The sequence below is a fragment of the Leucopleurus acutus genome (assembly GCF_964270905.1).
Source record: "Leucopleurus acutus genome assembly, chromosome: 5".
In the NCBI taxonomy this organism is placed as follows: Eukaryota; Metazoa; Chordata; class Mammalia; order Artiodactyla; family Delphinidae; genus Leucopleurus; species Leucopleurus acutus.
This window is the reverse complement of record NC_139147.1, coordinates 13498228-13786585: the sequence shown is the minus strand read 5'-3', so window position 1 is coordinate 13786585 and position 288358 is coordinate 13498228. Positions and strand designations below refer to the sequence as shown.

At 41.6% G+C, this 288358-nt stretch overlaps 1 protein-coding gene across 5 annotated transcripts; it reads right to left on the bottom strand.

Annotated features, from left to right (window-relative positions):
• Window positions 1-95881: 95881 nt before the first annotated feature.
• Window positions 95882-229259, bottom strand: TIAM1 (TIAM Rac1 associated GEF 1; the record flags this gene model as incomplete). 5 transcript variants are annotated; one of them, XM_082839544.1, is made up of 25 exons in its annotated part: window positions 95882-96351; window positions 100241-100413; window positions 102382-102469; window positions 104920-105022; window positions 105941-105999; window positions 109986-110094; window positions 116760-116878; window positions 116975-117154; window positions 120623-120731; window positions 126142-126267; window positions 126580-126648; window positions 127957-128136; window positions 137665-137768; window positions 151788-152012; window positions 160181-160267; window positions 165833-165914; window positions 171402-171506; window positions 177566-177736; window positions 180209-180283; window positions 182770-182916; window positions 188661-188846; window positions 190737-190961; window positions 205937-206109; window positions 211963-212410; window positions 228294-229259. In XM_082839544.1, the coding sequence occupies 25 exons, from the start codon at window positions 229257-229259 to the stop codon at window positions 95882-95884; spliced, it is 4779 nt and encodes a 1592-aa protein (XP_082695670.1). The 5 variants fall into 5 exon arrangements, with proteins under 5 accessions (XP_082695670.1, XP_082695671.1, XP_082695672.1 ...); XM_082839545.1 differs by having other exon boundaries at window positions 127957-128061; XM_082839546.1 differs by lacking the exon at window positions 180209-180283.
• Window positions 229260-288358: the final 59099 nt, after the last annotated feature.

Below are 288358 nucleotides of genomic sequence, written 5' to 3'. Positions count from 1 at the left end.
TTAGTGGCTAACTGCACATTCCATACAAATGCTGATGGTACAAACTTCCTCTAAATTCTTCTTGAGGTAGGCTCTGCTAATTTCTTTTGTAGATAACACTGCTGCAATCGCCTGTGAATTCATGTTGTGATGAGAGAAATTCTATAAATATTCTTGGCTTGAGGAGGGAAAATAATAACTTCTAGGAGAGAGTTATCCAAAGAATATCTTCACCATTATCTAGGAGATGTATTCTTTGATTTGTCTTGTCCCCAAATGTTTACACAGATGCAATAGTTAAAAACCATTTGTGTTGTTTCCCTACAAATTTGCTGTTTGCTTCATGCATATTTACAAATGGATTATATTTCCTTGTCATTTGGGGGAACTATTTTCATAGTGCTAACTTCACATGACAGATTTCTCACTTAGTGAATGGATATTATCTTGGTCTATGTGACCCAAATTTCTGAATTGGTCTTTAGGAACAGGTAGCGTGTCTGTTGTATTTCATTTATGTATGTTGAATTCTTTATGTACTGCATAGTGATGTGTGCATGCAAATGCTTATTTAAATTAATATTACCATATTAAAATGTATCAAAATATCCAGAATTATGTTATGAATTAACATACATATGCAGCATGAAATGAAAAAGTAAACTTTCTGAATAAGTAAAACATTTATTCAATCACTACTTATGATGGCATCTTACAAGGTACAAGGCCCTGTGAGGAGAGCAGAGGCTGATGTGGATTCTGCCCTTGAGGGATTATCTATTTAATGAAGGAAAGTCACAGTTTCACTGGGAAGTTTATACTCTAACGGCAACTGTGTGTTGGTAGTCAGCCACAAGTATGAACTCCTTCTTTGTTTACGTGTTCCTGACAAATCTTTGGAAGTAAGCATTTGGAGATGGAAAGTTCACATCCTTTAAAGGCTTCAGTCTCTAGTACAGAAGTCCCCGATATCTCTAAACTAATATTCTAAGGCCAACTTCTATTTTCGTAGTTATTCTCAATAGGATAAGAGTAAGATTTTGAAACTCTGAGGCCTGAAAGAGAATAAAAATAGAGAGGAGATCAGAGCAGTTTAGACCTGGAATGAAGCACAGATTAGCTAGTTCAATCCCTTTGGTTTACCAGGAGTCTAAAGAAGTTCAACTTTTAGATCATTTGTATGTGAGAAATGACTAAGGCAACTCCCTTGATCTTTTTTTTCCTTCTTCCATCTCCTCTCCCCAACTTATTTTATGCTTCTGGAGTACCAAAGAGACCTCCTGGGAGTGTTTTCATGTTGAGTAGAAGACAGAGATGCCAGTACTAATTTGGAGACATCTACCATGGTTTTAGGAAATGAATGGGAACACAGACTACCCCTTTGTACTGATGCAGCTTCCTTGTCCATGATCTTATTAATGATTAAAGAGCAGTGTTGACAAATTTTCTCTGCAAAGCGTCAGAATAAATGTTCTAGGCTTTGTGCACCCTTTGGTCTCTGTCCAGCTACTCTGCTCTGCCACTGTAGTGTGAAAGCAGCTATAGACAATACAAATGAGGGTGGCGTGTTTCCATTCAACTATGTTTATAGAAACTGAAAATTGAATTTCATGTAATTTTCACCTGTCATGAAATATTTTTCTTTTAATTCTTTTCAATCATTTGAAAACAAAAATCATGCTTAGCTCACAGGTTGTATCCATTCAAAAACAGGCAGCAGTCAGATTTGGCTGGTGGCCCACAATTTGCCTATCCCTGTTGTAGGAAATCATTATGGAATGTTCCTTATATGCATCCTGATGAATCTAATCTAGTTAGATTTGGTGCTCAAAGAAAATCAGCATAAGGTGGACGTAATTGCCTCAACCCTAGTTAGGATCCCAGAATCTTAGGAATTATTTTCCTTATCTCTCTATATTTCAAAATGATCAGGTGGTGGCCCAGAGAGATAAAATAACTACCCAGTGTGACCTGGGCAACCTCTCAATGTCAATTGTCAACCTCTCTCTTCTATGCTTATTCAGATATCCAGTTCTGCAGGACTGTGCCCCATATATATTTCTTTATTTTTAAAAAATTCTTTATTTTCCTTTCTCCTCATCTTTGGGATTCTCGTTGGGTGATGTCTGGCAGCACTTAGGGAAGGCAGATGCCTGTTTGTCTACTGACCTACTCAATCATCAAAGAAGCTTCCCAGGGGAGAGTTGTGGATGAAGCTCCATATAGTTGTTGGGAGGGCTTCAAACTGCTGAGTCATTGCTGTGTCATGATTTACAAGTTGCCATTTCTGTTACAAGGTGTGTGAATTTACATACAATTTATAACATCAAATTCAGGGATACATTTGCCAATAGCTTTATACAGGTGGATCAAAGTAAAGGACAGAAGCCTAGAGACTGAGAAGAAAAATGAGATTAAGATTTCATCACGGCCCCAGATTTTAGCCATACATCAAAGATATTTGTTCTGTTGGCTTGTTTTAAGAACATGCTTAAATGAGTTACTGTATATACTTTATTTCTCAGAGTAAGGATTTTCAATGTTGATAAACTAGAGACATTATGAGAAAACCAATTTTTTTTTTTGTATTCATCCTGAGATAAAAAATTCACAGGTAAATTTAAATGTGTAGGACAAATAGTTTCTCTTTTACTAGGACTCTTTGCTGTCTCATTTTTGATTGAGATTCCCAGGTAATAAGTCTCAACTATTCCCACATTCCAAAGTGAGAAACTGGGCCTCCTAATCAGGACTTGCAAAGGAGGTAGTCAAAATCCTGTTTTGTGACTCTTAGCTGGCTGCCTACCCCAGGCTATGAAAGAGATCATGGCATATGGGAGAAGAGCCTGCCTGGAGCTTGGAGAGAGGATTTATTTAGGAAAAGTTGGGACTTTGAGTTTCACGTTTCACCCAAGTTTCATATTTCTCTCCTTGATCTCTCACCTCCCAACATTAAAGGTATTCTTCTTTCTCAAGTCAAGAGACAGGGCTTCAAGGTGGTCATGTGCAGAGCCTGAGCTGTAAATCCTATAGTTTGTAACATATGCCTACAAAAAAGTCTCCAAGAGTGAGAGGCTGGCTGACCTAGCGTGTGGCAGCAGAAGACGGGGCTGTGTTTGGGAGGCGATGTGCTGTCTCTGATCGTGAGTCAGAAGTTCCTGTCGCCTGGGGCCAGTTGAAGGCCACCTGTGAAAGCACCAGCTTAGAGTTGTTTTAGATCCCGCCCCAAGGGCTTCTAGGGGAAGCAAGAAAGTTTCAACAAGAAGGGGTTGGAGATGCCACTAGATGCCAAGGCTGACAGAGGCATCCTAAGCTATTAGCAAGAGGGTAAACTGACCGTCATCAAGGCAACTACAGGTGAGAGATTCCCAACATGGACATGTTGTCTAAAGAACACACAAAGCATTCTACAACAGAATCAGCTTTAAACACCAGCTAGAACCAAAGCTAGATTACAGCGGTGCCAATTAAGTGGTTTCTTTCCTCTTCTCCTTCCTTGGCTCCTGTCCTGGAGGGGTTAGAAGCCATAGCTGAGAGGGTGAGGTATTCAAGGCTGAGACCCTTTCTCCCTTCACTTTTTTTTTAATTGAAGTATAGTTGATTTACAGTGTTGTGCCAGTTTCAGGTGTACAGCAAAGTGATTCAGTTATACATACAGTTGTATATATACAGTATATATATGTAATATATATTATATATATATTCTTTTTCCATTACAGGTTATTACAAGGTATTAAATACAGTCCCCAGTGCTATACAGTAAGTCCTTGTTGTTTATCTATTTTATGTATAGTAGTGTGTATCTCTCTTCCCTTTCAAATGAGCTTAAGTCCTAGCTCTTGACTATCCACAACACACCCAGAGCTGTTGTTGCACAAACTTGTAAGAAAAACTTTCTAGGAAAAAAAATAAACCCATTAGAATAATGCAAGAAGAAAACACTTAAAATAAGCAAGTAAAAACTACTGACGTGAATGCAACTTCTGATTTTATTGTTCTACTTTGCCTCACCAAAGTGTAAGAAAGATTTTCTGGGTGGTGAGGAACATTGAAGATAGTGCTAGGAAGGGTTTGGGTGAGAAGAATCATGATGGGAAAATTCTAAATGTGAATATTTTAGTAATAAGGAGTGAAAAAAATTACTTAGAAGACTAAGTATGGGATTATGGCCATTGAAGAAAGAAAACAAATTCTACTCAGGGGAATGAGAAGGACCCTGGAGACAAATGAGGGAGTAGGTAAGCTAGGTAAACTTATCTCATGGTTAATTTTTTAAATTTTATTTATTTAAATTATTTATTTTTGACTGCATTGGGTCTTTTTTGCTGTGCGCAGAGTTTCTCTAGTTGCAACAAGCGGGGGCTACTCTTCATTGTGGTGTGCAGGCTTCTCATTGCAGTGGCTTTCTTGTTGTGGAGCACGGGCTCTAGGCACGCGGGCTCAGTAGTTGTGGCTCGTGGGCTCTAGAGCGCAGGCTCAGTAGTTGTGGCGCACGGGCTTAGTTGCTCCACGGCATGTGGGATCTTCCCAGACCAGGGCTTGAAACTGGATTGGCAGGAGGATTCTTAACCACTGTGCCACCAGGGAAGCCCTCATTGTTAATTTTTAATTATTTGAATTCAAAATTTGACTTTTAAAAGGAGGAATAATATGCAATGTGTTAAAAATGAGGGGAAAAAAGCTTTAAAGTTCGCGGTGCAGGAGATTGAAATGGAGTTTCTATACATTTTTAGTAATTTTTAGAATAAAAAACTGGGCATCTATAATGTGACCTCAGATAATGTTTGATTATAATGAATAAGCAAATCCCACCCAATATAAAAAATTTAGTTTATAATTAAAATTTAGCCATAATTTCAATGGTCTTCTTTGCTATATGTTTCCTTGAACTCCTCAGAAGGAATAACACTAAGCAGTTGAATATTATCTCTTGATTTTCCTGAATATGAATTGTTTCTTTCAAGACCTATTTGCACCTCCCTCAGTTCACTGGATTATTCTGAATTTTATAGAGCACACATCAATTACCTGTAATGTGGGTTGGCAAACTTCTTCTATAAGGGCCAGATAGTATGTGTTTTGGCTTTGTGGGTCATTGGGTCTCTGTTGCAACTATTGAATTCTGCCTTGTACCCCAAAAGCAGCCACAGACACTATGTAAATGAATGAGCATTGCTGGGTACCATTTATACTTTATTTAAGCACACTAAACATACATTTCATGTAATTTTCATGTGACATGAAATAGTTTCTTCTTTTGATATTTTTTCAACCATTTAAAAAGGTAAAAGCCGTTCTTAGTTTGCTGGTTGTACAAAAACAGGTAGCGGGCTGGATTTGGCCCATGTGCTGTAGTTTGCAGAGCTCCGACTTGGAAACAAAAAGGAAAAAAAAATGAGTGAGTTTTTGCCATGAAACTGCTTTAAAAATTATTTTTTTGTCCCTGAAGGTTCAAGAGGGAGAATTTTTTTACATGGCTATGATAGTAGTAATAACAGCTAATACTTCTATAGCAGTTTCTATGTGCCTGATGCTTTTTGAAGTACTTACCTCTATTTACTCACTTCATATTTAACTCATTACCTTATTATGAGAACTATTAAATAATTTGCCCCCATTCTCAGTGTTAGTGAAAATTGTAAGGTCAAGATGCAAACCCAAATGGTCTCATTCCAGCATGGGTGCACTTAACTACAAGGCTAGTTTCTCACTTATGAGAGTCACATGCCCAGTGAAGCCTGCCATGTTGTTTACGTGCCTGAGTGTTCTTCACCAGGTCTAGACAATTTAGCAGGGTGCTCTCATTTAGAACCTGTCTTCGAGGTGGTCTCTGAAGTCAGAGGGATGGAAAAATGCTGAGCAGTCTTTTATTTCAAGTCAATACATTTTTTTAAAAAAATATTGAATAACATAATTTCAACAGGCAAACTGATCATCACAGGAAGGCTTCCAAAAAAATTGTTTAATGAGAGTGAAGAAAGAAAGCTTTATTGATTGATTAGTTGATTGATATTAAAGATAGGGCAGGCTTCAAGGTTTTGTATGTGTATTATTTGAATTAACAATAAAAAATGCTGTTGAAGTGGGTTCACTGGGGACTTAGTGGGTCTGACTGTCCTTGGGGACAATCTAATTTGCAAGTCACTAAGTAATCAAAACAGGGACTATAGACCATAAGGAGAAATTGGTCATCAAAGACCCCAAGTCTGTGAAAATCTTCTCAAATATGTGGCCGATTGTAATCAGTCTCTGAAACAAGTTACATCTTATGTATATGTGTGGGTGTTTGTTGGGGGAGGACCATACTTCATTTGTGCGGGGAGAACAAGATGTACCCTACAAAAGGCTGTGTTCTGCTGAATTCTAGCTGTACCACTTTTGCATTGATTAACATTTGGGAAATTCCTTTCCCTCTCTAGCATCCAATTACTTCTCTGAAAAAAAAATAAGGATGATAATATTACTAAATTAAGAGGTTTTTTGGAAAGAGTAAATGCAATAATGTATGTGCATTGCAAACTATAAAAGAACCATACATATATTCATCTTTTTTAATAAAGGCAATGGAAAAAGACAAATTCAAGCTGTACATTTTGGTTTAAATGTAAAGGAACTCTATTGCTGCCTGCATCAGCAAATTAAGATAAGACATTTGCTTTTTTTTTTTTCAACAAGAGCTATTCTATTGCAGGCAGTTTCTGAGATATGTGAAAATACAGAGTTGGTGTCACTTTATAAATATCTTAGGGGATAGATTTTTGAAAATATTTGTTTTACATTCCTTTTAATGAGAAACATTTTCCCAGTTTTGGTCTGAACGTTTTATGTTTTAAAAGAAACTCAACTAAAGTTTCTAACTCTAACTAAACAACTCTAACTAAATACAACTCTAAATAAAGTTAGAAATGTGTGTGGTGACCTCTTAAGGAAGGAGGCATGCTATTTGATAAAAATCTCAACACTTTTGGTTGTTCGTAGCTAGGGTTAGCATTCAAGAATAAGTTGACGTTTCATCCTTCTGTTTTGTGTCATTTAAAACTGCCAATGTTATTCTTTCCAAGGTTAACCTTTATTGTTTTTAGCTCACTCTGCTATCATCCAAAATTAAATTACTGGCTTTCTTCAAAATTATCTTATCTTTAATCAGATAAAATTTGCCTTCTTTGTGGTTTCAAGATGAATAGGATGTACGATGGGAATCGGGCTTTGTGTTGATTGGAAGCGTAGCTCTTTGGCGGTAAGGATCTTGCTGGGTGATTTCTGTTACATGTAAACACATGCAGAACAGGAAGAGAAACATGTTACACAACCGTATGTCTTAGCTAAGACTACCATAACAAAATACCAGAGGCTGGATGGTTTAAACAACAGACAGATTTCTCATACTCCTGGAGGCTGTGAAATCTAAGATCAAGGTGCCAGCCAATTTGATTCCTGGTTAGGGCTCTCCTGATGGCTTGTAGATAGGTGCCTTCTCATTGTGTCTTCATGTGGGGGAAGGAGGGAGAGAGGTGGGGGAGATAGAGTGGGGGTCAGAGGAGGGAGAGAGAGAAGGGAGAAAGGGGGGAGAGGGGGAGAGAATGAGAGAGACAGAGAGGGAGAGGGGGGAGAGAGGGAAAGAGGGAGGGAGAGAGAGAGAGGGAGGAGAGAGAATGAGAGGGGTAGGGAGGGAGAGAGGGAAAGAGAATGAGAGGGAGAGAGAAGGAGGGAGATGGAGAGAGAGACACTAATCCCATCATGGGTCCTCCACCGTCATGATCTAATTACTTCCAAAGTCCCAACCTCTTAATACCATCACATTGGGGGTTAGGCCTTCAACATATGAATTTTAGGGGGAGCATGAATCAGTCCATAGCACTGTAGAGACCACTTCTCTGCAGCAAATCCTCAAATGGGGTTGTTCTTGCATGCTTTGGAGACAAAACATAATTGATTATTCCAAAGCTAGCCAAACAGCCACTACAAATTGAACTGTTGTGGAGGAACTAAATAGAAATTCATCCATGACTTTTGAAAACAAGCAAAGTGGTCATAGGACTCCCCCTGGTACAAGGATGATTCGAGGAAGGAATTGCTTGTGAATGCTTGTAAAATCTCATTTCGATACATTTGAGAGAAATGGAAGTAGCTCTGTTACATTCCAATTATATTTAAATGGAATGTATTAGAGCACAGTGGTGGTGTTATTTACTTGATTTTGTTTATCTAAATAAAACAGGCATTCTGTTTCTATGTCCTCGTTTTGCTATTTCTTCCTTTTTTTCAATAACACGTCTTTTTCATCTCCTTTCCTCTGTACCATATTGAGGTACCTGCCTTGGAGATATTCTATCCCTGACCCCTAGTTCTGGCAATTTCCTCACTCTCATTCCTTTTCAACCTTCTTTACTCCTCTGGGTCTCTAATATAACAATACTGTAACAGTAGAAAGCACTAATTCTGAACCATAACAGTGTTTTCATTAAACGGATCAACTGCTAGGTGGACAGGGACTTGTGAACACATCTGTTCTACAGGATTTTTCATTTAATATAATTTTCTGAAACCACATCAGCAAAGTACTACTATGATAAACTGTCCCTGAAGACATGGATGTAGTTTTGCTAATCACAACTCTAAATCAAAATGCTATATAATCCTGAGATTCTACTTGTATTTATTTGCTGCCTTCTGTATATGAAGGTAAACTCGGAGCTGGTGTTATTTAGTTGTGGATTTCATGTTTTTCCTTGCCTAGTCCTGGAGCTGGGCCTTTGTGGAGTTGCCTGGATCCCTTGGATCATTTGGCACACAGTGGTAAGGCTGTTGGCCTTGGTTAGGAGGAGCATTTGTGGAAGAACGTGCTTCTTTATGCCAAATTAACTATTAACTGCTTCTTCAAAAATTGTACCCACTTTAACCTCATTTGATAAAGTTATGATGGAGTTTATAAGATCCAATAGCATGAATAATATTGCTCTACTAGTTTGCCATTGGTTGGCTTGATGGAAGAGGTTAACATTATTCCTTGAATAATACTCCTTATTTCTTTTCCAAAGTCTTATAAAGTGCATCTGAGACCAAAGACACAATACAACTGTCTCTCTGACCCTGAATTTCAGATCAGTGAGACCCAAAAGGGATTGTGAGTATGGCAGCCCATACTGTGGACTATAATGCAGCTACCAAGGAGTGAGTTAGAGCTATGTGTCTTAATCTGTAGAGCTGTTAATGATGTATTAAGTGGATAAAAGCAAGTTATAAGTGATAATAATTATGATTATAGCCAGTCTTTATTGATAAGTTACTCTTGTTCAGTCATTGTGCTAAACGCTTTAATTACATCATCCCACTAAATTCTTCCAACAATATGGGGTAAACATTATTATTAATCCAACCTTTATTTAAATGACATGAGGCATGGAGAAATTAGGTGAAGTTGCCTAAAATCACACAGATGGTAAGGCCTCCAGAGTTCACCTGCATTATCACCTCATACATATGCATGAAAACAATGATATGATACTAAAGATTTTATAAAAAGCAATGGTCTCACCTCTACCCCTTTCTAATCAGCAGTTCTACTCCCCAAAGAAAAGCCCTTGTAATCATTTTTGTTTTACTTCTGTTTAACTTCACAACTCCAGATAATTATTTGATATAAAAAAATTAGGTGCCACTTATTGATTTATTTATTTCATGATGATAAAGGATTAGCTCACTCATACCATGTGATTCCCCCCTTCCCTTCCTCTCATTGTTCTTTTTATGTTATTATCATTCTACTTCTGTGGGTCATCGTTGCAACTTTATTTTCTTTTTTTAATGCTAAAGTTCATCTTTTTTTTTTTTTTTTTTTTTGACTGCATTGTGCCTTCGTTGCCCCATGCGGGCTTTGTCTAGCTGCAGCGAGCAGGGGCTACTCTTCGTTGCGGTGCACTCATTGCATTGGCTTCTGTTGTTGTGGATCACAGGCTCTATGCACGTGGGCTTCAGTAGTTGTGGCGCATGGGCTCAGTAGTTGTGGCACATGGGCTTAGTTCCTCTGCAGTATGTGGGATCTTCCCAGACCAGGGCTTGAAACTGTGTCCCCTGCAGACAGACTCTATTGGCAGGCAGATTCTTAACCACTGCGCCACCAGGGAAGTCCCGTTGCAACTTTAAATAACGGTGTAGTGCTTTGTTTTTTGCATTTTCTAAATTTTATCACAACTCCCTCCCTCTATATTCTCTATATTAACACCCCTGACTTTCCCCTTCTTGTTCCCTCCTCTCCTCTCTCACCATTGCCAGGATCTTTAACATTCATGTGGTTCTGCAAATATCATCAAGAGTTCTGCGGTTGTCTTGCAGTTGATGTGGAAAGTTGAAAACCGCTAGCTGGAGTTTACATAGCTGTGAGGGTGGGTTATTCTTGGACCATGTAGGAACTAGACTGAATTTCCTTCTCTTCAGGTGCAGTATCTCCAGCCTTGAGTGGAGGTAGGTGGGTGATCAAGGTACAGGGCCCAATGAATGCTGTTATTCTGAGTAAAGACCATTCGTGAATCCCCTATTTTCAGCCCATTTCTCACCCTTGTTCCCTCTGAGCCCTGATCTGCAGTCTCCTATATTCCAAAGAGCTGATCTTCTCCAATTTTCTATGCAGTCCTTCACGGACTTAGTGCTATTAAAAACTCTGCTGAAATCTGTAAATATTTTATCTGCTTCTACTAATATTTTATTTGTTCATATTTTAATTACTTGAATGGATAAAATAGTGTGGTTAAGACAACCTAGATCATAGCCTCTCACAGGGAAGTCCGGATGTCTTTTTTCCCTATGATTTATGAGCCTAGCACGGCCTCTTTTAACACTTTGGAGAGTAAGTTCCTTGGGATCCTTTGGATCTTTGAAGAAGCCTCCTAGGAGAGTTGACAACCACACTTCTAAAATTGCTGATCTTGGCAACCATTAAATTAAAAGCTAGAGTATTCCCTTAAGATAGCGACGCGTCTCTTCAGAGCACTGCCAGGTGAAGGGAATCTGGCTCTGTATAGGAAGTCTGTGAAGTGAGAGCTTGGGAGTCACTAAGCATCAGTTCTGACCTTGGACCAGACTCCATTTAACCCATGTCATGCACTGGGGAGTGGGAGGATGTCACACCAGGAAGAGACTCCTCGGGTCTTTTACCAGTTTAACTCTCAAAAATAGACAGGGTGTCTGAAACATTTCTCCAGGGCTCTGGGGAAGGAGGCTTGAGAGCTCAGCTGTCCTAAAGTGGACGGTTGTAGTCATGGGAAGGGATTTAATCTGGCCAGGGAGATGTTTCTGTCCCTGTTCCTCTACTCCTACTTGCAAATAATGTTCTATAATGATTCAGGGATGTTCTGTCATAATTTTCCTGATATCAGCTAGCCTTGAATAAACCTGATTGAATGAATTTACTTTCTATTTAGAAAGATTTTCCAAAAGTTTCCTAATATATAGGAACTCTTTCTTCCCTGCAGGGGAGAAACTGACAATGATTCTCTCCAAACAGACCTTTAGGATATAATGGTGGTTTACCTACCAGTTTATTTATCTAGACAACATATAGAAACCTGTCACAGACAAACAAAACCAAACAAAGAAACACACAAACAACAGAGAGACTTGAAGACAGCACACGTGACATGCTGTGACCATGCAGAGCTCTGGTCTCCTGTGAGGAGTCTCAGCCCTGGGAGCAGCAGGGGAGGAACTCTTGCTGAGCTCATGGAGGAGGGCCAGCTGCCACCTTGGGGAGCTGGGAACCCTCCAGAAAGACAAATATGCCAGGGCCGGGTCCTCATTAGAAACCTCAGCTAAGGAGAGTTTATTACACCTCACAATCTGACCCTGTGCTCAGTTATTGCTTGAAATACACACCTGGAACATCCTTCCATCCATGGAACTTTCCAGAAGCAGCATTCATGCACCAACATATCTTCTCGTTTTCCCTCCCCATTTTCTCTCTTCTTAGGTCACAGTCCTTCAGGGGTGTTTTGGGACATACTCTCCAGTCACTAAAAATCTAGTGACAGGAGGAAGGGAAAAAAAGCAAAAATCTCTTATCTTTTAATCTTAGGTTTTAACGTCATCTAATTAAAAGACCCCTGGCTTTTAAAAACCATTTCTCCCATGTTCAAGGTCTAAGGTCCTTTTCTTAGGCTCCTAGGAAAGGAACTATGATAGAGCCTCAGAGTAGGTAGCTGCCCTAATCTCAGTGAACACTCAAAGGAGAGCTTATGAGCTTTAACTCAAATTCAGTCCTCCTGATTCCACTTCTTAATAAGACCAGCCTGGCATGTCCCAAAGCAATAATATTCTGACCTGGCTGCATATCAAAATGACTTGTGGTATTAAAAAAAAAAAAACAGAATATAACCAAAACCCAGACCTACTGTATCAGAATCTCCAGCCTATGGGGCCCAGGAATCTGCATACTCTCAAACTCCCCAAATGATTCTGAAGTAGTTTTCCTAGGGAGGTGTGTGCAGGTCACTGTCTTAATATATATAAATCCCTGGTAGCAATCTGCTTATAAGCCTTCCAAAACCTGGATACAGTTTGATGAGTTTTTGAATTTTATTTACTCTAAGCATGAGGACTGGCTTCATAACTTGCAGCACCTAGTAGAAAATGAACATATGGGGCTGCTTGTTTAAAAAATTATTATGACTTTCAAGATGGAGACAGCAGAGCACTAAACAAGTACAGGGCCTGGTGCTACTATGCAGGTGGTAAGCCTATGAACCCAGCTTTTCTCAGCATCTATCAGCTGGTGGTGATTATAGGGGACAGGAAGGCTGGGATTAACAAGATTTGATCAGTAGGGAATTTGGAAGGTAAAGATGATTTATCCATGGGTCCTTTCTCAGAAAATAGCTCCCTGCGTGAGACAGGAAAGTGGTTGGCCAAATCAGGCTGCCATGTAGAGCTGGGTAGGTCTGCTCTGCATAGGTTGAGAGAGCTTTATTTAGTCTGTGTGATGTCACCCCCTTGTGTACGCAGTGCACCACCTGCACAACTACATGCAGTGAACCTGAGTAAAGATAAATGCCAATCAGAAACTCGTGGAACATGGCTGGGAAAAAATGCATGCACATCTCTGGTCAAGGTCTAGATTTATTGATTATTTAAACGAGTCCTTATTTATTTTTCACTGTACTAGATAATTAACTTAAGACTTCATTGAAAATGATTACTTCCCCTTTGAACTTGCTATTTTAAAATCTGACTAGATGTCTAACAGAAGCCTGGAAATTATGGGAATAGAGACATTAAGATGGAGACAAGATCTCCAATTTCTTTAGGAAATTTTTGGAACATAAGGAAGAGTCAGCCTAATGCTCAAGGTGTTTTGGAAAAGGTTTCTCTGTGAATAATAACAATTAACCTTCACAGGATACTTTCAGAATGTTTTTCTCAGACACCAGTTTATTTAATTTTATCTGTATACCACTTTGTCATTATTTCCTTTTGGTAGATGAACAAATCGAGGCTCAAAGAGGTCAGAGTTTTTGTTTTTTTAATTTTATTGAAGTATAGTTGATTTACAATATTGTGTAATTTCTGCTGTACAGCAAAGTGACTCCGTTATACACATATTTTTTTTCATATCCTTTTCCAATATGGTTTATCAGAGGATATTGAATATAGTTCCCTGTGCTATACAGTAGGACCTTGTTGTTTATCCATCCTTTGTGTAATAGTTTGCATCTGCTAATCCTAAACTCCCAGTACTTCCCTCTTCTACCCCTTCTCCCCCTTGGCAACCACAAGACTATTCTCTGTGAGTCTGTTTCTGTTTCATATATATGTTCACTTGTGTCACAGTTTAGATTTCACATATAGGGGATACCACATGGTATTTGTCTTTCTCTTTCTGACTTCCTTTGCTTAGTATGAGAATCTCTAGGTCCATCCATGTTGCTGAAAATGTCATTATTTCATTCATCTTAATGGCTGAGTAATATTCCATTGTATATACCATATCTTTTTTTATCCAGTCATCTGTTGATGGACATTTAGGTCATTTCCATGTCTTGCCTATTGTAAGTAGTGCTGCTGTGAACATAGGGGTGGGTGTATCTTTTCAAATTATAGTTTTGTCTGGATATATGCCCAGTAGTAAAGAGGTCAGAGTTTAAGCAGAGTTGGGATAGGACCTGAGACCCTCTGATACCAGATCCCACATTTCTTCTCTTCAGAGATTCTAGGTTTCTCCTCAGCAGGGGCAGTTATCCAGTTCACCTTAAAATATCAGATGAATCATAAGGAAATAGGACAGGACCTCAGGAGAAAATTTCTTGCCATAAAAAGAGTTTATTTAGATCCTATCCAGAATGGTAGATCTCAATTTTTGCCAACTAATTTATCCTTATTTATGAGCTTCCTGGCATAATTCTCTCAGACTATATACAATTGAATCAGGGTCTTAGTCCATGTAGGCTGCTATAACAAAATACCATAGACCATGTGACTTAAACAGCAGACACTTATTTCTAACAGTTCTGAAGGCTAGAAGTCCAAGATCAAGGTGCTGGCAGATGTGGTGTCTAGTGAGAGCTATTTTCCTGGTCTGCAGATGACCATTTTCTCATTGTGTGCTCACATGGCCTTTGCTCAGCATATGTGTTCGAAGAGAGAGATTTCTCTGTCCTCTTCTGCTTATAAGGGCATTAATCCCATCATGAAGGCCCCACCCTCATGACCTCATCTAAACCTAGTTACCTCCCAATGACCCCACTTTCAAATACATCATATCAAGAGCTAGGGCTTCAACATATGAATTTTGGGGGGATACAAAACATTCAGCCCATAACACTCAATTCATTCCTCTAATTCCAAATTTGCCTTATCTGCATCATTTTTGCTTACATTTACCAAGTCTAACTCTATACCAGATGTTTTTCTTAAGTACTCCGTACACACAAGTCATTTACTCTCCATGACGATGCTATGAAGTACTTACCATTATTATCCCTTTTGTATGGATGAGAGCACTGAAGCAAACAGATTAAGTGACTTGCCCAAAGTCATACAGCTTGTAAAGGGTTGAACCAAAATTGATACAGAGGCAGCTAAGTTTTAAAAACATATATATTAAGGAAAGGAATCTAAAAAAGAGTGGATCTATGTATAACTGATTCGCTTTGCTGTACACCTGAAACTAACACAACATTGTAAAGCAACTATACTCCAATAAAATGTTTTTTAATTTAAAAAATAAGAAAAAATAAATAAAAGCATATATATTAATACTATTTCTGGAATCATAGCTGATGAAGACAGTCTTTCAGCAGTTCAGATTTTAATTTTAAAGGACAGAAAGTGGTGATTTTCAACATCGGCTGCTCAGAATTATCTTGGTAGTTAAAAAAAATGCCTATGCTTGGGTCTTACCTCAGATTAAATCAGAATCTCTGGTGTCTTAACCCTCATTTTTTAAAGTATGAAATTTAAATAATTAGAATAGTTATTGGATTAATTGGATGTCTGCACACCTGACATTTCATGTCACACCTCATCCCCTTTAATTGTCCTTGACCTGGTCATACAGTCATACGTGAGAAGAATATAAAAATCATCTGGAGGTACGTGCACTTCATTTCCTGGATCCTTCTAAGCTAATGCATCTCTAACCTGAATATATATACATATATATACAGATCACCCGGGTATTTCATTAAAATTCAGATTCTGATTAAGGAGATGTGGGATGGGATCTGGGATTCTACATTTCCTAGATGATTCTAATACTGTTGGAATCCACAGCAAACTTCTAACCAATTTTTGCTTTTCTACTCCTAGTTCTTGATTTCTGTGTTTCATCAATTCTCCTTTTTCCCCCTTAGTTCGAATCCACACATTAACTTCCATTCTCCATCTATTCAGTTTTTTTTTGAATATGTTTAGATTTGCTATCCACACAATATTTTCATAGCACATACATTATAGTATAATCCTCTGTTTCTAGCACCTCACCAGGCATATTAGTTACCTCACCATATGGGCATCTTAAACACTGTTTAACTCCCAGCCTAGCCTGCTTTCAATCAAACCTCTCTAGTATGGGAGAAGGATGGCCCAGCCATAGCAAATGAACATACAGATGTACTTCTTCAGGCTGGTGATAAGATTTTTGTATCTTAATCTTCATCAATGTTATCAACCCTGGCCGCACATTTGAAAATCAACTGAGGAGCTTTTAAAAGTGACTGATGCCCAAGAACCACCACTAGAGATTCTGAAACAACTGGTCTGAGGTGGGGGCCCGGGTATTGGTTATTTTTAACAAGCTGTCCAGGCAATTCTACTGTACACTTAGGGTTGATAATCAGTGACCTATGCAGAGGCTTAAGAAATTACTGAATGTTTTGGCTTATTGACAATGTATCAGTCGACTATTGCTGTGTAACAGACAACCACAAAAATCCCTCAATAATAAGCCTTGTCTATTCATGCATCTCTGAGGGAGACTGGGCAGCCCTGATGATTCCAACGTGATTGGCTGGGCATGGCTTCAGACCATGGATTTGGCTTATCTTGGGTTCATGTGACTCTCATTCTTTTGGGACCAGCAGGCTACCTGGGGCATGTTCTTTTCATGGCAATGATAGAAGGAAAGTGAGTGGAAACATGGGATGTCTCCTAAGGCCTAGGCTTGGCACATCACACTTTCACTTCTTCCCATGTTCCACAAGCCAAGTAAGTCACAGGGCCAAGCCCAACATCAACAGGTCTACAATTTAATGGTACTTTTAGGCTGCTTTCCTTGGCCATGGCTCTCACTGGGGATATTTTGAACAGAGGTACAACTGAGAATTAAAAGACTCCAGGAAGGTAATTATTATTTCCTCCATCTAGTGACCCTTGTAATTTAAAAATAATCTCCCACATCACCATCTTTCTACAGCCATGTATTCACCCTCCTTTTTTAAAGGAACATTTATGTTAACTCTCTGTTAGTGTTGTGCAAAGCCATTGTGAATCCTGAAGCAAAAGGAAAAAACAGTAACACTAATCCTGTTTTTATTTAACTTATGATATTTCGTCTATCATGAACTTTTTGTATTAATTTTCATTTTTTAAAGTATTGCATTAAAATGTTATTTATTTTGATTCTGGAGTTTTGAGCTCCCTCTTAGTTCTGGTCCTGCTGTTCCTAAATATATGTCTAGATGAATTGTGACCTCCAGGGATCTGGCCTTGATCCCTCCTCCAAAGGATGTCACTGGGTGTACCCAAGAGCTTTCTTTCTATCCCAGATCTTTCCGTAAACTGATTTTTTAGAACAAAACTCTGAGGTCTTTTCATTTGCCGAGTCAATATGCCCATGTCAATATGCCTCTATATCTGTGTTGAAATTAGACAGAATACCCTCCCTCATTCACTGCCAGGCTGACCTGCAGAAGTTCTGGTGTGAGCCTGCCCCTGTCCCCCCGCAGTGTTTGAACTCCGGGATCTAGAGAACTCAGCAGTCAGCTGACAGGCTTCTTCATATGTTCCCTCCACAGGGCACTGGGGCGTGTGGTAAGTACAAATTAACCACAGTAGCAACCTGGATATCTAATTATTCCCTGAGGCAAATATGTAAATCAAGTGTGCTGATAACGTGTTAAATACTTCAACACATTACTATTAATTTTAGGAAATATACATGGAGAAAAAGGCATCATTTTAGTAACCCTTAGAAAGGTGACTCTGGGATCAATAAAGCCATGTGGTATAATGACACATCGTGGATTTTGGAGTCAGAAAGTCAAGAGTTTGTATCTTGAATCAATCAGATAGCAGATGTGTGACTTTGGGAACATTTCTTAACCTCTCTGAATCTCAATTTAGTAAGGATAACGGTCTTCCTCTTTGAGGTAGAGGGATATATATATAGCTCATGGCATATAACAGAGCTTAAGAAATGACAGGTAAGAGGTACCTGAGTTTCTGACCTAGAAAAAATGTCGTTGATTTAAGCATCAGAGCTTTTAAAAAGTGTTACCCTTGGGCTTCCCTGGTGGCGCAGTGGTTGAGAGTCCGCCTGCCGACGCAGGGGACGCGGGTTTGTGCCCCGGTCCCGGCGGGTCCCACGTGCCGCGGAGCGGCTGGGCCAGTGAGCCATGGTCGCTGAGCCTGCGCGCCCGGAGCCTGTGCTCCGCAACGGGAGAGGCCACAACAGTGAGAGGCCCGCGTACCGCAAAAAAAAAAAAAAAAAAGTATAACCCTTTATATAGAAATTCTTAAAAATTTACTGCACATTCACTTTCCTTCTTACCTAGAATAGACTGAGTTGACTTTATCTCAATGCACCAAGGCCAGTAATAAGCGCAGCTGTTCCTGGGCTCTGATGAAAGAAATGCAGAAGTGCCTCAGGACCTACTGATTCATGAAGGCCAGTTTGTCCTTGGGTACATCATTAAAGGTGTCAGTGTGCTTATCTGCTTTTTTTTACGCTCTTTGGTTTTTTTCCATTGCTGTCACAAGTTTGCTGTCACTTGTCCTTGCTACCCTGCTTGCCTCTTTTTATTTGTGAGTTCTGACTTGTGGTAGGTTTATAAACCAGATGGCTAGCTTAATAAACATTGTGGGCACATAAAAAGTATTTCTAGTCTATGAGTAAGCACGAAGGGAATCCCATGTGTGTAGTGAATGCACTTTGTGGCATCTATTTTACAATGAGTTTGCTTCTTGGCTAAGTCCTCAACAGACAAAGTTGTCAGGTATCTGGATTTTGGAGGAGTGAGGTGGATAACATTTTGTATTTTTTTGAATGAAATGAAGGGCTTAAATATTTTCTCAGTGAGGAGAATGTTTGCTTCATGAGAGCTAGGACTCTGTTTTGTGTGACTTGATGTCTTTCACAACACTCAGCATATTCAGTATTCATAATAGTTGCTAAGTAAATAGTTGCTGCATTTAACTGGATTCCATATAATATCCTTGGTTAGAAAAAAGTAAATGCCCCCAAATCACATTAACAGAGAGTTAATAAAAAAACCCATAAATGTTTGAAGGGGACTTGCTTCTCCTTCTGAAAAATTTAAAAATGGTTTAAGAGAAGCTCTGTTTATGAAATGGCATTTAAGGATGCAGAGATGCCATCTCTTAACCAAGGGGCTCAGTTTGCCACTGACTGTATTATTGATGTGGAAATGCCCCAGGCCCAGGAAATTTTAAGAGACAGCATCAGGTAGATCAAATATCCTGGCATTAAATTACCTCCTATCTGTATAGGTAAGGGTGAGTAAAAGTGACGGGAGCTGTTGAGTTACCTTGGAGTTCAGGTGAAGTTCTATGACTACGTATACGTCTAGTATACTCTTACTCCTAGAAAAGATACATGGCTATGAATGTTCCCACATGGAGACTACTTAAATGTCCACCAGTGGTGGAATGAATAATCATGCTATATTCATGCAATGGTATGCTATTTAGTTATGAATGTTGTCTATGACATGACTGACTTTCACAGTAAAATACTGAAGAATCGCAGTAGTGGATATTCATCATGCTTACATTTATAACAGACAGGCATATGGAACCCATTATATGCTCTAACCTAGAAGTTACTCAAGGCACATAGTAGTACTAAAGAGTTACATGCTTTCTGGAAGTCATTTTCAAGCTTTCTGGTCAACCTCCTACCTCCCTACATTAAAGAGTAATTTAGAGTTGACCATGCAGCTATCATAAAACACTGCCTACATTTTTTAATTGTATTTTTTTAAATAAATTTATTTATTTATTTTTGGCTGCATTGGGTCTTCATTGCTGCATGCAGGTTTTCTGTAGTTGTGGCGAGGGGGCCCTACTCTTCGTTGTGGTGCACAGGCTTCCTATTGCGGTGGCTTCTCTTGTTACAGAGCACGGGCTCTAGGTGTGCGGGCTTCAGTAGTTGTGGCATGTGGGCTCAGTGGTTGTGGCTCGCGGGCTCTAGAGCACAGGCTAGTAGTTGTGGCAGACAGGCCCAGTTGCTCTGCGGCACGTGGGATCTTCCCAGACCATGGCTCGAACCCATGTCCCCTGCATTGCAGGAGGATTCCTAACCACTGCACCACCAGGGAAGCCTTTTATACAAATAAAAATTGTATAAAAAATACAAATAAAAATTGTATTTTATCTTTGATATCTACTCAGAAGATATGGAAAATGCCCTTTAAATTAATTTTTCCAGCCTGTGGGTCATGAGCAATGTGATTACATTGCAATCATTTTCTACTCATTGTCATTAATTATTTTTCCTTTTTTGATAGCTGTCATGGCTCTGTTGCTCTTTTTCCTCTCCAGGCAGTGGGAGTTGTACTGAAATATATTTATTAGTTGTCACACATATATCTTGTAGGTTGCTTAATCCTGTTTCCACTTCCATCCTGATTAAATTCAACATGAACTTCGGCCTTGGGTATAAAGAGAAGAAAATTTAGCAGTGTTCCTTGAATTTATGAGACTGAGACATAATTTATTGTGATTAGAGATAGGACACCACGCTGGAGAGCAAGACTGATGAAGGAAGACCTTTGCCTCTGATGTTGGCAATCACATGGGATTCACAGCCAGGAGTTGGCCTGGCTTCCTCTAAAGAGGCTGCATAATGTTCCTTAGACTCTGGAGGTTCTACTAACGTATCATCTGTTCTTGGAGCTTTGAGACAAGAAGAAGAGAATCTACATTGCTTATCATCTATCACCAGTCTAGTCACCAAACTAACTGCTGAACAGTTTACCTCATTCAAACTGAACACAGTGAACAGCTTTTATTAAACCTGTTTTAGAGATAAGGAAGCAGAAGCTCAGGGAAGCTAAATAGCATGGCCAGGACCACACAGCTGTAAGTAAAAAAGAACAGTGGGGTTTGGAACCCACAACTGTGATTTCAAAACACGGGCTATTTCTCTGCCTATACCAAGAAGCCTAAAGAAGAGAAATGTGTTAATGAATTCGAGTTTGGAGAAAGGACAGCTGGCAAAGATGTATCAGCAGTGAGGGGGATCTCACAGCCAACCAGCAAGGTTATGAGATTTTCTTCAGTGTATCTCAGAAAGTACAGTCAAGATGGAGAAAGCAGATGATCCAATTGCTCAAGATGTGGGGTCTGCATCATAGGTGTGGCTGAAGTTTGCAAGGTGAGAAATCTGAGACAGAAATGAGGACATGATGTGTGCACACTGAGTCCCAAGCTGTGTGCAGAAGGGAGCAGGGACAGACTGGGACAGTGGGGAGACAGGGAAAAGAATATCAGAAATACTCAAGGGAAAAAATAGAGGATGTTGTTAAAGAGGCCAGCTTCAGAGTTGGATATGGTTCACACAGGGCCCAAAACAAATATTATTCCCCAACCAACTGCTCCACTCCTGAGGATAGGTCTAATGAGGTAAGCTGCCACGGTTATCTGTACTTAAACAGGAGCCTCTTTCCAGACAAAGCAAAGGTATTTGAAAGATAAATGATGCTTTAGTGATAGAATGGCAGGCTCTCTAAATAGATGCTAAGGATTGTGAAAGCTAGACTTCTGGTTTAGGACAGCCCTCAGTACTTCCTTCAAATCTTACTACACGAGCAAGGCCTGATCTGCACCAGCTCTGCCAGAAGCTCATCCCTTGAATGGGTTTCATAAAAGGGTAATTGTCCCCAATTTGGGATACTCTTACACAGCCAACAGTTTCTGAACACTCTTTCCTGCTTTTCTCTCCAACCTCACTCTGTGCTACCAACCTGGGCTCAGTCGGTCCCTAGAACATTTCTTTCTTGCTGAAAGACCTCGCACTTGCCAAGAAGTTTCCTCTGTCTGGAAACCTCTTCCATCAACTTTTCAGGAGGCAGCTCCTTTTCATGGTTCAGGTCTCTGCCTAAACATCACCACCTTAAGAAACCATACCCGACCACCGACCTCAAACACACCCTGCACCAGCCCAGCTACAGTGCTTATGCCAGTGTGTAATTATTGTGTTTGTTACCTTCTGTTTCCTCTACAGGAAGGGAAGCCCCATGCAAACAGGAGTAATGCTGGTGCATCCTCAACATCTAGCATGCTGCCTCAGTACAGAATCGGGACCAGGTAAATGATGTTTGAATAAACGAATAACTGATCAATAAGTAAGCATCTCAGAGGGGCAGCAGAGGGATGGAGGAGAAGAGGAAGTGGTTTCATCAGCTGCCATTTATTTCTTTCACAATGTACCTTTCAACTCTTCCCCGTTTGTCAATTCTAATCTAATTTTCCACTCTGCAAAGCTTGTATGGAAATAGAGGAAACTATGATTTTCTTTGGGGTCCTCTGCACCCCAAGGATGGTCCTTGGTCCTACACAGCCCAACTCTGGCAGTATGAATATGGTTATATGCTGAATTGTAGCCCCCCCCAAATTCATAAGTTGAAGCCCTAACACACAGTATCTCAGAATGGGACTATATTTGGAGACTGGGCCTTAAAAGAAGTATTCAAAAATGATGTTCACTGCAGCTGTTAAGGTGGGCCTAATCCAGTCTGCCTAGCGCCCTTATAAGAGCAAATTTGGACACACAGAGAGACATCAGGGATGTCCGCACACAGAGGAAAGACCACACGAGGACACAGTGAGAGGAGGGCCCGCTGCAAACCAAAGAGAGAACTCAGAAGAAGCCAAATCTGCCGACACCTTGATCTTGGGCTTCCAGCTTCTAGAACAGTGCAAGAACAAATTTTTGCCATTTAAGCCACTCAGTCTGTGGAGTTTTGTTATGGCAGCCTGAGAAGACTAATACAAACATAAATATAATCGTCTTATCACACAATGAATAACTTTAATAGACTACAGCAAGTTGCACTGAGCTGACCTCATGGTACAGGGAAACACTGTGCTGGGTGGAAAATACACAGACTGTGCTGGGTGGAAAATACACAGGCTGTGCAATCACATCCCAACTGCACCACTTGCCACCTCAGGACATTTGCCTAACTTCTCTCTGAGTCCATATCCTCTTCTATAAAATGGCACTAGTGGAAGGATTACATGGGTTAAGGTTTATGAAATTACTTGTCATAGATCTTTTTTTTTTTAATTGAGGGGGTGACATGCAATTTTTTTTATTTATTTTTATTTTATATTGGAGTATAGTTGATTTACAACATTGTGTTAGTTTCAGGTGTACAGCAAAGTGATTCAGTTACACATATACATATATCCATTTCTCATATTCTTTTGCTATATAGGTTATTACAGAGTATTGCATAGGGTTCCCTGTGCTATACAGTAGGTCCTTGTTGGTTATCTATTCTATATGTGATAGTGTGTGAATGTTAATCCTAAGCTCCTATTTTATCCTTCCGCCCAACTTTTCCCCATTGGTAACTAAAAGTTTGCTTTTTTTTTCTTTGGCTGCGTTGGGTCTTCATTGCTGTGTGCAGGCTTTCTCTAGTCGTGGCGAGTGGGAGCTACTCTTCGTTGCAGTGCGTGGGCTTCTCCTTGCAGTGGCTTCCCTTGCTGTGGAGCATGGGCTCTAGGCACGTGGGCTTCAGTAGTTGTGGCACACAGGCTCAGTAGTTGTGGCTCACGGGCTCTAGAGCACAGGCTCAGTACTTGTGGCACACGGCTTAGTTGCTCTGCAGCATGTGGGATCTTCCCAGACCAGGGATCGAACCTGTGTCCCCTGTATTGACAGGCAGATTCTTATCCACTGTGCCACTGGGGAAAGTCCCATGAGTCTGTTTCTGTTTTGTAAATAAGTTCATTTGTATCATTATTTTAGATTCCACATGTAAGTGATATCATATGATATTTGTCATTCTGTCTGACTTAGGTCACTTAGTATGATAATCTCTTAGCCTATCCATCTTGCTGAAAATGGCATTATTTTATTCTTTTTATGGCTGAGTAATATTCCATTGTGTATATATATACCACATTCTCTTTATCCATTCATCAGTTGATGGACTTTCAAGTTGCTTCCATGTCTTGGCTATTGTAAATAGTGCTCCAATGAACATTTGGGGTGCATGTATCTTTTCAAATTATGGTTTTCTCTGGATATATGCCCAAGAATGAGATTGCTAGATCATATGGTAGTTCTATTTTTAGTTTTATAAGGAACCTCCATACTGTTCTCCATAGTGGCTGTATCAATTTACATTCCCACCAACAGTGCAAGAGGGTTCCCTTTTCCCCACACCCTCTCCAGCATTTGTTGTTTGTAGACTTTTTGATGAGGTCCATTCTAACCAGTGTGAGGGGATACTTCATTGTAGTTTTGATTTGCATTTCTCTAATAATTAGTGACATTGAGAATTTTTCATGTGCTTTTTGGCCTCCTGTATGTCTTCTTTGGAGAAATGTCTATTTAGATCTTCTGCCCATTTTTTGATTGGATTGTTTGTTTTTCTGATATTGAGCTGCATGAGCTGTTTGCATATTTTGGAGAGTAATCCCTTGTCAGTGGCTTCTATTGCAAATATTTTCTCACATTCTGTAGGTTGTCTTTTTGTTTTTTTTTTATGGTTTCCTTTGCTGTGCAAAAGCTTTTAAGCTTAACTAGGTCCCATTTGTATATTTTTGTTTTTATTATTATTACCCTAGGAGGTGGATCCAAAAAGATATTGCAGCAGTTTATGTCAAAGAGTGTTCTGCCTATGTTTTCCTCTAAGATTTTATAGCATCTGGTTTTACATTTAGGTCTTTAATCCATTTTGAGTTTATTTTTGTGTATGGTTTTAGAGAATGTTCTAATTACATTCTTTTACACGTGGCTGTCCAGTTTTTCCAGCATCACTTATTGAAGACACTGTTTTTCTCCATTGTATATTATTGCCTTCTTTGCTGTAGATTAATTGACCATGGGTGTGTGGGTTTATTTCTGGGCTTTCTATCCTGTTCCATTAAGCTATATTTGTTTTTGTGCCAATAGCATACTGGTTTTTTTTGTGTATGTGTGTTGTTTGTTTGTTTGTTTTGGCCACACCACACAGCTTGCAGGATCTTAATTCCCCAACCAGGGATTGAACCCAGTCCCTGTCAGTGACAGCGCCAAGTCCTAATAGCTGGACCACCAGGGAATTACCATTACCATACTGTTTTGATGACTCTAGCTTTGTAGTATAGTCTTCAGTCAGGGAGCCTAATTCCTCCAGCAACCTTTTTCTTTCTCATGATTGCTTTGGCTATTTGGGGGTCTTTTGTGTTTCCATACAAATTGTTCCTGATCTTAGAGGAAATGCTTTCAGCTTTTCACCCTTGAGTATGATGTCAGCTGTGGGTTTGTCATATATTGACTTTATTATGTTGAGGTAGGTTCCCTCTATGCCCACTTTCTGGAGAGTTTTTATCATAAATGGGTGTTGAATTTTTGACAAAAGCATTTTCTGCATCAATTGAGATCATCATATGGTTTTTATTCTTCAATTTGGTTTTTTGTTTGTTTGTTTTGGGGTGTTTTTTTGTGGTACATGGGCCTCTCACTGTTGTGGCCTCTCCTGTTGCGGAGCACAGGCTCCGGACATGCAGGCTCAGCGGCCATGGCTCACAGGCCCAGCCGCTCCACGGCACGTGGGATCTTCCCAGACCAGGGCACAAACCCGTGTCCTGTGCATTGGCAGGCGGACTCTCAACCACTGCGCCACCAGGGAAGCCTTATTCTTCAATTTGTTAATGTTGTGTATCACACTGATTGATTTGCAGATATTGAAAAATACTTGCATCCTGGGATAAATCCCACTTGACCATGGTGTGTGATCTTTTAATGTATTGTTGGATTCAGTTTGCTAGTATTTTGTTGAGGGTTTTTGCATCTATGTTCATCAGTGATATTGGCCTATAATTTTCTTTTTTTATGATATCTTTGTCTGGTTTTGGTATCAGGGTGTTGGTGGCTTCATAGTGTTGTGGTCAGAAAAGATGCTTGATATGATTTCAATTTCCTTAAAGTTACCGAGGCTTGCTCTGTGGCCAAGCATGTAGTCTATCCTGGAGAATGTTCCTTGTGCACTTGAGAAGAATGTGTATTCTGCTTCTTTTGGAATGTTCTATAAATATCAATTAAATTCATCTGGTCTAATATGTCATTTAAGGCCTGTGTTTCCTTATTGATTTTCTGTCTGGATGATCTGTCCATTGATGTAAATGGGGTGTTAAAGTCCCCCACTATTATTCTGTTACTGTCAATTTCTCCTTTTATGGCTGTTAGTGTTTACCTTATATATTGAGGTGTTCCTATGCTGGGTGCCTATATATTTACAATGTTATAATATCTTATTTGGATTGATACCTTGATCATTATGTAATGTCCTTCTTTGTCTCTTGTAACAGTCTTTATTTTAAAATCTATTTTGTCTGACATTAGTATTGCTACACCAGCTTTCTTTGATTTCCATTTGCATGGAATACCTTTTTCCATACCCTCACTTTCACTCTCTATGTGTCCCTAGATCTGAAGTGGGTCTTTTGTAGCCAGCATATATATGGGTCTTGTTTTTGCATCCATTTGGCCAGTCTATGATTTTGGGTTGGAGCATTTAATTCATTTACATATAAGGTCATTATCAATATGTATGTTCCTATTGCCATTTTGTTAATTGTTTTGGATTTCTTTTTGTAGTTCTTTTTTCTTCCCTTCCTCTTTTGTTCTCTTGTGATTTGATGACTGTCTTTAGTGTTGTGTTTGGATTGCTTTTTTCTTTTGTGTGTGTGTATTTATTATAGATTTTCAGTTCACAGTTACCATGAGGTTTTGATATATGTACAATATTAAGTCTGTATATGTACAATATTAAGTTGCTGGTCTCTTAATTTCTAATGTATTTCCAATATCCTGCATTTGTGCTCTCTTCTCATGATTGCTAATTTTGATATCATACTTTTTTTGTGGATGATTTCCTACCTTTACTGTATGTTTGCCTTTACTGATGAACTTTCCCATTCATAATTTTCTTGTTTAGTTGTGGTCTTTTCTCTTCCACCTAGAGAAGTTCCTTTAGGATTTATTGTAAAGCTGGTCTGGTGGTGCTAAATTCTCTCGGCTTTTGCTTGTCTGTAAAGCTTTTGATTTCTCTGTCAAATCTGAATGAGAGCCTTGCTGGGTAGAGTACTCTTGGTTGTAGATTTTTCCCTTTCATCACTTTAAACATATAGTGACACTCCCTTCTGGCCTGCAGGGTTTCTGCTCAAAAATCAGCTGATAACCTTATAGGAATTCCCTTTTACGTTATTTGTTGCTTTCCCCTTGTTGCTTTCAATATTTTCTTTTTGCCTTTAATTTTTGTCAATTTGATTAATATATGTCTCAGCATATTCCTCCTTGGGTTTATCCTGTATGGGACTCTGCACTTCCTTGAGTGAGTGTTTCCTTTCTCATGTTAGGGAATTTTTCAGCTATTATCTCTTCAAATATTTTCTCAGGGCCTTTCTCTCTCTTCTCCTTCTGGGACCCCTATAATGTGAATGTTCATGCATTTAACATGGCCCCAGAAGTCTCTTAAATTGTCCTCATTTCCTTTCATTCTTCTTTGTTCCATGGCATGATTTCCACCAATTTGTCATTCATTCTTCTGTCTCATTTATTCTATTAATTCCTTCTAGTGTATTTTTTCATTTCAGTTATTGTATTGTTCATATCTGTTTGTTTGTTCTTTAAATCTAGCTCTTTGTTAAACATATCTTGTATCTTCTCAGTCTGTGCCCCCATTCTTTTTCCTCCATTCTTTTTCCAAGATCTATCATTACTCTGGATTCTTTTTCAGGCAGATTGCCTATCTCTACTTTATTTAGCTGTGCTTCTGGAGTTTGAAACATATTTGTCTTCCATCTCATTTTGTCTTTCTGTGTTTGTTTGTGGTGTCCATTCTGCAGGCTGCAGGATCATATTTCCACTTGTTTCTGGTGCCTGCCTCCTGGTGAGTGAGGTTGGTCCTGGGGCTTGTGCAGGTTTCCTGGGGGGAGGGACTGATGCCTGCCCACTGGTGGGTGGAGATGGGTCTTGTCCCTCTGGTGGGCAGGGCCATGTCAAGGGTGTGTTTGGAGGCATCTGTGGGCTCAGGATGACTTTAGGCAGCCTGTCTGCTGATAGGTGGTGCTGTGTTCTCACCCCGTTGGCTGTTTGGCCTGAGGTGTCCCAGCACCGGAGCCTATGGGCTGTTGGGTGGGGCCCGATCTTGGTACCAAAACTGTGACTTCCAGGAGAGCTCACACCAATGAATAGTCCCTGGGGCCTCTGCCACCAGTATCCTTGCCCCAACAGTGAGCCACATCTGACCCCCACATCCCCAGGAGACCCTCCAAGACCCTCAGGTAGGTCTGGCCCAGGCTCTTATGGAGTCACTGCTTTGCCCTGGGTCCCAGTGCAGCTGAAACTTTGTGTGTTCTGCAGTTAGTTGTTACTTTAGTGTTTTCGTGAGAGGAGGTGAACTCAAGTCCTTATACTCCTCTATCTTGTCTCCTCCCCACTTGTCATAGATCTTGAAGCTTGCTGCTCAATGAAAAAGTAAATTCTCTCCCCTCCTCTTCCTGTCCAACTCAGTTACACTGGAGCAGTAAGGCCTCTGTTCCAAGATACTGAAAACACAAAACAGGTCAGTAAACACTGTTGAGTGAAGTAAATTCATGTAAGTCTCAGTGTGTGCATAAATGCATCAGTGAGGGTCCCTAAGGATGGCACAGCAAGGCTGTTCTTTGGGCTGAGCCTACTCTTATGATTGGCACCCATTCGGATGACCAGGTTTCTGCTATAATAAATAGTAGTTTGATTGTCTGAGTAACACTCCAGGCCATGGGTGACCATGGTGGCAGGAGTATTTGGCCAAGAAAGCCAGAATTTGATGGGGTGTGTTCATCAGTTTCCCAGCTGCTGAATAGAACCAAAATCAGATTATTGGCCATGTGAGGGGTCTACCTGAACTCTTGAGGAGAAGGGTCATTTGGGGCTCCCTGGTTTTCACCAGGTCTGTAAGAGACCTCCATCTAAAGATATTCATGTTTTCTGTGCAGATGTCTCCTAAATGGTTACTTCTAGGGAAATGTGAAATTCTGAATAAGAGACCTCATGAAGCCCCTTGGATTGTGTCAAGCTGCCAGTTGTCAAGGTGGTCAGTTAAGACAACGAACCAAATTAACAACCAGATCCTTATTCACTTACTGCATAAGTAAAGCTAAGAGACAAAGGAAAAGAGCGGTGCTGGTTTCTCTTTGTTCCATTTTGCCCCTCAGGGGAGGGAAGAGGCTAAGTGCTAGGAGTTGAAAAGTAGAGTCAGAGTGTGAAGTGGAGAAGATCCTTTTAGTCAAGGCCCCCCCAGAGAGGAAAATCTTGGTGGAGGTGCCAGAAAAATGTCTCTGTTAAGTCTCCAGAAAAGGAGACCCCCAACTGGATGTGTTTGGGCTGGGAATGTAGATAAATACAGATATATGAATGCGCCTGGACGGTGGGATGGAGATGGAGGAATCAGAGAGACCTGAGTCCTTGACTGCAGCTCCCTTCAGGGACCTCAGTACACCAACTGTGCACTGAGGCTGGCATGGACACAGCAGCCTCTCCTGTAGAACCTGCCAGGAAAAGCTTTGCAATTGCCTGTGGTCAGACTTGAAGGATCACAGGTAGGATTTTGGCCAGCATATACTGAGGAAAGAGGCAATAGGCATCCATACTAAAAACCACCCTCTCACCAAAAAAGTATTAAACCATGCAGGCTACAAAGAGACACTCCTATATAAAAATAGCCCTCCAAGACTACAGTAGATAATTGTTTCTCCTGAACACATAGAGGAAGAGAAATATAAGTAAAATGAAGAAGCAGAAAAAACACTCCCAATTAAAATATCAAGAGAATTCCCCTGAAAGAACAATGAAACAGACTTCTTCAGTCTAACAGACACAGAGTTCAAAAAATAGATAATAAAATTACTGAAGGAATTAAAAGCTATCAACAAAAATGCAGATAGCTATACAAAGGAACTAGAAACTATAAGAAGGATTCAAGAAAAATGAGAAAACTCATTTGCAGAGATGAAAGCTGGACTAAATGCTATGAATAGCAGATGAATAATGCAGAAGAATGAATAAGTGATCTGGAAGATAGAATAATGGAAATCACCCAATTAGAACAACAGACAGACGGAAATTTAAAAAAGAAAGAAAGAAATATAAGAGAGCTATGGGATAATACAAAGCATGCCAATCTATGCATAATAGAGTCCCAGAAGGAGAAGAAAGAGAAAAGGGGATTGAAAACGTATTTGAAGAAATTGTGGCTGAAAACTTCCCAAATCTAAAGAAGGAAACAGATATCTAGGTACAGGAAGCACAGAGGATCCCAAACAAGATAAACCCAAACCTACACTAAGACATTATAATTAAAATGGCAAAAGTTAAAGTGAGGACTCTAAAGGAATAAGAGAAAAACAAAGAGTTAATTACAAGGGAACCCCATAAGGCTACCAGCTGATTTCTCCAAAGAAACACTGCAGGCCAGAAGGGAGTGGCAAGGTATATTCAAAGTCCTGAAAGGGAAGAATCTGCAACCTAGGATACTCTACACAGCAAGATTATCATTTATCATTTAACAGAAAGAGATAAAGAATTTCTCAGACAAGCAAAAACTAAAAGAATACAGCAATACTAAACCTATCCTAAAGGAATTATTGAAAGGTCTTTTCTAAATAGAAAAGAAGTAAGAAGTTATAGGAAAGAGAAAATCACAATTGGAAAGTAAATCAGTTAAATAAGCCAGTACACAGATTTAAAAATAATAATAAATTCTGTGAAAGTGATGATAGTAACAATGAACAGCAAAATCATGAACATGAAGATGTAAAAGAGGACATCAAAATCATAAGATGTGGGGAAGGAGAGTAAGAAAATGTACACTTTTTTTTCTAGAATGTGTTTGAACCTATATGACTACCAATCTAAAGCAAGTAGATACAGAAAGAGATTAACATAGTTGAAAAACAGAGCAACCACAAATCAAAAACATACAGTAGATTCACAAAAAGAAGAGAATGTAAGCATAATACAAAAGAAAATCATCAAACCACAAAAGGAAAAAGAAAAAGGGACAAAGAAGAAATACAAAATCAATGGGAAAACAAAGTTTAAAATGGCAATAAATATATATCTATCAATGGACTAAATGCTGCAATCAAAAGATACAGATTGAAAGTGAGGGGATGAAAACATGACAAGAAAGCAGGGTTTGCAATACTCATACTGGACAAAATAGACTTTAAAACAAATGCTATAGAAAGATAAAGAAGAACACTATATAATGGTAAAAAGATCAATACAAAGAGAGGATTTTACACTCATCAATATATATGCACCCAATATAAGAGCACCCAAATACATAAAACGAACACTAACAGACCTAAAGGGAGAAATTGACAAGAATACAATAATAATAGATGACTTTAACACCCCACTCGCATCACAACACATAGATCTTTGAGACAGAAAATCAATAAGGCAATGGAGATCCCAAATGATACAATAGAACAGTTAGATTTCATTGATATTTTCAGGACATTACATCCAAAAAAACCCCCAGAATACACATTCTTTTCAAGTGCACATGGAACATTCCCTGGGATTGACCACATACTAGGGCATAAAACAAACCTCAACAAATTTAAGAATATACAAATTATTTCAAGCAACTCTTCTGACCACAGCAGCATGAAACTAGAAATCAACCACAGAAAAAGAAAGAAGAAAACAATTACACAGAGACTAAACAACATGCTACTAAAAAAACAATGGTGGGCTTCCCTGGTGGCACAGTGGTTGAGAGTCCGCCTGCCAATGCAGTGGACACAGGTTTGTGCCCCGGTCCGGGAAGATCCCACATACTGCAGAGCAGCTGCGCCCATGAGCCATGGCCGCTGAGCCTGCACGTCCGGAGCCTGTGCTTCACAACGGGAGAGGCCACAACAGTGAGAGGCCCGCGTACCACAAAAAAAAAAAAAACCCAGTGGGTCAAGGAGGAAATCAAAGAAGAAATATACAAATTCCTTGAGGCAAATGACAATGAAAACCATACAAAAATCTATGGGATGCAGCAAAAGCACTTACTAGAAGTTCATAGCAATACAGAACTTCTATATGAAACAAGAAAAATCTCAAACAACCTAATCCATTACCTAAAAGAGTTAGTAAAAGAAGAACAAAACCAAAAGTCAACAGAAGGAAGGAGATAATAAAGATTAGAGAGGAAATAGAGATTTTAAAAAACAAAACAATAGAAAAATCAATAAAACCAAGAGCTGATTGAAAGGCTAAACAAAATTGACAAATCTCTGGCCAGGCTCACCAAGAAGAAAAGAGAGAAGACCCAAATAAATGAAGTAAGAAATGAAAAAGGAGAAATCACAACTGATACCACAGAAATACAAAAAACCATAAGAGAAAACTATGAACAATTTTATGCCAACAAATTTGACAACCTAGAAGAAAAGGACAACTTTCTGGAAACATACAGCCAACAAAAACTGAATCAAGAAGAAATAGATAACTTGAACAGGTTGATCACTAGAAGTGAAATAGAATATGTAATAAAAAAAATTTTTTTTAACTCCATACAAACAAAAGTCCAGGACCAGATGGCATCAAACATGGATTCTACCAAACATAGAAAGAAGAACTTATACCAATCCTTCTCAAACTCATTCAAAAGATTGAAGAAGAAGGAACACTCCCAAAGACATTCTATGAAGTCACCATCACCCTGATAACAAAACCAGACAAAGACACTATCAAAAAAGAAAATTAAAGGGCACTACCTTTGATAAATATAGATGTAAAAATTCTCAACAAAATATTAGCAAACCTAATCCAACAACACATAAAAAAAGGTCATATACAACAGGAGGACCTTCAAGATGGTGGAGAAGTAAGATGCAGAGATCACCTTCCTCCCCACATATACAACAAAAATACCTCTACATGTGGAAAAACTCCTACAGAACACCTACTGGCTTCCCAAAAGGTAATAAATGCCCCACATAACTGGGTAGGGCAAAAGAAAAAAGAAGAAACAGAGACAAAAGAATAGGGATGGGACCTGAAAGTCTGGGAAGGAGCTGTGAAGGAGGAAAAGTTTGGACACACTAGGAAGCCCATTCACTGGCAGAGACGGGGGGGGAGGGAGTGGGGGGGGGAGCTTTGGAGCCAGAGAGGAGAGCACAGCAACAAGGGTGCAGAGGACAAAGTGGAGAGATTTCCACACAGAGGATTGGTGCAGACCGCCACTCATCAGCCTGAGAAACTTGTCTGCTCACCCGCCGGGGCAGGGGGGTGCTGGGAGCTGAGGCTCGGGCTTCGGTCGGAGCACAGGGAGAGGACTGGTGGCGTGAACACAGACTGCAGGGGGTTAGTGCACCACGGCTAGCCCGGGAGGGAGTCCGGGAAAAAGTCTGGACCAGCCTAAGAGTCAAGAGACCATTTTTTCGGGGTGCACGAGGAGAGGGGATTCAGAGCACTGCCTAAATGAGCTTCAGAGACAGGAGCGAGCCGCGACTATCAGTGCAGACACCAGAGATGGGCATGAGATGCTAAGGCTGCTACTGCAGCCACCAAGAAGCCTGTGTGCGAGCACAGGTAACTATCCACACCTCCCCTCCCAAGAGCCTGTTCAGCCCGCCACTGCCAGGGTCCTGTGATCCAGGGGCAATTTCCCCAGGAGAACACACGGCATGCCTCAGGGTGTTGCAACGTCATGCCGGTCTCTGCCACTGCAGGCTCGGCCCACATTCCGTACCCCTCCCTCCCCCCAGCCTGAGTGAGCCAGAGCCCCCGAATCAGCGGCTCCTTTAACCACCTCCTGTCTGAGTGAAGAACAGACACCAGACGGTGACCTATATGCAGAGGCAGGGCCAAATTCAAACCTGAACCCCAGGAGCTGTGCAAACAAAGAAGAGAAAGGGAAATTTCTCCATGCAGCCTCAGGAGCAGCAGATTAAATCTCCACAATCAACTTGATGTACCCTGCCTCTGTGAAATACCTGAATAGACAATGAATCATCCCAAAATGGAGGCAGTGGACACTGGAAGTAACTGTAGACTTGGGGAATGCTGTATGTGACTGACTAGTTTCTGATTTTTATGTTTATCCTAGTATAGTTTTTAGTGCTTGTTATCATTGGTGGGTTTGTTTACTGGTTTGGTTGCTGTCTTCCTTTCTTTTTTTATTACTATTTTGTATTTTTATATTAATAGTTAAATTTTTTTATTTTAATAACTTTATTGTATTTTTTTTCTCCCTTTTCTTCTGAGACATGTGGCTGACAGTGTCTTGGTGCTCCGGCCAGGTGTCAGATCAGAGCCTCTGAGGTGGGAGACCCGAGTTGAGGACATGGACCACCAGAGACCTTCCAGCTCCACGTAATATCAATCAGCAAGAGTTCTCCCAGAGATCTCCATCTCAATGCTATGACCCAGCTCCACTCAATGACCAGCAAGTGCCAGGGCTGGACACCCCATACCAAACAACTAGCAAGACAGGAACAAAACCCCACCCATTAGCAGAGAGGCTGCCTAAAATCATAGTAAGTTCACAGACACCCCAAAACACATCACCAGACATGGTCCTGCCCACCAGAAAGACAAGATCCAGCCTCACCCACCAGAACACAGGCACTAGTCCCCTCCACCGGAAGCCTACACAATCCACTGAACCAACCTTAGCCACTGGTGGCAGACACCAAAAACACTGGAAACTACGAACCTGCAGCCTGCAAAAAGGAGACCCCAAACACAGTAAGATAAGCAAAATGAGAAGACACAAAAACACACAGCAGATGAAGGAGCAAGATGAAAACCCACCAGACCTAACAAATGAAGAAGAAATAGGCAGTCTACCTGAAAAAGAATTCAGAGTAATGATAGTAAAGATGATACAAAATCTTGGAAATAAAATGGAGAAAATACAAGAAACATTTAACAAGGACCTAGAAGAACTAAAGAGAAAATAAACAATGACAAACAACACAATAAATAAAATTAAAAATTCTCTAGAAGGAATCAATAGCAGAATAACTCAGTCAGAAGAACGGATGCATGACCTGGAAGATAAAATAGTGGAAATAACTACTGCAGAGAAGAATAGGGAAAAAAGAAAGAAAAGAATTAAGGACAGTCTCAGGACCTCTGGGACAACATTAAATGCAACAACATTCGACTTATAAGAGTCCAAGAGGAAGAGAAAAAGAAAGGTACTGAGAAAATATTTGAAGAGATTATAGTTGAAAACTTCCCTAATATGGGAAAGGAAATAGTCAATCAAGTCCAAGAAGCACAGAGAGTCCCATACTGGATAAATCCAAGGAGAAACACACCAAGATACATATTAATCAAACTCAAAAATTAAATACAAAGAAAACTGTAGAGAGAGGGGGAAGATGGTGGAAGAGTAAGACATGGAGATCATCTTCCTCCCCACAGATACATCAGAAATAGATCTACACGTGGAACAACTCCTAGAGAACACCTACTGAACGCTGGTAGAAGACCTCAGACCTCGCAAAAGGCAAGAAACTCCCCACAAACCTGGTTAGGGCAAAAGAAAAAAGAATAAACAGAGACAAAAGAATAGGGAAAGGACCTGCACCAGTGGGAGGGAGCTGTGAAGGAGGAAACATTTCCACACACTAGAATCCCCTTAATGAGCGGAGACTGTGGGTGGTGGAGGGGGGAAGCTTTGGAGCAGTGGAGGAGAGCACAGCAACAGGGGTGCAGAGGGCAAAGTGGAGAGATTCCCGCACAGAGGAAAGATGCTGACCAGCACTCACCAGCCTGAGAGGCTTGTCTGCTCACCCACCAGGGTGGGCGGGGCTGGGAGCTGAGGCTCGGGCTTCCATCAGAGCACAGGGAGAGGACTGGGGTAGGCAGCATGAACACACCCTGGAGGGGGTTAGTGCATCACGGCTAGCCAGGAGGCAGTCTGGGAAAAAGTCTGGACCTCCCAAAGAGGCAAGAGACTTTTCCTTCCCTCTTTGTTTCCTGATGCGTGAGGAGAGGGGATTAAGAGCATTGCTTAAAGGAGCTCCAGAGATGGGCATGAGCCATGGCTAACAGCATGGACCCCAGAGATAGGCATGAGACGCTAAGGCTGCTGCTGCTGCCACCAAGAAGCCTGTGTGTGAGCATAGGTCACTCTCCACACCTCCCTTCCGGGGAGCCTGTGCAGCCTGCCACTGCCAGGGTCCCAGGATCCAGGGAAAACTTCCCTGGGAGAGCACACGGCATGCCTCAGGCTGGTGCAAAGTCCCGCCGGCCTCTGCTGCCTCAGGCTCGCCCTACATTGTGCCCCTCACTCCCCCCGGCCTGAGTGACCCAGAGCCCCCGAATCAGCTGCTCTTTTAACCCCGTCCTGTCAGAGCAAAGAACAGACACCCTCCAGCGACCTACATGCAGAGGCGGGGCCAAATCCAAAGCTGAACCCTGGGAGGTGTGCAAACAAAGAAGAGAAAGGGAAATCTCTCCCAGAAACCTCAGGAGCAGCGTATTAAATCTCCATAATCAACGATGTACCCTGCATCTGTGGAATACCTGAATAGACAACAAATCATCCCAAATTGAGGAGGTGGGCTTTGAGAGCAAGATTTATTATTTTTTCCCCTTTTCCTCTTTTTGTGAGTGTGTATGTGTATGCTGCTGTGTGAGATTTTGTTTGTATAGCTTTGCTTTCACCATTTATACTGGGGTTCTATCTGTCCTTTTTTTTTAATTTTTTTTCTTAATTATTTTTTATTCTAATAACTTTATTTTATCTTTATTTTATTTTGTTTTATCCTCTTTCTTTCTTTCTTTCTACTTTTTCTCCCTTTTATTCTGAGCCATGTGGATGAAAGGCTCTTGGTGCTGCAGCCAGCTGTGCTCTGTGCTGTGCCTCTGAGGTGGGAGAGCCAACATCAGGACACTGGTCCACAAGAGACCTCCCAGCTCCACATAATAATAAACGGCGAAAATCTCCCAGAGATCTCCATCTCAACACCAACACCAGGCTTCACTCAATGACCAGCAAGTTACAGTGTTGGACACCCTATGCCAAACAACTAGCAAGACAGGAACACAACCCCACCGATTAGCAGAGAAGCTGCCTAAAATCATAAGTCCACAGACACCCCAAAACACACCACCAGACATGGACCTGCCCACCAGAAAGACAAGATCCAGCCTCATCCACTAGAACACAGGCACTAGTCCCCTCCACTAGGAAGCCTACAAAACCCACTGAACCAACTTTAGCCACAGGGGACAGACACCAAAAACAAAGGGAAGTATGAACCTCCAGCCTGCAAAAAGGAGACCTGAAACACAGTAAGATAAGCAAAATGAGAAGACAGAAAAACACACAGCAGATGAAGGAGCAAGATAAAAACCCACCAGACCTAAGAAATGAAGAGGAAATAGGCAGTCTACCTGAAAAAGAATTCAGAATAATGATAGTAAAGATATCCAAAATCTTGGAAACAGAATAGACAAAATGCAAGAAACATTTAACAAGGACCTAGAAGAAGTAAAGAGGACACAAGCAATGATGAAGAGCACAATAAATGAAATTAAAAATACTCTAGAGGGGATCAATAGCAGAATAACTGAGACAGAAGAATGGATAAGTGACCTGGAAGATACTACTGCAGAGCAGAATAAAGAAAAAAGAATGAAAAGAACTGAGGACACTCTCAAAGACCTCTGGGACAACATTAAACGCACCAACATTCGAATTATAGGTGTTCTAGAAGAAGAAGTGAAAAAGAAAGGGACTGAGAAAATATTTGAAGAGTTTTTAGTTGAAAACTTCCCTAATATGGGAAAGGAAATAGTTAATCAAGTCCAGGAAGCACAGAGAGTCCCAAACAGGATAAATCCAAGGAGAAACATGCCAAGACACATATTAATCAAACTGTCAAAAATTAAATACAAAGAAAACATATTAAAAACAGCAAGGGAAAAACAACAAATAACACACAAGGGAATCCCCATAAGGTTAACAGCTGATCTTTCAGCAGAAACTCTGCAAGCCAGAAGGGACTTGCAGGACGTATTTAAACTGGTGAAGGAGAAAAACCTACAACCAAGATTACCCAGCAAGTCCTCATTCAGATTCAATGGAGAAATTAAAACCTTTAAAAACAAGCAAAAGCTAAGAGAATTCAGCACAACAAACCAGATTTACAACAAATGCTAAAGGAACTTCTTTAGGCAGGAAGCACAAGAGAAAGAAAAGACCTACAATAACAAACCCAAAACAATTAAGAGAATGGGAACAGGAACATACATATAGATAATTACCTTAAATGTAAATGGATTAAATACTCCCACCAAAAGACACAGAGTGGCTGAATGGATACAAAAACAAGAGCCATATATATGCTGTCTACAAGAGACCCACTTCAGACCTAGGGGCACATACAGACTGAAAGTGAAGCGATAGAAAAAGATATTCCATGCAAACGGATACCAAAAGAAAGATGGAGTACCAATTCTCATATCAAACAAAATAGACTTTAAAATAAAAACTATCACAAGAGACAAAAATGGACGCTACATAATGATCAAGAGATCAATCCAAGAAGAAGATATAACAATTGTAAATATTTATGCACCCAACATAGGAGCACCTCAATACGTAAGCCAAATGCTAACAACCATAAAAGGGGAAATTGACCGTAACACAACCATAGTAGGGGACTTTAACACCCCACTTTCACCAATGGACAGATCATCCAAAATGAGAAAAATAAGAAAACACAAGCTTTAAACGGCACATTAAACACGATGGACTTATTAGACATTTATAGGACATTCCATCCAAAAACAACAGAATACACTTTCTTCTCAAGTGCTCATGAAATATTCTCCAGGATAGATCATATCTTGGGTCACAAATCAAGCCTTGGTAAATTTAAGAAAATTGAAATTGTATCAAGTATCTTTTCCAACCACAATGCTATGAAACTAGGTATCAATTACAGGACAAGATCTGTAAAATATACAAACACATTGAGGCTAAACAATGCACTACTTAATAATGAAGTGATCACTGAAGAAATCAAAGAGGAAATCAAAAAATATCTAGAAACAAATGACAATGGAGACACGAAGACCCAAAACCTATGGGATGCAGCAAAAGCAGTTCTAAGAGGGAAGTTTATAGCAATACAATCCTACCTTAAGAAACAGGAAACATCTCGAATAAACAACCTAACCTTGCACCTAAAGCAATTAGAGAAAGAAGAACAAAAAACCCCAAAGTTAGCAAAAGGAAAGATATCATAAAGACCAGATCAGAAATAAATGAAAAAGAAATGAAGAAAACAATAGCAAAGATCAATAAAACGAAAAGCTGGTTCTTTGAGAAGATAAACAAAATTGATAAACCATTAGCCAGACTCATCAAGAAAAACAGGGAGAAGACTCAAATCAATAGATTTAGAAATGAAAAAGGAGAAGTAACAACTGACACTACAGAAATACAAAAGATCATGAGAGATTACTACAAGCAACTCTATGCCAATAAAATGGACAACCTGGAAGAAATGGACAAATTCTTAGAAATGCACAAACTGCCAAGACTGAATCAGGAAGAAATTGAAAATATGAACAGACCAATCACAAGCACTTAAATGGAAACTGTGATTAAAAATCTTCCAACAAACAATAGCCCAGGACCAGATGGCTTCACAGGCGAATTCTATCAACCATTTAGAGAAGAGCTAACACCTATCCTTCTCAAACTCTTCGAAAATATAGCGGAGGGAGGAACACTCCCAAACTCATTCTACAAGGCCACCATCACCCTGATACCAAAACCAGACAAGGATGTCACAAAGAAAGAAAACTACAGGCCAATATCACTAATGAACATAGATGTAAAAATCCTCAAAATACTAGGAAACAGAATCCAACAGCACATTAAAAGGATCATACACCATGATCAAGTGGGGTTTATTCCAGGAATTCAAGGATTCTTCAATATATGCAACTCAATCAATGTGATACACCATATTAACAAATTGAAGGAGAAAAACCATATGATCATCTCAATAGATGCAGAGAAAGCTTTCAACAAAATTCAACACCTATTTATCATAAAAAAACCCTCCAGAAAGTAGGCATAGAGGGAACTTTCCTCACCATAATAAAGGCCATATATGACAAACCGACAGCCAACATCATCCTCAATGGTGAAAAACTGAAAGCATTTCCACTAAGATCAAGAAGAAGACAAGGTTGTCCACTCTCACCACTCTCAATCAACATATTTTTGGAAGTTTTGTCCACAGAAATCAGAGAAAAAAGGGAAATAAAAGGAATCCAAATCAGAGAAGAAATAAAGTTGTCACTGTTTGCAGATGACATGACACTGTACATAGAGAATCCTAAAGATGCTACCAGCAAACTACTAGAGCTAATCAATGAATTTGGTAAAGTAGCAGGATATAAAATTAATGTACAGAAATCTCAGGCATTCCTATACACTAATGATGGAAAATCTGAAAGTGAAATCAAGAAAACACTCCCATTTACCATTGCAACAAAAATAATAAAATATCTAGAAATAAACCTACCTAAGGAGAAAAAAGACCTGTATGCAGAAAATTTTAAGACACTGATGAAAGAAATTAAGGATGATACAAATAGATGGAGAGGTGTACCACGTTCTTGGTTTGGAAGAATCAACATTGTGAAAATGACTCTACTACCCAAAGCAATCTACAGATTCAATGTAATCCCTATCAAACTACCACTGGCATTTTTCACAGAACTAGAACAAAAAATTTCACAATTTGTATGGAAACACAAAAGATCCCGAATAGCCAAAGCATACTTGAGAACGAAAAACGGAGCTGAAGGAATCAGGCTCCCTGACTTCAGACTATACTACAAAGCTACAGTAATCAAGACAGCATGGTACTGGCACAAAAACAGAAATATAGATCAATGGAACAGGATAGATAGCCCAGAGATAAACCCTCGCACATATGGTCACTTTTTCTTTGATAAAGCAGGCAGGAATGTACAATGGAGAAAAGACAGCCTCTTCAATAAGTGGTGCTGGGAAAACTGGACAGGTACAAGTAAAAGTTTGAGATTAGAACACTCCCTAACACCATACACAAAAATAAGCTCAAAATGGATTAAAGACCTAATTGTATGGCCAGAAATTATCAACTCTTAGAGGAAAACATAGGCAGAACACTCTATGACATACATCACAGCAAGATCCTTTTTGACCCACCTCCTAGAGAAATGGAAATAAAAACAAAAATAAACAAATGGGACCTAATGAAACTTCAAAGCTTTTGAACAGCAAAGGAAACCATAAACAAGACCAAAAGACAGGCCTCAGAATGGAAGAAAATATTTGCAAATGAAGCAACTGACAAAGGATTAATCTCCAAACTTTACAAGCAGCTCATGCAGCTCAATAACAAAAAAACAAACAACCCAATCCAAAAATGTGCAGAAGACCTAACTAGACATTTCTCCAAAGAAGATATACATATTGCCAACAAACACATGAAAGAATGATCAACATCATTAATCATTAGAGAAATGCAAATCAAAACTACAATGAGATATCATCTCACACCAGTCAGAATGGCCATCATAAAAAAATCTAGAAACAATAAATGCTGGAGAGGGTGTGGAGAAAGGGGAACACTCTTGCACTGCTGGTGGGAATGTGAATTGGTACAGCCACTATGGAGAACAGTATGGAGGTTCCTTCAAAACCTACAAATAGAACTATCATATGACCCAGCAATCCCTCTACTGGGCATATACCCTGAGAAAACCATAATTCAAAAAGAGTCATGTACCAAAATGTTCATTGCCGCTCTATTTATAATAGCCAGGAGGTGGAAACAACCTAAGTGCCCATCTTCTGATGAATGGATAAAGAAGATGTGGCTCATATATACAATGGAATATTACTCAGCCATAAAACGAAATGAAATTGACTTATTTGTAGTGAGGTGGATGGACCTAGAGTCTGTCATACAGAATGAAGTAAGTCAGAAAGAGAAAGACAAATACCATATTCTAACACATATATATGGAATCTAAGGAAAAAAGAAATGTCATGAAGAACCTAGGGGTAAGACAGGAATAAAGACACAGACCTACTAGAGAATGGACTTGAGGATATGGGTAGGGGGAACGGTAAGCTGTGACATAGTGAGAGAGTGCCATGGACATATATACACTACCAATGTAAAATAGATAGCTAGTGGGAAGCAGCCGCACAGCACAGGGAGATCAGCTCGGTGCTTTGTGACCACCTAGAGGAGTGGGATAGGAAGGGTGGGAGGGAGGGAGACGCAAGAGGGAAGAGATATGGGAACATACATATATGTATAACTGATTCACTTTGTTATAAAATACAAACTAATACACCATTGTAAAGCAATTATACTTTAATAAAGACATAAAAAAAGAAACTGTAAAAAATACAAACACATAGAGGCTAAACAATACACTTCTAAATAACGAAGAGATGACTGAAGAAATCAAAGGGGAAATTAAAAAGTACCTAGAAGCAAATGACAATGTAATACAATGACCCAAATCCTATGGGATGCAGCAAAAAGCAGTTTTAAGAGGGACGTTTGTAGCAATACAATCCTACCTCAAGAAACAAGACAAGTCTCAAATAAACAACATAACCCAACACCTAAAGCAATTAGAGAAAGAACACAAAAAACCCAAAGTTGGCAGAAGGAAAGAAATCATAAAAATCAGATCCGAAATAAATGAAAAAGAAATGAAGGAAACAATCACAGAGATCAACAGAACTAAAAGCTGCTTCTCTGAGAAGATAAACAAAATTGACAAACCATTAGCCAGACTCACTCATCAAAATCAAAAAAGGGAAAAGGCTCAAATCAATAGAAATATAGATGAAAAAGGAGAAGTAACAACTGACACTGCAGAAATACAAAGGGTCATGAGAGAATACTACAAGCAATTATATGCCAATAAAATTAACAACCTGGAAGAAATGGACAAATTCTTAGAAAAGCACAACCTTCTGAGACTGAACCAGGAAGAAATAGAACATATAAACAGACCAATTGCAAGCACTGAAATTGAAACTGTGATTTAAAATCTTCCAACAAACAAAAGCTCAGGACCAGATGGCTTCACAAATGAATTCTATCAAGCATTTACAGAAGAGCTAACACCTATCCTTCTCAAACTCTTCCAAAATATAGCAGAGGGAGGAACACTCCCAAACTCATTCTACGAGGCCACCATCACCCTGATACCAAAACCAGACGTCACAAAAAAAACTACAGGCCAATATTACTGATGAACATAGATGCAAATATCCTCAGCAAAATACTAGCAAACGGAATCCAACAGCACATTAAAAGGATCATACACCATGATCAAGTGGGGTTTATCCCATGAATGCAAGGGTTCTTCAATATATGCAAATCAATCAATGTGATACACCACATTAACAAATTGAAGGAGAAAAACCATATGATAATCTCAATAGATGCAGAAAAATCTTTTGACAAAATTCAACACCGATTTATGATAAAAACCCTGCAGAAAGTAGGCATAGAGGGAACTTACCTCAACAAATAAAGACCATATATGACAAACCCACAGCCAACATTGTTCCTAATGGTGAAAAACTGAAACCATTTCTACTAAGATCAGGAAGAAGACATGGCTGGCCACTCTCACAACTATTATTCAACAGAGTTTTGGAAGTTTTGGGCATAGCAATCAGAGAAGAAAAAGAAATAAAAGGAATCAAAATTGGAAAAGAAGAAGTAAAGCTGTCACTGTTTGCAGATGACATGATCCTATACATAGAGAATCCTAAAGATGCTACCAGAAAACTACTAGAGCTAATCAATGAATTTGGTGAAGTAGCAGGATACAAAATTAATGCACAGAAATCTCTTGCATTCCTATACACTAATGATGAAAAATCTGAAAGCAAAATTAAGGAAATACTCCCATTTACCATTGCAACCAAAAGAATAAAATACCTAGGAATAAACTTACCTAGGGAGACAAAAGACCTGTATGCAGAAAACTATAAGACACTGATGGAAGAAATTTAAGAGATGGAGAGATATACCATATTCTTGGATTGGAAGAAGCAACATTGTGAAAATGACTATACTATCCAAAGCAATCTACAGATTCAGTGCAATCCCTATAAAACTACTAACGGCATTTTTCACAGAAGTAGAATAAAATATTTCACAATTTGTATGGAAACACAAAAGACCCTGAATAGCCAAAGCAATCTTAAGAAAAATGGAGGTGGTGGAATCAGGCTCCTGGACTTCAGACTATACTACAAAGCTACAGTAATTAAGACAGTATGGTACTGGCACAAATACAGAAATGTAGATCAATGGAACAGGATAGAAAGCCCAGAGATAAACCCATGCACATATGGTCACCTTATCTCTGATAAAGGACGCAAGAGTATACAATGGAGAAAAGACAGCCTCTTTAATAAGTGGTGCTGGGAAAACTGGACAGGTACATGTAAAAGAATGAAATTAGAACACTCCCTAACAGCATACACAAAAATAAACTCAAAATGGATTAAAGACCTAAAGGTAAGGCCAGACACTATAAATCTCTTAGAGGAAAACATAGGGAGAACACTCTATGACATAAATCACAGCAAGATCCTTTTTGACCCACCTCCTAGAGTAATGGAAATAAAAATAAACAAATGGGATTTAATTAAACTTCAAAGCTTTTGCACAGCAAAGGAAACCATAAACAAGACGAAAAGACAACCCTCAGAATGGGAGAAAATATTTGCAAACAAAGCAAGTGACAAAGGATTAATCTCCCAAATATACAAGCAGCTCATGCAGCTCAATATCAAAACAACAAGCAACACAATCGAAAAATGGGCAGAAGATCTAAATAGACATTTCTCCAAAGAATATACACCGATTGGCAAGAAACACATGAAAGGATGCTCAACATCACCTATTATTAATGAGGTATCACCTCACACCAGTCAGAATGGCCATAATCAAAAAATCTACAAACAGTAACTGCTGGAGAGGGTGTGGAGAGCAGGGAACCTTCTTGCACTGTTGGTGGGAATGTAAATTGATACAGCCACTATGAGAACAGTATGAAAGTTCCTTATGAAACTAAAAATAGAACTACCAGCAGTCCCACTACTGGGCATATACCCTGAGAAAACCATAATTCGAAAAGAGTCAGTACCACAATTTTCATTGTAGCACTATTTACAATAGCCAGGATGTGGAAGCAACTTAAGTGTCCATCAACAGATGAATGGATAAAGAAGAGGGGGCACATATATACAATGGAATATTACTCAGCCATAAAAAGAAATGAAATTCAGTTATTTGTAGTGAGGTGGAGACCTAGAGTCTGTCATTCAGAGTGAGGTAAGTTAGAAAGAGAAAAACAAATACTGTATGCTAACAAATATATATGGAACCTAAAAAAAATTAAAAATGGTTCTGAAGTACCTAGGAGCAGGACAGGAATAAAGACGCATACATAGAGAATGGACTTGAGGACACAGGGAGGGGTAAGCATAAGCTAGGATGAAGTGAGAGAGTGGCATTGACATATATACTACCAAATGTAAAATAGATAACTGTGGGAAGCAGCCGTATAGTACAGGAAGGTCAGCTCCCTGCTTTGTGACCACCTAGAGGTGAGGGATAGTGATGGTGGGAGGGAGACATAAGAGGGAGGGGATATGATGATATATGTATACATATAGCTGATTCACTGTTATACAACAAAAATTAACACACCATTGTAAAGCAATTATACTCCAATAAAGAAAACCAAAAAAAAAAAGATCATATAACCTCACCAAGTTGAATTCATCCCAGGGTCTCAAAGATTGTTTACCATACACAAAATCAATTTGATACACCACATGAACAAAAGAAAAGACAATCACATGATCATCTCAATGATGCAGAAAAAACATTTGATAAAATCACATCAATTTTATCAATCTGATAAAATTCAACATCCATTCATGATAAAAACCCTGTAAGTGTGTAGAGAGGGAACATCTCAACATAATAAAAGCTATTTATAGAACCCATATCCAATATAATATTCTACTGTGAAAAGCTGAAAGCCTTCCTGCTAAAAACTGGAACAAGGATGCCCACTCTCACCACTTCTCTTCAACATAGTATTGGCAGTCCTAGCTACAGCAATCAGACAAGAAAAAGAAATAAAATGTATTGAAATTGGCAGGGAAGAGGTAAAATTGTCATTATATGCAGATGACATGATATTATATGTAGAAAACCCTAAAGATTCCATAAAAACTACTAGAACTGATAAACAAATTCAGCAAGGTAGCAGGATACAAGATTAACATACAGAAATGGGTTGTGTTTCTTTACATTAACAATGAAATATCAAAAAGGGAATATAAGCCAAAAATCCCTTTTAAAAATTGCATCCAAAAAAAATAAAATACTTAGGAATAGAGCTCACCAAGGAGGTGAAAGACTTATATGCTGAGAACTACAAAACATTAATAAAGGAAACTGAAGACAATTCAAAGAAATGGAAAGATATCCCATTGTCTTAGATTAGAAGAAATAATATTGTTAAAATGGCCATACTACCCAAAGCAATTTATAGATTTAATGCAATCCCTATCAAATTACCCATGACATTTTGCATAGAACTAGAACAAATAATCCTAAAATTATATGGACCCATAAAAGACCCAGAATTGCCAAAGCAATCCTGAGGAAAAAGAACAAAGCAGGAGGCATAACCCTCTCAGACTTCGGACAATACTACCAAGATACAGTAATCAAAACAGCATAGTATTGGCACAAAAACAAACACATGGATCAATGGAACAGAATAGAGAGCCCAGAAATAAACCCACACACCTATGGACAACTAAACTTCAACAAACAAGGGAAGAATATAAATGGGGAAAAGACAGTCTCTTCAGCAAGTGGTGTTGGGAAAGTTAGATAGCCATATGTAAATCAATGAAGTTAGAACACACCCTCACACCATACACAAAAATAAACTCAAAATGGCTTAAAAACTTAAATATAAAACACCATAAAACTCCTAGAAGAGAACATAGGCAAAATATTCTCTGACATAAATTGTACCAATGTTTTCTTAGGTCTGTCTCCTCAGGCAACAGAAATAAACAAATGGGACCTAATCAAACTTACAAGCTTTTGCACAGCAAAGGAAACCATAAAGAAAACGAAAAAACAACTTATGGAGTGGGAGAAAATATTTGCAAATGATGCAACTGACATGGGCTTAATTTCCAAAATATACAAACAACTCATATAATTCAATAATAAAGAAACAAACAACCCAATCAAAAAATGAGCAGAAGACCTAAATATTTAGATATTTCTCCAAAGACAAACAGGTGGCCAATAGGCACATGATAAAATGCTCACCATCACTAATTATTAGAGAAATGGAAATGAAAACTACAGCGAGGTACCATGTCACATCAGTCAGAATGGCCATCATTAAAAAGTCTACAAATAATAAATGCTGGAGAGGGTATGGAGAAATCAGAACCCTCTTACACTGTTGGTGGGAATGTAAATTGATGGACCCACTATGGAAACCGGTATGGAGTTTCCTCAAAAAACTAAAAATAGAATTGCCATATGATCTAGCAATCCCACTCCTGGCATATACCCCAAAAATCTATAATTCAAAAATGTACATGCGGGACTTCCCTGGGGAACAGTGGTTAAGAATCTGCCTGCCAATGCACAGGACATGGGTCTGAGCTTTCGTCTGGGAAGATCCCACATGCCATGGAGCAGCTAAGCCCATGTGCCACAACTACTGAACCTGTGCTCTAGAGCCTGTGTGCCTAGAGCCTGTGCTCTGCAACAAGAGAAGCCACCACAATGAGAAGCCCATGCACCACAACAAAGTAGCCCCCGCTCGCCACAATTAGAGACAGCCTGCGCGCAGCAATGAAGACCTAATGCAGCCAAAAATTATAAATAAATGTATAATAATAAAAAAAGTTAAATGCACTCTTATGTTTGTAGCAGCACTATTTACAATAGCCAAGACATGGAGACAACCTAAATGTCCATCAACAGATGAATGGATAAAGAAGTTGTGGTGTATATATATATATATATATATATATATATATATATATATATATATATACACACACACACACACACACAGTGGAATATTACACAGCCTTTAAAAAGAATGAAATAATGCCATCTGCAGAAACATGGATGGACCTAGAGATTATCATACTAAGTGAAGTAAGTTAGAAAGAGAAAGACAGATACCATGTAATATCACTTATATGTGGAATCTAAAATACGACACAAATGAACATGTCTATGAAACAGAAACAGACTCACAGACATAGAGAACAGACTTGTGGTTGCTAAGCGGGATGGGGGGGTGGGGGAGGAATGGATTGGGAGTTTGGGGTTAGCAGATGCAAACTATTATATATAGGATGGATAAACAACAAGGTACTACTGTATAGCACAGGGAACAATATTCAATATCCTCTGATAAACCATAATGAAAAAAGTATATATATATATATATATATATATATATATAACTGGGTTACTTTGCTGTACAGCAGAAATTAACACATTTGTAAATCAACTGTACTTCAATAAAATTTTTTTTAAAAGAAAAATCTTGGTCTAGAGGGAAATAGGTTGCTTTCCTGGGGACTTGTAGTGTATATAGACCTGTGTGGTTCCACTGTGAGGTGTAACAAGAGGATGAAGCCAGGTAAGGTGGCCAGTGACTGTAAAACCCATTGATGTCACCCAGATCCTCCTTTCACCTGGGATGTGGCTTTACCACTATGCCCACTTCTAAAGGTTATTACTGGTATCATCTGTGTGTGTGTGTGTGTGTGTGTGTGTGTGTGTGTGTGTGTGTGTGTGTGTTTGTGTGTGATTGCAAAACATCTGATTAAATAAATTTAACAAGGGAGCAAGCATACATAGTTTGTGGGACTCAACAAATGTTAAAGTTGGTCCTCAGTAATGATATTTGTCTGCTCAGGCTGCCATAATAAAATATCATAGACTGGGTGGTTTAAACAACAGAAATTCATTTCTCACAGTTTTGGAGGTTGGGAAGTCCAAGATCAAGGTGCTGGCAAGGTAGGTTTCATTTGGAGGCCCTCTTCTCTTGGCTTGTAGATGGTTGTCTTTTTGCTGTGTTCTCGCATGGCACAGAGAAAAACAGACAGAGCTATGGTCTCTCTTCCTTTCTTATAAGGACACTAATCCTATCAAATTAGGATCCCATCCTTATAACACACTTAACCTTAATTACCTCCTAAAGACCCTATCTCCAAATACAGTTACATTGGGGGTTAGGGCTTCAACCATATCAATGTGGCAGGGGACACAACTTAGTCCATACAATAATATTTATATCAGCTCCTCTTTCTCAAATCTCAAAATGATTTTTCATGTTTAACTTGAGCACTGCTAACACTAAAATCTCCCTGCTCAGCTGGAGTTCAGCCAACCAAGAAACAATGGCAAGCTACTTTCAGAAATACCCTCACATCCTTGGGGTGATTATGTTGAACCTTAGCCCCTGAAGACTTAGATCTTACCTACTCTAAAAAATGCTTCTTTTTGCAAAGGAAGAATAAAATCTTTCCAGAGTTTTTAAGGATTTTCTGGTGGGCTATATAACCACAAACCTACCCCTCACAGTGAGATTAAATTCTCACTCTACTTCATCAAGGATGCAAACCTTATTGAAAGTACAGTGACCATGCAGGGCTGGAACAAATGCCACATATTTCAACAAGTTCTCCCTTCACCCTGAAAGTAACTAATGCAGGGCTTTTAGCCACCATTGACCTTTTTTGCTCAAGGTAATGTCTTGGTGAATCTGGAAAACTGCCAGGCCACTGCCCTTCTGAACTCAGGGCTTATGTCATCATTCCAAAAGCATTTACATTAAAATATCTGAGCGCTTCCATTTAATGAAATATTTACAAACATCATGTTCTCCTGGTTCTTGAACCCAGCTCAATGCAGCAAAGCTTTATCTTCCTTGTGAGTTAGAACAGAGTCACTGCCTAGGTGTTCCTTGACCATACAGCTTTGTCTACTTTCTGGAAAAGTTATGTGCTTCTAGTGCTTAAAATGCTATAGTTTACTGCATTTTTCCTGAAAGGTGACTTAAACATCCATAAGGAACTGTCAGGAGAGAGTAAACTAGTCCCTTTTAGAAAAATAATAATGGATTTTGTAGGAGAAACTCAGGAATGAATGAATTAGCCTGAAAATAAACAATAAAAATAGAAGACCCCTGGGCTGCCCTGGTGGTGCAGTGGTTGAGAGTCCACCTGCCGATGCAGGGGACACGGGTTCATGTCCCGGTCCGGGAAGATCCCACATGCCGCAGAGCGGCTGGGCCCGTGAGCCATGGCCGCTGAGCCTGCGCGTCCGGAGCCTGTGCTCCGCAGCAGGAGAGGCCACAGCAGTGAGAAGCCCGCGTACCGCAAAAAAAAAAAAAAAAAAAAAAAAAAAATAGAAGACCCTACTTTAGCTCAGTGGGTAAAATTTCTCTACTTGTATGTCATTAACAAGTATGTCATTAACTATCATACTATGAATAATTTTACCTGTTAAATGTAGATCACCTAGCTGGGGCTTTACTATACCCCACATAAAGAGGTGGTTTTTTCATAAGTGAGGACTTTGGTGTTGGAAATTCTTTAAATATTACCTAATGAAATTGTTCATTGATGCAAATAACTGAAATTATCAGAAAAATCAAATAAAATATGTTCAAGTCCATAAAAACTTATAAAAGGTTGCTAACAAAGTAATTTTTAAATTTCTGTCAGTGTTTTTTCCAGATGCCATTCATCCTGAAATTAATGGAAAAAATCATCTTTCAGTCTACAAGTACAGGAATTACTTTCCACAGGTAATTTCATATTTCTAAATATCACTTCATATTAATCTTTGGAAACCTATAAATTTGATGTCTGGAGTTCTTCCCTGATACTTCAATTGAGCCCACATTACCACTGGTAGATGATATAGGACTTACTTTTACATTTATAGCCTTAAGTTGTTGAAGATTATTTGGCCGATGGAAAGAGAGAGAAAGAGTCTTTTAAATAACCCTGAGGGACTTCCCTGGTGGCACAGTGGATAAGACTCCACGCTCCCAATGCAGGGGGCCTGGGTTCAATCCCCAGTCAGGGAACTAGAGCCCACATGCATGCTGCAACTAAGAGTTCACATGCCACAACAAAGGAGCCCACATGCCACAACTAAGGAGCCTGCCTGCTGCAACTAAGACCTGGTGCAACCAAATTAATTAATTAATTAATTAAATATTTTTAAAATCCCTGGGAAAAACTTAAATAACTAAGGTCACCTTAAATCTTCAAGTTTACAAAATTTGAAAATCCATAAGATATTAAAAAAAACACAAAAAAATGAATAAAATAAAATTAAATAAATAAGTAACCCTGAGCATCTACAGTGGACCAGGTATGAGCAGTCTTTACCCAAGTGTAATGAGTAAACCACTCAGATAAACAGAAACATGATTTCATTCATTTCTCTTTAACTGAATCATCTAGGCTCCTGAGAGCTCATTTCTCTTTGGCAGTTGAAACACCTAATCTTGCCACTCAAGGTAAACTCCATCACTGCCATTTTTAAATGTAGCAATTTAAGATTTAAAGTCTGTCATCACAAGCCTTTTCCCCAGCCCCTTTCTCCCTGGCAGTGGTTTCGAATAGTGGGTTGTTTACATTGTGCCTGTGTCAGTTGGAAGAGGCAACTATAGACAGCATCCACAGCTGACTTCCTCCGACCCAACTCCAAGTCTCTAGGTCCATTAGTTCTGTCCTAGAATGCCCCAGCCCACCTTGGATAGAGCCAGGGGGAAGACGCAAAAAGGCATTAGGCAGCTCTCAGTGGCTTTTTCCTGCTCCACACACAGGGAGCTCTAGCCTCTGGGTCTCTCTCAGCTCATCCCCTGGGCACCATAGCTGGCTAGCTCAGATGCCACGTTGGACATTCTTGGGATATGAGAAAGAAAATACAGTGAATAAGGCTGGAGAGAGGCATCTCCAACACCTACCAGCATCCAAATCATATATACTTTCTCTCTGAATCTCCACTTCACACCAGCTGGGTGAACTTTTATCTACTCCTTTTATTGAAATATAATTTACATATAGTACAACATAGAGTGTGTACAGTTTGATTAGTTTTAACAAATGCATACACCTGTGTAACGTGTACACTTGTCAACATATAGAATATTCCATCACCCAGAAATTCTTCTTATGCCCTTCCCAGTCAATCCCCACCCCCAGGCAGGCACTCGTGATTTCTATCATCAAAGATTAGTTTTGTGTGTCTGGAATTTCATGTAACTGAAATCATGCAGTACATACTCTTTGGAGTCTGGCTTCATTTACTCAGCATCATGTTTTTGAGATTCATTCATGTTGTCTTGTGTGTCAGTAGTTTGTTCCATTTTATTGTATTTTATGAATAGTGTGCCATTTGTTAATCCAGCTACCGAATGAACATTTGGGTTATTTTTCAAGGTGGGTTTTTTTGTTGTTGTTGTTGTTATGAATAAAGCTGCTATGAACTTTCACATACAAGTCTTTTTTGGACATATATTTTCATTTCTCCTGGGAAAATATCCACCTGTAAAATTGCTGGATCATGGGGTAGATGTATGCTTCACTTAATTAGAAACTGACAAATTAACTCAAAATGGATTAAAAATTAACCCGAAACGGATTAAATACTTAAATGTAAGACCTGAAGTCATAAAACTCTTAGAGAAAAAGCTTCTTGACATCAGTCTTGGCAATGATTTTTATGGTTATGAGATTCAGAGCACAAGCCACAAAAGCAAAAATAAGCAAGTAGGACTACATCAAACTAAAAAGCTTCTACATAGCAAAAGAAACAATCAAAAACAATGAAAAGTCAACCTACAGAATGGGAGAAAATACACAAGCCACATATTTGATGAGATGTTAATATCCAAAATATGTAAGAAATACATACAACTCAATAGACAAAAAATAAATAATCCAATTAGAAAATGGGCAAAGGACTTGGACAGACATTTTTCCAAAGAAAATATTCAAATGGCCAACAGGTATATGAAATGGTACTCAGCAACACTAATCAGGGAAATCAAAACCAGAATGAGATATCACCTCATACCTATTAGAATTGTTATTATCAAAAATATAAGAAATAACAAGTGCTGGGGAGGGTGTGGAGAAAAGAGAACCCTTGTGCACTGTTGGTGGGACTGTATACTGGTATGGACCACTACAGAAAACAGTACAGAAGGTCCTCAAAACACTGAAAAATAGAAAAAAAATTTTAAAGAAACACCATATGATCCATCATTTCCACTTCTGGGTATATACCCAAAGGATGTGAAATCACTATCTCAGAGAGATAAATGCACCCTCACTTTATTGCAGCATTATTTACAATAGCCAATTGAAACAGCCTAAGTGTCCATCAATGGATGAATGAATGAAGAAAATTTGATATACATATACAATGGAATATTACTCAGCCAGAATAAAAGAAGGAAGTCTTGCCATTTGTGACACTATGGATGAACTTCAAGGGTATTATGCTAAGTGAAATAAGTCAGACAGAGGAAGACAAATAATGTATGATTTCACTCTTATGTGGAATCTAGAAAAACCGAACTCATAGAAACAGAAGAGACTGGTGGTTGCTGGGGGTGGGGGGTGGAAATGAGTGAAGGTGGTGGAAGATAAATTCTAGGTTTGTAAAGTTCAGCATGGTGACTATAGTTAACAACACAGCACTGTATATTTGAAAGTTGCTAAGAGAGTAGATTTAAAAGATCTTATCACACACAAAAAAAATTGTAACTATGTGAGGTGATAGATGTGTTAACACTATTATGGTAATCATTTTGCAATATAGACATATCAAATCATTACACTGTACATCTTAAACTTATACAAAGGTACATGTCAATTATATCTCAGTGATGCTAGGAAGGGAAAGCAACTGCTTATGCTTTTTGGAGGGAATACTGCTCTTGGTCATCTCACATCTCCCCCTTTTATATTGTTTATGATATAAACTCTATGTTCTCTGTCCTCCAGGCAATGGCTACTTTAAAGCCTCACATACTTTTCTCTATTAAGATGTCTGGGCATTACAAACCTATAATGCTGTGGCTTTCAGACTATGGACTCTACCAAGAATTTTTAAAGCCTGTGTTACAACTAAAAGCCAAGAATTTGAGTGTTTGTTCACATTGTGTTCTTTTGGGTCCTTCCTTTCCTGACAGCCTACAGTTTGTGGATTAGTTTAAATGATAAAAGAACTTCATTGTCAAAAGGAGTAAAAAGAAGAAAAAACACACGGGATCATATTTTTAAATGTTATCTAGTAATTTGGGGCATTGCCCCAAATTTGAGGCAATGCCCAATAAACCTGCCAAACTAGTTTATTCTAATGGTTTGATAACAGCCAATGACCAGCAGAGGAGAAATAAGTTGACTTTGGCTATGGACATTTTATTTACCACTCCTGTGGTAGCCAAACAAGGACATAAGAGAATGAATTCATCTTTTACTCGAGAGCTATCAATATCAGTGTATTCCTATAGCCTGATGTTAGGAGAAGCCCTGAATATTGTTTATATATATGTATGTTGTTTTATATATATATATATATATATATATATATATATATATATATATATATATCCTCTGTCTATAAATTATAAGTTACATAGCTATTAGGGTTTTATTTTATTAGTGTTTTATATGAACAACAAAATATTATTTTAAAACATTTTGGTGGTATATATACTAGTCAGATACAGAAGTTCCCAAAGATGTATGCCTTCCAATATTCATGCCCTTGTGCAGTGCCTGCCCCTTGAATCTATGCTGGGCCCAACTTGCTTAATAAGCACTAGAATACAGTGGTGGCAACACTATGCCAGTTCTGGGTCTAAGCTTTAAGAAGGCCTAGAACCTCTGCTTTTTTGCTATTAGAAGCCCTGAGAATTCATGTAAGACATACAGCTGTCCTACTGGTAGATGATCCAGAGATGACACAAAGAGAGAGGGAGGCCATGGAGAAGAGCCCAGAAGTCTAGTTGACAGTGAGAACTGAGGCCCCAGATATATGACAAGCGTCAAGCCAGCCAAGCTGAACCACCAGACCAGCGAGTGAAGAAGCCATATGGAATGGCCCAGCTCCAGCAGACATCACATGGAGAGAGATGAGCTGTCCCCACAGTGTCCTTTCTAAATTCCTGACTCTCAGAACAGCAAGCAAATAAAATGGTTGTTATTTGAAGCCACCAGGCTCAGCAAGAGGTTAGCTATGTAGTGATAGATATGGTCTCATGGGGAGTTCCTAATAATCAGTTGATTGAGGAAGAAAACGTTTAGACCTGATTTATAGATGGTTCTGCAGGATATTCTGGCATTACCCCCAAAATAGACAACTGCAGCACCACAGCCCCACTCTGGAGTGGTCCTAAAGGGCAACAGTGAAGTAAAATCCTCCCAGTAGACAGAATTTCAAGCAAGGGCAGATGGCCAGACATAGAGATCTACACTGACTCACGGGCAGTAAGCTTATGGACAAAGACTTAGGAGGAACACATGATTAGAGAAAAAAAGTCATGATAAAATAGGTCTTGGGAAGAGGTATATGGACTGAGCTCTCTGAATGGGCCCAGTGTGAGGATGTTTGGATTTTATGTGAATGGTCATTAAAGAGGCACCTGAACAGAGGAGGATAATCAGGGATTCAAGATGACCTATTCTGTAGATGTCTACGTGGCTCTTTTCCAAGACACCCCAGCCCTTGCCCCAAAGCCTCTTTAACCAAATGGCCATGGTGACAGGGACGGAGATTATACACGGGATAACACTGGTCTGACCCAGCCACTGCTGACTGTTCAATCTGCCAGCAGCAGAGCCCAACACTGAATCTCTGATACAGAATCGTTCCCTGGGAGAACCATCCAGTCATCCACAGGCATCATGGAAGGGGCAGTGCTCTGTTCTCACTGAAAGAGATACTTGCTCTACGTAGGAATTTGCCTTTCCTGCCCACAATGCTTCTGCCAAAAATCAATAGTTAAGGACCCAGAGAATGCCTCGTTATTTATCATAGTATTCCACAGAGCCTCGTGATCAACTTGGGAATTATATCACATCCAACAAAGTGTGACAACGAGCTCATGTATATGGAAGTCACTAGTCACTCCCGATCCATCACTGGTCTGACAGAACAACTGAATGGCCTTTTGATAACTCAGTTATGGTACCAGCTGGGGGGAAAAAACTTTATGAGCATGAAGTTATAACTGGCTGTCTCATTGTTAAATAACTGTAACAACGAAAGCAAGTTTGGGACATCCTGCCAGGCAAAAACCAGGACCAGCCAGAATGGGCAGAGGAAGAAGGAAATTAAAAACCAGGTAGGTCCACCTGAGTAGTTATAGCAACAAGAACTGCAGTAATTTTGAGCATTGTTCTTCTTACTTTGGTATGAATATTTGTGCATATATTAACCAATTATTTTTCTTTTCTTCCCCTTCTCCCATCACCCTAATATCTATCATCAGACATTTCAATAGTTGGTTAGTCTTTTATCTCAGTATTTAAGTTATAAGATATCAAAGGAAGAGCATGATGCAGCTCGAAAAGGAATAACATCACCTGGAGATGGATTAAGTGACCGCCGAGACTTTGTATCTTTTGGGGGAAATAGGGGTAGCATGTTTTAGGTTGTTTGAGGGATCGTTGCATCATGTTAGAAAGTTAAATATGGGTTAAGAGGGTGTGTATGGATGCCAAGTTGATAGGGAGTGGAATGTGCTGCCTTTATACTATGTCAACTTGTCTACCAGCTTTAAGAGTCCCTGAATCCCCTCCCAGGAAATGCAAGATTTGGAAGAGAAAGTGAACAGTATCCATTATTCTTTGAAGATCACCAGTTAGATGCAATAAAGGATAGAGGCAGAAGTGCTGGTAGGTTCCAGCTTCTATCCTTGCTCTTCCCTCCTCTGTATCCAACTCTTCTTAACTGCCAGCCCTGATGACTGTGATGGTGAATGTTACGTGTCACCCCAGAGGGTGTTTTTTTTGGATGTGATTAACATTTAAATCAGTGAACATTGGGTAAAGCAGATTGCCTTCTAGAATGTGGGTGGGCCTCATCCAAACAGTTGAAGGCCTGAACAAAACAAAAAGACTGGCCTTCTGCAGCAAGAGGCAGTTCTCCAGCAGATTGTCTTAGGACCAGGACTGCACTGTCAGCTCTCCTGAGTCACAAGCCTGCTGGCACACACTGCAGATTTTTTTTTTTTTTTTTTTTTGCGGTACGCGGGCCTCTCACTGTTGTGGCCTCTCCCGTTGCGGAGCACAGGCTCCGGACGCACAGGTTCAGCGGCCATGGCTCACGGGCCCAGCCGCTCCACGGCATGTGGGATCTTCCCGGACCAGGGCACGAACCCGTGTCCCCTGCATTGGCAGGCGGACTCTCAACCACTGCACCACCAGGGAAGCCCCACACACTGCAGATTTTTGACTTCCCAGTCTCCATAATCATGTGAGCCAATTCCTTATAATAAACCTTTCTATATATACACATACACATATATATGTATACATACATGTACATATGTAAATATTGTATATATTATATATGTATATATAATAAATCTATATATAAATAAATACATATATATATATATATGTATTTACTCCTGCATTGGTTCTGTTTCTTTGGCGAACCCTGACTAATACACTGACCCACTGACCAACAGCCAGGTGCAGAGGTGACAGCCTTCCTTAGACACCTCCACCAGGCCCCCTTCCCAGGCAATGTCCCTGCCTTCTCATATTCTTTGTGAGCCCTGAACTGGTCCACTTGTGCTAGTGCTTCAGAAAGCCTGGTTAATGATGTTACTCTGATCCCTCAACTCCTCTTTTCAAACCCTTACCTCTCCAGCTTCTTCCATAATTGTGTAAGGCCTTACTCCTATAATAAATCTTATTCTATAAAACACATAATGACTCTACTTTCCTTATTTTACCATGAATGATACAATATAATGCAAAAGAAAACGTGCTAACACTCTCAGCAGAGACAGTAAAGCATTAATACTGTTAAACAGTTCTCATTTCTTGTCTCATTTGCTCATTCATTCGTTCCTTCATTCATTTAGGAAATCTTCAATACAGGCCAGGTGCTGTTCTATGAGAGCAGACTTGAAGTACACAGAGGGCTGTGATGTGGAGCTTCTCAGGATCTAGAACTCTGGCTATCGAGGGAAAATCGCCAAGAGAAGCTTTCTGTTCAATACAGAGAACTTCCTGACAATTAAAGCTGCCTATAAATGGAACTGCCTCTCCATTCTAAGGTAGTGAGGGTCTAGGTATCACAGAAACTAACTAGCAATTTACTTAGCCAGGGATGCTTCAGAAGATATTAGCACATCAATCAGCAGTGTTTAAACTACATTTTCACCAGATGTACATTCAAATTTTATATTCTATGATTCTGTTATATTATATACCATTTGTAAGATTCTATATGCTATCCATATTCTGAGGTGACTATGAGATATAATAGGATTATGATAGGCTCAGAATAATACCATGGGGGAAAAGAACTAGTGTTTATTGCATACTCTATATACTCAGGCAATTTTCATTGGTTATTTCATAATCCTCCCAAAACTCCAAGAGATAAGTTTTTATCCCCACTGTGTGGATAAATACACTGAGATTCAGCAAGCTATAGTGACTTGCCAAACCTCTCAGTTCCCAAGCAGAAGAGAATGAAATCTGTCTGCCCCCAGAGTCCATGTTTTTTCTTTCATGCTGTACAAGGTTCAGCATTAGTATGTGAAAATTAATAAGATTATCAATTATAAACAAAGGCATCATTTTCAGGTATATTCTTAATGAATGAAAATTTTTATATCTCAGAACACATATTATTCAATGTATTAAGCTAGTAACACAGCATCATTTATCGAATGTTTTGTATGTTCCGATCACTCCAAAGTCCTTTACCTTCTTATTTAATCCTCACAATAACCCTGCAGATGCAGTTATTATTTAGCCTCATTTGACAGATGAGAACAATGAAAATCATAGAGTCTGAGAAACGTGTCCAAAGTCAATCAGCTACCAGGAAGAGGCAAGGCTGGATTTCAAATTCTATTCTGATGTTGAAGGCCATTCTCCATGTTCTGGGTTCCCTGGGTTAATTTCTCCCATGGCTTGGGGCCAATGGGTAAATTTTGTTTACTGTATTTTCCAAGATGACTTGTTCCTCCTTGTACATGTTCCAAAGTTATTTCCTTCACCCCCTAGATGCCTCCCTAAACAGCTTCTTGTTTATTTCTATGCCAATTTCTACTTTCAGCCTCATTTAAATATTTGGAAGACTCACCCCATCAAGGCATTTCAATATGAGGAACTGGTTGAACAAATAAAAAGAAATCTTTTAGAATACTTAAATTGCAGTGAATGACACAACTACAATTCAGTGCAATTTAGGTGTTTTAATATATTTCTTTTACTTTGCCCAACCAAGCACTCATAACTACATGATTTTGCTTCTAGGTATGATTCAAATCCACAGAGGATTTCATTTTGCCTTTCAACTATAGCTGACGATTGCTCCCTGAGATGTTTAAGACAACCAGGTATATAAATAGCTTCATCTATAGTTAAGGGGAAAATGATTGTATCTTTGTAATACGGACCTTGGGATAGACACAGTCTAGTCTGCTATTTGCACCACTTACCAACACCAGCTCCAAAGCAGAAAAATAAAATGGAAGAAAATTGCTTTGCAGCTCATTACAGGGAAAGGAAAACTACATTAGTACATATGATTCATATAAAAAGAGAAACATACACACAAACACACAGAGAAGGAAGCTAACATTTATTAAGGGCTTGATATATACTAAGAGCTTCACACATCTTACAAAAATCCCTATGAAATATTATTTCCTATTCCTAATTTCCTAATTTCCTAATTTCATATTATAAAGGAAAGAAGTCACACCCCGCCAAAAAAACACAAATAAACAAACTCAACCTGATAAATCCTTCCACCTCAGAAGTCCAGGCTTTTCTCAATAATACATTAACTCTGTGTACAAACTTCTCTTAGAAACTCGGAACTTGTTGTACAAGATGTCATTTACCTTTTTGTGCTTCAGGATGAAAATAAAGTCATGAGTCAGAGTCATCTCAACCTCTTCCGATCGTCCCTCTGCTCTAGTGTTTATTACCCAGTTTATAAGCACCCTCATGTTTAAGCCTTGACAAATTTGTTCAGAAATCCTAAAGTCTACGATGAAAGTGAATAGACAAAACTGTCCTCCCATTTGAAACATTAGAGAACTTCTAGCTGTCTCGAGATGATAGCTGTCATTGCTGGCAACCCAAACCTCATCTCACGGATTTGGGAAACAATTCCTTGCCTTTCCTCCTCCCTCGGGATAGAGATCATCTAGGGCTGATGGTTTTGACAAAGCCGTTTATCATTCAAGGTGCCCTTCCCTCCTCTGACCAACGGGAGATAAACCAAGGCCAGGTTTTCCCCATTCCTCCCCAAGATCCAGATTTTGTGCAGAGAGATTCAAAGAGAGAAAACAACTGGAAAACAATTAGATTCATCGGAAAGATGGCCCACAGACACTACCCATCATTTCTCCAACTCTGTCCAGGTTCTTGTCCTGCGTATGGCTTATTTATTCATACTTTCCTTCAGTTCTATGGGTATCTCATATCCTTTCGATACATTTCTCTATTTTCCCTTCATTAGGTACAATGAGTTTCTGTCGCCAGCAACCTGAGTCCCTGGAATGATAAACCTTGACAAGCCTTGACAAGCCTAAATATGTCCAAGCCTTGACATATTATGTGGAGGCAGAGTCACACATTCTCATGTCACTTCTAACATTGGGCTGCACGGGTCCTTCTCTCTTGGATGCCTGTGACTCCTTTCACATGTGTTTGCAGGATGTGCTCTTCCCTTATCAATTTCCCATCATCAGCTAATCCCAACTAAAATGGTCATGACTCACAATGGCTCAAATTGTATCATCTACTAGAAGAGATTTTAATTTAGTAGGAAACCCAAGAAAACTAGAAAATGTTGCAGACACAGAAAAGTGAGATTCTAATAGTGGGACCACATGTACACTAAGTAAAGTAAAATATCTACAGTAGATTGTTCTATACAATTCTGTTCTAGCACAATCTATAACAACTACTGGGACTTCCCTGGTGGTCCAGTGGTAAAGAATCCACCTACCAAAACTAACACACCATGGTAAAGCATTTATACTTCAATAAAGATGTTAAAAAATAATAATAAATAACTAAAAAAGAATCCACCTACCAATGCAGGGGACACAGGTTCCATCCCTGCTCGGGGAACTAAGATCCCACATGCCACGGGGCAACTAAGTCCGTGCGCCACAACTACTGAGCTCACGCACCTCAGTGAGAGAGCCCGGGTGTCACAAACTACAGAGCCCATGCACCCTGGAACCTGTGTGCCACAGCTAGAGAGAAGCCCATGCCGCAATGAAGAGCCCATGCACCACAATGAAAAATCCCACATGCCTCAATGAGGATCTCACATACTGCAATTAACACCTGACCCAACCAAATTAATTAATTAATTAATTAAAAAATAGTCTGAAAAAAAATTACTGTTCTGTCATCTGAACAGTGTCATCCAGGACCTCTGCTCCAGAATATCTCCATGGTTTATGAAATCTCACACTTAGAGAATCTCTCTGTATAGATTCTTAATTAACCAGTTACTGAATATTGTACCTAAGACCATGACAATTTATACTCAGTCACTTCCACACTCAGATTTATTGGGGTTTATTTCAAATTTTTCAAAAGAAAAATCTAGGGCTTCCCTGGTGGCGCAGTAGTTGAGAGTCTGCCTGCAATGCAGGGGACACGGGTTTGAGCCCTGGTCTGAGAAGATCCCACATGCCGCAGAGCAACTGGACCCGTGAGCCACAACTACTGAGCCTGCGCTCTATAGCCCGCGAGCCACAACTACTGAGCCTGCGCGTCTGGAGCCTGTGCTCCGCAGCAAGAGAGGCCGAGACAGTGAGAGGCCCACGCACCGCGATGAAGAGTGGCCCCCGCTCGCCACAACTAGAGAAAGCCCACACACAGAAACGAAGACCCAACACAGCCAAAAATAAATAAATATATTTTAAAAAGAAAATCTAATATTAAAAATATATACATCATGTACCCTCTCAGCACGAGGAGCAGGTGTTACTGCAGACTATTTATTCAGAGTAGATTCCTGAGATCTGAGTCCACCTGCATTACCTCCTGCTGCTGGTTTTTGTCTTTGCTCGCGAATAGTGAGACCACAGTAAACTACTGCAATCCTCACCACCTTGCAGATGTTTCATTATTCAATTAACATCGGTCCATTTAATCTGCAGGTGAATAAAGGGCCAGAGACAGCTGTATTTCTTCAGGGTCTTCCAATTCAAAAGGATTAAGAGCATATCCATGTCCTAAGCTTCCCCGATTTCTCAGCATAATCATTTTTTTTTACTCCATCTTAAGTATTTCAGCTATAGAACTATCCTATAAATAGTCATATTTTCAGAAAGACTCAAATCAGACAAGAAGACTTGCATTTGCAGAGTCAGGTCAAAATAGTTTAGGATCAGGACCCTAAACACTACAGATTCTCGCTTTTCTGCCTGTGAACACACACATCCTCCTCTCTGTTCAGTTATACTTTTTCATCCTTTGAGCACAGGTCATTCCCTTCCTCTGTGAAAGGTTCTGTGACCCACCGACCTCCTGATACATCCCCCTGCTGGGGTCCATTTATCTTCTGAAATTTCAGGAGTCTCTCGAGGCACCTAGCAGAGCTGGCCACACACACCCTGACCTCTACGGGGAGTCCAAGTCTCCTCTCCTCCCATTTAGACCTTGGTAAGGTCCAAGGCTGTAAGACCCTTAACATCTTACAGAAAACCCAAACGAACCTTTTGGCCAACTCATAATAAAGCACTGAGGCACATTTGGGTCACAGAGCTGATTAGGGCACAGGAGGGAGATGTTTTGCTGGAGGAATAACAATGAGGTGAATGGACTGCTTTTAAAAGCATTTCCTTCCCGTGTTTGCGGTGGGAGCTCGCAAGCGTTCTGTGCAATCTTGACCTGCCTCTAGGTTTTGTCCACATTTACAAGACACAGGGAGCTCTTGGGCATGTTCATTCCAGAGGCTCAGGGGGAAATCCTGTTTCCTTGTCTTTCCCAGCTCCTAGAAAGGTGGCCTTCATTTGTTGACTCATGGGCCCTTCTTCCATCTTCAAAGCCAGCAGAATAGCATCATCAAATCTCTCAGACTCTGATATTCCTGCTTCCCTCTCATGAGGACATTTGTGATTGCATTCAGGGGCCACCTGAGTAATCGGAGATAATCTTCCCATCACAGAGCCCTCAACGTCATCCCGTCTACAAAGCCCCTCATGCCATGTAAGGTTACCTAGTCACAGGTTTCAGGGATTCAGAGGTAGATATTTCAGGAGACCATTATTCTACTTACCAGCCCCACCCCCTCGCACACACATACATACACACACACACACACACACACACACACACACACACACACACACACACGAGTGGCTACGTAGCCATGTCAGACATTTGTGAAGGACCCCAGTGCTGAGATGGAAGGTTTTCAGACAGAGTATTTAGCATTTCTCCCACTATAGAGGCAATGAGAGAGCAAAGGAAAGCCAGCACTACCCCCAACTTTCAGGGAAGAATAGGAAGAGTGGATCTGTCTTCACTTCAGAGCAGCAGCTTTCAGCAATGGCCAGCCTCCTCATGGCCTCTTACACAAGGATTACAACTGCAAAGTTCATTGCCAGCTGAAAGTGATGAATCAAATCATTATCTATGTGTGATAGAAGTTTATGTGAACTCCTTTGTAAAGAAAATAATGACTCTCCTATTTAATCTTTTGGGCAAATATGAAAATGAATGAATGTACATACAAGGGATTACTTAAAATTGAGTGCACCCACGTTTATTTCATTAAGATCAGCATCCTGAATCCTGCTCAGAAAGCTACCGCCCCCATGATTCCTTAGGGCATTAGCCCCAAAGATGAAGAAGCATTGGGACTCCTCCCCCGAAAAACTACTCTCTATGATCTTATTTGAAACAAAATTAAAGGGACAGAGGAGAACAAAGGAGGCAAGAAGAACAGAGGAGAGGAGAGGCTAGGAGAGAAGAAAACAGAGTAACGTTTTCTTGGCAGGGTGCCCTAGGAAACAAACGGGCAACATCTGCAGCCGGTTTACTTGGGGAGTGCAATGCGTTGGAAGCCAGAGTGAGGGGGAAAGGATAGCAGAGTAGAAAATACAGCAAATAGAAGGTGGACCCTTACCCATAAAGTACATTCTGCCCACTCGCATGGACTGTCTCCAGATGCTGCCTGGAAACTGGGACCCAAGAACCAAATGGGGGAGGGAAGGAGAACAATTTATCTGCAGGCTCATTCCTGTCTCCTGCCTCTTGTTGGTCCAAGTTCACCCAAGTTGTGTGACCTGGCCCCTCTGAGCAGCCACTAGGGAGCCAGTTCTAACACCCTAGTTATGGCCCTTCATCTCAGTTCTGACGTGGTAGACTCAGAACAGAGCAGTGCCCTATGAGCCTGGTCTTGGCCAGCTCCAAAGCCAACACAACTGACCCTCTGTCTCTAGAGCCACCTTTTCAGGACAGACTTGGGTAGGGGCTCGGAACCTCAAACCTTCCTGGCCTAACTCTTTAGTGACTGCATTCAGGGCCTCAGCAAACTATTTCAGACAACTCTTCCCCAGGAAAACTAGGCTGTACCTCCACCTTGTCCCTTCTTGGCCACAGGCCGTCTCTGCAACCCTTGAGCCCTGGACCTGCCCTGGCTCTCGCTTCCATGAGCACAATGGCAGTCACAATAGCCATGGTGCATAGCCGTGGCCGAGGTGAGCCAGGGGCTTCGAGGCCAGCTGGCAGCTACCCAGAGAGCCCTTACCACAGAGGAAGTTGTCGTCTGAGACATATTGAAAAGAAAAATAAAGATATAACACAAGGGAATCTGAAGCTTAGCAAATCAGAAAGACATGTAAAACTGGACTTGATACAAACTCTAAATACATGATAATTTTTCCATGATACCAAATTATGATGTGGAGACAGCACTTTGGGATTTCAGTGGAAGGAAAAATCCCTCAAGACCAAGGACTGGGAACGGCATCGGAAAAGAAACAGTTCTCAGGCTGAGCCAGGAAGGAGAGATTATAATAATAACAACCAGCATTCTGATATCCCATGAATGTGCCAGGCACCATCCTAGCCTCTTTCTATAAAATATTCCATTTAATCTACCACTGTGTCCAGGGGAGATAATCATCGTTACCTTATTACACAAGTAAGGAAGCTGACACACAGTTAGTGAAGGTCATTCAAAGTAGCAGGAAGCCGATCATATGGGAGAGACGAGAAAAAGAGCTTTGTAAGAGGTAGGTGACTCCCAGACCTAGGAGGGTGTTCAGAGCCAGGCTACAGAGTTGCGCTGTTATTTGGTAGCTTTGAGGCAAGCAGGGAGAGAGTTAGCCGCTGAGGAATGACATATGTACACGTTTCCAGAAGATAATCCTGCGACGGTAATGAGAAGGGAGGCGGAGACAACAGAGAGACAGATTATGAGACTTCTGTAGTCCACGTGGAAGGGGCACTGGCGGGTTTGATGACTTTCACTTAGGCGACAAGGTGGTGGGAAGAGTGAACCACGGCCCTGAGTTTCTTCTGGGAGCACAGCACAGATGATGCCACCGAAGGGAAACTAATTCCGCATTCACCCATCTGAGCTGACTGTGCATACACAGAACCATGCAAAGCTCTCACCATGGGACCTCACTCACCCAAATGCTGCAGACAGGTGTGAAGCTTTCCATCCACTGTGACGAAGGGGCTGGTTTCCAGTGATGGAGGGTGCACGAGAGACCTGCATCAGCCCCGCCTTGTTATCCACCATCCTTTCTAGTCGCAGAGTAACATCACGTGGCACTTCAATTTTTAAGGAACGCCTAGAGCTTTCCAGGTGCTCTAGCTAATTACCGCAGGACCCCTGGGAGCTGGGAGAAGCAGCGAGAGTGATGATGCTAAAGTCAGTGCAGGTGGGCCAAGCACTAAATAAAATGCACGTGACCTGCTCCCCAGCAATGTGGGCTGACATGCCCTGGTGTAAACACGTGAGCTGTGAATTACCTTTCATTCGGTGAAATGAGCAGTTCTCAGGAAAGGGTGACCAGCCAGAGATGGGAGAAAATTAAATTTACTATAAATGAAACGTGCAACTCTACATGCAACAGATTTATGAGCTTTGCGTCCTTACGGGGACCTAAGTTTCCCTGGAGACACTGATGAGGTTATCATCCATGGTTTCTCATTGTCTGCCTGTAAGGGATAGTATAAGGCAATTGTCTGTCTTTCAATGCAATGGGTGATTGGATGGGGATCCTGAGAGCCATCGTGGGACCACAGGGGAACATGGGGCTGAGATCAGCCAGCACAGAAAAGAGATGAGCTGGGATGAGAGAAAACTAGGTCAAGCCCTGAGACAACCTTGCAGCCCCTGAATCCAGCTTATCTACCCTTGAGCTTTCCAGTGAAGTGACGTAAACATGTCCTTTTTTCCTTAGTTTGAGTTGATTAACTTTCTTTCACTTACAACTAACAAATTCTGGGCTCAAAACACCCTGGACCCCAAGAACATAAATGATAACTGATAAGTTTTCATGAGAACACTCTGAAAGCCAATATTCATTTGACTAATAATGCCTATCATTTTGTGGCTTTAAAATTAGACCAAGAAAAAGTGAAAGGACAAATCAAAACCTTCATTTAATTGTGGTACAGTTTTCTATGACTTCACCCCAGTTCTGACTACTAAGGCACTGAGTTATCCCATCTTTCTGGCTCGAAGTCAGTGATTACATTTGACTCCTATCAGCATCTCTAAACCCTTCTTCTGGCCTTCAGGGAAATGCTGTACAAAATAGTCGATTTGTTGACATGAAAGAGAGCAGAATGTACTGAACATGAGGTTAACTAGGTAAGGACATTGCCTCACGTCCTGCTGGAAGCAGTGGCCAATTCACATTCCTCTTCCCTGGAGGCAACATCTGTAAAGGCTGCAGGCACGGGTACTAATGACGTTTGAGGTTTACATAGCACTTTCTTGTTTACAAATGCTTTTTCATCTACTTTCTCATTCCATATCCCCAGTAGTAGGCTGGGACAGAATGGACACCCTGCCTTGTGACAGAGGAGGAAACTGAGGCTCAGAAAAGTCAAAAGACCAAACAGCTCTTGTTCCAAAACAGGACTCAGTCCATTAAAACACAACTGGTGAATCTGACAATTGCCTTTTTGGCCTCAATAGGAGAACAGTGAAGCTTTGCCTCTACTCAGCTAGCTCCCAAGTGGATTGAAAAAGGCCTGGGTAGCCTTCCCCTTTTGTGATGCGGTTGACTACAGGCGTGGATGACAAAGGAAACAGGCTAGGGTATGATTCCGGAACTGGGACAGCCCTCTGTCCCCGACTCCCACCATCCCAGAAACTGGATCAAGAGAGCTTTTGATTTCATAATTAGAGATTAACTTTTGTAAAAACTGGATAACTGGGTAACACCAGGCAGTAACTTATGATGACCATGAAAGACCCTCACAGTCTCCTTCCCCCCACCTCCACACAGACTCCCCTGCAGCCCCCTGCCTCAGTCTTCCATTACCCCCTCCCACCTGCCCCCAGTTAAAACCTTCCTACGAGCAGATTTGCATGAGTAAGGAAGGAAATATCAACTGCAGGACCCCGGGGATTTGAAGTGTCTGAGTTATGGGTGAGGGTTGGCGAAAAGAAGGAATGAGTCGGGTATCCCGTACTGCACGGGCCGCCATCTAGCCACCATCTTATTTAATGCTGACTCAGCTTCTTAATGGAAGGCACCCCTCCCTTACTTTGTAATTGAGGGAATCAAAGCCCTTAGATAAGGTAAAATAAATTACCCAAAGCCACACAACGAGGTTCAAAACCAGGTCTAACTTCAGAGCCCATGTTCAATCTGCCAGACCATGGTGCCCCAAACACACACCCAGCTCTCTCACCTTACCCCAGGAACTGGGGAAAGGGTCAAGAGAGTTCCCAAATATAAATGTCCCTTCTTCAGATTTGCTTCCTCCAGTCAGAAACTCAGGGATCGATTTGTATCCACTTCCAATCGCCCCAAAGCCAGAATCTCTAAATTATGATCCGTCAAGAAATGAACTCCAGTCAGTCCTTTCTGTTGGGCTGGGAGCACTGTTAAATCTAACCCAATTCAAAGGAAAGGACAGAATACATTAAATGTTACGCCAGAAAGCAGCATGAAAAGGGTCATCTCTGGAAGAAATCAGTGTGTTTCAGCAACATCTCAGAGCTCTTGCATGTGCCTTGTCAGAGGTACTTGCCTTTTTCATTGAAGCACCTGTGTTCAGTCGCTTCCTCCAAAGCCTCAGGCTTTCAAGTGGAGTCATAAATCTTACATGGGCAGCATCCATCAGATGGAGGTCAGCCCACGGGCACTGCAGAGCCTCCTAGTTAAGATGCCAAGAAAGAACACCATTTGCTTTCGAGGCAGGTTTGTGAAGCCCGGCTGAGGACGAGAGGTTGACACTTTCAAGTTAATGAAGAATGTTGTGATAACCAATGTTCTGGAGCCGTCTATAATGATGTCCCAAGTTCAAGTACAGCGCCATTGGATAACAGGGATCTCTGAGTGGGACAGGTGGGCACAGAAGCACACTTAGAGATTGAAGAGCCGCAAAATGGCATTTCAGCCTCATCCTAGGGGTGAAACTGGCAAAGGGAAAGAGGCTCTGAGCTGAGGGGCAGGTGGGAGTAAGGGTGGAAGGGGAAGGATCTTTCCTGAAGGGCACTGGTGAAAAGCAAGGAAGAACTCAGCATTGCAGAAGCCACTTGCCCAGAGACCATTGAAAACTGATCTGCAGCTCGTAACCTTGTTTAAGTAGACTTTTTAAATGTGCACTGTAAAACACTTCCATCACACGGAATAGAAAGAATGGCACACTGAGTATCTGGGGACCAGTCACCGGGTTGATCAAATCCTAACCATCTTCCATGCTTGTTCCTCATCTTTTTTTAAGAGACAAGTCATCAGGCTGAAGTCCCCCTTACCCTCTCCCTCCTTTCTCTCCTTCCCCAGAAATAACCAATATTCTGAACGGTGATGGTCATTCCCATGCATGCTTTCAACTGTTATTACATGTAAATATAGTATTGCTTTGTTTTCAAACTCTATTTACAGCATTGCCATTGCTATTTCCCTAAACTTTAGGTGTCTGAGATTTATCCACTTTTCACTGCTGTATTCTATTGGATAATAGACACATGTGTATTTATTCACTCATTTCTGGACAGTTAGATTGCTTTATTACTTTTTTTTTTACAAATGATGTTGCAGTAAACATTCTTATACACTTATCTTTCCATGTATCCACTGTGTACAGTTTCTAGGGAATATTCCCAGAAGCAGGGCGGATATTCAGCATGTTTTTAGCAAGAAACATACACCCACTGGGTACAGGAAGCCTCCATTCTGACTGGAGAAGGTGCAAATCCTTATTGGTGGGTGCCTTGCCCTCTGGGATGTTAAGTACGTCAAATATCATCCATGCTTAGAAGTGGAATGGCTGAGTTGAGGACTACAGAATCTTTAAATTTGCTAAATAGTGACAAATTTCCCTCTCAAGTTACTAGTGACAAAATCCTACCAATCATGACTGATAACTCCCATCTCTCCAGATCCTTATCCACACGTGGTATTATCTGTCTTTATTTTTTGCTCAACTGATGGTGCAAAATATTATCTCACTGTGGAATTCATTTGTGTATCCCTCATTCCTAGTGAGGTCGAACATCTTTTCATGTTGACTAGACATTTAGCTTTCACATTTAGTGAATCACCAATTTGAAATGTCCATTTTTTGTTTTGAGCTTTTCCTCTTATTGATTTGTAAATCACACATAATAATCCTTCATCAGATACATATAATATATATTATATAGTATAATATATGTATTATAATTATATACAATATACTCTACATGTATAATCACCTTTTCCATCTTGTTGCATGGTCTTCAGCCTATAACACCCAGTGCATCGGTTCACCCCAGCTCTTGTTCATCCCGGCCATGACTGTCCTTCCTCTCTGAAGGGGTATCAGCAAAACAGCCACCATGGGAGACCCAAAAGTGTGACCTGTGACCTCTGAAACACATTCCCGCAGCAGCCTCCTCTTGGACTATTTGTCTAGAATTTACTAATACGTTGAGCTTACCTTTCAACTTGATAGTGAATACTGTGAGGGCAGGAACTGGGGCCCAGGACAGTGTTTTTCACAGAAAAGAATACCCCTCACTCTTGTTGATGGGTCATAAGTAGGAAGGAAGAAGCTGATCTCCTAAAAAGCATAGTTAAAAGTTGGCCAGAATAATCATTATTGTGGTGATAGCTGTCACTTATTAAACACAAACATACAAATTTAAATAATTTACTCTTCTCAACAATCCCACAAGGCAGGTGTTCTTTTTATCCGATTTTCTGAGATGAGAAAATGATGACAAAAAGAATTTTTAAAGCTTGCCCACCTAGATCGTAAATGGAAGAATTGGCACTGAAATCCAGGAAGTTGGGCTCCAAAGGTCTGCTCTTGTTCATTCATTTTATTGGTTCACCTTCCTTTTTCCCACTCCTGTCCAAATAAAGTCTTAGAGTACAGGCAAAAGGGTTTCCAGAACTAAGAGAAAAATAAACACAGATATTGTAATTACTGCTGGCCTGGGACCTATAACTTCTCACTCCAGCTTTGCTTCTTTATGGTTTTCTCCAAAGTCCCTGTTTCTGGCAGGGCAGAAAGCCTGGGGAAGCTGTAGGTTCTAGGCATTGCTGGCCTGGTGCTGTTATCCCTTGGGATTATATATATATATATATATATATATATATATATATATATATATATATGTATGTATAAAATTCCCATTAGTTCCATTTCTCTGAAGAACCCTGACTAATACAATTGGGATAGTAAATCAGAGTCAGATCATGTTGCCTCAGAGATTAAGACAGTAGGAATCCTAAAACTGCATTTGGAAAATCTAGCAGATAACATAATTCCACATGTACATTTGTGACTGGGACAGCTGAAACCTGGCAGAGTAATAAGAGACTGGCTCAAGGTCACACAAGCAAAGGAAAATTTGGTTGCGACCCATCTGGTGGGCAGGCTCCCCTTGCTGGTTTGAAGGAAAAGCAGGGATAATATTGACTACAACAGAGGAAGATTGTCTCCCTCCTAACCCCTCGTCCCCAGGACATTTCAGGTCCTTAAAAACTATGGAGTCCAAGACACAAGGACCAAGTCCATTGAAGGTCTCACCAACCAAGTTGGGGATGCAGCACCTCTGCAGACAGGCAACATCTCTTTGGAGCTCTAGGTCACCTCACACTTAAAGTAAATGATTAATTTTCCTCACGTCAAGGTAATTTAAAATAGAGGACATTTGTATTTGCGACACACCTTTCCCACCTCCCAACATACACACACACACACACTGGCCCCCTTATTTCTTGCACTCCAAAGTTCTTTTTAATATTTAATCAAATTTTTCTAATTGATAAAATCTGATTTTTGATTGTTAAAACTCCCAACTGAAACCTTAAGTGGATACCTCTCTTGAATAACACAGGTGGAGATATGGAAGAGAAAAGAAGCTAAAGACTGGGGTGAAAAAAATAAAAAAGAAATATTTTTTCTAAAATAATTTATTCGTAATCAGTTAAAAAAAAAAACACCTAAATTTCCTGTGAATTCCTTAACAAAAGAACTTCTGGAAAGCTAAACTCCAGGCAGAAAATGAGTTTTACCTATCAAATGTCAGAATCTCAGGCTTCCCAATTTGACAATGGATTTTTCTAAACAACTCCCACCGTTGCCCTCTCTGGGGCCAGGACAGTGAAAAAAAGGAACACTGAACCTCAGCTACATGGATGTTCAACTGTTTACACACAAAAATGAAAGCTAGTAAAGGGGAAGGTTAAATGTCCTTGCCATTTGGTCCATGTACTCGGGGAGTTTGCCATTAGGCGGTACTGTACTCAGTAGGAAAGAGGTTCAGGGAATGTGACGAGCAGAAACATCACTCTCCTGCTATCACATCTGATGCTGATTAAAATAATGGGAGAGGGATTAAAAAAGGGTGGATGGAGGAAGGGAAGGAGGAACAAAGAGACAAAAGAGAGAGAGAGAGAGAGAAAGAGAGTAAAAGGATAATTTTTGGTCAGAGCAATATTCCTGAATTTGCCTTGGACCATAAAAATATTCATAGTGAAAAGGCGACCTCTTCTGGTCACATGAAGGAAATTCAAGAACTTCTCTCTCAGCGAAGTTCAAACTTCAAAGATGGGTGAATTACTATTGATACATTGAAAAAGAACTGCATTCACAGTTTAATAAATCTGCCATTGTGCACTGAAATAAACCCCATAAACTAGAAAACTCAACTCAGAGTCAGTGCCGGAGGATGATGTTTCAACAAACCCAGTGAGAAAGCAGACGTAGATATGACCTTGCTCACAATCTACCCTTCTTCAGAGAGATCTTCTCCCCCTGTTAAATTATGGAAAGCCAAGTCAAATTTATCCTCTTATGATAAAGGAACTTTTCCGAAATATAATTCAGGAGTAAAGACTACACTTACTGCTCCAAAGTAACAGAAGTGGCAGAACATCTGAGCTCTCCATGAGGTCACGATGGCTCACTTGGGCTCCATTTGGAGCCAGTTAGACTTGGATTTGAAAGCTGGGTTTATATAAATAGGTAACTTTGAGCCAAGGCTTAACAGTCTGTTTTCCCAACTGTAAAATGGGCAGAGTAACACCTGTTCAGGGTTTGTTCTGACGACTCCAGGAGAGAGTTTGTGAAGCACTAGGCAAGGTAGGAGAGGCTTGGTAAGGCTGGACCCCTTTCTGGGTGGGTATCACTGAGTACAATACAGCTATAATTAATTAAATTGTGCAGCCAAGATTTGTGTATTAGCTCTTCTGTTTTTACATTTAGTCTTTTAAAACACTGAAGAGAAACATTTCTTTGATTGTGGTAAAGTGTGGGTAACACAAATCATTTTAACGACTTTGAAGTAGCATTAATTACATTCCCAATTTTGTGTGACCACCACCGCTATCTATTCCCAAAACTTTTTCATCACCCTAAACAGAAACTGTGTACCCAACAAACAGTCACTCCCCATGTCCCTCACAGCTTCCCGCTCTGGCACCCCTGGTAACCTCCAATCTACTTTCTGTCTCCGTGAAGTTGTCTATTCTAGATTTTTCGTGTAAGTGGACTCATACAATATTTGACCTTTTGTGTCCGGCTTATTTCCCTTAGCATACTGTTTTCAAGGTTCACCCATTGTCATAGCATGTATTAAAACTGTTTTCCTGTACATGGGTGAATTATATTCCAGCCATAAATAATATTCTAGTAGGTACAGTCTGTTTATCCATTCATCTGTTGATGGACCCTTGGGCTTTTTCCACCTTTTGGCTATTGTGAATAATGGTGCAATGAAGAATGATGTACAAGTATCTGTCTGAGTCCCTGTTTTCAATTATTTCAATTATTGTTTCAATTATTCAATACCTAAGGAGAAGAATTGCTGGGTCATGTGGTAATTCTATATTTAACTTTTTGAGAAACTGCTAAACTATTTTTCACAGCATCTGCACCATTTTACATTCTCACCCACAACATACAACTGTTTCAATCTACCCACATCCTTGCTTGTTATTTTCTGCTTTTTGATTATCACCATCGTAGCAGGTGTGAAGTAGAATCTCGTCACGATTCTGACTTGCATTTCCCAAATAACTAAAGATGCTTAGCATCTTTTCACGCACTAATTGGCCATTTGTATATCTTTTTTGGAAAAATGTCTATTCAAGTCCTTTGTCCATTTTTTAATTGGGTTGTTTGTCTTTTTGTTGTGAAGTTGTAGGTGTTTTTATATTCTGGATAATAAACACTTATCGTATGTATGATTTGCAAATATTTTCTCCCATTCTGTAGGTTGTCTTTTCACTTTCTTAACTTGCAAAAACAGTTGCTTTGTTGTAGATCAAGCAAAGACTCCAAGTAGAACTGATGAGCTGGGAAGACCGGCACAGGAGTTTGGGAGCATAGGTGCTGCTGACCTGTACAGATTCTGGGTGGAAACAGAGCCCCATATGGAAGACAAGGAAGCCAATGTAGGAAATGGGAACTAAATGAGTAAACTGGTTATTTTTTCAAAATTCAAGAGACGGACTCAGTAATGGATTGGACGACAGAGACGTGATTAGCTGTCCAGCTTGATCAGTCCAATAGCAGGTGATGCCATCTACTGAGAAGAAACATAATAGAGGAAGACAAAGTGAGGCTGGATATAATCGATTCAGTTTGAGGAATGGCCTGAGGGACTTGTAAGTCTATAGCTCAAAAAGTTTCCAGATTGTCAGGCTCAGTGAGTGCCACCAACCGTCACCTGGGGTCCTTGTGTGCGGCCCCCAGGAGCTGTTCTAACTCAACATCCCCAGCTGATTCTCATCTCCAAGCCTTGTACCTCAGAAGCCTGAGTCGCTGTCTCCCATCCATGAACAGTGTACCCCAGCTAAATCCCACTTAACCCAGTTACCGTGTTGTGTGAGCCTGGGAAATCCACGTCACCACTGGGGGCCTCAGTTCCTCGCCTGTAAAATGAGAGAAGTTAGAAAAGATGACCTCCAAGGGTCCTTCTTAGCCCACTCAGCTCTGGTTCCAAAGAGGAATACACGGCGCTTCATTGATCTATCACCAGGGGGCACCAGATGTTACCAAGTCCAAGCTGGTACTGCTTGCCACACAACAGGCCAATAAATCGAGAGAGATGAGTTGCTGGGGCAAGGAATAGAGACTTAATTCCGAAAGCCAGCTAACCGAGAAGATGGTGGACTAGTGCCCCAAAGAACCATCTTTTCCGAGTTAGAATTCAGACTCTATTATGCTAAAAGGGGAGAAGGTAAAGTCCTGGTTCTGATCGGCCTCCAGAGAGCATGTGTTAATTTATTTCCTGCAGACATTCACAGGTGGATCTGGTCAGGATGTTTGCTGTGAGCTAAACAAAGGTATTTTAGCTTAATGCTCATTACCTGGGAGGCAGGGTGCCCAGAGATGGGTCATTATGTATAATTAAAGCTTATAGGCAACATCCCTTTCCTGATTAACTTGTAGCAAAAGCAAGCGAATGCAAAGGTTAAAGTTAAAGGAACAGACCTAAAATGGAGTTAGATTCGTTCTTCCCCATCACACGGAGAGCTGCCCTCATGCAGGGCTGCAGTGGAAGGGCCCTCATCCAGCCAGAGGACCCACAGGATGCTGAGGTAAATGAGATTTGGAACACAATCCTTCCACACCCTGATGACTCAGTCAAAGCCATAGGTCTGAAAAAACTTGCTCAATAAACAGCACGGGCAGCCAACTTTCTATTATCTTTATACTCTTTATGACTTTATTAAGGTGAAAAGCATTGTCTAGCTCTTCACTGCCGGAGTTTGAGTCAGTCAGACATATGAATTTTCAAGGTAAATTAGATTCAATAATTTTCAGTCCAATTATGTAACAGACAAGGAAAAAGGGACTAGGTTTCTTGTCTGTGGTTGACGTAGACCTGTAGCTCAAGGCTCTGCTGATACATCAGAATCACCAGGATGCTTTTAAATTTACTGATGAGCAGATCCCAACCCAGAGCAGCAGCAACCCCTTGCGAGGCCACAGCTCTCCCTTCAGCTGAAAGACGAACTTGAGACAGATTCCAGCTCCTTTGCTCTCCTCCCCCCACCTCACTCCCTCGAACTCACAGTCTCGTTACTAAATCAAGTTCAGCTCCTCCCTGCGTCTACGGTGCAGAAGAAAAACTTGAGGCCATCTGGAAGGTCTCCAGCAGGGGGCAGTGGTGTACACATGGGACTTTCAAAGCTGCTTTGGTAAAGAGCTTTTAACGTGGCGGTTAATGCGGATTTAGTCCTATTATCATCCTTATTAACCAGATAAACCCATAAAGGAAATACCGTTGGAGGCTTTTAGAGGCCAGAACGTTCCGTCTGTTCTTTTTCAAAGAAGCAAAAACAGCGTCCTGATACCTATAATTCTAGAATTGTTATTACCGCCAATCAATGAATTTCTGGCTGGAATGGCGTGGATTTGCCAGTCTGTCCCTCTTAGTGGGGGTCTAATCCTGGTCATTAACACTTAACAGAAAGGCTGCTATGGTGCAAGTCACAATTTCTTTGAGACGTCTTTTCTCACCTCTAATTTAGCAACAAAGATGTCTGCCCAATCCATCTCACAGGATTTTGTGAGGGTCACACCGAATAACATATAACAAGGTGCTTTGAAATCTATAAAAGGGATGCAAATGCCAGATGAAACTACTTTAGAGGTGAGGGTCACTTCACAATGTTTCATTTACAATTAGCCAAAAACATAAATAATCCAAACATCCAAAATTATCAAATTTGAGACCCTCAATTTTGCAGCAAGTATTTGAGGGTGCATATGGTGTATCCACTCAAAAGAAATCTTTATAACCACTAAAAGGGATTGATATATACACACTACTATATATAAAATAGATAACTAATAAGGACCTACTGTATAGTACAGGGAAATCTATTCAATACTCTGTAATGATCTATATGGGAATAGGATCTAAAAAAGGGTGGATATATGTATATGTATAATGGACTCACTTTGCTGTACAGCAGAAACTAACACAACATTGTAAATCAACTATACTCCAGTTTTAAAAAAGCATATTAGATGGGCTTCCCTGGTGGCGCAGTGGTTAAGTCTGCCTGCCGATGCAGAGGACACGGGTTCGTGCCCCGGTCCGGGAAGATCCCACATGCCGCGGAGCGGCTGGGCCCGTGAGCCATGGCCCCTGAGCCTGCGCGTCCGGAGCCTGTGCTCCGCAATGGGAGAGGCCACAACAGTGAGAGGTCCGCGTACCGCAAAAAAAAAAAAAAAAAGTATATTAGAAGGAAGCTTAGTGACACTATTAATGATGCACGGTAAGTGAAAAAAAAAGTCAGACCACAGTATAATAAGGTACAATATGACTCCCTTTAAATACGCATGTATTTATATCTGTATATTAGCTAGATATATACATATACATATAAAAATGGCAGCGGGGAGATGGAAGATGATACCCAAAATGGTAGCAATGGTTATGTCTGGGCAACTAGATCCATTGCATGTGCCTTCTTGTGTCACTTTACAGACTAAAGAATAAGAAGTAGGATAATGGGACAACTAAGTGAGTTTCCCCCCATTTAAATTTATTATTAATTTATAGTAGTATAAATAAACTGCATAAATTTGAACTTACATTCATTTACTTTTAAACATAAACACAAAAAAGAATGATTCAAGTGACTGTACTTCAATAAGTGCAAGGGGTTTTATATTTCACACCCTTGAAAATCATCATGTTGCATTTTGCTTCCCCATTCCTACTTCAGATATCGATCTCCTTTGCAGGAAGTGCTGGGGAAGGAAGAGAAAACGGCCTTCCGTGAATGAAGCGTCATATGGACATGCATGTATCGGGGCATTTATTTCATGCGTTCATTTTGCCAGATTGTGAGCTCCTTGGGGCAGGAATTATGCTTATCCATATTATGTCCCCAATCTCTTGTATATAATAGGTGCTCAATAAATGCTAGTTAGATGTATGGTTTTTCAAATTACCAAGGTAAATTAAATCCAATAATTTTCAATCCAATTACAAGATAACAAGAAAAGGATCAGGTTTCTTGCCTGTGGTTGATACAGACCTGTAGTTCAGGGCTCTACTGATGCATTAGAATCACCTGGGTGCTTCTAAATACACCAAAGTCAGTGCATGTAGCTCTACTCTATTCTTGTTAACTGCTGGTAAAATTCTTTAGCATGAATCGTTCATTTAACTTCTGTCTCTCTCTCTCTTTCTCTGTCTCTCTCTCTGTGCCATCTATCTATTTGCTGCTACTATAAATCCTATAATACTTATACATGCCTCTTTGCTTAAGTGATAATATTAAACATTTATTTTCTAAAGTAAAAGTTAATGTAAAGAAACAAATTAGAAATAGGTTAGGGTCAATTAACTTACGACAAAACAGCCAAGAATATACAATGGGGAAAGGACAGTCTCTCCAATTAATGATGTTAGGAAAACTGGACAGCCACATGCAAGAGAGTAACACTGGACCACTATATTGTACCGTACACAAAAGTTAACTCAAGTTCAATTAAAGACTTGACTGTTAGGCCTGAAACCATAAAAATCCTAGAAGGAAACACAGGAGACAATGACTTTTTTTGATTTGACACCAAAAGCAAAGGCTACAAAAGCAAAAATAAACAAGTAGGACCATATCAAAGTGAAAAGCTTCTGCACAGCAAAGGGTAACCATCAATAAAATGAAAAGACAGCCTATGGGATGGCAGAAAATATTTGCAAATTATATATCTGATAAACAGTTAATATCCACAATATGTAAAGAACTCATACAACTCAATAGCAAAAAAAAAAAAATCTGATTAAAAAATGGGCAGAGGATCTGAATAGATATTTTTCCGAGAAAGACATACACACAGATGGCCAACAGGTACATGAAAAGGTGCTCAACATCACTAATCATCAGGGAAATGCAAATCAAAACCACAATGATAGATCACCTCACACCTGTTAGAATAGCTATTATCAGAAAGACAAGAAAAAACAAGTGTTGCCAACGATGAGGATAAAAGGGAAACCTTGTGCACTCTCGGTAGTAATGTAAATTAGTACAACCACTATAGAAAACAAAAACAATATAGAGGTTCCTCAAGAAATTAAAAACAGAGTTACCATGTGATCCAGCAATCCCCCTTCCGGGTATTTATCTGAAGGATAAATTTTTTTGGATTTGACACCAAAAGCAAAGGATACAAAAGCAAAAATAAACAAGTGGGACCACATCAAAGTGAAAAGCTAACTCAAAAACACATATGTACCCCCCCATATTCATTGTAGCATTATTTACAATAGCTAAGATATGGAAGCAACCTAAGTGTCCAACAATAGATGAATGGATAAAGAAGATGTGGTATATACATATACAATGAAATATTACTCAACTTTATAAAAAAGAATGAATTTTGCCATTTGCGCCAACATGGATGGACTTGGAGGGAATTATGCTAAGTCAGAAAGAGAAAGACAAATAGTGTATGACTTCACTTATATGTGGAATCTAAAAAGCAAACAAACAAACTCATGGATCCCAGAAAACAGATTGGTGGTTACCAGAGGAAGAGTGGCGAATTGAACGAAATGGGTGAAGGGGTTAAAAGTACAAACTCCCATCTATAAAACAAATGTCTTGGGGATGTCATGTACAGCATGGGGACTATAGTTAATAATAGTGTATTATACATTTGACAGCTGCTAAGAGAATAAATCTTAAAAGTTTTCATCTCACACACACACACACAGATTGTAACTATGTGCAGTGGATGTTAACTGGAGTTACTGTGGTGAGCATTTTACGGTATATACAAATTTGGAATCACTATGTTTTATATCTGAAACTAATATAATGCAGCATGTCAATTATATCTAATATTTAAGAGGTCCAAAAGTACTGTATCTTGGAACCAAAGGAATTGAGTTGCTATCAACACAAATGGAAAAAATGTTTTTGTTGTTGTTGATACCAGCATTTATTAAATGTTTATGAGCCAAGCTCTTGCAAAAGAAAGAGACAGAGAGAAAGAGAGGGGAAGGAAGGAAGGGAGGGAGGGAAGGAGGGAGGAAGAGAGGGAGGGAAGGAGGGAGGAAGAGAGGGAGGGAAGGAGGGACAGAGAGACAGAGGAAAGAAAGGAAGGAAGGAAGAAAGAAGGAAAGAAAGGGAGGAGGAAGAAAGAGAGAGGGAGAGAGAAAGAAAGAAAAAAAGGAGAGAAAGAAAGAGGTTAGATATTATTACCTCTAGAATTAGTCCATAATAGGTATATGATAGTTAATGTTGGGCTCACTCTTTTATTTTTGCAACTGGATGTGAAATTTAATCTTGGGGTAGTAGGAGTCCAGTGAGTGATACTTTTCAATTCTCTTTGCCTAAATGTAACCTACCTGGGTTCAACATTTTTTGATCTGGCTTTGAGGGTCTTCCAATTCCTCTGTTCTTTGGCTTTTAGGAAGTTCTCCCTGGGGCTACAAGTGGGTCGTCCTTCTTTTTTTTTATATAGTAAACACAGAAACAGAATCCCAAAAGTCAGATTCTGTGCTTCTTCATTTACTAATCTATCCCACCTTGCTATGGAGTTTAAATGACCGAACTGCATGGCTCCAGACTTTTCTATCACCAATGCCCTCCCTCCTGGTGTATTTTTCCTAACTGTGGTCACCTCAGAATTTAAAGGATTTCCTTTTGGCCACCAAATCGCACTTACTAATCATGCATTTAATTTTATGAGTGTCACAGATAGGGAAATATATCCATCATTCCTATCAGCATGAGTGTACAAGGGTGATTGCACTGAGTTACTATGAGTCCAGTTCAAAGTGAAGAAATGTAATATTTGAGTTCATCTCAGATCCTTTTTGAAGGTTGATGTATCATTTCATTAAGCTTTTCCAAAGACTGAAAAAAGCTCTGGGACTCTCTACTACTCATATAAAATGAATAAAAGTAGGGATTTTACATAGCCTAGCATTTAAAAAAAACACACTGTTGCACTGATCCCAACCCAGAGATTGTGATTCTCCTGGTCTGAGGTGAGTCCTGGCATTAGTGGTTTTTTTTTTTTTTTTTGGCTATTTTTTTTTTGAATTTTTGAATTTTACTTTATTTTTTTATACAGCAGGTTCTTATTAGTTATCCATTTTATACATATTAGTGTATATATGTCAATCCCAGTCTCCCAGTATATTTTCAAAGCTGCCTGGGGTTGAGTACCACAGATGGGTAAGATTTCCTGATTACATTTCTCCTGTTGCCACCAGAAGATGTCCGGTGTGCACATTGAGCTATCATGTGCTTCCTCTCTGGAGGAAGGGCTGGCTTCTTCCAGGACTACAAGAAGCCCAGAGACACGGAGCAGCAGTGGGAGGCAGCTGGGAGGATGGGGGTGGGGCCTTCCACTTGCCTGGTCCCTTCACTGTCTGTGCATCACTCACTGCTACTCCTCCGGAAAGAGCCAGGGATTCTCCACGTGTCTGTCCTCTTCAGAGCTGCCACATCCCAAGTTCAGTTACCAGATATTAGCAGTGAGGATGCGGAGTCAGTATCGATGGAATGATTCCCCACTTTATTGCTGTCCCCAAAAAATAAACCAGCATTTTTTTTTAATTTCAGTTGAAATTTCATTGAAGAAACAGGAAATAAAAATAACAAATATGGCAAGTTAAAAATCATGTATCACCTATAGGTGGAATTTTAAAAAATGATACAAATGAGCTTATTTACAAAGCAGAAATAGACTCAAAGACATAGAAGACAAATTTATGGTTACCAAAGGTGATGGGCAGGGAGATAAATTAGGATTATGGGATTAACATATACACACTACTATATATAAAACAGGTAAACAACAAGGACCTACTGTAGAGCACAGAGAACTCTACTCAGTATCTTGAAATAACCTATAATGGAAAAGAATCTGAAAAAGAATATATATATATATGTGTATATATATATATATATATATATATATATATATATATGACTGAATCACTTTGCTGTCCACCTGAAACTAACACAACATTGTAAATTAACTATACTTCAATTTTAAAAATTGGGAAATGGAAAAAAAATCATGAAACTTCTATTTTAAACCCCTGTCAAGGTTCTGTTTTGACATTTTCATAGACCCTAATCTTTCCCTTAGCCCATCTGTGACTCCATCTGAAACAATCCTGGGGAATTTCCTCTAGTTCTTGTTCTGGGGAGCTAAACTTAACTGCACTTTATATATATATATTTTTTTCAAATTGTGTACCATGGTTCATTATATCAATTTTTAAAAACTTTTTATTAGAGTATAGTTGATTTACAATGTTGTGTTAGTTTCAGGTGTTGACTGCACTTTAAACAGGTCAAACTCTCCACACTTTATGCACCTGCCAGGATTGATGGAAACTCCAGGTCCTTTAGAACTGGGTTCCTAATGTGTAGTCTCCATCTAAGAAAGGATGGTGAAGAAGGTTCTTCAAAATCGGTTCCCTGTGTGGCTTTAGGATGACCTCTCTTGACCTTGGGGAGGTCACTCTCACCTTTCTCCAAAGTCCCCACAGCACTGATCCCTGAAAGTGTCAGCCTTTTTCTGGAGCTTGAAACCCTCTCCCAAGTTCTCCATTTGGTTGCTAGGATTGGCCGGGCACACATACAGCTCAGCATCCGTACCCATCCCTTCCCACTACAGTGTCAGCTCCATGAGGTTAAGGATTTGGTTGTGTGCTTCCTTGACTCCTCCAGCACACAGAACAGTGCCTGGGCCTTCACACACAGAGCAGGTGCTCACGAGTGATCCAGCAACCCCACTCCTGGGCACATATCTGGAAAAGACAAAAACTCTAATTCAAAAAGACACATGCACCCCAGTGTTCATAGCAGCATTATTTACAATAGCCAAGACATGGAAACAACCTAAATGTCCATCAACAGAGGAATGGATAAAGAATATGTGAGATATATATATGGCTGAGTAATATTCTATATATATATATATATATATATATATATATATATATATATATATATATATAATGGAATATTACTCAGCCATAAAAAAGAATGGAATATTGCCATTTGCAGCAACATGGATGGATCTAGAGATTATCATACTAAGTGAAGTAAGTCAGGTAGAGAAAGACAAATGTTATATGATATCACTTATTTGTGGAATCTAAAAAATAATACAAATGTATCTTTACAAAAGAGAAACAGACTCACAGACCTAGAAAACAAACTACGGTTGCCAAAGGGGAAAGGGAGGAGGGAGGGATAAATTAGGAGTTTGGGATTAGCAGATACATACTCCTATAGATAAAACAGATAAACAACAAGGACCTACTATATAGCACAGGGAATTATATTCAATATCTTATAATAACTATAATGGAAAATAATCTGAAAAAAAAATATATATATATGTGAAACAAAATCACTTTGCTGTACTCCTGAAACTAACACAATATTTTAAATCCACTATACTTCAATTTCAAAAAAATCAATACATATTTGTTGAATAAATGAATTACTTGTCTGAGGCAAGCAGTGGAGTCTGGTCCCATGAGTCACTTTGTAGCCTTGATGGTGGGTGTCATCCCTTCACTTGGGCAGCCTAAGACCCATCAACCAATGGATAGACAAACTTGGAGTTATTCATGCAATAAAATCTAGCAACAAATGTACAGAATGTACTACTAGGACACACAGACGTATCTTACCAATTTCAGTTGAGTGAAGGAAGCCAGCCATAAGAGAGTGCACGCTATCTGCTCCCATTTATGTGAAGTTCAAAAGCAAGCAGAACTAATCAAGTATGATGATCTCAGTAGTTAGTGTTTCTATAACAAAAAACCAGAGATTGGGTGGCTTAAACAATAGAAACTTATTTCTCACAGTTCTGGAGGCTAAGCCCAAGATCAAGGTGCCAGCAGATTCAGTGTCTGGTGAAGGCCCCCTTCCCTGTTTGCAGAATGCTGCATTCTTGCTATGTCTTTACGTGGTGGAAATGATCTCTTCCATGTCATTTATAAGGGCACTAATCCCATTCATGAGGGCTCTGCCCTCATGACCTGATCATCTCCAGAGGTCCCACCTCCTAATACCATCCCAATGGGGACTGGGACTTCAACATATGATTGGGGCTGGGGGGCAGGGGGACACAAACATTTAGTCCCCAGCAATGACGGAAGTTGTAATAGTGGTGACCCAAGGAAGGGGGTGGGTTTTGACTGGAAGAGATACAGGGAACTTTATGGGGTGCAGGAAATGTTCTATATCTTGCTCTGAGTAGTGGTAACATGGGGTAAACATACAAAAATCAAAGGTAGGGCTTCCCTGGTGGCGCAGTGGTTGAGAGTCCGCCTGCCGATGCAGGGTACACGGGTTCGTGTCCCGGTCCGGGAAGATCCCACATGCCGCGGAGTGGCTGGGACCGTGAGCCATGGCCGCTGGGTCTGCACGTCCGGAGCCTGTGCTCCGCAATGGGAGAGGGTACAACAGTGAGAGGCCCGCGTACCACAAAAAAAACAAAAACAAAAAAAATCAAAGGTATTCATTTATGTTGTGCACTTTGTATATCTGTTCTACCCCAATTTTTTAAAAATTATTTATTTATTTACTTTTGGCTGCATTGGGTCTTCGTTGGGTTGTGCGGGCTTCTCATTGCAGTGGCTTCTCTTGTTGCGGAGCACGGGCTCTAGGCTCGAGGGCTTTAGTAGTTGTGGCTCTCGGGCTCTAGAGCACAGGCTCAGTTGTAGCACACGGGCTTAGTTGCTCCCCAGCACGTGGGATCTTCCCGGACCAGGACTCGAACCCGCGTCCCCCACATTGTCAGGTGGATTCTTAACCACTGTGCCACCAGGGAAGCCCTACCTCAATTTTAAAATTCACTTTTAAAAACATCCCTCTCCCACTCAGAAACGCCCTGTAAGTCTGTGTCTCTTATCTAGTTCTCAGTTAATAAAGCAGAACTGTTTGTCATTCTGAAGCCTAACAAAGGACCTGGCCTTTTCCAGTCTGACACACCAGCTTCCTTTCTACCTCCCTAAGGGAATTTTATTTTTATAATGTCAAGATTTCTTACACATAATGTCCACTCAGGTACAGTAGGAACATTTCCTTGAAGAAAGTCATTACCATTTATTTACTTATGAAAACAAGATCCAGGGCAGAGGGCTCCCCCTCTTCAGCCCCACCACACAGTAGTGGCAGCCATGTGGTCCACTCCCAGGATTAGAGATATTGCTGGAGGGTGTAGGTCTTCAGAAGACAGCTCTCCATAAATAAAAACCAAACCAACTTCTTCAGGTTATTAAGAAAAATGAGCAGAAGAGAATAAGTCAATTGTAATTTAAAAAAATATATCAACTAAAAAATAATAATTTCAAGAACCATCAACTGAAGAGTTTGAAAAAAAAAATGATGGGGAAAGGAAGTATCAGTAAAACTATGGTAGGATTCCCAAATGTGTTCCTTATAAAAATTGAGTCAATGATGTGATTTTAACTGAGAGAAATTGCATGTGCCCTGGATAAGATTTAGTAAGAAAAAGAAGGGAAAAAAAATGAAAAATAGTTGTGGAATTCTATGCATATTTGTGTTTTAGATTTCTTTACATATTTAGAGTCATCTGAGTAACATAAAAATCAAGCAGAAAAAAAGATTTTAGTAAATTTTTCCTATCCTAGCTAAGATAGATTGTGCAATGGGTTTTCATTCTTTTCTGATGTTAAAATCGGGGTGCATCAGACTCAGCCATCCAACTATGAATTATTGGGTACTATGGTAAGTGACATAGGACACATCCACTAATTGCTATTTTGATCAAAGCTTCCAAGTTTGTTTTAAAAATCATGTACATAAGTTAAATGCACTTGCAAGGCAGTTTTTCCATTTCTTTTAAGTTCTATATAAAAACTTTCTTATTCTAATCATTTATATCACTCTTCAGTCTAGATTTACTTTTGCATATTTAATGGGGTGATGAATAACTTTACAAGTGAATACAAATCCCTAATAAGAATATTTTCCAGGGCTTCCCTGGTGGCGCAGTGGTTGGGAATCCGCCTGCCGATGCAGGGGACGTGGGTTCGTGCCCCAGTCCGGGAGGATCCCACATGCCGCAGAGCGGCTGGGCCTGTGAGCCATGGCCGCTGAGCCTGCGTGTCCAGAATCTGTGCTCCACAGCAGGAGAGGCCATAGCAGTGAGAGGCCCGCGTACCGTAAAAAAAAAAAAAAAAAAAGAATATTTTCCAGATGTTTACCAACAAAGACCATCTTTCACTTGAAGGTTCCAAAGCAAACTTGGTACCAGGTTATTATCTCATTGATAAATTGAGATGTCCATGAGGTTGACTGAGGTCCTGGGTACGGGGTGGGAGGAAGTAGAAAGTGACCATTAATTGAGTCACATGATAAAGTAGGTATTGTTAACCCACATCTGAGGAGAGGAAACAGACTCAGAAGGGTTTGGTGCCTTGCCCAGGATCACACAGCTGGTAGACAAAATGTCAGGGTTCAGCACACAGGCATCCCGTGCCAAAGCCCATCACTTTCCATCCATTCAGCTTCCCTGATGCCCAATGGAGAGTGGAAAGTGAGAAAGCGTGGACTGCCCTCTAAAATAATCCCAATTTCTCAGGCAATAGTTTTCAATTTTTTCTCAGAATCTCCCCCAAATACTTTTTTAAAACTATGTACCCTCTCTCGTTAACATCTAAATGTTTTCCATTATTAACTTAAATCATTTCAAAGGATGTCATTTCTGGCTGTGGTAGATTGTTGCAGTAATGGTCCCTAATGAGTCACACCTCCCTGGATCCATGCCTTTAGGCAGTTCTTTCCCAACCTGCCTCTGGGTTTGGTGACATGACTTGTTTTAGCCAATGGGATATAAGCAAACTTGAGTTAGGGAGAGGCTTGAAAATGGCATGTGCACTGGGGCTTGGTCCCCATGCTCTTCGGAACCCTGAGGCCACCACGTGTTACAGATTGAATGTTTGTGTTCCCTCCAGAATTTGTATGTTGAAGTCCTAACAACCAATGTGATGGTATTAGGAGGTGGGCCCTTTGAGAGGAGATAGGGTTTAGATTACTTCATGAGGGTGGGACACTTATGAGGGGATTAGTGCCCTTAATAGAAGAGAGATAGATCTCTCTCTACACATGCTTGGAGGAAAGGCCATGTGAGGACACAGAGAGAAGGTAGCTGTCTACAAGCCAGGGCACGGGCTGTCATCAGGAATTCAATCTGCTGGGAACTTGATGTTGTATTTCCAGACTCCATAACTGTGAGAAATGAATGTCTGTTGTTTAAGCCACCCAGTCTACGATGTTTGTTACAGCAGCCCTAGCTGAATAAGATACTATGTAAAGAAGCCTATGCTAGCCACTGGTGGAAGAGAGGCCACATAGAACAGAAAGAAGCTATCTCATCTGAGGATACCTAGACCCAGCAAGCTTCCAACTGACAGACATGAATGAGGCCATAGGATGTGAGACCATCCAGTCCCAGCTGAGCTGAGCCACCAGCTGACCTCAGAGTTCGACCAACCCAGTCAAGACCAGAACTGCCTGCTGACCCACAGAATCATGAACATCAGAAATATTTGTTGTATGAAGTCACTAAACTTTAGGGTGGTTTGTTACATAGCAACTGATTCACTCATGTACTGTAAAATTTGATGTTTTAAAACAAAACTATTATGTCACTTTTAATGTATGTAACATAATCTAAATACTGTGACAATTTATGCCCATCATCCATTTAAAATATATATTTAAAAACTGAAAAATTTCATATCATTTCTTTTTCCTTTGAATTCAGTTTTTGAATCCCCTATTACCCTAACACACTACTTTATGATAAAAATATCTACATAAGTTTATTTGTTAAAAGTTTTGGCATTTTCCATGACCATAAACCTCCAACTATTAAAAAATCACTTTTGGATTGAGTTATGATTATAATTATTATCGGTACATAATTGATCAATATGAAAATATAAATTAAAAATTATTAAATGTAAATGGTAAAATTTCACTGAAGATGATATCTTCATGGCACAGAAATGTTCGGGTTTTTTCTCCAATTAGTTCATGTATCCATGAATGGCTCTTACTTTTAGCTATAGATACAGATAGAATTTGGCATCGACTGCGTTTCTACTTTTCATTTTTACAGATACAAGCACAGAGAAACCTTGTTGGGGAGTGAAAAGAGTTATATTACGGTGGTGCCACTCGATTCCTCGACCTCTTGAATTATATAACAAAAATAAGAGATATCATCAACAATTATTTTTACTGATTTCTCACCTGACAACTTAAGTCCTCTTTCAAAGTGACTGAAAGCAAATTTGAGACCACCTGATTTATAAAGGGATTAGCGTCCTGGTTAGTAGTCATTGACTTTCTCAACATGCTATTTTTCTGTGTCAATTTGTTTGATGTCCCAGAGGTTTTCTCCCCCTACGTGTGATGTGGGAAAGATGAGAAGTCTCTTTCTTTTATAAAGTGGTAGAAATAAGACTGTGAAAGAGGAGGGAGGGAAGTTACACGTCCATCACAGGCACATTCGTAGGTGGATGAATTTTAGGAGAGAATATTTGGGTGTGTATTCTCCTTAAACTATTGGCTCCCTTGAACCCCCTGGAAAGTCACATTTTGGTTCAAGGAAATCACTGCTCTGTTGCATCTATTCATCTTTCTCTCTCTCGTGGTGAGAAACTCCCCGAGACTTGAATGGCTTATCGAAAATCTACCATTGTCCCTTTCCCTGTTCTACAAAAAGCTTTCTTTTCCCATAATGGCTGTTAATAAGACACCATGATTTGTTGCAAGTGAACAAAAATTTCATCCAATCACCCATGCCTACCTTGATTTTCCATTCATTCCCCACACTAAGTAATCCTATTCTTGGTGTTGTAACCACTTTCCCATCTGCTAGATTTTATTAATGAGTTGTTAAATTGTGGTCCACTTGAGCCAGAGCTTGATCCTGTGGCATCTCTGTTTCAACAATTAAGTCTTATTTAAATCTAAAAAAAAAAAAAAAAAGTCTATAAATACTTATTTCTTTGAAAATGTCATTTCCGGGCTTCCCTGGTGGCACAGTGGTTGAGAGTCCGCCGGCCGATGCAGGGGACACAGGTTCATGCCCCGGTCCGGTAAGATCCCACATGCTGCGGAGCGGCTGGGCCCGTGAGCCATGGCCGCTGGGCCTGCGCGTCCGGAGCCTGTGCTCCGCAACGGGAGAGGCCACAACAGTGAGAGGCCTGCGTACCGCAAAAATAAAAACAAAAACAAACAAACAAACAAAAAGAAAATGTCATTTCCTTTATTAGTATATGCTGGGAAGAACGGATTGCCCAAGCATGTCTGTGATATAAAATTGATTTTATCTCTACTATAAAAGCTCAACTTTCATTTAAATCTGGAGGCAAAACAAGAAGCAGCGTGAATGAGGTGAAGGATATTTAAAATCCCTGGAGTTCTGAAAGGGAGAATGCTTTGATGTTCAACTCGAATCACCATAAATACCCTATAGACCAACAGCTGAACATTCCAGTAAAACTGAATATGGACTGGAGGAAGGAGGATGGAACAGAGAGGAGGCCCAGCTCACCAAGCATCTCCAGCCCAAGAATCTAAATACAAGCTCAGGTGAAAAAGCTAGTTTCCCTCAGCAAAGCCACAGGCATTTCTGTGACAAAGTAGAGACACTAGATAGGAAATAGGATCTTGACCACTCACCAGAAGCCAAACAGGAGTACGGCAGCCTACAATTTAGAAATGTACATCAAAATCTTTAAAACGCATGTAAATGCACCCAAAGCTATTTCTATGACTGTACTCTGAGGACATAATTGGACCCCTGCAAAAAGAGTATGCTACATGGATGTTCACAGTATTTTTTTTTTTTTTCGAAGTAAGCGGGCCTCTCACTGTTGTGGCCTCTCCCGTTGCGGAGCACAGGCTCCGGATGCGCAGGCTCAGCGGCCATGGCTCACAGGCCCAGCCGCTCCGCGGCACGTGGGATCCTCCCGGACCGGGGCACAAACCCGTGTCCCCTGCATCGGCAGGCGGACTCTCAACCACTGCGCCACCAGGGAAGCCCCATGGTATTTTTTTTATAATGATAAAAACTAGAATTCTTACTGTCCATCAGCAGGGAATTGGATATATAAATTATGGTAAACCAGTCCATTCATTAACATGGATTTCTATGGAGTTACGACTTAGAGTGATATAGGCCTATGTATAATGTCATAGGAAAATGTCCACAATTTGTATCATAAAAGCTAAAAATCAGGTTAATAAAATAGTATGAACCCATTGTGTGTGTGTGTTTGCACACATGCATGTATTCAAGAAACCAGTCGGGAGGACACAAGCCAAAATGTTAACATCTTGATTGAAAGCCAAGGTGTAATAATTAACCAACCATTATTGTCTAAAGCTCAAGGTAATGATACCAGGCAGAAAACACCAGCACAGAGCAGAGCACAACAGAATACAGGACGTTCTAAGAGGAAGACACCAAAATCAGAAATGAAGTAGCTCTTGGGAACAGCCCAGGAATCCTCAAGTGGCTCTCAGAACAAGAGATTAAGCCCTGAAGCCAAAGAGGATAGAGCTGGGGCTCAGAAAGATGACAGCAACTCAGTTAGGGTCCCACTGGCTAAAAAACCCAACTTTGGTTTGGTCTGGGTGTGGAGCATATTGAAACAATAAGGAAGATAGGGGTTATGTTCTATAGTGGTTCCTGATTTTTTAAATATTAAGGATCCTGCATTTAGGTTTAAAAAAAAAAAAGTGTCATGCCTCCCCTATCTGAGAGTAATTGACTATACAGATAATGCTATGTGAATATGTGGATTATAATCTGAAATCACTGGACAACAGCAGAGGACCTCGAACCCACCAGTTAGAAAGCACCAGCCCACAGTTAAGAGTCTGCTGTTAAAAGCAGTGATGTGAGGACTTGTCTATCCATCACTTTACACTGAGCACATGGTGGAGGTAGTGGCCATGGTTGATGGTGACATTGCCTTACTTCAACAGGGTAATTTATAGGCTAAAAGTTGTTTCATACTGCAGAAACGGTGGAACAGACCAGAATAAACCATTACAGATGAGTGATATTTAGTATATAAGGCATTCTATTGATATTAGCAGCAGAGGGTTTTAACAGGGAGGACAGTATAAACAAAGTGATCCAGGGTTTTGTTTTGGGAGGGTTTCTACCTCTGCTTCAGTCAATCGAAGCTGGTAACTTACCAACAGCATCTGTACTCATGTGGGGTTTATAGAACTCTACACATTCATGATTTGTGTTTTGAATATTCTTTGTTCTTCCTTCAAACATTGGCATCTTTTAGAGAAGGCTGTGGAGAATGTGACACTGCAATTCTGATCTCATATGCTTTATAAATAAGTGGCCGAATATTTTGAGTATTTTTTTTTTATTTTTCTCCCTGTATTTTCATTTCTCCCTCTTCCCTACCTGCCCGATACTTACCTCTAAGAAGGGACTGTCACAGGGATTCCCTACTCCGGGATAGGCTTGTAGCAAGATGAAAAGCAGAAATTGCCTGTAAGACTCGGTTAAAAATTGGATATCAACAAAAAGTCTGAGGAAAAAGTAAGGGCTAGTCTACACTGCACCCCACACTCTCATCCAACCCACCCACACACAGAAAGGCACATCCACTGCCTGGGGATGCAGGCAGGAGAGGGAGGCCTGAGGGGTGGAAGGGGCAAGATTAGGAAAGGCATCCTGGCAACATACCAGCGGGGGACACAGCATGCAACGGACCTGGTTGCAAAGGTGGGAAACCTGAGCTGGGCAAAAGGAAACATGGAGAGCACACCAGCCAACTTGACAGAGCCTGTGGACATTGACCAGGACAATGGTCGTGGCTAGAGCTACCTCGGTGGATGAATGGACCCCAAGACTGGAGGGAGGACTCCACCCTTATTACCTCCAAATCTTGACAACCAGGGAGAGAAAGGTGAAATGAGGGCAGGTTCTGCCAGCCTGGTGGGATGCGAGCCCAAAAAAGAAATTAAGTTCAGGTAAAAAGGAATGGTTATTTCTGTATACTTGACTTCAAGCCCTCAATTTTTCGACACTGACAGATTAAGAAACTGGAAGGCAGCCCAAACTGCCTAATTCTCACTTATACCGAGTGCAACGTGTTGGAATAGTTGCATCAGGTGTCCTTCAGTTATCTCCCCAAAGAAATACAACGGGTACAGGAAGAAATCTTTTTGTATCTTAAAATGTATATATTGGTACAGCAGAGCCTGGATATACTTAAAAAGGTATGTGCTCCAGATCACTGCTCAACATCAAAACGTTTAGAGACTGCCAAACCAACACTTCTCAAACTTGAACATGCATTTGTATCACCTGGGTATCCTGTTAAAATGCAGGTCCCGCTTTAGTAGGTCTGGGTGCATTCCTAACAAGCTCCTAGGATCTGACGTTGATGCTGTTCATCCAGGAACCGCTCACCTGTGGCTGTGAGAGGAACTCTTTTATTTTAGGGAAGGCAGGCAGAGAAAACCTATTCACCTGGAGGGGAGGGGTGGGTGAGGTCAACTTTGACGGGGAAGGTTCTTAAGGGATTGGGGAGGAGTGAGATCTGGGGCTCTGAAAGGGAAAGGTGAGGCAGCCCAAAACCGCATTTACCTTTTCTGTAAGCCTGTGGAAGACTCAGGCAGCAAGACCCCCAGGGACAAAAGGTAGAGGCAGATCTTGTGTTCAAGAGCTCACCCGCCCAGGTCAGTCTAAGCTCTGCACTTCACCCCAATTCTTCCCCAGGCACCCCTCTCCCTGCTCGCACCAGGAGGGCGCAGGATACTGGAAAAGAGTGCTCAGCGTGGGTACAGATCCGTATCTGTGCTATTTCCTATTCTCCACTATCAGTAGACCAAGATGTCGAGGAACTGTAATGTCTTTTTGTCGTTGTTGTTAAAACTTCAAGCTCTACGGACAAATACATCACTCATATGTGGAATCTAATTTTTAAAAAATGATATAAATGAACTTACTTACAAAACAAAGACAGACACAGATTCTGAAAACAAACTTATGGTTACCAAAGGGGAAACGTGGGGGGAGGAATAAATTAGGAGCTTGGGATTAACATACACACGCTACTATGTATAAAATAGATAACCAACCAGGACCTGCTGTATGGTACAGGGAACTCTACTCAGTAGTCTGTAATAACCTAGATGGGAAAAGAATCTGAAAAAGAATGAATATAGTATATGTATAACTGAATCACTTTGCTGTACACCTGAAACTGACACAACACTGTAAATCAACTATGCTCCAATAAAATTTAAAACAAAAAAAGCTTCAAGCTCTACCGACAGCAAACGATAAACACCATTATCATCTCATTTATATGTGGAATCTAAAAAACAAACAAAAAAACACAAATAAACCAAGCTCATGGATATAGAGAACAGAGGTGGTTGCCTGAGGTGGGGTGGGGGGATGGGCAAAAAAGGTGAAGGACATCAAAAGGTACAAACTTCCTGTTACGCAATAAGCCGTGGGGATGTAATATACAGCATGGGGGCTGTAGCTCATAACACTGTATTGCATATTCGAAAGTAGCTTAGGAGAGTGTGTCTTGAAGGTTTTCATCACAGAAAAATATTTTTTATAACTGTGGATGATGATGGATGTTAACTAGGCTTTTTGTGGTGGTCGTTTTGCAACATATACATTATGTTTAGTATCTGAAACTATCGATGTTATATATCAATTATACCTCAATTAAAAAGATAAAAAAAACTTCAAGCTCCACCAAATCAGCTTTCCCTTGATGGTCACGATATTTATTTATCCAAAAAAAAAGGCATCCTTAGGTATCTTCTCCCACATATTCTACAGTTCATATCCATCCTCCCACCCAAAAAGGCACAGGACTGGACAGACACTTTTCAATATTTTTTATTGTTTGACAGGCATTTACAACGTTCCATTCATAGACCTAAAAACATAAAAATAGACCTTCTTTCAGCTTATAAAAGAAATATATAAGAACTTTTGACATAGACACATCATGACCTTATGTACAAGAGACAATGGCACCCTCTCCAAGCACCAGACTTTCCAGCATTTTCAGACAAACCCGTTGCACTGGGACTGGTAAATGGGACTATTAGAAGCCTCTGCTTCAGTTTTCCACCCAGACACAATCGAACTGGAGATGAAATGGAACAATGCAGTGATACGAAGGGTATAGAAATCATCCTAAAGCTCTTTAAGAAAATCAGAAGATATAGCAAAAATTTAATAGAATAAAACTCTCAAAAGATCAAGCTCAAAGCCCTGGAAACCCGAAAGGGGAGGGATACAGGGTGGGAAAGCAGGTAAAGCAAGCAGGGGCACAAGAGCATGATGGTCTGAACTCTCTATTGTCTGGAAATATAAAGTCATAACTGATTTTTATAAAATATAATTCCTAAAGCTACTATAAAATTCAGGTCTTTAAAGTACCTACTGATGTGTCAAACATCAAATAGATATTTTCCCCAAAAAGAAAGTTTTCATATTATTTAAACCTTTCTTAGGAAGTGGACATTGTGAAATGGGAAAAAAAAAAAAAAAAGCTATAAACCTTTTTTTTAAAAAAAGAAAATATTGAAAGTGCTTTAACTTGTTTTTGTTCTTCCTATTTGGAAATCTGTTTAGAACATTCGTTTTTTTAGCATGTTTACCCTGTTTTGTTGGCATGAAGAAGGTGTTAAACCCAAGACATGTTTTTGAAGAGGTGGTTTTGTTAAACGGTTTGGTTATGGACTGTCAGGGAAGGAGTAGGTAATCTATGGATGAAGATGCAACTATGATGGGAAAACCAATGATCACCATGGCAACCCCACGAGGAGGAGTCTCCCCTCCCCCACCATGTGCAACAGACACACACATTGCCCATCCCGGTGTCATGTTTAATCCAACCAAGCTCCCATCTCAAATAGAGATTCAAACATTTAAATTAAAAAAAAAAGAAAACAAAAACAAAGCTGCTTCTTGGGAAAAGTTTCTCCTAAGCATCTTGTTGGTCTTTCATATATAAATATAAAATCACCACGTCTCACTCTCTCTGTAAAAGGTAAAATGCTCATTTTTTTAAACTCAGAGTTACACTAACACTGTGTAAAAGTCTCATCTGTTTGTGCCCCCTGCATCTCAGGTAAAATACAAAAAATAGTGTTTTTTTTTCAAGTGATAAATTTGGATCTCTTTCCAAGGAGTTTGGCATCTTTATAATTCTATGCAAAACTAGAACTTCCGAACACCGACATCGAGTAAGACCAGCCATAGACCTAAACAGAAGAGGAAAAAAAAAAAAAAAAAGAAAAAGGCTCATGGAAACGTAAATCTCCACCTTCTCCTCACACATTCTTAAAATACACAGATATTCTCAGACATTTAAGAGGGAAAGGAGTAAGAACACTGCAAGCTGTACAGTTGCTTTGTTTCCCCAACTAGGAGATGGCTCCTGGACTGATTTCAGATAGAATCTTTTATTTTTTCGTGTGCTACCCTTTAAACTAATCTGTAGTACATACTTCAACTCCTGGGGTAATTTGCTTTCCAGTGCTATAGAATTTTTTGTTTTTTTGTTTTTAATTCTTTAGGCCCTGATTGAGAATAAATAAAAGCCCTTGGTAATATAGAGAGATAGGACTCAAGCTGATTTGGGATTCTTGAACGATTCTTTCCGATGTTGTTAGAAACGATAAAGTTGGGCGGCTACATGGCTTCAGAACAAAGTCAGCTGCCGAAACCGTGTGTGCAAGAGTGCGACTCAAAGGGAACATTCTCCCCCTCGCGAATCCGGGAGGGGCGTGGAGTAGGGGCGGGGCGGGAGACGTATCTACAAGGACTGTCTCTACCGGGGCACGTGGCCGTCAGATCTCAGTGTTCAGCTTCCTGGAGGGGGCAAAGTCTTCACGCCTAACCCAAATGACCTCGTCGCTCGTGCTCTCCGGGCCTCCGTTGACACCCGAAAGGGCGGCTTGCTTCTTGAGCTGCGTCATGCGGGAGGCATGACTATCCAGGGCCTTCTGGCATCTCTCCCGCTGACTGATGGAGGCGGCCTGAAGCCGCTCCTGCAGGTCTCGGTCCGCCGCGGCGCCCTTCACGGACTCACAGAACTCATCATCGTCACTGAGGATGTCTGTCTCCTTGACGTCATCGTGCTCCTCGTACTGAGTAAGGTCAAACTGTTCCTCTACCCAGCGGTCAGTGTCCCCGCCCCCGGGGTGCTGCTGGGACTCTTTCTCCGGGCTGCTGGCGGAGATGGCATCAGAATCAATGGTAAACCTGTTTCGGGCCAGTCGCCGCCTCCTCCTCCCAAGAGACTTGCTTGGGGCGGACACTGCGCACACACACAAAAATATAAAAATAAAACGCCCACATGCTTTACGTGCGATGCAAATCCAGAAAGCAAATACAAGAAGAGGAAAGGAAAGACTACATGATATGCAGAGGACCTGGATGTCGTTTGGGGACCTGGATGTCGTTTGGGGCTTAAAGTCCGGATTTCACCAGTCTGTCTTGGGGTCTTTTTTTTTTTTTTTTTTTTTTTGTCTTGGGGTCTTTACCTTGCACAGGTGTCTGGACGTGGAGGATGTTACAGCTATCGATGGAAGGGCAAGGACGGGGGGCAGCTGGGGGCGGCATATGGGTGGGTTGTAGGTTACGAGGGAAAGGGGATTCAACTCCCTCTGAAATAATTTCTCTACCCTGTGCACCTGGGAGACAGGGAGTGCAGATTCTTGCTGCTGTCAAGTGCACCACTGATGTTGGGATTAATCAGTGCCCTCAGTTCCGACCATGGCCCATGTCACAGTGCTCTGGGAATCTCCCAGGGCTGTCCAAGACTCATTTAGCTGGAATACATCTTTAGTAAGGATGGGGGAGGCCTCCAGAGTTTCATTGTCTTTGTAGAAATCACCATGCTATATCAAGGAGGGAAAAACACTGGTCCAAGTTATATTGCTTTCTGGAAAACTGAATGTAACATTTCTCGAGGATCTGCAGGTACCTTAAAGGGCACAGCACTGTTTTTGGAGAAGCTACAGAAAGAGTGGGTCTCAGAGATATTAAGTCCTCTTTCTGACAAAGACCCATGTGAACTTGAGGCTAAAGCAAATGTGAGCCTTCGTCCCTCCTGTCTCTGTTCTGTGTATCCCCAATTTCTCTTCTACAAAGCAATTAAACTACCAGTGCCGGAGTGGAAGGAGAAATAAATAACACAACACCCAAGCAGCTGATTAACAAAGTGCTAGATAAAGTGACTAAGAGTTAAGAAAAACAGTTCATTCTTTCACCCTACTGCCCTCTAGGAAGCCAGTATTGTTAAAAACAAACAAAAGACACCACCCAATCAAGCAAACAATCACACACACACACACACACACACACACACACACACACACACACACACACACAAAGACACATGGAAACGCTGCCACTTCTCCCTCGATATTGAAATGTACCATGGGCTTTCCAGTGGGAGGCAGGAGCCTAGATACCACTTAGGAGCTACTTTCCTGAAATCTAAGCCTGAAAAACCATTAAACTGCTTCAGTGCTGCTAGAAGTAAGGTGACTATTCACAAGTACCGCCAAATGCAGCCTTGACTTCAAATACAGCAGGTAGAAGGTCAGTGAGCTGGACAGTGGTCTAAACTGGCACCCGCTCTGACCATCCTCTGTCTCAGATCCCTGTGCTTCCATCATCATTCCTGAGTGTTCTATCATCTTAAAGCATGGAGTAAACAGACACCACTCTCACTCAAGGAGGGGAATGAAAATCATTTCCAGGAAAAATGGAAAAAAGAAAGAATTAAAAAAAACACAAAACTACTACCACTGCTACTATTACTCCACTGGAAAGATGCAGAAATTACTGTTCAGTTTTATCTCAGTACCACCAGAGTGGAGCCTGGCTCTCTCCAATCACTCTATTAGAATTACCTCAATTCCAAATTGGGATATTGGAAATATTTGTCAATGATGTGCAGGTTTAAGTATTTAGGAGTAAAGTATGCTAATGTCTATCCTAGAAATGTGTCAAAAGTAAGATGAGTTGATGGATGACAGATGAATAAATATGTGACAATGAAAATATAAAAAATATTACAGACAGTAGGTATGAATGTATACAATTCTTTCATTTGTTCTATATACCTGAAAATTTTCATAAGAAAATGTTGGAAAAACAAAAAACGTGTAGTTAGGTTACTGGCAGACATAAAGTGCTTTTAGACTAAGGGAGACTGGCTATTTGCCTTTACTGAGCAAAAAGAGAAATAAACTAGCTGGGTATTCATGACAATGCATAATGAAGCGTAAGAATAACCCAGCCAGTCTTCCCTGGTGGCGCAGTGGTTGAGAGTCCGCCTGCCGATGCAGGGGACACGGGTTCGTGCCCTGGTCCGGGAATATCCCACGTGCCGCAGAGTGGCTGGGCCCGTGAGCCATGGCCGCTGAGCCTGCGCATCCGGAGCCTGTGCTCCACAACAGGAGAGACCACAACAGTGAGTCCCGGGTACCGAAAAAAAAAAAAAAAAACCCAGCCAGACTTACGGGGTTCCAGGAGACAATCTTTGCTTTGAGTATTTCCACTGTTCACTATTAAGACTGACTAGCTAGTGCTGTGCCGACCCACTCCAACACCATTTTTAAATCATCTAATTGGAAGATCCTGACAATAGTGAGGTGCTTCAAAAGCAGAGTGATAAAGACTTTCTTCAGCCAAAAATGAGCCACCAGGCAGCAAATCTTCCCATCAGCCGAAGCCAACAGGCTCTGACATCAAGGCTCCTCCAGGCTCTGACATCAAGGCTCTCTCCCTTGATGTTCAAGATGATGCGGCAGGTTGTAGCAACTCTGTTCTCTTCCCAGAGGGATCTCAGCAGGAAAACTTCTGAGTGTCCTACAGACTAAAAATGCTTAGTTTCAAAGTAAATGCAGCTCTGACTTTAGGTTCCTCGATTAACAACAGAAACCTGACCAAAGACAGGTGGGGTTTCCTGAGGTTGGCACGCATATTCCCAATCCTAATTAAATATATGTGGCAAGTAAAAGGAACAAAGGAGACAATTCCAAGGTGAAGTTCTCTGCTGTGAGCTCTAAAGGGATGAGAAAGCTTTTTACATGAGGACTCCATGAGAAATTGTGGATAGGGAAGTATGCAAGACACTGGTGAGCCCAGAAGAGTACTAGGGGTTCACCATACCAGGTTTTCAGTAAACACTTATCAACTGATTGGAGAATAGATATAAGATAACTAGCCCCTTAACATTAGATAAACTAAAGTACTTAAAGAGTATAATATACTCTGTCAGGGTTATGTCTATGAAAACCTTCAACCATTCACAGTACCATACCTGCCTCTTCAACACAATTGAGAACAGGCGGAAAATTCTTTAGAACAGAGATCAGAAGCCTTTCTGTCAAATGCAAAGGAAGCCTCTTTTATTGGAATCTTCCCTGCAAAATTCTGGACTGCCTCTTAAGAAAGGAGTGATTAAAAAATGTTAATGTCTTGATGTCATTAATACCTAAGTGTTATGAAAATATCTTTCTTCCTAGATAGACTTTAATGCCATTTACAGGTAGTAGTATTGATGTTTACTGCTTCAAGGTGGTAGAATAAGTCCTAAAAGAATATTTACCCTGGGACTACTTGAACTCCAGATTCCTCTTTTCTAATAGCAGCTCAAGGCTTCCCTAAGTGAACATGGAAGCTAAAGATAAAGTTGCAGGTTCAAGGTGAGGGTAAAAATCTGATGGGTCATCTGGTCTACCAAACATGGCCTCCTTACTGAGAATAGGCATGGCTGTTGTTTCTCGAGGACAAAGCCACCACGTTCTCAGAACGGTGGGCTCTGACTATGCTGAGACATCACACACTGCTTTTTGCTGGACAAAGCTGGCTGTCATGCAAAGCAGCAACTCTCATTCGGCAAGCGGGCTAAGACAGCTCCTCTAGAAAGAGAATGTGCTCACTTCCCAGCTTGGCAAATGAGAGGGGAGCTCACCAGCCAGAAGGAGGAGGGCAGCGAAGGGAAAGCTTGAGGGAGGGCAAGAGGCTTAAACCAAGGGAGGGAGGCAAGGGCCGGGAACCTCACACCAGGGCAGAATGTACTCCAGCGTTAGCCCCCACAAGGACACGTCTAAGTCTTGCTCAGTGAGGACGTCAGTTCTACAGTGGAGTGGGGATGACAGGGATCTTGAACGTCTGAATCCCCACAGTACCTGCCCTGCTCATGGCTGGCCTGGCCCCTTTCAGCGCACACAATCGTTTTCCTCCAAAAGGGACATATTGCTGGGACGAGGGAAGGCTTTCGGTCTTCAGGAGCTGTCTTCTGTGCTTATCACGCAGGATGGAATGCACAGCCTTCAAGAACTCCTTTCTGCTCTCTGGGGAGCTATGAAAAGAAGATTTACACCTATTAGGGAAACAGCACTGAACACACGATGGAACTTCTGATGTTATCAGGTGCGGCCAAACAAATATCCCTGAGGACCAAAGGTTAAAGACTGAGGCCACGACTCCAATTTCACTGCCGACCAGCAGTGTTTTCACCGCTGGAGATAAAGAACACGTATTCCTTTCCCTTTATGCTTTGTGATTCATCTCCCGCAGCCAATTTGGGACCAAGCAGCCCATAAATGAATAGATTGATGGAGAGATGGATTTTGCACCACAAAGTTGCCAGATTCTGCTCTTGGTACTTAAGGCAGAGCCTTTCAGTCTAAAATGTTTTACAGACAAAGGAACCACAAGATTCTTGCTGCTCTGCAGCGCACTTGGAAACTGATGTCCCAACATCCTTCGTTTCCTCTGAGTTGTATATCAATGCCTGTTAAATATCAACACCTTCCATGACACACGTCAGCATGTAAATATTATTATTTAATAATATTTAAATAATATTAAAGTTACATTGGTAAGAACTGGAAAATCTTCCCAACTTCCAATTTGCACGATAAAAAAAGTGCTTCTTAGGTTAGTTATTTTTCTTGTTAAGTTCTTAATAGTTTTACCCAGGCCAGTTTTAGCTGGCATTCCTTATTAACAATGAATATGGCATCTCTACGGGCGGGCTCATTGGACCCTGTGGATTTATCAACAAAGTCGCAAGCAGATTAGCCTAAATAGACTGTAAAGATGGTGCTAAACCACATGTAGATTATCTGAAAAAAAATTTCAATTCTAGTTCCAACAGTTTCCTGGGATCTGGATTTGTTGATCCCTGTCACCCAACATCCAACAAAGAGGCAAGGAAGAAACACAAAACATGGGCTTTGAAGTCAAACCCACTGAGTTTGAACTCAGTATTCATTTGCTATAAGGCTTTAGCCAAGTACCCTCTGTGAGCCTTGGCGCCCCATTTGTAAAATGGAATAACAGTAGCTCAGTCTGACTAAGTGAAATAATGCATGTAATCCCTCTTGTGTCTCCCTAAACGTGCCTTCTTACTGTATCAGCAGCAGCCACGTTATAAAATATTACTAACAACCATAAAATATTGATTCCGTTGAGTTTCTATTGTGTGTGTGGGCAACCCATAGTATACTACCCATGGTGTGGGGTAAGTACTGAATAAATTACTAAGCACCTATGATAAAATTAAAGCATCATGGAGTACAGATCATATTTAAAGCCAAATGTATCAGAATGCTGGCTGTTGGTACCATCCAGTCTGGTGTCTTTAGGCCAAAAATAAGAGAGAGAACTGGCTGCACTTGAGAAAAGTACAATTCTCAAATTCTTAACGACAGAGCCCAAAAAGGAGGAAGATGAGGAAGACGAGGGGATGGTGAGAGGAGGGAAAGAAGAAGAAGAAGGAAGTGGAAGCCCACATCGTAAGTTCAGCTTCCACTCCAGATCCGTAGGTGAATCTGAGTCACTTGAGCCAGCCTCCCCAGGTCGAAGTTTCCCCTACACGACGAGGAATCCCAGCAACACTGCACACACCCTCACCTCCTCCCAGGTGACTCCCATCTGCTGTGCCTCAGAGATGTTACAGTATAAATGATGCACCCAAACACCCAAACAAAACATGAGACAACCGTGTCCTTCTAACCCACCAAATGTACGTATGGGAAGAAAGCCCTCATTTGAATGTCAAATATATACGTGAAAATTCCGATTTCCTTTTAGAAAGATATTAACCAGGTTACTGTCTACATTCTGATAAAATGAGTTTAATGTATCCGATTACTGTTACTTGATAAGTGTTAAATACTTTCTCAAGTGCACAAGAGAAAGAATGTAGCTTCTAGGGATGCACAGGCTGGTGTGCAGAACCCAGAGGGGTTGGGGACACCAAGCACTGTCACATCCCTTCCCTCTGGGCGGCACCTCCCACACTTCACGGCTCCAGGCTCACCTGCAGCACAGGTGGAAGACCCTCTCCGGCCTCCCTTCAGACTCCGATTTTACGTGGACAATTTCACACACAGCATTTGCTTCTGCATCTAGAGAAATTAAAACAAGGACGAATGAGAGTATGTTTCAAAGAGATTTATTTGCATTTTTACAAAAGCATTTCCCATGCTTTGGTGTAGGATTAAAGAGAGCAGAGCCACATATGACCAAAGAAACTTCATTCCTATCCCATGATCTCAAGAGACAAAATGATTGAGAACTTAATGGGCGTGAAGAAAAAGAATGCTTGGAAAATTACCAGTTGCTAAAATCTCCTTCTGGATGGTCTAAAAGGACAATCAGTCAATCATATTGATGGAAAAACTGACCCTTTTAGCTGCACAGCCCGTTTGGCTGAACTATTTTAATTAAGTGATTAGTTGTTTTGGCAACAGTTGGACTAGACAGAGCCCAAGATTCCAGTGCTGATTTCATCAGGCCAGTGATATAAAGAGGCAGGCCCCTGCCATCTGCAGCACAGCCTTCCCCCTGAGCGACTGGGACTAGTGCCCTGGACAAGCACGTCCTGGGAACAAATGGGGTTCCTCTTTCTCAGCCTGCCCACAGCACCCAACCTGAAGGAAGCCAGAATGGTACACTGAGAAAGTGAGAAACAGTTATATTTAGAAACGACTTCTAAGTCTTTCAGTGCCTGAATATCATATTATTTTGCCGGGTTATTCATCATTAGCGTTTATGAAAGAAACAATTCACTGCAGACCTCAAGACTGCACGTCGTGAAGTCTCATCCTTACCTAATGGTTCAAAACCCTAGTTACAAACTCTCATCGTGCCCACATTATTTAACCAAGCAGGACCCCTATGCAGACAGTTTCACAGGTTTTCCCAAACGAAGATGAAATCTAGAAATTTCCATCTTCTGATTCTCATATCCACTGGAATTTATTTCATAACAAGAGATGTGTTGGCTAGTCTCTGTAAGTCCATTAAAATAAACTTTCATCTTGATTTTAAACTTGATTTGAATGAAAAACCGAGGGCGGGAACGGAATATCATCTTCACAAAGCTGGCTTTGTTTTCCAAACTTAAATTCTTCATGTATTTAGTCCTCAATGAAGGCAAAATTCCTGGCTAAGGAGCCTTTGCGGTTTGTTATAAGCATACGCTTTCCTATTTATAAACCAGGCGCAGGGAAACATATGAACTAGATAATTCATCATCTAAGATTCTAAAGTAAGACAATGCTAGTGTTTAAGTGCCCAAACCTCAAAATATTATTGTAGCTGTTTGTAGACCTATGATTTATAAGGGTCTGAAAATTCATGTGTAAATCAATGTTACAAATCAAATCAAAGCTAAAAAGGCACGAGGGTCCTCTGGGCCAGTAGGTTAGACAGAAACCTTCTTAAGGCAAATAATCGTCCCCAATACATTTGCCAGACGTGGTTTCTGCATTTGAGTTTTCCTCCTGCAATGCATAACAACTGAGAAGGACGTGGCATCTACTTTAACTTGGGTGGGTAACTGGAGGTTTCCCAAATACTGCAGAAGGTTTTTCCTCATGACACTGGACTAGGGGAGAGGTGGTTCTATAAGGATTAGAGCCAATTTTATGGCTCATGGAGGCGACAAACGAAAACGGGGAGAAAATGAGTGACACCAACCGGACATGAAGAACTTATCGCTCATGCTAGATGCCAGAAACACAAAAGAGAAATACAGATCCACTGTGCATCTGCAGAGGTCCACTTCCATGGCCCCTCTTACAACCAGAAAGCTGTACCTGCTGTCCAAGTGGGACGGGAATAGGGGTGTCCCGAGAGTTTCCACTTGACCCCAAAGGTGCTCCCTCTCAGGTGTGCCCGGGAGAACCACTGCTGATTGCTCCTCCCTAAAACAGCCTCAAATTAAGCCCTGGATGGGGCCTCCGAGTCACAGCAATATTGCTATTCTTAGTCAATACCGTGCTGACATTCACTTCTCTTCTCATGTGCTGAAGCATCAACTAATCATCTTAGCAAGTACTTTCATCACTACCTAACAACTTGCTTCACGGCTATGTGGGTCATAGAAAAAGAACTGACATTTCATGCTGATACAAAGATAAAGATTTGTAAGGCTTCAGGAAGAAAGAATGTATTCAATTGCGTTTTTTGTGCTTCGGGTGGTCTTTTTGGGTCTCCCAGTTAAAAGGCAAGTGAGTTATTTACATACGCTTTGTCTGCTGATGGTCACAAAGATTCTTCCCAGAAGTACAAGACTCATTGCTACTTAGATGTGAGTCCCTGCAGTATTATTAATATATATAACAGAATGAATAGAATTCCTTGGAACAATATTAAAGGCACTACCTCCATTCACTTAGTTCATTCGTTTAATAAACAGCTGGGTATATAAGAGGCAATGGAGAGACTGAGGGAAAGGAGACTTAAGCATAGAAGGAAAAAGATGGTAGGGTGGTTAGAACCAAGAGTGTGGATTCAGAAAAACAATTCATACATACACAGAAATAGGTACCCAACCTGTTTCAGAGTTTACCTGCACTTGCCAAAGCTCGAACCTGCAAAGCTTCGGTAGGAATCATGTGTCGAAATCGGAAGGGGTCCCAGTCCTCGTAAATTGAAAGCCTGTGAGATCCTACCTGCAGGAAGAGAAGGAACTAGGTGCATGAGAAGTCTATGCTCAGCCTGGACCAGACCCGCACACACTTTCTAAACCAGTGATGTTGCAGACATAGAGAACAGACTTGTGGTTGCCAAGGGGGAGGGGTATGGGGGAGGGAAGGACTGCGAACTTGGGGTGAGCAGATGTAAACTATTATATAGAGAATGGAGAAACAACAAGGTCCTACTGTAGAGCACAGGGAACTCTATTCAATATCCTGTGATAAACCATAATGGAATAGAATATAACAAAAGGAATGTCTACATGTGTGTAACTGAGTCACTTTGCTGTACAGCAGAGACTGGCACAACACTATAAATCAACTATACTTCAATAAAATAATAAAATTTTTAAAATATGTCATGAAAACAAATAAATAAATTGTTTTAATTTTCAAAAGAAAACCCAAAAAGAACAACAACAAAGCAGTGATGCTGGAACCCCGGGTCACTCCCCCGTGTGCACTTTTGTTCACCCAGCAGCAAGCCAGAGGCCATGGGACAAATCTGCTGAGGGTGCGCAAATAAGCTTGCTAACCAAAGTCAGGCCAAAGAGAGACAAAGGAAGAAAGAGAAAAGGATCCCAAACAAGCACAGAGGGGCAGGAAGAACAGGCAGTGGATAAAAATAGTATTAGGAAGGTAGGTTCTGGCCATGGTAGGCCCAATAGCTGTTTACTTTCATGCTCTAAACGTGAGTCTGCCTGCAGGAAGGCAGGATGGGCAATTTCCTTAAGTCCTCAGCAACACTTAAAAAAAGTCATAAAACACTCAAAAAAAAAATCATAAAACACTCACGCCTGACAAAGGTGCAGAATTACAAGTACGCAGATAGAGCTGAGGAACAGATAGTAAGGGAGATACTTTGAAACTATGGGGTGAAATAAGAAGTCTTACAAGTTTCCTCTTCTGTTTGGAACCATCTTTATACACAAGGACCACAGCAGTTTTGAAGACTGGAAAAACATAAAATGAAGGCAGTTATGGCACATAAGGGGTTGGGTTTTCCCCTTCACTTTCAATAACTTGTGGTAACAAACACTACCGTTATGAAGAGGACAGACAGTCCCCATGAATCGGCTCCCATTCCACCCTCCACTCACTCAGCACATCTGAGAGATGCAAAAACCTGTTAAGACAAAATTTTCCAGGTCCCAGATAAACAGAAAAAGCCTGAAGAGATGGAAATAAACCCTCCTGCCCCACTGGAAACTTTTGGGTAAAATATATTTTCGCTATGGTATCAATTCAAGCTTAAAACTTCAGCTTATACACATTTAACAAAAATGTACTAGTTCAGCAGCTGAAGGAACAATACGAACATCAATAATAATAATGCTTACGGTAACTTATATTTATGCAAATTAAGCTAATATTACACACACGCAGAGTGCTCCTAATTCAGGAAATGTAATTCATCTTTTTTTGACCTCAATAAATAAAAATTAGTTTATGAAGTAGAACACAATTTTACTTTTTCCAAACAGGATGAATCGCAATAAACTATTTAGAAGCAGGGAGTATGTCGTTTTATTCTTATATTCTTTGGGGGTGGGGGAAGATACAATGGAGTTATGCATAATCTTCCACAGAATTCCTTAAACAATGCCAAGAACGTTCAGCACTCAGTGATTCTGACTCCCCCTGGAGAGGAAAGAAGAATTGGTGTCCAGAACGACAAGGAAGGGGGACCCCAGCCCATCCTTGGCTCCCTGTATCAGGGTCTCCATCTCCCTTCACACTCTGACCCCAAGGCGTAGCAGGGACCACGTTAGTCACATGGCAGCTGGAGGGGGCACACCTGGTGTACCAGACACACAATTACAGGGAATTCTCAGGGACAGGCTCCCCAGGCTCCCAGGCTCTCTGCAGACTAACCCAACATGTCTGGTGTATGTTTTATCATTTTTTATCCTACTGACCCATCAGGCTCCCTTTGTGTAAGACTGCAGGAAAAAAAGCTTTCGGGTACAAAGAAGCGGACCCCAGGCACTGGGTCTGAGCTGTCACAGCACCTGACTTCGTAAAAATCCCAGAGGACAGACTGCGAGGTTCCCACTGACCCCAGGAGGCCACACCAGCTCTGCATGGAGGCTGCACAGTAGCACCCGAGGTGGCCCTCTGTCCTTACCATGAAGCCTTCAGAAATCAGTGTTCAGGACAGCAGGTCCCTTTAAAACGGAGGGAGCTCCACTGCAGGAGAGGGTGAGGTTGCCAGTGAACTTAGTCTCAGAAGACCCACCATCTCACTGGGACCAGAGCTCAATGAGGTTGTTGCTGTGACTCTAAGAGGGCTACTGGTCTGCCTCGGTTTACCTGGACCATCTAGGATCACAGCGGTAGGGCCAGAGTGGACCTCAGTCTGGGCTATGAGCATTTCCGCCTTGATCCCTCCCTGATCCGCAGCCGACCGTCACTCAGTTGACTCCAAGTGCTGCCCATCCCTTCAGACATGGCCTTGATGTCCAAAACGCCCGGCTGCCCTGACCAGCCTAAATCCCTCTCTCGATATCCCCAAAGGTGAACATCTAACACCCTTTAAGGCCGAAACCTAAACAAACTATCTCTTTCCTTCTTTTAAAGGTGGTGATGGTCAGCCCTGAGTACAAACAGCCGTCCTGGGAGTAAAACATCAAGGTGCTGGGTGGGCAGCCGGTCAACTTTGTTTTCGGAAGAAAGCAGCACTATGTCCTGAGATCAGAGCAACGGAAACAAGACAACCACATTTTAACCCCAAAGCTGCCTGTTCAGTGGTAATTAAGTTACTTCCCTCACAGCAACTCTTCCTTGTTTCAAAACACATTTCTAGGGCTTCCCTGGTGGCGCAGTGGTTCAGAGTCCACCTGCCGATGCAGGGGACACGGGTTCGTGCCCCAGTCCGGGAAGATCCCACATGCCACGGAGCAGCTGGGCCCGTGAGCCATGGCCGCTGAGCCTGCGCGTCCGGAGCCTGTGCTCCGCAACAGGAGAGGCCACAACAGTGAGAGGCCCGCGTACCGCAAACAACACAAAACAAAACAAAAAAACCACATTTCTAAGGCTCTGTTAGTTCTGCTTGCTACTTAAAAATCGCACCAAAACTGCCAAACATGTCACCTTTTAAGGACTGGGAATCCGTAAATAAGCTCATTACGATGACGACAGCCTGCCTTGAGCCAAACACATACGTTGCCCCTCCAACCTCAAGACTGGCATTCTCCTGAACCCTTTCTATCACAGGCTGGCAAACTAGGGCCTGCCTGTTTCCGCACAACCCGCCAATACTACTGCCCATTTGTTTACATACTGTCTACAGCTGCATCTGGCTACTTATGGCCTCTTGGTCTGTGAAGCCCAAAATATTTACTATGTGGCCTTTTACAGAATAAGTCTGCCAACCTCCTACTTTGTCCCAGCCAAAGGATTTCCTTTTTCTAAATCTGTTTATTTCTAACTATAGGAAATATGTAAAATTCAGGAGACAGGCATGAAAAATCCCAATGTTGAACTCTGGAATGGTTCACCAATAGCCCAGCATCAGAAAGAGGGAGAGAGATGGTTTGGATCATTTCCTTCAGAATCCTACACCCCATAAGTGACCTAATGAGAAGCATCAGAAAGCTCCCAGACCTCTCCAAGAAGAAATTGCCACATAAGAAATGCAACTGTTAATGATGGAAAAACAAAACAAAGCAAAACAGACAGTATCCCTCCCCCTGCCCAAAATACCCACTACTATCAAAACCCACCAGCATGTCAAAATACCCCACTACTCCTCTGTATATCATACTTAGTCACATGTTTTTCCTTCACATTTATAGGCTCCTTTATTATTTTTAATGAAATGGCATCCACAGCTACAGTGGCTCTTTGGAATCTTTAGGAATATCACTAAGGTTTTCAATGAAAGCTGAGTCATCTACTTAGGAAGTCCAATAAATCTTTGTGTTAAATACTCTGATTTTAATATCACTAGGATGTTCCATTTGGGAATGCACTGTTTACATCGTAAAAGAAAAAAAAAAGAGTTCAGTTAAAGAAGCAGGAAGCAGGAACACCCTCCCTCTTCTGCCCCCAGAAAGATAAGGTAAGGAAGGAGAATGGAAATACTAGATTTCCTTTATACTATGCTCCTGCCCATGAATCTTCTAGTGGGAGGCTAGGAAAAGACACAACCTAAAACAAAAGCATGAACACTGATCACTGATCATGACTGATCATTTTATACCCAGGAATAACACTGCATGCTGTACAAGCATTTACACACAGCAGTGAGCCATGTTTCCTGAATATGTACAGTGCCCAGTGGACTAACCCATAGTTTTTCTCACTCAAAAAGCATTTTACAACATAACCACATGAGATTTCTAATTGCAGCAACTGCATCCATCTGAACTGGCTTATTGGAAAATTAATCATTTGCAAACACCACTACTTTCGCTGCTGTTAGCCACAATGTGACTGAGAAGCACCTCGTAATGGATCAAGGCATCCGGCGATGCCACAACAGGTGAGGTGAGAATCATGCCCTGAATCCTGGCATCACACAGAGCAACACAGAGTTGGGAAGAGAATAAAAGGACTGGGGAGCTCAGAAACAGAGAGAGTTTTGTCTTGACTTTTCACTTGATTTCTCCTTGGTTTATTATTAACTCATTATTTTGAAAAGATATTCAGAGCAGCAGCTTAAAAAAACTCTTTTCCTGCCCATATGTCTATACCTGGGGGAGACCTGAACAGCCATTCCCTCCCTCTTGGTAGCTGGGTGGCCACATTCGTCATACTTAGCTGGAAGGTTTAATTTAGTATCTGTGACATGTTGGTGGCCACAGCAGGAAGGCAATGCAGAAAACTGTAATTAACTATATTTTAATAAATTGTGTCTTGGAAAAGAAAGGTTAACTTAACTGCGAAAAATAAGCCAGCCTCCCTCTTCCCCTCCAAACCTTCTCGTGACACATACCAAAAGCCGCCAGTTCGGGCTCCTTTTTCCACTTTCCCAGCGAGGCCGGCGGGTTTGGCCAGATCACAGTGGTGTGCAAAAGCAGGTCTCCCATGCTCAGATCTGCAACCTGAAATCCAGGGCAAAACTTACTGGGCGATGTTAAGAACACTCAGATATCCATGACATTTTAAAATTCAACAGGCTGGTGTCAATTCAACTTCAAGAAAATAATGTCTCCAAATAATGTCTCTCATTTGGTCAACTTTTTTTCCCTTTTCCTGTTTGCCTATCAGAATTTCAAGAATAAGGTGGCCAAAAGGTACAAATCGGGCCTCTGAAATTCACACGCAGTAAACCTGTCGAAACTGCTGAACAAAATTGGAGCGGGTTTGTGTTCAAATGGAGAGTTAGCTAAGGAGCACAAATGGCTGTCGACAACAAAGATCCAGCCCAGGAAACTGCAGACATTGCCACCTGTGAGTTTAACTCCCTTTGGAGCCAGGGTCTTCTGGGAAGCAGCGGAATCAATTATTTCTTCTTCTTCCGACTCATTTTAAGGAAGATTTCATTTCACTTTAGAAGAGGGAAAAGAAGCCAACTGAGGAGTTGGGAGATTGTTCTTTAAGCTTGTGCAGCTCTGGAAACCATGAGGTCTAGTGTTGTGTCCCCGAAGGTCAAATCTAAACCATCTCAGATGGACAAGTTCCTCTTCTCCTTGTAGAGACATGATGATCCTGAGATTCCACTGGTGTCTACACCTCACAAGAGTCATGTGTGCCTTTTTCACTGGAGTCCTTGGCCCACTTCCAAGTCTATCAGAATCCCATCCTCCCACCCACTCAGCATCCTAATCACAGGCGAAAGGATCATCTGGTCTCTCAATGTGCTCCCTGTGCAAACATGTCAGAGCACGAGGCTTTGCAGAAATCAGAGTCCACGGTCCATCCCACTGGGAAACACCATAAATTGTTAGGAGGGTCTCCCTCTAGCATGTCTCCCTGAAGCACCCGCCCACCAGCCTCTCACTTCTGCTCTGCGTCCACAGAAACCAAGCCCGAGTCCTTCTTCCTCAAAGCAGCAATTTGAATATTTGAAAACTTGATGTTGAGCTTCAAGGACAAATGGCTCTGGGGTGTTTTTTTTTTGCTGCTTTTGATCTGACTGGGTTTCTAGATACAACAGTTGCCGCGCAGCCCTCCACGGGGCACGGTGCCATTTGACACTGCCCTTCTCAAGCCACCAGGTCAGGCTACAGTGCTGCAGATGGGGCTCCAGCAGTACAGAATACAGTGGTATTGCTGCCACTATAATGGTTGGGATCATTATAATAATTAATAATTACTCTAATTATTATTGAGCAATATTATTAGTAGTACCGTCAGTGGTTAAAAACATTAAGCAACTGTATTACTTTGTACATATTAAGTAACTAGTCAACCAAACACCCAGGTGAGTATCCACTAAGGGAACTATATAGTCTCCACTATCCACGCCCCACACACCACAGCAGAGTGGTATATACATAAGTCAAATTCCTTGGAACCATTCTGGTCCACAGCCTTAGAGGGAATGTTTTTAAAAGTGATTAAATGCCATATGATCCAACAATCCCACTCCTGGGCATATATCCAGACAAAACTATAATTCAAAAAGATACATGCAACCCTATGTTCATTGCAGTGCTATTTATTGATACAATAGCCAGGACATAGGAACAACCTAAGTGTCCATCAACAGATGGATGGATAAAGAAGATGTGGTACATATATACCATGGAATACTACTCAGCCATAAAAAAGAACAAAACAATGTCATTTGCAGTAGCATGGATGGAACTAGAGATTATCATACTAACTAAAATAAGTCAGAAAGAGAAAGACAAATACCATATGATACCACCTATATGTGGAATCTAAAATATGACACAAATTAACTTATCTATGAAACAGAAACAGACTCACAGACATAGAGAACAGACTTGTAGTTGCCAAGGGGAGTGGGGAAATGGAGTGGGAGTTTGGGGTCAGCAGATGCAAACTAGGATATATAGGATGGATAAACAGCAAGGTCCTACTGTATAGCACAGGGAACTATATCCAATATCTTGTGATAAACCATAATGGAAAAGAATATTAAAAAAGAGTGTACATATATAACTGATTTCCTTTGCTGTATAGCAGAAATTAACACAAAATTGTAAATCGACTATACTTCAATTTTTAAAAAGTGATTAAAGATCACTGGGGTAGATCATTGCCCAAACTCTACTTCCTCCCTCTATGTATCTGCACCTTCCACCATGTGCTTTTCTAGTACTTCCCACTAGACTAGGCTAAGCCCCAAAGTCTCTGGGCTTGGCCATATGAGTTGGGCCGTGGACTTGGTATCAGAAGTTTCTACCAGCCCTCATAAGCTTCTGCCTTCCAGCCATGGAAAGGACATGCTCAAGACAATCACTGCTGCTTCAGCCTGGATCCCAGAACGAAGAGACATGGAACACGCTGAGACCTAAGCTCTGAAGCTCACCAAGACGAGCCAAAGCCCAGCTGACCCACACCCTGTGAGTGAAATACAAGTACTTGCTGTAGTGAACACTAAGATTTTTAGTTCTTTGTTACCTGGTAACAACAGGCTGATACAGTCCCAGTGCACATGGTTCCTCTCTCTTGACAAGTTTCCACGCTGTAAATGTATTAAGGGGGTCAGGGCTGCTCCCTCTGGCCAACAGCCTCTCCTCTGGCCTTCCACTGGTCCCCTTCCCAACATCCTATCAAAACTCTGAGACCGGGCTTCCCTGGTGGCACAGTGGTTGAGAGTCCGCCTGCCGATGCAGGGGACGCGGGTTCGTGCCCCGGTCCGGGAAGATCCCACGTGCCGCGGAGCAGCTGGGCCTGTGAGCCGTGGCCAATGAGCCTGCGCGTCTGGAGCCTGTGCTCCGCAACGGGAGAGGCCACGACAGTGAGAGGCCCGCGTACCGCAAAAAAAAAAAAAAAAAACAAAAAAACAACTCCGAGACTGAGTTCCGCTAAAAGGCCTCTACCCCAACAAGGACTGGGATGCCTTGCTGAGTCAGGTTTTCCGAGCCCTTCTTTTAAGGGGAAATGCCCTCCTTGGCCTTTCCTTCCTCTGACCTAGGCAAAAGGGATGCTTGCTCTGTGTGGTCCAGCCCAACTCCCTAGAGTTTAACACGGGGTAGGGACTGAAGGTCCAGCTTCATCATAAAATGTTTCTTTGTCCTCTGTGGATATCTGTCTTCAGGGACCTCCTGGGGACAGTTGGTTGGTGATAGCATCAGGTACTCTGTGCCCCTGGAATGTTACCATTTCAGTATAGACCTACCATTCCCAGTAGATACTGATAAATATTCCCATTCCTGTTTACCAACTGTTCACAGTACCAGTCTAGGTTTTTTCCTGGATATTGCCATTAAAAGGTTACTCAAGGATCAGGAATCACCTTTGTGAAAATCAGGCCATAACTTGTAAATGTCTGCCTCTATAGGCTGTTTCCATGGCTGTTCCAATATACTGCTTGCTGTAAGTACTGTTGCAGAATTATAACTGATATTGGCACAGAGCATCCTATTTCCCCAGGACCGTTCTCCCTGTGGTTTTATTTTTGTGGAATCAAGACCACTCTATCCTTTCCAGTTAGAAGACCATTCTCTTCTATGGAGAAAAAAAGAGATCAAGTAGATCTGAGTCATTTTCTTTGAGTAATCAATTTGTCTTTGGCTACAATACCCATGGCCCCTTTTAGGGGCCTATTTCTTTCTTATTCTTCCTATAGTGCTAAGACATAATCTTTCAGTGCTCTCTCTGGCATCTTCTCCAAGCCTTCATTTTTCTGGTCTTCAGACATCCTAATACTGATACAGGACTTTCCTACCCTGTAATACTGGTATATGATCAAATGTCCCTCCTTCCATCTTTTGCACTTTTTTTTTTTTTCCTAACAAAATCTCTGCTCACAAGAGACTGCTGTGTATAGCACTGTATCTCTTTGTTCCTCGTTGGAAAGATTTCTTACTTGGTTGACAGAATTTTATTTTAGAGGACAGGCAGTCTCACCAAAGCCATAGCCCCTTTTATAGTCTCTGACTTTTGAATCGTATTCATCTTTTTTTCTAAAGTCTTTGCAATCTGCTATCCATATCACCTTCTAGTCTTTAGCATAATGGTGCTTTGCTCTCATTAAAATTCAGAAATCAATTCAGAAAATAATGAAAAATATAATGAAATACACTGAAATTATTCATTTCCATGACCCAATAAAATTCACTCCTGTCAAAATGAAATAAACTAAAATACAGGATGGAAGAAGCCTTATGATCTAAAACGTCTGCAGTATTATTCATAGTCATCAATAAATGAAGCCAAGCGAACTGCCTGACAATAGGAATTAAGTAAATCATTGTTCAATCACACAATAAAATATTCTACAATAATTTCAAGGATTCTTTTGAATCATTTAAAATAACATGAAAATTAAATAATACTTCGTTCACTATAAAAAAATTCAAGGTACAAAATAACTTCCAAAATATTCAAGAATATATAAAGAACTATATTTAATATTCAAGTATATAATATACATATTTTTGTAAAAATTAAAATAAACACCAAAAGATCAAGAGGTTTTGCGTTTTGAGATCACAGATAACTTTTCTCCTTGCCTTTCTCTGAGGTTTGCCCTTTTCTTTAATAAACATAGTACGTTTTTCTTACTATCATAGTTTTACAAGAAAATGGGAACTAAATCAAGAGTAGCAGTGTCCATCCTTTCTACACTCTGATAGATTAAATTATCTGCCTGGTAGACTGAGAACATTCTCAAGCTCTGCCTGAAATATCCATGTAGAAAAAATAAATTGTATTTCAGTGGAAAACTATGCACACCCTCCTGGGCTATCAGAGTCCAGCCCTGTATCTATGTGCCTTTGACCTCCTTTGCCACTCTTTGTAAGGCGTAGGTAACAGACAAATGTATAAATTCTCTCTAGTCTGGTAGCGACTTCCTCGTGCTGTAGAGAAACCAATTTGTCTCCATTCACAAATCAACTTGACATTTCTTCACTTCATACATATACCTGTGCTATTTTGACTGTCTGGTTCCCTCACATCATCTGAGTAAAATAAATTCCTTCATATGTGTTCACTTGTACATCTCTATGAGATATCATGAATTTACCTTTTTCTAAAAAATCTTTTAATAGTCCGAAACCTTGTTTTGTTTCACTGAGGACGTAAACGTGAACCTAGATAATAACCCTTTATCCCTCTGAAGATAAGGCTGTTTTCACGTCTAGACTAAACAACCAAGCCTTACACCCATTCTCTCCCCCACCGCCCCACTGCCTTTCCCCCTCTTTCCAATCACAGCAAGAGAGTTTTTCTTCATAGTTCCCTCCCAGCCTGTCTCCTTTTTTGAGGCAGAAAGCAAAACGAGGACAATATTCCAATCAAATCATGAGGTACAGAGGCACGGATGAATATCATTACATATCATATCTGTAATTATATACTGATTCATTTAAATATTATCAGCATTTTTATTCACATAAGCTCTTCTCAATAACTCAGGCACAACTTAGAGTTCATGCTACGTTTTTCTCAAGTATATCTGTTCCTGTGACTATTTCTTCTAAGTAGATTTTCAGGCAGACTTAAAAAAAAAAGATTCATAGTCATTTGAAACTTTCATTCACTCAACAAGTATTTATTGAGTACATACTACATGCCGGTTGTTATTCTAATCTCTGGGGATATAGCCTCCGCCTTCATTGGTGTTTAGAGAAACAGCCCAAGTTACGGTCATGGAAATTCACTCTCACATTTAACACAAAAGAAAACCAGAGGTCCCGAGGGTGAAGGGGTGGAATCAGGACATGATTCCTATATTAAGAAATAATTCAGCTGAGAAAGAAAATTCACAATGTAGCCTTGCGTAAAGGATAAAAGTTCCACCAACATGGGAATGTAAACTGGTGCAGCCACTATGGAAAACAGTATGGAGGTTTCTTAAAAAACTAAAAATAGAACTACCATATGATCCAGCAGTCCCACTCCTGGGCATATGTCTGGAGAAAATTCTAAGTCGAAAAGATACATGCACCCCAATGTTCACTGCAGCACTATTTACAATAGCCAAGACATGGAAGTAACCTAAATATCCATTGACAGATGAATGGATAAAGAAGATGTGGTACATGTATACAATGGAACATTACTCAGCCATAAAAAAAGAATGAAATAATGCTATTTGCAGCAACATGGATGGACCTAGAGGTTATCACACTAAGTGAAGTAAGTCTGACAGAGAAAGACAAATATCGTATGGCATCACTTATATATGGAATCTAAAAAATGATGCAAATGAACTGATTTACAGAACAGAAACAGACTCAGAGACATAGAAAACAAACTTATGGTTACCAGAGGGAAAGTAGGGGGGAGAGAGATGGGAAAATTAGGAGTTTGGGATTAGCAGATACAAACTACTAATATTTAAAATAGATAAATGACAAGGTCTTACTGTATAGCACAGGGAACTATATTCAATGTCCTGTAATTAACTACAATGGAAAAGAATCTCAAAAAGAAGCTGAATTACTTTGTTGTACACCAGAAACTAACACAACACTGTAAATTAATTATACTTTAACTTAAAAAAAGGTTTCACCCACAAAAACACTATCCTTGTAACTCTTCTACTTACAAATAGCACCTTAAAAAGAAACAAACCAGCCCAGCTCTATGGATAGGTGTGCTGGGAAGAAGTGGGGGTCCTTACCTCTTTTTTCTCACCAGTCTGTTCAGCAATCAGCTGGTCAAACACAGCCCCAAATTCTTCATGGATTTTCTGCATTTCATTGATATGACTTGCAACCTTATTCATAGTCTTGATGGCCACTAGAAGAAAACAGGTCATGAAATAAATGAAAAGGCTGTTTAAAGGCTCTCGTGGAGACACGAGCAAGGAGCAGATCTCAGGGGCCCAGGACTCACAATCCAAGTGGTAGTGTTCCTCACTCTCCGCGTCCGTCAGAGCAAAAAGCTCCTTCAGCAGAAGCGGGTACTTGAGGATCCTCTGGATGGGCTTGATGAGGTAAGACTCCAGAGTGGACGAGTGTTGCTGCTTCGGGTTCTGGGCATCCAGGAACGCCTTGAACGCCGCGTCCATCTTGGCTGGAAGAGTTTAAATACAGGTTGTCTGGGCAGGATGTCGAAATGACTCCCTTTCTCACAATTTCACTAATTCCAAGGTGCCTTTTTACAGGACTGAGAGTCCAGTGAGTTGTCAGAGGGGGGAAAGAGGGCTCAGAGGCACAACTGGAAGGGCCTGTCCATCAGATTTATTTGTTTATTTGAGGGGCGGCCCAGTGAGTTAAGGGATAGCAGAGTTGGTCAATCTCATACACATGGACTTTCAGGGGCTGCTGTTCATCGTCCTTGCATTAAGAATGTCTTCTTATTCTGATACTTTGACATCTGAGGCCTTACAGCCCCTGGGGAAACTGCCCATCTCAGAGCTAGCCACTTCCTAGCTGGTAAAGGACTCACCTGGAAGCATGCCTTTCACATGCAAGCCAACCAGTGCAGAGCCACCCGCCTCCTTCCCTCTTCTGTTAGCCTTTCACACTCTAGGCCACTATCTCCCCTGCCCCTCCACCCCAGAGCCTGCTGAGATTATTCAAATTACCCAATCCTAAACCTGTTTACCCTGCCTCACCCACTCCTTCCTGCAGAAACCACAATAAAGGGTCTTGCCCATGTCTTCCCCCTCACTCATCCTGTCTCCTGGTGGGCTGTGGTGCTTCCCCCCATGGCCCTGCACGGCGTAGCGCTCCCCCTTCTCTTGGGAGCCGTGAGTAACAAACTATCTTTCTGATGGCAACTGTCTCCTGATCTGTTGGCCTCACCATATCTGAATAATATGAAAGCCTACGTTTGAAAACACTCCTTTCGCCAGTTCTTCTAATCCTTCAAGCATTTCCTTGCTGGTAGAACCTCTTTTGCGAAAAGGCAGGAAAATAAAAAGCAGCAGCGGCACCTTGCAGCTGTGGTAAGTGGAGCAAGGCTGATCCCCTGCAGTGAACGCCTTTTAAGATCTGTTCTATGTTAATTCGGTGCTACCAGCTATTAGGATTTATTTCAGAGGGAAACATACATCTGACCTAAGGTAACTCGGGCAGCACTTTCCTCACCAGCTGAGCTTTTATCTGTGTCCCAGCGGGGCTGAAAAGCAGCCCTGGGGAGTTGTGGGTCCCCAGACAATTACAAAGGTACCTGCCAGTGGATAATTAGGAAGACACGACTTATGCCTTCCAGGTGCAACGAAATGGCAGAGAGAGAGGCTGAAGTGAGGGCAAAGAATGGTTAGAAGAAAGGACAATATATCAAAGTGACTAACTGTAGGCATATATTTTTTAAGCTTCTGATAAAAATATATTTCCGTCTCCAGTAATTAGGAATGTGAGCTAAGAACAGAAGATGTTATAAAAGGACACCATGAAACTGTAACATGATTCTTCTCAGTATCTTTATTCAATTAAGAAAAACAGCAATCATGTGGGGAAGGCCTTGGAAAGACTACAATCTTTTCATTTGTTTAAGCCCCATTAAGAGCAATCAGACTCCACGGGTCCAGCCACCAAATCCTTGAAGGGAAAGAAGACTGGGAATGAGGTGACTGAGAAGAAGCCCATGGCCTCGGAAGCGAGCCCAGGCCCAGAGCTGATGCATGCGGAGGCTGCAGCTTCCGTGGACATCCCAAGTCTTGGTCCATGCCCATAAGGGGCCTAGGAATTCCCCCTGAAGTCCTCATGCCCAAAAACACGTCCATGTGCGTTTAACCCATCAAGCGTATTTCACACATCAGGGCAAAAGAGGGCATGGTTCTCAGCTCTTTGAGCGGTAAAGGGCATCACTCCCGTGCAACCTAGATGGGAGTCTGTTAAGAATCATAGGCTATTTGTCCTCAAAGAGTTCTCTTCATCTTCTTGGCACATCTGGCCATTAGAAAATTGTGGGTCACACCTAATGTCTTAAGGGATGGTTTTGAAGGATTTTCTAATATTTTTCAGGTGCAACAAATAATGGTTTTGAATTTTAAAAATCTATAGGGGCAGAATTTAATCTAATCAAATGATTAAAAATAACACAATTGCTTTAAGAACTCTCATGAGTATATAATTTTACCATAGAGCAAAGTGCTCTAAAACTGTTATGTTAAAAACTCTCATAACATAGCATTCAATTAAAGTTTAAAAAGATGCACACACACAGAACTATATGACCAATTCAGCATGTGCAAAACCACAGACTAGGCCATACAGCGGGACAATCTCCTTGTCCTACAGCAGGACAAGGAAATTCCCAGGTTCCCTTTAAATTTTTGTGCTGAAGTAGAACTCTTTTGCCTAGACTACGACTATCATTAAGTATGGCATTATCTGGGGCAGGATCTTTTGTTGTCCAGAGACCTGTGTTGTATTAATGTTTATTATAATACGTTTTGGATTAAATCCAGCTAGCTCTCTTTGGCAACAAACATAAATATAAGTAAATTACTTACAAATTCAGCAGCTGTTTACATGGTAGCCACAGTAAAGTGTTAAAGAAGAGCAGGCTGATTTCCAGAGATTCTTTGAAATCGAACTTTCTACTGGTTCTACTGTTTACCAAGGACATGTTTCTCTAATCCTTGAACCTATCAACAGTCACATGCAGAACTATGGAAGCGAAACAACTCTCTGGAGACTCTCAGAACACCCCATCATCTTCCTAGAACACTTAGGAACAGCAGCTTGCTAATCTAAAAATTCTGTTCTTTTCCATGCAAAATATAATTACAGCTGGAATGATTTTTGTAAATAATTGAAACAATTTTAGTAGTGATGGTGGTGACTATTAGCACACAACTGAGAACAAAAATAGGTGAGGGAAAAATGAAATGCCAGAAAAAGGTGTATGAAGTGTGGTAGGTTATAACAAAATTAATGAAAAATAGAAATAAAGCAGGGGAATTCTAAACTCCCTACGTTTCTGCATAATTGCAAAATGACTCATCAATTCTGGCCCCAAATAACTGAGTCAAAACGTTGATGGTAAGAAAATTGACAAAACTGTTAATTCAAGATATAATGCATTTCATTTCTCAGTACAGTCGGGCCCCCGTATCTACAGGTTCTATCCACAGGTTCTGCCTTGTGAATTCAACTCACCATGGATAGGATATATCTGGAAAAAAAAAATTCCAGAAAGTTCCAAAAAGCAAAACTTGAATACACTGCACACGGACAGCTATTTACATGGCACTTATATTTTATTAGGTATTATAAATAATCTGGAGATGATTTAAAGTATACGGGAGGATGTGCATAGGTTATATGCACACACTACGCATTTTATATAACAGACTTGAGCATCCTCGAATTTTGGTATCCATGCGGGGGGGCAGGGGGCAGGTCCTGGAACCAATCCCCCACAGATACCGAGGAACAACCACACCCTTAATTTGTGGCCTGTTGGAACATCCATCTGGCACAACAATGACTCCGATTTCTGTCCAAAAGCCCCCAACCACAGTTGGCCACACAGATGTGAACTGACAATGAACAGGCCCACCTGCTACCCAGTCCTCCCAGGCCTTACCTTTCACCAGAACCTTGGGGACCTTCGTGTGGCTAGCACAGAAGGCACTGTAGAGCTTGAAGCGGTCGGCATAATACAGAAAGGATCCCCCCAGAGAGAAGAGCACCTTCTGGATTTAACAAGAAACAATGCAGTTAGGTTAGGGTCCTCCTCATGTGGAAATATCAGCAGGATATAGCAGGGAGCTCGCAGCTGCCTGACTCTCCCCACAAATCAGCACCACTCACACCTGTCACAGCCTGTCTCAGCTCACTGATGGCCTATGGGAAAGTGTGTGGGTTTACATGTTTGTGTAATAGATGCTGGATTTGGCTTTCTCGGTAATTACAGTCAAGATGTCACTGGTTTTCCAGGCTTGTGTCTTTCAGTGACCTATCTGGGATGCTTGAATGTTACCGAGAACGTAGATACGGCATTTTGGAAAAGACAGAAATCTGAATTCTCTCATTAGTTCCTGTTGGGAGGTAGAAGTGACAAACCAAATAAAGGCAGGAAACGCATAAACCTCCCGAAATAGAAAACACATTTCTCTAATCACTAACTCCACCCTCTCCAATGCCATGCTCTCTTCTAGCAGGAATAGATAAGAACATAAGAAATAGACTCAACTAAGGAATTAGTACTGTCTCCCAGGCCATACCCTCTGCCCCAACAGGATCAAAGCTAGGTGGAGGCTTTCCCTATCAGGAATTTAATATGCCTGAGGTGGGATACTTTTTATCCTACACATTTTATAGAAACATACGTAACAGGCCTCAGAAAAGTATCTATGAGGTTTCACAATGATCTATTCTAGTTCAGAAAGAGCTATTACTTATTTAAATTTAAAATTTAAAACATGTGTTCAAAGCAAAAAAATAAGCTATACATATAAACATATCCCCATATCTCCTCCCTCTTACGTCTCCCTCCCACCCTCCCTATCCCACCCCTCTAGGTGGACACAAAGTACCGAGCTGATCTCCCTGTGCTATGTGGCTGCTTCCCACTAGCTATCTGTTTTACATTTGGTAGTGTATATATGTCCTTGCCACTCTCTCACTTCGTCCCGGCTTACCCTTCCCCCGCCCCGTGTCCTCAAGTCCATTCTCTACATCTGCCTCTTTCTGCCTGTCCTGCCCCTAGGTTCTTCAGAACCACTTTTTTTTTTTAGACTCCATGTATGTGTGTTTTGGATTTGAGTGATAAATTGGGTTCCACAAAGTGCACTTTATTGAATGAACAATGTAGAGAAATCTGATAGAATATTAAAAACAAAAAAGGTTTATTATGAACCACACATAACTGGTAATTAGAGGCCTAAATTATTTTCCTACATGTTGTACTTTTCCTCCTTTACTTCTCAAGCCCCATCCCTCCCCAAACCTCACCCCCTTGGCCGAGAGGGTTTTGGGAGGGGCAGTCTGACTCTGTAGGTATAGTCATCCTTTGCGCTATATTCAACAATCAAATGAGAAAAACTATAGAAGAAAAAGCTCGAATTGTAACGTCTTACTTTAGCCATATCAAGCCATTCATTTGTTTAACTTTATATTTACTAGGCACATACCACAGCAAATACAGACAGAACATTAAGGTATTCATTTGTCCTTCCAGCCTTAAAACATGATCTCAGAGCACAAAGTGTGCACAAACATGAGGGGTTTCTACACAAAGGCTGCACTTCCCCTGTGTTTCTCTTCTGCAGGACTTCCCAGAGCCTCTCACTGGCTGACTGACACTGCAAACTTCCAAGGGGAAATTTTATCAAAACTTATTTGACCTCAGGACCAATTTTTTTTCTAATACTGTCTTAGGCAACACGATTTGAATATTTTAACAAGTGTTTATATTTTTTGACAAATATATAATCAGGATTTAAATGAAGCAGCAATGGCGGAAACCAACAGCAACAGGTTTAAGAGTGAACGCTGACTGTCCAGAAGCCAACTCAGAAGTGCCAGAGAGCAGCCCCGGGGCCAAGACTATTGAACGTGCACCAGTTGTCATGTCTGACAGATGGAATGGAGAGGGTCAGATTAGGCACTAAATTAGTGAAATGAAGGGCGGGGAAGAAAGTTCCACTTAAATGGAATTTACAGCACTGACTGCTTAGAGTAAACTTGCTAAAAGGATCACGCACCAACCCCTCCCCAGAAGAACTCTGCTCATAACACCATTATGTTCATATCACCGTTCTGATAACTAAACTCTCCTGAAGTGATCAACTGACTCTAAACGCAAAGAACTGGACTCACAGCAAAAGCCTGCTACATGAATATAATGAATGTTAGATATTTTAGATTAAAACCAAATGTTTTCCGGTCTGTCCTCATTTTTATTATGTTCCACATTAAGTAACTTTTTGATTAACTGACAAACTACTGGCCCTTATCATGGTGTTCTAATATCCTATTAATTAATTTATCAATGAACCACACTGTACTTCAAATGGACAGTATGACCAACTACCCTGAAGAGAAGAAAAACGAACTAACACAATCAATTTCTGAACACACAAAAAATGAACTATATGCAGTAGTTAGGGTTAAAGGGATATTATGCCTGCAACTTACACTTAAATCGTTCAGAGAAAACAATTATATTCTATATACAGAGAAATACACACACACACACACACACACACACACACACACACACACACATAAAGGAAATAGGTAGGGAGAGAAAGGATAAAGCAAATGTGTTAACATTTGGAAGAAGGCTGGGAGAAGGCTATCTGGGAATTCTTTATACTATCCTTGCAACCTTTCTGTAAGTCTAAAATTACATCCAAATAAAAATAGAGAACTATACATGAATATATGTCCATATGCTTATGTGTATGAATATGTGTGTGCATTCTAAATGACTCCTGTTGCAGAGAGGGACTGTAAAGAGATGACACACAAAAATATATCGAAGGGGGAGTCTTCATCTCATCCTACAAACCTGTATACATACTAACATTACACAGCCAGGTTTCTGCAAGTGTTAGAAGAGAGTCAAAGTATATGAGGGTCCCCACCTACATGGACAACTGAACCCAAGTTCAACACAAGCGCAAAAGCAATTCAGTGGAAAAGGATTGAAGGATAGTCATTGCAAAAAATAGTGCTAGAAACATTAAATATTCATATGCAAAAAAATTGACTTTGATTCACACCAGATCAGAGACCTAAATATAAATCCCCAAATTATGAAACTTTTAGGAGAAAATCTTTATGACCCTGGTTTAGGCAAAGAGTTCATAGATAAGACAGCAGAAGTATGACCCAAAAGAGAAAAAATTTGAAAACTTGGATTTCATTAAAAAATAAAAACTTCTCAGGGGAGGGATAAATTAGGAGGTTGGGATTAACATATGCATACTACCATATATAAAATATATAACCAACAAGGACCTACTGTACAGCACAGGGAACTATACTCAATATTTTGTAATAACCCTATAAGGGAAAAGACTCTGAAAAAGAGCAGACGTATACGTATGTATGTGTGTAACTGAATCACTCTGCTATACACCTGAAACTAACATAACATTGTAAATCAACTCTACTCAATTAAAAAAAAAGAAATTAACTTAAAAAAAAAACTTCTCTTTGGGAGATACTGTATGACAAGGAGAAAATATTTACAAATCATATATCGGTAAAAGGCTCATACACAAAATTTCCAAAGAACTCTCAAACTCAACGATAAGAAAACAATCCAATATAATAAATGGGCAAATGATTTGAAAAGACACTTCACCAAAGAGGATATATTGAAAGCAAATTAGCACATAGAAAGATACTCATAGTCATGTCATTAGAGAAACTAAAATTAAAGCCACAATGAAGTGCCACCACCTACCTGCTAAAATGGCTAAAATTCAAGAGTGACCCAACCTTGTTGTAAGAATGAGGATGAACAGCTGGTGGGACTGTACACTGGAACCGGTTTGGAAAATAGTTCTTAAAACGTTAAACATACACTTACCATATGACCTAACCATTCCATTCCTAGGTATTTACCCAAGAGAAATGGAAGCATATATTCATACTAAAACTTGTACATAAATGTTCACAGCAGCTTTACGTGTAATCACCAAAAACTGGAAAAAACCCAAATGCCCAAGAAAGGGGAAAGGATCACAAAGTGCAGTGCATCCACACAATGGAATACTACTCAGCAATAAAAGAGTAATAATCATGGGTATATGTAACAACAGGGATGGAACTCAATATAATTACACAGTAAACGATAACACATAAAAAAGTGTACATGCTATATGTTTCCATTTATATAAAATTCCAGAATGCTAACTAATCTGTAGTCACAGAAAGCAGACGTAGTTGCCCGTGGCTAAGAGGCGGCCGTAAAGAGGAAGGAGAGAGGAATCACGAAAGAGCAGGAAAAACAATTAGGGGTGATATTACGTTCATTATCCTGATTGAAGTGATGGTTTCACAGGTGTACATGTATGTCAAAATTCATCAAACTGTACACTTTAAATATATGTAGTGTATTGTCTATCAATTGTACCTCAATTAATCTGTTTTTTAAAAGTACATGAGGGTGACATGTAAGCCAACACCATTGTGCAAAAATCAGTGAACCTTTGTCAATCAGAAACACAGCACAGGAAATTTCTGCAATAAGGGAAAGCCAACCAAGGAGAAGGAGACAAGCTGTCAGCAACCTCACTGAGGTACTAGTCATAAATCCTCACTAAGGCTACAAGGACATGGCTTCCCTGGTGGTGTAGGGGTTAAGAATCCTCCTGTCAATGCAGGGGACACGGGCTCAAGACCTGGTCTGGGAAGATCCCACATGCCATGGAGCAACTAAGCCCGTGCGCCGCAACTACTGAGCCTGCGCACTAGAGCCCGGGAGCCACTACTGAGCCAGTGCACCACAACTACTGAAGCCTGCGCGCCTAGAGCCTGTGCTCTGCAACAAGAGAAGCCACTGCAATGAGACGCCTGTGCACTGCAGTGAAGAGTAGCCCCTGCTCGCTGCAACTAGAGAAAAGCCCACGCACAGCAACAAAGACCCAACGCAGCCAAAAATAAAATAAATTAAAAAATAAATAAATTAAAAAAAAAAAAGGCTACAAGGACACTGTGTGCTGGAAGATTGTCGTCCTCCTAGATAATTGATAAGCACTTCCATTAACCAGTTTCCCAGAACAAGATAAGTTAATTTGTTTATTGGAAAACCAAGAGTGCTAGTCTAATTTGTTAATAGCAAGTATTAAAGGCCCCTACATAAACAGAACAAAAGGTAGGCACATCTTCCAAAGCAGAAGTCAGCAGATACACCAGTTTAATGCAAGTCAGTGGCACTGGTTCTACCTCAGCCAGAAAAGCAAGATGCAGTGCGTTCCCCTCTCAGACTCCCTTTAGGAAATGACTCCACTGGCAGTTCAGTGAAGACTCAAGACCACGGCAACAATGCCTCCTGCGATGTGTTATTAGGAGATTCGACTTGACCTATAGGATAGCCCACCCTTGACATTAAGAGGCAGCTTTACACTCTTTGAGGATGAGACTTACCTTAAATTGATCAACTTTCTCAAGCTTTTCCAGATCAGGTACCAATCTCACTCCATCTTCTAGAGTTTTAAGGAATTCTACTTGAAACTCTACCATTTCAGTTAAATTTCCAAAGAGCACATCAAGCTGGAAAATGCAAAAGAATTTCATCAACCCCGTATTTCATTAGTGTGCAGAACCTTTATTTGCTTCTGATTTCAAAGTTTTTCTACCCATATTTATAAATTACGGTAATGCTCCCACCACCAGAAGGTGGGGCAGCTCCCTCCTTCCTCTCCAAGTGCACACCAAGAGCTCCGCAGGCAATAATTTGATCTATTTATTACAATTAAATGAATTCAAAATGCTTTCAGTATTATGTGTACTCCCCAGTCCTTCCTCTTCACCAAGTCAAGCTATAGTGTGACCCTCACGAAGTTCAGACAATTGTCACCATACCTCATCTTGGGTGAGAAAAGTTTCTTTTTGAAGAGGTTTTAGGTATCTCTCCATGAGACAGTTTAAGTCCTAAGGGTTGAAAGAATATATGATTAGCACATCTAAAAGTCTATAAAGAATCTAAAGAAAAAAAAATTATGTCCCAAATGTTAACATTTCAGTCTTTACGTCACTGAGGTCCATTGAGGCAGAAGTGAGCCAAACTTTTCTCAAGATATTTCAGACTTTGCAGGCCATATGGTCTCTGTTGCAACTATTTAACTCTGCTGCTGTACAGGAAAGCGGCATAAATAATACATAAGTGAATGTGTGTGGCTGTGTTCCAATAAAACTTTATTTGTAAAAACAGGCAGAGAGCTGGATTTGGCCCAAGGACCATAACTTGCTGACCTCTGACTTAAAGACTAAAACAGATCATACTATTGTAACATGGAACTAAACATAACTAAATTATACAGTTAGAGGAGTATATCATTATACAATTATCATAATTAGATGAATTATATAGTTATATATTATAAATTATATAGTGTTGAAATAACTTTCCAGGCCCAAGATGGAGCCATTTCTGCCTGGGGTGTCGGGTCAGCAAACCCAAATTTAGATCATTTTTGTGTGCCTGTCAATACACCACTTGACCAGAACATAGTATATCCACTCAGCCAATTTCCAAATGCCAGGCCAACTCTGGGCCTTCTCACCCCAACCAAGGTTGACTACGTGGCCCCAGCCAATCAAGTATTATCTATTTGTCTCTTCCTTGTTCTTTATTCTTTACCCTATGAAAGCTTCTTGCCTTCTGTCCCATTTTACAGTTCTACAAAAGGAGACTGTCCACTTCATGAATAAAGTTTTAAATAAAGTTTTTATCACTTTTAAATTGTCTTCTTTAATCATTTTTAAACAATAGTTGTATGTATTATAAATTATATAGGAACAAATGATATAGTTTCAGGAATATAACTAAATGTCAGAACAAATGATAACACAAAACAGACCTGATATCTTTCTGCCTAGACTCAAAGTAGATTGTGAAGATACTACTAGTTGAATTTGTCAAAAACGAATTCAATTTTAGTATGAGCTCAACAACATATTTAGAAAGGTCAGAAGGTTCACTTAACATCCACCATCATCTCCTTTCTGAGTCAGTCAATCAGTTATTTATATCAACGAAGTGCTATAAGAATAGATATGCTTCCCTAAAACACAAAAGGAGATTGTAACATTCAGAATCAAGGCCAAATTCCATAGGAGAGACCAAGATACCCTTCAAGACCGTGATCTGGCTTTGCTGTTAGTCAACATCAGTATCAACACAGAGCCTGTATCCTTCCGAAGGACGGGAGGAAGGATGCAGGGCAGGAGAAGACATACTTTCACATAGGTGCGCTCCGTCTCCAGGAGCTCACAGATGACCTTGCGCAGCTTATCGGCGTCCGTGAGCTGTCTCATGGTGGCCAGCTGAGGCCCGGCAGAGTCCTGGGGGGATGGGCTCGGGTCAGAGGAGTTCATCTCGTGCAGACTGCGGCAAAATGCGGCCACCTGTTCCGTGCTCTTCAGAGCACAGTTGAAAAGGCAAGACAGACGAAGTTATCCCTCACTAGAGAGACTTGTCTGACATCTGTCCCTCCTAAAGCTGTTCTTCCTGGTTAGTGAACTGCCACACATGAATCACATCTCTCGTTTCCCCAAATTGCTCCACACATCTGAGAGCTCACTGAATGCTCATAACAACCATAATAAAAACTGCTGACATATACTGAATGATCACTGCATGCCAGGCACTGGTCTGATTCATTTAATCCTCCCACTTGGTAAGTGAGGGCTATCATCATTCCTATTTTACAGTTGAGACAACAGAGGCCAGGAGAGGTTAAGTAACTCATCCAAGATTGCACAGCTCGGATCTGAACCAGGCAGCATGGCTCAAAGCCTGTGTCCTTAATTACTCTGCAAGAAGCTCTCCAATGAGGAGAGGAAGATACGGACAAGTGCATTTCACCCAAAATACAAGGGTAATTCATTATCAGACCCTCAGTTCACTGCACTATACGTATTTACTTTGCAAAGCTGGAAGATGATTTTATAAGCAGAGTCTTCTGTCTCTATTAAAAGTTGACATGGAGGCAACTCTCTAGATAACAACAGATATATATATATACATATACATATATATACATATATATATATATATATATATATATATATATATATATTAAGTTTCTGTCTCTCCAACTTCTCCAAGGCAGAAAGATTCCACCACCACCAGCACCCACCACCTCCCCCCTCCTCCAACTAAAACTAAGGGGCATTGACCCCTGAAAAAGACCTCAATAGGAGAGCTCACTCCCCACCCAATCTCTGTCCAGGATGATTCAGGTGGAAGTTTGGGAATCTAGAATTCTAAAATTCCAACTTTTCAAGTTATGCAAAACAGTTCTTCAAAGCAAGGGTTGAAGATGGACCACTGAAAATCCTGTGGAATCAGTAATTCCCCACCCTGGTTGCATGTAGGAATTACCTGGGGAGTTTTTAAACCTCCCAATGCCCAGTGCGCCATCCAGATCAATTCAATCCGAATCTCTAGGACGGGATGTGCAAGTGTTAGCATTTTTTTAAAGCTCTCTATGGTATTACTCCAAAGGCTATTTTGTAGCACAACATCTAGTTTATTAGTTTATTAGTATTTGTTCGAATGTACCACTCTGCAAATGTCTCATGCATATCTCCTTGCATATCTTCTTGGACTGCTCTTCCCTGTTTCTATTGTCCAATTCACCCCTAGGCACAAAGTATTTCCAATACAGACCTGCGCAGATAAAGGATTACTTTCAGGAGTGAGTAGGTGGGTATCCCACCTGCTCACTCTTGAAACTGAACATCCCGAGAAGACCATCCTTCCAAAAACAACTGTTGGTGCAAAGAGCTGAAAGTCAAGGCTGGCATTTTGTGGTAGGCAGAGGAACCAAACCAAGTGTATCCCATGGGGGTAATTCTTAAACACAGAGGAAGGTAGCTAACATTAGCATGCCTTCTCCTCATTAGCATATTGCCTTTCCCTCATTAGCATAGCCCAAAGGGAAGGAAGCCCGGAATAAAGACAGGACAAGGACATGGGAAATCAGAACTTAACAAGGATGCATTAGCAGCAATGTCATGACAGGAAAGAGCAGAGCCAGGACCCAAATCCACGTAATTATTGATCCAATTTTCTTATGGTTACACAGCTTATTTATTGCTAGCACAGATCCTGGTCTTATATGCCGGGATGTATTAGTTACCTGTCAGTGGCACTGTTAAATGTTCCCTACGGAATCAGTGTGTCAGACACTGACTATCCCCACAAAGAATTCTCCCTTTGGTGACTGATGAAAAACTCACCCAAATGGGCTGAACTGTAAAGCATGTGACTTATAACCCAATAAGGCTGTTAAAAAAGAAAAACTACTTTTTTTAATCACAGTCTGTTTCAGTAGAAATAAACTAAACAGTCTGATTTAGTTATGTTAGGGTTTTACAAACTCACTGTCATCATTAAATATAAACAGTTAAATATGGCTTTGTCCTAATAATTAAAAAGGGACAAGTAGGTCCATTTTAACAAAAACGTCCACACGCCTTTTAGATGATCTCACGATAACTATAAAAGGCAACTGCATTATAACATAGACATCATGGAAGTGGGGTTGTGCCTCACCAAATGAAAATCCCAAGGAAAGACAGTGTGATAACAGCTGACAGCTTAAGTGCCCTGCCCTCCAGCTAATCCCAAACTCTCCTCTGTCACTTTGATTTGTCACTCATCAAAACAACAAATGTATAACTGGCACCTTCGCTTACACAATGCTTTTCTAAATGTCCCAACAATAACCACAGCTGCCTGTCATTTACATACAAATTAATAACATAGCTATTACTCATGATACCTAAATCCATTCCCATATTCCCATCAGAGACACAGGAGACCTTTCTGCAGTTTTATCATTTAGACAAGTTGCCATGAGAACTCCAATGTCCTCACAGATTACACCAAGGATGTCCCACACTTTAAGAAAAAGGCAAGTTATAACCTTGGGACTCTGACATATCAAAGGCAGGAAATTCAAAAGACATTTCCCTTTGTGCTCCCAATTTGCACCACGCTGACTTGTTGCCATTCTCAGCAATATCTGGCTTGAATAATGAAAGGCATGACATGGAGTTTCTGGGTTTTCGTTCCCTCCGTTTCACGAAAAATACTTTAAGGTTTCCATTTTTAAGAGTGTGAGTAGGGTTCCGGACTTTGCCTATGTCAAGTCCACCACCTCTAAGGTTCAGTATTCTGAGTTTTAAGCTCAGGGAAAAGCTCAGGGAAAGCTCAGGTTAGTGAGATGAGGGCCAGGGCTCTAGTGCTCTACACCTAGCCATCTCCTACCCAACCTCCCGTCAAACAGTCAGGCTCCCCACCTTCTTCCTGGCACACCCCTCCCGAGTCAGGTCCTGGATTATATTAGGAAATACCTTGAGCATCCCAGGGGATACCTAAAAATATCCTTGAGTCCTCTTCTGAGAGTTCAGAGCCTTAGGCATCCCTTCCTTATAAGACACAGTCTTCCTAAGCTAAGATAGATTTATCGGGGGGTGGGGGGGAAGCAGTTTCTCCACTGGCAAGCCCCTTCTCTGATTCAAGTTGTAAACTCTCAGGTTTATCAAGGAACTGGGTCAATATGGACATAATCTTTTTACTGTCAGTTCCATGTTATCTAAATAAATAATAAATAAATTTAATTAAATAAACAAACAAAAAGACAGAATAACAAGTTATATTGTATATATCGTCAAGGGGTGTTACTTATAAGGCTCTTAATGAAATTTTTTCTTGGAAACAACTTCAAAGGATATCATCAAGTTTGAGAATTTTGTTTTACTAAAATATTACCCCCCAAAAAATGAAATGCAGGTCGCCTTTAGAATACCTCTAACCTAGAGATTTTACATGTTGTGGTCCAGTTTTTAAGTCCCCCTGCCCCCATACTGTGGCCAAACTTGTTTGCATCAAACAAGTCCTAATAGGACCTGGGGTCGGCGGGGGGAGATGAACTGGGAGATTGGAATTGACATACATACACTATTGATACTATGTATAAAATAGATAACTAATGAGAACATACTGTATAGCTCAGGGAGCGCTACTCAGTGCTCTGTGGTGACCTTAATGGGAAGGAAATCCAAAAAAGAGAAATATATATGGATTCGTATAGCTGATTCACTTTGCTGTACGGTAGAAACTAACACAATATTGTAAAGCAACTATGCTCCACTAAAAATTAATTTAAAAAACCTATTAGGAGCTTCTCCATGTAGCTTGGCCAGGATATAGGATGTAGAAGGAGCTGAGTGCAGTGCTTTCCTCACTCTTCCACTGAGTGATACATGGCATTCTGGTCATTTGCACATCAAGCACTGTAGCCCAGAGAGCTGCCATGAGAGGTCCTCAACATAGCTCCTAAAACCCAAGTTTCCTGGAATCGGTACAAGTAGCAAAGGATTGCTGGAAAGAAGAAGACAGACACAGTTCCTCCAAGTCCAAACCTCTCCCCGTTTGAGGACTGCCATCAGTCACCATGGACACAAAAAGCACTTATGGGCATTTCAGAGCTGCCAGTTAAAACTGTTAAAGGGTAGCAGAGCTGTTCTACTGTCAGGATGAAGAGTTACCCACCCAACGTACAGAAATGAACATGACAACTGAAGGAGGAAATGGGCTCGTTTACTGAGGTCTGCATGAAGTTCAATGTTTATAATATCACTTTCTTCCTGTGGAAGATGAAAAGAAAGTACAAAAAGAGGGGGGTAGGCTTTCAAGTACACACTACCAACCCAAGCTACCCAGCTGTTAAAACTCTTCCTGTTATGCAACCACTAAAGGCAATTTCTATCTCGGGATGAGTTCAGAGTTCTAAAACTGTCCTTTGAGTCTGACCGATTTAACACTTCCCACAGATTTAAAAGGGGCCAGAGTGGCCTGAAATCTTATAGCCTTTATTTAAGCTTTTTTGGGAAACAAACACCAAAGTAACATATTCCATAATTTCAGAGACCCTCATATACAATGATAACCCCTATAGTTCTCTGGCATCTTTTTGGTCTCCTTTTGAACAAACTTTGAAGAAGAAACATTCCATAAGGATAAAGGCTTGCTTGAGTAAATCAGGTGTACTCACTGTCCAAGTTCAATTTCATTAAGTGACACGAAATCTAATAGTCAACAGACTCTGATATTAATATTTAACTATTAAATGGTTTAACTTGATTTTAAATTATTCCTCCCCCTTAACCCACTAAAAATTTTTCTTATTAAAGAGGCAACAGTTACCATAGGAATTGGCATACACAATATAGGTCAGTTGACATTAAATCATTAATACATTCCCTGGGCCAACACATGTAAATCCACCTGCTTCACAAGTAAGCAGAAATAAAGTCAAAAGCACTTAAAACTTTATAGGAGGCAAGTTGAAGATTCTTCTTCCAGAAATGCTTGCTGAATACTTAGGCTACCCGTTTGGAGGTGGAGATGGGGAGACTTATCACACATGTAACACAAACATGTTCAAAATCTCATCACCCAAAAGAAAAAGGGAAACATTCAAATGACGATTAATTTTAAAAATAATAATAACAACCCACCTTTCTGTCATTTAGAAATGAAAAAACAGATATGTGTAAAGATTCTTGGCAAACTCGACTTCACTCCAACTACTGATGCCCCCCACTCCCATGTTAAAATGTATATTCTCTATCCACAAGGGGATCTAAAGGGCAGAAGGCTGCAATATGGAGACATGGGACAAGCATACCACCATCATTTGAACTGGGAAACAAATCAGCTAGAAAGTCGTAACATACACAAAGGCTAGCAAGATAGAATTCAAACAGTGCTCACCAGGTGAAGCGTCCGATATACAGAATCACCGGACTTGCCACTGTTTTCAATCCTGGGCTTGCGTTTTATTTTCCACAAAGCAGACATCATCGGGAAGGTATTCTCATGATAATTCTACCTCCTGACACGTTCCACAAAGAAACAGAAGTTTCTTAAAATACTCGGAGAGCACCAAATGCCTTCTGGCTCCTGAGAGAGCATCCTCCCATGCAGACAGCCCATGCCGGCTGTGCCATGAAGACCTACGGCTGCATCTCTACAGAGCAAGGACAGCGACAGCGCGACCCGACAGCAGCCCCCTCTGCCCGTCAGTGCCCTCTGGGAGGGAGTCAAAGGCTAACCGATAAACCAGAATTTATGCTTTGTTTTCACCTGGCTAAACAGCAGAAGTTCCAGAAAGGGAGAGCCAGGAGGCAAGAAAACAATGCAAAAAAAAAAAAAAAAAAAAAAAAACGCCTCCCGGGGATGTGAGCGTCTCTACCCTGCAGACTGGGATCAGCTGATTGGCCTGCATCCTGCACTGCACAGGAATATTAAACCCGCCCGGCTCAAACTTTGAAGACACCCCTCACAGAGTTGAGAGCAGACACTAAAAACCAAAACATTTTTTAACAGTTCATATTTTCACAATGTCCCCCGAATGCTTTGTTACAAAAACCAAACATTTCCAAGACAACAACAATTTGGATTGAAAAGAAAAAAGAAGGCTTTCCAATTGGAAATGCTCTGAAAATGATTCTCATACATTGGCTAAGTGGAAAACAAAATCACAGCTGCCAGGGGGTCTGGAATGCATGATAGGACTGCCCGGAGCTAATTAGCATTCGTTTCCAGAGACAAGAGTTTTCAATTAGAAGCAGGGAAACAAGTGGGTGGGTGGGGGGGGTGGTGGTGAGGAGGTCCTCTGAGGTTGTCACCCACAGTCGTAAGAGGAAGGACGCGGCTTACAAAGAGAAAGGCCGCCAGACTGTCCCTGCGGTGTGGAAGTCCCACACCCCAGCCCCGCGGATGTGACAGTCCCGTGTCACCACGGCTCAGCAACAAACTCACAATTACCTACTTGCTCAACCCCCGAAGACCACGTGCCGCAAAAACTGCCCTCTAAAAAAAATTTGTAACAACACACAAAACTCTAATGTGCATTCTTTATCCTGCCCACTGTTTCACAAAATGATTCATTTAGGAAGAGCAGCAAAAATATTAAAGAAATAAACAAAAAGAATCGACAGCCCTCACGTATTCAGGCAGATAAAAAATGATTTCCTGTTTCATTTCATTTATTCATTCATTTGTTTATCTATTTATCTAGTTTTTACATTCTACACCCAGCCTGGTGCATTCACATTAAAGCTAAATCATCCTTCCACTTTTAGGCAGCTTACAGCTTAACTACAAATGTTTGGTTTATCCTCAAGAAAAATGACACACTGATATAGGAGCCGCATCAAAAAATATTGATCCTTAATCAAGAAACTTAAGATATACACATGCTCTTACTTTAAATCATGAAAAAAGACACGAAGCTTAAGCGTTAGAAAAATATTTCACGAAGCTTAAGCATTAGAAAAATATTTAAGTGGCTAATGAGTATACAGTTGCCTCTTAAACAGCTCGGGGGTTAGAGGTGCCGAATATCCTTGCAGTCAAAAATCCACGTATAACTTATACTCCCCCCTACCCCCATATACGTAGTTCTTCCGTATCCACGTGGTTCGTCCACATCCACGGTTCCGTATCCGTAGATTCAACCCACTGCAGACCGGTAATACTATTTACTACTGGAAAAAAATCCACATATAAGTGGACCCTCACAATTCAACCGCGTGTTGTTCAAGGTTCAACTGTATATCTAAACTGGCTTATACTATCACTAATTAATTCCTTCCTTCCTTTTTTGAAACCTGGTATTTAATACCAGACCTTAACAATCTGGCCAGAAGGTCATTTCAGCAAAGCAGTTAACAACAGAGAGCCTCGTTTTGTCATCTCAGAGCTGTGTGACCTTCAGTAAGTGGCTTAACCTCTCTGTTCCAATATTGTCACCTATAAAATAGGGGGAATAACAGTATCTATCTCTCAGTGGTATTGTGAGAATGAGATAGGTTAATATCTAATATATACAAGACACTACCTAAGTATTAGCTCTCATTTATTACTAATAACAAAATCATTCAAATAAAGAAGATAAAATCTGAATCAAACCAACACCAGGAGTATTTTCAGGTACAGAATCACACAGTGCTCCGTACATCCAGTCTATAAAAAAAGGACTGTGAACCTATGGTGTCAATGAGTCCACCTTATGATCTTTAAAAATACTCAGATCATTACCCAAACTTGTCAATAACTTCAAAGATATTCTCCTTTATGAGAGCCTACCGCGCATTTCTACAGGGAAATCCAGGAACAGCATCGCCTGCTCCTATACTTGACCCTGGCTGTCCCAGGCACGTTTCAGGGTCTTGTTCTCAGGAGAAAGAACCATGAAATCAGAGAGGCACCTGGGATGAGTCAACAAAACCCTGGGGCCTCTTCCTTCCTCTCTGCTGCCAGAACCCCATATTATAGAGGACCCTGTTTGGGACTTCATGACTCACTATATTTAAAATGGAAACAATCTCTCAAAATCCACAAAGGGAGTGGAACACGGCTATTATAGTGAGGTAAAAATGATCCAAGTTAAAAAGTATTCAGAAATAAATGTCTTAGATACAGGAAAAATAACTGTACTCCCAAATCAAATTAGAAACTGAGAATTAACATTTTTAGTTTAATAATAGAACCATTTAATAAATAGCTTTCAAAATATCTTACCTCACACGGAAATATCTGTTTCTTTTGAGGGCCACTCACCCTCCCCCACCTCCCCGAAAAAGTAGGTAAAAGGCCACAAAAATAAAAAGTAACTTTAAACAGCTTTTGTTTGTTTTTTTGCCTTTAAATGAAACATGCATGTTTCCGTTTACTGGCTTTTTAATTAATAACCAACAACACAAAGCCCTTTCAGTCTACAAATATTAAATTTATAAACATTAAAATTACTTTAAAATATTAAATTTTATACTGTGCTCAACTTAGACACTGAGAGTGATGATCCTATGATGGCAAAAGAGAAACATATGGATAAAAGCAATGCTGAAGATAGTCTAACATATGCACTCAAGAAAGTCCTACGAAGATATATAAAGACAAAAAGAGGCAGAAAAGTATACGCAGAGACATGTAGGTTTTTGAAATAATCATTCGGATTTGAAGAGTATATTTCCATTATCAACATCAGTTATATTTTTGACCCAGCCAGTCATCCAATTACTGGACAAAGGCAAGAATCACCTGATACTGTAGATGAGAAAAACAAAGGTATAATTTAAAGTTACATGATTTGCTCAGGTTAAGGGACTGGTCAAGGTCAAGCAAAAGAATAGGAGACAGACAGGGGGACCAACATAAATATGTCAACGACATTCTGAAAACAGAAGACGAATAAATACGGACATAATAACATATCACTGTTTTTACTGGGGAGGGGTCTTTCAGATACAGGTAACAGAGTTTTCAAATTGTTATACTCTGGAGACTGTGATGAGAAGAGGTTATTGACACATAGAACTCTTTAGGAAGTGGAATAAAAGCATGATGAATTATGGAAAACAAATTCGCAGTTGCACCAAAGGGTCAGGATAAGAGCTTTGTCACAGTGCTCAACCGGGTAAGAATCACTGTATTTGGATTAAACAAAAAGATTGTTTCTTTCCCTTTAATGAAAAAAAAAAGGTGCTCACCTTTCACAAGAGCTAAACGGAGATAAATGCAAAGGGAGTCTGTTATAGAAACCATGAGTAGCAAGAAAGTATAACGGACCCAATTGTACACATTTTAGATGCTGTTTCGTCATACATATATGGAAGCATAAGAAGGAAACAGGATGAAATGAGACTTTAATTCATTAAGAGTGAGCTCTGCCCTATATTCTCACGTATGGGTTTGTTCTCAAGACTATAATTTGGATTTCATATCCTATTTAGTGACATCTCAGAAGTAAAAACACTTTGGTCCCGTGGAGGGGCCTTCTAACCACATACAGCTGCAGAGGTGACGTGTCAGCTGTGATTCTTTGGTGGTTCAAGACATGGGATGTGCAAATGGAAATCTCTCACCTTGCTGCTGTGATCAGTCTCATCTGAGGATTCCAAGTCTGGCCCTTCGGTCTCCTCCGGAGCACTCTCAGGACTACTGCCCTGCTGGCTGCAGAGGCTGTGCCCTGCAAGGTGAAGTCAGAAGAACACGTGGGTCAGCACGTACAGTCATTGCTATAAGCCATGCCAGTGCAAGGGAGTGTGGGGGTCAAGCTCATGACGTGTACCTATATTGTTAGACGCTCCAAGTATGTGCTCCGTGATCTTGGTTCAATAAATGTCAGTTTTTGTTGTTTTTATTGTTACCACTATTATTATTATTTTATAACACAGTATATTTTTATTATTTATAATACATATTTTATAATATACAATCATTGCTGTGGACTGAATATTTATGTCCCCCCTCAATTTCATATGCTGAAGCCCTAATCCCCAATGGGACTGTATGTGGAGATGAGGCCTTTGGGAGCTAAGTAGGTTTAGATGAGGTCTTGAGGATGGGCCTCCACCAGAGCTCCCCTCCTCTCATGTAAGTACACAGAGAAAATGCAGCTATCTGCAAGCCAGAAGAGAGCCCTCAGCAGGAACCCAGATCTTGAACTTCCCAGCCTCCAAAACTGTGAGAAATAAATATCTGTTGTTTAAGACACCCAGTCTGTGGTATTCTGTCACAGCAGCCTCAGCTGACTAAGACAATAATTTACTATCCATCTATCTATGAAATAAAATTTAAATAAAATTAAATTATTTGATTGATTTATAATCAAATTAATTGCTGGATCAATTACTTCATTGCTAAAATAACTGAATAAACCATTCTGAGAAGAACACTAAAAAAATAATAACTTTCATATAGATTACCTGGCAAACTTCACCCACTCTTCCCACCATATTCTATGTATGCAAAAGTGCAGGCAACTTTCTTTCCTATTTTACCAAGTCCCTACTACAGTGGTTGGCTATGGTAGCCCCCTGCAGTGGGGAAGAGAACATTAAGATCTCTTTCCTCTGGGGGGATTCTCAGATTTAAAGAGCATCTGAACTGCCTGGGGGTTCATGTTATGCAGATTCAGATTCAGTAGGTATATGGTTGGACCTATGATTCTGCATTTCTTACAAGCTCCAAGATGTTATCAATCAAGAGGTCCATGGTCCACACGTGGAATAACAAGTCCCTAGTATATTTACAAACCTCTAGCTAGTCTGGTAAGACAGTGGTTTGATGACCATTATCTTAGAATATGTCAGGCACTGGGTCAGGGACTGCAGCACCATCACTCTAACCCGATGAGAGAGAAGGGAAGAAAGAGAAGAGAAGAGAAGGAGCCACTTTCTGACTCTTTGGATGAAAGCGTCAGTCTGCAAAGAGGCTGCCTTATTCCAATGACACGGTTACAGTCACAAGCTGTTTAGCATGACTTTCTGATCAAATTCTAGGTTGGCTGGGAAACTAAGGAAAGAAGCCAATCCCTGAGCAAACCTCGCTCCAAGGCTGCGTCCTGTGGTCCCCTTCCCCTCCTCTGGAATGAAGCGAATGCCTACCTTCTATGGTTTGTAACTTTCTGTCCGAACCCCCTCGCCTCCCTGCACCTAGTCGCAGAGTTCTGGCTCTACGGTTTTCTTGCACTTCTTTTAATTACTTGCTCACTCAATAACATGGTGGGAGCCATCCAAGAGAGAGGCCCACTTAACTTGGTGGATATCAACAATGTCACACCGTCACCACCAGAGGAAAAAAGAGTAATTGAATACTTTAAATGGGGGCAATGACCTAGATTCTGGGGCTAGAAAGAAGGGGAAGATTTGAACAGCGTTAAGCTCTGAGATGGCAGGAACCACGCTCCCTCAGCACTAAGCAGGGCGGCGAGGCTGTACACAAGGTCACCTTCACGCTGTAATCTGCATAATGGCGACCTCCAGATGGTACAGCCAAACACTGTGACCCTGCATATCTCCACTGTTTATCATAATGCCTGGGCTCTAGAGGTTGCTCACAAAATAGTGGGAAAAGGAATGAAAGGATTTTCATTGTTAACAATACCGTGGGTCAGGTATCCTAAAAAGGAAGCAAAAAAACCCTAATTCTACAAAACACTTAGAAATTCTAAGTATCAATAAAATAGAACAAAATTCTTTTTATATTTTTTTCATTATTATTATTATTATTTTTTGTTGTTTTTGTTTTTGTTTTTGCGGTACGCGGGCCTCTCACTGCTGTGGCCTCTCCCGCTGCAGAGCACAGGCTCCAGACGCGCAGGCCCAGCGGCCTTGGCCCACGGGCCCAGCCGCTCCGCGGCACGCGGGATCCTCCCGGACCGGGGCACGAACCCGTGTCCCCTGCCTTGGCAGGCGGAATCTCAACCACTGCGCCACCAGGGAAGCCCCATTATTATTATTTTTTTGGCTGCACCATGCAGCATGCGGATAGTTCTCTGACCAGGGACTGAACCCATGCCCTCTGCAGTGGAAGCACAGAGTCTTAACCGCTGGACCACCAGGGAAGTCTCCCCAAATCCTTTTTAAACATAAAGCTGAGCTCCAAGAAATCCCCAGAGCCCAAAATGAAGAAGACAAAGGAAGCAGGAGGGGTGGGCCAGTCCCAAAGCCATGGCAGTGCTGAGTAATCCATCAGTCCCCAAACTCCAAACCCTAGAGCAGTGTTTCCCAAAGGGAGCGGGAACCTGTTGGTATTAGGAGGGGAAAACGTTTAGGAGGAAAACTGTACACACGGCAGGTACACAGGGCACTACCCCCCCCCCCCCGGGCTCCTGGGTTCTAAGTACCTTGAGCACTCCGCAGCCACTGTGACAATCAAACACGCACCCCTACAGAGCCCAACAGCAGAACCATCTCAGCTTGGGAACCACAGCCCTGGAGCCTTTGGTGTCAACTGTGAAGCCGTGAGACAGAAAACAACTGTTGGGTCAGTACAAACTGGAGAGTTAGAATCAAATCTCCCACATTCATATGGTTCCTTTGAAGGGCTACACTTTTACCCCAAAAAGACTCAAAAAGATTTTTTTTCAAAAGTACTCACTGGCAAAAGAGAAAAAAAAAAAAAAAAAGAAGGAAAAAGGAAGCTGATTTAACTCTGCCCATACTCTGGGATGAGTGGGGATGGAGGAAGAAGGGTTTCTTCTTGGAGGTGACAACCACAGGCTGGCTGCACGGGTGTTTGAGATTCTAATTTACACTATGTCCTACATTCTGGGGACTCCAATGTCTTAGTCTGCTCAGGCTGCTGTAACTAGGACTGCAGACTGGGTCGCTTAAACAACAGACATTTATTTCTCTCCGTTCTGGAGGTTGGAAATCAAAGATCAGAGTGCCAGCAGATTCTTTCCTTGGTGAGGCCCTTTCCCTGGCTTGCAGATGGCCACCACCTCACTGGGCACCTACATGACCGCTCTTTGTGTGTGCAAGGAGAGAGGGGGTGAACCTTGGTCTCTCTTCCTCTTCTTACAAGGACACTAATCCAGCTCATAACTTCGTCTAAACTTAATTACCTCCCAACGGCCCCCAACTCCTAATAACCCTCACATCAGGGGTTAGGACTTCAATACAGGAATTCAGTCCGTGATCCTCAAGATGAAAAATTGCCATAAAGTTGTTCTAAATTTGTATTCCAAGGGCATCTGGCGGAAGCCAAAACAAGTCTGCTCTAGAGGGATTCATCCTTAATGATGGGATCATATTAATGGTCAGACACACATAAGCTGGGTCAAACAAGAACCTATAATCCATTATTATAAACACAGGAGAAGCAAGTCCCCACGAGGGAGAAGCAACAGCTACAACAAGACTCCCAAGGAATAATACCGCAATTATCAGATAGAGATTGTCAAACGAGTACGCTTTTAAAAAAAGGGGGGCAGGGGACAAGAAAAGAGAGACTTTCAGAAAAGACCAGGTAAATTAGTAAATTTTTTAGAAATAAGAACTATAATCACTGAAATTAAACACTCAATGGATAAGGATAAGAGTTGAAGAAAGAAGCTAGGAAGGCCTATCTGAAGACATTATCTCACTAGAGCACAGAAATTCTCAAATGCTCAAACTATCAACACAATTGTATTTCAAGCTAAAATAGTATTCAAGAAGAAAAATATAATAAAAATCATTTGACAAAGAGTGAGCAAGTTTACTAATACAGAACCTCGCTAAAAAAAAATTCTCTAAAGGATGTACTTCGGGTGGGAAAACATATATACACACACGCACACATGTATAATCTGGTATACGAGGTTACCAGAGAGATAAATAGAGAGCTGATATTCACCCAGGCAAGTCGTAGTGTACAAAACAACACTCCACACACATCCAAAAAGGCATCTGGAGGTAAAACATATAAGATGAAACTAAAGCAATGGTGGGTGATTGTATTTAAACCATTTCATGGTCCTTTTATGCTTCAAGTGAGAAGTAAAAAGAATTTGGTCTTGTTTTGTTAGAAATCATGTTAAAATTTTAAGGGCAACCACTAAAAGAAAAGAATTAGACTGTATAAGTTGAAAGGGGAAAGTGGAGTTTAGAAATTCAGCCGAAAGAGAGTACAGGAAAGGGCAGGAAGAACAAACAAGATCAAGACAGCAAAATACGATGATAGAAATGAGACAAAATACATGGATCTTCTAAATAAATGTAATGTAGACTAAACTCAATATTTAAACTTCATGTTTAGATAAAAACCAGAATAATGTCATACAAAGCCCCACCTATATGCTTATAGGCAAGAAATAGACCTAAACAAAAAGACACAGAAGACTGAAAGTATAGGGATGGAAAATATATTAGGCAAACGTAAAGAACGCTCTCCAAATGCCACACAAAATAGATTTAGTCAGACTATAGAAGATGTAAACATCAAGAATTATTATGCTTGATCCATGAATTTTAAACCCTATTCACAAGGACTAGCAGTTTATGCAAAGAGCCCACATATGAGGCCATAACACAAATCTCAACAAATGCCAAAGAATCCGAATTCAGACAGACCACACTGGCAGCATTATTTTTGGAACTAAATTTGTTATGAAAGAGCAAAAGGCTAGTAATACCAAAGACAGTTTTAGAGAAGAAAAACAAGACTGGGATACTTTCCCTACCAGATATCAAAATGTATTTAAAGTTACAATAATATAAGGCAGTGCAGAATTAGCAAGAAGACAGGCTAACAGAACAGAGAGTCCCAGAAACAGCCCCACCCGTGTATGGAAGTGTGATGTACAGCAGATGTGTCACTGCAGATCCAGGGGAAAAGAATGGAACATTTGATAATGTGGCTAGGACAGCAGATTACCCACATGGGAAAATAAAAAGCTGAACCCTAACTCACATCATTCATAAGAATCAGTACCAGGGAGGTATAAACCAGAAAGTGAACAGTCCAAACTATAAATCTTTCAGAAGGAAATATAGAAGAAAACGTTTGTTGCCCAGGGGAGAGAGAAGGATTTCTTAAACAGCATATAAAAAGCACAAATCCTATGAGATAGAAAATCAGATTTTACTAAAATTAAAAACTTTTCTTTGTCAAAAGGCACCAAAAAGGCAACAAGATACATTATAGACTGAGAAAAGTTATCTTCAACACATATAACTGGCAAAAAATATTAATATCTAGAATATAAAAGAAGTCCTATGAATCAATAACTGTGGGTCTATCTGATTCTACAGTATATATTCTTTTTTTACCCTGTTAGCTATGCTTCTGCCTTTAACTGAAGATAAAAATTAATAAAATAGGAGAGAAAGAGAAAAGGCAATGCAGTTGTGGTAGACAATTGGCAAAGATGACAGTGATGATTCCTCCCATCCCTTTAAGCACGGATCTTTGTGTCAACGACCCCACCCCATGAATTTGGGTTGGCCTGGTTTGTGACTTGTTTGGGCCAACAGAATGTGACATAAGTGGTGATATATGAAGCCTTCTGAGCTAAGGCTACAAGTGGCTTTGCAGGTTCTTGTCTGGTCCCCCAGGAACCCTGGACCCACCATACAATGAAACCCCCAAGCTAGTTTATTGAGGATGAGAGACCTCAAGGAAAGAGGGGTCCAGCCAACCAATCACCAAATATGTGAGTAAGGCCATCTTAAACCAGCCCCAGTCAAGCCCAGATGACAAAGTCACAAGAGTGACTGAGGCAAGGAGAGCAGAACAACCGTCCAGCTGAGCCCGGCCCAAACTGCTGAGCACAGTGAGCAAATTAAATGGTTGTTTTGGGTGGTTTGTTACATAGCAGTAGATAGCCAACACGTGGTTAGGGGGAACTTAGTCATCTAAGAGAGCCAGGGAGGCAGGAATTGACAGTGGTGCCCTTTAAGAATGCTGAAGAGAGACACTGGCATGGCAGGAACAGGGAATCCAAACCAGGAAAAAGTCCTGTTTTTGCTCTCACACTTCAAGGCCTTCTCTGAACACTTTCCAGCTGAAGAGGCTTATAGAACACCACTGTCGAGTTTCTATGCAACCCCATACAAACACAGATTTGCGACTTCCTACTCTTCCTTTACCACAAGAAACCTTCCTCTAAGAGCAGACCCTGAGGGGATTATTCCCTTTGTGGTGGAGGTAGCTGTCCCCATTTAATTACCAGTACACATGCAGACAGCTCCAGAAAGCTGAAGACAAGGCTGAGAGGTGGTTGAGGAAGTAATCAAAGCAGGGAACTTCCTGTCCCACTTCGCTCTATGCCCAGCACTTAGCACATCACCACCTGGCATAAAAGAGGCGCCAGTTAACGCGTGGCAGCACAGAGAGGAAGCAGAGCCAAAACTAAAGAGACAAAGGATGAGCAGGGGTATACAGTGGAGAATTATTCAGCCATAAAAAGGAAGGAAATCTACTCTTTGCAAAAACATGGATGGACCTTGAGGGCATTATGCTTAAGGGAAATAAGTCAGTCAGAGAAAAGCAAATACTGTATGATCTCATTTATGTGTGGAATCTAAAACAAAACAAGCAAAACAAAAACAAACAAAAAAACCCCTCACAGGTACAGAGAACAGACTGGGGGTTGTCAGAGGTAGGGGGGTGGGGGGCAGGTGGGTGAAATGGGTCAAAAGGTATAAATTTACAGCTATAATGCATAAGTCCTGGGGATGTCATGTACAGCATGACGACTATAGTTAATAATGCTATGTTGTATATTTGAGATTTGCTAAGAAAGTAGATCTCAAAAGTTCTCATCACAAGAAAAAAAACTGTAACTATGTGTGGTGATGGATGTTAACTAGACATTGTGGTGATCACTTTGCAATGTATACAAATATCAAATCATGATGTTGTACACCTGAAACTAATATAATGTTATATGTCAGTTCTACCCCAATTAAAAAAAAAAAAAAAAAGATGAACAGTGGGTGGACAGTCTCAGAGAATGAGGCAGTACAGGGCAGGGCTGAGGCCCAGCAGGACAGGACCTATAGACTATCTCAAAAGCTGCCATAAATAACATTCATTGTTGTGAACAGGTGTGATCATTTCTCTGCTTCTTCAAATTATTTTCACATCATAATGTGATTGTTTTGTGACTGAGGAAACCTTTGCTGCTAGCACGTCCCACTCACCATTAGCCGGATAGACAACAATGAGGTCAGGGGCAGTACAAACACATGAATGTAAGCTTACATTTTGATTTATCTTTGATTTACTTGGATGAGATGCATTCACCAAGAATTTAATGGAGGAAGGAAAAAAATCTTTGCCTTATGAGATACATGAACAATGTAAGTTAAACTAGCAGATTCTCCAATTCAAACATTTCCGAAGAGGAACCAATCATAACTGGTTATTGAGTAAAAAAAAACGACTGAGGGGAAGGGACTAAGAAAAGGTTAGACGCGGCCAATAAAGACATTTAGCTGGAATCTCATCATTAAGCGATGATTTTATTTTGCTTTTCAGCCATTTTTACTGTCATATAAGAATAAGAATTCCATAGACACACTCATATAAGATCAGCATAAACACCTGCCCCTCCCCCAAGCTAAGAAAACAAAACCAAAACAATTTATAAAGGAAAAAAAAAACTGGGGAGAGCTAAATATACACTATGAAAAAAAAGGAAAAACACTACAATTTTAACTTGGGAGACAAATAATAACTTCTTTCCAACCAAATTTCACAAAACCCCAGTGTCTGTTTCTCTCCAGAGAACATTTTTTTAATCCATAAAAACTGTAGATATAGTCCTTCCCAATCCTATCAGCTTGTTGTGAAACTCAAATAATATATAATCCACTAACATTCTTTAAAATGATACAAATGGAGGCTCTTAATCTCTGAACCGACATTTTTTTCCACACACAGGACTCAACGGGTGTCATTAATCAAATGCAGCTGGAAATCAGGACTAGGTGTTAGGGTTTCCCTAGCAGGGCCCACAGAAGCGGGCCATGTGCTGTGTGACGATAAGCATCGCACACAGACAGTTTACAAAACGCACATGGCTCCACATTTTATCGACAAACAACTAGAAGGCCATGTGCTACTGGTATCTGTGAGACTTCAGTGAATCTGGAGAATGGGACCATATCTGTTTGTAGGAAGGTAAATCTGTGCAGTTCCTCTTTCTTGGCTGCCCCACCTGCTGTCTGGTTGTCTTCTGTTTGCAGAATGGAGCACCAGACAATCCGCACGGAACATCAGCCCAAAATAGAATCTTGCATTTCACAGGCACTGCAGGGAAGCAAGCACTGCCTGGCAAATCAAAGGCTGCTGAGTGCTTAATGACTCCTTGCTCTGACCAAGATGCCTTGGCTCTCCTGGCTGTCACAGAAGCCTTTCCTGTTACAGCAAAGGGTGCTTAATCTACTTCCTGCAGGAGGGCTATCTGTGCTCACTGCGGATTGCCATCTTTCACTCAGCATCAGACAGAGTAAGATCAAGGGGGCTGACTCTGGCCCTAATTGTCTTTAACAGGTAGAAACCAGTGCTAAAGTCAAATGAATGTGAGCCTTAAGGACAGAACTTAAAGTGAGAGAGACAAACAGACATTTTGAAGCCTTGGAAAGATACCATGTTTGCCCCTTGAATTATGATTTTTATAACTTGCATAAAATTGGGGGCTTTTGCTTTTCTGAAACTTATTTTTAAAATAATTTTAGATCTAGATTTGCTTTCCTATATATATATATATATATATATATATATATATATATATTTTTTTTTTTTTTTTTTTTCCCCCCAGTACGCAGGCCTCTCACTGCTGTGGCCTCTCCCATTGCGGAGCACAGGCTCCGGATGCGCAGGCTCAGCGGCCATGGCTCACGGGCCCAGCCGCTCCGCGGCATGTGGGATCTTCCCGGACCGGGGCATGAACCCGTGTCCCCTGCATCGGCAGGCGGACTCTCAACCACTGCACCACCAGGGAAGCCCTGCTTTCCTATATTGACGTTCACTGTAACAGTTCCCTAACTGGGGAGTGTAGGTATATACATTCTAATCAACCAGGCCAGTGCTTTCAACTGGAGACTTTGCCCCTGTGGGGACATTTAGCAATGTCTGAAGATTATTTTTGACACAACTTGGGGGGAGGGGGTTAAAAACGACTAGCTGAGAGTTGTTTGTAGGAATACTGCTAACGTGAAGGCACAGGACAGCCTCCCACAACAAAGAATTATCTGGCCCCAATTGTCAGTAGCACCAGATGAGATCAGTATTCAAAATAAATCACACAGGAACATTACAGAGGCTTTTTGGAAAGCTCACAGAAACAGAGTTTTGCAACTTCCTACGCCAGCTTCCCCTTCACTTCAGGCTCTTTCTAAAGTAATAGCCACTGAAGGAACTAGCTTTTTGCCTGGACCCTCTTCCCCCATTTTCTTACCAGTCTGTCCCTAAACAACTTTTGAAAAAAAAAAAAAAAAAAAAAGAACAAGAAAAAAGATGAAGAATAGCCCCAGGAAGATTTCAGCAAGGACACGTGGATGGCCAATGGCCAAGAATGGAAACTGAGTCTTATTGAGAGAACACTTAGGATGGAATCTATTCTCCAGTCCCTGGCTCTCCAAGCCAACACGGCAATCCAGTCACCACGTGTCCCTCCTATACCGAGGAAGAGGAGGATAAAGGAGTTTACCTACCAGGTTGTCATTACAGAAATCTCCATGAAGCAGACCACAGAATGTTATCCACAAACACCCCTGTAGATGGTCTGCATGGGACCGTAAGATTCCAATCATCTTACCATTCCACCCAGATGAAAAAAAGAGGATCACTAACCAAGAATAGTCGGTGACCTAAGGGAGTAGCCTCCAATCTTAGCTGCACATTAGAATCACCTGAGGATTTTTAAGCAACCATCTAACACGTGCAAACACAGCCCCGGCCTCAGACCAAGAGAATCCTGATCTCTGAAAAGGGGCCCAGGGGTCTCAGCCTTCTAGACTGCAGAATCTACTTCTTTCTACCTGGGGAAGGAAACCACCTTAAGTATACTTCATAAACTTAGTTATCAGACAATCCACCTGGTGCAGATTGAAGTGGAAGAGAGGGCAGGGAGGAGATCAAAACCGAGCAGCCTCTGGTTACTAGCTAGAGAATCTTCCCATCCCCACAAGAGACTGTGCTTTGAATGCATAACGTTTGAGTACCTCTTAGAACATATTCTAAACACCTCACTTTCATCACTCAGTCATTCCTCACAACAACCGCGTTCGACAGTGGTGTGGTACGATCCCCATTTTATGCACAAGGACACGGGGCACAGAGAGATTAAGCGTAATCTGTTCAAAGTCATGAAGCTAATAAACATAAAAATAGGACTCATTCCCAAGGAACCTGGTTCCAGAGCCCACTCTTAGCCACTAGGTAGTGATATTTCTACCTCAAGGAAACAAACCTCTCCATAAAAGAGGCTTCAGAAATAATCCAGCCCTGAAAGCTAATCACATATTTCAATCAGAATTATCAGGGCAGCATCAAGGCCACGTCTGCATACTTGGACTCGTAAAATGGGGCAATCCACAGACCCAGCCTCCTACAGACGGGCACCAGCCAGGGTGCCTGTGGACCCGGCCAGGCTTTCCATCAAGGCTGCCTCACATCCACTATGGCCACCCTAACCTGCATCAAACCTCAAATCCGTCACTCAGGAGGCTTCTTATTTTTAGTTACTTCTATATTTAGATGAAGGCTATAGTCCAGCCTGCCCATTGTACACACTCTCTCAGTTGTTTTCTACCGTCACTGCAGCTGTCTGTGCACACTGCTTCATAAACTCTGCCTCACTATGGAACCATCTTTCAGGTTGTTTTATCCTGTTTACTTGCCCCCTCTTTTATCTTGCACTGGTAAATAGGGACTAGGAAATGGCAGTAACCAGGAGGCAGACACGCTGAGACCCAGGTGGGGAGCCTGAGTGACTGCTTGCCTCCAGGCAGTCTGATGGGGCCGCCACGACTGAGAGCATCTGAGAATTCTTCTGGAACTTATTAATGTTGAAACCAACTTAGAAACTTTCCAGAAAACCCACACTGTGACTTTACTTTCATGCTGTATTCTTGAACCACGTAGATTACCTAACTTGACCACGCACACTTGGCTCTGAAGGATTTCTGATCCCTACAAAATATTAAAAGGTGAAGCAATTAAAAAACAAAGGACTACACTAAAATGTTAAGTATGAGGACAGAATCATGTCATAGTCATCATTATAACTTTCCACATCCAGATTAATGTCTGGGACAGAGCAAATACTTAAGAAATGTCAGTTCCAAGTTATGATCTGGAAACGAATAACTAAATCTTCTAGGGATGATTCCAAAATGAAAGTTTTAATGTGGTTTAAACAACAGTAGGTTCCGTGGATGCAGCATGCAGATTACAAAGGTGTCTGGTCTGAAGGAGGATGTAAGGTCAGCTGCTGACAGGATAGGGCTATAGATACAAAATATACTCAAATATTCCCCAGACACCTATGTACAAACACATTTTTAAATTAAAAAAAAAATTTAATAAAAGGTTTTAAAACTTGGCAACCTGTGTGCATGTGCAAACGCACGCACACACACACAAATCTTTTTTCAAAAGAAAGAAATATATCAAAACTATGATTGGGTTTAAAGGAACAAATCATGAGCAATCACACTTTATATCAGGGGTCTGTAAAGGGCCAGACAGTAAATATTTTCAGCCTTGCAGACCATGAGTCCCAGTCATAACTACTCAACTCTGCCATTGCGATGGGAAAGCAGCCAGAGACAAAACATCAATGAATGGGCGTGACTGTGTTCTAATAAAACTTTATTCACAGAAACAGGCCATAGTCTGGATTTGGCCGGGGGGTCTTAGTTTGCCAACACCTACTTTATATCCATAACCCACAGGAAGGGCTCAGACAGGAAAGAACATCCAAAAAAGGTTGAGTACACACTGTTGTTTGTAGTATGTACATCCAGACCTTATAAAGTCCTTTCAATAACCTAATCTAACACAACACGCCTTACTCAGTCATTTTACAGAAACCACTGTGAACGGAGTTTTACGGGATTGAGCCTGCCATCTTGTGGTCACATAAAAGAACAACCTTCATGGTATCCATTCCCTATCATTAAGGGTACACAGCTCCCTGGTTAGATAAAGACAAATACCATATGATATCACTTATATGTGGAATCTAAAATATGACACAAATGGACCTATCTGTGAAACAGAAACAAAATCAGGGACATACAGAAGAGACTGGTTGTTGCCAAGGGGAAGGGAGGCGGGGGAGGGGTGGAGTGGGAGTTTGGGGTTAGCAGACGTAAGCTATTATATAGAGAATGGATAAACAACAAGGTTCTATATTCAATATCCTGTGATAAACCATAAGAGGAAAGAATATGAAAAATAATGTGTATATATATGTATCACTGAGTCACTTTGCTGTACAACAGTAATTAACACAACATTGTAATTCAATTGTACTTCAATAAAAAATTAAAAAAAAATTTTTTTCAAGGGTACCCAGCTCCCTGGGGTCCTTTTCTACAGATGTGATTGGCGTGTGGGCACCACAATGACAACAGGAGTCAGAAGTCAACAGGAACTAAGTGTGACTGATTCTCTCGAGCCTCAACTCGCCACATTCTCCTAGGGAACCACCCAATAAAAGGATGAACTGTCACAAGGCGTCCGCCTGTGATTCACTCTTACCAAGCCAAGCTTCAGAAGGGACTTCGAAAAATAAGAATACTCAGAGTACCTACACTCAGAAGTGGAAAATGAAGACTTCTTTTAACCCGAGTTTTAAAGAGAAAATAAATCCCAAACCCCAGCTTACCAAATCAACCCCAACTCTAGAACCAGGTCATGGTGAGATAAGTGACAGCAGTATCTGTTCCCCTATGGGCGTGCTCCCTGATTCTCCCGCTGAACAAGAACGGGCGCCTGTGTAGCAAAGGGAAGAAAACCTAAGCCTCGTACCAGGAAACAAACTCAGGAGAGAGAGGCAAGCAAGTAAGAAGAGCGTAAGAGGAGCAGGCCCCACGTGAAAGATGTCTTCGCAGGGTCCTGAGGAGCTTGGTGGGGTGCCAGGAAGGCTCCCCGGGGCAGGCAGCATTCAAGCTGCTCCTTTCTGAATGAGTATAAAGTTGCCAGATGGAGTGGGAAGAAACGTGTAAACAGGAGAAGTGGCAGATGGGGCAGGGCAGGGGGTTCCACCGATGGGCTCTTGTCCAGACTCTAGGTCACAAGGGCCCAAGAGAAAAGTTGACCAAACACCAGTTCTGGGCATATTTCCACTCTGGCCATCTCACCCTACCTCTTCCTCTTCCACAGAAGGAAAAGCTGGGCTGGGTGATTTGGGGGATGGTGCCACGGACGGCAGGGAAGAGAGCACCAAGAGCCCCAGCATCTTAAGTGATTCCTGGCACTGCTGTGTCTCCAACTCTCGTCCACAGCCAAGAGACAGTGGCCTCTACCCATGTATCTTTCTCCCAAATGACCAACAAGAGCAGCACGACAGAGCTTTCCATTGCAGCCAAACAGCAGTTCCACCGGCACAAGAGCTCCTGGCCCCTTTGAAATTTCGACAGGAAGCTCAGTAATCTGCTCATCTTACACATCTTAGCTGACCCACCAGATGCAGGAAATCCACAGAAATACGCAAGCCGCGTGGGCAGCCTCCGAGGGGCAGCCCGGTGCACAGCCATACCTGTGTTGCTGGTGAGAAAGGCGAGAGGGTTCTCGCTGAGGTCGGCGGGGCCGTCCAGCCGGAGGGGCGGGCTCCCCAGCAGCTCTGCTTCTCCCTCCAGCTCGGGGTAGGTCCTCACCAGGAGGCCCAGGGACAGCTGCGCGAGGAAATCTTTGAGCACGGAGGCATTCAGGGTGCCCGCAGCGCGATTATTGATCTCAAGAATCTCATCTCCCGCTTTCAGGCCTGCCAACGCGAGACGGAAAATGTTTAATGTCACACACGCATAAAAGCAGCTGCAGTATCAAATCAGATCACAGCATCTTAGACGCCCTGTTTCGAAAGGGCACACGGAGCTCCCCTGTTATAGATGTTGCTGCAAACAGGCTGTAGTGCGCAAAGGGGATCATCAGGTGATCACGTGGTCTTTGGGTCTGGAAGGTTCTAGACTGGGATGTCACAGCACGACCATCCTGTCCTGAATACACCAGCTAAACAAATTTATTCCTTCTTGAATCTATGTGCTCTAAGCGGCTGCCAATTGCTCCTCGCAAATGCTAATTCTGGCTATCGTCCTGGCATTTTGAGGGGAAAAGATGGAAAGGCTCCCCGACTGCAGCCACTTCTATGCCTTCTTGTGCTACGGTGGACACGTGTGCACAGTCAGCTCAAGTCTATGAATCATTTCTACAGAATCAAAATGCAGGCATCTCCTCGGCTACAACCACTGAAGGTCATCTTATTCCAAACACATTGAGAGATGATAGTTTATGGAACCAAAGGCAATCATATTTTCCCCTCCCCCACCTTTTATTTGAAACTACATCAGGACCTAGGGGTGAATGGCCTTTTGAAGGTCCCCAAAGGTTCTGCTACTGTTGTAAAGCATGCTGGGGAGCTGCCGAAGCTTGGGACCCAGAGGAGCAGCCGTGAACCAGCTCAGCCTAGGAGAACAAGAACTTGTGACTGACCCGGGGCAGGTCCCCCTGACATTACAAGAACATTCCAGCAGTTTGAGAGAGGGAGAGATTAGGGAAGAACAGGAGAGGAAATAAGGTTTCCCTTCAGTTAAGAAGAAGAAAGGAGTCTGATTCTTATTTTCTAAGAATATTTCTTATTTTCTAAGTTTGTTTGTGGAAAAACTAACTCGAAAAAGGGAGTGACTGAAGGGCAGAGACAAAGGATGAACTGCCAAACGCAAAGCCACACAGTCCCTCAGGCACACCCGCAGTTCTCACTCTGATTCCACAGAAAAATAATTCCGCAGAGAAGTTCTCACTTCCCAACTTCACCGGGTCACACCTATCGGCCAGCTTTACTCAGGTTTCCAAAATACTTGAAATCAATTTTCTATCATAAAATACTCCAAGAAACATCGCAGGTGAGGAGGCAATGGGGGAGAAATGAGAAGGTTTTCTTCCACGTCAGAGGCAGAATTCTGGGAGACTAACCATTCCATTTTTTAGGTGAAAGATTTTGGCATCACAGCATTTGACTTGAAAACACAAAATTTCCACATGTGAAAGGCAGTTATTGGTTTTTAAGTGTTCTCTTGGAGACAATTCTTTTCGTTAGATATTAGAGGAGGTAAAATAAGGAGAAAAAGAAAAAACGACTTAAAAACTAAAACCATCTGCAAGTTTTTTGTTTTTTTAAAAGAATTTTTAGGTTTGCGGGAATTCCCTGGTGGTCCAGTGGTTAGGACTCTGGGCTCTCACTGCCTAGGGTCCAGGTTCAATCCCTGGTCAGGGAACTAAGATCCCACAAGCCACGCGGCCAAAAACTAAATAAATAAAAATAAAATAATTTAAAAAAAAGAATTTCTAGGTTGCTGTGACTGGCTGAATAACAATGTGTAGTGGGTTGAAGGGTGGCCCCTAAAAAGATATGTCCATGTCCCAAAACCTGGGAATGTGAGCTTATTTGGAAACAGGATCTTTGCAGCTGTAATTCAGTAAAAGATCTTGAGATAAAATCATGCTGGATTACCTGATGGGTCCTAAACCCACTGAAAAGTGTCCTTGTAAGAGACACACAAAAGAGAGACACAGAGAGAAGAGGAGAATGTTATGTGAAGATGGAGGATGAGATTGGAGCGATGCTGCCACACCTGGAGCCTCCAGATGAAGGAAGAAGCAAGAAAGGATTCTCCCCTTGAACCTCCCAGGGACCACAGCCCTGCACACACGTTGGTTTCAGACTCTGTCCTCCAGAACTGTGGGAGAATAAAGTTCTGGGTTTTTTTTTCTTCTAACATCTTTATTGGAGTATAATTGCTTTACAATGGTGTGTTAATTTCTGCTTTATAACAAAGTGAATCGGCTATATGTATACATATATCCCCGTATCCCCTCCCTCTTTCATCTCCCTCCCACCCTCCCTATCCCACCCCTCTAGGTGGTCACAAAGCACTGAGCTGATCTCCCTGTGCTATGCAGCTGCTTCCCACTAGCTAGCTATTTTACATTTGGTAGTGTATATATTTCCGTGCCACTCTCTCACTTCGTGCCAGCTTACACTTCCCCCTCCCCGTGTCCTCAAGTCCATTCTCTACGTCTGCATCTTTCTGCCTGTCCTGCCCCTAGGTTCCTCAGAGCCATTTTGGTTTTGGTTTTGTTTTTAGATTCCATATATATGTGTTAGCATATGGTATTTGTTTTTCTCTTTCTGACTTACTTCACTCTGCATGACAGACTCTAGGTCCATCTACCTCACTACAAATAACTCAATTTCCTTTCTTTTTATGGCTGAGTAATATTTCATTGTATACATGTGTCACATCTTCTTTATCCATTCATCTGTCAATGGACACTTAGGTTGCTTCCATGTCCTGGCTATCGTAAATAGAGCTGCAGTGAACACTGTGGTACATGACTCTTTTTGAATTATGGTTTTCTCAGGGTATATGCCCAGTAGTGGGATTGCTGGGTTCTATGGTAGTTCTATTTTTAGTTTTTGAAGGAACCTCCATACTTTTCTCCATAGTGGCTGTATCAATTTACATTCCCACCAACAGTGCAAGAGGGTTCCCTTTTCTCCACACCCTCTCCAGCATTTACTGTTTGTAGATTTTTTGATGATGGCCATTCTGACCGGTGTGAGGTGATACCTCATTGTAGTTTTGATTTGCATTTCTCTAATGATTAGTGATGTTGAGCATCCTTTCATGTGTTTGTTGGCAATCTCTGTATCTTCTCTGGAGAAATGTCTATTTAAGTCTTCTGCTCATTTTTGGATTGGGTTGTTTGGTTTTTTTTTTTTTTGATATTGAGTTGCATGAGCTGCTTGTATATTTTGGAGATTAATCCTTTGTCTGTTGCTTTATTTGCAAATATTTTCTCCCATTCTGAGGGTTGTCTTTTCGTCTTGTTTATGCTTTCCTTTGCTGTGCAAAAGCTTTGAAGTTTCATTAGGTCCCATTTGTTTATTTTTGTTTTTATTTCCATTTCTCTAGGAGGTGGGTCAAAAAGGATCCTGCTGTGATGTATGTCATAGAGTGTTCTGCCTATGTTTTCCTCTAAGAGTTTGATAGTGTCTGGCCTTACATTTAGGTCTTTAATCCATTTTGAGTTTATTTTTGTGTATGGTGTTAAGGAGTGTTCTAATTTCGTTCTTTTACAGGTAGCTGTCCAGTTTTCCCAGCACCACTTATTGAAGAGGCTGTCCTTTCTCCATTGTATATTCTTGCCTCCTTTATCAAAGATAAGGTGACCATATGTGCATGGGTTTATCTCTGGGCTTTCTATCGTGTTCCATTGATCTATATTTCTGTTTCTGTGCCTGTACCATATTGTCTTGTTTACTGTAGCTTTGTAGTAGAGTCTGAAGTCTGGGAGCCTGATTCCTCCAGCTCCGTTTTTCTTTCTCAAGACTGCTTCGGCCATTCAGGGTCTTTTGTGTTTTCATACAAATTGTGAAAATTTTTGTTCTGGTTCTGTGAAAAATGCCATTTGTAGTTTGATAGGGATTGCACTGAATCTGTAGTTTGCTTTGGGTAGTCTAGTCATTTTCACAATGTTGATTCTTCCAATCCAAGAACATGGTATATCTCTCCATCTGTTTGTATCATCTTTAATTTCTTTCATCAGTGTCTTATAGTTTTCTGCATACAGGTTTTTTTGTCTCCTTAGGTAGGTTTATTCCTAGGTATTTTATTCTTCTTGTTGCAGTGGTAAATGGGAGTGTTTCCTTAATTGCTCTTTCAGATTTTTCATCATTAGTGGATAGGAATGCAAGAGATTTCTGTGCATTAATTTTATAACCTGCTACTTTACCAAATTCATTGATTAGCTCTAGTCGTTTTCTGGTAGCATCTTTAGGATTCTCTATTTATAGTATCATGTCATCTGCAAACAGTGACAGCTTTACTTCTTCTTTTCGGATTTGGATTCCTTTTATTTCTTTTTCTTCTCTGATTGCTGTGGCTAAAACTTCCAAAACTATGTTGAATAACAGTGGTGAGATAACCTTGTCTTCTTCCTGATCTTAGAGGAAATGCTTTCAGTTTTTCACCATTGAGAATGATGCTGGCTGTGGGTTTGCCATGTACAGCCTTTATTATGTTGAGGAAAGTTCCCTCTATGCCTACTTTCTGGAAAGTTTTTATCATAAATGGGTGTTGAATTTTGTCAAAAACTTTGTCTGAATCTAATGAGATGATCGTATGGTTATTCTCCTTCAATTTGTTAATATGGTGTATCACATTGACTGATTTGCGTATATTGAAGAATCCTTGCATTCCTGGGATAAACTCCACTTGATCATGGTGTATGATCCTTTTAATGTGCTGTTGGATTCTGTTTGCTAGTATTTTGTTGAGGATTTTTGCATCTATGTTCATCAGTGATATTGGCCTGTGGTTTTCTTTCTTTGTGACATCTTTGTCTGGTTTTGGTATCAGGGTGATGATGGCCTCGTAGAATGAGTTGGGGAGTGCTCCTCCCTCTGTTATATTTTGGAAGAGTTTGAGAAGGATAAGTGTTCGCTCTTCTCTAAATGTTTGACATAATTTGCCTGTGAAGCCACCTGGTCCTTGGCTTTTGTTTGTTGGAAGATTTTTAATCACAGTCTCAATTTCAGTGCTTGTGATTGGTCTGTTTATATTTTCTATTTCTTCCTGGTTTAGTCTGGGATGGTTGTGCTTTTCTAAGAATTTGTCCATTTCTTCCAGGTTGTCCATTTTACTGGCATATAGTTGCTTATAGCAGTCTCTCATGATCCTTTGTATTTCTGCAGTGTCAGTTGTTACTTCTTTTTCATTTCTAATTCTATTGATTTGAGTCTTCTCCCTTTTTTTCTTGATGAGTCTGGCTAATGGTTTATCAATTCTGTTTATCTTCTCAAAGAACCAGCTTTTAGTTTTATCCAGTTCTGTTTCTTAAGCCACCCAATATGTGGTAGTTTGTTATGGCAACCCTAGGAAACTAATACAGGGCCTACCTGAGTGAGCTAGTCTCAGTATTAATAAGTGAGAGCAGGGGGCCCAGCAGTGGTGGGCAATGAAGTACCTTGTTGGGGTCCTTCTGTCACAACCCCACTGTGTAACAGCTCTGTGCCCGTGGGCATGTTACTGAATCTCTCCCAGCCTCAGTTTCCTCATACGTAAAGAGGGGCATGGATTAAATGAGATTCAACAAAATAATCCATATAAAACTCTTTGCACAGCACTTGGCATGTGGAAGATATTCAAGACATTAACTCTCATTATTAATATTTGGTAGAACAAAGAGGAAAACTGTTTTTTGGAATTTTTGAGCCTACTCAGAAATGATCCCCACCACCCACCCACGGTAAAATTTGTGAAGCATCTAATCTATCTGTCTAGAAAAATACAGCACAGAGCTTTCTCTGTGTCCTGTGGAGCCATCTGGAAGACACTTCGATGACAGCAAAGAAGATGCCTGATCCCAACCTCAGACGATTCCAAGAGCAGAGCAATGCGCCAAACAGGCCCAAGATGAACACAGATAAGTGTAAACACAGTTTGGTTCCAAAAGTCAGTTCTACAAGTACAGCCAACATGAGATCCGACACAGAGCGAGAGGTAGGCAAGAGAAAGCAGGAATATGGGGATTACCCATCAGCCCATCACAGGCCAAAAGCCCAAGGTGGCTAAGAAAAATAAATCAAGTGTAGGTTCAATTAATGCAAACAGAATATTCAGATCTCATTAGGCTGCGTGCCACCAGATGCCCCTTGCCTGCACCACATTCTGGTCATTTTCAGAAACACTAAAATCTGGACCGTCCTCTAGCAGAACTAGCATCTGGAGAGTGTCCAGAGGGCAATGACCAGAGTTGTATTCTACATTCTAATGACTTGTTGAAAGATCTGGAAGTGTCAAATGTGGAAAAGACTTAGCAGTTTTAACATGAAGCACATCATGAACACCAATGGCTGGCTATAAACGAGGAGGCAAACAGTGAACGGAAGCTGAGGGAGAAGGATGTTTTATAATCAGAGACGCCCACAAAGAGGCCGTATGGTCCACAGGGAACTCTCCGTTATGGGGAGGTCTTCACATAGCGGTTACGTTTAACATCAAATATCTCTCCCGACACAGCCCTCTGCAGGTGGGATACTGGGAATAGTTTGCGACCCAGGTGGACAAATGGGCATCACTCTTGCATCCGCAGAGAACAGTGTTATATGGGGCAAGGGAGTTGCAGCAGACGACCGTTTGTTGTTATCTAACACCAGTGTTCCTGGATTCAAAGGACTAAAACAGGATGTGACTAAAAACCAGGGCAGCGTATTTCCCCACCCCCGCACGCCAACCGGCACATTCGTGCTGAAAGAGATAAAAATCAGATTGGGGTTTAAAGGGGAATAAACCCCGTCACCTCTGCTCTTAGCTGAGATATGCTTTGAATGCGTCAAACTCTGGCCTCTGGACTGCCTTTGGCCTCGAAAATATGGAAGGAAAATGAAGGAAAATCCTTGTCCATGGCCGTTAGCAGTGGATAAATTACTTGGACTTTGTTTCTGATTGGGCACACCTCTGCCATCTCTGTGCAGAGCCAAGTCTGCGGGTAGCACTTCTCCGGTGCTGACAGCACAGGGCAAAGTACGCTGCACAGGGAGCTTGTAAGCCATGAACACGCAGAACTAAGCTGCCCCAGAACACGGGAGGAGGTGGGAAAGGTAGGCAGGCATTCCATCCTCTCCCAGCTGCTCCACTGTCCTCTAGCAGAACAGATACAGGTATCACGTCCAAGTGTAACTGACCAAGACATGTTGGACTTTCATATTCAATGGGCATTATTTTGCCACTGCCTGGATGAAGCTAAAAATTCCATAGCAAGAAGAATGAAATGAAGGTGGATTTTAAGCCCTACCTACCTGCCCAGGTTCCCCCCAAAAGTCATGTCCACCCAGAACGTGACGTTATTTGGAGAGAGGGTCTTTGCAGATGTAATTAAGTCAGGATGAAGTCATACCAGAGTAGGGTGGGTCCTAAATCCAATGACTGGTGTTCTTGTAAGAAGGCCATGTAAAGATGGACAGACACATGGGAAAGAGGGCCATGGGAGGACAGAGGCAGAAATCAGAGTGATGCAGCTACAAGCTAAGGACGCCATGGGCTACTAGCAGCCAGCAGAATCCAGAAAGAACCATGAAACAGATTCTTCCTGCAGAGGCTCCAGAAAGAAACAACCCTGCCACTACCTTGATTTCAAACTTCCGGCCTCCTGATGAGAATACATCAGGAGGCCGGAAGTTTGAAAGGCCTCTGTGTGAGAATACATTCTATTGATTTGAATCACCCAGTTTGTGGCCATTTGCTACTGCAGCCCTAGGAAACTAACGTAGGTTGAAATGATTCTCTCAGAGTAGAAAAAGTATGGAGAGCTGGGGTTCCACAAGTAGCCTAGACAGACAACACTATGGGCCGCAGGCAGGGTGTAGCAGGGAAGAGCTCTCGAAGGAGGGCAGGAAGTCAGGATCCTGAACCCCTAGGTTCTCAACTTCTACAAAGATTCCTCTATGAATGGCAGCAATAGAACATGATGGAGCTTTGCAAGCTCAGGCAAGGGCCCATGTCAGCTTCAACCAGTGCAGACCAAAGCACAGAAGGATCTTCCCGAATAATCTGCTTCAAGAAGATCCCTGGGACCTCCATTCCATCCCAGATGGTAGGGAAGGACAACCACTTCTGAGTAGAAGGGAATTTCCCATCAACCCCATGGAGATGGGCTCAAAATCTGATTTAAAATCCAAGAAGGCAACATTCCTTGCACAATTGAGCTGATGGAAATAATACTCGTATTCCCTGGAAGAGTTTTTGATGAGACAACATTTAAATACTCTTCAGGGGTGAACCCTTTGGGCATATCCTTCTCATCCACCAACTAGATGAAACCCAAAAGGGAACTGAAGACAAACAAGTCAAGACAAGACACTTAATAACTTACCTTTCTTGGAAGCTAAGCCAGTTTCCTTTACGCTATTCACGTATAGCCTTCGAACACCATCTTCTTCCACAGAAGAAAGTGAAAAGCCTAGGAAACACAGGGACAGCCAGGTAAGGCTCACACCCTCTGAGTGTTGAGCGAACAATAAGAAGAATCTGCTGTGAACTAGGTATGTTCATTGCTTGGGGTTATAGTTTTTCCTTGTTCGTATTGTTTCACAAAGCAGAAAAATGTATGTTTAGATCACTCTAAAAGAAGTCACTGTAAAAATTAATATTACCAGGTACATCTATCTTCATACAACCTACCTATCAACTCAAACGGAAGAAAATGATTTTGTTTTACCCTGCTTGCTAATAAATGCCATAGTTTTGCCTTTTTTTTTTTCACAGTTCCCTCCATAGCACAAAACAGAAACAATCAGCTTATCTCATCTGGGTCCCCTTGACTTTTTTCAGCAAATCTATGTCCTAGGACATGTCACAACAGAACAACTGTATGCTGTGTGTTCATCCATATGTATTGCTGTGTGGACACTGCTTTAATTAGTAAAATTCTGCAAACAGGGAGAAGTAGCAACAAACTTTAGAAATCCTTCTTCATATTGAAACTGATGGACTGCACATTCTCCTAGTGTCTGATCATAAGATTATCTTATACCTGTCTAGGCTTCCAGAGCTCAAAGCCCATTAGTTAAGTAATCTTGGGTTTTGCTACATCCTTCCGAAAATAAAGCAGAACAAGGCCCTGAGGTTCTAAGTGCTCCCAATCCTATGGCTACAAGACTTGGTCACGTCTGTTTCTAGACAGTCTCACGTAAAACTCTTTCTGATCAATCAATGGAATGTCCACAACCAACACCGACTTTCCCTCAGGATAAAATACTTTGGTAGATAATCTTAAAAGGGCAATGGAAATTAATACAATTGTAAAGATATGACACGAATGATTTCAGCTCTCGGAGAAAAATAAGGCTTAGGCAAAGGAAAAAAACAGTGGTTTAAAAAAACAAACAGGCAACTAATGACAAAATAGAATAATTAATTAAAAGACTGGGGCCCAGGGACTCACTGAGACTTCTCAGTTCATGTCATAATGAACACATGTTTTTTTGTATCATTCACAGGACCAGGAAATAGATACCCACACGTAGGCAAAACTGCCAGATGCCATCACCCACTAGGGTACCGAAACTCCCTCGGATAGGGAACTATACGAGCCCACCCCCTGAGGACTTTCCAAAGTCTTTATTTTATTCTCTTATTTTAAATTCCATTCTTACAGCAACTTCTAACTTTCAGATTACTCTTCAAGAAGTCCCACTGAAATAAAAATAATTTTAGACACGAGCCACTTAAATGACATTAGCCTTAACACAGGTGCATTTATCTGCATCGCAGCGGAGATTTTCTTTTTCTTTCATCTGTTAGAATAGATAAGAATCAAGGACTACAACAGGGAGAGGATGAAGAGAATTCATTAAAATACAGGCATTTCCTTTCTAAAATGCTACCATGTTATAAAGTTCTGAGACCAAATTTTTTAATTCAAATTTTATTCTATTAAAAATAAAAGGAACACATTGTCAGGAGAGGTGATGTGTTGACAGCCTACTGCAAGTCACCTTAAACCAAAGTCAGTGGAGATAGGTATTCATTTGCTACCTTCCTTCCTTACCACGAAGGATGTCAAGAGTCCCAAGGAGCAGCCTCCATTTCAAGATGCCAGTAATTTGCACAATGGAGGGAAGGTGGGGATTGTAACCATCTCCTACAGTAACAAATATGTACTCATTTGTATTATTTTTTAGATTCCATATGTAAGTGATATCATACAGTACTCGTCTTTCTCTGTCTGACTTATTTCACTAAAGCTGTGAAATAATATTCTCTGGGCACATCCATATTGCTACCAATGGCAATATTCCATTCTTTTCTTCGGCTGAATAATATTCCACTGTATCCACGTGCAGGCTATTGTAAATAGTGCTGCTATGAACTTTGGGGTGCATGTATCTTTTGGAATTCGTTTTCGTTTTTTCCGGATATATATCCAGGAGTGGGATTGCTGGATCATATGGTAGTTCTATTTTTAGTTTTTTAAGGACCCTCTATACTGTTTTCCATAGAGGCTGCACTAATTTACATTCCCACCAACGGTGTAGAAAGGTTCCCTTTTCTCCACATCCTTGCCAAAATTTGTTATTTGTAGACTTTTTGATGTCAGCCGCCCACGTCAGAATATTTTTTTCTTTTAAATAGGATAGCAACAATCTAATTCCCAGCAGACAAATGTAATGCGGTCCAAAATGACTGCCAACAGAAGACAGAGAGAGTTATTCAATATAAACCCAATATATCCGATACCCATCAGAAGGCTTAGAATTACAAAGACCAGGAGGCACCATGAATAGCATATGATCTTGAGAATGAAGGAAGTGATTAAAACTGAGTGAAGAAACGAAGAAGACAGACTCATCTGTTAAATAACCAGAAGTTTCCGCATACTGAAATTCATGACCAAAGAAAAATCAGGACAACAAAGTAAACAAAATAGAAGTACTCAGAACCAGAGTCCAGGATACAGTGAAAGAGAGAAAGTGAGAAAAATGCAGACACCTCTGACATAGAGGGGACGCAAGACCAAAAGTCTAATGGTCTAAGCAGTCCCCAGAGAAGAAGTAATACTCAGTTGCTGAAACGATGCATTCATCCACTTCAAGGCAGCCTAGGGGATCATGCTTAGTCTATTACAAAACTATTTGAACTAACTTCAACAACAAGTCTGAGAGAGTCCTGAGGGCTGAGGTAGAGGGAGGGGCAAGAGAGAGAAATTAGGCAAGTGTTAAATCTTTCCATTTGTTTAGTCAGTGGAATTATTAGGTCATAATTTCCTCCCTAAAGCGTTCTACAATAGAAAGCAGCATCTGGTTTATAGTTAGATCTTGTATGTGTGCTAGGAACTTACAGATACTGAAATTGATGTATAGAAGCTGCACTAAGGTGCTGATGTCAGAGAGAGGTGGGCTGCATTTAGAATCCTCGGTAGATTCCGAGGTCAGAGACAACCAGGTCTTCTTAGGACTCGGGGACTCTTTAGCTGCTTGTGGGAACGCCTTCTGCCAACATCGAACTGGGCACTGAGAATAACTGATTTTACCCAAGGTTATTAGCCACGCATGGTGGCCTTCCAAGGTGAAGTCCAGGAACCACTACAGATAGGCTGCAACTGACAGCGATGTAAGGACAGAAAGCAAGACTAAGCGCTGCGAACCTCATCGTCTGACACTGCCACAACCGCTAAGCAAGGGATTTTGTAGTTTACAAAAGCAGGGGTGCTCCATGACAGATCAGAAATGAAAACAAAACCCCCAAACCCCTGCTTCTTTATGTCAGGTCATGTGAGAAGCACGGCCAACAGTACCCTCTGGGTTGATGTCTGATGCCCTGTAACAGCTTCAGCATGGAAATCTGAACAGGTTCTGTGAGTACTTCAGCCACTTTAATAAAAAAAAGTATAAAAAATATAGCGGTTCTATGCCCAGTTTCTATTTCTGAGTCCCCAAACCAAACCAAACCCTCTTTTTCTTTTCTTTGGCTGCGCTGCACGGCACATGGGACCTTAGTTCCCCAACCAGGGATGGAACCCACGCCCCCTGCAGGGGAAGCGCAGTCTTAACCACTAGACTGCCAGGGAAGTCCCCAAAACCAGTCCACCTTGGCATTGGATTCCAAGAGCTGTGAAATTCAGCGCTCTCTTGCTTCTTGCTACATTTTCCCCTTACGCAAGAGAAAGTAACTAAACCAAAGACAAAAGAGTAAGGGATATGGTACAATTCAGGCTGGAGGACCCAGATGCTCATTTGTAGCACTGCTACCAATTACTGCTTTAATTACTGAGGTCATGCTTCTGCTGCATAATAAGCCTTCAGACACATTGATCCCTTGCCATCAAAAACCGTCCTCTGGCTTTAATGCTGTCTTTAGTTTTAAGGTCAAGAAGTAAACAGCGTGAGGGTGTAACGCAAGTGGCCAGGGGCTGGAAATTCGCTTCTCTTCATTAGGCCAAAGCACTCCAGTGAGTGCCCTGAGAGGTGGACTGGCTGCCTAGGGGAGAGGCTTCGGCAGGAATACTGAAGACGCTGCTGCCCGGTAAAGGGTTTGAAGGCTTTCAAATGTGAAAAAGCCTAGTAAGTTAATTCAGAGAGAAATACGCAGTAAGCAAGCATGTGCAGTGGCCTTTCTGTCTTTCCACCAGACCTTCCAGTTCTCCTCTTCTCCAGTACATAGTAGGACTACTCTTCTGCCCACCTACCCATCCCTCCCTCCAGTCACGTGCTTTGACAAGCGAATTGGGAGTGAGCCAGCACCCAGATCACCACCTTCCCTCTTTCTCCTTTGCCAAGAGACAGACAATGTCCCAGGTGGCAGGTGCCGCAGGCCTGGGTCCTAGAGTGAGGATAACATACAGGAAGGGTCCCAGCCAACCCACAGAGGATGCATGGTGAACAGGAGAAAGAATGTCACTGTTTGGAGCCGCTGGGCTTTGGTGACTGTCATGGCCTCAGCTAACCTCGCCCTCCTGACTGATCTAGCCCTGATATGGCATATGGGTTTCCCTATGTATTTCACTCGAGCACCAACTTCACTACTATCCAAGTCATAAAGTGTAATGCTAAGACGACTAGTCTTAAATCTATGGCAAGGATTACATACTTAACTACACCAGAAGGTAGACCATAGGAAAGCCTTAACATAGCAAGCCTGACGGCTATTCTCTGAAAGGCCTGCTTCTCAGTTTGGATCCTGGCTGGTATCTGGGAACTTGGATTTTGGGAGGGTTCCCAACACCCTAATGTAGCTCATTGTGTCTAAAATCTGTACAAACAATGTGGTTTGTGCTGAACACCTGCTTTCCTCCTGGGAGGCTGGAATTTGGGTCTATGCTGGACAGAGGGTGCCTCCCTGACCAGCCTCTCAATAAAATTCCTGGGCACTGAGTCACTAACAAACTTCCTACCAGACCAGAGTTCACACGCATTGTCACAGCTTGTGGCTGGGGGAATCATGGACTTCTGTGTGACTGGAGAGGACTCTGGAAGCTTGTACCTGGTTTCTGCGCTCTTCACCCCACGTGCCTCTCCCTTTTACTGATGCTCTTTTGTATAGTTTTGCTGGAATAAACCGTGGTCATGAATAAGCTGAGTCCAGCGGGTCCTCTTAGTGCACCAAAAAACCCAGAGGTGGTCTTGGGGACCCCAACTCCCACCAAAACAAGTTCCTTCAACATCATTTGTGAGGGAAAGGAGAATAATACATATATTTGGGGGATAGAGGTGTGAAAGGATAATTTCTTCATTACTAGGGTATATCATAAGATGAAATAATCTCCTCCCAATGGATCCATTTCTTTTCTATGACAGGCGAACCCCGATGATTAAAGTTAAGAAATGTAAAGCTAAAACCTTCGTCATACCCAGGGTAAATATCTTTTTCCCCTTACTTTGGCTGATCCGCAGAGCACAGAAGCCAGATGGGCTATCTGTTTTAAATAGGCCCCAAAGGCATTTTATGGAATTGTAAATAAGTGCATGTTTACACAGGAATTGTTTTAAAGTGAAGAACACCAAAGATCAAAGAAAAGGAAACATACCATAATTATCACCGGCTGTATCTGACTTCTCAATCTGGATGTTCTGAGTGACTTTTGGACAAATTTCAATTTCTTTGTACAGCTGAAAATGACAAAGAGAAGCCTAATTAAGACTTCATTAAAAATAACTTAGAAATAGTCATCAATTTGTAAATCTATTTTTTCAGAATTTGAAATCAAATCCTCATCACATCCTAGTATCTTTCTTGAACTGACCCCATTAAGACTCAAAGTGGAAACTTATAACTCACATTCCCAGATTTAGCTCTAGTTCCAGTTTCTAAATAATTCCTTGACATCACTCTGTATGTCTTTTCCCACCCTATTATCTATCACACATCTGAAAAAGAATGCTAAGGTAATCGAAAATCTTCAGTACTGGGGAAAAAGTTATTAACATCAAGAATAGGTTATAAAGATCTTGATATGGGATCCGTAGGAATAGGAGACATCTCTGTGCTTCCATCCTCTTCTGTTCATATACCATTTTGGCTCAAAAAGTCCACAAGAGTACAAATATGCAGAGAAAAATTATAGCATTAAAACAGATGACAGATTATATAAATGACAATATTCTCTTTTAGCCATTAGATTATACCAAATTACTGAAAAAACTGAAGTACAAAAATCAATCACCTCTCTCAGAAACCGAAGAAAACATGGGAAAAAAAATAAGAGAAACTGGCAGTTCACAGAGAAACTTTATTTCAATTAATTTAATTTATACTTCATGCTTAGATGTCTGGACCTAGCATCATCATGGACAGTAACTTATGAAGGTTTTACCATGTGTTCCTGCCCCTCACATGCTCTCTATGAGACAAATGTGATCCCCATTTTACAAATGACGAGAAAAAGGCTACAGAGAAAGTACTTTCCTAAGGTCAAAAGGCCAGCCTGGGCAGAGCTGGGATTTGAACCCAGGTCTCATTTGCTCCAGCCCTGAAGTTCTCCCCATTACGCTATAATGCCTCCCAGACTGTTTCCTGGTGGGACTCAGGGGTACCACAGTAAAGGGTACCAAACCTTACTTCTTCAGTAAGTAAGCCAAAGACCACTTCCAAACTTTATGATAGAAATTCCAAAACATATTGACGTGTCAAACGCTCATATAGAACTTAAAATTTGTCATTTAATTTCAAAATGAAAATCTATTTTGAGCCAAAGTCAATAACAGAAAACTGTCCTTTAGCATTAAAGAGAAGTCTCGGTGATTATTTAAACTTGCCCCTATCTCAGTCATTTGTCCAGAAATAAGTTTGTTCAGACAAGTATGAAAAAAAATGCATGTTTCTTTCTCTTCACTTTCTTAGGGCAGCTGACAGGTGGGAGAAGTGAGCAGAATGTTTAGGATTCAGGAGTCTGGAAAACGGGCTGCTGTAATACTAGAAAGCCAAGGGGTGGGGCAGGGGCTGGGAACATTGACCCAACGGCCTAGATCCTCTAGAACTCCCTAATCTAATGCAACTTCCACCAAATGCGTAACTTCATGTTGAGGGCATAACTTAATGTGGTTTTCTTTCTATACTTCAGAAAAAGTTTCAAACCAATGCATTCTGAAGTTAGAGGAAATCAGTTCTATTAGATCTACTGATCTTTAGTTCAGAGAATTACAGTCACCAAAACTATACATACCAAATATAATCAATTTCATGATTATTTTGTAATGTCATGGAATGCTCAATAAAATGTTATGAAATGTATTCACTTCGACTTATTTTGAACCTTAGTTTTTTCAATTTCCTTGAGAGCCAAACTCTCCCCCTAGGTGGCAGTATATCACCGTTTGTTCTAATCATCTCTGGAAAATTCCAAATGGTTGTCCATAGATCCCGTGGGAATTTAGCTTTGTAAATAAGCTTTGCTATTAGTTTATAATATTACCTCCTCTCTTCTTTGTAACTGGGGTGAAAGTCTTTGTGTTTTTTACCAGTTTCAGACAATAACTTAGTATAATATAGACAGGGCCCTTGACCACTGTCCTTAGGCTGGCTGGACTAAAATTGGGTTTGGTAAAAATCTCTAAAACCTGTAAAATTTCAAGAAGCAGTTGCACTTTAAAATATATTTTCGATGCAGTCATAATATCTGAAACCAGAAATTTCGTAGTTTTAAATGTATCTTTAGCAAAGAAGTATCGCACACATTCCATTTATTTATTACATTTATTTATGTATTTATGGCTGTGTTGGGTCTTCATTGCTGCACGCAGGCTTTCTCTAGTTGCAGCGAGAGGGGGCTACTCTTTGCTGCAGTGTGCGGGCTTCTCGTTGCGGTGACTTCCCCTGTTGCAGAGCACGGGCTCTAGGCATGTGGGGGGCTCAGTAGTCGTGGCTCACGGGCTCTAGAGCACAGGCTCAGTAGTTGTGGTGCCCGGGATTAGTTGCTCCGTAGCATGTGGGATCTTTCCCAGACCAGGGCTCAAACCCGTGTCCCCTGCATCCCAAGAACACTGTGTGTTCAGAAACCCCCTGCCCTGGAATGACATTTCATACCAGCTTAATGGCCGAAAGCATGGATTGGAAACGATGGACGTATGGATAGAATTCAAGGGGTCTGTGAACTGGGATAGTGAAAAAGCCTGAAATTTTTATATTCACTAACCTGTAACTGAGACTTAGCATTTCCTTCAATTATAAATGAATGGAGGCAACAAACACGGCAATACGAGCAATGCCTGCGACCTTGTCAGAAACAGAAATCACAGTATTTTTATACCATATTCTAGTTGCTGCCAGGATCTCAAAATACCAGTTATGCTCATCACTACTTCAAAACAGTGGCAGGTGTTAGACCTATGCTGGGTCTTGTCATTTAATGAGCTAATAAGTAAGCACGTATATTATCTATAATTTAAAAAATAGTTTTGATGACTATTTCAACACAATTAGGCCATAGGTAATCCTATGTATTCTATATATTTCATGCAATTGAAAACATTATTCTGATATGGGACCTAGAGGCTTTACCAGGCTGCCAAAGATATCCTAAGAACAAAAAAGTTTAAAATCTTGGTAAAAACAGAGGTGCCCGTGAGCAATACTCACTCACAATCTGAACAGTAAAGTGAGTACTGTTTACTTCCTCAGGAATCTCAGAGCTGGAGACCTTCTGTAACAGGGCAAGAAAGAATACCGTAATCTCTCTGTATTTTGGATTCTTTTTTTAAATAATTGTAATTGTAATATATAGAGAGCAGTGTAGATACAGAGTAAGTGTGGCACACCTTAGTCTCCTGTACTGGATGAGACCGCAAAATGGCCAAAACTTAAAAATAATAAAAGAGTCAATATAATTTCAAAAGGTATGTCTTAAGCATGTACTGTGTGTAAGATATGAAGGACATGGAAGTTGCTTAGGCATGATCCCTGTCATTTACGACACAAAAGATTCATTAACTCTGAAATGCAAAATATATGACCTAATAGCTGTTCCAGTGTTACCAGCAAAGCACTTTCCTTTCTTAAGTAAGAAAAAGGGCTTTCTCTCCTCTACTCACGGAGCACAAAGTCAGGGCTTTCCCCATGTCAGAGAAAAAAATAAATCAGCCACTGTTAAAAGTACCCTCCTCTGTGTTAAACTTAGTGATTTAAGTGATGGTTGAAAATGGTTATTTCGTTCTTCTATTTCGTGACACGATAAGAGTGTTATAAAAGCACACCCTCTCTTATATTTCATTAAAAACACTTAGAGGGACATGAGGGAAGTTTTTGAGATGATAGAAATGTTCTAAATCAGAGGTCCCCAACCCCCGGGCCACGGAACAGGAGCGGCCCATGGCCTGTTAGGAACCGCGCCACACAGCAGGAGGTGAACAGCAGGCGAGCAAGCGAAGCTTCATCTGTATTTACAGCCGCTCCCCATCACTCGCATTCCCGCCTGAGCTCCGCCTCCTGTCAGGTCAGCGGTGGCACTAGATCCTCATAGGAGCGTGAACCCTACTGTGAATTGCACATGCGAGGGGTCTAGGCTGCGTGCTCCTTATGAGAATCTGATGCCTGACGATCTGAGGTGGAGCCGAGGCGGTGATGCTAGCACAGGGGAGCGGCTGCAAATACAGATGATCATTAGCAGAGAGGTTTGACTGCACAGAGACCATAATAGATCAATTGCTTGCAGACTCATATCAAAGCCCTATCAGTGAGTGGACAGTGACAATTAAGCTACATCTTACGGAGTAGACTAGACATAAGCAACATACTTCAGGTGTCACTGTCTCCCATCACCCCCAGATGGGACCATCTAGTTGCAGGAAAACAGGTTCAGGGCTCCCACGGATGCTGCATTATGGTGAGTTGTATCATTATTTCATTATATACTACAATGTAATAATAATAAAGTGCACAATAAATGTAATGCGCTTGAATCATCCCCAAACCACCCCCCACCCCCCGGTCTGTGGAAAAACTGTCTTCCACGAAACAATTGTCCCTGGTGCCAAAAAGGTTGGGGACCGCAGTTCTAAATTATGACTGTAATGCTGGAAACACAACTGTCTGTATACATTTGCCAAAACTCATGAAATTGTGTGCTCAAAATTGATGCTTTATTGCAGAGAAAGTAAACCTCAAAAAAAATTGATTAGAAACAAAATTCCCTACTAAATATACTAAATTTTAAATCACGCTTCCCCTTTTCAAAAAGAGACTATTCGGGTTTCAATTTTCAGTTCTGTTTTCTGTGGTGAAAGCCTGTCTGAAGTCATACTGTTATCATTCACAGATCCATGGCAAGAAGCTCGGTGGCCCCCAGAGGAATGACTAAGTGCAGAGAAAGAAGAACAAACTCCAAGAGAGGGGGCCTTGCTCCCAAAATGTTTCTTTCCTGGAACTGAAAAAAGCACCCTTTGGCTAACAAAAAAGGAACTTGTCATTATTTTGCCATGTTACCATGACAACCATTTATTGAGCATCTACTATGTGAACCGTTATCTCTAATCTTTGCGAAATCCTAGAAAGTATTATCACCTCATTTTTATTTTTTTGCCAAGACCACATAATTAGTAAGCAACAGAGTCAATATAAAAATCCAGATACAGTTCAGAACCCAAGTCCCCTAATGAAACTCAAACCCACATAAGTGTGCCCAAGAATCTCTATAATAAATACAATTCCGAAAGGCCAGGACACATAATTAGATGGCAGCTTTTTCACCCAACAGGATTTGACCCATCAATTTCAACATGCAGGGAGAAGTCATACAAAATTGGAGTTAGTACTTTTTATCTGACAACAGCCAGCTCACCTTTGAGTCACCCATTTAAAACATAAGACTGTCAAAGCTACAAGGAAAGCTAGGCATAATAACTAAAATTCTATCTGAGAGTCAGTTCTGGATTTCACTTTTTCATGATAGCACAGCATCGTTCCCCGCATAAACTAAGGTGGCATTTTCACTCTGCAAAAATATTGTGATATGTAAGGCCATCTCCACAAACTTAAGAGCGCTGAATGAAGCTCATTTATTTTAGAATTTGTTCCACTCCACCAACCACAATTAGCATGAGCACACATATAATTTAAAAATAATCTCCTACAGAATGTACTTGGACAACAGACATAAACATTACCAGCTCATAAATGTCCTCCTCGGGCTTTGGCACGTAGTGTTGCATTTTGTTTTCTATTAGAAATTTCAGGCGCAGGTAATGAGCAGAATGATCCAGTCTATGTGCCTGGGACCAAAACAAAAAAAAAAAGAGGAGAAGAGAAAATGTCTTTTCAATAGTAAATAGACATAATTAGTTTTCCACTGATGTCATCTATTCCTGAGAATAATGGTAATTTGCTACTGAAGGGAGGTGTAAAATTTCTATACTTCTTAAAAGGTTTACACCCAAAACCAAACTTTAATTTTCATTGAATATATTAATAATATCCCACGGGTATCTTATGATCAATGGAAACAAAAAAGTCACATCTTCACTTCTGCTTATCTCATCCATTATGCTCTTTAACACTGGGTTTGCAAGAAAACCTATCAGACCCAAAAGGCCTTTAAACATAATTTCCAACATACGAAGGTGATTGGAGAAGAAAAGTGACAAGAAAGGCAAGGAAGGATTTACAGTGACAGAAGAAATCTGTGCCCAGGCAAACTTATTTTTTTAACCACATGGGGACACTGGGACAGTTGTTCACAGTTCATTTGCAAGTGAGTTGGTGTATAGACAAGGCATTCGGATTTCAGTCTTATTTATATACACCCCGAGTGAGACTCCCTCCGGGGGCAGCGAAGACAGGCATGTGTCCAACTTTGGAAACACAATGAATGACTTGCCCAAAGAAAACAATTCTGAAGCAGTTAAGGATTGAAATTTCCAGGCCTTCTCCACTGGTCAGGATGGGTCAAATGATTTTTTTTCTATCTAGAAAGTCATTCGTGAATTAACTTTGTGGAAAAGGCAACAGTGGAAACATGGTTTTATAACTAACATCCTCAATTCACATTCAAGAAGATGCAGAGGAAAAAAGAAAAAAATGCTCTTCAAAAGTTACATGCAAGTTACATGAAAATGTATTGCTAGAGGGAAAATGTTTCCATCAAGTCTTTTTTTAAAGCATCCTTATCTTTTAGAGATTTATCCTGAAGTACTAGTAAAGATATGATGTCTGGAATCTGCTTCCAAAATCATTCAGAGCAGGGGGTGGGAGTGAGTTAGTCAATGGAGAAACATAATTTGATATTATAGAACCTTGGTGATGGTGATACAGAAGTTTATTACATTATTGCCTACTCTTCGTAAATTTGAAATTTTTCATCAATATAAAATCTCTTCACACCAAAAGCTCAACTGATGAGAATTATTTCAAAATAAGCGAAGTTAATTTTTCACTGGTTTAATGCTCTTTCTGTTTACCTTCTTCCCCCCGGCCCCAAATTTTAAAGCCAAGCTAAGAACATTCTAATAATTATTCCAATAATAGTCATTCAATTACACCTAACAAATTCTGAAGTGTGCCAGATACCGCGTGAAGCAGTCTTCAGGAGTGTGGGAAGGGGCCTGCAGAACATGGGAGCTGGCGACAGTGATGACTTTGCCTCGTAATTAAACACACATGCAAGACAGGGATCCTGCACCAGAGAAAAGCATGGTTATGGAAAGTAGAAGTGAGTTTGTTCTAAACGCCTAGCAGAATGATAAAGAAGTTTTCTATAGTGATTCTCGGGAACCTCCAACGTGTATCCTTTTCTGAGTAACGTGATAGTCTGCAGCCCACCGTCCGAACACAGGCACCACTGAGGCAGCACCTTCCTTGCACCTGGCTTTCGGGTTTTCGCTGTCGGTACTGAAAATCAAACGCTCAGTGTCTGCCAGACCCAGATCATTGAGGTCAAATAACCAGGGTGGATGGGTAAGCCAGGGAAGCAAAAGCAGGGAAGTTTCAAAGTGTGCTACCTACTGCTTGTCAAAGAGCCGCTGAGACAAACAACAAATTAATAATACTTAGGGTGCTACGATAAGCAAGAAAAGTTTCCCTCACAGAGATAAAAGCTGCAAATGCTTCCCACTGACCTAGATCCCCACTGAAATCTTTAATTAGAAGCAAAATATTTTGGTTCACCATCTGTTTCCAACTGAGGTGGGAGGGAAAGAGAAATGAAACTTCATGGCGTCTTGGTCAACAGGAACAAATCCACCCGGAAACTTTATCGTCATCATTAATCAACACTTTGTAGACACTCCCAGTGGGGCTGCCACTTAGACAGCCTTCTGGAAACCAGACCATAATAGCCACCTCACCTAAGAAGCTTCGGGCTCCCGAAACCTCAGTGTGAAAGAGAGATGTCTGGTGCCATTGGCAGGCACCAAACGTCTTAAGGTGGTCCTGATGGAGACCTCATTCCTTAAATGCTACCACGCTGAAAACATTTATACAGATACACAGAGAACGCCAAATAACAGCCAACACCTTGAAGTGTTTAACAAAGCAAAGAGAACAGAGCAACAGGAATAAGGGTGGCTCTGGCCGTCTTCCCCTCCACCGCCGTATTTTTCAAACTCCCTTAAGTTACAATAATGTCTTGATAACTTCGAAAAATAAAAATGAACACATGTAACCAACATAACAATTATAATGATCTTATTTGTAACCCAAGAGCCCGTGGTTTGGTCAGTAAATAGTTACCTTAAAAATGGGACTTTGGATCAACATACCCATGTGTCTTATCATTTTGGTAAATGTTTCTCAATTATGAGCCCCCATTAGTCATGGCTGGTCTAACATAAAGGGAAAATCGTAATGAATTAACTAAATCAGATCATCAGAACTCTCAAGGATTTCATGCTCCTCCAATATTTACAAGCCAGTATCAAGGCAGGTTGAACAGCTTACCATGTTCACAATACATCTACGTGCAAGAAAAAATTCCAAATATTAATGAATATTTTAAGATAGTAATTCTAATGATTTGGCCTGTTTCACACTTGTAAAATGTTCAATTACAACGTAAGAGAAATTCAGCTGGGAAAACAACTTAAATGGTCCAAATTTGTTTTCCAGTGTTCATTAAGTTACGTAGAAAGCATTTGATTCATTTTGAGACAATGCAGTCCCAAATCATACCATAAGACACATATTATTTGTTTAGTTGGCATGTTTTTAAAATTTTTCATCTTCCTATGACTCCTTCAAAGGATGAAACAACAAAACATAATGTAGGTCTTTTCAACAAATAGTTTGAGTCCATTAAAACAGAGAATAACACGATCTTGAAATCCACCAATGTTTTGTTCTTCCATGTCTCCTCATATTCTTCCATTTCAATCAAACTTCTTCAGGAAACATAAACGCATGCAATTAGGACATCCAGAGATCCACACGTGCATGCACGTACACACGCACACATGCACACACACACACACACACACACGCACACACACACACAAAGTGCTACTGCAGAATTTCCAAAGAGACTTATCCTCCCCTTCGAGGTGATTTTTATTGTTTTTAATGTCCATGGTTATTAGAATATCCAAGGCCATAGGTCTACAGAGTGAAGCCATGAAATAAATACCAATGGTCACATGTGAATAATAACAAGTATGAATAAATGAATCTCTTTGCAATTATTTTAGTAATTGCAATGATCAGAATATGTCCACAACCCATAGGCTAACATGGTTACCTGCTATATTTAGCAACTATCACTTTCATAACACTCATAACATGAATCGCACATGAAATGTAGATCTTGAAACAGTTACTGTACCAGAACTTGACTGGTGCTCGGATGGCAGATGACAAACTGATGTGAAATGATGTGGATCAGACAGAATAGGAAAGAGAATGGCTGAATGCAAGAGACAGAAGAAAAAGATTGATTATTAAATATTAGAGAAAGCACCCATCACCAAAGTTGAGAACGACAATAAAGAAATAAAAGACAGACATTCTGACAATCACCGTTGTTTTCAGTCCCTCCTCCAAGAGAAAAAAAAAAAATCACTCAACATTAATCAGATCATTAATAACATGTGGCACTGTTTTCCCCATTATCTCTTTCCCTCTGAAGAATAAAATCGGCTCCACTAATTACAATAAAGTGTTTTCCGAAGCAGCAAGCTTTAGAAGGTGCCTGGCTCCAAGCACACTATATAATTTATCCTACACAGGTGCTTTTCTGGAGACCATCAGTTTCTTAAAGTGCACACAAAATTTTTCTGTTTTTAAACTCAAGAGATGTAAGCTTGTTCCACACCTTATTTTCTTCTATGTTTTGGGGGAAAAAAACCTGAGGATTCAGGAGAAACTGAGTGGGATGACCTTCTCTTGTTAGAGAAAGGCATGTGTGTCGTAATGATGCCATTAAAAACCCTGTCAAGTGACAGAAATAAACCCTTTATAGGGGAACTGGTCTAACTCATTATCTAAAGATGGTCTCTAAGTTGCCACGACAGTATTATTCCTCCCTGATTCCCTTAGTTTCTATCAAAGCAAAAGCTTGAGAAGTACCTAAAATCACTATTTTCCCCAGTCACTGTTCAATTTTCCACCAATCAATGTTTATTGCTAAACTCTGACCTACCCTCTGATATCTGATGGAGTCTAAAGCCAATGTACACAGGAGGCTCCAAAGCAATGCAACTCCTTGGAAGGACCCTCCAGAGTTTGGCTTATACAAAAAGCCCAGAGTCCTACTTCTGACACCTTCAGCTGCAGTTCTGAGAATACTTCCCACAGCTCTGCAGAATATTAATGGGTCTCTAAAGAATCGTGCTAATCTATAAATAAAAGAATGCAGAAATCCTCAATAGACCAATTTTGTTAAGTAATTAAAATGAAAAATGTGAACAGAAATACCATTATCTTTAAAAAGCTAGAATTCGTGTACTTGAAGGAGTCAAAGCATGCAAGAGTGCATCATTTATTTTTAACACCCATGTGGGAGCTGATTGTAGCTTTGTCCTGAAACAAATGGTCCTTCTACTTTTCCTCCACAGAAGACGATCCAACAGGCTTATCTGAGCCAGAGTGTTCCATTTCCCCTTCATATGAAGCCATATTTTTCCTTTATCAAAGCCCTAGTGATTTATTTTTTTAAGTACAAAAATTGCTGATTGCAGAAGTATAGAACTGAGGTAGTGAAAGTTATTCCACATTTATAAACCACTGTGTTGAATGAGGAGGTCCAAAAATACCACTGTATTCATCCAGCTTCTTCTAGGATAAAATGATGACAGAAAAGGTTTCCACTTTCCCTTTAGTGGCCTCAGAGAAGACCATTTCACTCTCCTAAGAATATATTCTAGATTCTTCCACCCCTTACGGACCATCCTTCCTGACTCCTGACAGTTCTTGTGACCATCCACTTGGCACAAAGGGATACATCTATGTTTGGAACAGCCAGATATGGATTCAAAACCTCCTTTGCAAGTGATTATGACTGTGATGTGAACTCAGGCAAGGAACTAAGGCTCTCTGAGCCTCGCCTTCTCCATCTGTACAATGGGGACATATCGTTCTTGCCCAGACTTGACATGACTACTAAATAAGACTATTAATGCTATTAATTATGTAAAAGAAAAGCAGGCATGTTAGGAAAGCTCCTTTCTTTCCTCTTTCCCTTCCCTCACTCAAGGCAATCCAATTCATCCACCTGTCTTTCAGGGAGGGAAAAAAAAAAAAAAAAGAAACAGGGATTACCTTGAAAAAGTTCAAGAAGTTTCTACAGCGTAAGGTAAAAACAGAGGAAGTGAGCTCAATCATTTGTCTCTAAAAAACAAAAGAGGCTAACTGTGTGTTCCTCGGAAGAGGAATTTCTCATCATGGAGGTCAAATTTATATTTATTATTTCAGTTTTTCCCTACCCTAAAGACGCCCGTGTATGAGTTACTGTCAAAAGAGCAGGTTACAAATAGTGCACATAATGTGATGCCAAAATGTTCACTGAGGTGATCTCTGAATTGTAAAGTAAGGGTGCCTTAATTTTCTGCTTTGTCCTTTACCTGAATTCTCTAAACCTTGTGCAATGAACATGTAAGATGCTTATCACAAATCTATCAAGTACACATGTTGAAAGAGGCTACTTAAAAGAATCCCTCTCCTCCCAGCGCTGAAGAATTCACTTCCACTTATTAGGCATATTATCACAAAGAAATCCAAAGCTGCACTGAAATGAAATGGAGATGTTCTTGAAAGTACCCTCCCCTGCCACACGCTTCTGAGTGTTCACGGATTCCTCCACTGCATTCTGTTCTTCTCAAGAAAGCAACCCCAAGTAGCCTCATACCTTGCAGATCAGCTCCAGGGTGTCCCGGGCTGTGTCCCCTGGCCGGACGGCTGTCAGAACTGGCTTATTATTTGGCAGACAGAACCAGGACGGAGTGAAATACTCGTGGACCCAAATGTCACAGTCAGGGTTGTGCTGGTGGACGCTGGGTAAGACCATTTCTTTCTCCCTCTACGATAAGAAATAAAGTTAGCAGAGCAGCAAGTTAGTCTCTCAAGATCTAGATCCCCAGATGGCACACAGGAATTATCCACTCCAATGAAAAGGGCCCAGGGCAGAAGTGGCGGCAGTGGTGAAGGACAGAGAGCTCCTCCGAGAAAAGAAGAAATTATAGAGAAAGGAGCTTCCTGGAGGTAGGAAAGATGTCTCAGAAGAGAGACAGACCTCGCACCTGATCCATGGCAACCACGGGTGGGCACTGCATGATTGAGTGGGTTTCAAAATTGGAAGAAAGAAAGAAATGGAAAAAAAAAAAAAGAAGAAGAAAGAAATGGGCTATCCATTCAGGTTCGGCTTTATTGCCATGATTTCTTCCACAAACCCATTTAAATTTAGAGCTGAGATTCCTCCAGCAAAGCCTATCTACCGTGTGAGCTATATGTTTCAAAGGCAACCATGAGGCTGCAAAGAAATTTTTAAAGAAAAGATGATGTTCTAGCATTACCTACTGACAAGCAGCATCGTTTGTGTGCTCACATTCGACATCTGATGTAACTCTGGGAGAGAGACAGCCTCATTTCCCAGATGAGGCTTAGAGAACTTCAAAGACGAGCTTTCTGGCCTTCTGAGGCTGTTGCCATCACTCCATCCTCTACATCAGGGAGTAGCACCAAGTTTCTAAGGGTGGGAGGAGCCGTGTCCTATGTATACCCTTCAGCAGCTGGGTTATATCTAAGTCAGCTAAACAGCTAAAGCTAAAAACACTCCATAGATTGATGAAATATTAGGAGCCTAATCTCTCTGAAATAAGCAGAGAAATCATTCCATTAGATTTTAGCAATGGAAAAATAATACTGATGCTCGATATGTGATTTACATCCAGGCCACGGATTGGTAAATACATATCTACAGATTACTGAACATTTGGCACTATCAGCAAATTATAAGAAGAAACAAGTTTCCGAACAAAGGCTGAGAAGTAGTAACATAACAACTTCCATATGTAAAAAGAACAGATCCCAGAATGGGGAAAAGATTTTTGTAAAGGCTACTAAACTAAATTCAATTGAGAAGACAATTTCAGCTCTGCCTTTGAATGGTGTGGCTTTCATAGATAAACTGAACCCCAGGGAAGGAACTGTCAGAACACAATCAACTTGCCCAAATCCCATTAACTATCATTGGAATCTTCCCATTCTGTCCTTACATGCCACCTAAAATAACTGCCCTTAGCACTACATCAGCCCAAGTTTTGCATCTAACCTGCTCTTTGAGAACAAGGCATTCCAGCCAAGGAGGAGGATAAAGGGGTATCTTGGAAAAACAAAAAAGCGACACAGAAATCCAGTGGAACAACTTCTGCAGCTTCCAGGATCTATGTGCCTGGGGAAAATTAAAAGTGCACTAATAATGGTATGCAAGATGAATTAGCTAACTTCAGAAATGACTACATGAACATCAAAAACATCTATGCTTGGATTGCACATAAGAAGAGCAATTTAATTTCATCAGAAACAGACAGATGCTCAGAGAGAGTGCTATGGTTGGGTATTTCCAAGGACAGCAGCCTTTATATCCACGATGACATAATCCAGGAGTAGTTTAGGTATCCGAGGGAGAAAAGGCCTGTCCACGGCCACTCTTATCTCCCCTCCCCCCAACAGCCAGAACTCCCCTACTACACTCTGATTTTGGAGGCTCAGCTCCATCTAGAACGAGGGGCAAGCCATTGCTCGGCTGCATGGCCACCGAGAGCTGAACCCTGTCATACTGATTCTGAGTCCAAGAACCAGAGGATCATACCAAGGTCCCATTATCAACACCAGAATCCCCCCACTGCCCCCAGCAACGAGGCCGCTTGTATCATCATTAGGGTCTTTAAAACAAGGAATGTCCATTTATTTAGAGGCTGAAAAAAAGTGGTCTAGAAAAAAAAAATCAATATTCTTTATGGGCTTTCAATCAGAGCAGCTGGAAAGACCCTTTTAACTCCGAGCACAAGGTTGGATCAAGTCTGGGGATCTTTAATCGAACGCTTGTCTTGGGAGGCAAATGCATTTTGTTTTTAAAGAACAAACTGTCAGAACAGTTCTTTGAAATTAATTGAAGGAAAAAAGCAGCATGTGTGGGTAGAGAGGGAGGGCAGTAAGAACTCACCTCCTGAGAAGAAAGTTGTATATGAGAGGAATTAACAATGGCATAAAATACGCTGCTACCCAGTACCCCACAATTTCCTCTTATATTCTACATGGAAACTTCAACATTCAAATGATAGTTATTGAAAATGTTACGTCAGCAGGAGAATATTCTTACTGTTATCGAGTTTTCCATCTCTTCTCGACCTGTTACATAATTTTAAAGGACCGATCATTTCAGTTTTTAATACTGAGCGTACTTAATCTTAGGATCCCAAGAAACCGCTGCATTGTGTAATGTTGATGTATTTGTGGTACTTTTAGAAAAGGAACATGTGTTTGTTTTTACCTTGCCATCTGGAACAGTGTCATCAAATATTCCCTCTAAGGATTTCTTTACAGCCTCAGTTCCCTCACCGAACACCTGCGTACACAAAAGTATCATCTTAAGAAGAAATCTGGGCAAAAGGGCAAATGAAGCATGAGAAGGGGGATGAAAACAGGCCTGACTATTAGAAAACATTACAGAAGTTTCAGATACTCTTACATCAAATCCTGAAGTAGGTAAAATAACGTACTAGCTAAAAGACCACGAAAATAGATCTGGACAATTCATCTAAATTTAAAGAAAATAAACCTGCAAATGCAGTGAACCAGATTAATTCACAGTGAAGAATTTCAGCTACAGCATCACATACCTAATCAGAAATTTATCAATAATAATTAGTTTACTTTTTACCTCAGAACCTGAGAACATATGTTTATAATTATATTACCATAACACCAAGGAAAAGTTTCTTATTTAAAAAATAGAAACTTGTCTATCCTTTGAAATTTAATGAATCCTGCTAACTTAAAGATATGACTAAAATCACATCAGGGTACCAATGCCACTAGGTAGTCAAAACCTAAACACATGGGAAAATTTCATAGGTTTGCTCTCAACCGATTGTGTACGGTCGGTATAATATACATGGTTAAGAAAAAGTCTTTGCTCCAATGCAAATGAGATATATAGAAACATACAATTTTTATCCATTTCAAAGTACTAAATTAACAAGTAACTTTCTATTGGTATACTTACGGCTAAGTAAGAGGTTTTTTTAAACTCTTACTGTAAGAGAGAATAACAAGAATTGTTTGTAAGACATTACATGGTCCTTTGATTAAAAGAAAAAGTTAAAACATTCTCTTGGATTCATTTAAATTCAGGCATATGTTTCAGCAGCAATGGACTGTAACATAAGTGGGCACCCATAAAGTAGAAGCACACAAGCGAACTAAGGCTTTCAATAGAAGAGAAATACAACCCAAACTTCCAGCTGCGAACCCTGACGTGTATTTACAGTGTCCGTCTGAGTCACCTGCAATGCCGAACGATGCACACAAAAGGACACCACCACCTCCTGAAACAAGGGGGGAAATGCTGATTGTTAATGCCACCCTTTTGCAGGTTTAACCAAGAGCATCAAGTCTCGTGCGATTTTTCCGAAGAAATACTGACTTTCCTCCAAACAGTTTCTTCTTCGGATTTACACAGAAGCAAAACCCCAGGTAGCAAACTTGATGATGCTCTACTCTCCCCAAAGACCAGAGAACAAACTGCATGAATGCACAGCCTCTTCCCATCTGCTCATCTGGTCCCCTGCAAGTTCCACCAAGGGTCCAGACACTCCAGGTGGAAACAATGAGTGTGGTGGTCAGCTAAGGACGTAATACGTCAGCTTTCACGATTAATTTATCTTTTAAATGTCAGTTCTTAAGTAAACTCATGGCTGAACTGGTCGAATAAATAATGAGATCTTTTTTATTGAGTCAGTCAATGGAATTCTCACTTTGCCTATGGGCTCAGAGTGAATAGGTCAAATGGGCAATCCTAGTCATGACCTCAAAATGCTCAGTGCCTCTACGGCTCATGCATTGGACGTTCTCCTTCTCCTGAAAGACAAATACCTATGTTCTTCCAGTTCTTAAAATCTGAAGCAGCTCTGGAGCCACTTGTTTCTCAAAGCCAAAGAAGGCGGATGACAATGACAATGGAGAGTTTCCCAGAAGTAACTCCCGCAGGAAAGTGGACTTAGCTAGTAAAAAAGTCAAAGTAATGAGGCCAGAGCATTTGGTTAACAGAGGCCCAATGATGCAGCACCCTAGGGGGTGCCACTCATGATGCACTGAGGTAGGTCCCCTTCAAGCCCTGGCACCTGGGTAGTAGAAGGGAGTCACAGTGGTGAGTGAGTGCTCTCGGATTCCTGCTTCCTGATGTAAGTAGGCAGAAGAACTGCCCATTTAATGTCAACCCCCAAAAGTCAAGGGCAAAGAAACAATCAGATTTCCCTGGAGGCTGCCTTTGATCCAGTGCCAGAGGCAGCTTAAAAGACTGCTCAGGTGCCCACTTGGCTTCATCATCAAACCCTGCTTTTCTTCTGAAAACTCAGGAAGAAGTGCACTTTCAGTACCTCTGTAATTACCCAGGGTTTGGAAAGGTTGCAGGTGGGAGACTGGAGCTTGGTGATAGACTAATAGCAGAGTTCAATGTTATGGGTATACGTTATCTATTTAAAGCATCTAGGGGCTTCCCTGGTGGCGCAGTGGTTGAGAGTCCGCCTGCCGATGCAGGGGACACGGGTTCGTGCCCTGGTCCAGGAAGATCCCACATGCCGCAGAGCGGCTGGGCCCGTGAGCCATGGCCGCTGAGCCTGCACGTCCGGACAGTGAGAGGCCGCGTACCGCAAAAAAAAAAAAAAAAAAAAAAAAAAAAAAAAGCATCTAGCACAACTAACTTCTTTGTGTCAGCTAGTTGATGTGATATAACAGTATCAATCAAGGAACAATGCACACACATGCACACCCCAAAGTGAGGTGTCCGTGGAAGCAATCTACGCTTGCTTTCTCATCCACCCTGGAACCTACCTGATTGATGCTTGGGCGTCCCTGCTTCTTTTTGGAGGTAGTGTCCAGACCCCAAAGAGAAGAAAACCTGCTCCTCCTCTTGCTGGCAGATCTGGACATGGCCTGAGTACGTCTTCTGACTCCAGTTTCACCAGTGCGAGCGGCCACCTGAGGAACGGCAAGAGGGGACATCAACAAGAGATGTGTCAAGACCACTCTCACCTGTTCTCCAAGCCGTCCTCTAAGTCCCACCCTCCAAAAGCCCCTTCCCCCTCATGCCAGCCAACCCTGACCCCACCACCCAAAGCATTTCATCCATGACTTACACATATAGGGGCTTTGAGGGCCCTTCCTAGATTCAAAATATAAACGAAAGGTTGGCAAACTCAATCACTGTCTGAAAACATCAGTAAGAATACGTAAAATAGTAATGGAATGTATGCTAGGTTTCCAAGAATTAGATATCCTTCTGGTCACATCCCTGAACTCCAGCATCAAGTTAAACTAACCATACTTTCTTGAGATTCTCTCCAAATGGTACAGAGTTGTTTCTTCACTCTAACAAAAAATGATGGCTGAGTGTCAGCAAAAATAGTGAAGACAGCACATTTTGGTTCCTGTGATTCCATATTGAATCTAAATTTACCAATCTCTTCTATTTAGTTGTCTCAGAATTACATGAAATCACTTTCCTTATTAGGCAAGTGATAGCTGTCCCCCAATATCAATGTCCCTTCTGCCTTAGAGAAACCCCAAATATAGCTGACCATCTGGCTGACCGAAGTGAACTTATTTTCCTTGTAGCAGGGCATGGGCTTGTGATGAAGTTCTGGTCAAGGGGAAGTAGAAGGGTTACACTAAGTCCCCTATATATGAACCTTCAAGTTGCGAACTTTCAAAGATGCGAACGTGCATCTGGTTCCAGCGAGGAACCAGGACCTGAGCCATCAACGTCAGGCGTGAGTAAAATTGCAGCTTGCCCTCCGTCTCCTGTTGCTGAGGATCCTTCAGCTCTACCATCTCCCACCTCCTCTCCCTCCTCCAGTCGTAACTCTTCTTGCCTGTTCACTCGATGCCAGCCCCTGTATGCCAGCTGTTATACTGTACTACTATACTTTTCGAGGTACTGTACTGTAAGATTAAAAATGTTTTCTTTATTTTTTGTGTTTGTTTTTTACGCATTATTTGTGTGAAAAGTATTATAAACCTATTACTGTACAGTGCTATACAGCCAATCGTGTTAGTTGGGTACCTAGGCTAACATCGTTGGACTTCCGAACAAATTGGACTTGCAAATGCACTCTTGGAACAGAAGTCGGTTGTATGTAGGGGACTTACTGTATTTGTAATTTCCAGAAATGGTCCTCGAAAGGAGGGGGTTTTCCATTATCCTTCACTTTCCTCCTTTCCCGAAACATGAAAACTACCACAATTAATTTTTTGCTTACATCCTTCCAGACTTTATTTCCAAGCAAATATCTATATAATCGTTTTACAAAAATGGGAATGTACTGAACGTATTTGGCAATTCTGTCATTTTCACTTAAAATACGGTATGCATCTTTTTATTAAAACAAATTTTAACTTCAGGAAAAAAAATTGTATTTGTTTTTTAAAAAGGAAGCTAAACTCTGTTGAGATATTTGCAAGGTGCCAGCGACCCAGATAAATAGTTCAATATTGCAGAAGGGAACATGCCAAATCTAAATCTGCCACTGTGATCGCCACTCAGGCATAGGCAGGATCTCTATGAGGATTCCACATCGTCTTCCCAGGCAATCCTTCAGGCTTGAACTTTATACTACAGGTTGTAAGCAAAGTCCCAGGAACTTGAGGGAACTTCTGCCAGGAGGTCTCAATAGGCCACCCATGGGCTCTCCTTTCAAAAGAGGGAGTGTCAGGAGGTACTGCGAGTTAGACTTGAAACTTCCCCGCCTGCTCTTTGTCACTGGAGGTATGTATCTCGGAACCTACTTGTCATAGATTCCCACACGGTCAACTCCCAGTGTGACGGCTGCCAACTGGCAGCATTCTCAGGGATGAATACTGTTGGGTAACACAGGGGACCCCCCCCCCCAGCAGTCAGCACGTTAGTTACAAGGCACACCCTTCTGGGGTTTTCAGTATTGACAGGGTAAACACCCTGGAAGCCCCATGAGTAGATTGGCAAAGACCCCCCACACCTATCAAAACCAGGAATCAAAACAGTTTCTCTACGAGGGTATTAGGGGGAAAGTTTTGGTCCCAAACAAAAAAGAGGAGGGAGCTGAGAGGTCTTGTATTTTCTCAGCTTAGCACATAAGAAAACCCAGATCAGGGTATGTGAAAATGTGGTACTCGAGACAATGGTGGGAGAGTGCTCCCAGAAAGAGTTCTAACCCACTATTACACTCAAGGTGTTGTAGGGAACAAAATCAACAAAGGGCACGTGTTTATGTTAAATATGTAAACATTTTCTCTTCTCTATTGTCTTCACTTTCTAAGCTAAAGGTAAACAAAGGTTATAAAAGGAATAAGTGATAATGTGCTGACATACATAGATGTTCACCTAACTATGTCAATATCAGTTAAGCTTATCACCACAAAATGATGCTAAGAACCACTGTATAAATGGTATTAGAGCTAAAAATTCTAGGAAAAAAAAATACATACAGTCTCATGTTTATAAATAGATACATAGACACATACATGTAGGCAGATACACACACACACCCAAACACACACACACATCCGTCCCTCAGTATCCATGGGGAATTGGTTCCAGGACCCCCGAAGATACCAAAATCCTCCCCTCCGCAAGTCCCTTATATAAAACGGCACAGCATTTACATATAACCTACATAACAATCTCCTGTGTACTTCAAGTCATCTCTAGGTTACTTATAATACCTAATACTACGTAAATCTATGTAAATAGTTGTAAGGACAATGTAAATATCATGGAAATAGTTGGGCAAATTCAAGATTTGCTTTTTGGAACTTTTTGTAATTTATTTTTTTGAATATTTTCAATCCACGGTTGGTTGAATCCCCAGATGCAGAACCCGTGGAAACAAAGGGTTGACCCCGTGTGTGTGTGTGTGTGTGTGTGTGTGTGTGTGTGTGTGTCATAGCACACATCAATACCTGAACTTCTTGTGTCTGCCTGATTGTTTATTTCTTTATTATCATCTCTCCCACAAGAAGATAGGCTCCAATAGGACAAGAACTCCGGAGTCGTTTGCTGCTATAACCCTAATCAGAGGAGAGTAACTGACATATGCCAGGCACTCACATTTATTTATTGACTGAATGAATAAATAAACACACACGGAAAAGCAGAAGCAGATATCCTACATACCACAGTCACAACAATTAAACAGTAACTCTTTCGTGTATAATTTTGGAAAAACACAGTCCAGAAGAGAAAGGCAAACACCCATAAATACTCTCAGTTACCAGCTGACCAGTTAGTTTAGTCTGTTTAACAAATGGACTGTTTATTTAAGGTTCTTATAGTAACTACTCTAAACTGTTGGGGGCCTTGCACACTGCAAACGTTACTGCTGCTCCCAAGACAATAATGACTCAAAATGAGCAAAGGGATTTAGAGGAAGAGCAGAAAAAGCTGGCAAAAGAACTGCTGGACGAGAGCTCAAGAGCTTCTCAATGATCTTGGCCCAGACAATGCCTCTCTTTGTGGCCGGAACCTGATTACTCTATCATTCTGCTCATCTGTGCAAACAAGAACAATGATAACCTTCTTTCAAAGAGTACAGCGGGGACCCTTCAGTTAATTACTAAAAATCACTGAGCATGCTGGGAAGCCCTCCTGGTGAACGGTACTTAAAGTGTAGCTCAAATCTCCTCCTCTAGCCCTGTTGCCCTCACACCTCCTCCTCCCATGCTCCCCACTTAATAGAAGAAAAAAAAAAAAAAAAAAAAGTCTGGACAAAGGCTAAATTGAAGAATGTTTCAACCCCAAGGAGAAAAAAATTCTCTGGGGTCAAATGACAAGGAAAGAAGGAAAAAATAAGTATCCAATAAATCAGACAGTAAAAATTCCCTGCCCAGGATCTTCTATAGGAGATAGAGCAACAAACAGGAAGAGATACCCAACAGGCTTGCTTAACTTGTTCTGTCTGATTGAAACCTCTCACGGAAAAGAGAAGTTTGCAAGGACATATACACACCCAGAACCATGTCACTGCTGCAGCTAGCAAAAAAAAAAAAGAAAAAAAAAGAACAAAGGAACAGAGAGTGGCACATATGGAATTAAACATACTCCTTCAAAATCACTGACCAAATAAACCTAAAAGAGTTACTAACACTCCCACCCCCATCTTCTGCTGGTCAGATTTTAATAGCCTGCCCATCAAAAGAAAAGTACATGCAAATCACAGATACTGAGACAGGGGAAATTAGAAGGTCTGGAGATAAATTATGGAAGGGTAATTCAGTGGCTTCTACTTCCCCGTCTCTGAGAGGTTAGCTCCAATGGCTTTGAAGAAAATAATAAAGGCATAGAAGTTTTAGGTAGACAGCAAAATTATTTTCTCCGAAGTCTACCAAGCCCAGGAGAAGGAAAGAGCCTTCTGGATAGCTTGGGATTTAGTATTAATACTGATGCCACATCATGGGCATCATAAGCTTCCTAAATAAAAATGCTCCCTCAATTTACGACATTCTCAGTGTGGTAAACGAGAATTTGTATCCCAATATTTTTGCAGAGCAGGCAAACTGAGATTTGGCTAAGTTACAAAGTGGTGTCCAGGTCTCACAGAAACAGACCAAGAGCCACAAACTGAAAACTGCCAGATTTATTCATCACAGCACTTTGATCCATGCCTACTAAAAAACAGGACTTAATAGCTATATGGAGAGGTGGTAGCCAGGGAGACCAAGAGCTGAGCTGTAATTAGTAGAACAAATCGGGATGCCAGTTTTAATAACTCCAGAAATTTGTTTAAGACTTCTTTAAAAATGTAAATCTGCCCCAATTATCTGAATGATGACGCTAATCTATTTATAAAGAATACAAACGGCTCTGACTGAATTACAGCTCTGAATTCAATTGCAGGGTACAGCTGACACGGCAAGCCAAGAGCAGCACAGCTAAGGTTCTTCAAGGCGGTTTCTGGAACCTAGGACTTAACATTTAATTTCACAGCAAATGTGCTAAGGTCAGTACATTTTAAGTGGGTGTTGATTTGGATGGGCTGAAACCATGTTACTCGCATAGCAATTTTTGAGAAGAAAGGGGCCCAAAGTACATAAAGTTGTTCGCAATTTAGCATGTACATGAAATTACAGATTGCAAACATACAACTACACAACCTGCCGCTCTGGAGGTCAGATGAAAATTCTCTTCCCCAAGTAACTACATATGTTGGGCTGATAAACACAGAAGGTCATGGCCTTCTTCAAATGCCTCAGGTATTTATGGTCACCAAAACCATGGTAAAAAATAAAGTGAAAAGGAAGATTTCCAAAGAGATCTATGTTCAATATACGGTGTACGTGTTTTCACGTGGGCAAGTGAGAGAGAGAAAAAACACATTTATGTATGAGAGAACAAGCTTTCCACTTAACATTTCCATGAGGTACATATAAAAAGTAGGTATTGGGGTTAAAAACATGACACTGCCGAAAAATGACATGAGTTATCCACAAGCACCACATGCAAAGATCTCTTAAGGTAATACCTTTCATATTTTCTTTGCACAATAATTAAGGGCCCATCAAGAGAGGCTTAAGTAATAAATGTCAGAATAGATTCAAGTGAAGATTTGCATCCGTGACCAAGGGAGGACATATCAGAAATCCACACAGAGCAGTAAACTAGAAAACGACTTCAGAGGCTCTTGTCAAGTCGGGCTCAGGATTAACAGTCAAGATGAATATTTTTCAAAAATACATCAGCTTCTACTCACCAGCGCATGAAAAGATGATACAGAAAAGATTCCAAGGCGGCCCATTGCCACTTTGGTTGGACGGCTTGCAAAGGCAAGTAGCCTTTTAGGGTTGGGCAGCTCCCCACCTTGGAGGCTGGCTAAGTAACAGCGGTAGCGAAACAGGTCCATTTGGAACTGTTCAAGATTCTGCTCCCAAACAAAGATCTACAGTGGGGAAAATATGGGAAAAGAGTGGGGAGAAAGAGGGAAAACAAAGGTTAATTTTATCCCACACAAATGTACAAATTTCTGTTATAAAAGTATTAATTGTAGTCCTAAGGGACAAATACCAGGTACCCTAAATTTCTTAGGTAATAGGTCAAGTATTATTGTTTCCATAGCTTACATGCTTTTCTGCAAACATCTACAGACACAAATTCAGTATGATAAATAGAAGAGATATCCTTAGTTGCTCTCTTCCCTCCCATCATAGATTTCACATTTGCGGCCATGATAGGTCCATCAGCTCCAGGCTCTGGACCACAAACCCAAGGGAGAAGACGTAAAAAACTGGAGGATTTCCAGCACTGGAGAATTATATGACTTACCAAGAGGTGGCTTTTCACAGGAAGACAGAGAAGAAGAAAAGCGAGGTGATTTCAAAATCAGAGGCAAATAGGCCAAGAGCTTTTGGGAAGAGGTGGGTGGTAGAGAGTACAGGGTGGGACAGTGGAAAACTAGATGGTGTAGACGCAGACTCTGGAATACATAGTTCCAACCAGAGGATATATCCAAGGTATTTCCACATTTTTCAAAATGGCAAAATAATACCTACCTCCTGAGGCTGATGTGATGGTTGAATAAGATAATGTAAGAATAAGAGTGGGACCAGGGTCTGGCTTATAGTGGAGGCTCAGAGATGTTAGCTATGATGTGGACACTGATTAATGGTTGCTATCTACCTTTTTACTTCAACTTAAAATACAGTGTTAGTGTAAACACATATCCACAGCGCTATTCACAACAGTCAAATAATGGAAACAGCCCAAACGTCTATCAACAGATGAATGGGTACACAAATTGTGGTGTATACATACAATGGAATAATATTCAGCCATAAAAGGAATGAAGGATACATACTGAAATGAGGATCAATCTCCAAAACATTATGCTAACTAAAAGGTGTCAGACACAAAATGTCACATATTATGCAAGTGCATTTGTACGCAACATCCGAAATTGGTAAATCCACAGAGACAGAATGCCGGGGCAGAGGGGAACAACCGCTTAAAAGGTATGGGTTTCCTTCTGAGGTGGATGACAATGTTTTGCAACCAGACAGAAGTCGTGGTTACTCAACATTGTAAATGTACTAAATGCCACTGAATCGTACGCTTTAAAGTGGTTAATTTTGTGTTATGTAAATTTGACCTCTGTTTAAAAGAAATACAGTACCGGGTCATAGAGGGAAAGAATAGACAGAGAGACATATGGAAGATCACATGCTGGTCAATTATTTAAATAGTATTTATTCACATAATTATTTCCCAACATATTAGGCAAAGTTTCAAAGTGTTACTGGGTGGCTATCACTGACTTTTAAACAACTAAATTGAAGGCAAAAATGTCCTCTCTTATCTCACGAAATCTTTCCTTTTCAGCATGAAATATGCTCGTGCCCATATATAGCAATGTATACATATATTTTTAAAACACACTCTACCTTTCCCCTAAATTTAGAAGTCTAAATTTATTGAGGAGTCAGGAATAAATCCCCATCACAGTTGAGCACCAAGTTAACCTGATAACGTAGGGAATGAAATTGCAGACTTTCCAGTTACACAGATCCCCAAGAACAGCATGCCACTGGTAGGAGCGGGTGGGCTCTGCTATTAGATTTCTGTCTTTCATTCAATTTAATATTGTTCCCTTTAGTTCATAACAATCAACTGTGAACAATGGGTGAGGAAAACTGACAGTCACAATAAAGAATTTAGCAGTCAGGATGACAGGCTGACAGTGAGACAACCAATAATGTTTCTCGATTCCAAGGCAGCAGAAAAACTTTCAAGACCTAAGGATTTTGCCCACGTCTAAACACGGAAGAACAATTACCTGATCTAATATAGTTTTCTTCTTCTTTGAATCAGTGACTGAAGACAGCTGCATTTCGCCCATTTTCTTCATCTTTTCATCCATATCAATCTTCTGTTCCAGTTTTTTGATTTCCGACTTCAGCAGTTGGAGCGTGTCTTCTTTGTGATGGTGCCTTGCGACAGCGGCTGCACAGGCAGAATGGATGGCAGTGATCCAGTTCTCCAGCTCCGTCTGGCTGGTGGTCTGTGATGGGGGAGATGGGGGCCAAGAAGAAACAGCCACCTCTTAGGTTATCATAGACAAACCAGTGCATTTCCAGACAAGCCATGGCTGGGAGTCAAGGAGGCAGGTCTAGACAGCCCATGAGGAAGGCTAACCTTTCTGAACTCCTCCTTCAGAGGACACCTAAAAGAAGTTAGTCTTAGGTCAGACACCAAGCCCCCCACCCCACCCCCAGCCCCCAACAGCTGACGGGAATGAGGCCACCATGTCTGCTCACCCAATGTAATTACTGAACTCACTTGTTGCAGTGGACCAAACATTTGTGTCCCCCACTCCCCAATTCAAACATTGAAATCATAACCCCCAGTGTGATGGTATTAGGAGGTGGGGACTTTGGGAGGTAATTAGGTCATAAGGGTGGAGCCTTCATACAGGGGATTAGTGCCCTTCTAAGAAAGAGGCCAAAGAGCTAGCTAGCTCCCTTCTACCATGTGAGGACACAACAAGAAGACAGCCATCTATGAATCACAGAATGGGCCTGACCAGAACCCAACCATGCTTCCACCCTGATCTCAGACTTCCAGCCTCCAAAATGTTTCTAAGCCACCCAGGCTACGGTAGTTTGCACTAAAATACTTGTATATGTGATAATCCTATACAGACAGCTTAGTTTCCAGTTAAGTGGGTTGCTATGAAGCAAAGGTCAGTTTCCAGACAGGACTGGTCAGTTCCATGGTGAGAGTGAGGCCGAGGGATATTACTGGCCAAGGAAGATGCAACAAACCTTCCCCCAGTGAACCACAGTGACCCCAATCCACAGGTCCCCTGCCAGAGCCAAGCAGCCATGACAAAACTACGGCTGGGAAGGTAGTTCAAGGAATGAGAAGCAATACTGTCTTAGGGAAGTGTCTAGGAATAGCAACCACTCAGCAAGATCCCAGCCACTAAGAATGACCAGGTCAAAGGGGATTTAAAGACAATGATGGGTAACACCCACCAATGGGCAGGTAACCTCAAAGTGGGCTTGCCTGTGACTCACAGTGTTCTGAAAGGCAAAAGTTGGGGGAATAGCTCATGTGGAACAATGTGCCATGATTAATTCTTTAGGAACTCAATCAATGAGTATTGCCTCAAACCTAGAGAAGTTTAGTAAATGCTCAGAAGTTAGCTCATCTGAACAAAGGGTCTATTTGGCTACTTCAATATTAAAGTAGCTGACGGCATCATTTTTCACGCACAAAACACTGTTTTGGTTTTTTTTTTTTCCCTCTGATGCATCTCCTTAGTTTCCTGACTCATTTGAGCCATGGTTTGCAAACAAAATTCTATTAAGAGGACCCCACCCACATGACTGAAATTTAAGTGAAGGCACCACCGCAGGTGTCTATGTTATTTCTGAATCTCATCATATTCCACAAAAGAAACTGCATCAAATGTTACAAATGGTGTCTGCCAGCAGAGACACCACACACTGGACAAACCTAGACAATCTGTCAGTTGTTATGTTTACGACAAAATATTTGCCTGTATCTAAAGAAAACTTCAATAGCTAGAAATTCTCCTAAAGAAACAACAGAAGTACCACCTGATAAAGCAAATGGAATCATTTTGTGAGGACTGAGTGGGAAAAGAAGAAGAGAAAAAGACAATGGAAGTCAAAGGTAAACACTTGTAGGTAGAGAAAGTTAGGAAAAAAGGCAATGTGTGTACATGAGATTCATCTTTTTTTCCACTACACACCTAGGACTTAATCATCTTATAATTGGAAGCTTAGAACTGACTAAGCTTAGAACTGACTACCTTTATCCATTTCACCCCCCATTCCCTCCTTTAATTCTTTGAGAGTTAAAAACGCCACTTCGAATTCTTAATATTTAATCTCCTCTTGGAAAGTAACTACGTTACATTTTGTCTTTGTGTATCACTTTAAAGTTATTCAAGAAAAACCCAGAGTTTAAGATCCCCCAACATATAAAACCACCATGCTTCCTCCTGCCTGGTGCAACTAAAACGTTTGCTGTCTCTCCGTGCCTCCGCGTCAGTGGGTATTTTCCCAGATGGGGTTATTCACCGCCCCCTTCCCCCCACTTTCTAAAATTTATTAGAGAAGGAATCAGTTCAGATGGGAAAACGATCAAGTAAGGATTCTTTTCTGAAAGAAAAACTTCCAAGAAGAAAACACCAAGTGCTGGTGAAAATATGGAGCAACCAGAGTTCTTATGAGCTGCTGGAGAGTAAACTGGTCTAACTGGTTTGGAAAACTATTTGGTACTACCTCCTAAAGTGGAATACAGGCACACCTTGTGACCCCCGAAATGCACTCGTGGGTCTATTCTCAACAGAAATGCATTCCTGTGCTCACGAAAATATATGTCCCAAAATGTTCACAGCAGTACAACTTGCAATGGACAAAACTAGAAACTATCCCAACACCTGTCTACAGGAGAATGAGTGAATAATATGTAGAATCGCACAGTGCCATACTACACAGCAACGAGAATGAAAGACCAGTAACTACCCACTACAACATGGATAAATCTCACACACATAACATCGAGGAAAAGAAGCCAGACACGGAAGAGTATAGACTATAAGACTCTATTTATATAAAATACAAACACAGGCAAAAAACTAACGTACACTGTTAGAAGTCAGAAGAGTTGTTTGATGGGAATTGTGGGGAGAGGGGGAGCATCTGGAAGGAAGCACAGAGAGGTCTCCGGGGTGCTGGCCACATTCTGCTTCTGGATCTGGGTGCTGGTTATGTGAGTGTTATGTCACGGGCGTGCCCAGCTTGTGAAACATCATCAAGATGTGTACTTTTCTGTGTATATGGTATCCTTTAATAGACAGTTTTTAAAAGATCCTTCCAAGATATATTACCCTAATATTTAAGCATAATTTTTCTACAACTATCTTAAAAAATATTACCCTTCAGAGTCTATTTTTCAGGAAAAATTGTCACTGCAAGGTTGTAATGGAAGTTCCCAACAGCATGACCTTTTCCAGCACCACTTCTTTGTCCTCTAAAGTGCCTGGCAGCATCTGATAAACAGCTAGTCCCCTGAGCCAAAATATGCTTTTCCCCTTTGTACGCACAGCTCCATGGAAACAAGGAGCTTTTAGATGTGAAGGGAGCTGGTGTTTTCACCCATGTGAAAAGGATATTGGGGGGTGTTTCAGATGGAATCCATGCAGAGGTAGCATGTCACTAATGAGGAGAGGATGTGTCTCCAGTAAAAACAGCTGGTGCATCAGTGCTCAGTGAGAGGTCAGTATGTATTCCCTCAAGACATCCTCACTCATCTCTTCCTCCCCTCCCCTCCCCTACCCCCAGCCCAGGGGAAGAAAAGTAAATACCTACAACCCTGACATAATATCTGAGGAATAGTTAGAAAGAGCTTAAAACTCCTGATACAAACTCTGCTAAATACAAGTTACAAACTTAACATTTTAAATAAATATATTCATCTAGAAGGGGTCCAGGTGACGATTTTACAGATGAAGAAACTAAAGCCTGGTAAAATTAGAGATGACACAGTCATTTATTATAAACCCTGATCTCCGTCAATCCTATTCTTTAAAAAAAAATTTTTTTAATACGCTACACACACCACTCCAGAGCCCCGCCCCCCAGCTCTCACCAATTGCTCTAAAAACCTAGCTGTGGGGTTTTTAGTGTTGCCCACTCCTTTTGAGCTCTCCCTAGGGACACAGAGGGATGGAGTTTTCCTGGTCCCTGTGAAGTTAGGTGTGGCTATGCCACTTGGCTGGGGCCAATGAATCTGAGTAGAAGCACCATGTGTTACTAGTTAACAAAAGCCTGATTCACCCAATTCTTGTCCCTTTGCTTGCAGTCCTGGAATTGTGGGGCAAGATGGAGCTTCTGTCAGCCTGGGTCCCTAAGTGTCTAGGATGAGAAGAGCTTCATAGCCAATGTCCTACAGACACACGGCCAGAATGAAAAGGTATGTTACGCCATGGAGATGTGAGGGTTGTTCCTTACTGCAGCATAATCTAACCCATCCTGACTGATACACTAGCAAAGTAAGAATTCCATTTCAAAATAAGTGATGTTTTTAAAATAAGAGTCTGTATAATACACTGTCACCCTCCAAGAGGAGCCACAAGCTGATAGGTTCTGCAGAACAACAGCTTTTTGGTCTCTTCACTTAATGTAAAGAGAGCCCCTTCTTCCTTCCGCCTGTGAGATTCTCCTCAAACTCAGCCAGGGGCAACACACCCCATTCTCATGTCAGAGAGGTTTATGTTTGCCTCCCACTTAAGAGGTGGAAATGAAGGAAACCGATACTAGTTGATGAAGCTAAACATCCTTTGAAAGGTGTAGCTATCCTGGAATTTATTTATTTAAGGGAAAGGAAGATGGTGGTTGCCAGTGGTTAGGGGAAGAGGAAAATGGGGAGTTTGATGGGTACAGAGTTTCAGTTCTACAAGATGAAAAGAGCTCTGGAGATGGATGGTGGTGATGGGTGCAGAACAATGTGAACGCACTTAATGCCGCTGAACTGTGCACCTGGACACAGTTAAGATGGTATGTCATGTATATTTTAGCACAACTTAAAAATTTTTAAATAAGATAAAATAAAAAGAAGGGGAAAAAACATACCAAGTCTCATAACGCAGAGAAAGATGTTTAGAAAAGTATGATCACAACGTTATGAAAAATTTAGCCATCAGCCTTTTAACCGTTAAGGACGCTCAAGTCTCCAACTGCTTTTAAAACCTGTCAGAGGCTGAAGGCAGCTCCATTAGAGAGAATTTTTGCTCCTACTGTCCTGCCTAAATAAAACAGCGGTCTCTGCCATTCTCTACCATTAGGACAAATCAATTTCTAAGAAGGACAATTCACTAAATGAGCTTTTCAGCAGAGTCTGTCCTTTGGCAGCGGCATACACGGGCTACGTGTGACTGAGAGGGTGGGCAAAGACGGCGCTGACTGCTGTCAGCAGCAGGTTAAGGAGAGACAACTCTTGAAACAGTTCCTAGCCGTTTGCAGGCTTAACACTTAACTTCTGAGCTGATCACAGCAGACCACTAACTTGATACAGTGTTCTCCAGTGTGGCCACGCCAGGATTTAAACTCTGACGTGCTAGTAAAAGCTTTTCAAAGCCGCCAACCTTGCATCACCTTCTCGAACCAGGCAAGTTTAATTACGGATACCAGGTCCACTCCAGCGCCCTCCATCAGAATCTAGGGGTCAAAAAGGCAGGAAGGAGAGACCACCAAGTGGTCCCCTCTCAACTTCTTCCACATGCGTCACTTTCCACTAAACAAACAGCAGCAGACAGGTAGAGAGAGTGAATTGTGTGCTTCTTCCTTTCTGCCTGCTGGGGATGCCATAAATACTGTATCAAGTTCAGTGAAGGGAATAAGCACAGTTCTTGCTGACAGAGGAATAGAATCAGCAAAAAGTGCATTTTGCATAAGAGCCCCTTTGAGCGCAGAGTTAAGATGAAGCACAGGGCTTCATCATGTATTTAAATAGATCCAGCTTCAATTACCCAACTGGATGGAGGATACTTCGTGATCCCAGATGATCAATGGTTTACGTGAGTGGCAGGAAAAGGGAAATTCATTTTAGACAAGAGAGGTCGTACCAGATCTAGGAAACTAAAATAAAATAATTTGAGTTTATAGAAGCACAAGAATAATTGTAAAGTAGGTTGAACGTTTTTCCACTTTAAAAAAAACAAAAAGGAGAATAAAGTTATGCATTCATTTTAAGAGGCTAGGTGGGAATGAAGTTCCTGTGTGAGTTCCTGAAAAGTCTTTTTTTCTCATTGGTTCTCTGCTTAACACATTTTAGAGTTTTATTTATACAAGACTTAATTAAACCATCAGTGTTAATACCTATAAAGAGAATGACAGATAGGACCCCATAATTGTAACCTGGGGCTCCTCTCATCCACTGGAGAAAGTCATGTAACTGGGCACCACTCCCACCCTTACCTCCCCACCTCTCACCCACCCCAGGTGAACTCTTTCAAGAATAAGAGAGGCTCCAGACTCCAGGAAGCCAGACACAAAAAAAGAAGGAACTGTTTACTGCAAACAAAGGAATACATGGAAACCTGACCCCGTGAGCGGCCATGGCAAAGCTGAGTAGCCCCCAGAAAAGGCCAACAAATATTATCAACCGGACCCCCTCCACAGAAGTCCTCCCAATCTGTTCATGCTGTCATAGCCCCCAGTAGATGACAGTGTGCACTGATGAGAACCAAGCGCTTCTTTGGTATCGCATGCTTAAATGTGGTCAGACAACTAAGGATCACCGGACATGTGACGAAAAGCCTCCAGCATAAAAGGCAGACACCAGAGCACATGGATGAGTTAACACGGTGACTGTCATGCATGAGGCCTAGAGAGAGACAAGACTGAAGCAGGAGGATAAAGGGCCAGGGGAGGGCAGGCTCCAGGGGAAAGAAAACAGTACTAATCAACTATTTAATGAATTGGAGATTTAGAAAATATTGTGAAGTAACCAGAAATAAGCAAATTAAACAGGAAAAAAAAACCGATAATCATTAACTACGGGCAAAAAACAAAATGTTGTTCAAGAAAGGAAATAAAATGATAGTACACTATTTGGCTCAGCAGCTAATACTGTTTATATGGTCATACAGCATGGTGACATCAAAACAGCGTAACAGGGACTACAGACTTAACCCCAAATGTTCACGTAACCATACAGAAGATGAGGAAAGGAGAATGTGTATATAATACAGCTAGATATTCATCTATCATAACAGAAAATCAGTAGTTAATGTCTAAGGTCAGTTAAGAAATAGTATTGAGACAGGCTGGGACCTGGGACCCTTTGCTGCATTACTTGCACCTGGACAAACATCTCCACCAGCAATAGAATACAAAGTAACTATAAGGGACTAAAAATAACTGCATACATGTGCAGCTGGAGCAAATTATGAACAATAAGATACAAAAAGACCAAAAACCCAACTGCCACTTTTGAGGTGTCAGGAGCAAAAGCAGGATACTGTGCATGATCCCTGCGCATAGCACCACCAAGGCGGTGGGCAAACCACCCCTCCTGCCCGACCCACCAATCCATCCCCACCCTCACCCCATTTAAGGGTCAAGCTTGCCCCCCTTCAGAGAGTGAGCAAGGGAAACTGTTACTTGTTTTTCTCCCTCATGTTGCAGCTCCAGTCCCAGTAAAGCCTTGCTGGAACTTCTCATCTGGCCTCTTACCAATTTCTATTGATTAAGGAGTCCAAGAATCCTGGTCAGTAACAGTATGAGCATATTGATGAGAAAGGAGGGTAAATGCAAGAAAAAGCAAACAACAAAACAAAACAACAAAAAAAACAACCAGTTAAAAGAGTGGAGTACAGTTGCTTAAGGGAGTGATGATTGGAAGAGAGGGTAAGGAAGTATGGGAAGAGAATTTCACTTTAATTCTTTTCAGGTTAATTGAATTATTTAAAACTATGTGTTCAAAACAGAAACAGACTCACAGACATAGAAAACAAACTCATGGTTATCAAAGGGGAAAGGCAGCAGGGGGCAGGGGGATAAATTAGGAGTTTGGGATTAGCAGATACAAACTATTACATATAAATTAGATAAACAACCCGGTTCTACTGTGTAGCACAGGGAACTACATTCGACATCTTGTAATAAACTATAATGGAAAAGAATCTGAAAAAGAATATATATATATATATATATATATATATATATATATATATATATATATAAAACTGAATCACTTTGCCGTACACCTGAAATAAATACAACATTGTAAATCAACTAAACTTCAATTACATACATAAATAAATAAATGAAGCTATCTGTTCATATTGACTTAAATACAAATTTAAAATATTGTAAAAAGGAAGAGGAATACTGTTAGTAACATTATTTGGATGATACGTAACAGAATACAAATTATATGCTAAAATCTAACTCAGCCACAATGATATCTCTGCACTGTACTTTTAACATATGTGGAGAAACCTCTGAACACGCTAATAGTAGGGCATGCACTGCAAACAATTACCAGCCCTGTGCATCATTTTGCACTTCAACATCCATACTCTCCCATAATACTCTCCTTAGAGCAGGGCCAATGGCACCTCATCCTTTGAAAAGGCCCCCTCTGGTACTGGGAATGGGCAGGGTCCAGGAGGGACCCCATTCACTTTCTCCCCTTCAGGGAGCTCTCTGATCCTCTGTCCCAAATGGGGCATTAATAGGATGCCCTAAGGAGCTCTTGAACTTGAGTCTATGGCTCATGGGTCATATCTGCTATTTCTTTCACCAGATGGTATGAGATTGAGCCACCAGAATGGTGCTGACAAGGTGATCTGGGTTGAGTCCAATTCTTTACAGAGATTAAAAAATTTGGCCTGGAGTTCCACACATGCCATTGGTGACCCTTCTTCACGACTAATTTATGGCAAAACCCAAGGTAAATATTTCTGAAGTGGCTGGCGAGAGGCAGGGAAATGATCTACAGTGATGAGAAAACAGGACGTAGCTAGAGACCAAGTCAACACTTAACAATGAGAATACAGACCAAACATTGAATCTGTCATATCTGTAGATAACTCTAAGTTAGGAGGGATATAAACATCAGGGAAGATCAAATTAAGATCGTAGATGATTTCATTAGACGGACGAAAACCGCAAAGATAAAATTTCAAAGAGGTAAATCTAAGTTCTGCATTTGGACTTTTCAAAAAATATATTAAAATAAGATGAAGAAGACTTTGATGCTGAGGGCTGGATAGACCACAAGCCGGGTATGAGTCATCCGTTTGTTGTGGTTTCTAGTAAATTAAGGAATTGACACCAGCATCATGGACGAAATGAGAGGAACAGGAACTGAAATGCAGGCAGCACGGGGCGGAACCTGACAGGGTGTCAGGTTCTGGAACACGATTACAAGAGAGAACGTCAAGGAGAGGAACTGAATCACAGGGAGACTAGCTTGGAAACCTCAAGCAGGGAGACCTACACAGGAGACATGGTGGAGGGAAATGAGAGCTGTTTTCAAGTATTTAGAAGGTTATGAGAAAGAATAAGCAGGAAAGGCTTACTTTAAATTCTGGGGGAGAATATGGAAGCAAAGGGAAATGGCAAAAGTCACCGGAAAGAACGTATTATCTCAACATGGCGAAGAACTTTCTAGAACTTGGAGCCAACTAACAAAATAGATGGTTAAAGAGCTGAGAGCTTCCCAGGGATGGACAGCTGTCCAGCTGTCCAGGCTGACCAGCTGCGGGGGCCTTGCAGAGATGGTGCCTACCTTACGAGGGAGGCTGGATGTTAATCTACTCAAGTCCAAGATACTAAATCCTTTCTAAAATCTTTTCTACCAAGTCCACTTGATGCTCCTTGTGAAAGAGGATTTCCAGATTTTTTCTTAATCTGGCTGCCCTTGTCCAGGGCATATGCCAATGACCTTCATCGAGTCTGACACACAGAACTAGATGCGGCACTTGAAGATAATTCCCCAGAGCATGATAAAACTCAAAGCCTTAGACTTTTCACAGAGAAGCCACACTCAACTTCTGTAAAGATACTTGGGGAACTAGTCTCTTTTTCTTATAATTAAAATGCTAACTATAACATTTATTGAGCATTTGCTATCAGATACCTGACTTGCATTATCACATCCAATCCCCAACTCAACATAAAGATACAAATACTATTCTTCTTTTAAAAGGGTCTTTTTAAAATATGCATGCTATAAAAATAAGGAGTTTGGGATCAGCAAAATATATATATATATATATATATATATATATATATATATATATGCATACTGTAGCCTCATACAAGTGACGTTCCTAATGATAAGAAATATTCTATGGAAAGGCAATGACCCCTTAGAGATAATATTTTCTACACTTCTTTAGATATATAATTGCATATGCTTTTCTACCCAATCAGGCATCATTCTTACTCTGCCTGCTAACTATGTTCCCAAGGCATTTAACATAGGAATTTAAAACATATTAGGATATGTTACCATAAAAGTCACTGAGCTTTTTGGAATTGTATGTAACATCCTCCCGTAATGGATGAAGAGAGGGCCGAGAGGAAACGGTACTTTGTAGGTGATGGGTGCTATTTCTGGCTTCCAGTTGGAGGGAAGAACGCTAATTAAAATAGTTTAAATGCAGGAGCTATAGCCTCCCTTTGCAGACAGGGTAGCACTTCCTCTATAGAAGCTGCTCTAACATTCATGCCCATTCCCACCCCCATCCGGCACACAAAACCCCTTTTCTACTTCTGCTGGTAACATGAATCTCCTTTCCATGCGCGAACCTGAATAACAGCATCAGATCAGAAGCATACGAGCTCTGGAAACTGTGTGCACTGAACTGAGCCCTGGGGCTGGAATAACCTTCAAATTATTTCCATAATCGTGCTTGATCTCCCTCGCTTTCGCCTCACCCCCTACACACACAGGTTCCTTTCAAATTCAGCCCCTCCAGAGTCATGTGGATTACAATAAGTAGAAGGTAGAAAATGCCCTCATGGATCCCAAAGAGCAGTAATTTCCTCTGAAAAGGTTCATTTTGTGCTCTATCCCACGTAAGTAGCATAAAAATTTCACCGAAACAAGAGGACACAGAGGTTTTCATGAATAAGGTCCTATGTTGCCACAGAAGAATTTTATTCAATGTGACCTAATGGGTATTCAGATTCTATTAGCAATTTTATGGCCAGGCAAGTCCTTTCAAAAGGAATTCACATCATGGGTGTCCAGGTAAAAAAGAGAGTATCCTGAAATCAATGAGATTATCATCTAACCTGTATAATGAGGCAAGAATGGCCAAAATCAAGTTACAGTTTTGAAATATTCCCAATGAGTGGCTTAATTCTAAGAATGAGAAAAAGTCACTTTTTACTGTAATCACTGATTCTTGCCCATGTTCTTCTTAGGGTTAAGTAATAACAGTATTGGGATAAATAATATACTTAGACAATAAGGGGCTTCAGCGAAAGAGAGGCTTGGTTTGAATCCAGCCCCAATGCTCAGTAACTGTGACTTGACATCCAATCATTAGCCTTTGTAAGCCTTAGCTTCACAGAAGGGGGTACACAAGCCACATCAATTAGTCAAAATATGGATACACAATCTAACTCACTGATTTCCGGAAGAATTAAGTGGATTCACATTGTTAAACACTTTCAAGGCGGTGGCATACAATAAGGGCGCAGTAAAAGATAACTGCTGATATCATAATAATGTTATTATTGTTAGAGTAGTTAGGCATTTCCTCATTGGCAAGATATCCCATTAATTAATAAAAAGGTATGCTAGATTTGGAAACACAATGGTTTATAAGTTATATAGAGGAATATTTTCAGGAGACAGAGCATGTAGATTTTTTTAATAGGATACACAAAGCGCTACCCATTAGGGAAGACTTGAGAAATGAGACTACATTAAAATCTAAAAGTTTTGGTCTAACAAAGAATAACTTTAAGAGAGTAGAAGGCTAGCCACCTAATGGAAAAGGATATCTGCAATGCATATAATCAACAAAGAGATGAGATACAAAATATGTAAAAAACTGCTACGAATCATCAAGAGAAGAAAGACGACTAAATGGAAAAAGAGGCAGGAGACTGAAATAAAAACTTCACAGAAGATGATATTGAAGTAGTCATTAAACCCATAAAAATGTGCTCAACTTCACACTAATAGTTTTTTAAAAAAGATCTGACAGTAACACGTGTGGACAAGGATGAGGAAGAACTGGAATTCTCCTAGGCTGCTGATGGGAGCATAAATTATTTCAGTAATTTTGGAAACTGACAGTATCTAGCAGACTTGAATGTGTGCATATATCCCATGACCCAGCAATGCCAGTCCTAGGTATGTACGAAAAGAAATGTGGACAAATGTATCCTGAACATAGATAGAAGAATGAATACTCATAGCAATACAGCTCAGGATCCCTACAAACTGGGGTCAACTCAAATGTACATATGGAAAGGTTGTCATACATCCCAGTTAGCCTAGGACTATTGAAACTTATGCCTATTATCCTGGCGTAATTGTGAATAGTGCTGCTATAACGCTTAAAATTGTCTAGTCTCTAAAGTGTCCTCATGAGTCCATCAGAAGCAATGGGAGAATAAGAACCTCAAAAAGATGATCCTCCATAAAAGCAATAACAACACTGGCAAAAATTGTCAAGATGGACTTTTTCAGAACTCTGGAAATTAAGTCTTGTGACTTGAGGTGCATTTATTGGAAAAAAAAAAAAAAGGCTGAATCTCAGTAACAATATTAAGTAGAAGCGTATCTTAATGCACTATTCTCATCATCATCTCTCTATCTCCACATTCATGTTGAAAACCAGCAGTCAAACAGCCACTGAAGGGGCTTCCCTGGTGGCGCAGTGGTTGAGAGTCCGCCTGCCGATGCAGGGGACACGGGTTCGTGCCCCGGTCTGGGAAGATCCCACATGCTGTGGAGCGGCTGGGCCCGTGAGCCATGGCCGCTGAGCCTGCGCGTCCAGAGCCTGTGCTCCGCAACGGGAGAGGCCACAATGGTGAGAGGCCCGCGTACCGCAAAAAACAAAAAACAAAAAACACAGCCACTGAAGGGGGCAGAATGGGTTTGGAGCTCCCCCAAAACACCATTCTCAGAAAAGTCATTATCTGACCTGTTTAATACTGCATAAGAAATCCCCATTCACAGGGCTTGTAGCTATTGGACTTGACTCAGAACTCATTCATGTACACAACCCTTTACTCCAGGCCTGTTTGTAAAAAGCAATCAGTGACAACTGTTTAATATCACAGTTGCCTAAGGTTGTGGTAACAGCTGGGGCAAGAAAGAGTTGACTGAGAAACTTTAGGAAAAGCTGGGGAGTAAGATATCCATAGTCCTCAGAATTTACAAGGTCACATACATGCACAGAACTGTACACATGCTCAGAAAACCCTGAGAAGGCCCTGTGCTCACCCCTCAGGCTGATCTTGAGGCTCTGTGCAAGCAGAGGTGAAGACTACGGCAGAGCTGTAAACTAACTGCCTAAGTGTTAAAGAGGTACATACAGAGGTCCTTGGGAAAGAGTAAGACATTTATTACTTCTGGGCACTTAAGGTAATCTCTCCAATCATTAGAGAATATCAGTAGTGAAATAAAAATTATTTTCTTTTAAAAAGAACCAAATACAAATTCTAAAGTTAAAATGTAGAATAAATGGAGTGAAAAAATCAACAGAGGGGCTCAAGAGCAGATTTGAACTGGCAAAAAAAAAGAATCAGTGAACTTGAAGTAGGTCAACTGAGACTATCCAGTCTAAGAAACAAAACAAAAACAGAATTCAGAAAGATGAACAGAGTCTCAGAGATCTATGAGACACAATCAAGCATACTAACTTAAACATAATAGGTGTCCCAGAAGGAGAAGAGAGAAGAGACACGAGCAGGAAGATTATTTGAAAAAGTAACAGTTGAAAATTTTCCAAATGTGATTCAAACACGTATATACATCAGTACATCCAAGAAACTCAATGAATTCCAGGTATAATAAACTGAAAGAAATCAATATTTAAACATATCATAATCAAACTATTTAAAGACAAATATAAAACCCCCAAAGTAGCAAGAACAAAGCAACTTATCTATAAAAGGTATCCTCTTAAGATTAACAGGTGATTTCTCATTAGAATCTATGAGGGCCAGATGGCAATACAGTGACATTTTCAAAGCACTGAAATAAGACTGTCAATCAAGAATTCTATATCCAGCAAAACTATCTTCAAAAATGAAGGCGAAATGAAGACATTCCCAGATGAACAAAAGTGTTCTGGCTTAGATAATATAATACATGTTCACTCTATTCAACCAGTAAGCTGAATGGATTCATGTAAGGTTGCAGGGTGCCAGAACCTTCTGTTTCTTGGCCTGGGTGGTGGTTACTTTGTGACACTTCATTGAGCAATAAATATATGTTTGTGCACTCTTCCTTATGTGTGTTTTACATCATAGATTAAAAGAGAAAAACTACATGCTTTTTGATTGTTCACAAAGTTACTACTTTATATTCCTTACTTTAATTGCCCAAATGGAAATAACTATAGGGGACAAACCCAGAAACATGGTGAAATAACCTATTACTCTCTGCCATGCCTTTATTGCAACTCTCTCTGTGGCATGGAATATCCTCACTGTCAATTTCATTCAGTTCATCCCTACTCTACCATTCACTGTCAAGGTTTACCACATCATAAAGATCAATTCATTCCAATGTCTGTCTCCCATATTACATGTGAACACTTTTAAGTGTAGAAACTGTATCAAAATATCTTCTTGGTATTCTCAACATCACTGTGCATAGCACATAGGAAGCATGGAATAAAGGCTTGAGGAATTCCTGTATTGTGGGAATAAATGAAGAAAGCCTAATTAACACCACAAAAAGTGTATCACAACTGACCAAACTCAAAGGATTCCCTATAGAAGCAAATGTTAACCCTGAAGTGAGAAGCAGGTTGGTATTTTTTAATACAATTAACCATCAAACTTCAAGAACTTTCATTCTGAAGTTTCTGAAAAGATGAGGAAGAAAAACTGGTTGGGTATAGCTAGTCATTTCTGGGATGTCATGATTTTACTTTATGAGTAATATTAGAAGAGAACATATTATGATGAAAAATTGTGACAGTGCAAATCATGTCTAAATTAAGGAATTCATGATCCTTTCTCTAAAGTGCTACACAAATGATATCAAGACTACAGTGAAAAATCCTTCAACCCACACCCCTCCTCGGGCTTCACTGTGGAGGCCTCTGGGTGAGTTCAATCATTCCTGGAACTCAGTATAGACATTTATTTTGTCATTCATCGTTTTTGTTCCTATAACGTGCAAAAGATAGAACCCACCACTCAAAGGAAAACAGGGTGAGGTACATGGGCAGGAGACGGAGGTATCTGGTAAGAGATTTGAAATGCTCTGCAAAGGAGGAGCCCAACGAACCTGAAAAAGGAAGGCATCACCCAGGGAATTGCTGAGGCAGAAGACGAAGTCCTTCTTGGGGTGCTCAGGCACGGCCTGCACGATGCTGTTCTCCACCCAGACGGCATGCTTGGGGATGCTGTTGTGGTCTATTCCAGACCTACCATCGCTCTCGTAGAAAAAGAGTGTGCACCCTGAGGAAACAGAATGGGGGTCCGTGTGAGTATTTGGTGCTCATGCAACAAAAAAGTCTGTAGTGGAAACTGTTGCTTGTGCCCTGTTACCAGGAAAGGGCTGGAAATGAGTGTGAAACCTAGGAAGTAAAGAAAATGGGGCCATGCTTGTACTAAGTCTTGGATGGGCTTGGGCAGAGACTTTTTGTTTTTTAATTGAAGTATAGTTGATTTACAATGTTAAGACTCTTAAATCACAGTTTCGTCATTCATGCCCTCAAGTTCTTTAAGATCTTACTTCCTGTTTTAGAATGTGACAGATATCCTCACAGGCGTACGGGGGTCTGATGGCTCCTCTGGCCAGTGGTGGCTGTAAATTCAGCTCCTCAGGCCTGAAGAGCAAGCACCGCTGAGTGAGGACCGGCACCAGTTCTGTCCCACTGGAGTCCCTCCCAATATGTCTCACAGGATATGCAACCAGAGAACACAATTTATTGGGTTTTTTGACTATGCCCTTGGAGAAAACAAAATATAACACTGGCTTTAGGTGCTTTCAGGATAAGGAACGAAATGACAGACTTTTAGTCTCAGATCTTTTCTATAAAATGTTTTGCTAGAGATCAGCCATGTCCTCGCTCCTCCCGGAAGAGGAAACACATGGCACACATATGAAGGCCTGGGGGAGGCCAGAGGCTTGGTCCACACTTAATTATACTGTGAAACTAAATGAGACAGGAGCAATAGAAACCTTTCCTACATTTGTGGCAAGGTGGGTTCAATAGATGCCCTCCGTCATGGCCTACATGTGAGGCGCACTTTATTCGTAATTACTCACTGAGCACTTGCTCTCAAGTCATCATTTCAGGGGAAACCTGGGCCCAGCTTTCTGACTCTTTAACTTCAACATAAGCCACCTGGTCCGTCTTCAACATCTTCCTTACCACAAGCAAGGGCCACCGTTTATGTGAATCACAAAGACTTCCAAGTACAATCTACTCGCCTGCAGTATGAACCTCTGTAAAGCAAATTTGTAACTGACAACGTAGAACGATGGGCATCAATGGAAAAGTCACATGAGTGCAAAGGCGATTTTTCCCAGCCCGTAATAGTTCACAGGAGCATGCAACAGCTGCTGGATTTAAGGTCCCCCAGCACAGACGCACGCAGCACGCAGGCACGCGAGGCCCACGCGTTTCACAGTGTTTGCCTTGGTACAGCCTGACCGTGAGCTCTGCCTAAAAGTCTATTGCACGGTGTTCCTGAATTTCATGGTTTCATAACTATTGTCCTTGTCTCCATAATTCAGGAGTTTCAAGTCTTCCTCTAATCCATTCAAGTTATAGTCACATTTTTTTCTTAAGGTTGTACGTTTTCTGTGATATTTCTTGTTGGAAATTAGGAATGTTATGAGAGGAATTTTAGTAGGGTTTTGTTTTCTATTTCTTTAAGTTTTGTAGTAATAAGTTGCTTACATATAATTTAATTATATACTTACGAAGTGTTCTGCCCCAACCCTGTTTTTCTTACAATTCCTGTTATTTTGAAGATCTCAAGTTTTTACAGGAACATAGAGGTCACGTTCGGAATCATCTATACCTCCTCTTTCCATGTCTTAAGCTAACACAGATTCAGAGACACAAAAAGAAAAGAAGTGGAAAGGGGAGGCCCTTTTCCTCCAAATCCGAGGCTCCTGAGGTGGGGCAGTCTTGCTGAATGAGGGACATTTGGTGAAGTCGGGAGACATTTTTGGCCGTCACAACTTGGGGGCGGGGAACAGAAGGAGGCGAGTAGCGGACAGGGATATTGCTAAACATCCTACGATGCCCAGGACAGGCCTCATGACAAAGAATTATCCAGAAAATGTCAGTAGGCCTTCTGTTGAGAAACCCTGCTCTAAATAATCCTGAGGACTAATATTACGCTAATGATGAACAAATCCGTAACAGAAAAAGAGCAACACAGCTTTACCATAGTTTGAGAACAGAGACTGAAGCCTATAGATAATGGATACGGGGCATCCACACATCACATTGAACATCTTATGTCTTCCCAAATTGATGTTTTCATAATTTTTCAAAGTTGGTTTACAATCACCCATGACAGTGGGTGGTTAAAAATCAGCTTGTACTCAATTATCTACATGTTCCTTTTTTTTCTTTCTTGTTTTGCTGTACGCGGGGCTCTCACTGTTGTGGCCTCTCCCGTTGCGGAGCACAGGCTCCGGACATGCAGGCTCAGCGGCCACGGCTCACGGGCCCAGCCGCTCCGCGCCACGTGGGATCCTCCCAGACCGGGGCACAAACCCGCGTCCCCCGCATCGGCAGGCGGACTCCCAACCACTGCGCCACCAGGGAAGCCCTCCATGTTCCAATTTTAAGATTAATGAGAAGCAGCAAATCTGGGAACCATGTGGTCCCTGGTAACAGGTCCATTTACCTTCATCTTCACTTGAACATAATCTGTATGCTTTTCAGTTGTGGATGGAGACACTCCAGAGATTAATTCTAAATCAAACCTTTTTTCGTAAAATTAATTATTCTGTCGAAAGTGAAAGAAGCTTAGGAGAATTTTCTAGCCTACGGTTCCCAGGTACTCTGCTTTTGATTTCTCCATATCCAAGCCCAAGTCAGCAGCAAGCCTGCCTCTGAGTGGCAAGGACAAGCCCAGGTCTGTCGATGTATAATGGGACCTGTCAGGAGCAAGAAGCAAAGGACTCGGCAGCTCTGTGCTCTGGGCCTGGATCCTGACAGACGGCGTCACTCAGATCTGGGTCACCAAGAAAGTGAAGCCTCCCTCCTCCAATGGGTGTGTGAGCTGAGCACCCACACCTTGCCTTCCTTGATCATTTATTCTCTAAAGGAACAGCAGAAACAAAACAGCCCCCGCTTCCACATGCCAAGTAAAAAATCACCTAATCATTTTTATTCTACGCCACTAACGGTGTTATTCTCATCTTTAGTGTAAGAATCACCTGGGAAGCCTGTTTAAACCACAAATTCCGGGCCTGTCATGGGCTGAATTATATCCCCCCAAGTTCCTATGCCGAAGTCCTAACCCAGGGCCTCCGAATATGGCTGTATTTGGAGATAAGGTCTTTACAGAGGTCATTCAAATTAAACGAGGTCATAAGGGTGGGCCCTAATCCAATATGACCGATGTCCTTATAAGAAGAGGGGATTTGGACATAGACAGGTACAGAGGGAGGACGTGAAGATACTAGAAGAAGACGGCCATTTGCAAGCCCAGGAGCGAGGCCTCAGAAAACACCAAACCTGAGGACACCTTGATCTGAGACTTCTAGGCTCCAGGACTGTGAGAAAATAAAGCTCTTTGGTTTAAGCCACCCAGTCTATGGTACTTTGTTATAGCAGCTCTAGTACAGGGACTAATACAGGGCCCCACCTCCAAACTGTGAGATTCAGCAGGTATGGATATAACCCAGGAAGCATCTCAGGTGACCGGGACTGCAGGTGGTCTTCTAATCATGTTGTTAACAACTCAGCATTAGTTAACAAAGTGAACAATAAGATGGGCTGCTGAAGGGAACAGAGGTTGCAGCGTCCAGCGGTGTGGACATTTAGGGGAGGAGCAGAGAGCAGGGCCCCTCAGACATGACCCTGTAGTGCCTCTAAATTAAGCCAAGGCAGGTCCCGTGTGAAAAAAAACAGTAGCAGTTCTCCAAAATGCTCCCACAGAATGAACACCTGTGTTTCACAAGCAGAACCATGACATCAAATACACTTTTCCCAATTCACGATGGAAAACTAAAAGCAAAGTGTGTTGTGCGTATGTGTAAACTGATAGAATTTGCTCAAATTCAATATTCTTATTTCACATGTGTGTTCAAAATTTCATATACACTTTATATAGACTATATTATGGTATCTGATTTAGTATAGAAAATAAAATTTAAAGCTTAATATCAGTAATTCCTGTGATTTTTCCACAGAACATACTATGGCTGCCAGAACTCCACATCTATTCAAACTTTGAAACCACTAAGGTAGACTTTCCAAATGAGAAAAGGATATTAGAAAGAACCTGACTCTTCCTGAGACATCCTTGGAAGTGGAGCAACAAGATGAAATAACCCAGCAAGTCTTAAAAGCTAGACATGAAGAGAAAGATAGCATCCCACCCTAAACATGCAGCAACATTAGACACACAGGCTCTTGGCAGTAGGGGAAGCTACCCTGCACTGGCTGTCAAGAGGAAAAACTCCTCTATGGGACAGTTGGTTTTTCCCTAAAACACACAACCCCCTTTCCTCTGCAGTAATAGAAACCCCAGTGCTCAGCTGGGCCCATCCCTGCCTCCCTTGCAGCTAGGCTGGACTCATTTGTGGCCAATGCGATGGAAGCAGAAGAGATGCAGGCAATTTCCAGGTTGTACCCTCAGTGCAGAGGGATACACCCTCCACTTCTCCCATTTTTCCGCTGGAACCTGGACCCGCTGGTGAGCTATCCTAATCATTCAGACTAACACAATGCTCTAGGGACAGTTAAGCAACGACAAAAGGAATTCTGGCTTCTGGATGACTTAACAGCAAAGAGTCAGCCCATCACTCTTAGACGCTCCACCTCTGCTAGGTGGAAGGGAAATAAAGTTCTGTCTTGCTTGAGGCACTGTCATTGTGGGTCTCAGTGACATGCAGCAAGACCTACAGTCTAATTAACATGCTCCCTTTCTGTTTCACCAGGTACTGAAGCAACTGCTGGCAGCATTAGTAATGGGGCCCACCCAAACCCTGCATGTCCCTGGGGGGTTTACACCACTGCACAGAGCTCTAGGCTGTTCCATGCCTCTAGGATTGGCTGTTCTACACCAGCCACAGTTGGTGAAATCCAGGGTCAGATGGAGTCATGGGTGCACCGCACCAGCTGAGCCCAGGCTTCTTCCTCCTAGACCCATCCTTCATGCTTATTAACCTGTCTAACCTATCCTGCCGTGTACTAACCCTGCTTCAAATCCATCTTGTGTCAAAGATTCTAAGCGGTCTTGAGAAGTGTTTTTCTTTTTAAGACACAGAGCTCACAAACGTGTTACAATTTCTACACTAGCAAGATATATGCAGATGTGCAAAAATACATATACATACTTCTAAAGTGTGTGTAAAGCGATAATGAATAGCAAGACATAAATGTATTATGCTTACTAATGAAAAGACAGACGATGGTATACAGATATACCATTGTATATAGATAGATATACATGTATATAGATATATATCTATATATATACACACACACTCAAATATGCAAAGTCTGACCATAAAACAGTGACTTTTTCACAAACATAGATGGCTCAGACATTCCATTAAGCACTGGGTTGAGCCCCATGAAATTAGCAATATTCCATCATTTTTTACCCCCCAAATGACAATTTTATAAGATTCAAACCAGTGATTTTTCCCTCCAAACCAGTCACTTCGGGAGGCACATGTTTTGGAATGATTCCAAAAAAATATTCTTTTAGAACTCAAGCCTTTCAAACTGTCAGGAGAACCAGCTGTAGATATGCGAAAACTAGACGAGAGGCTCCAATAGCTTAACTGTGAAACAGTAAAGAAAATAAAACATTGGTGGAGAAGGAAAATGGGGAGTGACTCATCAAGGGACAAAGTTTCAGCTAGATAAGATGATTATGTTCTAGGTGTGCTGTACGACTGCGTGCCTTAGTCAACAATACCGTAACGTACACCCAAAAATATGCTAAGAAGGGAGATCTCACGTTAAGTATTCTCACCACCACAAAATAAGTTTTGAAATTAGCATGAAATAGAAGTTCCATGTAATTGAAAAACATCATTTGCACAGGTGCACCACGGAGCACAGGATGTACCCAGCACTGAAGGAAGGATGCTCCCTCTCTCACCTTTCAAGGACACCCAGTAGTGCTTCCACTTCCTCCGTGTGGCCGACTCCACCTTCTTGTTCTTCTTGTGCACCAGGAAGTTCTTGACTGCCAGGGCTCCGGCCTTACGCACCGTGCCCTGAGCGGCCGTGAGCAGGATATCGGACTGGCCCGGGGAGCTCAGGGTACCGCTGCTCTGCTCGTCGCTGTGCGCCGAGCCGGCCTCCTCCAGGCTCTCACTGTTGGTGGTGCTCATCTCCAGCTCCCGTCGGAAATTCTCGTACACCCCCTGGCGGGCTGCGTCCCCGGTGGAGCTGCTGCCGCTGTCGCTGCCCACAAAGGCGCGGCCGGTGGGGGGTGAGTAGCTGGAGTTGGTGGCATTGGATCGCCTGGACAGGAGGTCCGTGTCGGTGGTGGCCCCTTCGATCCCACTGTCGGCAAACTCGCTACCCTCGCCCGCATTAACATCCTTGGGAGCCGAAAGGGAGAAAAAAGAAGACATGCATCATGCAGAGAAGTAACCCAGGGGCTTCTGTCGGTCCAGCCAGGGGCCGTGTAGCTGCAGGCAACCCACAGGGCATCACTGCTCCCAGCCTCTCCTGGACGAATTACTCCTCACCCCCCTGACCCGCACAAACCCAACTTGCCCGCAGAGCAGCTCAGGAAAACCATGAAGCTGCCCCGGTATGAATGCCAACAATTTGGAATGTTCAAGAAACATTTTTCAAAAAGCAAGCAAGATTTCAGAAAACTTATCAATTATCTGACTTTTAGGTAATTGGCAAATCAGCTACTGAGATGCTCCCACTGCCCTGCTGAGTGAGCTCTGCACCCTCCCCCTCGTCAGCATGCCTGGAGCTCTAGGATATTCTGCAAGACTGATGAGTTATTCCAGAAGTAGGGGGTTCCAAGGGATAATGAAGTCTTTACTGATAACTTTTTTTTTTTTTTTAACGAAGGGCCTAGTTAGGGGTCTATTCTATAATCTGGTGACTAACAAGGAAACTAGGGTGCTACCTCACCCACTCACCCAGCAAGGACCCACAGCCCAGGAGCAGGGAAGAGTCCTCAGGCTCCAATGAGCTTTGCTTCTTGAAAACAAGCAGCTTCTCACTTCTCACATTGAGCTAAAAAAGTCTGTGGGGCTCACAGCTCCCATGCAGGCTCTCCAATTACCTTGCCCTTTCAAAGCTGGGATGCTAGGAGCCCGAAGCAAGCTACTCACCGCCCCTGGGCCAAGGGACAGCTTGGGGCACTGCCAGGATGTGGCGGGTATCAATTCCCAGTTTAAAAACATTTGGAACCTCCAAAGCGCTGCGCCTGCTTGCGTGTTGAACATTTCCGGGACGGGCAGATCTGTTCTTAAATCAGAATCTTAATTGCTCTGAAGTGCTAAAGGCATTTCCATAAACAATGATTAAATAATGGTAGTCATCAAGGGAGGAAAATGACAGCAGGACTAGACAGCACAGCTCGACAGTCTCATGGATAAGAAATTAGACTGGTTTTTCTCAAAGGGAGAGAATCGGAATGTGAGTCTGACATAGGAAGAGACAGCAAAGTAATATGTGGTTTGGGGGCTTGACCTCTTGTTAAGCCTTTAGTCTCATACATAGTTAATTATGGCTTGAAAATGTAAAAACTAACGGGCTATTCTGATTGCCATATAAATCAATGCTTTACGTTCAAATCTTTGATGAGAGGCAATGGCAGCATAGGCAGAATGAGACAAGCCACATACTAATATCACCCTGCACGAGGCCCAGACAGGTGCTGTGCCCACGTCTCCGCACATCTCACCTGGTCAATTCTAAATTAGGGCCCTCAGAGTTCACGTGCGTCATGAATAGGTCCTAAGTGAGCAACTTAAAATGGGCATAGCCAGACATGAAAACAAGCAAAGGAGACACAGAAAGACAAATACTGTATGATTGACTTCTATGTGGAACGTAAAAATGTAAAACTCACAGAACCAGAGGGTAGAATGGTGGTTGCCAGAGGGTGAGGGCCCGGAGAAATGGGGAGACATTGGTGAAGGTTACAAACTTTTAGTTATTATAACAAGTTCTGCGGATCTGATATATAGCCTGATGACTCTAGTTAATGATACCATGTTGTATCCTTGAAATTTGCTAGGAAAGTAGATCGTAAGTGTTCTCACCACAAAAGAAAGAAAGAGAGAGAGAGATAAAGGAAGGAAGGGAGGGAGGGAGGAAGGGGTAATTATGTGAGTGATGGATATGTTAATTAATTTGATTTTGGTAATCATTTAACATTATATACATATATTAAATCATCACATTGTACACCTTCAAAAAACACAAAAACACACAACAAGGAGTACAGTGTGCAAAGGGTAGAAATTTGACAGTGGAAAAACCTGGCAAATACCACCTCGGCCAAGAGCTCAAGGTTAACTGGGTGTGTGGTATATGGGAACCCTTTCTACTATCTTTGCAATGTTTATGTAATTCTAAAGCTGTTCTAAAATAAAAAGTTTATTTAAAAAAAAAAAGAGGGGCTTCCCTGGTGGCGCAGTGGTTGAGAATCTGCCTGCCACTGCAGGGGACACGGGTTCGAGCCCTGGTCTGGGAAGATCCCACATGCCGTGGAGCAACTGGGCCCGTGAGCCACAACTACTGAGCCTGCGCATCTGGAGCCTGTGTTCCACAACAAGAGAGGCCGCAACAGTGAGAGGCCCGCGCACCGCAATGAAGAGTGGCCCTCCACTTGCTGCAACTAGAGAAAGCCCTCGCACAGAAACGAAGACCCAACACAGCCAAAAATAAATAAATTAATTAATTAATTTTAAAAGAACAGTAAAAAAAAAATTTGAAAAAAGAAAAGAAAAAACAAGGAGGAGGTAAGAAGGGACATAGTAGCAGGAAGTGGTTAAGCGAGTTTCTAAGGACCAACGACATTTGCGATGCAGTTTAGGTCCCTGGGATGTAGAGGGACTCAAGAGTGTCAAAGAAACCATGGATGCGGCTCAGATGCAGACCGTGTGACTACTGATTCTGTCACTTGGCCATCTGCTGTCCTGCCTGTTACCCTCCACCAATGGTCATCAAGGACCCAGATCTAGTAGGTCAAAGTCCTCTATACAAACAGGAGAGTGCTGTTACCAACCCACATTTCTCTCTGGCAAGGACATTTACCATACATATCCCTTTTGATCTAATAAGTAAATTTGGCCATCAGTGATTATTCAAGATAACCATGGGTGGTGGGAGATGCGGAGTTTGTGTGATTCTCACCAACATCTGGATTCATTTTCACATGCCTCAGTCCTTCTCTGGAAGAAGTGACAAAACCAGCTATAAACTCGCCTCAAAAATGAAAAGAGATGAGCTGCTCCTCTGTAAGATCAGCTACACAGGTATCCTCTCTAGGTCATAAGAGAAAGACTTCAGAACAAAAAGGAGAAATTAATTCCAGGCATCTTGTAATTCCCAGAGCTCTGGAACAGGAAGGAACCTTGCCAAACCATCCCCTTGGTGGATGCATGGAGATGCTGAGGTTTAGAAAGTCACAAGTGTGGCAGGTGGCAGATTGGAGGTTGGAGCCCATGCCTCCAACGACCTTTTCCACTGGACAAGATGGCCCCATGGCTCAGCCGCAGGGAGCACCTGACTGGCTCCTGTCTCAATAGTCAACTCCATGCCTTCCCTTCTGTTTTTCAACAGTGCCCCTTCTAGGTTTTCCCAGCACAACTGAGTGACTGTGCATCTATATGCCTTGAGTTTCCCAGCAAAGAGCTCAGACTCAAAAGTGGACGGAAGGAGAAGGAGAAGATGAAAAAGAAGATGAGGGAAACAGAGGCAGACACTGGACAGGCATGTCTCTTAACAGTCTACTACATGCCCACAAACCATGAACTCCTACAGAATGCCTTGATGTCTCTACTGCAACTAAGAGTTGAGGCCTCAATAGACACTCACCTCTTTGTCAGACTTGAACACGTGCTCATGTCAACTGACACTGCAAACCTGCAATGGCCCAGGCTGTGTGTATTCAACTCTGGGACGACCATTAAATCGAGCAAAGAAGTGATTACTCCAGGTTAAGAGGCCTGCTGGCCCCAGCGGAGCTGGCACACTTTGGGAGCGTAGCCACTGGAGAATGCTCCCGGATCTGTGATCCAAGCCAGCTCCACCTGGTTTCCACAGCGGTTAAGCAGGCTAAGTGGTACACATCCTCCCACTGGTATGTGACCCAGCCTGTCCAGAAACAGACGGTGGCTGCCCAGCTCCAGCCTCTATTTGGTCATGAAGCTTGGGATGTGCCAAATACCCAGAAACCCTTGCTCCAGCATTGTGGGAAATGATGTCCACCCAGCCAGAGGCATTGCTCCACACCTGAATGGTCAACGGGACTCCACATCCCCCTACACCTTGAGTGTGGGAGACAGTCATCTACAGCAGGGCTCCAGATGCCTAAGTGCCACACGAGAATTACAAGTTTACAGGTCTCAGAATCTCTAGAACAAACCAAAGACAGATACACTGATGTAGAGGCACGAGGTTCACACACTGAAAGAGTGCTCCAAGGCTGCATCCTAAAGGCCCATCCTTCTCAAATGGCAGGATGCATACCACTGTGATACAACTTCCAACAGCTCAGAAGAAAGACAGCATCATTGTGATGCAAACATTCCTGGTGCACCTTTCCGGAAGGGTTCCTCCTCCTACCGACCTCCATCTCAAGGACACTTCACACACGAGAAACCTGACTCTCCCCACACTTAAAAGCCCCTGTAGGGCTTCCCTGGTGACGCAGTGGTTGAGAGTCTGCCTGCCGATGCAGGGGACACGGGTTTGTGCCCCGGTCCAGGAGGATCCCACGTGCCACGGAGCGGCTGGGCCCGTGAGCCATGGGTGCTGAGCCTGTGCGTCCGGAGCCTGTGTTCCACAACGGGAGAGGCCACAACGGTGAGAGGCCCGCGTACCGCAAAAAAAAAAAAAAAAGCCCCTGTCAACCACCCCACTCTTCCAAAGGCAAGAAATCCAGATGATCAACCCCAGGGAAAATTCCCACGGAAGCCCAGCAGTCTTTATTGCAAATGCAAGGCATGTTCCTTCTTCTCTAGTTAGATGTCTTAGCATACGATCAGTCCTAGAATATTTAACCAAATACTGAAACTTAAAGCAAAAGTCAGAGGAGATCAAGGGAAATGGTAAGACCCTAGCTAGACACAGAAGTAACTCCCAACATGGTGCATGATCCAGCCAAAGATTTCCTAAAAATAGCTCAAAATAAACTCCCCATGTTAGAACCACTCCACAGAAGAGGCTTCCAATTATAAACAACATTCACGGAATACAGAGGCTCTTCAAGCCTGCTCTTCCTGGACAAGTCCTCCCAAGCCAGATTCTTCGAGCACTCACCGATTTCCATTCCACTGGCAGTCTCCCAGCATGAATGCATGCACTTTCCCATTGGATGCACAAGTGGCCAGCTGTTGCCCCAAACATTCGACAGCTGCCAGGCAAGAGTTTTCTTTGTCATTTTAGCCAGGCAGCAAATGCTGAAATGAGCTCTGGTGCTAAAGTGGAGGCAGCAAGAGGTAAATTCAAAGCCTGTTTTCACTGCCTTGAAAACTGGAGGAGGGTCACCCAGCATGAACATAGGCTAAAGACACATTGTGGCAAAGGCTCAAGTTGTTTCCACCAGGGAATTCAGAAAGACTCTGAGGGACAGGTTTGCTGTGCTAAAGATGTGTGGACACAATTTTGAAGAGCTAATTAGCCACAAAGTTCAAGGGCCCTGGGACAAGTCAGGGACCAGGAGGGTCAATTGGCAACTTGTAGTTACAAGTCGAATGCAGTTAGAAACTGGTATGTTGGTCACTTTGTTTAATTTCCCCGTTGAATCCAGCTTTGCTTCAATACACCTGTAGAGAGAAGGTAAATACAGAAGAAAAGAGTTCACAGAATTTCAATGGGGGGAGGAGATTTTTTTTTTTTTTTTTTTTTGGCCATGCCACGAGGCACGCGGGATCTTAATTCCCCAACCAGGGATAGAACCCGCGCCCCCTGCAGTGGACGTATGGATTCTTAACCACTGGGCCACCAGGGACGTCCCTGGGGGAGGAGATTTTGACCTTCAGAAGCCTTGAATTAGAACAATTTCTGCCTCATTAAATTCTAAAATATTCCCCCTCTGGCTTATCATCTTCATTTTATCCCCCAAATCTAAGGACTCCCCTCCGCCACACATGCACACACGTAAGCACTGTCTTTGGTTTCCAACATTCTCTCCTTGGTACGTTCAGTACTACACTCTACTATACTCTTCGTATGCCCTCCCGTGGTAATCTCAACACAGCAAATGTCATGTCTGGGCAAGTTATTTTGAACCAATCCATGCCTCAGTCTCCTCACCTGTATAATGGGAATAGCAACAACATTTACTTTGTAAGACACTTTGTAAGATGTGAGATTGAGGTAACACAAGTTTCTAGAATGGTGCCCAGCACACAGTACCTGCACAAGAGTGTTAACTCTAATTACTGTCATGTTCGTCCTCAGCCTTACTTACATCTCAGCCCAAGGAGAGAAGACGCTGCCTGACCTCACTTACTAGCTTCCTGCACTAGCATGAAAGAATGGGTGCTGCTGAGGAACTTGGGAAAAACAAGGTCTCATGGGAAAAATACACAGGCCCACCAAGGCTGGTGTGAGCCAATGTAATCCCCTTGAATTATTTTCACATTCGCAAAACTGCACAATAAACTAAGAAAATGATGTTTCCTATGCTGTAAGTAACTGCTAGGCTCTGCTACTAACAATTGCCACTCTTGATTTACAGAAATACTGCAGCATCCATTTGCCATCACTGTAAGGTTTTTTTCTTTCCTCTCTCTACACAAAGAGCCAGTGCCATTTTGATTTTTTTTTTTTTTTTTTTTTTTTTGCGGTACGCGGGCCTCTCACTGTTGCGGCCTCTCCCGTTGCGGAGCACAGGCTCCGGACGCGCAGGCTCAGCGGCCATGGCTCACGGGCCCAGCCGCTCCGCGGCACGTGGGATCCTCCCGGACCGGGGCACGAACCCGCGTCCTCCGCATCGGCAGGCGGACTCTCAACCACTGCGCCACCAGGGAAGCCCCCATTTTGAATTTTTGATTCCTAAGTTTGTAAACTGTACCTCTTGACCTCCCACTCTTAGCCTCTTTACATGTGTCCCAGCTCCCTTTGAGACATTTCTAAAACCCTGTTTCTATTTCCTTCCTCTTTCCTTCCTAAGGCAAAATCTCCATGCCCTTTAAAGTTTCCAGCACTCAGTCCCATCCTCTCTAATGATTCACAACGGAGTGACTCAAAATTTCTCTCAGTTACAACTGCTGAAGTTCTTACTGCTGCCCAGAAGAGTCTCAGAAGTAAGTTGGCAAATGCTTGAAATGTTGCCTCAGGTAACTCCAGATTGGAGACAGCTCCATGTCTAAGTCAGTGAATCATCTTCTCTCCTTTCATCTGTTTTTCTATGTGCTTGTCTCAAACCCTGTCGTCACCCTTCCCCTCCTCAGGACCTCAGGATATATCACATCCCTAGTCCCTCTTCTTCTTTTCCTAGTGCCACATCCCTGGTTCAGCCACAGACTCTCTGTTCTAACTACCTTCCGCCCATCAATCCATCCTGCATGCCATGGCTGGGTAAGTCGCCCAGGAGCAAGGTGAGGGCCCCCAAGGCTGTCCATCCAGGCCCTCCACCAACGTCCAACCTTAGCACTGGACCTTTGGATGCACGCAGCCACCAGTGAAACTGAAGAACTCATGCCGGTGTATGCTCCCAACTTTTCTTGCGTCCAGGAATTCCAGGAATACTGATCCTTCAAGGTTCAGCTCCAAGTCCCTCTTCCCACAGCTGGAAGCCTTCTCTTTCCCTCCTCCAATCCCCGTGCCGCTTCTCTGCAGCATCCCCTTCCCCCCGCCCCCCCTCCCCCTGCCCAACTCTGCTCCAGCCACGTTGGCCTCTTTGTTCTTCCTCAAAGGTGCAGGGCACACTCCCACCTTTCAAATCAATGGCCAATTCCCATCTCCCTTCCAAATCCCTACCCAAGTCTGCCCATCCCGAGGGGTGGGGCCCGACCCAACCACCTGATCCGGAATTGCCGCGCATTCCCCGCTGCCTGGTCTTCGTCACCTTGCTCTCTTTTCCCCATAGCATGCCATGTACTTGTTATGCTGACTGTTTGCTGCAAACACACCTCCACTTCACCCCAACTAACTTCCTGAGCTCAGGGATCTCTTCTTGATGCATTCCAAGCACCAAGAATAGTGTCTGGCATGGCGTAGGCACTTCCAAAAAAAACCCACAAACACTGTTGAACAATTTAACTGCTGTTCATCTTCCACCCTCCTCTCCAACCAAGAAAAGCGTTTCTCATGGAACACATTTTAGTTTGATTTAACGGTGTAGTCATTTCCAGGCTCAACTCACGCTCAACTCCAGTTGAAGTCACAACTGAGCCCCAACTGGAAAGCTTGACTTCCACATCTTCCAGCCATCCGCGTTTATTACGTCTTTTATGGAGACAACCAGAGCTCACTTACATGTTTTTTCTTTCATCTTTTTAAAAGGAGAGAAAGTGAGAAAGACATATTGGGCTGTTTTATGGCCCAAACTAGATATTCTGTCAACAGGAAGTTCAAAGCACACTGGGCCCCAACACAGAGAGAAAAGCTGGTGGGCATTTCCTAAGTTCTGCCCTGCGGATCCGTGGAGATGCTCCCAGGGCTGCACAGCAGGCTGGCTGGGAGGCCTCCAAGCTCCCGGTCCCAGCCCTTTATCCTCCTCAGTTATGCTGGGAAACCAGCAATAGCACGTTACTGTGGAACACGACTTACACTGAGGGACACAGAGGCTCCTCTCCTCACGGACTAAACTAAGAATGTGATTTTCAAAGGCTTGGGCCTCCCCAACCTATATTAGCATAAATAAACAGCTCTCCAAGTGAGGACCAGGGGTCCTTAAATAATTTCAGGGGGTCCTTAAGGTCCTCCCTTTACCAACTATCTGTTCGAAGCCAGGCTTTCCTCATATAGGCCAACCAAAACAGCATGTCGCAAGAGAGCGAATGCAGAAGCAGATATGAGACTCTAGTGTCTTCTGATAAGCCAGAAATTGTAGAGATTTGCAAAAATACAAAACAATGCCCTTCTTCTGGCTTTTTTTTTAATTTTAGAAAATAAAATTTAAAAAATAAAGTTATTTATGTGAACATGTAATGGTTTATTGCTGCTATTTTAAGATGAATTAACAAGTTTTTTTTTTTTACATTTCTGTTTCAATTTCTAATGTGATAAATATTTATAGATATAACCCACACGGACAGAAGCCCTTTGGAGTCTGTAACACTTTTTAAGATTATAAAGGAGTCTGAGAACTTCTGATACAAGCCATGTCTCAGCTACCTTCTCACCCTCCCACTCCTCAAAAGAAGATCTTGGCAAAGAAGAGGGATATTCTTGTTGAAATGGATGGGCTGTTTTCCAAAATAAATACCTCATTGCTTAACTTACGTGGCAGAAAAAGAAAAATCAAAAGGAAGGCAAAAAAGAAGCATCAAACAGGAGCCGCGAAAGAAGAGGTTTTTTAAAATGGATTTTATATGAAAATATCTTGTTTCACGAAGAATTAACCTAAGGGTCTTTAAATGTATGGGTACCAAGGGGGAAGGGAGTGGGGTGGGAGGAACTGGGAGATTGGGATTGATACATATACACTATTGATACTATGTATAAAATAGACAACTGAGGGAAACACACATAACATCCCCTCCCTTTTGGATTTCCCTCCGGTTTAGGACACCACAGTGCATTAAGTGGAGTTAATGCACTTAATGCACTGTGTTGTCCTAAACGGATGGAAAATCCAGAAGGGAGGGGATGTTATGTATACGTATGGTTGATTCATTTTGCTGTGCAGTAGAAGCTAACACAACATTGTAAAGCAACTTTACGCCAATAAAAATTAATTAAAGAAAATAATTAACCTGAGGTTCTTAACCAGAAGCTTCTTGATGGACCTTGGAGGACCCGTGGATCCCCTGAAATGATATGCAAAAGGGTGGTCTCTTGTGTTGATCCCAAAAGATCCAAATGTTTCATCTGATTCGCAAAGGAATCTGTGACCAAAGGTTAGGAATCTCTGGATGCTGATGTCAGTTCTCAGCTCAGGGAACATATTTATTATCCCTGAACCATTTAAACTAAGTGTAAAACGAAACAAAATTTTAAAAATCAACACAACTTTTATAGGAACTCAAGATCTTCTTCTGATCGTGCTGCACCCTTTATCTTGCTGAAATCACCAATCCTATTAACTTGTTTATCCAAGCAAGAAAGTCCTCAGGGATACAGCCTTCTAAAGTCATCTTTGGCATTTCTCCAAAAAAGACATACAGATGGCCAACAGGCACATGAAAAGACGCTCAACATCGCTAATTATTAGAGAAATGCAAATCAAAACTGCGATGAGGTATATCACCTCACACCAGTCAGAATGGCCATCATTAAAATGTCTACAAGTAACGAAAGCAGGAGAGGGTGTGGCGAACAGGGAACGCTAATACACAGTTGGTGGGAATGTAAGTTGGTGCAGCCACTGTGGAAAACAGTAAGAAAGTTCCTCAAAAAACTAAAAATAGAGCTACCATATGATCCAGCAATCCCACTCCTGGGCATATATATGCAGACAAAACTATAATTCAAAAAGATACATGCACCCCTATGTTCACAGCAGCACTATTCACAATAGCCAAGATATGGAAACAACCTAAATGTCCATCGACAGATGAATGGATAAAGAAGATGTGGTACATATATACAATGGAATACGACTCAGCCATAAAAAAAAATAATAATAATGCCATTTGCAGCAACACAGATAGAACTAGAGATTATCATACTAAGTGAAGTAAGTCAGACAAAGATAATACCATACGATATCACTTACATGTGGAATCTAAAATATGACACAAATGAACTTACCTACGAAACAGAAATAGACTCAGACGTAGAGAACAGACTTGTTGCCGAGGGGAAGGTGGCGGGGAGATGGAGTGGGAGGTTGGGATTAGCAGATGCAAATTATTATACATAGAATGAATAAAAAACAAGGTCGTACTGTATAGCATAGGGAACTATATTCGATATCCTGTGATAAACCGTAATGGAAAAGAACATGAAAAAGAATGTATATATATGTATAACTGAATCAGTTTGCTGTACGGCAGCAGAAGTTAACACAACATTGTAAATCAACTATACTTCAATTTAAAAACATACAAATAAAAAATAAAGTCGCCTTTGGTCATCTCTCTCAGGGACTGCTGATTCGGGCCACGGTAGTGGACAGTTACTATTTTCTTTTCAGCCCACCACCCTGTTTGGCTTCTGTACCAGAACTGGGGGGTTTTGATGTTAAAATCTGAGAGCACGTGAGCTGAAACCTGTTTGAACATGGGGAGGCAGTGTGGTGTGGGTTTGCTTCTGAAGAAAGGACCCTGGTCTGTGGGTCAGAAGACCTGGACTTCAATCCAGTCGTGAGACCCTGTCACCTAATCTCCTTAGGTTGACTTCCTCCCCTGAAAAGTGATGGGAGAGTTGGCAACTCGCAATCAGGCTGAAATGAACCCCCGCAGAGGTGCTCAGGGGCCAGGAGCTCTGTCTTCTGTCAATCCCACTCCATATACCATGGCGGGAAGAGGGTGTCAGAAGCTGGACCAGCACACAAACCTCGCCACGTCCCCGCGAGGAGCTCTGGGGGGGCCCCCCTGCTCCCTCCCAACGTGGCGGCCCCCTGAGACATCCTCAGCACAGCTGTTCACATTCTTTCATCTCCCAAGTGGATGAATGAAGCCCTCCTCGGGCGTTATGCAGGACAGCTCCAAGCCAAAGCTTCCCTTTCAAGCACAGAACCTGGCTCAAGGACACTCCATCGAATGCCAGTTTCCTCGCTCCCCCTCACCCGCTGACAGTCTTGGCAACACAGGAGAGCTGAACTCTACACAATGAAACCAAACTTTACCATCACAACCCATAACCATTATTTACGGAGCATCTAATACATGCAAGATATTGTGCCAGGAGTTTTACATTCATTCCTGTGTGGAACCCTCATTCAAGAGGCACTGAGATCCTTCTAGGTTACATAGGTAACAGGGTTCAAACGCACAAGCTCAGATCTGCTGGACTCCAGAACCTCTTCTTTGCCTGACACCAGGCTGCCCCTTCCTCTGTCCGTTAACCATGGGAACATTGAGAGTAAAGTTCAGGCCAAAATACCAATGAGGCATTCACTGCATCAAGGGGCAAGCTACTTGGGATTTACAGAAGTCAGTACAAATAAACTCTGCTTTCAGTAGTCTGGGTAAATCCTCCCAACAAATGAGTAGCAGACTGACTGACAAGACAAAACTTTTATGCAGGAGGTACACGACACATACTCAAGTAGACTGAATTGGACAAATGTAATTTCTCAGCACTTAGTGTGTGGCAGACACATTTTTGATCATTTTCAAATAAAAAGATGTTGTTCATGTTAGTTCAGATAAAACATATTGTCTCTCAGGCTCAGAGGCCATGACCTTGGCGAAATGCCCGCCAGGAGCTCTTTTCTGGGGAGTAAAACTGCTGACAAGACTATTACAGATTCAACCACATCACCAGGGCAGATGAGGAGGCCTTAATAGCTACGATCCAAAGTTGCCGGAGAGGGCCCCTGGGTCAGAAACTTTTACCAACAAAAAAAAAGAAAAAAAGAATTCTTTTCAAGGAAGCCTCCACACCCACTGCCTCTTAAAATACACTGTTGGGAACATAGTGGGTTCTCAAGAAATTGCGCTGGATGATCACACCAAACTTAGACTGGGAAGTGTGGGTGGATGGACAGTGTTGTGAATAATTCTGGGGTTTGTTTCAAGTCATTAAAGATCTTCACTCAACACGTAAAGTCGATACAAAAATAAGACTTCCCGTTCACTTTATACACTCGGCAAAAGGCTTCCATGCATGGAATCCCACTTGGTTCTCCTAACGGCCCTGTCAGAGGCTGGTGTCACTCACCCCGGTCAGAGAAGGGGCCAGTGATGGAGTGACTTGCCCAAGGTCACCGTTTAGTAAGGAGCGAGCCGGGATCCAAATGTACTTCTTAGGATTCCTAGTCCTGTTGCACTTTGCGTTACATTAAGCTACCACAGTGCTTTATCAGACACCACGCTGAGACGATCTCACTTTCATATATTAACCATTTTAGAAGGCGACGAGCCAAAGAGTGGAAATGGCGTACAACGATTACACATGAGAACTTTCAGTGATACCGGCTCTGCCCCTCTTCCGGGGGTGGCCATGACTCAAAGGCTCACAGCCCCATCAGTGGGGAGTGGGGGGAAGCAGAGGTCCAGCTGTCCCCCAGTGTTGGAGACCTGGAGCTAGGAAGCCAGAATACCACCTGGCACCCCGTCAAATCTTACACAGAATGGGCACTAACTTAGCATCGTTCCAGGTAAAAGTGACGGTCCCAGGTGAGGTTCCTTTTAACTGCTGAGGGCCAGGAGACCATTTCTTCCAATCAGGTCTGCAATGCCAATCTGGCAATGTCTTCAGAACAGAGCCTGCAGTGCCTTTCAGGTGACCCTTTAATAGGGCACCTATCTCACCTGCGTCCCAACCCGTCAAGTTGCCAGTGTAGGAAGAGCCCGGCCAGGGTAGGCAGAGGGACCACAGCGGGGTAATTCAGTCGTTTCTATCATCATAATCTTGCTTCAGAAGAGAAATGGATAAAAATTCAAGGAGTGCATCTAGAGGCAACATTCACACTCACCTTCTCAAACCTCAGAATCAGCCTTTTTAATAATTCTGTTTCTAACACGAAGTTTGATATAAACACAAAACTACCTTGAGTCCTCAACTCATACAACACTAATAATGATGAAAATTACATCAACTTACACATTGTCCCTTATGGGTAGCTTCTAAAGTACCAAGCGCTGGCCTTCACGTTCCATTTTCTCAGAAACTTTATTATTATTCCCATTAGACAGATGAAGAAATTAAGGCTTCCAGAGACTTAAAAATTGTGCCCAGGGCTTCCCTGGTGGCGCAGTGGTTGAGAATCTGCCTGCCAATGCAGGGGACACGGGTTCGAGCCCTGGACTGGGAAGATCCCACATGCCGCGGAGCAACTAGGCCCGTGAGCCACAACTACTGAGCCTGCGCGTCTGGAGCCTGTGCTCCGCAACAACAGAGGCCTCGATAGTGAGAGGCCCGCACACCGTGATGAAGAGTGGCCCCCGCTCGCCACAACTAGAGAAAGCCCTCGAACAGAGACGAAGACCCAACACAGCCATACATAAATTAATTAATTAAAAAAAATTGTGCCCAAAGTTACTCAGGCAAGAAGACGTGGAGCCAGGATACCTGGCTTGGACACCATCAGCAAAACTTGTCCTTCAGTGGATGAATGGGGGCTGTGGGGGGAGTGTTATATACATACAGTGGAATATTATTCAGCCTTAAAAAGGAGGGCGCTTCTGACACATGGTACAACGTGTGAACCTTGAGGATATCAACCTAAATGAAATAAGCCTGTCACAAAAAGACAAATACTACATGATTCCACTCTTACAAGGTCTCTAGAGCCAAATTCACTGAGACAGAAAGTAGAACGGTGGTTGCCAGGGGCTGGGGAAAGGGGGAAACAGAGAACTTTTGTTTAATGGGGACAGAATTTCAGTTCTACCAGATGAAAAGAGTTCTGAAGATGAAGGGTACACAACAGTGTGAATGTACTTAATACCCCTGCACCATACACTTAAAAATGCCAAGATGGTAAATGTCATGTGTACTTTTACCACAGTTTAAAATATCTTTTAAAAAAGAAGAGGAAAAGGTCAAACACAGACTCCTTTAACCTATATCAACCCAGAGGAATATATAGTAAATTTCAATTATTCCAATATAGAAATCTACAGTTGTACAAAAAAAAAAAAAAAAAAAAGAAAAAACTGTATCCCCAGACGACTTGTATATGGGGATTTAAAATTCCAAAATAAAATTAGAGACCTGAGATTTTGAATACTTAAAAACAAAACAAAACAAAAAATCTTGCTCTTGGGCAGGAACGCAGACAATCTAGTGCCAATTTCCTTTGCCCTCCTCCCCAGGTTCCCCACCATCCCATCTGCCCATTATATTTAGACACCCTTCCCAAGAGAATTGAGCCTCAAAATAACCCTCGAATAACTTTGACTTGCACGGAAGCAAGACCAGAAGGTGAACACCATGCACTGCTGGCCAGGTCAGAGCACACCTGCCGTTTTCCAGCTGACCTCAGTGGTATTCGCTGGTCACCCTGGTGGCCAATACACCTTTCAAGGCAAATGGGCCCAATCTGGATTCCGGATCTGAAGCACCACCTTGCAAACTACCAACCCATCCTCAACAGAAGCTAGGACTCCCAGAACTCCACTACAGGGAACTGCAGGACGAGAAAAGGACGGAGGCATGCAGGATTACTTGACATGTTATTATCTCCACGTTAATTACCATTACTAATGAAGGTAACGGGTCTTCCTTTCATAAGTAAGATATGTTTTAAATCTTTGAAAAATGTTTTCACACCCACTCTTTCATGCCCTCGACCCCGAAGCAGGTGAGTTGAGCATCTTTACCCCACTGTTCAGAAGAGCAACTAGAAGTCAGGGTTTGTCCAAGGTCAAAAACTAGCTGGCTGCAGCGTAGAACTGGAACCCACCCATGTTATTCCTTCCGCAGCACCTCCCTCCAGAGAGAGGGCTGGCCGGCCTTGCAAGGAACAGGAAATTGAAATGGCTCCTGGTAAGGCAGTCAGCCTGCCAACCTCTGAGAGAAGCTGACAAATGACTAGAGCCCCCCCCGAGTCAAAAACACCTCCTCCAACGAGCGGCCGGCTAACCTCTTCCCACCTGCGGCGCTGAAGAAGTAAGTTCCCAGAGTCCACACCCCACCATCCCCATCTGTCCACGGAGAGAACCACGTTAGGAAGGAAGCTCAGAAGGAGTGAGATGCCACTGAAGAGCTGAGCTGGAGAGGCAGCTTCCCAATGTGAACTCATCAGCTTTATTCCCACTCTCATCACATCCCCGACACACATCTACGCTTGCTCCTTAATCCCCACCCCTTCGCCACAGAACTGCAAGAGGGGCGAAGCAGAAGAGCGCTGCATCTCCAGAGAAACGGCATCGGCTGCAGCACCCGCCAGGCAAACGTGGTAAAACCCGGCTAAAAGATGGGAATCGTGTAAGAGCAAACTCATGCACTTAAAGTCATGCATCATCTCCAAAATATTGAAACAGATTCCAGTCACTTTACCTGAGTTGTTTTTGCTCTTCTGCCTTGCATGCTGTTGTTATGGCTCATTTGTGGGTTGGTGGCACCTTCAGAAAGACAGTGAGATTTCCTACAGGGAAGTGTGTTATAATTACTGTACGGAAGAGCCTCTTCGGCAGCAGCTGGTGGCATCTTATGGTTCCCAAGATCAGGAATATCAGACACCAAATTCCGACAGTAGCCTGCAAATTTGCCCCTCCGCCCCCCGTCTGCCGTCACCCCGGAGGTTTTCTGGGGAGCATACAAATCCCCCAGTGAATTGGCACGTTGACAGGTACTGAGCTGCCGCGGACTCGCCGGGGCTTCCATCCCCCGAGTCTCCTCGCAATCTTTCTCTTCGGCAGAACCCAAGATCTCTTCGTTGCTTGTTAAATGTTCTTGGCTCAGATCAGAGAGTGAGAATTCCAGGCTGTCCTCCCGCCAGATGTCTGCAGATTTGGAGCGTTTCTTCTTAAAGCTCGCCGTCTCCGTGAAAGTGGGCCCATCGGATGTATAGGGATGCTGCCTCCTGCCTCCCTCCGCCAAGTACGTAGCATCATCCCCGTAAAGCCGGCTCTCCTCCGAGTCTGGCATGCTCTGCACAGAGGCTGCTGCGAGGACAATGCTGCTGCCTACACTGGGACTGACAGAAGAATCCGTGTAAGACACGGGTCTCAAGCCCATATCCACTCGGTCCACCCAAATGGGGCTCCCGAAGTCCTCCAGGGTGCCTTCTTGGGAGAAGGGCTCCAAGCCATTTTCAGCCAGGGACTGGGGGATACTGGGAGTGCTGCTGGATCGGGTGGTCACTTCGGAGGTCCTGTGGATCACCTTCCCCGAGGAGGCGTGCCTGGTCCGCCGCACCTTGTGCGACAGGCGCAGGGAGCGCGACGTGTGTTTGCGCCCCAGGCTCGCATGCTTTTCTCCATAAAACTCATGCACTACATTTTGACTTTCTGCGTTTCCCATGGCTTTATGGTCTGTAGCAAAGAAAAAAAAAAAAAAAAAAGGAGGGGATCATTGAGTCATCCAATGGGTACAGGCAGTTAACAGGAAGAGTTCAGCACACAGGGACGGCAGCCAGCTTGGCAGATAACAGCACACCTATGTGCACCTGGCAGGTACTTGGACTTTTACGTGGTAGCAGGTGAGAGCTAACATCATGTACTGAGATTACTCCTGCGGAGATATGAAATAAGAACATAAATAAGATCATTAGAGAATTACACTTGTCTCTGCCCGGAGGGTAGCTGCCCACCCGGCACAGCACAGGGCTGCTTTCATTGAGCTGGCAACCGTTGTCTTCTTCTACTTAAACTCTACAGGTGTAGATTTAAAGCTCTATGCCTATCCATAAACTAAAAACTCTGAAAAGTACAAACCAAGGTGTCTGCCAAATGAGTAACTTTCTGTTTGAAATTACACATTTCAAAGAAGCAAGCAAAACTCAGAGGTGCATTGGATAACCTCCCTCTCTCCCAATGGTTTTGTTTCATTCTGACTCCATCTACACTTCAAAATCAATCAAAAATGGAAAAGCTCAAGATGTAAGTCCAATCAACTCTTCCTAATAAATCGAACTCAAGAAGGAAAAGGGTTTTTACCTTAATTCCACAGCATTCTGAAAACCCTGATTGGGAGGTTCGGGTAGGGGCTGTGAAGTGGAGAGGGAGAGGGAGATGGGCAAAATGAAATAGGAACCCCACTCTCTGCTTAGCAGCTAAACTAATGGGTTTATTTCTGGGAGCAAATCCAACCTGAGAACATTAATCTGGTACAGAGTGCCCTGCAAACAGAAATTCACATGATGAAGTCACTAAATATCATTCAGCCTTTTGGGGCTACCCAGGTTAATTCAACTCCTTCCTTAACATTTTTCCAGTCTCTCTCATTGGTCTGAGGACTGTTACCCAGGGCACAAAATAGAAAAATCCTCAAAGTTCAACATGTGTGACTCTCTTTAGCCTTATTCTCCTTGCTCAGCAATGAGGTTTCTCTAGACTAGTTAAGTGGCACACACTTAAGATACACACATGAAAATGGCCAGAAAGGAAAGAAGAAAAATAGAGTAGCTGGGCACATCCCTGAGCTGATTCTTCCAATCATCTACATAGTCGTTCATTCAGAAAATATATACTGAGCACCTACCACATTCTAGAAGCCAGAAATACAGCAGACAACAAAAGACACACATTCCCCACGCTCATGAAACTTATAGCCAGGGAAGGGATACAATAAACAAAAAAGTGAAAGGTACCAGAGGAAAACAGGAACAAATTTATTGTAACCATTACAGTTTGAAACACCCTGAAACATAATATACATTCACATTGATCCAGAACCACTCTATAATCCCACTGTTCAGTCTCAAAGGTGGCTTAAACTCCTATAAGCACATCTTCACTGAAATGAAATTTGTGGCAACAGGAAGGGAAAAACCTCCTCCATTGAATCTTCCGATGAGTTCAGAGGTAATTCATACAGACACCAGATGTGAAGCTACTCCCATACTGGAATATTCCCTACCAGGTCACACGTCGTATGATTCTGAGAGCGAAGTTTCCAAGAAAGAGAATCTTCTTTTTACTAGTAGCAAGCATACTTCAAAGCAATAAGTTCACGCCTCCCTGGCTGACGTCTTTAAGAAGCCAAGAAAAAACACAGAAACTCAACTTGGTGTAGGGAAAATGAAAAGATGCACGGTCCATGCATAACTTGTGTTATATACATTCCTAAGAATATCATGTACTACATTTTTGCAAGTAAAATAAATAAGCATCTGAAGTAATGCTAAAGGCCATGACCAATTTCTCAGGGTTCTTGATTTTTTTTTTTAAGCGTACATTAAGATACCTGGATGTGTCTATGTATCTATATGTTTTGCCAATAAGTAATTAAAACCTTAGAACAGGCGTTAGCCACAGTCCCATTTTAAGAATCACACAGATTTAAAGTTAAAAGAAGGAAAGAATGATGGTGACAGAAACTGAGGTATAGAAAGGCAAAACTGTCACCTCAAATGTGCTAGGAGGTACCCTCCTCTACTGTACACATCAAAAGTTTGCAAATATAAATTCACAGGCATATTCTCAACAACAAATTTCTGGTTAGGCTTGTTTCTGCCAACAGAAAACTAATCAAGTTAAAAGCCTCAGGAGAGGTTTCCTAAAGGAAATGGCCCCAACCTTCAAGAATTACAGCACTCCCTGCATTGCTCTGACGGGTCTGTTATATTAATAGCATTTTTAGTAGCAAGATTCTTTTCAGCCAGCCAAGGTAGGAAAGAAGCCATTTTTATCTTTAGAACTAGAGTTTAGAGATGAATGCCAAATCTCTTAAATCCTACCGAGAAGAAATTCTCAGGGGATGATCTAAGCAGAGTCAGCAGGAAGTCTGAAGCAACTCAACTTAGCAGAAAAATGTTTCTAGGGACTGCTGAAACACCCCTTCATTTAAAAGCTTTTCCTGAAAGGTCAGTGAGAACCACGAAGGCCCACGTGGGGGACCCTGAAATAACATAAGCATGAAAAATTAAAATTGCTTACTGCATACAACAAACACAATCTCCTCTTTCAGGGACAACCCCCATCCCACGGGCAACCCCCAGAACATGGGTGAATTGAAAATCCTAACCCTTTTCACACACAAATGTAAAATGCCAGCTACTTTCAGCATCTTCATTTCTTCCTGCTCTCTCCTACTTAACCCATATCATTTATTTTTATTACAAACAAAAAACTTGGTTTATATTTTACAGTTGCACAGGCTTTGTTTGTTCCTGTGAGTCTGGAAGCAACTCTGGGCAGAAAGTGGCTTTCACTTTTTCTGTAACTTCTAGAGAGATTACAAGTGTTCTATGTGTGATGAGTCAATAAATGTTCATGCATTTTAGTAACAAAAGCAAAAAGTAGTGATCAGCACTTTACCAACATAATCATCACACAGTCACTAGGTAAGAGGGGAAAGATTAAGGGGGAGGAGAACAGGTTGAAATGCAAAAACTGGGCTAGAAACAGAAAAGCAGAGCGTCAGAATGAAGGTGCTCGACTGCAAGCTGGAAAATGTTACCATTTTTTAACTCATTACACTCGTTACTGATTTCCTTATGTAGAATGTTAGTGGCCCCAAATAGCTTGCACTTTCTGGGGGTAGTTAGTGGGAGGGATATTAAGCAGGAAGTAGTGCGCAAGACTGTAACATAGGAACAGTTCTCCGAATTCAAACCTCAAGTCTTACACTTTCTTTCCAATGGTCTAAGATCTGGCTTCCTGGCCTGCCACAGGGCCTTTGCTCATGCTCCATCCTTTGCCTGCAACCCTCCAGTTTTCATGAATCTACATCTGGCTCACTCTTTCCAGTTTGTTCCGATCTTGACTCAAATATTACCTTCTCAGAAAGGCCTTTCCTGGAGTCCCTATCAAAAGGACAACCCTCAGAACTCAACATTTCTTATCCCTCTTCTTTGATTTTTTCCCCCTCCTTAGCATTTATCATAATTGTAACAAAAAATGTGTTTCACTTACTTACCTTTTTTTTTTTTTTTTGGAGTATATTTGCTTTACAATGTTGTGTTAGTTTCTGCTGTACAACAAAGTGAATCAGCTGTATGTTATATATATATCCCCTCTTGAGCCTCCCTCCCACCCACCCCCATCCCACCCCTCCAGGTCATCAAAGAGCACCAAGCTGAGCTCCCTGTGCTATACAGCAGCTTCCCACTAGCTATCTATTTTACACATGGTAGTGTATATATGTCAATGCTACTCTCTCAGTTTGTCAAACCCTCCCCTTCCCCCTCTGTGTCCACAAGTCCATTCTCTTCATCTGCGTGTGGTACATATATACAATGGAACATTACTCAGCCATAGAAAGGAATGAAATTGGGTGACTTGCAGTGATGTGGATGAACCTAGAGTCTGCCATACAGAGTGACGTAAGTCAGAAAGAGAAAAACAAATATCATATATTAACACATATATATAGAATCTAGAAAAATGATACTGATGAACCTATTTGCAGGGCAGGAAAAGAGATACTTATCTTTTTTATTCTCTATCCTTCCCCACTAGAAACTAAGCCTCAGGGGTAGGACTGGAAGTTTGCTTGTCTTGTTTATTGCTGTATCTGCAGTGCCTAGAACACTGCCTGAAAGACAGTAGGTGCTCAGTGGAAAAATACTGCATGAATGAATGAATGAATGAATGACAAAATAAACTTTAATCTAGAATGTAAAAATTCAAACTCATGCAACTACAACAGAAAACAGATGAGAATGTTAGCACAATGTGAACTAGAGAAAACACACATTGGCCTTAAATATGCCAGCTCTTCTATATCAGAGTGCCTAGACAACATGCCGGTTTCCAGTCTGTGTGCTGTTCTCTGGGTCCCTTCCACCTGCAGACCGGTGCAGGTCCCTCACTCCAGGCCACTGGGTTTGGGATCACCTTGATCCATGAACTGAGTGGAGGGCTTCAGCTTGCCCTGCTTCACTGTACTCCCCAAACTTCAATTACCTGGGCAGCAAATTAAGGCCTTGCTCCTGTCTCATTTCACTTAATTCCCACACTCTTCCTCTTTTTGGAGCTATTCCCTCAGAAGTTTAGGAAAGGGGTTTGGAATCGAGAGGATACATCTCCTCGTTGTCAGGGTAGACAGTGCAGAACTGCTCAGCCTGAGATGATCCAGAGAAAATGGGGGCAAAGGAGACATAGTGACATGATGGGAAGGGGTCATCTGAAAGTAGATGATGTCAGAAAATCAAGAGATTCTCAGGGCCAGAGACCAAGGACACTAGAGGGAGTGTGACTTTCCCATTCTTCCCAACACCATGATCTTTCTCTTTAAGTGAGGAGTTAAATTTTTCAAGTAATCATAGAAACTTCCTTTAAATCCCATCAAATTAAATACTACTATATAGCCGATTATGTTAGTTGTGTACCTAGACTAACTTTGTTGGACTTACAAACAAACTGGACTTATGAATGCGCTCTCAGAATAGAACTCGTTCGTATGTAAGGGGCTTATTGTACTCATTGAAATAGTTAAAAGGTATCTTAAGGAACTTTATCAATAAGTACAGGCAGCACTATATACAATAGCCAAGACACAGAAGCAGCCTAAATGTCCATTCACAGGTGAATGGATAAGGAAGATGTATCTTTATCTATCTATCTATCTATACACACAAACACACATACACAATATGGAATATTACTCAGCCATAAAAAAGAATGAAATAATGCCACTTGCAGCAACATGAATGGACCTAGAGATTATCATACTAAGTGAAGTAAATCAGACAGAGAAAGACAAATATCATACGATATCACTTAGGAATCTGAAAAAAAAAAGACACAAATGAACTTATTTACAAAATAGAAATAGACCCACAGACATAGAAAACAAACTTATAGTTACCAAAAGGGAAAGGGGGGAGGGATAAATTACGAGTTTGGGATTAACATATATATGCTACTATATATAAAATAGGTAACCAACAAGGACCAACTGTAAAGCACAAGGAACTATATACTCAGTATTTTGGAATAACCTATAACAGAAAAGAATGTGAAAAAGAATAGATATATATATGTATGTATAACTGAATCACTCTGCTGTACGCCCAAAACTAACACAACATTGTAAATCCACTATACTTCAATTTTAAAAAAAGGAAAAAAAAAAGGTACAGTCATTAGAATGGTTTATACATACATCTGGTAGGTGGTCCTTTCTCAGGGACAGCTTTGATAAATTTATTAGCCTACTAAGCCTTATGTGATAAAATAATATAGAACTATTCACACACACTGGAAAAAATGTCACATTCCTGGCTTTGGTAGTTTACTGCAATTATGTACGATGCAACCATTAGGGGAAACTAGGTTAAGGGTATACTTATTGTGTACGAGTTCTATAATTATTTCAAAATAAAAAGTTACAGCCTTAACTAACTGGAATATTCTGGTTAAATGAAATTTTTGTTTAAAAGTGAGGATTCTTCAACATGAAATGTTTTTGAATCCTCTTTTTCAACAAGTTAGGCAATAAAAATAAGCATGTATTGAGCATTATCTAGTATAATATTATCAAGAAATACAAAGTAAACACAAAACAATGGTCTATAGTGAGACTAAATAGAGAAGTAGAGTTGATTAACTAGGGATTGGGCTTCTGTCTCTAACACAGTATGAACAAAACTGAAATGCTAATATTGGTACCAGCTAAGATGAAGTTAAGATACCACAGCTGATCTTTCTCCCAATGATAAATACTAAAAACTCTGGACCAAAGGAAAAACCAACTACCCGAGGAATTCCAAAGAGTAAGCAAAAGCAGATGGATTGGGGGTGGGAGTCAAAACCTGAAGAAGCCACTCTAACAAGAGTGAGTTTCCCATTTTTGTTTTTATTACCCTACTCTTCCAGCCTTGCATGGAGGGTGAGCACACAGTCCAGCTGTGGCACAGGCAGCAAAAACTCCCGAGACATACCCTGTCATTCTAGCCAAAGAAACTAAGAATAATGATCCCTGCAAGTCAAAGAGTGAGAGGGATCTCAGAGGAAAAAAAAGAGCTGGAGGAAACAAATCATCTAATGCTATGTACATCTACACAAGTCCCAGGCTCACCCCTCAAGTGCACATACCTGGGACTGACCCAAAGCAAGACAGCAAAGGCTTTGAGAACTGAATTATGATATAAACCACCGCCCACCTCCCAGTCTAGCTCCCAAGTGGCACCTGTGTGGAATAAACCTACAGCCTCAGAGCAAAGGCTTTGAAAACTGAACTGACATGAGAGCCACCACCCACAGGAGGTCAGACAGAACTTGCCATCTGAACCTAGCCAGGTTGATTACCCGCTAAAAAAGCAAAAAAGAAAATTCAACGTTCTCTAGATGATTTTCACAGGACCTAGATTCTCCCAACATAATACTCAAAATGTCCACAATGCATTCCAAAGAACCAGGAAAATCTAACCAGTCCTCAGGGGAAAGGACAGTCAATAGATGCCAACCCCAAGGTGACCCAGAGTTTGGAATTATCAAACTTTTAAAGCAACTTGTATAACTGTGTTCTCTGAGTAAAGGTAAACACTCTTGAAATAAATGAAAAATTTAATTGCTTGCAACATCTATGGAAGATCATCGTGAACATCAATTATTATACATGAGTGGAGAAGTACAACACAAATTAAAAAGAAAGGAAAAACCTGTATGATCCAAGCTATAACATAAGCTGAATTTTTCAATCATGCCAATGTGAGGTTTTCTTAGTACTGCATGAGAAAACATTCCAGTTAATAGAAAGCCACCCATGGTCAAAGTCTCTGGGCAGAGAGAACAAAGAAAAATACTCTACTAGTTTTAGTCAGAGGGAAAAAAGGGAGAGAAAGAAGAAGACACAAGGGAAACGAGAAATAACCTCATCACCTTGTGATCTAAGGAGGTTATAATAATATTTTTATGGCTTAGGATGTCTAATTCCCTAGATGAGACCAGAAGTTCAAGCAGTACTCCAAACAGATGACAGAATGCCCCACCCTTTAGCTGAAGAACAGGAATGTTCCACATGATCAAAGCCCAGCCTTGTGGGTCAGCCTGCCAGGGCTTGCCCTGTTCAGGAGTAGATCATCAAAAAGATAATTCTACTATTAGGGTCAAACATCTCTGGAGCAAAACTCTTCTTATTCTCAGCAAGTCAAAACTTACATTTGAGATGCACATCCAAGATATTGGCTTTGAGGAGATTAAAAATTTAAGGATGTTAACAATATTTTACTTTCTCTCTCTCCCTCTCCCCGCCACCACACACACAGGAAGACAGAGGGAAAGGGAGAGGAAAAAAGAGAAAAAGAGAGAGAGAGAGAGAGAGAGAGAGAGAGCGAGAAGGAATATACAGACGTATAAAATATTTTTAAGTTACTATCCTCGATAGAGTGATTATGGGCAATTTTAATTTTCAAAATTATACTTTGTTTATTGTATTTTCCAAAGTTACACTAAACCTGCAATTCATTTTAAGGAAAGAAAAAAAATAAATAAATGCTTTAAGTTCCTAGGTTTCTTGGATAATTGAAGAGAGTAAGGATGGGGGTACCACACTGACAGCTACAATTAAACAGCACCAAACCCAAACTTAAAACAGATGGCTCCAGAAAATTACCTAAGATAAAGAAAATACTATGGAGCTGGAATTTAATCACTCTTTCTCTATGTTCCAATGGCACTTTGCTCGACCTCGTCACATCGTGTCTGTGGCATGGTTATTTGTACACTGACACACTTGTCTGGCTTTGTATGTAGACCCCTCGCATTTTATTTTAATCTCCCGGTGGCAGGGACCATGCCTTACTTGTTATTACACTGGCCATTTAAATAAATTAAAGTTTTCGTACAGCTCTTCTCAATGGAAATGCTCATCACTCAGATTGCCTATAATAAGGGTATTCCAAAAATATAAAATATTAGAGCCCATTAGTGGGCGCAAGATGACCCAACTTATATTCAAGTCAAAAGTTAACTATTAAAGCAAGGTTTCTCTTGCTGATAAGGGCATTGTGAAATCCAAGCATAAGGCATCTAATGATGTATATAAATTATGATTATTATTAATAAAATTTTTGACCCCTCCCGAGGTATTTAAAAACTTATTAAAATAAACGTAATGATTACCCTTCTATGACTTGAAAACAGACCTCCAAAACTGCAAAAGAAAGGATGAAATGTATTTATTTCAAAGTTAAATTTGAAGCAAAAATCACAGGACAACAGATTGCAAATTTAAAATTAGATTCTAGTGGGAGGGCTTGGTTTCAAGCCTGTTTTTTTCCTACTGGAGGCTGAGCCTGAAGACAGGATAGGGGGGTTGGGGGAAAAGAGCTAAGATTAAACTGAGACAAAGTTCTGAAAGTTTTTGCTAAATCTTTACAAACCCATGAAAAGCGTTTTGCCAAGTCACACACAAATACCCCTAACACAGGAGACTAAACAGGAAAGTTTTGCAACAAATAAAAGATGATCTTTGATTTAGAAAGATTATTATTTTGACTGTATTTATTTTGCTTTTTAAAAGATTATCCAAACTAGAAACAAAATATATCATTGTTTTGAAGTAAGATTTTGAAGCTGGGATTGCCTTTTTCAAACACAATCCCATCTAAAGATGGCAAAGCTCAGGAATAAATGTAGAAGACCCTGAGGGCAATTCACAGGGGGAAAAAGACAGGTACCTGCTTTTGCTTTTTTCTTTTTTTTTAGTTTTAATGCTAATACTTTTGGCTTGTTAGATGGGTGTAACCTTAATCCAAAAAAAGTGACTCCAAATTCTTTCTTCCACAAGCTACGTACAACACAGCAATGGCAATTCTGCTAAAATGTATCTGTCTCACCACCTCTGAGGCATCACCATTAATTCGTGGGGATATACACAGGCTCAGATACACATACACAAACTTACCTTACAAGGCAACAGTGGTTCCCAGCCCAACTTGCCCCAAGAGCACTGTGGCATTTAGATATTGAGATTGGAAATGATGTCAGGATGAACAATGACTGGGGCTGGGAAACGTATCAGCACTGGCCCCTCGGGGTGGCCATCACAGTCTCATCTGAGTCTATGAGAATGTCCCCAAAACCTGGAGAGGACAGAAAAAGAGAAAGCAAATGGTTAGCCAGAACACAGGAGATAGGAATTTTCCATCAAGCCCATTTACGTAAAGTCTCCAACATCCATTTTGTGTGAAATACCACACAAATACCAAATTGAACAATGCCACATTTAGCTACAGGTATAAAATAACAGACATAATCAGATAAATCAATAAACACAAGCATATTTACAGTCACGGTAATAAAGAGCCTGACAAACTCAGTTATTTTATCATTTTAACCTAACTCTAAAGATGAAGGCATCGCATAACAGAAACAGGTTACTGGGAAATGGTGTCCATGGTTCCCTCTTAATGTTTAAAAAGTCACAACAGAGATGAATGAAAGGAAACAAGGGCATCTCAATTATTCTCAAAGTAGAGCTATATTTACCAGAGAAGTTGAAGAAAATGCTAAAAGACAGTTAAACAAAAGACCAAATTCAGTACATAGACCTTCTCATCATATACATATTTTCAAAATAAGTTCCACAAACAAGCAGTATTAATGGTCTTTTTTTCCTAAAGCCTGCCTTCTGAGGTGAGACTGCAGATACTAAAGACAGGAGAAAGCCCCGAGGGCTTCCTTGGGGTGGCTGCCCTCATTCCTCTCCTACGGACCATTCCTCTGTGGGGCTGCCCACAGGTGGCACCTATTGCTGGTGGCTTCATCAAGGTGGGAACCCGAGGACTTTCCTGGTGACGCAGAGGTTAAGAATCCGACTGCTGGGCTTCCCTGGTGGCGCAGTGGTTGAGAGTCCGCCTGCCGATGCAGGGGACGCGGGTTCGTGCCCCGGTCCGGGAAGATCGCACATGCCGCAGAGCGGCTGGGCCCGTGAGCCATGGCCGCTGAGCCCGCGCGTCCGGAGCCCGTGCTCCGCAACGGGAGAGGCCACAACAGTGAGAGGCCCAAGTACCGCAAAAAAAAAAAAAGAATCCTCCTGCCAATGCGGGGGACACGGGTTCGAGCCCTGGTCCGGGAACATCCCACATGCCGCGGAGCAACTAATAAGCCCGTGCACCACAATTACTGAGCCTGCACTCTAGAGCCCGTGAGCCACAACTACTGAACCCACGTGCCACAACTACTGAAGCCCGCGCGCCTAGAGCCCGTGCTCCGCAACAAGAGAAGCCACCGCAATGAGAAGCCCGTGCACTGCAACAAAGAGCAGCTCCCGCTCGCCGCAACTAGAGAGAGCCCACGGTCAGCAAGGAAGACCCAACGCAGCCAAAAATAAATAAAGAAATAAAGGTGGGAACCCAAGATGACAAACAGCTTGCACAGGACCACGGAGAAAACTGCCTCCTGGTGTAGAAGGCTGCCACACCAAGACAGTAAATAAATAAATATATACATCCATAGAGAACAGCACAATAAGTGAAGTTACAGTTCTCTCTATCTTGGAAAACGTGCTATTTCGCCGTAAACTTGGTGACTCACGCTTGCCAGGAGAGGAGCAGAGCTCTCAGCAATACCCCATTATTACCCTACAATACATGTCCTTCCCATAATTCTCCCACTGCTGTCCTGTTCCCTCTCTTTCCCAGGCATCCTCCTTAAGCTGATCTCTGCAAAGTTTTAAATTTTCAAAGCGGTTCCTGAATTGCTTAGGAACTGGCAGAAATTAATAAGCAACAGCCCATTTATATTGAAATGGACTCATTACAGTACCAGCTGCCAATAATTTGCAAGGCTGGTTTCTTGCTGGCAAACCGGGCCTTGCAGGCGGCTGTCCTCCACCTGCACAACGGAGGCTGAAAATGCATTTTTTTATACTTTAAAAAAAAAAACCAGTCCATATTCTACTACCAGAATTAAAATGTTTCTCTGTTATATTCTTCTAACCCCTGAGCAGAAAAACTACATGGGGAAGAAAGTGAAAGTTACCAGGCATGGTTTATAAAACATGCAGGAAAACAAAACTGTTTATTTGCTATGATTTTTTTTTTCTGATTTTGGTGGGAAAAAATTTTTTACCTGTGAGCCTGGCTGTGGAACTGACCCCTGATACAGATGGATGAAGAGACACATAGTTGTTCTTTGCAATCAGCAAATATGCTAAGGTTGCAGTGTGTCATCAAGCACTCAGTATGTATCGAGCACTCACAGTGGGTTAAGTCCTCCACGGCCTTGTGGAGGTATATACCACGGCAACCCGAGAGCCACCAGGACTCCAGGTTTTCTTTAAGAGCTGCAAAGAATTCAACTTCATCGGGAGGCAGCTAAGCACCAAACTCAGTGTTGGGAGTTCAAGCCTGGAGTCCCACTACAGGCATCAAATCACAGCCTTGCCACTTACTCGCAAGGTGATTTGAGGCAAACTCTAAATGTCAATTTATTCCTCTACAAATGGGGAAAAGAGTTCCTAAGCCATTCTGTTGATAGAAGCATTAAATGAGATCATCTAGGTTACCTAATTAGCTTAGCGCCTACCCCTTGGTCAGTTCTCGATAAATATCAGCGATTATTTCCACTATTATTCAACATTTGTAAATGGTAAGGAGGATGCTACAGAAGGGCCGCTATTATGGGGGCTTCCTTAAAACATGGTACCTAACTCACTGAAACTGGGTCTATGTTCTAAGTTGAAACTGGTCGCCTTAAATGTGTTGTGAGACAATAGGGGAATTCATTAATCCAGCTGGAAGATGTGATTGACTCAATTAGCCACAGCCCCCGCACAGACACAAACCACGCTGACAAAATCTGGCAGGACCAGGATGGCCTGCATTACATTAAGATGACCCCTAGTGAAGTGAACAATAAATGTGCCGCGTTTTACAGTCTCACTCAGATTCGTCTCAACCCGTATAGTCAATTTCTGTGTCAGGTGTCAAATTACCAGTTTTCACAGGGAAGTGTGTGAGCTGGAGGAGGGGAAGGAATTACCAAAACTAATCCCAGACTTCAGATACCTCAAAAATAGACAGGGCTCAGGAGTGCCATCACTCCAACTCGACAGTCTCATGTGAGATGAAAATATGACAACTGTCAGAAATGCGGTGTCCACGGCAGTTAATCCATGGCTTTTCCTACAATGTCTGCCGCACCAGAACTTTCTTTTTCACCTTTAGAAAACAGTCATAAGAGGCATCCTGTCACTTGTGTTTGCAAGTTCCAGGAATCAAAGTGTATAGAGAAAAGGATATTGTACTTGCCCTCAAAATACCTAAGTTCATATACCAGGCTCTATTACTTACTAACTTATGTGACCTTGGGTAAGTAAACTACCCATTCTGACACTTAGCAGGAAAAATAACGATGTGTAATATTATCTACTTTACGTAACACCTACCTGAAAAGGTTGTTATAAGACAGAAATTAGAGAATCAAAACAAAACACTATAAACTATATAGGACTACAAAAGTATGTTAATTCTTACGCTGTTCATGATGATTTAGTGCCCAAAAGTGTTTCATATTACTGAATTAATGAGAATCAGAAAGTTTTCCCCTTACCCTGAAACTTAAAGTGGTCTGGGAGTAGTAGTGTTGGATCTAAATCCTAAACACGTCAGAAATCCTTAATATTTTTATATGCAATAAGCACCAGAAGAATTTAGATTTTAGTATTCATATTTAGTCCAAAAATCAGCCTTGGATGAACAGACAGATGGATTAATCTAGGACACTGGAAAATTTTTAATGGTTCAGAAATTAAGGTTAAAGAAAAATTCATCAGTCATTTTCTTTACTTATGATTTTAACCATTATTAAATTCAATAAAGGAGTCAGGGGACGTCCCTGGTGGCAGAGCGGTTGGGAATCTGCCTGCCAATGCAGGGGAAACGGGTTCAATCCCTGGTCTGGGAAGATCCCACATGCCGCTGAGCAACTAAGTCCGTGTGCCACAACTACTGAAGCCCGTGCGTCCTAGGGCCTGCATGCCACAACTACTGAAGCCCACATGCTGCAACTACTGAAGCCCGCACACCTAGAGCCCATGCTCTGCAACAAGAGAAGCCAATGCAATGAGAAGCCCGTGCACTGCAACAAAGAGTAGCCCCTGTTCACCACAACTAGCGAAAGCCCGCGTGCAGCAATGAAGACCCAATGCAACCAAAAAAAAAAAAAAAGGACTCAGGAGTGACTTCCAAAGATACATTATCTAAAATAGAATAGGAGAAATTATTATTGGAATAATAAAAGGAATCCAAAGGTTAAGACAAAGTGAAGGAGGGCAGAATCAAGGTAACAATGCAGACCCTATCAATCTACCCAGCTGGCTCAGTTTGACAGCAAGCTTTTGTTACAGCCAACTCATATAGGGAAAACAGGGAAGTTGTAAAATTCACAATGTCCTAATCAATTGCTCAGAAAAAGGACAAACGTTCTAGGTACCAAGATCAGACAGGAATTTCCACCAGTGGTCCTTTGAGGCCACTGTGATACAACGAGCCACGTTTTTTGAACCACATCCTTTCACATGGGCTCAGCGACAAGTTTCATATGACTGATTCTTGTCTTCATAATGGATTAAAGGAAAAAAATCACAGTTCAGGGACAGAAGGTCTGAAGAGGTATGATCCTGAGTGGTAGAGAGGCTGCTTACCCTCCAGGAAAATCTCTTTAAATACCTGCTTGCTCTCCAAAGAGTGCTGGGCTGAGGGGTGGTAAGCATGAGGGAGATGGAGCTCTCTGGCTCGATGCCCAAGGGTAGCTGTGTTGTGCTACCAGACGACCATACCTCACCTGGCATAAAGGGACAGTTCCATCAGGGGTGAGCTTGTCTGGCTTGTGTAAAAACTGAGACTGTGGGCTTCCCTGGTGGCGCAGTGGTTGAGAGTCCGCCTGCCAATGCAGGGGACATGGGTTTGTACCCCGGTCTGGGAGGATCCCACATGCCGCGGAGCAGCTGGGCCCGTGAGCCATGGCTGTTAAGCCTACGCGTCCGGAGCCTGTGCTCCGCCATGGGAGAGGCCACAACAGTGAGAGGCCCGCGTAACGCATAAAAAAAAAGATGATCCCTCAACACAGATGAATGAGCTAGACAGGGCTTCTAAATTCCTATTCCCTAAAGCATGGATGAAATGGTTTTAGCCCAACCATGTTTTCCAAGGCAAGTAAAAACAGACGCCCAAATCAGCCAAACAAAATTCCTGAAAGTTCCCCTATCCAAAGACTGCCCCGATTTTGAGCAATGCAACTTCTCAGCATATCCAAATGCATCCCAAGGTAACTAAGTGAGGAAACGTTCATAGACTCGATATTCTTAAGCTAGCTAAGTAAGTCGAGAAATTTCTACTAAAATGATAACTTTAATTTTAGAACAGTGAATCTTTGGCAATACTTAACCAACAGGTTCATCTGGAACAGACATGACTGTATTTCATAGGAGTCAAGTCAGTGCATTTCAAAGTGAAGTAATATATTCTTCCCCGCACTCAGGGAGATGTACCATTTAAGGAATGCTTACTATCTGACTGGCACCATGTAAGTGGCTTTAGACCAAAATACTACTCTTTAGTTTCCCCAGGTTCTTGGTGTTTATTGTCTTGCAACTATACTTGGACACTGACAAATGCCAATGCATACAACTCAACTCCAGCATTGCATCATTCACTACAAAGTGTTTGGAAACCGCCAGTCCCAAAGGGCAGTGTTACAGAGCTGCCATCAGATCTCCCAAACAGCCCCCGCTGCTTGGCTCTAAAAAGGGCTCAAAGGAGGCCCCAGCTTACTGAAATGGATTTAATGGGGTTTTTTTCAGGACAGACCACGAGAATCACATAATTTTTCAAAATTCTAAGCAGCATCACTCCTACTCAGAAGCCATGAAGCTACTGAACTCTTGAGAATTCCACCCACCATTCCAAGCGTAGTGACCATACGATGTGAGAGTTCAGCTCTGGGCTCCTGGATCAATTTCAAGTCTGAGTCACGTCGAAAACGCACGCCCAAGGCATTGTAAGAGAGAATGGAACAACTGATCTCAAAAGAAAATGGAAATGGAGCTGACTGCAATTAACTTCTGATGCTGATGTCTGTTGTGGCTTAAGTTAACAGAGTTCCTAGTGAGAGAACTAGGGTATCCAGGTGCCCACAGAGGACAGTGGGAGGTGATGGTACTCTGCTGCAGCTGCTTCCATAACTCCTGTGAAACACAAGAGAGTGTATAATCTTTCAACTGCACTTCAGAATCTTCTCGAAAATATAACAATGCCTTAGTTTAGAAGAGATTTCAAAACATGATCACATTACCCAACAGCATCTTTTCCAGACTCGAGTCGCCCAGGAGTCTTCCCTTCAGCAGACCTGCTTCCCATCCCCACATCAGCTGCAGGAGCCTCACTGGGCTCAGGAAGAGCCTCATTTCCTGAGACACCACACAGAGTGGAGGAGGGCAGCTCCTCTTTCACTGTCAAAGACCGAAGCTCAAGGAGAGGAATTTGGTTCTCATTTCCTCTGGCTATCCAAGGCTGAGGCTGAACCTGGAAGGCAGATAGGGGAGTCTCCATTCTAAAGGACACAGCCTTGGCCTTGTGTGAGCCCTGGAGAGGAAGGTATACCATAAAAGACGGGATACTCAGACCCGGCAGCCGCTGCCTGCCTCTAAGACTTTCTCCGGGCTCGCCCATGTGACCCAAAAGTAGGAAACGGCAGCTTGCAATTTCCATGATGGTCTCCAGCCCCTGCAACCTGGTCTTTCCCTTCACCTGTTCTCTCATCATGCAGCCAAGAAGGAAGTCCTTCAGCCTAATATACAGTCAGGATGTCAAGGAGTCCTTTTCCCTCACCGGAAAGCAGAGCACGACTTGGTCATCCTGGCAATTTCATTCCTTCGCCACCACCCGAGGCACAGCTCCCCGGCCCGGAGCTGCCTTTCCCACTCAGAAAGGGAGGGTCACTCTGTGAATCAGACAAGAGCTCCCTGGAGTGAGGCCATGCATGCAGGTGGCCGGTGTGGCAACTCTGCCTGCCAGCAAGGAGGGCTGGGACTGCCTTTGTCATAGAGGACAGAGGAGATATCACAAGTCCCTCTGAGGGGCCACCAGGCGGGGGTGCACTGAATTCACGCTGTTGGTCCTTTATGCTCTGAGGCTAAAGGGCCCATCAGAAGGAATCACTCCCCCTGGGCACCTGGTACATCCTCCTTGGTTCTGTTCCCACCACTGTGGTACTTGTGTTGGTGGAAGGTGTGTACAAGATGGCAAACTTCTCTAGGAGAAAATGGTTTAAGAGAGAACTGGGTAATCCAGATACCAAGGATGAAGAGGAAGGACGAAAAGCTAGAAATGTTGTTAAGAAATACAGGTGCATATACTAAAAATTTGAAAAGTTGACCATACATCCATTTGAAAACTTATTAAGTATCCTCATTGTGTCAATTTAAATTAAATCTTAATCATGCACAGTATACATAAGTCAAACCATCATGCTGTGTGCCTTACACTTATACAGTGATGTTTGTCAATTATTTCTCAGTAAAACGGGAAAAAAATCTTAAATTGAAATAGTATGCTATATAGGAATGTATTAGATAGTGAAAAACAAAAGCCCATTATTTTTTTAAAATATAGATTACTGAACCAATCATTAAGAAAAGCTAGAAATGTTAAGTTTCTACCTGCATGTGAATATCTGATTAGCAAGTTGATTTAATAACCACAAGTCAATGAGCAAACATGAAAGGTGGAAAACACAGCTGCCCAACCTAAAAAGTGAAGCTGTCATGGGGTCCCATGTAACACCATTGCTAGGGGGACATTAATCTTGATATGTATTTAGGTGAGAAGATAGGATTTTAATCAAATTTCAGTGCAGCAAAGAACCTTCAAAGTCAAATAAAATAATTTTTACAAAAATTTTAAAGGAATTCCTTCCAAGGATTTTCAAAATAGCAGTGATTCTTTACCTGCAAGTCTTCATCTTTTCAAAGAAAAAGACTAAGGCTCAGTCATAAGACAGAGTGACAGAACACTATTTCCCAAGTCAATCCCTGGGTACTTAGCCTAAAATGCTCCTTTACTCTCTCCTCATTTTAAAATGGGAAAACCTTTTAAAATGACTTAAATTTCGTACTTGCAAATCAATTCAAATTGTTTTGCAGTTATATATTTAAGACTACAAGCTCTAACAGGTAAAAGACAATTCCTTATTTCACTGACTCTAAGAAACAGATTTTTCATGTTGAAGGTCTCTGAAGTTGAATATACTATCTCACAGTCACAATGGTGTGATAAAAATCGGCACCATTTTCTTCCTTGCTTGGTGGTACATAAAAGAGGGGTGTGTCTTACAATGGTTAGCATGTTATGAAAGAGGGGATATAAGAATAGATTTTTAAATAGTTATAACTATCTAAAAACTGCTTGTGAATTATTTGGGTAAAGCAGATTGTCTACATAAGAACTTGACTGATTGTTACCAATTCAGTTCAACTCAACCGATATTTATTGAGCACCTACATTATGTCTGCGACGAGAAAATAGACCGTTTCCTTACGGTGCCCGCAGCCTAAGAAAATGATGGACACTTGTCCACTCTGAGACAGGGCTGTAAAGGCTAATCTGGCCTTATTAATAGTGAATGATGGGGGGACAGGGAGGGATAACCTGGGAATTTGGGATGAACAGATATACATTACAATATATAAAATAAACAACAAGGATCTACTGTATAGTACAGGGAAATATATTCACTATCTTGTAATAACCAATAATGGGAAAGAATCTGATAAAAATTATACATATATGTATAACTGACTCACTTCGCTATATACCTGAAACATGGTAAATCAACTATACTTCAATTAAAAACTTAAATAATTTTTTAAAAATAGTGGGTGATGGGAAAAAAACAGACTAATTCTGCCAGGGGAAACTATCAGTCAAATCTGGTCGTGAAGGGTTCATCAGATTTGGCCTGGCTTGTGAGGATGGGAGGAAATGAACAGGGATAAGAGGGAGTTTGCAAAAAAGAAGGGCAGAGCGTTCCAGGAAAAGAGCAAAGGCTCTGAGGAATGAAAGCATCAGTCCAACGTTGTAGAGAAGTAAGTGCATGGAAAAGAGCTGGAAGTGATGAGGCCTTTAAAAAGATGGGTTGGGGTTACGGATGCTACACAGAGAAATTAGACATGATTATGTGCAATGGAGTCTGTGATGGGATTTGATTAGGGGAGTTACACGATCGAACATTTTCTCTCCCCCATCCCTCCGCATCCCCTGGGGTAACGTGAAAGAGAAGGTGGTGGCCTGTTGCAACCAACCCATCAGGCAGTGCCCGGAGGAGATAAGGTGGCCTTCACTTGGACAGTGAGAGCCTTGGGGTAATAAGGCTGTCCTACGTCCCACTGTTCCGTCATTCTGTTCTATGAGTGAGCAGGTAGTCACCAGAACTTGGTGGCCACACATACACCTGTGAGAAATAAGGAGGAAACGAGAAAAAGAAGGGAGAGATGCCTCTGGTATTTGCAGTTTGGTAACTGACAAAACAGAAGGTGATAATAACACCTTCCACTGTGATGGCAAATGAGGCATCCAATTCAAAAGTCTTATGCCTGAGAGGCCAAAATTCACGGGCAGCAGCGATCCTACTGGAAATTTGGTGTCCGTTCCACTCAAGGCCTCAGCACAAAGGAAGGAAGGAAGGAAGGACACCCTCCCAAAATGCTTAGATCAGGAAGGATATCAAAATGGAGACACCAATATTGGCCAATTGTATAATCAAAGAACTTAACAACAACAACAAAACCCACACATCTGATAACCTGTGAGAGGCCACAAGTTAAAAACACTATCTCAACTACACTTTTACTGACTAAGCCAAGACCTATAATAATAAACGGATTAAACAGCATTGACAATTGAACACAAAAAGAAAAGCTTGATGCCTCAAGTTTGGTGCCACGAAGTTAAAATGTAAATCAGCTTTGAGTTCAGCTCCCCAGACTCCCTAGGGCCACAGGAACACCCACTATGCCCCTTGCTCACACCTTGGGAAGGGGGTAATAAATTAAATAAGATCACTGGCTGCAAGGCTGATGTTCCAAAGCTGTACCAAGCACAGTGGAATGCACCTGCGATGCATAAATAAGTGTGCCTGAGCATCACTTCAAAGAAAGGTAGCAGTTAAGGGCAATCACTTCACCTTTCTGTGAGCGGGTGAAATGAGAAGTTGACAGCTGTGCAACACCAGGCAGATTTCAGGCAATGCTCTGAGTTAGTTATGGTCTGCTAGTGACCATGATAGGGACGGTAGGAGTGGGGCACACGGCAATGGGGACAGAGAGATGGCAGGAAAGACATGCACTAACTATGGAGTTCCACAAGGAACTCGATCCAACCTTTCTGACCATCCATTCCCTTTAAAATTAAGAGGATGGGGACTTCCCTCGTGGCACAGTGGTTAAGCATCCACCTGCCAATGCAAGGGACACGGGTTTGATCCCTGCTCAGGGAAGATCCACATGCCATGGAGCAACTGGGCCCGTGCGTCACAACTACTGAGCCAAGCCAGCACACCTCGAGCCCGTGCTCCACAACAAGAGAAGCCACTGTAATGAGAAGCCTGCACACCACAACGAAGAGTAGCTCCCGCTCGCCGCAACTAGAGAAAGCCCGTGCGCAGCAACAAAGACTCAACGCAGCCAAAAATAAATAAATAAAATAAATTTATTAAAAATAAATAAATAAAATAAAATTAAGAGGATGGTCGAGAAGTTTCTATGGTCCCTATACTTGAAAAGAACTCCACATTTTTTTAACTTGCTTAAGTCAAAACCTGTAAGTATTATAATGGAAACCACCATGAGATTCTCTCTGCTGGGCATTCTTTTTACAGTAAACAGGTGATGCGATTAAGGCAAAAAGGGCCACTGAGATTAATCCCAGAAATGCAAGATGGAAAACAAATGCTTACTTTAAAGACTGGTACAAGATCTTTTTGGCTAAATAACAACTAACATTCATCCTAGACAAGTAACAAATTGGGAGAAAAATAAAAAGCAGCCAAAGTCATTGCACACTGGATTTTTAAAAGCAGAAGGAAAAAAAAAAATCAAACAAAGCACACACGCACCTCCCTGACGTCCTAAGAGGAGAATCAACCTCTTCAACACAAAGACAGCTCCTGGGAGGTTACGGGAACATTTCTACAACAGGAGTACATCAAAGTCCCAGAGCAGAAAAACCGATACACGCAATCACAAAGCAAATCTGTTCCTTGTATGATAGCAGCTAGCTTTAAAAGCTTGACATTCATTGCCAAGTAATATCTATGAGGCCACGCACAAGGCGAGGGAAAGACACCAGGCCCTGCCTGCTAAGAATTAATGAGGACACTCCTGTCCAGGGCACTAGTGTGCAAATGGTTTTATGGGAATCCCCATTCAATAAAATCGTTCCAAGCATGCTCACCCAAAACAGAATGAGTGTGTGCTCTCACTTATTTAATCAATGTATAAATTACATATCTGGGCTATTGTTCAAATAAATTATGTACATTTTCAATTTCTGTATCTGTTTATAATGTGCATAATTTATTTGAACCGAACAGAAATACACAGAAATTTAAATGCATAACAGAGAGAGAAATACAAATTCTGAAATTTCCTTCCCACACCCTAATGAAATCATCTTGCACATGTATCCAATATTGAAGACCACTGTTCTAGGACAGAGAAAACCAGTCTGGAAACTAAGAAAAAATAAGGAAAGACAATTAATGGAAAACTCATAGGAATGCCTCTGTAACTTTACCTACATCTCGGGCTTACTGTGAAGCCACATGACAGCACTGTCAAAATCTCCCAGAATCTTCAAGAAGGGAATATCACCATTCAGAAGACCAGGTCGGTAGACACATGCTGAAAACCTTAGGCTGCTCTGAAATTATCTGCTGACAGCACTAGCTCTAGAGGGGCCATTAAATTGTGTTTTTGCAATCAAGGCAGTAATCAATACCCCTTCACCAGTCGTTAATAAAACCATGCCATATGCAGAAAAAGAAAATGATACACAAAGGAAGGACTCATTGCAACTTCCTCATCCCCAACCACTGGAAGACAATACAATGACTGGCCAAGAAGCAGTAAGCAGGGCTTCCCTGGTGGCGCAGTGGTTGAGAGTCTGCCTGCCGATGCAGGGGACACGGGTTCGTGCCCCGGTCCGGGAAGATCCCACATGCCGCGGAGCGGCTGGGCCCGTGAGCCATGGCCGCTGAGCCTGCGCGTCCGGAGCCTGTGCTCCGCAACGGGAGAGGCCACAGCAGTGAGAGGCCCGCGTACCGAAAAAAAAAAAGAAGCAGTAAACAAAAACACGTTTCCAAACATCGCTGCATTGTTCAGTGGGAATTATCTCAGACACAGCCAGGATAAATAGTCAAGAAATTTCAATTACATAGTCTGGAAGAATAAAGGCTAACAGTAACACATAGAGAAAAATCATTTAACAAAAGATTTTTGAACAAAATTTTGATCCTCATAGGTGGGTAAACACGGTTTCCTCTTCTGGAAGGAATCCTCTCTCTCTCTTTCACTCCCTCTCTCTCTCCACCTCCCCCCCCCCAACTCCCCTCTCTCTCCAGCTTCCAATCCAGGTGACAAAAGGACCTCTCACTGGAGGCCTCCCATCAGCATCTGACCCTGCTGATCTGCCCCCACTCCAAAAAACATGCTCCCTCCCCTTGGATTCCATCCACGCCCTTATACTTCTCAACTGCATCTCTCACCCCAAATGTAGTTTCTGCCACAACCTTCTACCTAGCTCTCCAGATGGAGTACTTTTCTCTTTAACAAACTTCCTTCCTTCCTTCCACACTGTCATCTACCTAAATCTCGGTCTTCAGCACAAATCCCTCTTTCTAAGCTCCTCTGGACACCTACATATGGCTACCCCACTGATTGCTCAAATTTGACACACCATTCAGGCTCAAAACCTTCCACACTTACGATCCCTCCCAGAAGGCAGCCAGATTTATAAATGCAACAGGGAGTCTGGATGCAGTCAGAGCTAGTCTTCATCTGTCATTCAATGTCCCCATGACCTTGAGTGAGTCACTTACCATCCCTAGGGACCACTTTCTCCAACTGCAAAATAGGAAATCCCCCTTGTAGATCTGTGCTGGAGATGAAGTGAGGCAGCGTGTGTGAAGACATCCTTCATTGGTATTTAGTTAGGGTTTCATCATGTTCATTTCTTTCTTTCCAAATTTTCCTCTTCTTCCCCTTTTCTTTCTCCAAGGTCCCTAAAGTATCTTCTACATCTACGCTGTCCCCCTATTCTTAATCCTTTTAATGCAAGTCTTTTTACCTTTAATCCCCATCACTAATATCCATCTTTTCTGCCCAAACCACTCAATGTTATACATCACTGCAAAACCAAACTAATGCACATTCAAGATGCATTCAGTGTCCTTCAAGAATGCCGCCACGTCAACCCCTGCACTGCTAGATGATGTACAAACACCCCTGGCACACCCAGCAGAGACAAGAGCCACAGGACTAAAGGAACAACTTTCAGAAGAGTCAGTTTTACTCAAAGATTTACTCAGAAGGTTAAGGAGAGCAGGGGTGTTGGTGCAGATTGATAATGGAATAAAATTTTAAATGTATATGATTTTCTAAGATGAAATACCCACCTTCCCCCCAAAATAAAATGGCACATGGAGTGGTTAGAGATTAATTCCCTTTTTATAGAGTGTTTTATTGAAAAATTTTACAAAGCTCAGTTCTTCCAAGATATTCTTCATCACTTTTCTCTTCTGAATCCCCGCAGTTATCAGTTATTTGAATACCTGTCTTAATCCATCTCCTCTTGTAGGATCACAAGTTCCATGAAAGAAGGGACCACAGCTCATTACTTTTCATCACATGGTTCCATGGCACATGGCCCCTGTATTAGTCAAGGTTCTGCAGAGAAACTAAACCAACAGGATACGGATGCATGGATGGACGGATGGATGGATGGATAAGTATGTCAAGGCATTGGCTCATGAGATTGCAAGGTCTGGCAAATCCATAATCTGCAGGGCAAACCAGCAGACTGGAGACCCAGGGAAGAGTTGATGTTGCTGTCTTGAGTTCAAAGTCATTTGGAGTAGAATCGCTTCCTTCTAGAGGACCTAAGTCTACTTTTAAGGCCTTCAAGTGATTGAATGAGGCCCATTCACATTATGGGGGGATAATCTGCTTTACTCAATGTCTGATTTAAATGCTAAATCACATCTAAAAAAATATAGGGAGGGAGGGAGGGAGGAAGGAAGGACGGACGGACTACCATATGATCCAGCAATCCCACTCCTGGGCATATATCCGAAGAAAACCATGATTCGAAAAGATACCGTCACCCCAGTGTTCACTGCAGCACCATTTACAATAACCAAGACATGGAAGCAACCTAAGTGTCCATCGACAGAGGAGTGGATAAAGAAGCTGTCGTACATATATACGATGGAATATTACTCAGCCATAAAAAAGAACAAAATAATGCCATTTGCAGCAACATGGATGCAACTAGAGACTGTCAGACTGAGTGACGTAAGTCAGAGAAAGACAAATAATCATATGATATCACTTATATGAGGAATCTAAAAAGAAAAAAGTACAAATGAACTTATTTACAAAACAGAAATAGAGTCACAGATGTAGAAAATAAAACTATGGTTACCGGGGGCAAAGCGGGGGAGGGATAAATTGGGAGATTGGGATTGACATATACACACTACTATACCTAAAATAGATAACTAATAAGGACCTACTGTATAGCAGGCACAGGGAACTCAACTCTACTCAGTACTCTGTAATGGCTTGTATGGGAAAAGAATCTAAAAAAGAGTGGATACATGTATATGTATAACTAATTCACTTTGCTGTACAGCAGAAAGTAAATCAGCCATACTCCAATAAAAATTTTAAAAAAAACTACATGAAGAGTGCCTGACATATGAAAAACAAAACAAAACAGGAAAACCCCACAGCCACCTCTAGACTAGTACTTAACCAAATTACTGGGCACCACAGCCTAGTCAAGTTAACATATAATATTAACCATCCCATGTCCCAGTAGACTTTTTCTCCAGTACCTAGTAATGGTGTCAATATCAGCCAAAGGAACAAAGAGAATAAAATGTATTCCCATACAGGGCTTCCCTGGTGGCGCAGTGGTTGAGAGTCCGCCTGCTGATGCAGGGGACACGGGTTCGTGCCCCAGTCCGGGAAGATCCCACGTGCCACGGAGCAGCTGGGCCCGTGAGCCATGGCCGCTGAGCCTGCGCGTCCGGAGCCTGTGCTCCGCAACGGGAGAGGCCACAACAGTGAGAGGCCCACGTACCAAAAAAAAAAAAAAAAAAAAAAGTATCCCATCTAGAATGTTTACAACTGAACAACTGAATAGCCAGCAGGTGTTCTAGACTGAATACCAGCCCACAAGTCCACCTGACTTGAGCTCTGAAGAAAGGTCTACTTGGGGTGTCCCTGGTCACCCCAGGCTTCAGGTCATGAAGGGGTCACTGAGAGAGTGGCCTGACTTTCATGATGTCAACTTTGCCATATATTTCTAGACAAAAGCATCCCTCCAAGCTTAAGTCTCCTAGTAGCCAACATCATTCAGAGTTGTGGCTCTCTTTTACTTCAACATGGAGAACAGCATCAAAATATATTCGCAGGGCTTCCCTGGTGGCGCAGTGGTTGAGAGTCCGCCTGCCGATGCAGGGGACACGGGTTCGTGCCCCGGTCCGGGAAGATCCCACATGCTGCGGAGCGGCTGGACCCGTGAGCCATGACCGCTGAGCCTGCGTGGCCGGAGGCCACAACAGTGAGAGGCCCGCGAACAGCAAATATATATATATATATGCAGATGGGAAAACACAGGTACGCCAAACCCCCCCCCCCGGCCGCTTAATCTGCTCCCACCCCTCACACACATGAACAAATTATGCATCCTAGGTACATAAGCTTCCCTGTGACGCCATTTCTGCTCTAGCCTTGGATCTGAAACCACCACGCTCTCCCACCTCTGAGCCAAGATTTCAAGCACACAGCAGGGTGTGGGTAGGGGTTTCCCCAGCAAGTCCTCAATTCTGATGCAGCTGGGCTTAACATTGACCTTAAAATTGACCCCCCAGCAGGGGGGCAGGGTGTCGGGGTGTCTGATGGTTCACCACCTCCTACACTCTGCTCGTGACTAATGCATCACACTGGGGAAGCAATTCCTCCCAGCTGGCTGGAACCAACAAGCCCACATTTAAACCAAACCACCCCTTGGAAGCCTTGGGTATGAGCACAGCCCTCCCAAGCCCTAAGTGTAGCCCTTTCTGAAAATATTCACCTTGGCAGAAAACAAGCAGAGAGATTTGGCTCAGGAGTTCTAATTCTGCTTCTCTCCAGGGCAGGGAACTTGAATTTTCAAGGACCAAACCAAAGAACACACCCAGGGGGGAGGCCATAGGTATTCCTCTTTGAGCACCAGGAAAACTTGTTAACTTGGGACAAATCATTTCATTTCTCTGTGGCTTCGGATGCTTCCTCAGTCAAATTCAGCATGTAGTAAGCACTTTCGAAACGCAGAATAAGGAGCCCAAAGCTGGGTGTGGTATGTGACAGGGAGAAAAAAGGTACTGTGTACATCATCAGTGTAGGGATTTGTTTTTCCAGTAGTGATTTTCCATTCAAAATAGCATCCAGAAGAAGAAGGAGGGGGACTAATCAAGTGTATTCACTAAATAAAGCTCGTGATCAAAATAACATCAGCCTTCTGGTTCTGCCGATGCCTCACTCACACAAGCACAGGGAAGTGCGGCCGAAGCTAATGTTGGCACCAGGGTGCCAGCTCTAAAGCCACCTGTTTTGTTCTGTTTCTCTCACTCCATCCCCACACTCACAGGAACAGGCTGCCATCTGTGCTGTACCAGCTCGGCGTGGTTCTCCATAAAGGTAAATACGATCCTGACGTTTTTCATCTAAAAAAAAAAAAATCCCTTCAATTTTTGCTTCCAGACCTAAATCTCAATTCAACTCAACCCAATTCAGTTTCAATGTGTGCTGAGAATCTTCTCTGTGGCTGGCGCAGTCCAAGATTCCCTGGGGATGCTAAGATAGAGGAGGCTCAAGGCACCTTAAAGCGTCTTAAGGATCTCGGGGGTGGGGAGGTAAGATGAGACAAGGACCCCAAAAATGCAGTAAAAGACCTAAGAGCAATCAGGTTGTCTATGATGAGCTCAGAGTGCTATGAAAAAGGAATACTAAAATTTACCATTTTAGTATTTTAATGAAAATTTTAATGCTAAAGCACGCTGATGCCGCTAATACTATTTACAATGAAAAATATGCTCTAAAGAGGGCAAAGGTAAAAACATACATTTGATGACAAGAATATGCACAATAGGACAAGACGCCAGTTTAATTTGACTGTGATTTTTTTAAGCGATGTGTTATGATTACTTAGGGAAAAGATATGATCATTTTGGCACCATTTCATCTATAATCAGAATATTGAAAATCCTTAGAAAAGGAAACATTTCTAATAATGGGGATTAATAATGGGTATTTGAAAATAATTTTGCTATAAAATCATGGTATAGAGGAGAATATTCATTCTAAAACACACACACACACACACACACACACACACACACACACACTCCAAAGGCCTCAATAAATAAGAACAGGTCATTTCAAATTTTAGGCTATTTAATTTTGAAATGGATGATTTTTTTCATCCTGAAAGTTACAGAGGATTTCCCCAAAAGAGCCCCATATCAAGAGCCACCATTTTAAGACAGGTAAAAATGATGAAATATAAAATTTTAAAAATCTTGTGCATAAAGCATCTAGATAATAACGAAAACTTAGGGGTTGAAACTCAGGTCTCTACTATTTCAAACACTGATTCAAGACGAAACGAAGTATGTCTGCTTGTCAGGGAGAGCTCTGGGTCACTTTAGTTCTAATTTGAGGATGGACTAGATTCTTTTTTTTTTTTAATTTTTTAAAACGCATTTTTCTTCCAGTTTTATTAAGATATAATTGACATAGAGCACCGTGTAAGTTCCAGGTGTACAGCAAAATGATTTGACTTACACACATCATGAAACGATCACAGTAAGTTTAGTGACCATCCATCATCTCGTACAGGTACAAAATTAAAGAAATAGAAAAAATGTTTCCTTGTGATGAGAACTCTGAGGATTTACCCTCTTAACAACTTTCCTATATAATGTGCAGCAGAGATAAATATATACATCATGGAGTACATTATTTCCTTAGTACTTATCTTATAACTGGAAATTTGTACCTTTTGATTCCTTCAAGGATGGACTAGATTCTTGATCATCTTTTCTCAAAGGCACATCCATAAAAGCTCCTCTCCTAAAATTGTGGGTACTGCCTATTCAGGGCTATTCTAGAAGAACACTAGGAATACGTGCACTCTCTGTCACTGTGCTATGTGTTAAAAGAACGGCACCGGGGGGGCTTCCCTGGTGGCGCAGTGGTTGAGAGTCCGCCTGCCAATGCAGGCGACACGGGTTCGTGCCCCGGTCCGGGAAGATCCCACATGCCGCGGAGTGGCTGGGCCGGTGAGCCATGGCCGCTGAGCCTGCGCGTCCGCACTCCGCAACGGGAGAGGCCACAACAGTGAGAGGCACGCGTTATCGCAAAAAAAAAAAAAAAAAAAAAAAAAGAATGGCACCAGGGGTGAGTGAATTAAGAAAATAAATTAAAATCCCACATCATAAAAAATCATAGGATATACTTGAAGATATTATTCCGAGTGAAATAGGACAAATACTGTACGATTCCACTTATATGAGGTACCTAGAATAGTCATTGAGAGAGAAAGTGGCATGGTGGTTGCCAGGGGGCGGGGGAAAGGGGGAGTCAGTGTTTAATGGGCATAGAGTTTCAGGTTGGGAAGAACAAGTTCTGGAGATGGATGGTGGCAATGGTTGCAAAACAATGTGAATATACTTAATGCCATTGAACTGTACACCTAAAAATGGTCAAAATGGTAAATTTTATGTTATGTATATAATACCATAATTTAACAAGTAGAGGGTTTATTAATAACTAATGTTTTCAGAGTGCTTCAAAATTTGAAAATCATTTCTATATACATTAGATCATTTAATGATCTCAGCAACTGGGAGGAAAGGCATATGTATAAACTCTCACACTTGTTTCTTTCTAAGTGACATGTCTATTGTTGAGTGGGTGGAAGAGTGTACTCATACATGTACTCAATTCTCAACCCCACACTCTCTTCCAACATTTGTACACATTCTGGAGATATACAGGGAATGTTTATAAATACTTTAAGGAATATGCATTCTGTGATCAGAGTTGGGAATTCCAACTCTTGCAGTCAAGAAATGGATTTCACTTTATTTAATCCAGTGTTTTCCAAACTTTCTTAATTGTGCAACTTTATTTTGCAGAATATCTGTGAACAGCCTGTGAGAAAGTATTTGATGGGTTACTACTGTACGAACTCATCTAATGAAAGGTACTCATTTATATAGATTCAGCCTCTCCTTGCAGAAGAAAGAGCCAAGTAATCAAGCTGTTTAATTAATTGGCAACTCCAAGTATCAATATCATGACCAGCACTATCCTCATCTGGTAATCTTCCCTCTCCAATTTCCTAGATCTTCACTCATCCATATCTTTCCATCAACCACAAAAGTACAACACAGACCATGAGAAAGATAATAATGACTAACCTGGCATCATCCTTGGCTCTTAGAATTCTTACTCACTGGACATGGATCAAATCTGATCCATTTAGGGCTCATGTATATGTGTGTGAGGGGTGGTGTGTATATGCATACATATCTACGTGTATATGTGACTACTGGAATACAAGCTTTAAAAAAAATAAAAAGCATAATGGTATACATGCCCCCGAAACCTTTTTTATAAATTCTGGTATAAATGAGTCAGAGAAAGAAACAAATATTTTACTCTGTATTAAACAAATGTATCAGAAGAAGGAAGTGCAGGGTGAAAAGGAATACAGGTTTTACAGGTGATTTTATACAGCAACAATACTTCAATTTGGAGTTTAATGTATCCCATTAATGGCTTCTTCCCACTCATTAAAACAAAAACATCAACAGCCATGAAATGACATTTCTAATCATAGGTTTGTTGTTTTTATATTGTGTTTTTAATACAGTGTATCCCCAAACCTTTAAGACACAGAAATGAACTATTCAAAATTAACTTGTAATACGTTATGCATATTTAATTCTCAGAAAGACCTCGATATCTCCCTCTGGGATGTAATCAAAACTAAATCTTCTCCATGCCTTTCAGAATGAAGGAAAACACAGCCCTGGCTTTCCAGGAGTAAACCTGGCCATGTGACTACCCCACCACCCTCCCCTGCTTCCATGATATTTCTGAGAATGCAATTAACTGCTGACATTGGCCCTGGCTTCAGTGGAGCAAACACTAAGCCTGCCAACTGTTAGTTCTTGTCGAGGCTTGTGCTGTTTGTTTGTTACATATGTTCAATTTCTAATGGGAGTTTGTCAGCTTCTTTTTATTGAACTTGACACAATGGGAAAAGCCCTTAAGGGTTAATTAATTAATCTCAAAATGAAATCTGAAACAGATAATGAACAGGGCTTGAGCAACTGTGAAAGACACCCAACAGCATCAACCAAAATAAGGGCTGTTCCCAGACCACAGTCATCTCAAACTCAGCTGCATTTCATTATGTCACTAGCCATCAAGTAGTCAGGACTAAGAGATTAGTGCTCAGAGGATGGATGGTGGAGACAGACAGAACTGGGTGGAAATTTTGAAGCTACTTAATACCCAAATCACCGGGACCATTACTTCACATCATGAAGACTCAGTTTCCTCACTGGTAGAATGAGAATAATATGGGTAAACAGGACAATCCATTGGAAATCACCGAGGCCACTGTCTGAGCCATGGAAGTAATCAATAAATGATATCCTGGAGGACAGACTTCAGAATATACTACAAAGCTACAGTAATCAAAACAGCACGGTATTGGCACAAAAACAGAAATATGGATCAATGGAATAGAGAGCCCAGAAATAAACCCACAATCTACAGTCAAATAATCTTCAACAAAGGAAGCAAGAATACACAATGGAGAAAAGACAGTCTCTTTGGCAAGTGGTGTTGGGAAAGCTGGACAGCCACATGTAAATCAATGAAGTTAGAACACTCCCTCACACCATACACAAAAATACACTCAAAATGGCTTAAAGACTTAAACATAAGACATGACACCATAAATGATACCCTGGGGGGGGGGGGGAATATGCAATCTTTCATTACATCTAAATATTGATTAGTAACCATAATCTCCAGGCTCTTGCACCACAATTAGAAGCTTTCCCAAAAAAGCAAGTAAGAAAAATAAAATTAGTGAAATCAGTGCCTGAATGTATGAAATCTTTTTCCTTACTGATTACAGTGAAAACAAAACACATGAAGCCTTCAAATGGAGTAGTAAGGCACGGCACATAACAATAGTCACTAGGGGTATCTGGTATCCCTCTTCAATGATGAAGCATAAAGATGAGAAGTGACAACCCAAAAGACCACCGCCTTGTAAAATAATACACCCATTCTCTCGCTCTTGTATGCCTTTGCAAGCTTTTTGAAAAGATTATTGCTACCCAAATTAAAGTCACAGCACATGCATCTTCTAAATATAAGTAACCACGCTGATTGAAGATAACCAGAGACAAAAATTTCAGTGTCTTGGAAAGAATATTGCCAATGGCAAAACATTATTTATTTTTTGCCCCAGAACTTTTCAGGAATGCACAAAGCAAATCAGACTTACTAAATATAAATAAACTAAAAATAAAATATAGATATACTATTTAGGTTTAAAAGGTCACAGTTTTGAGGGATAAAAACCAAATACCTGCTATCTCATGGTAGGAGGTGCCAATAATAAAATGTGTTGGCTGTTAAATTGACTCAGAAAAGCCAGCACCAAAAATATGACTCATATGTTTGAGTAGAAACCCCCAGTTACGGATGGAAGAGACAGAAAGGTCAGATCTGAATTGTGAATTTTAGGGCAGAGTTCCTCTACAGAGTGCGATTACATGACGTGATCACTTTTTGTTATCAAGCGTAAACAACAGCTATTACAGCTGAGACACGGTGCTTAGTGCTTAAGGTTGGGAAGAGGTCGAGGTGGCCCATCAACTCTGACCCCACAAGCCCAGGCCTGGAGACGAGTGGCCTGTTCCTACAGGGCCTCAAGAGTTAGATTAATAGAGTGGAATTTAAAACTATACAATAAAAACCCTGGGTTGCATTTCTTATTCTTCTCTAGACTCTTATTATACAACCCTTATAACTATGGAATACAGACAAGGGCATTAAATCAGGACACAGTTAGAACTGAGAAGCATAAAGAGGAAGCCCAGATAGGAATTATCCTCTAGGTAAGTTCATCAAAGTATGCCGGACATATGCAGTTGACCTGCCCCTGCTATCCAGGTGGGATATAAGACTCAGAGAATAAAAACAGTGTTATTCAACATATAGTTGAGATGTCAAATATCTTGCAAAACTCTCCCCCAATACTATCCACAGTCAATTTTAAGTAACTTCTGGATTATAGAGCAGCATGGCACTGCCTTCCCAGTTATTAGCATCAAAATGATTTATAATTGTTAAAACAAAAAAGATCTTAAAAAAAAAACACTCTTTGGGGAAGAATGACTAAGATAAAGCCAAAAGCAAATGATATAGTGAATATGTATGAAACTCTATCCCAAGGTATGGCTCACCAAAAGCAATAAAATGTAAGACACTTGGTTGGTGGGGTTCCTGAGAGTTTTGGCCTCTATTTGGCTGTGAAAGCTACAGATACATTCATATATACTATTTACTCCTAAAGCAAAGAAAAGGTCCTTTTTTTCAATTTCCTCAGAAACTCCAAGCCAACCTAAAGGTTTCCTAAGTTGGTACCAGAGGTATGAAAAATGAAAAACAGCAACCACAGAAATGACAGCAGCCTGTGGAGTGAAGAAAAACAGAGAGGACGGGAAAAAAGAAAGGAAATCTTGGAAGCTTAGGGTCCAAAAGGAATCAGGTATATACCGATTAAATCCCAATCTTAAAAAATGTCATGAAGAACCTAGGGGTAAGACAGGAATAAAGACACAGACCTACTAGAGAATGGACTTGAGGATATGGGGACGGGGAAGGGTAAGCTGTGACAAAGCGAGAGAGAGGCATGGACATATATACACTACCAAACATAAAATAGTTAGCTAGCGGGAAGCAGCCGCATAGCACAGGGAGATCAGCTCGGTGCTTTGTGACCGCCTGGAGGGGTGGGATAGGGAGGGTGGGAGGGAGGGAGATGCAAGAGGGAAGAGATATGGGGATATATGCATATGTATAACTGATTCACTTTGTTATAAAGCAGAAACTAACACACCATTGTAAAGCAATTATACTCCAAAAAAAAAATCCCAATCTTAAGTTTCAAATGCTCTTTGTTTCTGGGACGCCATCAAGAGAATCTGTTTTTAAGAAATCTAGCCTACCAGCCTCAAAATTGGGGGTCCAGTTCAATTCAGTCAAACAGTTACCATGTGTTAAAGGTAAGAGTGATGTGCTAAAATGAGAATATGGGAAAGATTTTTTTTAATGTGGGTGTGGTTACTGAAAATTCAAGACAACAAAAAGATTTTTCCAGCCCTAGTAAACGTTAATAACTGGAATATTATATCCTTGCCATGTTTTGAATTTCAAAATTTACCCAACCTGTCTCAGATAACTATCTTCCATCACACTGGTGTGTGTGTGTGTGTGTGTGTGTGTGAGAGAGAGAGAGAGAGAGAGAGAGAGAGAGAGGGAGAGAGAGAGACAGAGACAGAGACAGAGACAGAGGGAGGGAGGGAGGGAGGGAGGGAGAGAGAGAAGAGGGCAGAGAAGACATATTTATAAATAGTATAAATTTTATTTTTTAATTATTTATTTTTAAACACAGTTTTCTTTTTCCCTATTAATGTTTCTTCTAATAGACTGATCAGTTGTTGAGAAGGGTTTTCCTTTATTTATTATTTTGGCCACGTGGCATGCCAGATCTCAGTTCCCAGACCAGGGATCCAACCCATGCCCCGTGCACTGGGAGCAGGGAGTCTGAACCACTGGACCGCCAGGGAAGTCCCAACAGTATACATTTTATATTTTTTTCTTAACAAGGATGTGCCACTGAACATGTTCACTATGATCATTGTTTCACTAAAATCTTTCTTTAAAAAAAAATCTATCTATAACAATTTTTAAAAATTAAATTTGGGGCCAAGAATTGTAGTTGACGATTTTGAGAGCGGCAAATCTGAGTTAGTCATATAGAGATGTAAGTGGTGATGAATGAGCGTTTGGGGCACAAGATTGGGCAGCATGGATAAGGACGGGAAAGAAGAGGAAAGGGGAGGAAGGAGAGATGAGCACAGACAATTAAAAAAAAAAAAAAGTGATTCTCACCTTTTCCCCTCCCTTCCAGAACCACGGGGTACAGTTAAAAAGTAATCCTCGCAGGTTCCTGTGAGCCGCCCTTCCTCCCAACCCAACTCTCCTTGAGAAGATGCCCTTCTATCACCTTGCTAATCCTTTTTTTCTCCACAACCCAGTTGTGGAGAAGAAAGTGATGACAGCAATTTCAAACCTTGGGTTTTTAACATGACTGAACTTCTCCTAAGTCTTTTAATAATTTGTTTAAGAATGTGCCTGGGGGCTTCCCTGGTTGCGCAGTGGTAGAGAGTCCGCCTGCCAATGCAGGGGACACGGGTTCGTGCCCCGGTCCGGGAAGATCCCACATGCCGCGGAGCGGCTGGGCCTGTGAGCCATGGCCACTAAGCCTGCGCGTCCGGAGCCTGTGCTCCGCAACGGGAGAGGCCGCAACAGTAACAGGCCCGCAAACCGGAAAAAAAAAAAAAAAAAAAAATGTGCCTGGAGCAGAGAAGCTCCCCTCCACACCAGCTACAAATTCTAAACGGGCTTCGTTGGGGTTTTTTTCAGTTGAGGAACAAAACCAATTCTCCCCTAAAACCTTCATTTTTTTTTAACATCTTTATTGGAGTATAATTGCTTTACAATGATGTGTTAGTTTCTGCTGTATAACAAAGTGAATCAGCCATACATATACATATATCCCCATATCTCGACCCTCTTGCGTCTCCCTTCCTCCCACCCTCCCTATCCCACCCTCTAGGCAGTCACAAAGCACCGAGCTGATCTCCCTGTGCTATGTGGCTGTTTCCCACTAGCTATCTACCTTACATTTGGTAGTGTATACATGTCCATGCCACTCTCTCCCTTTGTCTCAGCTTACCCTTCCCCCTCCCCATATCCTCAAGTCCATTCTCTAGTAGGCCTGTGTCTTTATCCCTGTCTTACCCCTAGGTTCTTCATGACATTTTTTTTCTTAGATTCCATATATATGTGTTAGCATATTGTATTTGTCTTTGCCTTTCTGACTTACTTCACTCTGTATGACAGACTCTAGGTCCATCCACCTCACTACAAATAACTCAATTTCGTTTCTTCTTATGGCTGAGTAATATTCCATTGTATATATGTGCCACATCTTCTTTATCCATTCATCCGAAGATGGACACTTAGGTTGCTTCCATGTCCTGGCTATTGTAAATAGAGCTGCAATGAACATTGTGGTACATGACTCTTTTTGAATTATGGTTTGCTCAGGGTATATGCCCAGTAGTGGGATTGCTGGGTCATATGGTAGTTCTATTTGTAGTTTTTTGATGAACCTCCATACTGTTCTCCATAGTGGCTGTACCAATTCACATTCCCACCAGCAGTGCGAGAGTGTTCCCTTTTCTCCACACCCTCTCCAGCACTTACTGTTTGCAGATTTATTGATGATGGACATTCTGACCGGTGTGAGATGATATCTCATTGTAGTTTTGATTTGCATTTCTCTAATGATTAATGATGTTGAGCATTCTTTCAAGTGTTTGTTGGCAATCTTAAAACCTTCATTAATATGTCTATAGTATACTGACCCCAAGATAATCTGAAATATACTTTCTTTTAAATTTTATTGAAGTATAGTTGATTTACAATGTTGCGTTAATTTCTGCTGTAAAGCAGAGTGACTCAGTTATACATATGTACATATACAGTCTTTTTCATATCCTTTTCCATTATGGTTTATCACAGAATATCGAATATAGTTCCCTGTGCTGTACAGCAGGACCTTGTTGTTTATCCATCCTCTACATAATAGTTTGCACCTGCTAACCCCAAACTCCCAATCCATCCCTAACCCCCACCCCCTTGGCAATCACAAGTCTATTCTCTATGTCTGTGACTCTGTTTCTGTTTTGTAGATAAGTTCATTTGTACCCTTTTTTTAGATTCCATATATAAGCAGTATCATATATGTCTTTCTCTTTCTGACTTACTACAATTAGTACGGTAATATCTAGGTCCATCCACGTTGCTGCAAATGGCATTATTTCATTCTTCTTAATGACTAATATTCCATTGTATATCTATGTATATATATATTACCACATCTTCTTTATCCATTCATCTGCTGATGGGCATTTAGATCATTTCCCTGTCTTGGCTATTGTGAATAGTGCTGCTATGAACATAGGGGTGCATGTATCTTTTTGAATTATAGTTTTGTCTGGGTATATGCCCAGGAGTGGGATTGCTGGATCATCTGGCAACTCTATTTTTAGGTTTTTGAGGAACCTCCATACTGTTCTCCATAGTGGCTGTACCAATTTACATTCCCACCAACAGTGTAGGAGGGTTCCCTTTTCTCCACACCCTCTCCAGAAGTATGCATTTAAAATAAAAAACATGAGTTTTTTAAAAACTACAGTGGGGAGGGTATCCACTCACGGGAGTGGCCTGGCACAGGCGTGTCAGAGCCCAAGCAGGGTAGGGGTGGCACCCACAAAGGGAAGGATCCAGGGTTAATCAGAGTCCAGCCAGAGTGAGGAATGGTGGACAGAAGAGCACAGAGGAGCCCTGCTGAAGGGACCCCCACAGGTCCAATCAGGGAGGACCTGAGTTATCAAAATAAATACTACCACTAACACAGTATAACCATTGACTAAAATAGGAAACCATGAGTCCATATAGCTATAAATAAGTAAACTCGAAGTTTGTTGAGAAATAGGGGTTCGACACCATTTCAAAGTCTCTCTATAAAACGTTTACTGGGCTTCGCTGGTGGCGCAGTGGTTGAGAGTCCACCTGCCGATGCAGGGGACACGGGTTCGTGCCCCAGTCCGGGAAGATCCCACATGCCGCGGAGCGGCTGGGCCCGTGAGCCATAGCCGCTAAGCCTGCGCGTCTGGAGCCTGTGCTCCGCAGCGGGAGAGTCCGCAACAGTGAGAGGCCCGCGTACCACAGAAAAAAAAAAAAAAAAAGTTTACTAACAAAGGGGAAAAGAATAACTTCCTAGCAGGGAAGGCTGGCAGATGCCATCTTAACCAAGAGACTACAGTGAGTGACTATCATCCGAAATGGGGTGGGTCCACATTGGGAGTTCCCAGGGAAGACACAGTGGGAAGGACACACCATCACCGTTTAGTGTGTCTGCCAATGGTGTGGAATGTGGGTCTGATCTCGAGAAAGCCTCAAGCAAAGCCAAACTGACGGACATGCAACAAAATAACTGGCCTGGGCTCTTCAACAGAGTCAAAGTCATGAGCACCAAGACGGGGAGCTGTTCCCGACTGAAGGCATCTGAAGACACATGACAAGGCATCACATGCTGCTAACTGGAAACACCTGTTACTTGAAATGGCGCTCGGGACAAATGACAAGAGTGGAAGAGGGTGTGATGTGGAGCTGACGGTAATGTATCAGCTCATTTCATGATTTTGAGCCCTGTAGGGTGGTTGTGTAGTAGAGTGCCCTTGCTTATAGGAAAAAAACACTCATGCCTGGGGGTAATAGCAATTTACTCCCAAATGACTGAGAGAAAACAACATTCTTTATAAGATAGTGCCAACTTTTCCCAAAGTTTGTGACAATCTCAAATTAAAAACAAAATTTGAAGCCTGATTGTTTATTTATTCTAAGTTACATACACAGGGACAGAACAGTTATGGATCATTTGTACAAGGAGACATAATTTAGCAAGTGATTTGCTACATTAAGTATGAGGAGGAATGAAAGGATGTATAAAATTCGCTAGTTTCATCTTAGGAAAAAATGAAACAAAATCCCTTTAGTCACACGTGTTCATGTGCCCTTCTGTCCTCACCAGAGTATCTGAACCCTCAGTCAGCAGGTTGGTGTAAACTCAGGGCCCTGCTCTGTCTTTTCATGCCAAGCCACTCCTACAACTGTTGTTATCACTCCAAGTACATGTTAAGTGCATGGTACACTCAGGAACACCTCCCGCCAGCCAGAACACTGCCAGGAACTAAGGAACCAGACCAAAATAACTGCCGAGCGTTCTGCTTTCAAAGTCCAATTGCCCCAGACTCGGAAAACAACGGTATTAGTCCCAGATCCTCCCAGACAGCTCCGCGATGCAACCACACTGAGCCTCGGTTTTGTCATCTGGAAAATGGGAAGCTGGCATGATAATCTCTCATGCTGATCAATTCCACCAGCATCGAACAAAGGCCTCCCCGGCCCTGGCCCTGTCCTCGAGGAGCTCCAGTCTAGCAGAGACAGGGGCTTGCAGATAGATGGAATGTGTAATGATCTCATTTCTGAGCACAGATTTGCTTCTGTTCAGGAAAGAGACAGCATGAGAAGAGGGGCAAGTTACAGGAAGATGTTGAGTCTCCACTGAATTTTGAGCATAGAAATAAGGGGCTCCCCCAAGTAGAATAAAGGGCTGGGGAGGAAAATTCACCCATGGGAGTCTAGCTACTTCAGGCAGTCAGCACTACACAATGGGTTGCTCTGGCGCCCCCTACCCGTGTGACCTTGGGTAAGTTATGTAACCTCTGCATTTCCTTTCTCCGTTTGTAAAAGGGAGAGAATAACGTTACCCAGCCCGTCCTTGATATGGTTAAACGCTTTAATGTATTCCACACGCACCTATATAGGTAACATTTAATCTATACTTAATTATTAAATTATAAATATGTGATATGTAATAGTATATATTAATAACACAATATTTAACTATTTTAAATATTAGAGAATTTGATCTACATTTAATATAGTCTAAATGCCTTGGTCTCTGGGAAGGTTTCATGCTTCAATATATTCTACAAAAGACCCTGGCACATAGTAAATACTCAATTAACATTCATTGATATTTATTACAATGATATGGTTTATGAGGATTATAACTTGGTGTGGCTCAGAAAGAGGGTGCAGTGTGTGTGTGATGAGCGTGGGGTGGCTGCAATTTGTGCAACCAGCCAGGACCAGACTAACCAGCTGCCAAACGCTGTAGACCACGAGATGAGGAATGTGAACTTGACTCTGTCAGTAGCGGGAGTCTCTCTGCTGTAAGTCCTCATTTAGAACCTATTGATTCTCGATTTAACACACTGAGTTATCTGGTGTGACAGCCAACAGTAAACCAAAGGCAGAGAGTTCAAGGGACCAGTGGTTGATGGGAAGGAGGAAGAAGGGACAGAATACCACACCAGATGTGACAGGAGGAAATGAAGCAACATGAGAAGAACAGTGCAATTAGCTTCATGGCCTCACCTTTCCGGGCCTTCCAACCTCAATAACTTCTACTTGACCAAATCTCAGCTGGAGAGAAAAAAAAAAGAAAGAAAGAAAAAACTGACTACAGATTAAATTATGCTCCACATACTCTGTTGAAGATGACTGAGAAAGTATGAAATGTTTTAAATGCTTCCAAAATTATTATTAAAGATGAAAAGCTTTGGAATTTATAGGGGAAAACATGTCTTAGGTGGAAAAAAATCACACGGCTGGAATTCCACACTCCTGGATAGGAAAGTCTGGCTGGGATCCTCCTGAAAGTCAAGAGAGCTGCTGCTCAAACGAGGAAACTCGATGACGTGGCCTTCTGACCCTGAAACTCAGCGCAAGGTGAGGTACAAAGACAGACGTCAGGGAATAATCTCTGAAGTTAGCACAGATCCACAGAGGAACCATCTGAAAAACCCAAATCTGATTATAACTAGAATGCATCATGCATGACCAGACATTAATTTTGGATCTTTACACAGGTTATAAATACATCATCAGGCAAAAAAGCAAAGTCCCCAGTGCAGCACTTAAAAAAAAAAAAAAATTCCCTTCTTCCCCATTCGCGGGAAGCTCATGAACACCTAAGGTAAAAATAAATCCGGAATTCAGATCAAATAACGAGCTACCAAGTCAACCCCCTGTCAAGGTCTTCCTAATAGACACACCTCACCTTCAGAAACGCTTAAGATTAAGTTTATAACATGAAATTGTGACGTTAAATTTATTCCTTTTTCACCTGGGAAGTGAGGAAATGTAGCTTCCCAGCCCAGACAAAAAAACCTATGCGGGGGCCAGGTGCCTGTGTCACGGCCAATGGAATACAAACTCATAGAATGTTGGCCACTTCCAGAATCTAGCCCTGACACCTCCCCTGAGACCCTCCGGGGGGTGCCTCTTCTCTTCCCTACACATCAAATGCAGAGAAGCCAGAAGCCAAGCAGGTGGAGCAGCCTTGGGTCCCTGGATGACCTTGTGAAGAAAGAGAACCTGCAATAGATTGACGAGGGCCATCATAAACCTGCGAGTATACGAAGCCACTGAAATCTGGGGTTGTGTGTTAAAGGGGTCAGCCTATCTAGACAAAAAACTGCCTTGGGTTAAAGAATGTTGGTGAGAATCTTCTGGGTGGTCACAAAGCTACCAGCTCCAAAAAAATCCTTGGAAATATACCATCATGGAAGTGAACTTAATTTCACAGACTTACAACTGAGACATACTGGATTCCTGAAAACCCAGCCTTACTAGCTACCTTTCAGAAGTAGAAGTTAACCACTCCCACGTGGAAACTCCCAGCGACTGTGTTCTCTCCTAACAATTTACTGACACCAAAACGACAAAGCCAACTAAGATGATCTCGTGATCACAGACAGCAACCCTAAAGGAAGGGCTACCCAGCAACGTGGGATGTGAGCAGGAAGGAGGACGAAATTCATTGAAAGAAAACCTATTCAAGGCAGTACGGCAAAATGTTTACTTCTACAGCACAGTGTAATCTGTATTTTTAGACACTGACGTGTAGCTCGGTGACTGGCACAGCACGATCCCTATGACAAAGGACCACATCTCAACCTTTCTTTAGAGAAAGGAGAGTCGACATGTCTTCACAAGTCAGCAACACCTGCATCGGCTTGGCAGGACTCACAATATGTAAATCATGAACCGTCTTACGCTGGTGCTAGAACCAAGGAGGAAAACCTGGATTCCCTCGCCCAGCGTCTTCACTGTCACGAAATGTTTTCTGACACTGCTTTGTTGGTGCACAGAGAGGAACAGGGTCAAGAATTGCTCACTCTGGGGAATTAATATCCTCCAAAGCGAGACAGGAGGCCCTGAAGTGAGTTGCCAGTTTTCTAAAAAGGGGAAGGACCCCACCTAGGGAACAGCTGATATTACTAAGAAAGTGTTTTCTCTTTAATGACACCACCCAGTGAAAGATAGAAGCTTTAAACATGGAAGTGAAATCACTCCAAAAATGTCCACCAAGGTTCCCGGTAACTTGGGATACAGATTTTGGGCCAAACAGCCATGGGAGGTGGTCTATCATTATGTTTGAGTCAACTTAGTAATTTCTTAAAAGACTCATCCTCCCACACCTGGGTCTATGGATCAATTTCAGAACAGGTCCATTTCCTCCGTGTTGGAGTGTAGCAGTGCACAAAGGGCGGTTCTTGGACTGGGGAGACAGGGGCGGGGGGTGGGGGTGGTGGATGGGACACCCTATTTTTGACTCAGCAGTCTAATTATCTCTGTCTACCTCTTCACAGGGAAAGAGAGGATTGAACAGTGACTGAGAAATTAGCCTTGAGGGCCAGGAAGACTATGGGGTGAGTCTCTCAACATCACTAAACTTCAATGTCTCATCTGTAAATGGTAAGAAGTCAGTTCTAGTGATTGTTTCTAGTAACACTGTACCACCACCATCCTACCCCCAAGTGACCAATGACAATTAAATGTAATAATATGCAAAAGCACATACTTGACTTGGAACGTAAAAGATGGATCAATAAAAGTTATCATTAGCACCTATCACTCAGCATGTAATGTCAGAGCCCTTGCAAACAGTAGGAAAACAGAAATAAAGAGATTTCAGGGGTTCTAAGAAGACTCCCCTCGTTCACAAAATACATTCCCTACCCAGCTGAATAATAACCAAAAAATCCACTGTTAGATGTTGATTTTTAATTATTTCTCGAGAAACACATACCTTTCAGAGAAGTAAACTTGCACCTTATCAGTATGAACCATTCACTGAATCCACAGATAATAGGAGGCCCCTTTTACAGACAACAAACTGAAGCTCAGAGAGGTCAATGATGTTGCCCAAATTCTTAGAAGTAGCTGAGTGGGAATTCCAACGTTGGTCCATTGGACGATAGATAGATGGCCTTTTCCTATAGAATTCTGCCAGATACTAGTAACTGCATTCCTTCCGAGGGGAAAGTTTTTATAGCTAGAGAGAGTGAAAGGAAGAAAAGAGAATATGAAAACATTATGTAGATGGAAGGAATGAACAGGGCAGGGCATGGAACAGAAAGGAGTGTCAGGAAGCATTTTAATGAAGGTAGGGCTGCCCCACGAGAGAGAGCTCAGCAACCTTCTCAAACTCACATCACACACAACCTTTAAATTATAGCAGCTACTGGAGCAAAAAATAATATTTATATGCATAGAGTACATCCTATATATTATAAGCTACAACGAGCTTTAACTTAAATCTTCTGGCAATACACTGAGTGGTAGAGAAGCAAGATTTTCATGCATAAATTATCTCTTCTAAGAATTTGACGACTTCCCTGGTGGTGCAGTGGTTAAGAATCCGCCTGCCAATGCAGGGGACACGGGTTCGATCCCTGGTCCGGGAAGATTCCACATGTCACGGAGTAACTAAGCCCGTGCGCCACAACTACTGAGCCTGCGCTCTAGAGCCTACGAGCCATAACTACTGAGCCTGCGTGCCACAACTACTGAAGCCCGCGTGCCTAGAGCCTGTGCTCCACAACAAGAGAAGCCACCGCAATGAGAAGCCCACACACGGCAACAAAGAGTAGCCCCTGCTCGCCACATCTAGAGAAAGCCCGTGCACAACGAAGACCCAACACAGCCAAAAAGAAATAATAAATAAATAAATTTATAAGAATTTGAATACATTGATTCGGGGGAAATATTTGCTTTGAGTATTGTTGATAATTCTGGAAATTCAATAAACTCCCTTCCTTAAAGATTGACACAGTACCTACAAAAAGTACTTCTGAGGGGGAAAAACACCAGGAAAGTCACTTAACTCTGAGAATTTTTTTTTTTAACCACATTTACTTTAATAACAGATCCTGGCACTTGAGTTTTAATGATATTCTGAGTCTTTGTGGAGACTCCCATATGGGTTCCAAAAATCAACACTTGCAACATTTGTAACATTTGTAAGTGAACAGAATGTTGGTTCACAATCCAAAGAGAGGAAAGAGAGACTGTTCTTTTAATGTCATTTATGACGTGCGGGGGCAAAATAATTTATACCAAAAAAATGAGGAGTTAAATAGAGTACATTTTAAAAAAATTGATAGGCAGATGATTTTAAAACAAGAACATCACCAGAGTGCTCATCTCCTTGGTAAATGCAGCCCAAATGGATGGATTCTGAGACGTTCTAAAGGAAGTATAAAATGAGATTCCCCGGGCTTCCCTGGTGGCGCAGTGGTTAAGAATCCGCCTGCCAATGCAAGGCACATGGGTTCGAGCCCTGGTCCGGGAAGGTTCCACATGTCGCTGAGCAACTAAGCCCGTGCGCCACAACTACTGAGCCTGCGAGCCACAACTACTGAAGCCTGCACGCCTAGAGCCCACGCTCGGCAACAAGAGAAGTCACTGCAATGAGAAGCCCGCGCGCAGCAACAAGGACCCAATGCAGCCAAAAATAAATAAATAAATAAATTTATTTTTAAAAAATGCAATTCCCTTACGGTATACAAACAATTCAACCACTACTAGGAATACTGATTAATGCTTATTGAGGATTTATGCTATGCATTCTACATGTGTAAACTCATAATCTTCCCAATAATCCTGGGAGAAGGAAATTATCATTATCAGGATCATTTTACAGATGAGGAAACTGAGTCTAGGAACATTAAGTCTCTTATCTAAAAGTGCTTAAGTGGTGGCCTGGTGGGGACCACACTGATCTTTACTTAGCTGGAGAGGAGGAAAAAAAGACTGAATATAAAGAAAAATCAGGAGAGCCTTCAAGAGTAGGATTTAAGCTTATTTTCACAACTGTGGATAAGTGATGACTTGGGACAGGCTGTCAAGACATTAAAATGTTAGTGGCACCAGTGGACTCTTGGACCTTTTTTATAAGGAAGAAAAAAGGGCCAACACAGTCAAAACAGATCATGAAAAGAAAGCATGAATTTCTTTAAATTGCTCCCACTGCCCTAAATATATATAGCAAAACAAGCAGAGCAGACATCAGGCTTCTCAAACTGGGGCCCATATTTTTCATCTCAACTCAATATATAGATGTATAGCCTGGTTTCTTTACTATTATGTTCCATTACCTTGTTTTGATAATGTTGGCCCCAAACCACTAACATTATTTAATAAACCCCAAAAGGGTCTCAACCCTCAGTTAAAAATCACTGCCCAGATGGAAATTACAAGTCTCCACATGAAGCTATTTGTATTTCTTTTAAACATTCATGCTTTGAAAGGGCAGGGGTCACATAACCTTGCTCACTTTAGCAATTCTGCATAGGTCTTGGGAGTTGACGCTAAAACAAAGGTTCTCAGAATAGGATCCCTGGAGAACTTTCAAAGGCCTTTGAACCTTCTGGAATTGGAGACAAAATTATGTGCATAGGCATATCTGCATTTGTAAAAAGAGCACTCCCACGGCTTTTACCAGCTTTTCAAATGAGTGGAACCCACAGAAGTTTTGTGTATGAATGTAATTATCTCATGAGGGTCACCAAACCTGGCAACCAAACTACATAAAGCTTCCCCTATATAGAAATAAAACTAACATGCCAGGAGAGCAGGTCATTCCAGCCAAGATGGCCATGAAATTATGTCACAAAAGAAAGAGTAGCAATAGAGCAGAACATATACAGCATTCATTCATTTATTCTACAAACTGAGTGTCTACCAAGGAAGACTGACCATATTAAGATTCTGGGTGTTAAATTAGGAGAGGGGGTTAAACTAGAGGGTCCCTGATGCCTTTGTGGTGTCCTAGCGCTACGACACTAGGATTCTGGAATCTGCAGAACGGAAGACTGTCACCTACCTACATTTCCTGTCCAACAGAGAACTGACAGAATGTTAAGCTAATTACTTTCAAAATCATTGCTTCATCACTGCTTACTCCTAATTCAACAGCCGAAATATTTCAAGAAAAGGTTTGCACTGATTTAGACAATCGTGAAGTGCAGCCACCCTCGGATGAAAAGGGGTGCCCGCATTTCACAAAGGGGAGCATTTTATGGGGAGTAAACACCTGAATGTCTATTAAGACAAAAACGTGGGACTTCCCTGGTGGTTCAGTGGTTAAGAATCCACCTGCCAATGCAGGGGACACGGGTTTGAGCCCTGGTCTGGGAAGATCCCACATGCCACGGAGCAAGTAAGCCCGTGAGCCACTAGTGAGCCTGCGCTCTAGAGCCCGTGAGCCACAACTACTGAGCCTGTGAGCCACAACTACTGAGCCTGCATGTCACAACTACTGAAGCCCGTGCGCCTAGAGCCCGCGCTCTGCAACGAGAAGCCACCGCAATGAGAAGCCCACGCACCGCAAGGAAGAGTAGCCCCACTCACCGCAACTAGAGAAAGCCTGCATGCAGCAACGAAGACCCAATGCAGCCAAAAATAAATAAATTTATTTAAAAAAACACAAACATGGCCTTCTCCTCACCCTATGGTTGGGGCAGAATCAGCCCTCTCACTGAAAATGAATCAAGACTCTAAGTGGTTCGCTTTTATCAGATCAAAGGTGATAAAATACTTGTTTTGGAACTATGATAGCATTCATCCTGATGGAACATGTGTATCATGTCCCCAGGCCTGAGGTTTCCTTCCCTGGGGAAGATCCATGTACAGTAAAGCACAGAAAACTCCCTGGCTTCACTGACTGCTTGGACTGCTAGCGGGGATGGGTGGGCAGGGTCACTCACCTAGTTTGGGAAAATGACCCCCGCATGCCTAGCTCAAGCCTCTCTCTTCCCTCTCTCTTTGGGGTCTCCCAGGCCCACGGAGAACCCAAGGTCTGACCCACTCTGGATCATGTGGTAGGTGAGTTTAGAAGGTAATTTTAGTAGGGGGGCCACCTACTATTGTCCAGGGCTAGGTCTGCATAGGTGGGCAAGTCCATCTAACTCTTCCAGGGAAGGATTTCAAGAATCTTACTGTTGCCCTACTTCTAAGCCACAACCTCCAATCCCACATCTATCAATAACGAAGCTGACTTTTTGGTCTCCGCCTGCTGACTCCTCTGTCTTTCCCAGTTGGTTGAGAACTTGGGCAGGGAGGAGAGCTTCTCAAATCCCACTGGCTCGATCCTCTCCACATTCTGGATTTCAAGTGGGTTGACAGCACTTGAAAGACTGTGCTTGAACAACCCGTAGAATGGGAAAAAAATATCTGTAAATCATGTACCTAATAAGGGACAACCCAAATGTCCATCCATGGATGGATGGATAAACAAAATGTGGTATATCCATATATTGACATATTATTCATCAATAAAAAGGAATGAAAATAGGCTACATACTACAACATGGGCAAACATTATGCTCAATGAGAGAAGCCAGTTACAAAAGACCACATATTATATGATTCCATTTGTATAAAAAAAAAATCCAGGATAGGCAAATCCATAAAAAAAAAATAGAGTAAATTAATGATTTCTTAGAGCTAGACGGGAGTAAGGGTGGGGAGAACAGGGAGTGACAATTGATGGGTACATGGGTTTTGGGGGGATGGGGGTAATTTAAACACTCTAAAAATTGATTGTGTTGGTTATTGCACAGTTCTGTGAATATATTAAAAATCAATGAATTAAAAAGAAAAAAAAAAGACTGTGCTTGATTCGGCTGTTACTTTGTAATTTTAGGACAGACTACCTGTGCCAACTTAATCAGACAACTATATTACATATACCCATCCTCAAGCAGCTCCCACCCGGCAGAGAAACTAAAACAGGTAACTACTGACCCAGCTCAAGAGAGGATTTCAGAAAAAAGGTATCTTTCTTTTTTTTTTTTTTTTAAATAAATTTATTTATTTATTTTTGGCTGTGTTGGGTCTTCCTTTCTGTGCGAGGGCTTTCTCTAGTTGTGGCGAGCGGGAGCCACTCTTCATCGCTGTGCGCGGGCCTCTCACTGTCGTGGCCTCTCTTGTTGCGGAGCACAGGCTCCAGACGCGCAGACTCAGTAGTTGTGGCTCACGGGCCTAGTTGCTCCGCGGCACGTGGGATCTTCCCAGACCAGGGCTCGAACCCGTGCCCCCTGCATTGGCAGGCAGATTCTCAACCACTGCGCCACCAGGGAAGCCCAAAAGGTATCTTTCTTTAGGTGAATGCCCAGTCACAGAACTAATGGCAGGGCTGCAGGGTGGAGTTAACAACACTTTGGGTAGTTACAGCTCCCAGATCTTTGCAGAGAGAGTATTTCATTCTATAATTCAAAGTGAATTTCCAGAATAAGAAGTATTCAAGTGTGAATATTTTGATACACCCCCTAAGGCTTTAAGTTCAGGATAAATTATCAATGGTTAATAGGTGGTCAAGAGACTCAACTCTGCAGAATAACTACCTAAGAACTCAAAACAAATGTTCTAAGTAGATTTTTCTATTCCCAACTCTGATTAGCAAGACCTGCCAATTTCATCATGGTACAACCAAGAAAATCTAATACTTGGGAAATAAATCTTTGGGGCTCTGAGACTAGAAGAAAAAAGTTCTGTAGATAAATCTTCTTGACATTATTTTATCATTATCTTGACAATGTTATTAGACAGAAGAAATCTGATTCAGCCTGGATTCTCCTTCAAAACGTTCCCTTTGTGTCTTGACATGACAAGCTGGCCTCCGTGGTAGAACCAAACTTTTTGTGTCTCTAGGGCTTCAGTTTCATTGTATTGTGTAGGTGGGGTTTTTTTCTGGAGCTCTCATTTCTGCTGCTCTCCATGCTAAATGCCCAGATGGCAACATAAGTAAATCATCTTTAGGAAAGATGAATTGATAAACAATAATAAAAATGCACATTCAAAATGAGCTCAATTGGTATACAAGTATCTGTTTCAGTCCCTGTTTTCAATTCTTTGGGGCACATACCTAGGAGTGGAATCACTGAGTCATACGGTAATTTTATGCTTAACTATTTGAGGAACCATCAAAATCTTTTCCACAGTAGCTGCAGCATTTTGCATTCTCAACAGCAATGTACAAGGGTTCCGATTTCTCCACGTGTTCACTAACACTTGATATTTTCCTTTTTTTTATTATAGCTATTCCAGTGGGTGGGCGGTGATCTCATTGTGGTTTTGATATGCATTTCCCTAATGACTAATGATGCTGAGCATATTTTCATGTGCTTATTGGTCATACGTATATCTTCTCTGGAGAAATGTCTATTTGTCCATTTTTAAAATTGGGTTATTTTTCTGTTGTTGTTCTCATTGAGTTCTATGACGAATGTTCATAGCTACACTATTCACAATAGCCAAAAGGTGGAAACATAAATGTCCACTGGCAGATGAATGGATAAACAAAATGTAGTATGTATATGTAATGAAATACTATTCAGTCAACGAAAAGAAATACAATTTCTGATACATGCTAGGACAGGAATGAAGCTTGAAAGCATTATGCTAAGTAAAATAGGTCGACCAGTCACAAAAGAACAAGTATTCCACTTATGTGAAGAATTGCCTATCTGGAATACGCAAATTTGTAGAGACAGAATGTAAAACAGAAGTTGGAGGTGGGGATGTTATTGCTTAATGGGTACAGAGTTTCTGTTTGGGATGAGGAAAAGCTCTGGAAAAAGATAGTGGTAAAGGTTGCACAACGTCATGAATATACTTAAGTTGGCTGAATTGTTCATTTAAAGATGTTTAAAATGGTAAATCTTTTGTTATGTATATTTTACCACAAAAAAATCAGCTCAATTTTGTTCACTGTATGCTTCCAAATATAATTTGTCAAAAAAAATATTCACAACATAAAAGAAGGGCAAAGATGGTTGAGTCAGGGGGCCCTGAGGCAGCTGTGAAGAGGACACAGCATTCAGGTTAGGTGGTATCAAGCTCACGACACTTCCAGCTCTACACTGATTCATGTGCTAGGGTGGGAGAATTCTTCAACCTCTCAAAGCCTCCTTAGTTACAGGATCAAAAAGGGGGTGGGGGGCTGGGGATTAACCTCAGATGGTTACTGTAGGGATACAGGAAGTCACCTGCCTGAAAAGCCCAACACAGGGACAGACCTAAGGGGACACTCAGTACGTTTAGTCGGCCTTCACCTCCCCCCTTCCTAAGACTGCAGTCTTCTCCACATGATTTGAGCCCAATCTAGACACTGCCCCCTCCATGCTCTTCTGTGTTTTTTGAAATATTTCACAACAGAATTTTAAAAGCAAGTAAAAATTGCTCCTTATATAACATATTGATGTAACCAAATTGATGGAATTAAGTGTAAGAAAACATTAACCCTCCCTGACATCTTTCAAAATCCAACTCAGGGAGAAGGAATAAAGAAGTCTAGAAGGAAATATGCTACATGTTAATAGTGGGTACCTCTGGAGGCAGGCCAAGGGGTAGCTTTGATTCTTCTCTTTTTGCTTGTCTATATTCCGACTTTTCTATAATGAAGGTGCATGATCATTTAAAAATATTATTTACAAAAGAGAAAGAAGAGGCTAGCTTGGAGTTCAACTTCTCTCAAATCTTCCTTGCCTCCTCTTCCCCTCCCCGACCAGAGTCCATCACTCACACTCACGTATTCCATCTGCCTCATCACGATGTAGAGGACAGTTCTAGCTCACGTTTACTGAAGGTGTGCCAGTGCTGGGCACTCCTCTAAGTTCTGACACATGCTAATCCATTGACTATTTGCACCAACTTGATGAGGTGGGTACCACTGTCCCCCATCTTATGGGGGAAGGAACAGAAGCCCCAAGAGGACTGTAATTTGCCCACAGTCACTCTAGTGATCTGTGACAGAGCTGGTCCCCCACCCAGGCAGTATAGCTCCTGAATCCGCATTCTTAGCCTCAACACCCTGCCCTCTCCTAGATGTACCTCTATTGCTGTCACTGCCTTTCTCTTTGTCACTATGCAATGACATTCCTGTCACCTCTGCCACACTGAGACAGCAGCTGCCCCCGACGGATCTCCACCTGCAATATCCATCCCATACTAGGTTCTCTAGTCCAGCTACTGAACTGGTCACTACTCAATTGTATGTCCCAAACCAAATGAATTTTTTAAATTACTTGTATAGAACACGTACGCCTCTATTTCTATTTCCATGATAGTGGTAAGCAGTCACTGATAATTAGAGCCAAGTGTGGCTCATTGATCCTCCCACATAGCTCAGGCATGAGCCCCTCAGCCAGAAAGCAGTTAGCCAAATGTTTCTTCAGGAAACGGGTTCGCTGGTGAAGTTCATGGGAAATTACTAGGTGCACTTCTGACCTTCACAGCCAAAGTTAAGAAACACAGACTAGTCATACAGAAGCCATGAAAAGTAGTGCTATAGACACATCAGGAGAGGAAACAGAAAACAGGGGCCGGATAATCATGTCAATCACAATCATTTCACGATGTCCACCTACTGCAGTTAATGGAGTTCCACAGGCAGGAAATGGAGAGAACTGGCTTAGAACTGGTTAAATCCAACAAAGGTTTAATAGGAGAAAAAAATAGAAATCTTTTAAAAGCCCCAATATCACTCATTTGACTCCAGCCTAAGAGCAGAGAAATAATGACAACAATAAAGTTGACAGTTTGGGGGAGGGGACCAACCATACATAACTCAGACACTGGAGAAATATATTAATCTTCTTAACAGTTCTAGAAGGAAAATACCCACAATTTATAAATGAAGAATCCAACACACAGAGAGTTTAAGTGACTTATCCAAGGTCACACAGCTAGTAAGTGGTAGAACTATGATTTTTATTCTGTCTGCTGCTCTTAGCCTTTTTTTCTGTCTCTACCTTTCGGAGAGCTATCTCAGAATTCTAGGATTCCATCTACAGGGCTCTTGACATGGCCATGAGCAAACATTAGCTACCCAACCTGAAAGTCTGACGTTCACGCTGAAGGCAAAGATGTTTGCATGTTTTGGCTTCCAAACAACCAAGTGGATTTCTAGGTCATTTCTTTGCAGAAATTATTTATGCATTTAAGGAACATTCCAGTAATGTTCTCACCAACTAGAGCTCCCGGAGCACAAGGAAATCCCACCACATAAGAACAGATGATCTTTCCATTACTGTTCCACCAAGGTAAACAAACACACCAACACTATAACAATTAAGGATTTTTGACAGTTCAACTGTGCTCACGGACAGTCATGGAAACACACGTTCTGAGGGTGTGCTTTTGGAATTGACTCAGAAGGGCCTTCATCTAAAATAATACACACGTTTATCTTTTACCTGTGGAAATATGGATATCTTTCTACCTCTTAGGTCATAAAGATGGAAAGAAACCAGGAATCAATGGGTTGGAGGTGCCACATGGAGGAGACATTCAAAAGAACCCATACTTCTCAACATTTTTCCATTATGTTGTTTATTTCCACATGCAACTCTAAATAAGGCAATATTACATTATAAAATCAGTAACATACTTTATAGTGGCATTTGGGAATTTCTAAAAATAGAGCTGAAGACTCTATTTAAAATAAAGAAGTCCAACATATCCAGACAAAACTCTAATCCAAAAAGATACATGCACCCCTATGTTCATAGCAGCACTATTTACAGTAGCCAAGACATGGAAACAACCTAAATGTCCACTGACAGAGGAATGAATAAAGAAGATGTGGTCCATATACACAACGGAATATTACTCAGCCATAAAAAGAACGAAATAATGCCATTTGCAGCAACATAGATGGAACTAGAGATTATCATACTAAATGAAGTCAGAAAGAGAAAGACAAATACCATACGATATCACTTATATGTGGGATGTAAAATATGGCACAAATGAAGCTATCTACAAAACAGAAACAGACTCACAGACACAGAGAAGAGACTGGTGGTTGCCAAGGGGGAGGGGGTTGGGAGGCTGGGGTGAGCAGATGTAAGCTATTATATACGGAATGGAGAAGCAACAAGGTCCTACTGTACAGCACAGAGAACTATATTCAGTATCCTTGAAAAACCATAATGGAAAAGAATATTTTTATAAAATGAATGCATATATATATATATATAACTGAATGACTTTGCTGTACAGCAGAAATTAATACAACATTGTAAATTGACTATAATTCAATTTTTTAAAAATCAAAAAAAAAAATAAAATAAAGAAGCCCACCTCTCTGCAAACTGTGTATTTCACACCATTACCATGTGCTGCCAACGTTTGCCTTTCCCAACTGCCATGCAGCATCTCCTTGTGGAATGACCCCTGGCTCTGGCTCCAGAAGGACTGCGGCTGTGCATATAAACACTCTGATCCTGGCGAGAGCCAGATCCTTCACTTCCCTCCCACAGGTTAGCAGCTGAATTCTCCATCCATCAATGACTATGACCATAACATCTTCCCATTTGTATTTTTTGGTTCTGTTCCATGTTTTAAACCAATGCCCTCATTTATCAGGAATGAACTCAAGCAGCTTCTTCTGGAGAAAGACATGGCTCTCTCCTGCCTTTCTGTTGACTCAATTCACTTGGGAAACTTTCTGGAGAAACAGGGTTAAGGTGAGGGAGACGTCTCAGCCCCCTACATGAGAATTATCCATTACCAACTTGGAACGCAGCTGACATTGAAAAAGGAACTCCTTACCTATTGGAATATCAAACCAAAAAGATGGAAAGAAAATCAAACAACCTTATCAGTCAACTCTACCATGCTTCAGTCCATACTATGAGATCCCAGACAATCCATAATAAGCCATAAGGACCCATGAACTAGGAAAAAAGAAGTCCTCTGCAATGACAGTACTGAAAAACTAGGGCAAGTCCCTATAGCCCTCTCCCTGTAGATGTGCATGGTAATACACTACCCAGCAGGTAATACTTGCCAAGGACCTAAGATGCTAGATGAAAGGCATTCGTGAAATGCAAAATCCCTCTTATTGTGTTGGGCCCAGAGGCTGTCCCTCTAAGTTCTTTGCAGTGGTGATTAAAGCCATCCCCTTCCATCCCTTCCCTACCTTCCATTGATGTGAGGTTTAATTAATGTGCACTTGGGGTTTAAGATCCCTAGATACAAAGGGGACCCGATGTGAAAGTTATTATTATTCTGTTCAAAGTACACTGGTAAACTAACATCTGTGGACAAGTTTACCACATGACACTTAAAACGGGCTAACGAGGGTCAAATACCAAAATATTTAGGAAGGGATTTTTGAAAGGCTCAGGTACCCTCCAGCTATGTTCAGGCCATCATGAGAAGGTAACACATAGGACAAATGGTTCACTTTTCTAAGAACCAAAACATGATCAGACTGAACCAAAATGGGGTGTGTGAAGTGGAAAAGAGAGTCGAACCTGATTACAGACAAGAAAGGGGCTCTCAGAGCAAAAGAAGAGGAGGATTTTTCTGTTTTGAAGGTAAATGAAGCATCTGACTGCAGAGAACCCTGAATGATCTTGGAGCATTTCTCGAGCACTCTTTTTTTGTTTGTTTGTTTTGTTTTGTTTTGTTTTGTTTTTGCGGTACGCGGGCCTCTCACTGTCGTGGCCTCTCCCGTTACGGAGTGGACGCACAGGCTCAGCGGCCATGGCTCACGGACCCAGCCGCTCCGTGGCATGTGGGATCTTCCCAGACCGGGGCACGAGCCCGTGTCCCCTGAATCGGCAGGGGGGCTCTCAACCACTGCACCACCAGGGAAGCCCTCTCGAGCACTCTTGAACTCCATATGGAACTCATCAGGTACCTACCCTGGCAGGGTTAAAGACCTTTTCCTCATCAGCTATAAAGAAAGAGATTTGCACCTAGAGAAGTCAAAAACAAACAAATAAACAAAAAACTTACTAATAGAGACCCAATAACATCAGTGGGATCAGGGCTGTGTGAGCCATAACAAAGTCGAATCACTGCTCAGACATGAGGATTACTGGCCACGAGGGTGAGAAGGAGAAGGCTGTCTGGCTTACTCTCAACACTGCAGGCAGAAGGATCCTATTAAAACCTCAATCAGGGGGCTTCCCTGGTGGCGCAGTGGTTGAGAATCTGCCTGCTAATGCAGGGGACACGGGTTCGAGCCCTGGTCTTGGAATATCCCACATGCCGCGGAGCAACTGGGCCCGTGAGCCACAAGTACTGAGCCTGCGCGTCTGGAGCCTGTGCTCCGCAACAGGAGAGGCCGCGACAGTGAGAGGCCCGCGCACAGCGATGAAGAGTGGCCCCCACTTGCCACAACTGGAGAAAGCCCTCGCGCAGAAACGAAGACCCAACACAGCAAAAATAAAAAATAAATAAATGAGACAGAAGGAAATAACTGCCCTGTAAAACAGATTAAAAAAAAATAAAAAAATAAAAAAACCTCAGTCAGATCATGTCTCCCGCCCACCATCCTCCAAAGGCCTCCCTCCTACTGCCCCCTCCCCTGACCACACTCACCTCCTGGAGTCTCCCCCTTGCTCTCTCCAGCCAGGTCCCAGTGGCCTCCAACATGCCAGGCCCAACCTCAGCCCCTCTACCTGGATCACACCCCATCTGTTAACAAAAGATCTCACTCCCTTAACCCCTTGCCACCTTTGTTTCGAAGTCACCCATGCAATTCCCTAAACCCCTTGTTTAAAAGTTCAAACTCCCAGCACTTCCTAGCTCCCTTCCTAGCTCCCTGGTTCTCCACCACAATGATCACCTTCAAACACACTCCGCGTTTTAACTACTTCATCACTGCCTATCTTCCGCCCCCAGAATGTCTACACACGCGTGCAGAGATTCTTCTGGGTCTCGCTCACTCCTATACCCTCACAACCTGGAAGTGCGCATGGCCCTAAGTGAGGGGCTCAATAAATATTTGTGGAAGACGTGAATGATGACTTCAAAAAAGTAAAAGGCAACCTTCAAGGAGAAACGCTGATGTAAACTTCTGGAAAAATCTTTGAACTCACTCAGTTCCATGTTAATGTGCCCTGTGCCCATAGCGACTCCTGGCAGAAAGGTAACAGGATCAAGGCAGGATTGGGCCATTTCCGGTCCCCAGACTACAGCACTTTCAAATACTATCAAGCCCAGCTCCTCCCTCACCATGCCCCACGCAGGGAAGACTGGCTCACATGGAATCTACCCAGGGAATCAGTTCGTCAAAAACTGCATCCTTAAGGACTTCCCTGGTGGCGCAGTGCTTAAGAATCCGCCTGCCAATGCAGGGGACGTGGGTTCAAGTCCTGGTCTGGGAAGGTCCCAAATGCCACGGAACAACTAAGCCCATGAGCCACAACTACAGAACTTGCACTCTAGAGCCCATGAGCCACAACTACTGAGCCCCTGTGCCACAACTACTGAGCCCGCGCTCCACAACCAGAGAAGCCACCGCAATGAGCCCACACACCGCAACAAACAGTAGCCCCCACTTGCCGCAACTAGAGAAAGCCCACGCGCAGCAACGGAAGACCCAACGCAGCCATAAATAAATTAATTAATTAAATTAAAAAGAAAAAAATCCTGTGCTCTGACTATTCATCCTTGCCCCCCACCCCCCATAGTTTTGCCTTTTCCAGCACGTCATATGGTTGGAGTCATGCAGTACGTAACTTTCTTAGATTCTTTCACTTGGTAACATGCATTTAAGTTTCCTCCATGTCTTTCCATGGCTTGAAAGATAGTTTTTAGCCTTGAATAACATTCCATTGTCTGGATGTTCCACAGTTTATTTATCCATTCACCTACTGAAGGACATCTTGGTTGCTTCCAAGTTCTAGCAACTATGAATAAAGCTGCTACAGGCATCCGTGTGCAGGGTTTTTGTGCCGATGCTTGTACGCTTTTAATAGCATCTTAGGGAGAGAGAGAGAAATGTAAAGCACAACCTTAGCGAGTTGAAGACAAAATAGGCTTCACACTCTCGAAGAAAGTCCCTCTTTCTAAGAATATTTTTGAGAAGTTAAATTTGTCAAAGAAGTCTGGTTTTAGATTTATACACACATGAATTCATTTCCAACACTGGTTTTTTCAAGCACTTCAAATGGATTATAAACTCTGAAACGTCATACAGGTTTTGAATATTTTCTTTTGTCCCTATTAATAACATCTCTCTGTGGGACTTCCTTGTCAATTCCATTACACTTAGTCCATTTTCCCCAACTGGTACCACCAGCTCCTGAGTTCTGTTGCGGGATCTACCATACCTGACATATCTATCCATGCCTGAATTCCATGAGCCTCTCACTAAGTAAGGCACACCGTAGGTGCTAAAAACAATTGCTAACTGGTAAATGCATCTGAACATTCCACCAAGTATTCAACCAAGATTATGACAAATTTCCAGACAAAGATTCATAAAAGTCCCTGGACACAGGTATAGAAACAAATTAGAAAAGTAAGCATGCATTCAATCAACTATGTCAACATCCACATACTAACTATTAAACAAAAACCAGAGAAAGGTGGGCATCTCAGGTCAGAGAGATCCATCTCTTTAGAAAAGAGCAGCTTACCACCTCCAAACACAGACTGCAGGCCCTAAGGCCCTCACGGCTCAAAGGACTACCCGCCGCAGCACCTCTCAGGGGAGACGTGAGCAAAGATGGTACCCAAGAGCCCAAACGTGTAGGACGTGAAATACCAGTAGAAATCACTTCTCAACGATTTCTAAAGTCAAAATTCACTCTCAATTTCTAAAATCAAAATGCATTCCCACGCAACCATACTACTCAGGACCGAAATCCTCGACCGTACCACACCAGCTTTAAAAACTCAAATCGAATCACAAGGCAGTTCAGAAGGCCTTCCATTTTATATTTGTAAATGTAGACATTTACAAAATGTCTACTCAAGGCTGACATTTTGCAGACGAATTTCCCACATCCTGTATCTACCACATTCAAAGTATTCCTGGGCTTTCATACCCACTCCCACTTGTGAGTTAAAAAAAAGACCAGAGAGGAGGCCAGGTGGATAAACTGACAGGGGTCACCTGAACTAATGCCCCCACTGGCAGGATTTCAACCTGATTTCAAACTGTAGAAATAAAAGGCAGGCAATCCGAGTTTAAATGCCAACTTGATGTGTTCTTGAAAAGACGGAAATATTTAATATTCAGATCTGCTTTTTGCTTTCTTTTAAACCATAAAGTCCCAATGAAAAAGTAATCCATGTATAATGTATCTGATTACTCAAAGAAAGCAAGTATACACTCCTGTGTTCCCTTTATCTAGCAGCAAAATGGTGTGTTTCCCCATTTTGGTTAATTTCTCCACTGCTGAAAATTACTTCCAGATCCAATCTCTTCTTTAGTTTCCATTTCCATCCTATATGAAACCCCCTACTCCTGGAATAAAAAAGAAAGAAGGAAAGAAAGTAAAGAAAGGAAAGAAAAGAAAGAAAGAAAGAAGATAACACAATATTTTAAATACAACACCAAAAACAAAATCCAGCTGCAGCATCTGGGTCTAAAACAACATGTTTAAATAAACAACACAGCAATATCAAGCTAAAAGTTGAGTCTTGATACATCATACCCCTATTACAGGCTTACCATATAGAGAGAAACTTCTGTACATCACAAGGACCCCAAGGATATAATTTCCTGACCCAAGCAACTGCCTCACCAAATGTCCAAGGGTTAGGAAGAGCTCAAGTCAAGAAAACTTGGGTCTCTTCACTTGTAGTCCAGTGTTCTTTTCATATTTTACTGAATAAACACTAGCAAATAATGATAATCACTTTGTTTCAACACAAATGACGGAGTTTATTTACCTCCCTCACCTCATTTTTTAAAAAAATAAAAATGACCATTCGCCAAAAGAGAAAACTCACTGTGCCCTAGCAGGAGATAATTTCTAGCAGTATCAACACTGACAATGGAACCACGACCAAGGAACTGAGTAATACAACTCCCATGTTCATAGTCATGCTATTTATATGATAATTGAAATCACCCTCCAAGGATCTAAAAAGTCAGTAGGTTAGATCTTTTCACGACTGAATGGCCCATCAGACATCCACACAAACTAGATTCCTCTAAATATTGAAAAGAGTGGAGCAGAAACTAAGCGCTCACATTGGTGGTTTGCTGCTGACTCTAAGACAGAAAGAAACACTGAAGATGTACGGACTGTCCCAGCAACACAGGAAAATCAGAATTGGGAAGAACCACAGAGGCCTGGGGGAGTTGGGCATGCAAACTGCCCACGTGTCTACCTGGACTTAACTGTGCACAGCTGTGTCACGCTTATGTCTGTCTGTCTGTCTCTCTCTCTCTCTCTCTCTCTCTCTGCCTCACTTTCCTCACCTGTAAAGCTGGAATGATAATAGTTCATTGGGTCATGGGGAAGATTAAATGTGTTAGTCCATGAGCAAATGGACTAGTCCAGAGAGCAAATACTTAATAAACAAGAGAAATTAGTAATAATATTATTATTAATGATTTTCCCAATCATTTCACCATTGAATGACAAATGTCCTGACCCTTCAAAGGTACCAAAATTCTAGATGATATCTCTCCTATTTGGCCCCCTACTAACTTCCCCATGGAATTATCTTTTCTCCCCTCCTACACTATAAGCTCCTTGAGGGCGTGTGAGCTGTGCTCACACCTCACTGAATCACCGGAGGACACCTCCAAGGACAATACCCATAGCTACCCAACGAGTGACTTGTGGAATGAATAAATAAACAAACCCCCCTTCCCCCTCCCAATCAGTAGGAAGCCTAGTAACTAGATGTCAATCTGTTAACTTGAATACATTATCTCAATTTGGTTTGTAAATGCATTAGAGAAATAAATAGCTACATTTATTACCCAGAGGCTGGACTAGGAAAAGCTTTCAATCAACCCTTGTGGCTTTTGTCTTTTCCACTTGGATGGAACTCCATGCTTGGAGTTTGCATGCAGGCAACTGCAATTACCTCCAGCGTTCCTTCTAAAG